At 39.1% G+C, this 288,358-nt stretch overlaps 1 protein-coding gene across 4 annotated transcripts; it reads right to left on the reverse strand.

The window, feature by feature from the left end:
* Window positions 1–38,893: 38,893 nt before the first annotated feature.
* MPPED2 (metallophosphoesterase domain containing 2) lies at window positions 38,894–202,358 on the reverse strand. Of its 4 annotated transcripts, none has more exons than XM_081329922.1 (8): window positions 202,109–202,358; window positions 195,066–195,309; window positions 149,233–149,414; window positions 117,787–118,012; window positions 57,144–57,259; window positions 49,323–49,460; window positions 48,064–48,177; window positions 38,894–40,512 (listed from the first exon to the last, which is right to left on the reverse strand). In XM_081329922.1, the coding sequence occupies exons 2-8, from the start codon at window positions 195,191–195,193 to the stop codon at window positions 40,394–40,396; spliced, it is 1,023 nt and encodes a 340-aa protein (XP_081186048.1). In that variant the 5' UTR covers window positions 195,194–195,309; window positions 202,109–202,358; the 3' UTR covers window positions 38,894–40,393. The 4 variants fall into 4 exon arrangements, with proteins under 4 accessions (XP_081186048.1, XP_081186047.1, XP_081186050.1 ...); XM_081329921.1 differs by lacking the exons at window positions 195,066–195,309; window positions 202,109–202,358 and adding exons at window positions 169,170–169,257; window positions 169,424–169,634; XM_081329924.1 differs by lacking the exon at window positions 49,323–49,460.
* Between the last annotated feature and the right edge of the window lie 86,000 nt (window positions 202,359–288,358).

Consider the following 288,358-nt stretch of genomic DNA (forward strand, 5'->3'; position numbering starts at 1 on the left):
ACGCTATGCATATTTAAGTTAGCCAAACCCTGGAGCAGTGGTAGCAATCTTCTATCACAATGGCAAGCCCTTTAAGATTATATATTGTTAATCATATAAGTGAAGAAATGAGGAAAACTGTGGTTAAAGAAATTGTTTGATCCAATAATAAAATTTCATTGATAATTGATGAATCAACCACAATAAGCAAAAAAAACTACCCTCATAGTATTTGTTCGATGCTGTATCGAAGGTATGGGAATGAATTTGTTTTTGGACTTGGTAGAACTTGAAAAAGTAACAGCAGAAGGAATATTTGATTCCTTACTCCAATGTCTACTCTTATGGGATGACCGAAGATTATTTGAAAAAATATTTGATTTCTCTGGCATGCGATGGCACCGCTGTGATGATGGGATGTAAAAGTGGAGTGAAAAAATTGCTGTCAGAGCGTTTTCCTTCTATTATAGTTTGGCATTGTGCTAATCACACACTAGAATTATCAGTAGGTGATGCTGCCAAGGAAACTTCAGGAATAAATAGATTCCAATCATTTATTGATAAACTGTATGTCATATACCATGCTTCACCAAAGAATAGCAGAGAGTTACATTCATGTGCAGAATTACTGGGGACTGAGCTGCTGAAAATTGGAAGAATTTTAAGTACCCAATGGGTGTCATCTAGTTTGCGTACAGTTTTGGCTGTATGGAATAATTTTGAATCCCTTGTGTATCATTTTGAACAAGCAATGCATGATCCTACAAGAGATAAAAATGATAAATGCACTTATGATGGCTTGAAAAGAAAAATAACATCTACAGAATTTTTATTGGACCTAGGATTGATGTGTGACGCTCTCCAAGAATTGTCAGATTTAAGTTTGGATCTACAGGACCACAACATCGACTTGTATAAGGCAAGTAAGAAAATAAAAATACTGGTACAAGTTTTTGAAGAAAGAAGACAGAACTTTGGGCCCTATTATAAATGTGCTGTTGCTGCTATAAGTGATCTTCGCTTTCGTGGAGTTTTACTTCACAAAAGAGATTCAAAAAAGGATCCTTCCATTGACCCAAGTATATTTTATACAAAATTGAAAGAATTGAAAAAAGATTACTTGATAGCAAAGACGATGAGTTGGTGTATTGGTCTCACGTACTTGATCAAAAACATTGGCCTGAAGATGTTAATACTCAACTGATATTTGGAGAAGTGGAAATTAGAAACTTATCAATCAGACTGCAACTAAATGAAAGAGAAATGATTCATGGATTCCGTGAATGCATTCTCGAAAAGACATATCCAGAAAAACTGTTGCATTTGATACGGACTCTGAATACCATTCCTCTTTCTTCAAGTGAACGTGAACGTGGGTTTTCACAGATGAATCTAATTGCCACCCCAACAAGACCTTCATTAAAGACTAAGACAATTTCAGCACTTTTGTTCATCAAACTTGTCAGATCACCTCTGAGACTTTTCAATCCTTCAAAGTACGTTGATCTGTGGTTACTCAGAGGACGACATTCGGCCATAGATACTAAGAGCAAGGAAAGGAGTCGAGAACATTTGCCAGATGAGAATTGGACAAAAGTTTGGAATCATCTATGAACATTTGCCTTAAATACAATAAATTAAATGTATGTTAAGAATTGAATATATAATTGTTTAATTATATAAATAAATATATAAATAAAATTATATAAATAAAAGATTAACAAGATGAGAGTTCCGGCATCTTTTTTTTTTTTTTAGAAAAAAAGCCCTGATGTTATCTACCCTACTTGCACTATTTATCTCACAAAATAATTATTTTCATGTACTTGCAGGCCTATAGGTTCTTTGATCATGGTCCATACTGCAGTGTCATCTGAAGGAAACATATCACCCTGGTTATTTGTGCAAGACTCATAAAAGAGTGGAGTCCTAGGATCAGGAAGCAGATACTGTGGCTAGACCTGCATTGTGTAATGGGGAGAAAATACTGTAGACTGGATTCCATAATATGCTTCCCAGTGGATTATCTCTTCCCATATTAATGTATACACCAATAGTGGACATCGCTGTGATAATAAGCTAAAATGTGTCTATATGCCTTGCTAGTTTTCCTCCCTAGAGTTATTTGTATTTTTACTTTTCTGCTGTCAAAACACCGAAACCCAGTAAGAATTGTGAGTTGTTAGAACAAAAACTCAATGTGACCTGCCTCTTATTTTTTTCTAAATAGGAATTCCTATATGTACTACACAATCATTTCTTCTGGAAAAAAAATTATGGGTAAGGTATGTTGACCACTTAATTCTTTCTTCTGCACTTTTTGGGCAATAATCCTATCATGAAAGTCTTTCAGACAGACTTGTACTGGAATAACTTCAACATAAATAACTATTTATCCTATTCCAATACACACATATTACGGTTGCTCTTTTTTTTAGACCTGGCAGAAGAAGGTTCGTGTTCTCAAAGTGTGAGAATAATGCACACTGCTTGATTAGGCACTATGGAAGCTGTTGTGGTCCCAGCTGGAAACTGACAGTAATTTAATAGTCCCTAAGGGAGCCTCAAGAAAGATTTGACACTCAAGGCTGGCAGGCATGGCCTGCTTTGGTGCATTCCTGCTTTTGCATGGTGTTCTCCTACACAATGAGAGAAAACTAGGTATGTTAGAATTAAGCAGCTGGAATTAGAAGCAAAGCTGGGTGGAAATAATAATTAGAAGCAAAGCTGGGTGGAAATAATACAAACAGCCAAAGTCTCCCTGATCTTCCCACAGATGATAGCTTTGGCAGTAACAACAAAGAAATGAAACGCAGGATTATTTCAGTTTGGGAAACATCTGGTCTCTGGACTCACACCATACCAGACAAACCCAGTCAGTATAAAAAAGTTAAAAACTATATGTGCAAGACTGGGAAAAAATTACAAATGGTGCTCAGTGCATAAACTATGATTAATGTAGCCAATATCTGGGCATCTGTATGTGGCTTGGGTTAAAATCAGGAAAAGAAATATATTTCTTTAGAGTACTATATTTGGAATATTGGGAATTTCACTTTAGATATCACTTTTTTAAAGAGGGTGCTCATTTGAGTAGAATTTTGTGTTGCTATTTGTGTGGACTCGTTTTTTAGCAGTTATAAAAACAGCAAAATATTTTTTGCTCTTTGCCAAAAGAAACTCTGTTATTAGTTCACCACTAATGCAACTATAGTTGGCCAAAAGGAAGGTGACCCTGAATTTAAGGGTTCCTCCCTCCAGAAAAGAAGATTAATAGACAAAAAGTGTTTCCTGCCTCTTAGTGAACTGAAGACAACCACTCCCATTTTAAAGTTAATGACTTTTTAGCGGGGCAGAATCCTTTCAGATAACACTGTAATCAACAATTGGTCATCTGCTTTCATTTTGAATAAGCAAAACATAGTCCTTATTTAAATATATCATATATGAAAATCAACAGGAAGTGGGTGCATGCTTATGTCTATTTAAATTGATCACCTGATTACTAAGAAGAGATAGGTAAATGAAATGATTTCCTGGGTTCACATCACCACAATAATTCACAGCTCTTTATTTCTTTCCCTGTCTTGGGTATGCCAAAGGAGATCTTGTACTTCCAAAATGAGATGTTTTAAACTTTTTTTCTCCTTACCTAAATGCTATTACAAAGTTTAGTCTAACACATACAAGATCTGTTTTTGAGTTCAGTCTGACAAAGGGCCAGAACTCAGATTTCCTTAGCTTAAGGGCCAATGTTTATGTTATGTATTGCATTGGTTCAAAGCACAAGGCGAGACGAGCAGGTGAAAACAGGAACATGTTTTATTGAGCTGCTGGAACAGAAGAGAGCTGTGCATGCGTTGGCACCGCTATTTATCAGGATGGACACTAGGTGGCAGCCAATAGGTTTAAAATACTACAGTTCCCACATAAATCAGCCAATGGCTGAGCAGGAGACTCTAAGTCTGGCTAAAACCCCCAAGCTGTTACACAGGCAACCATTAGCAGCAATCACAGACACGTGAACTTTGCACACAAGAAAACCCCAATACATTACAGTTTATATGTATTTTTTTTTAAGATAAAAACATTGTAAAGGTGTTTTGAGAGCCAACTTGGTTTAATGGTTAAGGCATCAGACAGGAAACTGGGAGACTGTGAGTTCTAGTCCAGCCTTGGACATCAAACCAGCTATGTGACCTTGGGAAAATCACTTTCTCTCAGCCCTATGAAGTAGACAATGCCAAATGGCAATTTTGAAAGAAAAATGCAGGGACTTGTCCAGGCAGTCTCCCAAAATTGAAAACAATTGAACAAAAAGGTAAAAAAATGGTCTTTCAAGCATTCTTAAATCCCCTAATCCTGGGATTTTAAAAGTGACCTAAATTCATCCAGCAAAGTTGGTCTGGGAAGTTTAAGGATGATTCAGTACATTTTTTGTAAAACTCCTACTGTCCTAAATTCAAGCAGATGAGCTATACAAGGTTTTGCATTTAATGTCACTATACATTGGGTGTGATTACTCTCCCAGACTCTTCCCCAGACACCTCTCTAGATGTCAGAATGGGAATGAACCATTTCCTGGCTTGTCAAGAGCTGAGTTGATTGATGGCTGTGATGCAGTTGGCTGAAATGCAGTTGCAGCCGAGCAGTCCTAAGGCTCCAGGTGGGGAAAGCATGCAGCTGCAGCCAGTCAGTGATGAGGAACTGCCTTCTGCACCTGATCCAAGAACACATAGGGCAGAGAAAAGGCAGGAGCAGAGAAGGTCAGCCAGATTACTCATGAGGAGAAAGCCTTGCCCTTCTTGAGGGGCCACACCTGAAGCTGGCTATTTAGCACAGCAGACAGATGGAGGTAGTGCTGGGAACAATGTCTTTGTTTGCTAGCTGTGTGTTTTCTGGTTGTTGTGATTCCACTTTGAATTGACATCTTGCCTTGGAAACCCTGGACTTTTCTTGCCTCATGAGCTTTCTTGTGTTGTGGATTTATGTTTGCCTTGTGGATTTGTTTTGATTGAGAAACTTTCAAGTGCCTTGTGGATTCTTTGGCCATTGCTCCGTGGACTAGCATTGGTCTGCTTGTGGCTGGAATTAGTTGGGACAGTTCTGAGTTTTTGGTGAACTGAATTGCTGGGGAATATTAATGAACTCACTAAACTATAACTATGTGTGTGTGTGTGTGTGTGTGTATGTGTGTGTGTGTGTGAGAGAGAGAGAGAGAGAGAGAGCAGGGTAGCACAATTGGTGTGTTTTGTTTTATATCTCATGGAGTGCTTCTTGTACTTATTTTTCTGGAGATTCAGGACATGTAGAAACAAATGCAGGTTTACAACTTATTTTCAACTTTCTGCTCATCATGCAAGTCTTTCCATTTGAGTGGAATTACTTTAGTTCACATAGGGACAGGGTTTTTTGTTGGTTTTTTGTGGTTTTTTTAGCCCCTTGGTGAATCTTATTAAAGAACTTCATTCTGGTACAAATCTACCCACATGTAATTCTCCCAAAATTACAAATCAATATACGTACAATACAATAATACCAGTGACAGTATGGTCATACAGGAAAGGAGGTAATTTTTAAAAAATGTAAATGGATAGTTTACAGGATTCTAAAATGTTTGATTTTTTTTAAAAAAAAACCCAAAACAAAACAACAACAACAACCCAGACAGATTAAGTAAGAGTAGTTGAGGTATTTTGGCATGCATGGTTCATTTGTAAGATAAAAATGAAACCAGAAAGGAGACAAATGCCAAGAGATACTAGCTCCCAGAGAACAAAATAAATTATGTCAGAGATTGCAGACTGGGCAGCTGACATCACCCCAAACTATCCAGATAAGAATAAGAAACATGAGGCAACCTGAAACAGGAGCTGGTTGCTATCATGCTGGAACATAAAAAGAAAGACCCTTTAAAGTTGTACTAATTTGGGTCTGGTTTGCCTCCGGAGATTCATCATCTGTTCTTACTCATTTCAGAGCTCCTGATTAACTGGTTTCAATTTAAACTAGTCTTAGCTGCAGCCTTTTTCCTTAATACTGGTAAGAGAGAGCCTCTTCTGCAAGACGATTTCAATCTCTGGGTTAGACTGAATTGGAATAACTACCATTGTTATTTGATAGGCTGTGTGCATTTTTGGCTATATGTTTCTGTTTTTCTAGGGAGCTGACTTATCAGATTAAGAACCATCTAAATCTTGATAGAGCTCCTTCAGTACAATGACCTTTGATTCTTCAGAGTTGAAGTTCATGATCTTTATTTATTTTGACAGTGTCTTTGCAAGCAATAAAGGAAAGTAATTCTTTGCAGGCACACATTTCAGCTGGATGACAGATTTGAATCTGATCCCTTCTTATAAAAAGTCCTTGATGTGAAAAATGCAGACATTCTGTCATGTGCCTAGTTTTTCTTGGGCTCTTTCCAAATAGTTTCATTTACAATTATTAATGCCATCTAACTTTAAAAAAATAAAATAACACTGAATGAGATGCATATTTCAGTCTGATCTGATTAAAACTGGTAAGCATGGGGAACTCATGGCTCTTCAAATGTGGCTGTTTCCAGCTTTATTAAATCCCTAAAAATTGGCCATGCTACCTGGCAAATAGAGTTCAGGAACATTTGGGAGGCCATAGGTCTGAGTTGTAGCATCTAATTACATAATGTAATATGATTCTTGTTGAAGGTGTGAACAGACTCTTCTGAAAAGCAAGGTGTCTAGCTTAAGTGGAATGTAGTGACTGTTCCTGCTGTGGCTTTCTATATCTCTGTCATTTCTTGATTTCGCTGTTAGAAAGTGATGAAATACATCTATGAATTCAGTCCTTGCAGATTTACGCAGTAGTTTTAGCACCCCATCCTGAAAGCTCTATGGCTGCACAGGACTTCCATTCTGCAGTTATTTTGATTGATACTCTAAATGTAAGGAGCTATGGAGCACTTGACATTTGCTGTTTATTATACTTTCATTATGCTTTTGCAGGTATAAAAACAAGTAAAGGAGACATTGTGATACTTGTTTTCCCCTCAATCCGTATGTCATCTTTTTTTCAGTTTTAGGTATGTATCTGGACTGCAAAAATTCAGATGACCACTTAATGGCAGCAGAGAGTCAGAAATTGTACTTCATTATTTTCACCTGATGACCAGTTTGGATTTTTGCAGCCAGTGTGGTATTCCCTAAACACACCATTTTGAGTTGGAGGAATATGATATTTTCTCTGGTTAAGAACCGGAAAATACACAATACTTTTTTGAGCCATGTGTTAAGAGTGTCAGTTCTTAGCAATCACATAGACCTTCTCTTATTTAAAACGTAGAATACTTGACATCAAAATTCAGAGAGTAAAGGGAATGGGGAAGGGAATTGAGGAGGAAGCAAAATATCTAATTCTTCACAATGTTGATATCATACTTAGCTAAAGACCCACAATTATCTCCCTCCAATCCACTGCCATACTGTATGAAGATTACTGATATATGCTTACAATATTACTATCAGAGTTGGGGAAAATGTAAGGAATTGTTTTATTATTTTTCTTCAAAATGTATAAACTATGTCTAATTCTTCTTGTCTCCATCATAGTGAGCCACTCTATTAGTGATAAGAATTTGCAGAATATTTTATGAGTTGAATGAGTTTGTCTTCAGTTTTAAAATCTTCCCACAATAAATGATGTATGCTAGAAAGGTGGTTCATGAGCTCAGTAATCCCATGCTCAGAGAAAGAAACTATAAGTTATTGAGTTAGGCTTGGCCAGAAGGCACATAGCTACATCAACAGAACCCAGTCCATATTGATGTCTGCATTGGTAGGGCATTATTCCAGATTATTTCATGCAGAAGTAAATATTATTAACATTTCTTTTAAAATCCCTTACTTACAACAGAAGAAAAAGCAGGTCTCAGATACCTAAAAAAGGACCAGACCACCATCATCCTACCTGCAGACAAAGGCCAGACCACAGTTATTATGGACAGAGCACAATACTTACAAAAAGCAGAAAAAATACTGGGGGACAAAAAAACCTATATCCCAGTCAACACTAACAGAATACAAAAACTAGATCAAGAGAACCCTCAGTGACCTCACTAAGAAAGGCCAAATTACCAAAGAGAAACAGTGGCAGATGAGAAGCTGCGGACCCATTCTCCCATGTTTCTACAGACGCCCTCAAATACACAAACCTGACATGCCCCTCGGTCCAATCGTATCTCTACCAGGGATCCCTACATACAACATTGCAAAAGAATTAACAAAACAGCTTGGGCACCTCACAAGAGGAAGCCAACACTCCATTTAACTCTCCACTACAGTGTCTTCAAACAATCAGAGATGTGACTATAGATGAGAATGAAAGCATTTGATCTCACAGCCTTGTTCAAATATATAGATCCAGAACCAGGCAAAAATCCATGACTGAATTGCTCCACCGCACACCTGACTAAACCAAAGACAAGAAGTTTGAAACACCCAGGATTGTGGATCTCACAAACCTCTGCTTAATTACATACTTCCAATTTGATGGACATACGTATTTAGCAACAAATTAAAGGGACACCTATGGGATCACCATTTTCAGGACTTATAGCCGCGGTTGTCATGTAATGTGTAAAAGCCATAGCACCTCCATAAATACCACCAAAAATATGGAACAGATATGTAGAAGACACCTTCACCATAATAAAAAAGCACCAATTAGAGAACACCCACAGAACCATCAATAACATTTTTAAAGGAATCCCGTTTACTAGAGAAAAAGAAAACTACAACTCATTGCCCTTCCTGGACATCCTGATCAGCAGAGATCATAATGGCAAACTAGAAATGCAAGTCTACAGATAAATCACCCATACTAACCAGATGCCTGAGGCATCTTCCTGAAACTTTAGCATTTGGGGTCTCTTGGTTTAATTTAGGATCTCTCTTCCCCCAGAGCAATTGATTGTTATTTATTGCTTATTTATCACTGTGCCACACCTCATATGCATATAGAAACATATAGAAACCCTATGGTCATGCTTGCGTTACTATTTTAGTTTGGGCTGGGGAGGGATGTGTCCAACAGAGCCAGAAGAAGTACATCCACTCCAGGATGTCATAGTAATATCTCTGATGAACTGATGCCTGAGGGTTAAATATAAGAACTGCCTGGCAGTTGAGATGTCATTCTCCTGAATCTAATTCTCTTTGGAAACTGAAACAATGGTAGAACAGACACACTTTTCTAAACAACTACAGCCTGGTCATAGGTTACAACAATATGTGTTGTGCAGGGTGGGGCAGAAAGAGAAAGAAACAGGTAGGTTGGACTTCAACACTATGAGGTGGGCTGAGACCAGAATTTGACATATGCTGCTTATATAAACAGAAAAACCAAGCCAGGCAGTTTTTCACAGCCATGATGAACCTGACTAAAATTGATCTGAAAGGTTAATATGGGTTTTGTTGATAAAAATGTCTGTGAGAGTCTGGAATTTAGGCAATGGAAAGTGAAGTGAGGTACAAGTTTCCAGGAAAAGGGAAACTTTCAGGCTTTCCAAGACTGACAAAATTCCAATGTCACAACTCCCGAAACATATTTTTCATGCTTTGTGTTGGGCAGCAGCTGTGCCAGAATGCCTATATTGTGTCTTGTCTCAACTGTAGAGGCATTAAACAGCAGAAGGGATTCCAAAATTTTGAAAAGCCACACATGGGAATTTGAATTGCCCACTCACCTGCAAAGAGTCCTAAATCAATGGAAGCCTTGTTTTAAACTATAGTGGTGCTTCCCTGGAATGTTTTTAATAGAAACAGCCCAATATTTATTAAGTTCCTTTCTCAGATCTGATTGTAATCTAGGATTTGTCCCCAACCTACAGTTCACAGATATAAACCTGTAATGTTGAAACACAGATTTCATCCAAGCATCATTAAATTTGGCATCCCAACAGAGTTAACCCAGGGATTTATGTGTGTTGTGCTTCAACTTCCTAAAAGTTTTCCCTTTCTTTTGTGAGCAGTAATGGAACATGTAGAAAGAGAAAAAAGAATTCCTAGGACTACACGGTTTGAACTTAACAAATAAGAGAATTACTCTGTGATTGATAGCCACCATTGTTGCTTTCTTGATGTTCTCTGAGCTTGGAAATGTTGTATTGATCAGGTTGGTGAAATTATCAATGGGAATTGAGATCTGTTGGCTGTTTACATGTTATGATTTGTTTTACTTACTTCATGTGGGTTTGGATAAGATATAGATATTAATTGGGGTTGTTTCTTCTTTGATAGGCAGATCTGTGGCTTATGGTGGTGATTAGGTACCGGTTTCTGCTTATTGGGGTGCTGGTTAATGGATGTATGATTGGGGAGAATACTTTCAGGGTTTTTTGACCCTTTTCATTAAACTTTGGTTGTTCTTTATGAATAAATAGGCTTTATTCCTTATTGTTTTATTTATGATTTTTTGGGGCTTCTAAAAACTTTTAGCAAATTTACAAATTTAAAATGATATGGCTTATTTGCTTTTTTTAAACTGTTCTGTAACTGTGAAGAATTTATTACATTCTTTTTTACATCTTAAAGAGTTGATGAAATATATTGAGATACATACATTTCAGCTCTAAACATAGGAAAATCTGCTCAAAAGTATCTGCTTTGAGCCACGCCATTTGGTACAACACGCATTTTATTTATTTCTTAGGTTTATTACCTGTCACAAATAATTTTCAGCAGCTTACAAATCTATCCAATATTTTAAAACATCCATAGTATATAAGTTCAGAAAATAAAAATAAAAAATGACATACAAATAACAAAATACATTAACAAACTCTTCAAACATAAATTTTAAAAATTAAAATTCAATAAAAAAATGAACAGCAGTAATCACAACTCAAATGCTCTTTTGTGCCCCAAGAACAAAAGAAATTCAGGTAAGTAATGATGAGGGTCTGAGGCCTTCACATTCCTGATAAGGCTGCAACTGGTTAATGGCTGCCTAATAATGGCTGGGAATTGAGTAGGACCTCTTGAGTCATGTACCTGTTCCTTCAGAGGCAATGCCAATTACTAAGAGGTCACAGTGGTCAGGCAGGAAATCTGCAGTTCTCTTTCCTCAAAAGGCAGATGGCTACCCTAAATCAGTTGATGCAGTAAAGAAGCAATGGTGTTTCATCCCTCTACCATCATAATGATGCAGGCTCGAATTTCAGCTCATACTAGGGTATGATCCGATTCGCTTTTTGTTTTTGACTACTGGTGCCACAGGTGCCTCTTTGGTTACTTCCCACAGATATTCCATATAGCAAGGAATCTGTGATGAGCAAACAGAGGGATGCCATTGGGGGAAATCATGTCAAATGTCTGAGTCACCCCCGGATGCCAGAGGCTAATCAGCCACTAAACAGAATTGAGTGCCATCCAAGTGCCATCAGAAGCATGAGATGACTGGGACAGACCTCTTACTTAGTCAGTCTGTTTGCCTTGTGGGCTTCTAGGAGGTAGCCAATCTCATCTGGATCAGGAAGTGATCAGATATAGCAAAGGGACCAATATATAAAATGCAGTATATCTGTTTTGAAACAAACACATAGTCTAACATGTGTCCATATTACATATATTGGGCCCAAGATTATTTGGGACAAGCCCAAGCCCTTGTTGGGAACCCTTGAGCTTTATTTGAAATGGCCCTAGTGTCACCTACTATCAAAAAGGGAGGTAACCAACCCCAGCTGCAATACCAACCACTAGAACAGCAGGATACCTAGTTTGTTTGTACCATCCACCTTAATAAATAAACATTCACACCCAGTTATTTCACAAACAGATATTCAGGTGTCAGGTGTCTTTAAAAATCAATGCATACATTAGCCCTGGTGTCAAAGCTGCTGCAAGACTCCAAAACCAGAAGAGTAGATTTCCAATAAGGTAATATTCCCACCTTTGCCTAATCAGGTCTTGTTATTAGACACCAGCTCTGTACACTTTAATTCTGGATGAATTAATTCAATTGTGGATGAGTGCAGTCTTACTGCAAACACATTTGCATTTAACATCAACCACAACCTTCCAACCAGGAACCAAACAAAAGCTTTCTTGCATGTGAGACTCGAGTTATGAAATAGCCTTCGTTCTGGAATCCTGGATAGTACTGAATGAGGATTCATCTGCCCATTCATTTACCTGAATGATATTAGTCTGGTCTTATAGATTGTTGGATATTTCAATATTTTTATTGATTGTATTCCATCCAATCACACCCACACCTGAAGCTCTCATAAATAGAAGAGCACTGACACAGACATTCCCCTAAATGCTTCTGATGATGTTACCTAGCCTGGTAATGAAATGTTCAGAATCCAACCCACAAGCTCAGAGAATGAAGCTTCACTCTCATCCTACACCCGAGCTACAGATATTTGCCATTATTGCATTCCATTCTCTTGACACACTGCAGTTTAAATAGTTAAATAACATAGCTACAAATACTAGTGGTTTGAAATTCATAAGTACAAGGTACAATTATATATTTTGTTTGACATTTCTATGCTCCACACTTCACTACCACAGACTCCTTGTTTAGTTACATAAACTCAAGTTTATGTACAATAATAAAGCCCACCAAATGCAGTGGAACCACTTCTAAGTAAAGACACATTACTTTTCACCACATGCTGTGGTCTGTCTCTGAAAAAGAGACAGAGAAAATCCTATGCCATATATAAAAATCTTGTCTAGGTTCTGTACTGAACCATGTCAGAAATATTTGTGGATGGAAGCAAAAAGAGAATGTAAACCTCACTCGTCACTTTTTGGCAATTTTGAAAACTTATTTACTTTAACATTCTAATACTAAGAATAAGAAAGATCCTCCATTTGCTTGCCATAGTCCATAGATGTCAGCACTGAACAACTTAGAAATACAACTTAAAAGATAACAAACTCATAATGTGTGAACATAAATGATAACTCAGGCCATGCCTTCCTTGAAACCTCAGTGATTAACTAAACTGCCTTTTGTCCCTCAGTATTCAATTAAGAATCCTGCTGCAATTAATTAGGGGCCAGATTATATCCATTGGCTGTTAAAAGTTCTTCAATCTCCTTTTTGAGGCTTCTGAAACTCCAGGGTTGCATCCTCAAAATCCAGTGATTTTTTTTTCTTTTTAAAGTGACAATAAACCCCCAAATTACTTAACATTTGGCATCTGTAAGGGAGCAAGTGACATCATGTGTCAATTCAAGTATAGCGTGCAATTTCCATAATGTCACAATCTACAAGAAGTTAATATGCCGTGTACCTCCCTTACTGCATAATGTATCTGCTAGGGTTAATGGATACGTTTAATCCTCCGTCCAAAGTGTACCCTCGAATCAAGCCATTCAAAAAGCACTAAACAATTGGACTTCCCAGGGAGCCATGATGAGCAAAATATGTCTTTTGGAAATGATGATCGCAGCAAAGTCTAAAGAATTGACAAGTACACCAGTTCTTAGAAGCCTCCAGATAAGGAGAACTGGGAGATTACCCACGCTTCCTCCAGATGACTGCTCCTTGCAAAAACACCACAGGACAGAGGTTTGAGTTCCAGCAGATGGTGGGAACACCCATCATACTCACAGCAAAACCTTTTAAAGGATACTGAATTTGCTAATTTATTTTCTAATCACTTTTGGAAATTGCTTGCTTGCTTGCTTACCTATTTATTTGTTTGTTTGTTTTTTGTTTATTTATTTAAGAAATCTCCAGAACGACATGTTTGAAAAGCCACCTGGTGAGTTTGAGCAAAGGAAAAATTAACCATAATTTTAAGAACTTAAAAGAATTGGAAATAAAATTCAAGAAGGTAAATAAGATTTTGATTCTAGAAAGTTATAAATAAAATAAGGGTTCGGACAAATTTGAAATATTGAGATTTTTATTATAAAATTCTGGAAATAATTACATAAAATAAACAGTTTTTTTTGTGAGAACCAAATTGTTTTGTCTATCTCAAATCATAACAGAGATTCGAGACATTATAATTTCACAAATTGGACACTAGAGGGGTCTTAGGTTTCCATGCAGAAAAGGAAAAAGGAAAAGTGTAAACTTGCCTCTAGTTTTCAGTTAGTAGGGGGATTTACAAGAGGATTCAAAAGCTTTAGCATTTGAAATATTTCAGGAGATATTTTTTTTAAGTATGGGACCAGAAATTATTAGTTACAACATTAGCAGTGCCAGCAATGATGTCTGCTTCTGGACCTCTGGGGAGATATGGCAAATTGAAGATGGCTCTTCGAAAGTGAAGCTGATGACCTCAGCAAAGACCAAGGAACCAGTGAGTAAAGCAGCTCCTTGGAACCTCTTCAGATAAGAAGAGAATGGGAGATCACTCCTTGTGATGGCTGCTCCTCACAAGAAAACTGCACTAGGGGACGATCGGATTAACCATCTTCCTTGCAACCACAATGGAAACTTTTAAAAGACACTAAGTTTGAAACCTCACTTCCTAATTATTTTAAAAAATCGCCTATTAACTATTTCTAAGCTATTGCATATCTTTGGATGGACCAGTCTGAAAATGCCAACTGAATCTGCTTTCAATCCTAGATGAAAAAAATTGCAATCATATGTTCAAGAATCTCAAGAATCTGAAATAAACAGCAAAGGGCCAAATAAATTTTTTTTCCTAAAAATGATAAATGGACTAAAGGTCGAGGTAAAATTGGAATATTGAGACTTCTACAATTAGATTAAAAACAAAAATCAGCTTCTCATGGGAAATAGATTCTGTTTTTGAAACCAAAATGAAGGTAAGCAATTTCATGGTTTCAAAAACTGGACACTAGAAGAGACTAAAGCTTTTAGGTAGAGAAAAGATTTACAAACGTATAAAATGTTGCAAAACATTCTAACAATGAAAATAATGAAAGAGACTTTTGAAAAATGCAATCAGAAAACAGTAGCCACAATACTAACAATATCAGTAATGATGTCTGCTTCTGTGTTCAAAAGATGTTATTGAAAAGTGACATATGTAGAACAAATTTTTAGCTTTTTAGCTTTCTTATTTTCCTTTTTCCTTTTTCTTAATACGTTTTACTTTTTTATTTCTTTCTCCAAGTTTAATTTGTATTCGCTTTTGCTGTTGCCACTGAAATCTTCAATTAAAAAAAAGGGGGTCAGACATTTCAGATTAGCCCTCCGTAGTGATATTATTCCATCACTCCAGCTGTCACTCTCAGACACTGAAGAAAAAGTCTGCAAATGGTTGACAGCCTCTGAAAAACAGACTCAAACTAGAATTCTTTCATAACCACTTCCATGTTGGCTAATTTTTGCATTTCATATGAGCTGAAAGAACATGTGGCAATGGGTCCTTCTTGATGGTTATGTTACTTTTTTTTTCATTTGCTTCATTAATGAGAATCCTTAATGTGATGTTGCAATGGGATTGAAATGTCAAAACTGTGGTTTCACATTCAAATATCAAAGCACCCCAAGCTTGTTACATATTTTAATAGAGCTGAAAGTCAAAGATCCTTCTTCCCCGCACCTATCAAGCCAACCTTTTTCATAGAAACTTTTTATTTGTAGGTATAGAGAACTTGGGAATAACAAAGCAGTGATACAAGAGTTTGCTACAGGTTTTCCTAGGAAGCCTTTCACTCAAAACTGGATATTGGTTTCTGTGCTAGTGAGAGAAAGAAAAACTGCAGACTGATTGTTCAGGAAAGCCATAAGACACACACTATATGGGAAGACGATTTTTGCCATCTTTAGTAAGGTTGGTTCCACTAGTTTAATAAACTACTTGATGGTCAAGGACCAGCTCAGGAAATAATTTTTGCACTTCCTTTCTTTCCTGGACTTTTTCTCTTTTTCTCTCCGTGTAACTACTGCCTTCTTCCCCTGGGCTAAAGAATATTAACCAAGCACCCCACAGGACCATGCCTGAAATAACACCAGCACACCCTCTCTTGTTACCTTTGTCAACTTTCTTTAGTCAAGAAAAGAAGGAAACAGAGGAGGGGGACACATCAGCAGCCATTGCAGTCTTGAGGCACAGTACCAGCAGAAAGGGATCGCTCTGATGGCATTGCACTCACATGAAGGATTCAGAGCTTTCGGAGCCCATGTTTGCACCTGCCTGTTTCCTGAATCTCCCAAAGAGGAAAATACTCAATTCTACCTGATGAATGACAGCTGGAGAATCGCCCCAGAGGGCAGTCTGGTTGCTCTTTTCCACAGGGACTCTGGGGATGGTCCAGCCCCCTATGTCCTTCGTGATGCTTTGGATTTTGGGAACTACTGACTCAGCTTCTGTTTTCATACAAAGCCAGAATCTGTAGAACAGGTGATTTGCCCAGTAGAAAAAACCTCTGCTCTTGGGATTTTCCTTTCCTTCTGGAAGCCAAGAAGCCAGAATGCCTGGCCATCCCACCTGCTGTTCATTAGTAGCTATCCTAGCTACTCTCCCCCCCCTTTCGATTATGAAAGAACATGCAGCAAGAAAACAACAAAGGGATTAGATGGTTAGAACACATTTTCCACTCCGTCACTATTTAGCTAGACGGCAGAACTGTCCCTGCCTTTCCTTGTGCTCCACAATCTTGGGGAGGAGCAGTAGAGACACTTGGGAATACAGTAATATAAAAATACAGCAGATTAAGCAAACAAATAAACCAATAGCATAAAACTGCTGCAGATGTTAAGATGTTAAACACCCAGAATTGGGCATTCCTAACGTAAAATGATATAATAAAAATAAAAAAAGAAGGGCAAGGCTAGGGCAGAATATAAATACACAGGTTCGTTTAAAATATATCTTAAGGGCAGATAAAGAGAAAAGGAGAACATTTCGTGATTTCTTGGAGAATGAGCTTGAGGGATTTATGTCATAGGTATAGCCACAATAATGGAAAAATATGCATATTGAATTTATTGAAGCAATAGGCACTACATGCGATTATCTGGGTGATATTAAAGATATAAGAAAAAAATGCATTAAGTTCAAATAGACTTTGTCTTAGCCGTTAGTCATAATATGCAAACTATCAATATACCAAAACTGGTATCATATATAAAACTGGAGTAAAAGTTGTCATATTGTCTTTAAAAAATTAAGGTAAGAATGACATCATTTGTAGTATGGTGTACTATCTAGCTTCCATGAACCCAGATATCTTGAGTGACATTTAGTTGCTACCAGACAGAATTGGGCATTTTTTTTATTGCTACTTGCAAATGGATCTTCTCTTTCTGATTTAATCAACTGGTTTCCTTCATCAGTTCTAGGGAAACCTTCCCTGAATATATTCAAGAATAATAAATGAGGTATTTGTAATGAGATGTTAGAATTTAGCTTTGATTTTGCTCTTGTCTTGGACACATGGACTACTACCCGATAAAAAAAGCTGTAGTGAAGCTAAGCATCCATTAAAACTTAACTAGCTTTGGCCAAAGGATGGATGAGAAACCATCTTGGACATCTATCAATAAAGGGTATTTTGTGAAGTATATTAATATGAGCAATGCTCTTCTCCTTAAAATATTAAAGCAGCAGTGTCTTTGGAAAGCTCATCTTGCTGCTTCTAAGGTCCATACAAGCACAGTAGAATTGCTGGGCTGCAGGTGAAGTGAAGGTCTGATGTGAGAAAGATATCACAGTTGGCAATATGCCAACCTTTCATAGGCTTTTCACAGTGGAAAAGGTCCTCTCCCCAGTGACTTCTACCTAAATTGGAGAAATTTGAAAACAACATTTGAATGCAATAATATCTTTGAAGGCCTATAAGAGAGAAATCAAATCATCAAGTTTCCAGACCACATATTATTTACAGCTTCGGGGATAAGGAAATAGTGCTAATTCACGGTATAATGTTCTTTTGTGGAAAAACGGAGACAATTTTAGCCAGGTTCTTTGAACATTTTTTTTAAAAAAATCCATTTACAAATGAAATAAATCTGCCCCAAATAGGAAAGGTTCACAGCTCAATTACAGAGCACATGCTTAGCATGCAAAAGGTCTCGATTAAAATGAGGCTTTGGTAGCAGATGAGGAAAAAATTAACATCTTCCTGCTGAGGTCATGGAGAGCCCACTGCTAGTCTGAGTAGATATTACTTGGCTAGATGAGCAAATAAACTGACCTGGTATATAACATATGCTCTCCAATTGTGTGGGGTTACTTTCAGCTGGCTTATGGTTAAGTGATCGTCAAACTCGCGATGTCACGTGACGTCACGCAACGTATCGGGAGGGTTTTGCCATTGCTGGCAATAGGGTGGGCACGGCTTCTGCATGACGCATCCGGCCTGCAGGCCGGCAGTTTGACACCCCTGGTCTACTAGGATTCCAAGGTCCCTCTCACAGTTACTGTTTTTAAGCCAGGTCTCGCCCAATCTGTACTTGTACCTTTAATTTTTCCTGCCTAAATGTAAAACTTTGCTTTTCTCCATACTGAAACTCATTTTGTTGGATAGGGCCCATTGTTCAAGTTTGTCAAGATCTTTTTGGATCCTGAGTTTGTCTTCTGGGGTGTTGGCTACTCCTGCCAGCTTGGTGTCATCTGCAATTTTGATGAGTTTGCCTTCAATTCCCTCATCTAAGTCATTGATGAAGATATTGAAGAGTACTGGGCCTAAGACAGAACCTTGTGATACCCCATTGCTTACTTCTCTCCATGTGGATGTAGTGCCATTGAGGACTACTCGTTGAGTTTGGTTTGCCAGCCAACTACAGATCCATCTGGTGGTGATGTTGTCTATTCCACCTTTTTCTAGCTTACCAAGGAGTAGATTGTGGTCTACTTAATCAAATGCCTTACTGAAGTCTAGGCATACTACATCCACAGTATTTTGCTGGTCTATTACTTTTGTCACTTTGTCTAAGAATGAAATAAGATTGCTTTGGCATGATCTGGCTACTGGTTATAACTTTGTTTGCTTCTAGTTGTTTGCAGATCTGTTTTTTGATTATCTTTTCTAGGATCTTCCCAGGTATTGATGTTAAACTGATTGGTCTGTAGTTTACTGGGTCCATTTCCTCCCCCTCTTTCTTGAAGATGGAAACCACATCAGCCCTTTTCCAATCCTCAAGTACTTCCCCAGTGCTCCAAGATTGATGTGGTGTAGTTGTTCTGAGATAACATCTGCCAGCTTCTTCAGAACTCTGGGATGTAATCGTCAAAGTCGGATAGGTGTTTTCTTACCATTTTCTTGCTTATTTTAATTTTTGTTTCTAATTTGTCTTTTGCAATGTTTTTTTTTTATATGTTGGGCTACAATTTCTTTTTGTGTGAAGACTAATGCAAAATATGAGTTAAGCAGCTCTGCTTTCTCATGTTGCCTGTTATTTCCTTGCTATCTCTTTAGTGGATCTACAGTTTCCTTGATTTTTTTCTTGTTAATATGTTGGAAGAAACTTTTTTTTTATTATCCATGATTTCTGTTGCAAGTCTTTGTTCATTCTGAGACTTTGCTTTTCTGACTTCATCTTTACATGTTCTGGCTGTCTGCTGATAATCGGCCTTAGTTATGTGCCCCTTTCCATTTTTTGTATTTGTCCTTTTTGTCTTTCAGTTTGTCAGAGATCTTTGTGCAGCCATGCTGGTTTCTTCTTGAATTACTTGTTTTTCTTTTTCAGTGGTATTGTGTTGGTCTGGGCTTTTATGATCATATTTTTTCAGAGTTTCCCACGCTTTTTGGGTTGTTTTCCCCTTTAGGATTTTCATCCAAGGGATCTTTCCTAGGTTCTCTCTGAATTTGTTAAAGTCAGCTCTTCTGAAGTTCAAGACACTGGTTGGATTGTTTTCTGTTGCTAGTGTTTACGTTATATTAAATTCCAGTATGATGTGGTCACTTTCACCCAAGGTTCTGGCAACTTCAACTCCCTCTATCACTTCTTCTACATTAGTTAGAATTAAGTTCAGTATGGTTTTACATCTAGTTCCCTCTTCCAGCTTTTGGATGACAAAGTTGTTAGCTACTTTACTTAGGAATCTGTTTGATCTCCTGCTCACTTCAGAGTTTGTCTCCCATTTGATATCTGGATAGTTGAAGTCTCCCATTACTACTGTGGTATGCTTCCTACATACACTTGGTAGCTGGTTGGCAAAGAGTTCATCTATTTCTTCTTATTGTTTGGGTGGCCTGTAATATACACCTATGATAATGTCACTTTTTTCTTTTATATTGTCCCATATACATTCTGGAAAGATTTTATCTTAGATCATGTGCATTTCTGTAGATAAGTAGTGTTCTCTTACATATAGTGCAACTCTCCCTCCTCTTTTTGTAGACCTGCTTCATTTGAACAATTTGCATCTGTCCATCAGTCCATTCCATTCATGGGTTTCGTCCCACCAGGTTTCTGTAATGACCACTATGTCATACCCTCCCTCGTGTATTATTGCTTCTACTTCGCCCTATTAGTTCCCCAAGCTTTGAGCATTTGTATCTAAGCATTTAAGACTTTTATGCCTGTTTGTGGGTATGTTTCCTGCATCTCCTGTTTGTTGTTTGGGTTTTTCTTTTCTCATCTCTCCCTACCTCATTGTTTGATTTGTTTTCTTGGGATTTATTATTGGTTTTGGGTTCTAGAGATTCTAAAGATTGGTCACCCTCCCCTCCCCTCGATTTTAGTTTAAAACCCTCCTGATGAGTTGGGCCGGTCTTTTTCCGAGTATATTTTCCCCTGTTTTCGTGAGGTGCAGCCCATCCCTTGCCAAGAGTCCTTCACATAAGATATGCAGTCCATGATCCAAACCACTTTTGAAAAGCCTTGCCAAAAACAAAACAAAACAAAACAAAAACCCTGCAGGGATTTGTCCAGCTAGTCACAAGGAGTAGGACACACACACAAATTATTTGATATTGTATTAAATATTACTTTATTATGTGTTTTACTGCTGTTTTTATTACAGATTACTTGAAAGTGCTTTAGCAGTAATAGAAAATGTATAAAATTTATTAAACAGTAGTAGAGGTAATAGTGAAGGTGATAATTCCCTAACTTTTCAATACTGGACTGCAGTCCACAATTTTCCAAGTGGTATACTCAAAAGAATATTATTTCTGCGGTCCTAAACCAGCCTCCCTACCCCCCCCCCCCAGTTTTCATGCTTTAGACAAGCTGAACTGAAATTCCCAAGTTCTGAATCAGCTAAGGGTTAAATACACAAGAGAGACCTCGGGAAGGCTCCTTAGGGAAGGCTGAGCTATGGTTTTGTTACTGTTAGGAAGGAAAAAGGAGAAGAAGGAAATTGACAGTGGTGTAGAACAGTAAAGAGAAATGGGAGGAGGCAAAAATAGAAAATCAGAGAGAGACAAAGAAATGGAGGTCAGCTGAGACTATGTAGTAGTCAAGGAACCATCCAAGATGTTTCTTAGCAGCAAGACAAGTTACTGTTAACAGTTCTTTGGAATTAAACTCAAACCAGAGCTGGAATTTTTTCTGGTGGAATTTTTTTTTCTGGTGTGTCCCTTTAAAGCCAACTTTTTCTGGCTGCTCAGCAGTTCATGCCATTAACACCCAGTCCTGTAAGTTTCCAGTATTACTGAACTCTCTGTGACCTTCACAGACCATAATTGCTTTAGCATAGGATAGACAATAACAGTAATAAACTCCCCCTACCACAATAGCAAAGCTCAAAATGCAGTTTAAACCCCCTCCTCCCCAAACACGTAACAATACATTTTCTCTTTGTTGTTCTAAGATTAATAATATAGAGTGGGAATGGCCATTTCCCCCCCAACCCTGAAACCATTTTAAATGTTTGAATTTGTGATCTGGCAAGGAGCCAAAGTACCACTGAGAGTTGACTGTCCCTGCCTCCAGAAATGCTTTTCTCAATTATGTGGCTACCCATTAAGGGCACATTTTAGCAGGAAGTTCTCCTGTGCATTAACATAAATTGGAGCCCGTTACTTTTTTCCTTTTGCAGATCCCCTTTCAACCAAGATCGACTAGGGAGCAATTGATGAAGGAATCACATGAAGTTTATTATTATTATTATTCTGTTGGATTAAATCTCTATTATTCTCCTCTATATATCACCTAAAACTCTAGGACAATTCATTACAGGGTTTCCTAGGACTGCAACACCCAGCATTCAAAGCCTACTAAATGGTATTAGACTGGTGAAGCTTGTTAAAATTTACTTTTAGTTGCCCACTGGCAGACTTAACCAACAAATTATGCAGCTGTCCTCACATTGGAGGAATGCTTGGATATTTATAGAAAACTTCCTAAATCAGAGGTCACCAACCTTTGTCGGTTGGCAAACTGGAGGAAAAGGGAGAGGGAAGCATTTTATATGCGTGAGTGTGCACGCGTGAGCATCGGGCCACAAACACATGCATGCCGCAAACGGGGCAGCGCTAGCGCCTGCATGATACTAACTAGCCCTGCCCCATTCTTGCATGGTGCAGCACCTTGTTTCTGTACCCTGTGGTGCAGTGCGGCCGTTTTTGCAGCTTGCAGTAAGGCAGTGGCCTGATTTTGCACCCTGTGGTGCACCGGTGCCATTTTCACGCCCCGCAATGCGGCGGTGTCACGTTTTCATGCCCCAAGGCACTGCAGTGGCATCCCATTTTTGTGCCCCAAGGCGTAGCAGTGGTCTGTTTTTGTGCCCCATGGTGCGGTGTCCTGTTTTTGTGCCCCACGGCCGCGGTGCTAGCGCAAGTGAAGGGGCTGTGGCCCACAGGTTGGGGAGCCCTGCCCTAAATCCAATCAGTCATCAGCTCTCCATGGCAATGTTATGCTGCATTGGTGGAGGGTGCACCATTTCTCCATCAACTTTCTAATCTGCAAGCTTTCCACAAGGAAATATTTCCAGTTACTGCCCTTTCAGCAGCCATAACTTTATAACCTTAGGGTTATGAACAAAGCCAATTGCTTTACATGAGTCAGATAGTATTGGAAAGAAGACTATGATTATGAAAATTAGTGTACAGTTAGTCCTTGACTTCCAACTGCAATTGAGCCCAAAATTTCTGTTGCTAAGCAAGACAGTTAAGTGAGTTTTGCCCCATTTTACAACCTTTCTTGTCACCATTATTAAGTGAATTTCTGCAAGTGTTAAGTTAGTAACAAGGCTGTTAAGTGAATCTGACTTCCTCTTGATTTTCCTTGTCAGAAAGTCCCGAAAGGTCCCTGGAGACACTGCAACCATCATAAATATGAACCAGTTGACAAGCATCTACATTTTAATCATGTGACCACGCGGTTGCTGCAGTTGTAAGTCCCTTTTTTCATTGCCATTGTAACTTTGAATGGTCATGAAATGAATGACTGTAAGTCAAGGACTACCTGGTACTTCAGTTTTGATACTATATGATAGCTGCTAGGAACTTCTTTTTTTTGCACAAATGGAAGCTTCTGGATAGCTATTATTTAGAACCCGCTGCAGCCGTCTAAACGTGACATACTCAACACATAGTCTCACTCAGTGGTGGGATTCAAATATGTGAACAACCGGTTCTCTGTGTGGATGCCGCTTCCAGAAGTCCATTCTGGGCCTGGGCAACCAAAAAAGTTAGCTACCAGTTCTGCCAAAGTGGTGCAAAATGGTTGAATCCCACCACTGGTCTCACTGCATATTCTCTACATGCATTTTTAACCAGATCTGTTCAATTCATGAATTAAAAATCATACGTTTAACTTGTTAAAAATCAATTCAATTTTAAGCTATCATATCTATATCCTATTACTAAAAACTAAACACATAACAAAGTGCTCATTTCTGAAGCAGCAGAGAGGAAACTTTTTTTTTTCTGTCAGTAAATGCTATTTAGAAACCGGGAGTGGATGGCATAATGCTTGCTTGGCAGGACTGTCAGACATAATGAGCTTTCATAGAAGAGCATTTCCTTCAGCTCTAATAGGAAACTGCTAAAGGCAAGGAATTCTAAATATAGGCCATAAAGTCTATCAAATTCTTTAGCATCTTTATTGGAACCATCTCTAGGATATAATCAGTAATAGCTGATTATTTTTCTTTCTTTACAAAGAGTTGTGGCATTGTTTAACCATACAAGGATTAATTCCGAGTTCAAAATTTTCTGTGCCAAAAGGGGATTGAATTGAGGGCAGGCCCCTTTGTTTGCCGCCTATATCCACATATGTAGGGTTGCCAAATTAATTGAATGAGGTTGTTGTGATGAATGTGGATTACAAAATTATTGGCACGGTTAGGGCTGCTTCTAGCTGCCTTGAGAAATTTTCCTGAAACAGTCACCTTTATGAGCTGGAAAATGCAACACAATCTTTCCACAAGGCCAGATGTGAGCCATATGGTGACCTAAGAAAGAACAGTAAGCCTTGCCCCAGTGAAAGAAATATTATCACAGTCATCGGTGTATGACCAGAAAATTTGGCTTTCTTCTTAAGTTTTCTTAATTTATTGAGATTTCTATACCGCCCTTCTCCCAAAGGGACTTTACATTAGAAGTAAACACCATCAAAAGCAACTACCATACCACCAAGAATATACTATATACATCTACAATAACAACAGGAAATATGAGTTGCTTCATTATTTATTTTAAAAAAAACTTCACATATTGTTTTTCCACTTCATAGAAAAAACCCCAACTGAAATATTTCTTAAATTTTGTCCCTTTGCGCACTATGAGAGATGGAATCATAATCAGCTCTACGTCTTCTTTTTAAGTCTTTCCTATATTGGGGCCCCAGAAGAGGGCTGGCAGGGCTAAGTTCCAATCTCACTTTGCTCATCCTGCTTTCCAAATTTAAGTATTTGCTGTGATAGATGAACAGTCTCCAATTTCTATGACTTTGAGGAAAGAATTGTAATGGCATGTGGAAATAGCTTTAGGAGACGGAAGGAAGAATCTCAGACTAAACAACCATCCCGCAAAAGGTATCTTAGACCACCGAAGGAAAAAGGGCATGGGAAACATCTCAGAAAGGATCTCCCTAGTTTTCTGGAAGTATGATGTCAGCCTTTTGAGGCAGCCTAGACAAGAAATAAACTGACACTATCTTTATTGTGAGGTTGTAGCAACAGAATTTTGCAAGTCTAAAAGCATCCAGTTTTGCTTGGCAGGAATCATTAATATATTGGTACACAACAGCTCTATATCTTTACTCCAGGCCATGCAGTGGAACCTTTTTAAACCTGGATGGTATGAAACAGATTCAGATTCAATCCCAACTGGTACCTTTATCTTTGGATGGAATAGGTTATGCAGTTTGGGACTTTTTCTAGCTCATGGCTCCTGCAAAAGCAGCAATTTAAATCCAAGACCTTCCTTAATACTGTATAACCATCCACGTACTTGTTTAATTCTTCAATTTAGTGGTTACTGAATTACGCAAGACTCTGGGCAGCTTACGACATTAAAAATAAAACAAATATCGTTTTCTTTGTTTTCTTTTCACAATTGCATCCAGAAGAAAAAAGGCATTTAATGGGATAGAATTCTACAGGGGCTCATTGCCGCTCAATCTTAAGGCCTGTGGAAAAACCCAGTTTTAATGTATTTTTGAACATCATCACGCTTAGCACCATATGGATCTTGGGGGACAGGAGAGGTGTGTGGAGTCCCAATAAATGGAATTGTTTGATTGAAGAGACATGGAATGCATCTGTACTGCTTGATCTTCTAGGATGACAAACAGCCCCTCAGCTAATCAGGTCTTATGCTGTGAAGGGCTTTGGAGGTAATTACTGGCACCTTGAATCCCACTCAAGAAATCAACTGAAAATCAATGTGGCTAATGCTATGTGGGTAAATCGAGGTATTACCTTTATTGCCTGTGCTGCTGCATTCTGGGTCAGCTGTAGTTCATTTATGAAATTTGTATCTCATCACAATTTATCAACATCATCTGGAAGACAGTGAAAAGATACCCTTCCACATGACCTTTCAAATGGGGAGTGTCATATGAGAATGAAAAGCAATATTTATGGGGGGGGAAATAGCAGAGAGCCAGTTTGGATTAGGGATTAAGGTACCAGGCCAGAAACCAGGAGACTGTGAGTCTATTCCCATAGATTCATAAAAGCCAGCTGAGTGACTTTGGGCCAGTCATTTTCTCTCAGCCCAACTCCTCTCATAGGGTTGTTGTGGGAAAGAGAGGCAGAAGAATGAGTATTAAGCATGTTTGCCACTTCAATTATTTATAAAACCAATATGGGAAGTCAGCCCCCCAGAGAAGGAAATATTAAAAGGGCAGAAAAATATATTTTTTTCAAAGGATCTTAAAAAGGCAGAAAAGCATGCCCAGTTTTCTTAATAGCCCCAAGTCTCCCAAGAAACCAGCTTGTAGAAATGCAGATGTAAATAATCCAGGAAGGTTGGAGGCCTCCAGCTAGAAGCTTAGGATGACAAAAGACAACTAAAATCTACATACCCCACCCAAACTCTAAGACAGGACATAATAGGATTAACCTACAGATACCAAAGGGCACACTCAGACTCAGGTCAAAGTTCATGCCACAGGAACAACTCCAAACAAAAGGCTCCAGAGGGTGTAAAAACCCACTCCCTACATGTGCTTGTTCTCTTTTCTTCCAGAGCCATCTTTCTGTCTGGCTCTTCTCTTCCATAAACTGCAACCTTCTTTCAATAGTAGTTGCCATGTTGTTTATTCCCAGCTTGGACTGAACCATGATGAAGACTTTTCCTTTAACACCAAGATAAAAATAAATAAAATCAGAAAAATAAAATATTTGGGATTGATGATTTTTGATGTTTTTATTGGTTTTGGATGTAGAATCAATAAAAAAGCAGTATATAAATAATTTGGTGGATTGCTTACTGGCAGGTTGGCTCAATAAATATAGATGGGTAATGAATGGACAAATGGAAAGATATAGAGAGGCAGAGAAGCAGACTTTTCTCTGCACGAAGATCCTGCCATTTTACAGTATCAGGGTAGACTTCCTAAAGTGATATGCTGCCCCTTCCTCTCCCCCCCTTTTCTTATTCTGTAGAACAACATTTGCTAAATAAATAAATAATGGTTTCCTTCCATACACTGGAAACAATAACCTAGACATTTGAGCTTCAGTAGAAGACAGATTCCTTTCAAAATATGTTGTAGGCTAGACTAGGAAAAAAAGGAATTAGTGTAAAAAGTCATTCATTTATTTTAGTTCTGTAAATTTTAGTTCTGGTAAACTGCCAATGATCTGCCAACAGATTCTCATATATCTTTATATGTCCATATCACCTATCATCCACTTCATAAGAATAAGCTGTAGAGCAGGTGTCTTCAAACTTGGCTCTTTTATGACTTGTGGACTTCAACTCTCAGAATTCTGGGAGTTGAAGTCCACAAGTCATAAAAAGGCCAAGTTTGAAGACACCTTCTGTAGAGGGTAACGTGTTTTTTGCAAGTTTCATTAGATCACAACCAATCAGTAGTGGCATTTTTGTATCCTATGATCCCCAGCATGTAATCTATGTGAATTATGTGGCCAAGGAGGTAACGAGATGCTGAATACAGAGCGTAAAAAAATGCATCCTTGCCCATGCCTGCCATCCTGGCCATCTCTTGTCCAGGGTATTTCAACAGATTTCTAACCATCCTTTTTAAAACAGACATTTGTTTTAAAGACTGGCTGAGTTGAAGCTAGATGAAATGGATAAGCTCGACCCTTAGCTTGGGTGGGATTTATTATGGTATCCTCTGAGTACTAGCTGCAAGTGTTGCAAGTGAGATGCACTGTTCTCCAGTGGCTTTCTCCCTTCCCAAGTGGCCTGTTCCAATTGATGGGATGGAAAGAGGGTCAAGCCCTCTATTACGTGTTAGTGCAAGATGTGATCCTCTCCCCAGTATTGTTTAACATCCACATGAAACTGCTGAGAGAAATCATCTACTGGCTTAGGTTGCGATATCATCAATATGGTAATGACATCTAGTTATATATGTCCATCCTAGACTGGGTAAGAAAGTCTGTGGTCCTGGCCTGATGCCTGGCATCATGTTCCTGGAGAGGAGCACAGGCTTAATCTAAATCTTACCAGGATAGGGAGACTTTGGAAACCAATTAAATCAAAAGATAATTCATCTTTTACTCTGGACAAGATAGTGCTCACCTAGATGAAACTGGCCTATTTTGGGGAAGGTCCTCCTGTAGAATGCTTGTAAGTGGTGACTGCATTCAGGAGGGTATTTGTACATTTCTATCTTCCGTATCAGGGACGCAGTGGCTCAGTGGGTTAGGACGCTTAGCTTGTCGATCAGAAGGTTGGCAGTTTGGCGGGTTGCATCCCGAGTGTGGCGTAACAGAGTGAGCGCCTGTTACTCGTCCCAGCTTCTGCCAACCTAGCAGTTCGAAAGCACGTAAAAATGCAAGTAGAAGAATAGGAACCACTACGGTGGGAAGGTAACAGCGTTCCATGTGCCTTTGGCGTCTAGTCATGCCGGCCACATGACCACAGAGATGTCCTCGGACAAGCGCTGGCTCTTCGGCTTTGAAACGGAGATGAGCACCGGTCCCTAGAGTTGGGAACGACTAGCACGCATGTGCAGGGGAACCTTTACCCTTTTATTTTCCATATCACTGTTGCTGTCTCTGGATCAGGAGCCTTTACAGATAATCACTCATGGCCATGTTACTTTGCAGTTGGATTTTTTGCAATGAATTTTACATAGACCTGTTCTTGAAGACCACGTGGTCTTTAGCATACAACAGCCCAGATAATTATGGGCTCACCAAAATTTGCCCATGTAACCCACTCTTGAAGTTGTATTATTGCCAACCCAGTGATCCAAAGAAATACTATATTCAGGAATATCTGGTTTGAACCTTTTAGGATGTGTCCCTCCTTTGGAATATCTTGTCCTCAGTAATCTTTGCAAAACTCTTCAGAAAAGTATTAAGGGGATAAGTAAGATCATGCCACTCTTGAACAGTGACTCATTGGAATGATGGTTTATAATTGATTTAATTTGGTTTGTGTCTTTAATTGTAGTATATACATATTGTAAACCACTCGGAAATCATGTGGCATATAATTAGTAATGGTAAATTTACTTTTCTCTGTGCGTGTAACAGTTCGTGTTGCCGAGGAGAAAGAAATAAAATACACTATTTCATGAGGAAACATGTTAAAATGGTGGCAGAATTTTTTGGATAGATTATAATTTCTCCAAAAATATCTATAACCACCATTTTCATGGGAATTTGACTTAAAATAATTCATATTTGTTGGATTATTTTACTTATTATTTTGCCTCTCACTAGTTATATTCCTGTTTACTGACAGTTCACTAAGATGCCACTAAGATGATTTTCAGATTACATACTGAAAAGCTGCTCTTTGTGCATGAATAGAAGAACATCTATGCAAATGCATGAAATCAAATGACAAATAGTTGTAATATATGCTAGAGTTGAAATACATTGAAAGTAGAAAACAGAAAGATCAACCAGTCCTAACATTAAAATCTCCCAGTGTATGGAAGAGTAAACTCCAGAAGGATAAATTAACGAAGAAAAGATGTTTCCAGGGCTTGTTTCCAAGATATTAAACATACCATTTCCCCCAACTGCTATAAAATATATGAATTGCTTTCAGTCACTGGGGTGGACTTCGATCTTTGGTAAACATCCATCCATCAATAATAAACATGATAAACTTGTGTGAAGCATTAGGGTGAGAGATTTGATCAGGCTTTTGCAAGATAATGTTGTGACCTTCACAAGAAGCAGTGCTGTTTTAGCATAACCTGCATTTATATACTGTAAATATTCTACTAGTAAACACAAATTGCTGAATCAAAGCCCTAGCTTTGGTTACCCACAAACTCTTAGGGCTGTGGGGATACATAACTCATTTCCTAAGAAAAGTCTGTTTTCATAGCAAACTCGTTAGGAAAAAAATCTCTCAGGCACCATTGGAGTCGGGAAAAAACATCCTAGAGAGTGTATAATGGCTGCTGATACCAGGCCAGTTTTCTTTCTCAATCCCTATAAAAGCTACCAATCTTAAATCACCAGTAGAGGTGCAGTGCTTACTTGCCCTCATCATTCAAGCATGTCTTTACATCAGGGACTAAATCCATCATGACATAAGTTTAAGCAAGAAATTTATTACATGGTATCTAAAAGCCCTTTCAGAGTGAGTCTAAAAAATTAAAAACAGGATTAACCTTTCAGCATAGAGCACATGCATCCCAAGAAAATATTGATGAATAAATAACACACCTTAAAAATGTGAAAGATATTTATACTTATGTTTCAAGAGTCCATAACCCAGGTTGACCGGCTGCCTCAGTTGAATGTTAATATAGCAAAACTAAAATGCATTTGAGTAACAAAAAAAAGAGACGGATAAAATCCTGGTTTTTCAAACAATCTCTCCCTCACCCTCTCTTTTTACTCTCTAGATGAGGGGTAGGCAACCTTGGCTCTTTTATCACTCGTGGACGTCCACGAGTCATAAAAGAGCCAAGGTTGCCTACCCCTGCTCTAGACTACGCTGTAGTGTTGAAATAAAACAAAAATTCCAACTGGTTATGCTCTGGCTATTTATCATAGTTAGTTAAAACTCACCTTATTAAAATAGTCTGGGTGTGCTATGCTGCTTGTACATAGCCATCATAATGATAAGCTTCGTTCTCTAATGTCTACTATTAAACGTCTTAAATGGTGATTGTTTCATTCAAAAATAACACTGTGCCATTGTAATAACGTATCCAAGCATGAAAATTGTTGTAATAGACATGTGTGGGTTCATTTACATCACTTCTACAAATCAGTCGCTAACTAAGAGGGAAAAAATGTATTGGAGAACCTCAAAACCAGGTTTTGGACATGGTATGAAAAGTTACAACAAATAGGTAGAACTCATATGAGTTTCTACCATTCAGGTTGTGACTTCTAAAATCCTTAGTGCCAAGTGGAGACATAATCCATCTCTTCTTTCTGGAACAACCAAGTACATTGCTCCCATTCAATAACTGAGGTGTTCTAAATATTTTATTGAACAACAGAACATTTATGGAACATACCAACCCACATTCACAGCACAGTGGGGCTTATTGATGGTTTGGTCATATATATCTTCCCCAAACTTTATATTGAATACATATTGATAATATCTATATCATAGGAATGTAATCATTAAGTAAAGGCATAGAATTGAGTGCACTATGTATTATTGTGACTCAGAGGAGTGCGCGATTAAAAAAAAACCCTAATAAAAACAGGAGCTAGTCTGTACTTATTGAGAAGTGCTTTAATTTGATCCTTTTTTCCTGTGGAAAAAGTGTTACAAACATTTTATCAGCTGAAAATTGCCTAAAGGCCAGAAGGTCTATTTCATTTGCCAATTGTCCAAGAAATGTTGCCAACATGCTGAAGGTAGTAAACTTGGCTTCATTGAAAACATCAGGCAGATTCCTGGCTAGGAAAGCCACTGTAAAGCTGATAATAACAAGGAGGCCCATATAGCCCAAGATACAGTTAACGAGTAGGCTGGCTTGGTCGCTCAACAGTGAGAAACTGGTGAAGCGGGCACAGCAGCACCTGCACTTTCTGCGTTGCATGAGAAAAGCTCATCTTCCTTCCCCTGTCCTGCCCACTTTCTACAGGGGGACGATTGAGAGCATCCTGTCATACAGCATCACAGTCTGGTTTGGAAGCATCACTGCTTCAGACAGGAAGGCGGTGCAGAGAGTGGTGAGGATGGCCGAAAAGATCATTGGCAGTTCCCTCCCTCCCATCCAGGGCATAGCACAGAAGCGTTGTTTGAACAGGGTCCGTAAGATTATCTGGGACACTACTTATCCTCTTCACAACCTGTTTTCCTTGTTACCTTCTGGGAGGAGGCTTCGTGGTATCCGTAGCAGAACATCCAGATTCAACCATAGTTTCATTCCATACAGCATTAACCTTGTGAACTCTCAGGCTTCCTCCTTCCGTTATATATTCAAGATGGACAGTATTTAATATTTTATTGTTACGTATATGTAGGGGTGTAGGTCTATGCATATGTTGTATATAGTATGTTTTAGGTGTGTGTCATGTATGTGTTTCACTTTGAGAGCCGTTGTGCCCACAGTAAAAAAATGACAATAAAGATTATCTTATCTTTAAAAAAAACAGGAAGACTGATACTTCGTTACATTCTGGAATGATTTCTTGTACCACTGAATTCATGTCAACATCTGGGAATGGAGGAGAGGTTGCCACCCATATAATGGAAATAATCCCTTGAATACCACAACAGCCCAAAATTATGAATATGACAAGTCTTTTCCCAATGCATCTGCTCATCATGGACCCAGGCTTAGTGGCCATGAAAGCCAGAACCACAACGATGGAACAGTTTAAAACAGTCATAGAAAACTGAGTTACCCAGTTGGCGCGGAAGAACTTACTAAAGTGCAGCCAAAAGAATCTTTGAAGGAGAATGATGAGCAACGGTATCAACATTGTTCTATTTGAATATTGAGTTACTTTTGACAAAATCAATAAATTTACTGAAATGCTGCAAAATATTTGAGCAATTCTCTGTAATATACTTCCGTTTGATAACTGCGTACATGTAGACCTAGATTTATGGTGATTCATTTAATGATGTTTAAACCTCCCGACCGCCTCAAAAGAAAAGTGACTTAACAATCACTTAAGTACTCACACTTAAGAGTTCCACAATGATCATCAATTAACTTGCTGGCTGTGAAATTCAAAATAAAAGTTTGCATAGTATTCATTATATAACTGTCTACAGTGAAAGAATATGATAAAAATAAGGGTGGTTGGCAAGGATGACAAGGTGAAGGGGTTTTGGTATATAATAAATTTAGCTTTCTTTTACTGCCTTCCTTTTTTGTCATGTTAATTCTTTTCTGCACCTTGCATAGTGTTGTTTACCTTGAAAGGAAGTAATGCAATGTGTATGCATGTATGGGTGACTACATACTGCTCTTTAGTCAATTGTTACCTAAGAAAAAACATCCTATTTAAAAATTGAGTTGTTGTAAATGTTTCAGCTGTTAAGATCAATGTTGGAATCATAACACCATCTAATTTTTGTAGTTTATTTTCTTTCATGAGCGATGCTTGTTAGAAGTGTGTGAATGCTTCCACTAAACTATTGAACTACACAATTTTAGCTCTATGTACTTTGACATTTTCTTTTTTTCTGTGGATATTTGTGATACAAGGGGACAAGCTGGGAATACAATGCTATATAAAAGAAAATTTTTGGAAAGAAGTAATTTTAATATCTATTTCCAAATAGAATTTCTTGCACAAGAAAATCCACAGAGTATGAACTATTGACTGCCATAGATCAGATATCATATGTAGATAAACAATAAACTTCACAGGCTTACCCTAATCTATGAGATTGTAACCTGAGGCCTGCCAAGAAATTGTTGCTGTCAAGTGATATTGGATAAGTGTTTTTACTATTTTAACAAGAACCAGTTCATTAAAATTTTTCTGGACATCAATGTCATGGAGAAGAAAGATGGGGAAATGATGAAATGCGTGTGATCATCACCCACAGTAACTTATATATTTAATATCATATCAAAACTTTGAAGAATTCAGATGGCACTTCATGAAGAAAACATATGAATTCAAATGTTTTCAACTACTGTTGTAAAAGTGGCGAATCCAATGATTCTTTGATAATGGGTTATGGCTCCAAAATGAATGAAATTAAATTTCATAGGATTCTAAACTGAATCATAGGTGAACAGAAATAAGGAGTAGGGATTGTATACAGAAGACTTGTTGAGGATGAGGAGCCTGTTACAAGTTAGGATTTGAACTGCAAAGCAAACTAGAATTCATCTTGGCTATTCCAGCCTTAATTTCCTAGAGGTTTTGGAGCTTTGTCATAGTTAAAATGAAATAATGCTAGGCCAAATCACATGTTAGTGATAATTGTTGGAATGCAGGGCTTTTTTTCTCAGCGTTCTGGCACCTTTTTTTGCAAAAAAAAAAAAAAAAAAGCTCCCTCTATTGACTTTAGGAGTAGGCAATTTTGGCTCTTTTTTATGACTTGTGGACTTCAACTCCCAGAAATCCTGAGCCAGCCACGCTGAGGGGAAAGAGAGAGGTTTCCATGCTGAGCCATGTTGGCTCAGGAATTCTGGGAGTTGAAGTCCTTGAGTCATAAAAGAGTCAAGGTTGCCTACCCTGCACTAGAGGAGGACATTAAAATTATTTACAAGGTTACTTCTTTAGGAACTAAACTTTTAGAATCTAAAACAGCTAATTCAAAAAAGCCAACAGGAAAGAACCTCACATTTTTCATCTGTTTCTGTCTTTTGGAAGGTAAAATTAGATAACAAAATAATCTATTTCCTATGTTAACATCTCTGCAATGAAATCAATAAAGGTAACAAGAAAGAAATGAGAAAAATTTTTCTCAATGTAATATGTCTAATTTAGCTGATGCTAGAAAAAAATAGTATCTTTTGTAAAAACTATTTTGAATCTATAACCATCTATTACAACTAAACCACTTTAAATTAAACAATTCTTAAGAATGAAATATTCTTAATTTGGACTTTACTTTTACTGTTTGGACTGTTGTGTGTTTTGAAAAATAGATTATTTAGAATCTAGTAATGTTGCACTTCAGTCTTTAAATAATTAACATAGTATATACATAACAATATATGATGTTTTCCATGGTGAGCTTAACATCAATAACAACATTTATTAAAAAGGCTAAAATAATTTCTGGTGGTATTATCTGCACATTAAAATTTTGTTTAGTCACAATCTTTCACTTTTCACATTCTGGACAAGCAGTGGTCATGTATTCTAGCAAAAGATGTTATATATGTGCATAAGCATAGTCAGTAGCATATGCCTTTTTAAAAATATCAAACATGTAAAGAAACAAAAATAAGTCCAAAATATCTGTATTACATCCAGAAATGCCAACTTTGCAACCAATATTTCTCATCCATAACTATGGCACCCTAAGGATACCTGCATACATGCAAATGCTTCTCTGAGATCAGTAACGCAGCAGGGATTGCTTTTTTCCTTCCAGTAAGAGATTGCTGGGAAATACCAAATGTGGCACTGAGAATTCCAATGTTTGTTACAAATTTTTCTGGATGTGGTTGGAAAGAGGCCTAGAAATGCCACCACAAATACATCACACTTGTTGAACGTGTACATGCAACTAATTACAATCTTCAATTATATGTGATATATCTAAAATGAGATGGGCTGTCTCAATTGCAACTTGCAAACTGTTCCGTTTTGAGGCAAAACAATCCAGGACAAGCTGATCAGCAGAGCTTAGAGAGGACTCATTAACACAATTTTTGGGAAGGAAAGAAAGAGTGCCGGTGCCCATCAGCTGTTTGGTGCCGGAGACCACTGCCACGAGGAACACAGCTGTGGGTCGGGGTTCGGAGCAGCTCCGGGTGGGGGCTCAGCATGGGCCGCGGCATGGCAACTGCGGGGAGGGGAATCCCCGCAGCATGTGGCTCCAAGCCACAGGGGTGGGGGTGCAAAGGACGGGCAGCAATGTCGTAGCAAGACACCGGCATTGCTCCCAGTGACAGCACCTCTGAGTTCTGGCACCTTTTTTTTTTAAAGAAAAAAAGCACTGTTGGAATGTATTGAGGTTTTATGTAAGGTAACTTAAGTTCCAAAACTATCACTATAACCATAATAGATACATAATTCTTGAAACAGATTTGGGACATAGGAATGAATTTGTGAAGAGTTAGGAACTGTGCTGGTCACATGAATGTTTGTTTTATTTTATTCCCTACTGCAATGAAATGTTGAAAATGCAATAAAGGTTTGGAAAGCAACTTGGACTAAAATAATCCAAAATCCATGTTTAAAACAGTATTTCTATAAGGCAAACTGAAGGCTCCCAAAACAGCATGCAAGTTCCTAAGTTTCCAAGAACTATTAATCAGGCAAAAAGGTTAAACATACTGCAAAAAATAAAGAGTTGGCTAGGCAAAAAAATATAACTAGTATAAAATCTGATTCAAATTACAGTGTCTGAGAGAATGCTGGAATAATCTGCAGGCAAGCAAATTCAATTATGTTTGTTATTGAAGTGAAGTTGGATTTTACTTTGTCTCACTATATGATGCTGTTTGGTGTAGTGATTAAGGCATCAGGCTAGAAATTGGGAGACCATGAGTTCTAGTTCCACAGAGCCACAACTCAAGGTGACCTTGGGCCAGCCACACAGTTTCAACTCTAGAAAGCAGTCAATGGCACATCCAAAATATTGCCAAGGAAACTGCACGGACTAGACCAGGCAGTCACCAGGTGTCAGAAATTGACTGAAAGGCACCCCAAAACAAAACAAAACTTCCATGGAGGGTGCATGATGTAGCTATTATTATTGCAATGAATACTTGCAAATTATGAAGTGCAATAGAACATTTTTTTGGCAATTTTAAATGTAATACAATGACATACAACCAACTGTTCATTATTTTATCACTCTGCCTTAAAAACACTGTTTTGGCATGATCCTGGTAGAATACCCCCGAAGTAGATCAGATTGATTTGAAAGTCTCTTACTCTAATAAATGTTTGACCTCTGGGTCTCTTGAATTCACTAGACAGGAGAACTCAGGAACCAATCATCTTGGTGGAACATCCTATTCTGCAGCCCTCATTTGATAAAGGCCTTGACTGCTTTCAACCTTTTCAAGATGATTAGATGAAAGCTGCTCTCTCAAAGTGAAAAGGTTAATCGACTACTCTGTGGTTAATCAATCACTTGAAAAGACTGAACACTAGTAGTTTCTTCTACCAGAGGTTCTTGTATAGACATATGGGAACATCTATAGGTTAAAGAACAAATAAAACAGATAATCCATTCTGTTTCTGGATGCCTCAGCCAAATCGCTTTTGGCAGTAATGGGGTTATTTAAAATGGTCTGTATATTGCACTCCAAAGATAAAAACAGTAAGAATGCTATATTACAGATTATGATCCAGCCATGAGAAAATGAATGTTAAACAGCCACAAGGTAACCCAAAAGATTTAGCTTCAGCCATTTTTAAAAGGCAGATAGAGTAGGCTAGCAGTGGGTACCCAGATGTTTTGGATTATAAACTTCACAACACTTTACTCATGCCATGCTTACTTCGGCCAACAGGAATTGGTCTAATAATTTAGAAGAAAGCAGGTTTTCTGTCCCTGGAATAACCAAATTATTATTATGGGACATGTAGAAAGTGGATCTGTTACTGGACTTATGGGGACCAATCAATGCCCTTGATGGAGGAAAGGATTAATCAATCTTCTCTAAGAATGCAGAATTTGGGACTATTTACTGACTGGAGGAAATTTATCCTCTACGCTCGCATGTATTGGTTTCAGCTGAAACCAATCTCCATGAATTTCCTCCCCTATAGGAGACCAACAGGCCATCAGCTGTCTGTTTCTCTTTGTGTGCTTGAGATGTAGTCTTGAGTTCTATGCATCTCTCATTTATGCTCTAATTTCTAATAGTCTAATTTTCAGCAGAAATTTGGTGATACAATCACTTCTCCATGAAAACTAGAATGAATCTTGGATGTGAAACATGAATACAGCCTAGAACCACCCTGTTTTGGTGGAATTCACACAGGCCTCCTCTTACTGGGAAGAACCCTAACCCCTAACTATTTTGGCAGCGATGGAAGCAATTAACAAGGCCATCTTCCATGGTGAGGATATTGGTTGAAATCTGTCTGATGTACTCATATAGAATAATAGTCAGTGCCTTGAAGGCCAAGGTAAAATACCACTAATAGAAGGATATAGCTGGAGATATAAGACGTGAGCACATTTGCAAACATGGTGTATTTCAAGGGGTCCGAAACAGAAGTCTCTTGTTTATTCTAAACCCTAGCTTATATCAACTGGAAATGGGAAGCGTAACCCACTTCCTATCATAATTACATTTACTTTATAGAAAAAACAGATTCCATGAAAAGGGTATAACTATACACAAGGTAAGTTCACTTTTCCCTAGGGGCTATCTACATTGTAGCATGAGGGTCATGATCTTGGGTCTATTGCAGTATAGTGCAATATTATTTTTATGTCCCCTTGATTACCATGAACAGATTCTGTATGTGAATCCTTTCCACAGAAAAAGTACATAATGTTGATTTTACACTAGTTTTACGCAATTGTTTACACTGAAGGTGGATTGTCTAACAGCAGTCCTTTTAATACAATTCATGAAACGTCTACTAAGCAACAAAATCAGAAACCAAACTGAAAATATGTTCCAGCCAAAATTAATCTTTTAAAAGGATCTCAGTAAAACAATTAAACATGCCTCTTTCTTGCTAAGTGATAGAATTTAGAAGTACTTGTGACTATACAAAATATTTTTCATGTGATCACTGTTGAGATGTTGGATGAGAAGGATACCGTATTAAAATCAAAGGCAGCAAGTGTGCAATTGATTACCCATTCAAACTGATTCTATTCTATTTTCAGCAGAGAGTTACTAACAAATTATCATTTATGGTTTGAGATAAATTATTTATTTATAAAACTTACTCAGATTTTATAAATGACAAGCTGATACACCAAAAATCTGAGTAGAAATAACTGTTGGGAAAAAAAGCTATTTTTTTCATTTTCTTTTCTACAATCTGAGATTCAACTGGCATTTGTGATTCCCTGGCTTAGGGATTTGATTAGAGGAATTGGAAAGCTAAAAACTGTTCTCTGATATGTGCCCAATCTAATGACTCATTTAGTCTACCCAATGGGTTGGTTGGTGTGCATTATCTATTATAATATAGGAGGAGGAGGAGGAGGAGGAGGAGGAGAAAAAGAAAGCTTTTTCCTTTTCAACAATGCATATGATTCACTGAATACTGCCTCCAAGTGCCCTGAGGAGTACTGAGCTGGGTATAGCATTATTTTGTAGAGATATGCTGAGTGCATCCATTAGAGCAAGTATTTAATTTTTCCAAACCATGAAAACATAAACAGTTAAATATTTAAAAATCTTGCAATTTTATTTGCATATAAAGGCCGCTAGATATATAATATCGCAATAAATTTAAAGAAACACCTGCTTTCCTAAATTCCATGAAGATAACATAAAACAGAAGAAAGCTCAATAGCATTTACAGTGATAGAACAGAAGTAACTATCTGCAACAATATTTTGTGCTAGCAAGATTGCATTTACACACAGTGCAAAATAAGAAAAAAAAAGAAATGGAAAGACAATTCAATAATATTTTAAATATAAAGGACAACAAAGCCTTATTTTAGTTAGGCTTGATTGTATTCATTTGATTCTATACATGCCCGAAACTGCACAAAGATTTTAAACTCAAGCTCTTGAAGGCCTTGAGCGACTGGAAAACATGTATCACATCCTTCATAATTTAGATGTGCTATACAGCATAATTTTGGAGATGCTGCGCTGGCCATATTATATGCCTTGCTTTGTTATAATGCACAAAAAATATATATAAAAATCCATATTTAAAAGGAGTCCGCATTTACATGTTTTTACTCCATGGAACACCTGCTCATTGCAGTTTTCATTCCCATATTTTTAAAACTAAAATAATTTAAGAAACTCACCCAAATTGTGACAATTTAGATAATCATATACAGGATGTTGCTATCTAACTGATCATTAAAGCAGGCAGACAAACTAAACTAGAAAGCTATTTTCCCTTACTACTGCAATACCATTAATAAGCAGAATTTCATAGAACGCGTTATGTATCAATCAAAAAAGCTGATCCCTGATCCAGCAATCAGCTGTGGACACAGGAGCTCTGATGGGTAAAGATTCTTCCAGATCAAGAATTCTTTTCAAGAAAGAGATGATTCACGGAAATGGAGAATCCACATCCAGTTTAATAACTCCATGACCACAGCCTAGCACAGATGTAAGCATATCTAGAACCATCAATTCCAGAAGTTTTCAACATACTTTATTCAATACTAAATTGTGACCTGCATTGCACAGGGACATATCCCAACCTCTGATTCATGGAACATATACATGCTAATAAAAATGAGGAAAGAATGGTATTTTATCATTGGAGATCCCCCCCCCCCCAAAGAAAACAATAAAAGCTGTGCAAATTTGGATCTGGGTGTTTTTTTTTAAACAATGCCTTTTATAATCTTATTTAATAATATTAAAATAAGGTGTCTCACTCATTAAAAGAAAGCTTGGCTGTCCTTTTGAGAACATTAACAATTTACAATGGCAAGTTAATTAAGAGAACATAAAACTTCATTTTACAAATTCACAATGTTTTATCAATTTTCAAATGGATGCTGCATTTCCAAAAGAGAGAGAGAGAGAGAGAAAAGAAAAAGCACAACCCCTATCTTTTTTTCCCTTCTGTAACAACAATTTACAAAAAAGCCCTACATTATTTGTAAAGAAACATGTTAAAGAGAATGAATGTTTTGTAATTAGAAAAATGGCAGTTTATAGACCTTCCCCAGTGGAGTAGTGGTCTTTCATGATCCTTGTGGGGTTGGCAGGTCAAATATAATTGGTGGGTTGGTTGGCTGAAAGCTGACTGTACACGTTGAGGCATTAATGTATGTTGTGTAACCATCTGTCATAATGCCATAACCTGTAGAGAAAATGTGTTACATTTACTGTGATGTAAACAAACACTGACCTAGTATAAAGCCCGCTCAATGACAAAAGGAGCGGGAAAATGTTCTAAACACACTTTGGAAACTGCATTCAATTAAAGCTTTAAACATATTTCCAGGAAGCTAAAATCACCCACATACCGTATATACTTGAGTATAAGCCGACTCGAGTATAAGCCGAGACCCCCAATTTCACCCCCAAAAACTGGAAAAAGTTATTGACTCGAGTATAAGCCGATCCGCCGTTCTGCAAGCCTCTGCCGCCAGCAGAGGCTCGATCCGCCATTTTGCAAGCCTGAATACACAGGAATACCCTGTGTGGCCGCGGCTCGTCGGCAGGTCTCCGTTCCTCCTGCCGACCTTTGGGGAGGTTTGGGCGCCTCCCCAAACCTCCCCAAACCTCGGCAGGTCTCCGTTCCTCCTGCCGACCTTTGGGGAGGTTTGGGCGCCTCCCCAAACCTCCCCAAACCTCGGCAGGTCTCCGTTCCTGTTTGGGGAGGTTTGGGCGCCTCCCCAAACCTCCCCAAACCTCGGCAGGTCTCCGTTCCTCCTGCCGACCTTTGGGGAGGTTTGGGCGCCTCCCCAAACCTCTGCAGGTCTCCGTTCCTCCGCACAGACCTGCCGACCTTTGGGGAGGTTTGGGCGCCTCCCCAAACCTCGGCAGGTCTCCGTTCCTCCTGCCGACCTTTGGGGAGGTTTGGGCGCCTCCCCAAACCTCCCCAAACCTCGGCAGGTCTCCGTTCCTCCTGCCGACCTTTGGGGAGGTTTGGGCGCCTCCCCAAACCTCGGCAGGTCTCCGTTCCTCCTGCCGACCTTTGGGGAGGTTTGGGCGCCTCCCCAAACCTCGGCAGGTCTCCGTTCCTCCTGCCGACCTTTGGGGAGGTTTGGGCGCCTCCCCAAACCTCCCCAAACCTCGGCAGGTCTCCGTTCCTCCTGCCGACCTTTGGGGAGGTTTGGGCGCCTCCCCAAACCTCGGCAGGTCTCCGTTCCTCCTGCCGACCTTTGGGGAGGTTTGGGCGCCTCCCCAAACCTCCCCAAACCTCGGCAGGTCTCCGTTCCTCCTGCCGACCTTTGGGGAGGTTTGGGCGCCTCCCCAAACCTCGGCAGGTCTCCGTTCCTCCTGCCGACCTTTGGGGAGGTTTGGGCGCCTCCCCAAACCTCGGCAGGTCTCCGTTCCTCCTGCCGACCTTTGGGGAGGTTTGGGCGCCTCCCCAAACCTCCCCAAACCTCGGCAGGTCTCCGTTCCTCCTGCCGACCTTTGGGGAGGTTTGGGCGCCTCCCCAAACCTCCCCAAACCTCTGCAGGTCTCCGTTCCTCCGCGCAGACCTGCCGACCTTTGGGGAGGTTTGGGCGCCTCCCCAAACCTCCCCAAACCTCGGCAGGTCTCCGTTCCTCCTGCCGACCTTTGGGGAGGTTTGGGCGCCTCCCCAAACCTCCCCAAACCTCGGCAGGTCTCCGTTCCTCCTGCCGACCTTTGGGGAGGTTTGGGCGCCTCCCCAAACCTCGGCAGGTCTCCGTTCTTCCTGCCGACCTTTGGGGAGGTTTGGGCGCCTCCCCAAACCTCGGCAGGTCTCCGTTCCTCCGCGCAGACCTGCCGACCTTTGGGGAGGTTTGGGCGCCTCCCCAAACCTCGGCAGGTCTCCGTTCCTGTTTGGGGAGGTTTGGGCGCCTCCCCAAACCTCCCCAAACCTCGGCAGGTCTCCGTTCCTCCGCGCAGACCTGCCGACGTTTGGGGAGGTTTGGGGAGGCGCCCAAACCTCCCCAAAGGTCGGCAGGAAGAACGGAGACCTGCCGAGGTTTGGGGAGGTTTGGGGAGGCGCCCAAACCTCCCCAAACAGGAACGGAGACCTGCCGAGGTTTGGGGAGGTTTGGGGAGGCGCCCAAACCTCCCCAAAGGTCGGCAGGTCTGCGCGGAGGAACGGAGACCTGCCGAGGTTTGGGGAGGTTTGGGGAGGCGCCCAAACCTCCCCAAACAGGAACGGAGACCTGCCGAGGTTTGGGGACGTTTGGGGAGGCGCCCAAACCTCCCCAAAGGTCGGCAGGTCTGCGCGGAGGAACGGAGACCTGCCGAGGTTTGGGGAGGCGCCCAAACCTCCCCAAACAGGAACGGAGACCTGCCGAGGTTTGGGGACGTTTGGGGAGGCGCCCAAACCTCCCCAAAGGTCGGCAGGTCTGCGCGGAGGAACGGAGACCTGCCGAGGTTTGGGGAGGTTTGGGGAGGCGCCCAAACCTCCCCAAACAGGAACGGAGACCTGCCGAGGTTTGGGGACGTTTGGGGAGGCGCCCAAACCTCCCCAAAGGTCGGCAGGTCTGCGCGGAGGAACGGAGACCTGCCGAGGTTTGGGGAGGTTTGGGGAGGCGCCCAAACCTCCCCAAACAGGAACGGAGACCTGCCGAGGTTTGGGGAGGTTTGGGGAGGCGCCCAAACCTCCCCAAACGTCGGCAGGTCTGCGCGGAGGAACGGAGACCTGCCGAGGTTTGGGGAGGTTTGGGGAGGCGCCCAAACCTCCCCAAACAGGAACGGAGACCTGCCGAGGTTTGGGGACGTTTGGGGAGGCGCCCAAACCTCCCCAAAGGTCGGCAGGTCTGCGCGGAGGAACGGAGACCTGCCGAGGTTTGGGGAGGCGCCCAAACCTCCCCAAAGGTCGGCAGGAGGAACGGAGACCTGCCGAGGTTTGGGGAGGTTTGGGGAGGCGCCCAAACCTCCCCAAAGGTCGGCAGGAGGAACGGAGACCTGCCGAGGTTTGGGGAGGTTTGGGGAGGCGCCCAAACCTCCCCAAAGGTCGGCAGGAGGAACGGAGACCTGCCGAGGTTTGGGGAGGCGCCCAAACCTCCCCAAAGGTCGGCAGGAGGAACGGAGACCTGCCGAGGTTTGGGGAGGCGCCCAAACCTCCCCAAAGGTCGGCAGGAGGAACGGAGACCTGCCGAGGTTTGGGGAGGTTTGGGGAGGCGCCCAAACCTCCCCAAAGGTCGGCAGGAGGAACGGAGACCTGCCGAGGTTTGGGGAGGTTTGGGGAGGCGCCCAAACCTCCCCAAACGTCGGCAGGTCTGCGCGGAGGAACGGAGACCTGCCGAGGTTTGGGGAGGCGCCCAAACCTCCCCAAACGTCGGCAAGTCTCCGTTCCTCCGCGCCCTGCCTGCCTGCTTCTTTCCGCTGCGGAAAGAAGCAGGCAGGCAAGGCGCGGAGTTTGGGGAGGTGCGCGCGCACCTCCCCAAACCTCCCCAAACTTCGGCAGGTCTCGGACGGCGGTGGCTTGGGAGAGGTGCGGGCGATCCCGGAAGCACCAAAGCCTCGGCCGCGCACAAGTCCTCGGTAAGTTTTTTTTGTTGACTGGAGTATAAGCCGAAGTGGAATTTTTCAGCCCAAAAAGTGGGCTGAAAAATTCGGCTTATACTCAAGTATATACGGTAATTCCTTTCCCTTGGTTTTTAAGCAATAAAATTTTGCTTTAGTATGAATTAAAAAAAGTTAAGAAGATAAAGGTGTCTTCAGTTTACATTATAAGAATTGTTTCTAAAATTGACTAGGTTCATCATATGTAAAGTATAACTATGATGTAAGATAATGCTTAATTTAATTGGTGTTAACATCTCTTTCATTACATGGGCAATTTAACTACCTGATATATCATGAAGTCACTTCAGAGAACTTGTCAACAACAACAACTGTTTATTACAGCCTTAAGGCCAGACACAAGAGAACTTGTCAAAAACATTCCCACTGCCTCCCAAACTTTTTTAAATTCAAACTTCATCCAGATTATCCACAAGTCCATTAGACTCTTGTCTATGTACTTCATTGGCATTTGGCGAGGCGTACTACTATTTAAAGCAGAGGTCCCCAAGATGTGGGCCGCAGCCCATTGCCAGTCCATGTCCTGTTTGTAACAGGGCTGTGTGTGTGTGTGTGCATGCCCGCATCTCCACTCATGTGACTGGCAGTGCTCGCAACCCTACTCATGCAAGCAGCGGACACTGGTGCTTGCGGCTCCACTTCACAAATGAAGCTATGTGCATGCGCGTGCCTGCTCCTCACACAAAACCATCCCCTCTTCCCGCCCTGCTTCCTGTGCCAGGCCCCCAAACCATAAAGATTGGGGAAACACTGATTTAAAGTACAATGAACACAGAACATAAATATGTTCCCCTTTGTTCAGCACCTTGCTCCGTTGCAGGTGCCAAATATATGTGGTGTAAGATGCTATCAATAAACTGGTGGGAAAATGGCAAAAAAAGGAGAATCAAAGCAGAGCACTACTTTTCTAAGATCCTTGCAATGTAGAATGTGGTGCTGTGATGTTGTCTTTTGCTTTGTTGCTTATTACAAAGAGTAAAGGGCACCAGCGTATGGGCCGGTGTAATTTTCTACTTATTCTGAAATTTGTCAACAGGATAGGACAATGCTGGATGATGTCTAAACTCTTCCCAGCCTGCTCCTATTCACTCTTCAGTGTTGGATCTTTCTTTGGGCTCACAAAGGAAGCTTAAAAACTCTCATTAAATTCTCCGTGATCAAAACATCTTCAGAAGATAGAAAAATCTTAAAAGCTTCCAGAATTTATTTATTTATTTATTTATTTATTTTAATTCCATTTATATCCCGCCCTTCTCCGAAGACTCAGGGCGGCTTACAAGCTTAGCAGTATGCCATCCTCGGCATTAGAAGAGTAACTTAGACATTATATGTGTATCTTGTGTGGGTGTCTTTGTGTGGCAAAAAAGTACACAAGAGCTTCTCTTCCAGTGCTGGTTGATACTATCAGGATATTGGATCTATAAAGAGGGAGACTTCTTTTCAATATGCTGTCTCAGGATTCTGTGCAACTTTCATGTTTTCTCTTTTATTTTTAAATGATATGACCAGAAATGCATGTTGTGTGGGAGAGCATGCAAATTTAAATAAATAAATAAATAGGAAAGGGAAAAAAGATCTTTGCAATTTTACTCATCAAAAGCCAAATTAGTGAGTTTAGTGGCACCAAATTCTTCTGTCCTTTCATGTGAAAATAACCTTATATAATTTACCCTTTGCAATTAATAATTAAGGTACTGAGGGTTAAATCTATACTTCTGAGAACAATTATTTCACAATTGTTGTACAAGAAATCTCTCTCAAAAAACATCCATTTGAGTTGTTTTTAAAATAGATTCTCTCTGTGATCTATGATTACATTAATAAAATAGTGAAAAGCTGAAATCCTCAACAGTATGCAACTGCTTGTCCCAATTAATGTAAGGGATGCATGGGCATTTATAGGTTAACTATGAACTGAATTAAATGAAATATAATTTTGATTTTGATATACTGAATATATATGGATATATATGTGTGGTCTTAAAAATACAAAACCATACTTGTCCATTCCACGTTGTCAGCTGCGGACATGATTCTACTTTCACCTAGTAATGCCGCTTGGGGTGGGGGGTGAAAGCCCTAATAAGCAGGCATATACATAGAATGAAGGCTATTGCTAAGCACATTTGATTTGTGCTTAGATTGTAAGCCGCCCTGAGTCTTCGGAGAAGGGCGGGATATAAATGGGATTAAAAAAAAAATTCTCTACGGCTAAGATCCTAAAGTATAATAGGGCATTTGATGCTTAAATAATAATAATAATAATAATAATAATAATAATAATAATAATAATAATAATAATAATAATAATAATAATAATAATAATAATAATATAGTAATAATTGTATTTGAATGGGAAGCTTCATTATGTTCAAGGAGATCTACTCATATAAGTAGAAACTGTTATAATCTCAATGCTCTGGAATACTCATTAAATCTCTTTTATAGTTGAAGTGTGCATTACCAGCCTAGTCATAAACTTAAATTGTATAATGCTGAGCTTCAAAGTAACTTTCCATAATGATCTCTCCATCAGTTAATTCTATTATTGGTGGAAGTTTGATTACTTTCAACATGGAAGACAACTACAAAAGCTGCAGGCAATTTCCATGCTTTAATAAAATATTTGTTTCTTCTGTCATTTATTTAACAGTAATACCTAAGTATTTATAGAAAACTGTACAGTTTGCCTTATTTTTTACATGGCTGCTGCTGTGGTTAAGGGTTAGTTAGCATTTCTCGTTATGAAAACCTATTTGAAAGGCTTCATATAACACTGGTATAAAAACCTAGTTGCTTTAAAATAATGCAACTAGGGGTGGGGTGGGGGGAAGCAACAGTATTAACTGGACATCTGGTGTTTTATAAAGTTCTCCAAAGCTGTGTGCTTACAGACAGCTTAATTAGAGACCATAAGAAATTTCCAGAAAAAGGGAGATACAAAATATAAAGCATTTAAATATATAATTTTTTTAGCTCTGGGGTCACAACATTGTTCTCTCTCTGCTCTCTCTAAGGCAGCACTTGCAGTATTTGTCTCACTGGGATATAAACGCGACTAAAGTTCATTAAATATTTAAAACTCCTGCTTAGTTCATTTGAAGGAATTTCTCATTACACCATAACCATATTTGTGCTCTAGAAATGCCCCTGCTTTTAATTTAACATTAAAGCAGGATATTTTGAAAAGCTTATCTAAAACACACACACACACAATTTAAAAACATCTGAAATTTAAACCAGATTATAACTCCACACACATACTTCACTTGTTATTTCTTGATCTGTTCTGTTATTTGGGTTATGTTGTTCACATCTTGAACCTTCTATAAAAAAACATATGCAGAATGAAACCACTTGCTGCAACATAAATGGTCTCTTTTATCTGAAAGGCTCTAAATGATTTAAAGATGTTAGTCATATTTGCAAATCGTACAAGATTCTTAGGGAAGCTTCAATGCCCAGAACAACATGGACAAAAGCCATAAAGTGGATATTGCATAGGTAGTCCTTGACTTACAACCACAATTGAGCCCAAAATTTCTGTTGTTAAGAAATTGAGTTTTGCTCCATTTTACAACCTTTCTTGCCTCAGTTGTTAAGTGAGTCACTGCAGTTGATAAGTTAGTAACTCGGTTGTTAAGTGAATCTGGCTTTCCCACTGACTTTGCTTTGTCAGGAGTCGCAAAAGGTGATCACATGACTTTGGGACACAGAATGGTCATAAATACGAACCATTTGAATTTTGATCAGTGACTAAAGGGATACTGCAAGGGTCGTAAGTATGAAAAAATGGTCATAAGTCACTTTTTTCAGTGCCATTAGAACTCTGAATGGTCACTAAACAAACTGTTGTTAAGTCGAGGACTACCTATACTTGTCTACTATAAGTAGGATTTATCAGGATGGTAAATAACTTGGTACAATCAAGTCTGTGCTTCCCTATTATTGACTCAAATGGCACCAGGCCACTTCCTGTGATGCACAATTCTTCTAAACTCCTGTTGTTTCATCTTCAGCTCTAATATTGGTTTAAATGCCGAATGTTCTACCTTATACCTGATAATTTTTTTTAAAAAAATAACTTCACTTACGGTATATTTCAAACCCTTTTGTGACAAAATATCAATATTTTCTTGTCAAAAGGCATCTTATTTCATGGATTGCTTACCTTCATGGATACCTCCAAAGACATGGAGTTTTGGTCTTACTCGCCTTTGTACTGTGTTTAGCAATTCCACACAGCCAACCCTCTGCAGCTCCTTCGGAACCCAGTCTCGAAATCCTAAAAACATGATAAAATTGATTGTCTTACTTTTCTGTATGTAGATAAAGTTTAATACAGACTTTCAGGAAGCAGTAACTGACAGAGGGTTTACTACATTATCTACAATTCTATCACTATTATAATATACAGTGGCTTTTAAGAAACTTTTCATTGGCACAATGACTCTTGAAGTGTAGGGCATTATTCTTTTTGAATTCTACCTCTGCCTTCCCAAACAATATATTTCACTGCACAATTTGATTTAGCTAATTGCACAGATTTACCTACATAACACAAGGCTATTAAATATGTATTCTTTGCCTTTTCTTTAATGGTGTTTGCCAATTGATCAGATAGTGTAGTGATGGCTTACAGAGTTACACTGCCTAAGCACTTGATAATTCACCTATTACATATATCTAACACACAAGCAACTCAGTGCAAAATCCATGTATGTATGAGATCATGTGAACTGGCCTATCTCTTGAAATCTGATGGGCCTTTAGAACAATGTGTATACACAGAACATTCCCTGATATGATTATCCTATCTTATGTAAAATTATGTAAAATTATATAAGTAAAGCTTATACTGGCCTTTCTTATTTTGGCATCTGCCATGCTTCATGGGCAACTGACCTCCCCCCAAACTGAATGGTGGGTCCAACATGCCTAGAATGTTGTGCTGTGTAAAGGGGTTACACCATGTTAGCCCAAGCAAAGTGCCTCTTCTTAAAACACTAAGATAACATAGTTCAACAGAATTTTTCCAGCAATCCCAATGGAAGTGTTGCCCATGCTTGTATGTACAGACAACCTAAAAAAGCTTTCCAAACAACAGTGGCAAGTCTTCCAGAGGATGCAGGCATATCAGTTTTTCAAGAACAGTTGCTTGGCTTGAGCCATTGCATTTCAAAAATTCTCGCTAAAGAATGCCAGATTGTGAGATGGCTACTTTCTTACTGTGGCCCTTTTAAGAATCTAGGAGGCGGCCCATTATGTGATTCTGTATTATGGAAATGTAGTGGATTCCCCAGCTGAAGAAAATAAAGTACTTTTGCATATGGTCACTCGCATACTGATAGAAACTACAGAATCAGAATAACCACCATTATTTCCATATGGCAAAGTGGAAGGAAATGTAGGTTTTTTCAATATCATTACCTGGAAAATATGTAATTAGGGAAATCAAACAAATATAAATCCAGATGGTGTCCAAAGATATCAATACTGACATCCATACAAGAAGCTTTTTATTGAAGAAAAACAGCAGATAAAGAAAGACGATTGACATATGAGGATCTATCAATACAAGACAAGGGAAAATTGTCTAGGTCAGTGATGGAGAACCTTTTAGAGACCAAGTGCCCAAACTGCAACCCAAAACCCACTTATGTATCATTATGTGCCGGGTGGGTGTGGCCCATTGGGTGGGCATGGCTGCGGTGTGAACAGCAGACTGGGTGGGACTAAAAAGTTCAATCAATCAATTCCAACTTTGCGAGATCTTTTTTTTTCCCCACGAGAAGTTGAAATTGATTGATGAACCTTTTTTTATTTTGCACACGGCGGCGGAACCTAAAGCGAAAAGGTTTTATAAAACCCACCTGAAGGCCTAGGACGATGGCCTTGCATGCCCACTGAGAGGGCTCTGCGTGCCACCTGTGGCACACGTGCCATAGGTTTGCCACCACGGGTCTAGGTGGAGCTGACAGAACAACTAGGAGAAGGCCATTTTCAATGGGTTTTTTTAATAATCAGTTAAGGGTTTAACATGGACAAAAGGATAATTGGAATCAAGAAGAGGAAAACTGAATTTGAAGTAAAATAATATATAAATGGTGATCATGTAATAGTTAAGACGTATACATTGTTATTGAAATTTGAGGATGAACAGCTAAAAGAACATATGATGAAATAGACTACAAATGTTGATTATAAGAATTGTTTCTATTGTGTTTTGTCAATAATTTTTATTTTATTTTAATTCCATTTATATCCTGCCCTTTTCCAAAGACTCAGGGCGGCTTACAAGCTTAGCAGTAGCCTTCATTCTATGTATATGCCTGCTTATTAGGGCTTTCATACACCCCCAGCGGCATTATTACAAAGTCAGCTTAATTGCCCCCAATAATGAACTAGGGCCACTGATACAGTATATAGGGTTTCCTGCCTGAGCAGGGGGTTGGACTAGAAAAGCTCCAAGGTCCCTTCCAACTCTATTATTATTGTTGTTATTAGTTATTATTATAATGATTATGATGTCATCTCACCTTCTCTAGGATGAGCTATCTTCTACATGTTGGTTGTCTGTTCTGCATCTCTCCCTGTTGTTTCCTAAGATCATTTCCTCTACCATTATACCACTGATTTCAAAATATGGGCATTAATATTTAATTCCCTAAATTATACTGTGGTTAAAGTATGTAAAAGATTGTTTTCTCCCACATATACCAATGCAGACTGAAATTTTCACAGGCCTTTTCTGAGTGCTCTTAACAAATGAGATGTAATGGATATCTGCTTAGGAGACCTTATGTTCAATAGTGATATGAGCTGTGGAGTATATGCTTTAATGCTTTTAAGTTGCAATTTTAAATTTGTTTTTAATATTCCTCTTATACTTTAATATTATATAGTTTAATTATCTTTCTATACTCTACTCAAGGGACTTTGATAAGAGAATGTTAGAAAATGTGGTAAACAAGAAGATGCAGTACATATCAGGCTTGGTAGGACTGCATAATACAATAGTCATTATAATTCTGTTGTATGTTTACACAGAGCTCTGTCATCAATTTGTGATCATCTTGTTTTCTACAGCTTTGTAGGTGATAATGCTAATATCATTCTGCACATTGTAGAGTGGATGCACTGCCTTTTAAACTTCTCCAAGAAGAATGCTGAGAAAGCCTGCTTTTTTACTTTACATTAATTCTTCTTCATTATTTTCTCCAAGTTAAATCGGTGCAAGGATGAGCACCCTTTTATATATATTCTTCTCAATCTGCATATTTTATACAGATTTTGCAATGCAAAACCTTATTGTACCACCAATATTCATTGTCATATGGAAAGGGTGTTTGAGAAAGACGGAAATGAAAGAGACACAGCCACCTGATTTATAAAAAATATAGGTTACAGCTTTAATGGTTACAGCTGGGCCCACACAGAGCATAGATCTGTTTTATACACATCAGTCTCTCCCCGCACAGGTCAGTTGCTTTAGAATTGCTCATATGCTACAAGAAAGGAAGGACTCTTCATGTTATGACAACATAAAGGTAAATCACTGGTTAGGAATTTCTGTCTTTAATAGGGAAAAACAAAAAATTAATCATTCAAAAGTTGTATGGAGCCAAGGTAGCTAAAGCTCATTTAGGTGTGTGCCCAGTAATTCCTATAAATGAATTAGCTATATGTGTACGGATGCATTTCTTTCTTGAAACCAAAGAAAGATACTGTGTTAGATATACAATGATTCATTGGTAGAACTTTGGGTGACTTGCAATTGATTGCTTATTTAAATACAGCAATTAAAACTGCAAATTCTTGGTTTAACTTTCTTCTTCACTGTTTCTCATCTGATACGTATTGCAATTAATTATGCGCTTAAAGGCTGTACAAACATTTCCCTTTGAAATATTTAAAGTACAGAATTTTATATGTTCTGTTCTGAATGTGAAACAGGCTATTTTAGGCATTATTAATTCTTTGCAGCCTTAGAAGCTGTATTTAAAACCACAGGACTTGCCTCAGAGACCCAAAACACAAGGCAGACAATCATACCACACACTAGAAGAACAACAAAGTAGAACCAACTCAAAGCAGAAGACAGAGCACCCTCCCAAAACCGAAAGAAGGACCAAACCATCACCAAACTCCCAGTAGTCAAAGGACGAACCAAAGTTATCATGGACTGAATACAATGTACAGATTATAATGGGCAGAACACAATACATACAAAAAGTCAAAGAATTACTGGAAGACAAAGAAACCTACATCCCAATAAATACCAACCCAATACAGAAACTGGATGACATGATCAAGAGAACCGTTAATGATCTAATCATGAAAAGTCAAATAACTAAAGAAGAATGGAGGTGGATGAAAATCAGTGAACCTGTCCTACCATGCTTCTATGATTACCCCAAAATACACAAGGCCAACATACCTCTTACTCAAATTATCATGGAGTATCATTACCATGGACTTCAACATATAACATAGTTAAGGAACTTACAAAGAAGCTTGGATATCTCACAGAATGGAGTGAATATTTTATAAACTCCCCACTACAATGCTTTCAGAAAAATCAAAGATTTAAAAATAGAAATTGAAATTATGGTTCATTCAGAACTAATGAAATAATTCATGGCAGCAGTATTATGCAACACACCTGACATAGCCAAATACAAAATATCCAGAATCATGGACTTCATTAATATTTGCCTCATTAGCTTCTTTCAGTTTGATGACAAATATATCAATATCCATGGGATCTACTCTCAGGACTCATAACAGAGACTATAATGCAGCATCTAGAAACTATAGCACTCCCACTAATATAACCAAAAACCAGTATGTACAGTAGATGACACCATCATCATAATAAAAAAACAACTAAAGACAGATGAAACTATCAACATCTTCAAATAAATAAATGCACAAGAAAAAAAACACTACCCTTCCTAGCTATCATTATCAGCAGAAGAAATGACCGCAACACAAACACAAGTCTATTGAAAAACAGTACACACTAAGAGCCCATTCTCCAACAAGTGCTGTATTGTGTAAGAACATTATTCAGCTGAGTACAAAGTTAAGTTGCAGCAACCAGAACACCAGAAAAAGGAAACAGACTGCCTGTACAGCAACTTTCAACAAAATGGATATCAACACAACTTTTATCAGAAAGTACTTGACCTTACTACAAAACAACCAACACAAGCTATGAAAAGGATAACTCTTATCACACATGAAAAACATCTCAGAAACAATCAACAGATTAGTACAATCACATGGCATTACCAAAGTATGCAAATCAACCAAAACAATTTAAGTAAGCAAAAAGATTCAGTAGCCCAGGAAAGAAGAAAAACAGGGATCTTAGCACAGAGAAATTAGCCTTCAATAGACACAGAGAAATAAACCATATTTATGTACCATTCAACAGAGACAATAAAAAAACTAAGAAGGAAATAAAAAGACCAGAACACATATTCTTCAGCAACTACCACCTAGATAAGCAGGGATTAATACCAGGCAAACAATCAAGCAGAAAATTACCCTAATTAAGGAACTACAGAGAAAACCACACCCCTCCCAACACTGATAGGGAAGGCTATGGTATATAAACAGAGAACAAACCCCTTACTTACTCACAATGATGATAATATCTAGTTGGATAAGAAACAACTTCAAGGAAACAACCAAGCTCAGAGCACTAAGGACTCCATAGTTCAACCCTGAGCTCAGATGTTCTCTTACTTGATAGAAGGAAAAGCAGAAGTTATAATTCTTTTTGTTATTTCATTTTTCTCTATTATTTTTCTTATTCTTTTAATTTTGTATACTTCTATTGTAGTGAAAATATTTCTTAAAAAAGACAATAACTATCATTTCCAGAAGGACAAACTCTACCAAAACTTTTTTAGTACAAAAACTATAAGTAAAACTGTAATACAGGAAAATTATTAAAAGGCCTCTAAGGAAAGTAGTAATGATTGACTACTATTAAAAGAAAGCTATTAAGGTCTATAGGTAATGCAAAAATATATATCAATGAATCTGACATCAATTATAGCAAAGGTTTGAGGTCTAATATTCTGCATTTATAAAGGTTAAAGGGATAAGAAAGATCTAAGAGAGGGAAGACTTTATGTCTGATTGACTTGTGAGGCTGGTGTGTTGTGCAATTAGCTCACATGGTGTAATAAGATGGTGGGCTTGTTGTCACTGTGAGTTGGGGGGGCACGAAGGGAGGCTCAGCCAATCTCAATGTATACATGTTGTACTTTGAGAATAAAGGTTCATTCATTCAAGAGCTAAATCAAATATGAATGGTGGCTGCACATTCCTCCTTAATATTATTTAATCAACTTCAGAGGTGTTTTACCTGGATCAAATTTGGTTAATTCTATATTACAACACAGTGAAACATTCAGTTGGTTTCTATGTTTATGTCTTACGTAAATAATCTAACCCATGTGTACATTTTTACAAAAATTTACATTATTGGCATAATGCTTACAAACACAAATTACGATCCAGTTTGCTAAGAACTGCACAACTAGTATAGTTTGCTTGTTTATTACATTTACAGTCATGGCTGAAATTGTTGGCACCCCAGAAATTTTTCCAGAAAACCAAGTATTTCTCACAGAAAGGTATTGCAGGAACACATGTTTTGCTATACACAGGTTTATTCCCTTTGTGTGTATTGGAACACAACAAAAAAAGGGAGGAAAAAAGCAAATTGGATATAATGTCAAACAAAACTCCAAAAATGGGCTGGACAAAATTATTGGCAACCTTAACTTAATATTTGGTTGCACACCCTTTGGAAAAAATAACTGAAATCAGTCGCTTCCTATAACCATCAATAAGCTTCTTACACCTCTCACCCGGAATTTTGGACCACTCTTCCTTTGCAAACTGCTCCAGGTCTCTCTTATTGGAAGGGCGCCTTTTCCCAACAGCAATTTTAAGATCTCTCTTCAATGGGATTCAGATCTGGACGCATTGCTGGCCACTTCAGAACTCTCCAGCGCTTTCTTGCCATCCAATTCTGGGTGCTTTTTGACGTATGTTTGGGGTCATTGTCCTGCTGGAAGACCCAAGATCTTGGACGCAAACCCAGCTTTCTGACACTGGGCTCTACAGTGCGACCCAAAATCCTTTGGTAATCCTCAGATTTCATGATGCCTTGCACACATTCAAGGCACCCAGTGCCAGAGGCAGCAAAACAACCCCAAAACTTCATTGAACCCCCATCATATTTCACTGTAGGTACTGTGTTCTTTTCTTTGTAGGCCTCATTTCGTTTTCGGTAAACAGTAGAATGATGTGCTTTACCAAAAAGCTCTATCTTGGTCTCATCTGTCCACAAGACGTTTTCCCAGAAGGATTTTGGCTTACTCAAGTACATTTTGGCAAACTGTAATCTTGCTTTTTTATGTCTCTGTGTCAGCAGTGGGGTCCTCTTGGGGCTCCTGCCATAGCGTTTCATTTCATTTAAATGTCGACGGATAGTTCACGCTGACACTGATGCTCCCTGAGCCTGCAGGACAGCTTGCATTCCTTTGGAACTTGTTTGGAGCTGCTTATCCACCATCCAGACTATCCTGCGTTGCAACCTTTCATCAATTTTTCTCTTCCGTCCACGACCAGGGAGATTAGCTACAGTGCCATGGGTTGCAAACTTCTTGATAATGTTGCACAGTGTGGACAAAGGCAAATCTAGATCTCTGGAGATGGACTTGTAACCTTGAGATTGTTGATATTTGTCCACAATTTTGGTTCTCAAGTCCTCAGACAGTTCTCTTCTCCTCTTTCTGTTGTCCATGCTTAGTGTGGCACACACAGACACACAATGCAAAGACTAAGTGAACTTCTCTCCTTTTTATCTGCTTTCAGGTGTGATTTTTATATTGCCCACACCTGTTACTTGCCCCAGGTGAGTTTAAAGGAGCATCACATGCTTGAAACAATCTTGCTTATCCACAATTTTGAAAGGGTGCCAATAATTTTGTCCAGCCCATTTTTGGAATTTTGTTTGACATTATGTCCAATTTGCTTTGGAAGCTGGCTTGGAAATCTGGTAATTGCCTTCCAATAGTAGGTGTAAACATTGTTATATTATTTTAAGCAGCATCTTGCTGATGTGAGGGATGAGCGCAATTGTGCAATAATTGGAGGAATTTTCAGAGTCATCCTTTTTCAACAGTGGAATTAACGCTGGCAAAGGAAAGCCAACAACCCAAATTGGGAGGGTGAACAGTGACTGTCAATCAGTGGGTTTGGTGATGGCTTGGAAGAGGAGGAAAAGCAGCAGTTAATGGAATATTTTTTTGGACAGAGAGTGGGGGCAAAGGGAAGGAATGTCAGCTGATGATACATTTGCCATTCATACATTGAATTCTGCCTAAAAGCTATTTTTCTCTCATTTTGATGTTCTGAATGGTCACAGAAGTAAAGCTGACAGTGTGGCTTCTTCCAACCCGACAGGGTTGTTCTTCTCCATTCCAATTGGACAATTGCCTTGAAATTTTTTCTATGACTGAACTCAGACTTTTGATGCTGGCTTTTAAATGTTTGAACACAATGAGGGAGGATGCCAGAGCAAAGCAGTTTCCATACTGCTATAATGTATAAACAGTGCCAAAGGAAGGGTTCAGCAATGCAATCTCTGGCATGCCTGGACTACATGGATTTTATTGTGCTCCCTTTTATCACTATCATCTTTTCACAGATCCTATTTGGAGCAAGAATTCAAAACCTCATTGAAAAGTGAGGATTTTTCTAAAAGTTATTTTCTGTATCACTGCAAAAGCCGTGGTGGCACTGTGGTTAGAATGCAGTATTGGAGATTAACTCCATCCACTGAGAAGGATTTGATCCTGACTGGCTCAGGATCTGGTTGACTCAGCCTTCCATCCTTCCAAGGTTGTTAAAATGAGGACCCGGATTGTTGGGGGCAATATGCTGATTCTGTAAACCACTTAGAGAGGGCTTGTAAAGCACTATGGAGTGGTATGTAAGTAAGTGCTATTGCTATTTAAAATGGAGTTTTAATTTCCTTCCAGAATGTTACTGCAAATCAGCAAAAGGAGAACTGATGCATGAATCAGGTTTTACTTAGAGAATCCAGCTGAGGATACCACTGCATACAGTAGCATTGAAAAGTCATCTATTCTCTCCCATTTGTCCTTGCATCAATCAATCTCACACTGAGAGTGATCTTAGTTTAATTGTGATACTCACCAAGAGGAGGCCCATGGGTCATTAGTATATCTATGCCTTCCGGAATAAGGTTCCACTTGTCCAACAAAGATTGACCTCTGGGTAGATTAAAACCCCATCCATTAAACCATGGTGTCCTATGAAGGAAAGAAAATAAATTTGTGCCACTATGGAAGGATTTATTTCTGTTTTACAATTATACAACAAGGCACATTTTCTCTAGCTAGCCTTCTTTCAGAACGAAAAATAAAAGAGTAGAAGAAAACTTCTAATACTGAAGTACTTCTAAACCATAATCACATTAATCCAGCATGACTGCCAGTTTCTAAGGAAGGAAAAGATGGATGTCAAACAGTCTTTTTATCACATAGGTTTTTCTTTAAAAAGCTATAACATAACACATTATTTCTAATTAATTATTATTAATGTTTTTCATAAGGCAACAATACAAGTTATTCTTACAGTAATTGAAAGTATATCTTAAATTTATATTTGGCATTTGAGTTTTGATTTGGTATTGTAATTTGTAGGCAATAGATATTTGACAAATAAATGCAGAATCTCCATTGCCCTAGGTTAATCTCTTGCTATAAATGTTTCTGCATGATTTAATTGCCATTTCTTATCCCAGGGCAATGGATCAAATAATTTAAACTCTTGATATCACCAATCTGCTTTAAATCTAACCTTCCAATATAACAAATTGATCTGCCATGGCACTATTACTGTATATTTTATAGTTCTATCAAGTCGCTTGAATGAGCTGGAAAAAACCAGGTAACTCCCAATGTCCTATAATAATAATAATAATAATAATAATAATAATAATAATAATAATAATAATAATAATAATAATAATAATAATAAAAAACAACCTTTATTGTCAAAGTACAACATGTGTACATTGAGATTAGCTGAGCCTCCCCCCGTGCTCTCTCCCCCCAACACACAGTGACAACAAACCCTCCATCCCACCACACTATGTGAACCAACTACACCACACACCGGCCTCCCAAGTCAATTCTGCATAAGATTACGTCCCATTTAAAAGCCTAACAGCCCACGGATAAAAGCTATTTTTCAGCCTGTTGGTACGGCTGGCTATATTCTTATATCTCCTACCGGATGGTAGGAGAGTAAAGAGATACCGTCCAGGGTGTGAGTCATCCCTGAGAATCTTCCTCACTCTTCCAAGGCAACGAGCCCTGGCGATGTCATCCAGTGGTGTCAGGGAACAGCCCACAATGTCTTGTGCTGTGCTCACTACCCTCTGTAATACTTTCCTATCCGCGGCTGTCAGACCAGCATGCCAAACCACAATACTATACGAGAGGACACTCTCTATAGTAGACTGGTAAAAGAGGGTCATTAGCTGTTGTTCTTTTACCACCCGTGCTAATTGCAAATAAAGATGGTCATTTCTATGATTATATGATTGGTATGGTATGGATGGTAAAGAAGAGAGATTATCTCTTCCATCAATGCATTTAACAGAAATAATTCCTTGAAACAGCTTGGTCAAAATGGAAATACAACAGAGAAATTCAGATAACTAAACTCGTTTGCAGATTAATATATTTTGTAAGTATATTTGCAAGAGTGTACTAGAAGCTCCATTTTCCACTTCCTTGAATTTCTTTATTTTTACATTGACACAGGACCTGCAATTTACATATAGATTTGACACTATAGTTGAAAATTTCTTCAACTGAATTGGCACAAATTAAGTAGTTGGACTGCTCGATTCACTTTAATAACTTTAAAAGTTCAAACTGCAGACTGTTAGTTCATCTTTTCATTTGTCAAATCCCTTTGTATCAACATAAATACAAAACAAGAACAGTAGCATTTGTTGCCTCTAATCAAGACATTTTATTTTTACAAAAAACATTACTAGGGTTTTAGTAAAAACCTGCAGTATCAAAGCTAATTTATTCGGTCTCAGCATTGTGTATAGGCATCCTGAATGGTGTTTTGGAAAAAGGCAATGGTGATCCTTATGATTGCCAAAAAACCTACATGGACATATCTATGAAATCATCAGGAATTGAGCTCAACTGGAAGAAGACTTTGTTTTTTATAGCAGCTATTAAAAATTTACTTTATTGCCCAACTCATGAACAGTTTCTTATCTCTAGCTCTGATCTGATAACAACACTGCAAAACCTCTTAATATGGTAAGATGTGCTAAATACTATGGTCAAATCATTTTGTGCATGTTCTGATGTCAAACCACAGCTGAAGACAATGTTAAATGCAGAAAATAGTTATCTGTAGAGAAAGCTAGGAAGATCACCACCAGATGGATTTGTAACTGGCTGACAAACCATACACAATGAGTAGTTCTTAATGGTACTACATCTACATGCAGGGAAGTAAGCAGTGAGGTACCAAAAGGTTCTGTCTTAGGCCCAGTACTCTTCAATATCTTCATAAATGACTTAGATGAGGAAAAAGAAGGGGAACTCATCAAATTTGCAGATGACACTAAAGTAGTAGGAATAGCCAACACACTAGAAATCCAGTTCTGGATCCAAAAAGACCTTGACAGACTTGAACAATGGGCCCTATCTAACAAAATGAAATTTAATGTGGAGAAAAGTAATGTTTTACACTTAGGCAGGAAAAACCATAGGTACAAATACAGATTAGGCGAAACCCGACTCAAAAACAGTAACAGTGAGAGAGACTTTGGAATCCTAGTGGACGATCAATTAAATATGAGCCAGCAGTATGCCGCAGGAGCCAAAAAAAGCCAGTACAATTCTTGGTTGTATAAAGAGAGGCATACAATCAAAATCACATGAAATATTAGTACCGCTTTATAAATCCTTAGTCAGACCACACCAGGAATACTGCATCCAGTTTTGGTCACCACATTACAAAAAAGATGTTGAAACTTTGGAAAAAAGAAGAGCAGCTAAAATGATTAAAGGCCTGGAGACTAAAACGTATGAAGAACGGTTGCAGGAATTGGGTATAGCTAATGTAGAGAAAGGAAGGGCTAGGGGTGACATGTTAACAGTATTCCAGTATTTGAGGGGCTGCCACAAAGAAGAGGGGCCCAACTTATTTTCCAAAGCATCAGAAAGCAAGACAAGAAACAATGGATGGAAACTAATCAAGGAGAGAAACAACCTGGAATTAAGGAGAAACTTCCTAACAATGGGAACAGTTAACCAGTGGAACAGCTTGCCTTCAGAAGTTGTAAGTGCTTCTTTATCATTGGAGGTTTTTAAGAAGAAACTGGACAGTCACTTGTGTGAAATTGTATAGGGTCTCCTGTTTGAGCAAGGGGTTGGGACTAGAAGACCTCCAGCTCTATTCTAATTGATTGATAAGAGACCATGTGGGCCAGTTGCATACACAATGATGGGATATTGGAAATAGTTAGTCAACTGGAAGGGGGAGATTGAATGAACCAGGAAGTTTACGTCTGCAAATGATAATGCACAGCTCATGAGAAGAAGATGCAAGATGCATCAGTTTTATCTTGTTCTGCAAAATTACTCCAGGATTCAACTAAACAATCTTAACTTTTGTTTCTGCCAAACTGCAGCCTAATCTGAAATGGCTTGGAAAAATCACCCAAATGAATGATAATTTGTTTTAGATTTTTTTTTTTAAAAAAATCTATTTTCTATTTGTGCCTCCCTGCTGAGTGTACATAATAAGGCATCTTCTGCAAAAGTCTCATGAACAATTACAAAATACTGTAAATGAAAACAACCCAAAGTACCCAGAGATTAAAATAAGGCCATTTGCGGGTGCTCTTAATGATTATGTATTGTTACTAATTAAATACATATACTGTTCTCATGTATTGCAAAGAAAAAGAAGCTTGTTAGAAAGTCAGCGTGGTATTTTTCTCCCAGAACAAAGGCAGTAAAACTGAGATTCTGGAACAGATTTAGATTTCAGTGAGAACAAAAGAACAGGTCATCCTATTCTTCATGCTGGTACACAATTATTACATAGTATTGTACAAATACATTAACAGCTGTTTGCCCCGAAACAATTTTAAATTCATAAAGAATTATTGTTTATTGCTCATGAAGTTTTATTGGAATTACTTGCATTACTTGTTTTACATTTGAAATGGATTTTTGATTTAATATTGCTAAGCTTGTGTTTATGATCTATGCAAAAATGGGAGAAAATGTTTTGTGTTAAAAGAGTAGGGGGCACTATCTCAGTCTCTGCAAAATGACAGTAAGAAACTCTGAATAAAAAGATTTTGGAAAACTGTAATCTCTTGTTTGTGAGGAAAATTCATATAATTTACAGTAAGAATGTAACTGAGGAACTAGTCCAGAGAAAATTCTCGGTCCCATTTATAATAAGAGCTGATTGTCCCAGTGTATGACAACCAATAATGAAATTTCTTGTTTACAGACAAAACAAGGGTTGAAGACATAATGCACTAACACAATGATGGTGAATCTATGACATGTGTCAAAAATGACATGCCATAACATTTTGGGTGACACATCAGAATTCACCAACACTTGATAAATACAATTCTTGAAAGCACACCCCATTCTAACACAATGGTTGCAGCAGAGACCGCACCAAAATGGGGTGTGAACTTGTGTGGTCTCCGGACCCACCAGAAGTTGTGTAAAGAGGATCATGTTCTTGTGCTGCTTCCAGATTCTCCAAAAATGAGTTTTACTCAAATTTGATTTTAATAATTATCTGATGTTTATTAACACATGCTTGGACTGTATATTTTTAAAAATAAATTAATATGTTAAAAATTGTTTCTCTTTTATTTTATTTTTGGGGGGGGCGGCTGCTGGATGACATGCTAGCAGAGTCATGTTATGCAATTTCTGAATTTTTGAAATTGCAAGCCCAAACTATTTGCCATCACCGTATTTAAACATTAATACAACATGTTGCTATCAATTAATAAGAAAGCTTTACACAACACAAACAACATGGATAAGTGCTACTGAAGTCTCACTGGCCCTCTCAAAATCTGCAGTGGCTGGGTTGCCAGGACTTCTGGATCAGACACCTCAATCTTTTATTTTTTTAAAATCACAGAGATGAAAAACCAAGAAGAATTTCACACTGCAGCTATTTTTGCTCCCTACTCCGATTTCTGAATCGATTTTTGCAGGGGGTCAACAACGTCAAAATGGCAAATAGGTGAGAGTAGCCCCACTCCCTGTTACACACACACACACACATACAGCAGATATTAAAAAGGGGTGGAGCTTTGATCATCCAGTTGCCTGCTGTTTTGATACCACTGACTACCACAAGCCTCAGATACCCCTGCAATTGTGGCCTAATTGTTGCTTAATCATTAATTGCTATTAGTCCCGGTTTGGTTGGCAGGCTACCACACTGACACCAGGAAAGAAGAGTCGAGATCAGCCATCTTAATACTCCTGTTACCCTAGCCATATAATAATGTTCAGATAAGGCTAAATGAGGAAAGATGGGTGCAATACAAGCTTTTTCTCTTTTTCAAGTGGGCCCCTGATTTCAATTAAGCTTCTAGCTTTACCTTTAGGCAAGGGCAGGCAAACTCCTACCGTGCTGGCTCAAGATAGCTAACCAAGGTTTACATCTCCAAACTTAAACATTTGTATTTTCCTCTTAATGAGATGTACAATGGTAATTGCTCATAGAAAATAGACTTTAATTTAGTTTCATGCTTCCTTTTATATTTTTAAACAAACACAATGGCAAAAAGTGTTACACCAAAAGATGTGATAAAATTCCCCGATGTGTATCACAGAAGTATAACTAGATGGAGGAATTTGGCATTCCCATGATAAATCTGCCTATACAGAGAAAATTTCCCCTCTGCCATGCAGGATATCTGTAATTCTTTTGTGCTCAAAGGCCTCTGACTTAGTTGCTATTATTCTTTTCTACAGGCTAGTTTTGTATAGATCTATTTCCTCCTTTATTATGCATACCACAATTGCAATTGTTGATTCATTGCTTCTGGGGGAGGTGTTTTTAAGCAACTAGAATAACCTTTTTGCTACAATATGTGAGAAGTGAGCTAAAAATAAGATCCACGTTCCAAAATCTTTGGTTTAAGGTCAGAATATGATATAATTCCAATTCCAGTTGTGCTTCAAAAAGCCACAAAATTGGCAAATTAGAGATTCAGTATTCCGTATCTCATAAGCTATAAATGCTTTATTCACCGCTGTATGCCATGAAGGATTTAGAAGTCAAGGGCCCTGTACTCATACTTTACAATGATCTTTTAAGTCAACCATATAAGTTTTCTATAAGTTAACTTATAGAAAAAAGTGTTCAGGTTGACTTTCGAGCTTCCTCAATAACTTTCTAGCAAAGGCTTTGTTGAATTTATGACTAATGTGTCTATACAAGGCTCCCCCAAAGCCATGATCCAGCCATAATTACTTCTAACATACCTGAATGTTTCTGCATAATGAATGCTAATGTTACTGACAATATCTCAAACATTTATGTATTATTACATGTTCTGCTACTTTTCCTGCTAAGAAATGTGGTGGCCTGCAAGAGGCTGGACAAGAATGATAGCAACTGATCAAGGACCCAGAAGGAGTGGGGAGGGAAGAAAAGGCTGGGAGATAGGAAACAGCTGCAGAGAGATAGCAGAATAAGAGCCTGGGAAAGAGAGAGATCCTGAAAAGTACCACAATGTTTGTCTGTGAAGTATTCACATTTTTTCCCCAACTCTAATCTTTGATGGTAAACATAGGCAACTTCATGATCATAACCTTATATTTTCAAAGTTGCAGCCGGCTTGGGTGACAATGTAAATGAACCAAACCGGAAATAAGTGTATATTTCCCCAAAAACGTACATTTGCTGGGGTCACACTACAGAACACCCACTGAATCTGTAGCATGTATTACATTTCATTAAAAAAACAAAAACAAAAACAAAAAACCAACCCACAGAAGTTTAAGGAAAACAAAACTTCTGTTGCCATTTAAGATATGGCTCCACTCCTGGTTACACTCCCGGTTACACTGTCTTACATTCTGTTGTCTACGCAAGGAAAATAAGTTTCCACATAATATGCAAAATACCCTAGAGACCCATTTTACAACCATACACCTACATTTGGGTATGGTTTTGTGCCATTTATTTTGGTTTTAAGGGTATGTAAATGTGGGATAAAACATTCTTCTCCTTCCAATGTCACAGCATCACCAGTTAGCCTCCATCTCACCTACCCTCCATCCTCCCCCTGCACTGTTGTCCACACCGTACAATCGTATCAAGTGATAAGAAGTAGTATAACTTAAGATTGTGGAGAACTAAAACAACAAAAGCTACAAAACTTGATTTATTCATCACTTTCAGTAATAGCCTGCTCTACAGCATTCTTAACCTGATTAATCCAACCAGCTAATAACAGAAGAGCTATGCTGGCAGCAACAAGACTAATTCTAGACATAAAGGACCACCATTTGGATGACTCTTCCATCTTAATAACAACAACAAAGTTGGAAGGGACCTTGGAGGTCATCTAATCCAACTCCCTACTCAGGCAGGAAACCCTATACCAGAGGTCCCCAACCTGTTGGGTACCAGGGACCGGTTACGTGGAGAGAGGTTTTTCTGTGGACTGGAGGGGGCGTGGTTTTGTGTGCTGCTTGCATCCTGCGGATGGGGCTTTCCTTGTTTGTGCAGACTGGTTACTGGCATGCCACAGCCTGGTACTTGTCCATGGACCAGGGGTTGGGGACCCCTGCCCTAAAACCATTTCAGACAAATGGCTGTCCAGTCTCTTCTCAAAGACTTCCAGTGTTGGAGCATTCACAGCTTCTGGAGGAAGGTTGTTCCATTGGTTAATTGTTCTAACTGTCAGAAAATTTCTCCTTAGTTCTAGGTTGCTTCTCTCTTTGATTAGTAATATTTTGCAATATTTTCTGGGTTTACTCACTTGGTGAAACTCTTCGTTCTCCCAACCCATTGATTTCTCAAGTGTTCCCCAGCCCCTCATGGATAAAAGCTAAATTCATCTTTGTTTCCAGGGATGAGAGACCCAGGACACTGAAAACAGAACCTGGGCGAATTGTATATGTTCGATCATCCTATCTTCTATTGACAATGCTTGCTTTTTCTGAACGTTTCATTTGATTAAATAGCTAATTAGAAGAGCAAGAAACACCAAAAGACTGAATCTATGGGCCTTGGGATGGTGTCCAACATCCTTCATTCCATGTGTATGCAAATTCACATGTTTACACATGTAGAGCCAGCAGTTTGTTTAAAGGGTCTTTTAACTGGAATGAAGCTCATACACAGCAGATTCATGCACCGTTGGTTTTGTCAGTTAAGAAAGTAATTATTTCCGACTCACTAATTCAGGGTAAATTGGTTCAAACTTGCAGTCAAAATTCACAAATAATAGGGAATAAAATTAGCTTAACAAGCAAAATCACATCCATAAGCAACAAGGAAGAATTAGCTCAGATAAAAATTAGCATTCACTCAGTTTAACAAGTTACCCTACAAACACAAGGAAACAAGAACACATAAGGGAAACAAGCATTCAGATAATTTTAAGTAACCGAAGGACAAAAAAAAAGAGTGGAAGGATGTACATCTTAGCAAATTGGATTTGGAAGGCAATATAGACTGGAGGACTATATTAGACAATTGAAATGGAGTTACTGGCAAAAACAGACAAGGCTTGACATAGAGACAACAGAGTAAATAGGTAAAAAGATGTTATGATTACTATTTTCAGGAAGCAGAGAGCATAAAACTTCACTTCTGGGTTGCTCATGGAGAATTTGAACATCACTGCACATCATCTGCCCTCCAAAATTGCTAATTTAAAAACCAACATTCATACATACTTTTTTCCCCTTGAAAGTACTGGATGATTGGAAAACTGGATGGATAAATTTGTTGTTTGCTATGTTTACAGGTGGGACTCATGCTTGCATGATGCTGAATGCAGGATAAAGTGGTAATTGAAGTTCTAGTCATTGCAAGTCATAAATCTGTGATTTGTGATGTTTCTTACTGGATTCTCCTAATTAAAACCAATGGACAAGGCAGCAGGAAGTAGCAGACACATGAGGACCTTACTTAACAACCCACACAGCCCTTACCTCATGAAAATACCTGGAGACTGCAGGAACTGCTGTTGTTAACTGGTGCAGTCATGTGACATCACTTGTTACAATCACATTACTTAGTGACGGAAATTCTGCTCCCAATTACCATTGTTAACTAAAGACTACCTGTATCTAACAAATTATATATATTTCATGTTGATTATTAAAACTATTGACTTTAAAATCATCAACTGGTATGTATTTCTTTTCAAGTTATAAAAAGTTGCCAAAGACATGGGGGATTAATCACAAGTTTAAAAATAATTACACTAGAGAGGATCAGAAGAAACAAATGAATCTTTATGAATTTCTATCAGCAAATCGAAGTTACACTGGAAATAGACAATGAGATAGTTAACACTGGCCAAGCAAAGAGAAAATAGCTTGTGTGAATTCAAACGCATGTAAACATTTCCAAGCATAGAATCAAGACACATAACCATTTTGCTAAACCAAATGCAAGAAAAACAATGGAAAGAAACATTTTGATTACAATGGTACCTTGGTACTCATTGTTAATTGGTTCCATGAGGTGCAATAAGTACCAAAAACAATGTATATCAAACAAATTTTTTCCCATTAGGAATAATGTAGTGAGTTACAAGGTAGCCGACCAGAGTACCGGGACAAAAATTTCATGTTAAAATGCTTTGAGTACCAAATTCAATAAGTTTCAAAGCAATCGAATCATGAGTGCCATGTAGCAGAGTGAGCGCCTGTTACTCGTCCCAGCTTCTGCCAACCTAGCAGTTCGAAAGCATGTAACAAATGCAAGTAGAAAAATAGGGACCACTACGGTGGGAAGGTAACAGCGCTCCGTGCGCCTTTGGCGTCTAGTCATGCCGGCCACATGACCACGGAGATGTCCTCGGACAAGCGCTGGCTCTTCGGCTTTGAAACAGAGATGAGCACCGGCCCCTAGAGTCGGAAACGACTAGCACGCATGTGTGGGGGAACCTTTACCTTTACACAAGTTTACATTTTTTAACAAAACGGCAAAGGAGTACATATGATAAACAGTTATTGGAAATACTAGTGACACGGCCACAAACTGCCATTAGCTTTGTGAGGGGTCCTTGGTCCTCTGTGAGCCTGCTTATTTTCTTGCAGATGTTTCATTACCCTAACTAGATAACATCATCAGTTATCAGTTTAGCTTTGATGATCTTGATAGGGAGACTGAAATAACATCCTGGAAGAAAGCAACAGAAAAATGCTTGTATCCACCTGCCTCATAGTCACACCAAGATGAGCTCAACTTGAGGAAATCTTTATCTTTTAGTTACAAAAGTGGAAAGCTACATTACTGAAATTTAATTATAGCTTTATACAGGTCAAACAATATATCAGTACCCTGTGTGAGTATGCCCGCATGCGCGTGAGGGCACATGTGTCTATGTGTTTATCTATGGCATTTAATTAGATACGTATGTAATGTATGATTCTATTTCATAGGGAAATTCTACATATGTAATTATTGGAATTATCCCTCCTGGTTTAATTGTGCAAAGCGATATAACAACAACAACAACAAATTTTGTTTTAGGAATTCCTTCATATTTCCCAAATTGGACTCTACAGAGCATAACATCAAGAAAAATGGAAAAGCTGAAAAGTGTTTATCTTTTAAAAGCCAGCATACCCAGAAGTTGAAAATCAAATTAATAATACAAAGGTTACTTAAATATAGTAAAATCATCATTAGCCAAATCTCAAATATAAGAATTTTCATGCACTCAATTGTCATTTTCTGTTTGAAACTGTATTTATATTTACCAGTTTATCTCCCACTAAAACACATATACACTTATGAACATATACAAATATTACATATATAGACCTCTGAAGAAAATCCTTTTTTTCTCTTAATAGCTTGAACAAATAATTTGTGAATATTTTCAAATTATATTCTTACCATAGCCTACATGTGCCTCAAACCCATCTCAAAATGAAACATTTGTGTAATAATAGTAATAAACCAGTTTTTTTTTAAATGGTCACCACTCAAAGTTAAATGCACAATGCACAATGATTACTAGGGAGGGAGATCATTCCATTTGCAGAACAAAAATTACAGGACAGAGCATTAATTATGCATTTTCAGGATTGTTCAATTACAGCACTGCCCTGTAACTATGGCCTGAGAGTATCTATTTCAGTTTTACATTTGGGATGTAATAACAGAGAATGTCCTGAACTGAATGAACTGAAAAGGGAACACATGACCTTTTTGTAAAATAAAGAAGAGCCTTTCCATAAAGCACAGAGCACACAAATATTTGCATGCATCTGTGCCCTTTCTCTGTTTAACGAAGAGAATGGAAAGAGCACAGGGATAAGACAGAAAACTATTGTAGAAGCTGAACCCATGCATTAAATAGCAGCCTTTAATTTTTTTTTTTAAATCCTTTCAGGATTTTTTCAGAGTGCCTTGAATAATGTTTAAGATTTAGCAACAAAGCTTCCTGCTCTTGTGAATGCTCGATTGTTACAAGGCTACAAAGGCACAGGCTTTATCAAGACTATGATTATGCAAATCAAATACATTTCCCCCCCAAAGTACTTGTGATTGCAATGTTTAGTTTAAAGGACTACAGCCTATTATTAGAGATGTCTTAGCAACCTTGGCTCTTTTATGACTCGTGGACTTCAACTCTCAGGATTCCGGAGCCAGCCATGCTGGCTCAGGAATTCTGGGAGTTGAAGTCCACGAGTCATAAAAGAGCCAAGGTTGCCTACCCCTGTCTTAGGTGAACGACAAAAGACCCAGAACTATGAAAGACTCAAATAAAAGGCAACATATGAAGCAATGTCCATACAGTGTGGAAACACCAGGGCTTTTTTTCTCATAGAACGCTCAGAATGGCGTTCCGGAACCTTTTTTTTCAAAAACAAACAAACAAACAAACAACCCAGCTTCCTTATTGGTTTTCCTAAGCCTATTGCAGGGTTAGCAATCTTGGCTCTTTTTTATGACTTGTGGACTTCAACTCCCAGAAATCCTGAGACAGCCATGCTGAGGCGAAAGGGAGAGGTTTCCAAGCTGAGCCATGCTGGCTCAGGAATTCTGGGAGTTGAAGTCCTTGAGTCATAAAAGAGCCTGCACTAGAGGAGGACATTAAAATTATTTACAGGATTACTTCTTTAGGAACTAAACTTTTAGAATCTAAAACAACTAATTCAGAAAAGCCAACAGGAAAGAACCTCACATTTTTCATCTGCTTCTGTCTTTTGGAAGGTAAAATTAGATAACAAAATAATCTATTTCTTATGTTAACATCTCTGCAATGAAATCAAAGGTAACAGGAAAGAAATGAGAAACATTTTTCTCAATGTAATATGTCTAATTTAGCTGATTCTAGAAAAAACATAGTATCTTTTGTACACTCTTGAAAACTATTTTGAATCTAAACAATTCTTAAGAATGAAATATTCTTAATTTGGACTTTACTTTTACTGTTTGGACTGTTGTGTGTTTTGAAAAATAGATTATTTAGAATCTAGTTATGTTGCACTTCAGTCTTTAAATAATTAACCTAGTATATACGTAACAATATATGATGTTTCCCTGGTGAGCTTAACATCAATAACAACATTTATTAAAAAGGCTAAAATAATTTCTGGGGGTATTATCTGTATAGTAAAATTTTGGACAAGCAGTGATCATGTTACACATGTGCATAAGCGTAGTCAGTAGCATATGCCTTTTTAAAAATATCAAACATGCAAAGAAACAAAAATAAGTCCAAAATATCTGTATTACATCCAGAAATGCCAACTTTGCAACCAATATTTCTCATCCATAACTATGGCAACCTAAGGATACCTGCATACATGCAAATGTTTCTCTGGGATCAGTAACGCAACAGGGATTGCTTTTTCCTTCCAGTAACATATACCTAAAACCAGTTTATTGCATTTGGCAATTGTACTAAAAAAAATCTCATTCATTTAATTTGAAATCAAGTGAAAAATTGATTTAAATTATTTTATTAAAACAAATTAATGGCAATTCTTTTATAAAAAGTTGCCTCAAACAAAATGAGTTTGACATGCCTGCTCTAGATAGTTGTATGCTCCAAAATAAATTCTAGACCAGGCCTGTACATGCAGCCTACCAAGCACCCTTGGACAGAACACAGACTTTTTTTAAAAGTAATAAAATCACCACCACTGCCCTGAAAGTCATGTTGCCTAGTGCCTCCATGGCTTACCATGACCACAAGCTCCAACACTGTAGATGCTCCTCTAGTCACCAAATCATTGATTAGCTCACCAGCATTCCTTTGCAGACCACAAAGATTTTTAATTTATCAGTGTGGGCCTTTCCTTTCTACAAGATGATGATAATAATAATAATAATAATAATAATAATAATAATAATAATAATAATAATAATAATAATAATAATAATAATAATAATAATAATAAGAAGAAGAAGAAGAAGAAGAAGAAGAAGAAGAAGAAGAAGAAGATGGAAAGGACCTTGGAGGTCATCTAGTCCAACACCCTGCTCAGGCAGGAAACCCTATACCATTTCAGACAAATGGCTGTCCAGTCTCTTCTTAAAAACTTCCAGTGTTGGAGCATTCACCACTTCTGGAGGCAGGTTGTTCCACTGATTAGTTGTTCTAACTGTCAGGAAATTTCTCCTTAGTTCTAGGTTGCTTCTCTCCTTGACTAGTTTCCATCCGTTGCTTCTTGTCCTGCTTTCAGGTGCTTTGGAGAATAGCTTGACTCCCTCTTCTTTGTGGCAGCCCCTGAGATATTGGAACACTGCTATCATGTCACCCCTCACCCTTCTCTTCATTAAACTACACATACCCAACTGCAGCAACCGTCCCTATATGTTTTAGCCTCCAGTCCCCCAATCATCTTTGTTGCTCTTCTCTGTACTCTTTCTAGAGTCTCGACATCTTTTTTACATCGTGGTGACCAAAACTGGATGCAATATTCCAGGTGTGGCATTGTAAAATGGTATTAGTACTTCACGTGATCTTGATTCTATCCCTCTGTTAATGCAGCCTAGCACTGTGTTGGCTTTTTTGGCAGCTGCAGCACACTGCTGGCTCATATTTAAGTGATTGTCCACTAGGACTCAGAGATCTCTCTCACAGTTACTACTATTGAGCAAGGTACCACCTATACTATACCTGTGCATTTGATTTTTCCTGCCTAAATGTAGAACCTTACTTTTTTCACAATTGAATTTCATTTTGTTAGATAGTGCCCAGTGTTCAAGTCTGTCCAAATCTTCCTATATATTAAGCCTATCTTCTGGAGTATTGGCTATTCCTGCCAGCTTGGTGTTGTCTGCAAATATGATGACTTCCCCATCTATCCCCTCATCCAAATCATTGATGAAGATGTTGAAGAGCTGCACAGACCTCTTCTAGATTTTCCTCTTGCCTTTCCGAGTTAACTCCTTGGTCTGTCATTGAGCAAGAATTGACTTTGTAGGGAAGCATATTATCATTTGATGTATATTTAACATATGTTCTACCTTTATTTACCAATTATATAATATTTGTATGCAATCCACATGGCGAGGTTTGGGGAAACTTACAATAGAAAAAATATATATTTAAAACCATAAGATTAAAACATCGCCTGGCCCGCACCGCCTCTGCTGCACACATTGCGCAGCCCCGCCATATAGAGTGGGCTCTGCTGCTCCCACAGCACCAGCCACGCCAGCGCCGGCCCCAGGGAGGGGAGCCCGCCGCCAACACCCTTCGCACCTGTGACTGCAGCAGCACCGCCCCCCACCCCCTGCACCTGCCAAGATGAGAGTTCCGGCACCTTTTTTTTTTTTTTAGAAAAAAAAGCACTGGGAAACACACATACACACATGCACACACACACACACACACACAAATACACTTCTACACTTTTCATATTGTGGCTTATCCCCAAAAAGAAAAGCATGAAAGCAGTGTTATGTTGACTTTGGGAAGTTTAGCTAAAATTCAATAAATGAGCATCCATGGCTTCAAATACAATTGATTTACTCATAGTAAATGAGCAAATAAAAAAAGCAACTCCAAATGTATTCCAATATATGGAACAGTCATTTCCAATATATGTGGATTGTTGCTGGCTGTATGTTGCTGGCTTGTAACAGCGGCTAACATTTTCTAAGTGTATAATTTTCATAATTGTTGAAAAATGAAAAAAATATACAAATCCAAGTGACCAATCACCATGTATTAATTTTGGTCATCCACAATGACTTCTGGAACAAGAAAGAGGCCAATGGATGCCTTCTGCTCTGCTGGTTATTTTGGAAGGTCTTCTATTTTCCACCCCTTTCTACAGACACAAAAAATCCTAAGGTATTTTTCCAGTTACGGCAGCTGCAACAAGCCAAAGTGATGAAGCATTTCAAAATTATAAACATGGACTATGATAGCACAACACAATATCTGCACCACACATTTGCTGAGATTGCCAGCTATGTACAGGTAGTCCTCGACTTACGACTGGTCAAAGTTACAATGGACACCCCCCCCCCCAAATGGTATGGCCCAATTCTGAAGTTCTGACACCGCTCCCCCCCCCCCCCGTAGTCACATTCCTGCATTTCAGGTACCTGGCAACCAGCCTGCATTTATAGCTGTCTATAGTGTCCCAGAGTCATGTAACAATGAGCTATTTTTTTCCTGAAAACCAGCATTTTTACTTTTGATTTTCAGTAAAAACATCCCATAGCAAAGAATGTGTTTGCTTGATGACAGTGATTTTACAACCACAGAAAAGGTTGTAAAATCGGGGCCAGTCACCTGATGATCACTTTATAATTGTCATGACTCACAACCATAATGGGCAGGTTCCAGTACAATTGTAGGTTGAAGATTACTTGTTTGTACAAACAAACAAATACAGCTGGAGAATGGTTTAACTCAGAGTTCCCCAACATTTCTGGGTTGGTAGCCTGGGGGGAGAGGTGGAAAAGAAGGGATGGTTTTGTGGGAGGGGCAAGTGTGTGTGTGTGTGCATGCACGCACCCAAGTATTTGTTGCTCACGTGAGTGGGGCCAAGAGCACCCACGACACTTGCATGAGTGAGGCCCTGAGCGCTTGTAGGGCCGTGAGCACCTGCGATCCTCGCGCAGCAGAGGCCACAAGTGCCTGTGATGCTTGCATGAGTTGGGCTGTGTGTGCACATGCATACACACCAGCCAGCCACTCACGCAGCCTGATTGTGAATAGGCCACAGACCAGTAGTGGGTTGCCACCCACAGGTTGGGGACCCCTGGTTTAGTGGTGCAGTAGTTAGAATGCAGTGTTGCAGGCTAATTTTGCTGACTGCTAATTGTCAGCAGTTTGATTCTCTCTGGATCAAGGTTGACTCAGCCTTCTGAGTCGATAAAATTATGATCCAGATTTTTGGGGGCAATATGCTAACTCTGTAAACTGCTTAGAGAGGTCTGTAAAGCGGGATATAAGTCTAAATGCTATTGCTATTATGGAATTTTAGAGGCATTTTGCCCAAGCTAATGTACTTTGTGAAATATGTGTTTTCAATGTTTTACACAGTCTTATTTACAGACCATCATACAAGTTCATTCTTTTCATAGCTGGCATGCCACGGACCGGTACTGGTCCACGGACCGGCAGTTGGGGATCCCTGACTTACAGAACGAATTTGGCTCCTCTTATGTACAGTATACAATTTCCTGCTGGGAAGTATTTTGCCATTAAGGTCACATAGTTAAAGTATGTTTAAGGTAATACCAAAAGTCATTCTAAATTTTAAGAAGTTATTTTTAAATATTCTATCTATGAAATATTGTTTTATCACTTGAAAATAATTGGTTATTCTGGGATAAAAACTATTCCCACACCTCCTGTTTTTATTCCTCCTCTTCTCAATCTATACTTATTCAAGAAAAATATTTTGCTTGTGTGTTTGTGCTTGTGTGTATCAGCTAAGGCAAGTATTATAAAATTGTTAGCAAAGCCAAGAAATATGGCCCTTAATGTATTTAGAGCTGAACCCTGGACATAGAATTTAGCAGCCCTGCCTTCACCATATGAGTCTATTTCAACATGTCATGGATATACATCTCTGAAATCTTTTCAAGAGCAAACTTATTTCAGTATAATCCTTAATGCACTGGTACTTTATTGCTATTTCAATTATTCATAGAAATGAAAAAGAAAGGGAGAGAATCTAGAATTCAGCATTCTACAATGCACAAGTGTTGTGGGAAGCTTTCAAATTCCATTTGTTCATTTATTTTTATATATTTTATTATTTATTAAATTTTATGCCACATATTTCCCCTACAAGGTGACTCTGGATGGTTTATTTCATTTGTTCATATTTATGAATAAAGTTTTTATATTTATAAAAACTAGGCTTCTGGCTAAAATTGTCTAAGTTGTCCACTATTACAAACAAGTATTTATTAAGAGATGGGATGGAAAATGAAATCTTTTTTTCATGTTAAACCTGAATTTAAAATAAGTTCTGCATAATGATAAACTTCTCATTGCTTATTTGGTAAGAACAAACTCTTCAGCTCTTCCGAGGTTTTCTAGCTCCTAATTATACCACAATCTAGTTAATGAGCTGTGGGATGTATCTGAAGACTGCAAAATTATAGAAATAATTTCAAGCCTGACTCTAGGGCACATTTTAGATCACTTAAAATTAAGAGGGAACACAAAATTGCAGCATTATTTCATTTTTGGTGCTGCGAGATATTAAGCATTAGGAGTGTTCAAAACCTTTCCAATACAAACTGTGCAATATCCAGAAGAGTATACAAAACAAGCTACCATATTTTCCGGCGTATAAGACGACCCGGCGTATAAGACGACCCCCGACTTTTAAGAAGATTTTCAAGGTTTTTCGTCTTATACACCGGAAAATACTTACATGCCCTGCCCTCCCTGTCCGTCGCAGAGGAGGCGACGGCCCGACTGGCCCCGCCGGCCCTCCCGCTGCTCCCGCCGGCTCCCGAGGCGCAGCGTTTCCCAGGCGGCAGGCAGCGCCGGAGGGCAGCCGCCACCCCACCACGGCCGGCGCCCCTCCTGCTTCCCCCCCCAGGCCTTGAACTTCTCCCATTGGGCGCAGGGCGAGGCAGCTCCGCCCGCAGCCTCTTTTTTAGAACTCGTGCCGCTTCCCTCTCACTGTCGGCCGAGGCGCGCTCGGCCCGGGCTCCTGGTCCCTCTTCCCGGCCGGCTTCCTGCCCTGCCCCTCATGGAGCTGGACTGGGCGTGCAGCCTCTCGGTGTGGCTGCTTTTCCTGGGCAGCCTGGCAGTGCGGCTCCTGTGCTCGGACCTGTTGCTGAGCCGGCGGCTGCTGCTGCGCGTGGGGCTGCTGGCCGTCCTGCAGGCGCTGGGCCAGGCCGTCCTGCCGCTGCCCCTCAGCGCCACGCTCACGGCGGCTGCCTGCTGGCTCGTCTCGGCCAGCACCGCCCGGCGGAAGCGCATCCCCGTGGGGGGCAGACCAGTGCTGGTGACAGGTGAGTCCGGTGGGCGCAAGGCCCTCCCCTCGGGCCAAGAGCCGACGGGCAGCACCACCTTCGCGTGGGGAGAGCCGCCCGACGCTCCCGTCCAGCCGTGTCCCGGAGCCGTGCCGGAGATAACTCGGTTGCGCAGGGCAGCCCGGCTTTGCAAGAACGGGGACGCTCGACTGATTTGTTTTTTTTTCCGGTGTATAAGACGACCCGGCGTATAAGACAACCCCCCAACTTTTGAGAAGATTTTCATGGGTTAAAAAGTCATCTTATACGCCGGAAAATACGGTACTTCTAATTACTAAAAGCAGCCCATTCTGTTCCCAGGTTTGTGTGACTGCTTCATGAACTGCTGCTGGCAAAAGGTTGTATACACAGAGACAGCTGGGCATTAAAATTCTTTTGAAGGATTTGCACAGTGGGTTAGGACACTGAGCTTGTCGATCAGAAGGTCGGCAGTTTGGCGGGTCAAATCCCGAGTGCCGCGTAGCAGAGTGAGCACCTGTTACTCCTCCCAGCTTCTGCCAACCTAGCAGTTCGAAAGCACGTAAAAATGCAAGTAGAAAAGTAGGGACCACTATGGTGGGAAGGTAACAGCGTTCTGTGCGCCTTTGGCGTCTAGTCATGCAGGCCACATGACCACGGAGACGTCCTCAGACAAGCACTGGCTCTTCGGCTTTGAAATGGAGATGAGCACTGGCCCCTAGAGTCGGAAACGACTAGCACGCATGTGCGGGGGAACCTTTACCTTTACTATATATACAGTATATAGTATAAGATTTGCCCCGTGTTTGGGGCCTAGCAAGGTATTCTAAATACTTAACAAAGACTTAACGTGTGTGTGTGTGTGTGTGTGTGTGTGTTTGTGTGTGTATGTGTATAATGCTGGCATAATATATACCTAATTTCTTTCAGTTTTGGCGAACTGTGTGATGGAATGTCTTCCGGGGACACAGAGAAGATAGCAATGCAGCGGACAGAAGACGTTATAGAAGAAACTTTTGAGTCAAGAAGAAGCATGAAAAAACTCACCGTATCTTAGCCTTAATTAGAGTAGGTATAAAGTGGTGGGTTTTCAAGAGTCTGTTGCATTATTTTACTTGCAATAAAGAACCCCCCCATAAATCTAAGTATTTCCTGAGTTTGGCAGCCTCACAGAGATCTTTCCATCAAGTGAAAACCCAGAACAAAGATGAAAAATAAAGCCAGAAAAAAACTTTGATAACTCAAAGCAATTGGGCTGACAGAAGATGCATGAAATAGAACACCCTGTGGGTTTGCAACATGTTCTGAAGTAAAACCAAGTTTTGATTTGGGATCTTCTACAATTCTGAGGTTCTTTGAAATTCCTATAAGCTGTTGACATTTGAACACTCATTAATCAATCTGACAATAGGCAGTTTTTCTATCCCTGCAACCACTGACTGCAACATGTTGAAGCAGGGTTAGAGGGTAAGGGAGGGAAATTAAATGCAGAGATAATAAGAGAATGAGAAGCATCCTGGTCATTAAAAATGCTGCCTGCCTTGAAAATAAATTCGGTGCCACTTGAATTCTTTGCTATGAGGAGATTAGAATTCATGGGTGGCAATGCAACTTTGCTGACTCTTTACATATTGTGTCTTATTTTTTCAGACTATTTGTCAAATGGAAAAGCATGGTGCATATACACTAGAGATACCGCTATGCTGTTGTGCTTGTCATTACAAATACAAACATTCAGCTTTTTAAAATTTGTTAAACTCTGCAGGCAAAGAAGGAAATTTGTCATTATGTTGTTCATGGGTTTAGCTGAAATGAATTCACTGCTGTTTTTACTTGTTTCTCTGATGGACTCAGCTCTGAGGGTATTTATGCAGGCAGACTGCCAAAAAAACAAACTAGCCCAAACACTTAACTTTTTCTTTCACTGTTTTGAGAAGTTAAAATATATTTTTAAACTCAAACACTTTTGACAATCTTTTTTATAAATTGGATAGAAAATAACACTCAACATGTACTCCTACATTATTCATGTAATTCAAGAAGAAGCATGAGAGAGAGAAAAAAGATTTATTTTGAATTTACCTTCTTTCTTATAGTGACTTTCCTATGGTGTCACTAGACACCATACAGAACATTCAAGATGCTTTAAGTTTCTGTCTTTTGGGACACATAGCGGAATATTCTAATCCAAGAAAATATTCTGAGTATAGCTTTTTCATGCTGAGGACAGAATATTCTTTTCTTTCATGCACCCCATATTCTGGATGCATTTTCCAGTCTGAATAATGTGCAAATTGTTTCATCTTGTCCACTTCTAGACCTCTCTTATATATAATGGCCGCGCCAGACCTGTGGAACCGCTTACCGGTTGAGCTCCAGATGGCCCCCGACCTTCGCTCCTTCCGACATGATCTAAAAACTTATTTATTTGAACAAGCCGGCCTGGTCTGATGGGTTTGAGGTTTGGGTTTTAACATGGATTTTAATTATTGTATTATATCGGGCATAATTATTTAATGTTTTTTTAACTTTTGTACTTTGTATTTTGATATTTATTGCCCTGTACACCGCCCTGAGTCCTTCGGGAGAAGGGCGGTATAAAAAATTAATAAATATAAATATAAATATAAATATATAATGAATGGAGTCTGGTGCTAATATTTTCCGACCTTTCCTTCCTCCTGAATTTTATATAATTTTACAATGGAAGATTGGGGATTGAAGAACTAAATTTAAATCTTCAGGATCGTTTTTGTGGAGAAAGGTATGACTATTTGACTTTAAAAAAATACTCTTGTATTCTGTGGACTTCTTCAGTCTACCAATACTACCTGGAATGTTCATGGGATAGATACAGTCACAACATTATATTCCACATCAACATTTTAGGATGCATCAGAACACATGAAGTGCTACAGATGTGGGTAAAAGTACAATTTACAAGTTTAACCACATCACAATTTTGTAAATAAGCAAGACAATCCACAACATCCTTTTGTATTAACCAACCAAATTACCTCAATTCTACTTTTTTACAAAAAGCCGAATATTTTTCTCTTCCACATAGAAGGTTAAGAATACTTCATCAGGAATACTTAACAATGAGAAATACTAAACAAGACTAAAGACTGTTGAGCAACGAATTATGTCTCCACTATCATAGTGAGAAGTATACTCATAAACACATATATTTCGATAATGAGGAAAAGGGTATCCTTATCAGCTTTTCTTTAATCTACAATTCCCTTTTTTCATCTGCTCTTCCTTGGTACTTTGAAAATATTGCAAGAAAAAGAGATCCATGTGCCACGTTTAATAGCATAAGAAAGCCTGAGGATGGGGCAGAAGTAGCTCTAATCCACAGGTAGTACATAGCTGTAGTATTTGATGAGTTAGATAACAGCACATCATAGTTGCTTCTGTTCTAATAATAAGCACAATAAAACCTTAGAAATACCACTTCCTTCTTGATTTATTTATAATAAAAGCCATTCAGTTGTAATTATTTTGGACTCCATGCAACCCCATTCTAGCAGTTTTGTAATAAAACCACCAGCTACCTTTTTAACCTACGGTACTGTAAAAGCGAAAAAAGTGTTTGTTTTTTCCTTTTACAAAAATGTCCTAAAATCATTGTAACTATTACATAATTGGCTTATGGACCATTAAAATTTTACATTTAAACTTGTACATTTATTGCAATGTAGTGATGAAAATATTTTGCTTTAATCATGTTTGTTGATTAAACAAACATTTCTCTCATGCTGTTAGTTCTAAAATTATTTTTTTTTGTGTAAAACTCTTTGTATTTTAAAAATTCACCTCAGTATAAGTGTCACTGACAAATAATCACAAATATATACAGAATTTGTCTCCCATAAGAATACAGTAGGCTATGATATGCTTCAAGTTAATTGTCTCCCCCTCTCTTCACTTCCATTTTCACAAGCTAAAGTAGGAGATACGGTAGAGGAAATAATGGTTTGTTTTAAAACTATACAAACTTCAATTAATTAGAATTAAACTGTTTTCTTCTTTTTCTTTTAATCTATATTTCTTGATCATCTTGAATATATTTAGGTTACTCCCAAATCTGTATCTATATCAGGGCTTTTCAACCAGTGGTAGGGGTACCACCTGTGGTACATTGGCACCTGGCAGGTGGTACGCAACCATCCTAGAAAAGTGGTAGCAGGGGAGGGGAATGAGCTGAACCGCTGGCAGCACCCCACAAGACTGTGCAAGAGATGGCTGGAGCTGCAGGGCTATCAGAGCTCAGCGGAAGCGCCAGGCTCCAGCTGGAGTTTGGCGCTGATCCTGGCACTTCTTCTGAGCCTAGAAGAAGCGCCGATCAGCTGGAATGTTGCAGCATCTCCAGGGTCTTGTGATTTACATTCAGATGCTTGGCAACTGATTCATGTTTATGATGGTCACAATGTCCCAGGGTCATGTGAAGTGACCAAAGCCTGCTGCAACCACCCAGCAGATGGGGGGAATAAAAACCAAACACCCCCCCATCGCCAATCCTCAACAGAAATGCTCACAACAATGAAAATCTCGGACAGGAGGAAGAGCGCTGCCAGGCGGGCAGGCAGGTGTCTTGCTCAGCTGTGGCTTGGGGGGCACTTTTTCAGTGCCATTGTAACTTTGAACACTTACTAAGCAACTGTTGTAAGTTGAGGACTATGTGTACTTCATCACTTTTTTCCTTTTTTTGGGGGGTCATCAAGTTTTTGACACCTTGCTAGGCAACTGGTGGCACTCGGACGTTGCCATATCGTAAAAGTGATACAACAGGTGAACAGGTTGCAAAGCCCTGATCTATATCACTTTAGAAAATGTTTTATATCTTCCATATGTTCATATGAGATCAATAGACACTCAATATTCTGATCTCTACCAGACCAGACAAGGATGTACACACAGCATACATCCTTGTACACGCAAGCCAAGATTTTCAACTTATATGTTAATTCTAAGCTAATTATAAAGGAACTATGGAGCACAAACCAAAGAATGAAGTCACTCCACCAGCAGCCAGGCAAGCTCTAATTAGCAGTAGATGTTGAACCATAATATATAAGCTTAAAAAAAAAATCAAGGATGAACTTTAGAAGAGAGAGTTCTAATGCTATACATGCAAGATCACTGAATTAAGAGGAAGGTTTGTAATTAAAAAAACTGTCTAAATAGTGAATATTATTAAACAAAAATGTCAGTTTGCGCAAGAGCTGGTTTATATAAATCCTGGTTTGTATACCACTTCTTTGTTCTCTTGTCTGAAAGGCGGCCACTTCACCCTCACAGTTTCTAAAATAGTTTCGAGAATTACATATCTAATAAAAATGAATGTAAGACAGCTGTTAAGACTAAAGTTGAATGCACTTATAGGTAGGTAGTCCTTGACTTACAATAGACACATGACAATGGTAAAAAACGAACTCATGGCCATGGCCATGAAAGCAATTAGGGAGGGTGGGAGCAGCAAGACAGAACAAAGGTCACTGGTACTAAATTTGCCAGTAACTTTTTTTTATTTCCTGATAACAATAGGAAAGTGATACAGCTACTGTTGATGCTAATGGCTGCAAGAACAGCCTTGAAAGTATGTAAGCAGCAAAATCCCTGCCTGCACCCTTTTAATATTTTCAGCTGTTTAAATGTTCTGCTTCTGTTCACCGTTCATTCTTGTTCGATTAGCAAGGTCGGAAGCAAACAACCTGGTGCTCTTGTTTAGATATAAAGAGAGGGCTAAATAGATAATGGAGATGCCAGTTCTTTGGAACCTGTCTGCCTGCTCAGAAAGAAGATAAAACAGGGATAGCCATGGATAAAATTGTGAGAATACTGAGGAAACAGGCCTAGGATATAATTGTAAACTTCACTCAAATGTTAATGTGTTCAGGCATACAGCAAGATCCTGTGCATAGATTAGGTTCAGAGGTAGATACCCCAAGTAGAATTTAAAGCAAATTCTACCCTGAATTCCAGGAGGAGTAATTTTAAATAGTTTGCTAGCCAGAAAAATTCCAGCAAACATTCCATTCTTCAGAAACCTCCATATTAGTTCCAGAAGTCTTTTTTTCCACCTACTGTTTAATTTTTCTGAGGTAACTAAAGGTATAGTATAGGGGGTACCTTGCTGAATAGTAGTAACTGTGAGAGGGATCTCGGAGTCCTAGTGGACAATCACTTAAATATGAGCCAGCAGTGTGCTGCAGATGCCAAAAAAGCCAACACAGTGCTAGGCTGCATTAACAGAGGGATAGAATCAAGATCACATGAAGTATTAATACCACTTTACAATGCCTTGGTAAGGCCACACTTGGAATACTGCATCCAATTTTGGTCACCATGATGTAAAAAAGATGTTGAGACTCTAGGACAGTGATGGCAAACCTTTTAGAGACCGAGTGCCCAAACTGCAACCCAAAACCCACTTATGTATTATTGGGTGCCGGGTGGGCGTGGTCCTTTGAGTAGGTGTGGCCAATTGGGTGGGCATGGCCCATCAGGTGGGCGTGGCTGCAGTGGTAAAGGCAGACTGGGTGGGACTAAAAAGTTCAATCAATCAATTCCAACTTTACGAGAACTTTTTTTTCCTGCGAGAAGTTGAAATTGATTGACTGATTGAACTTCTTTTTTTTTACATGGTGGCGGAGGCCTAAAGCAAAAAGGTTTTATAAAACCCAGCTGAAGGCCTAGGATTGGGGTGACGGCACGCGTGCCCACAGAGAGGGCTCTGGGTGCCACTTGTGTCACCCGTGCCATAGGTTCGCCACCATGGCTCTAGGAAGAGTACAGAGAAGAGCAACAAAGATGATTAGAGGACTGGAGGCTAAAATATATAAGGAACGGTTGCTGGAATTGGGTATGTCTAGTTTAATGAAGAGAAGGACAAAGGGGGACATGATAGCAGCGTTCCAATATCTCAGGGGTTGCCACAAAGAAGAGGGAGTCAAGCTATTTTCAAAGCGTCTGAAAGCAGGACAAGAAGCAACGGATAGAAACTAATCAAGGAGAGAAGCAACCTAGAACTAAGGAGAAACTTCCTGACAGATAGAACAATTAACCAGTGGAACAACCTGCCTCCAGAAACAGTGAATGCTCCAACACTAGAAGTTTTTAAGAAGAGACTGGACAGCCATTTGTCTGAAATAGTATAGGGTTTCCTGCCTGAGCAGGGGGTTGGACTAGATGACCTCCAAGGTCCCTTCCAACTTTATTATTATTGTTATTATTATAAAATGTTTCTAAAAGCCTAGTGCCATTAATTCAATGGTTCTTGATCTGGCTATGTAGCTACAAAACACTGGTTGCATTCAGCTATTCTAGAAAGAGCTTTTAACTCTTCCTTTTTTGTGTGTCTCTACAAATCAATGTTGACTCCTGGTGACTGCCTGGAGAAATCCTGGCAATTTTCTTGGAAACTAGAAGTGATTTGCCATTGCTACCTGCTTCCTAGGGTTGAGAGAGGGGGATTCCTCAACTGCCTTCATGCCTAAGGTGGGACTCATAGTCTCCTGGATTCTAGCCTTATGCCTTAACTACTATACACTCTGGCTTTCTTTACTCTTTCCAAAGGCTGGAAAAAACTATAAAAATGATGTCATCAAATACATTGGTAAAGTTTGCAAAATGTAACCTCTGTTTACTCCAGTATCCAATTTATTATTTTAATTTTTTTAAAAGTCTGGGAAGTTATCACTTCCTAAATTGAAAAATGGGATGGACTTTCACGGATTTGCTAATATTTATTCTCAAGTATAGCTTGTCTTCAGCAGTGAACACATTTAAATATATGAAATATTACATGAATATTTGCATTTTGATCCCTTTGTATTTTAAGAAGGACAGCTACATTCAACTGGACATTCTTCTATAGAAGTATTCATAGGGTTTGCCACCCAACTCTATAAGATACAACTTTCACTTAATAGAGAACTGATTGCCTTATGGAAATCTTTATTTATTGGCTTGGTGTGGCTTGTTTATTTTCTGACAATTACCACTGACCATCTTCCAAAGAATGTTAAAAGTTAATATCTAAGATTACCCAATTGCAGCATCGTGGAGAACACCACATACATTTTACTTATAAAATGACTAATAAACATTATTAATTTCCAAAATTCCAAAATGGGAGGAGGAAGGAGTATTATACATGTTCTCTACCTTGTATTATGTATAAAGTAATAAAAGTGGAAAGAACTCTAATAAAGTAAAATAAATAAAAAATTGTTTCCCCGCAAAAAAGAATATAAATAAATACACAAGAAAGCTGCCTCTTGTACTTAGAAAATGGCACATTATTTCCTCTGAAAAAAACTCTTTAAATGTGAAAAATATCATATGATACATTTTTCTCTCCAAATGTTCACATGGACTGAAAGCAAAGGTGTTGAGCTTTGTGTAACCTATTTTCCATTTCTATGGATACACTATGTGACAAAATGTAGAATCACATTTAACTATAGAGAGATATTGCAATACAACCTTTCTAGTATTTTTTTTATTGTAGGCTTGTGAATTACATGCTACCTTTACATTTTAATGCAAATGTTACCGGGTAATATGAAAAGGAAAATACATTTGTTTTATGAACTCAGGAGAGTGCAAAGAAAACAATTTTTAACAGAGTGGCAGCCAACAGTTGCTTTTCAGTTCTTGAATCAAATGCTGTGAACTTTTGCTCTAGAACTAAGGACTATAGATTTCATATTTCAGATCTTCAACTCTAGACGTTCTGATCTGATAATATTCTGAAACTTACAGTAGCCTATTATATGGACATACTATTCATTTTATATTCACCTCCTTGTCATGTTAGTGCAGAGGGCATCTACAGAGAAGGGCTAATTAATCAAGCTGTCAGAGCCAATGAGAAGGAGCATGTTAATAGGACTTTTATTTTACCCTGGAAAGCAGCAGTCTTGACAGGAACCAGAAAATACAGCCTTGGTGTTGCTGTTTATTAGCCATGCTGAGATCAGTAGTAATAGAAGCCAAGCAGCGTACTGTATGTTTGATAAAGTGCTGGGTGTCAGGAGCCAGCAGCACCAGAAATTAGACTGACAAGAAGAAAGAGCTGTATAATATTGATAGCTGATAAACAGCACTCAAGGTCCAAATATGCAGTCAGGCAGCTTGTTACATTTTCTCCCCCTCCTTCCTCCCCCAATAACATAACCTCCAATACTTTTCCCTTCTAGTTAGATCAATACATTGCAGTAATACTTTTGTTTTGTTTATTCTAGATCTTTTGTTAGACAGAACTGTGCCATCCAAATAACAGCTTCTTGGGAATACATGGGTCACCCACCCATGGGCTAAAAAATGCATTTTTGCATGGCACTTTTCCAACATTTCAAGCCTAGCTGATGAGGCAGGCTGAAGTGTAGAGAAAGAAGGGAGACAAAAAAAATGAAAGCTGTCTCAGCTGTGGCAACAGGTACCACCTCTTTGATTTTTACAAGAAACAGCACTAACCTGGGACTAATCACCAGGACATTTCAAGGGTGAGATATTTAAATTAGAATCTGTGCGTATAGTCAAGGCTATGGTCTTCCCAGTTGCAATGCATGGCAGTGAAAGTTGGACCATAAGAAAGGCTGAGCACCAAAGAATTGAAGCCTTTGAACTGTGGTGCTGGAGAAGACTCCTGCGAGTCCCTTGGACTGCAAGGCGATCAAACCGGTCAGTCCTAGAGGAGATCAACCCTGACTGCTCTTTAGAAGGCCAGATCCTGAAGTTGAAACTCAAATATTTTGGCCACCTAATGAGAAGGAAGGACTCACTGGAGAAGAGCCTAATGCTGGGAAAGATTGAGGGCAAGAGAAGGGGATGACAGAGAATGAGGTGGCTGGATGGAGTCACTGAAGCAGTAGGCGTGAGCTTAAATGGACTCCAGAAGATGGTAGAGGACAGGAAGGCCTGGAGGAACGTTGTCCATAGGGTTGCGATGGGTCGGACACGACTTCGCAGCTAACAACAACAACTGTGCATTATCCCTGTGATTCTTTAGGTTATAGTAGTATGGCTTTTAAGGTGATATTATTGTCTTGTAAAGCTTTAGAATTATTTTATTCAGCTATATACTAATGAGTTCAATTTAACCCATCATTTATTGCAGGCAGCAGTGCTGTAATAACTATTGGGAAAACAAATGACCCGTCTTTTCTACAGGCTAAACTAAGTGATGTTTCTTATACTTTAGCTACTTTTATTTATAGTGTCCTCTCTTATTTTATTTATATAGAGCCATCGATTAATGGTTCTCTACAAACAAACAAAGAGCACCCAGCTAAAAGCCTTAGCTTAAATATAAAAGCTTTTGCATTCTTTATAATGAAAACTACCAGAGAAGAAGAATGGGGAAAAAATTTGAATTGAAAAAAGAAAGCTTGGTTAATACAAAAAAAAAAATAGAATCTGGACAGTAGTAATAGTACAAAGTGTTATTAACTCAATAGTTAAGAGCTATTTTGTGGCTTTAAGGCAAAATGGTGGGGAGATCTAATTCAGTTTTTCAAATTCTTTGTAGGATAAAAAAAATTCGGAACATTAAAATCTTGACCCAGAATATATCACACTAAGCGATGGCTCATTCTAAACTAATTTGTTGACTAAGCCATAGTATGGTTTGTTTGCTTTCAGTTTAGCATGACAGCTGAATTCATTTGCTATCATTAAACCCTGTCTTCTAAATAAATCCTTCAAAAATCCTTGCTTGCAAACATTTTTACTCTTCCCTTGGCAGTTAGCAAAACAAAAAGAACAGTAATTTTCTTCAGAAGATATACAGGAATAGACTTTCCTTCTCTAGTAGCTCACTGTTTCTGTGGTGGACGTAAAACCAGGTTAGTTTTTCTTGTACCTGTGTGCATTTCCAAAACCTACTGGATTCCCCTTGTTGGAAATCTGTCACAATGTTACCACTGTAGTTCATGACGGTGCAGAAGGGGGTACCACCAGCTTCTTTTACTCTCAGTCGTGGCTATAGGGGCAAGGCCAAGAAGCAAAATTGTTTTCCTTTATTACTGGAAGAACACAAGGACAATTTAATTCAGTAGCTGCTTGTTAGAATGGAAGGTCATGCTACCAGAGTGCAACCTGTAACAGTCAAATTGACTTCAACATATTATTCGTCATTGTCAGCTACTCAGTCGTGTCTGACCCTCGGCCACTCTATGGATCAGCAGTCTCCATGTCCCTCTATCTTGCACTTCCTCCTTCAGATCCACCATAGTCATCCTGATGTCATCCTTTATAGTGTCTAGGCAATGGGTACTAGGGTGCACCCTTCTTTTTCCATTGATCACTTCTCGCATTATTAACTTTTAGAATAAAAAGTCATTTTCACTCAAAAAGTTATTAGAAAAAAGTTGTTCAAATTCACTAATATATATGTGTCAACTCTACAATTAGCATGGCTGCAGCCATTTTTTTTCCTCATTCTAGGTTGCCACATAGAATGGAGGGAGGGGGTTACCCAGGTGCTTCATTAGTCAAAATAACCCATGGGATGGTCATCTGCTGCTCCCGCGACCAGGGACTGGGTGTTGCATAAAAAGCCTGCCAAATAGGAATATTGGGGGGGGGGCATAGTTGCTTGTGTGGTTTTGTGGGTGGGCTCTTTGAGGAATTTTTAAGCCTCAGAGTTCTGCTTTATTTGTTTCTGTCTGTCGGAACCATGACATTATAAATGTTTGTTATTAGAGTTTATTAAGGCTTTACTGAGTAAGTAAACAGCAACTGCAAAACAGAAGTTTTCTTTGGGTGTCTGAAAGGGATGTTTGAAAGAGATTTCATCCCAGGTGGTCCTCATTCAATGACCATTCAAACTTGGAATGGTGTTGAATGAATGATATTTATAACCAGTCCTTGAAGTTCCAGTTGTTGCAATACCCTCACAATCATGTCATTGTGATCCTGGTGCTCAGCAACCAGCATGGATTTCTAACCACTGCAGTTCCCTACATTCAGGCAATCACAATTTGTGATTTCCCCACAGGCTTCTCACAAGGAAATTAATGGGAAACCTAGTACGAAGTTGAAAATTGAGGACACTGGAAATCCTTGCTTAACAGCTTGTGGATTTGTTTAATGACAGTAACTGGGGATTGCTGAAACAGCACGGTTATGTGGTCTCAGCATTGTAACTGCATTGCTTAGCGATGGAAATTCTGGTCCCATTTTTGGGAAGAAAAGGTAAAAGGGAACAGCAAGAAAATTTCTAAACTGCAACATTCCTTGATGCAGAAGTGTGGAGGGGGACATCAAGATTAGCAAGAAAACTACAACAGCAAAACCAACAGAAGGTACCACTTATAATCTCATAACCATAGGGCAGAGAAAACAAACAAGCACAAATTCGATGTCCTAAGCATCACTAAAAATGGGTGGGACGACCAATTGGAACATAACTCTGGAAGGGTAAAGCTAATACAAAATGAGAATACTCAGGAGAAAATAAAGAAGTGTTATGCTATACATAAAGTAGGAATGTATCTGCATAGAAACACAATTTCTACAGCAGGGTTCTCCAAACCCCTGGTCATGGCCTGGTTTCAGGCGTGAGAGGTGGGCATGCACGCTCACGAAGCTCCATTTGCGTGAGCGCATCCGTTTGTGCAAATGGAGCTGCTTGTGCGGAAGCATCCCCATTCCCACCACCACCACCAACCCACAAAACTGGAAAGGCTGGGGACTAGTGTTCTGGAGCATGAACATCCTCATCAAGGGGTTCAACTAAGAATGGAAAGTGAAAGTAATCAAAATGATATAATGGCAGTTAATAACAGACCATATGTGCAGACAGATGATAGCAATAAAGCCTTTCTGAGACAAGTGACTAAACTTTCCAACTGACACATTAATAATGATGAGAGATTTTGGTGATATCTGCTAAAAATCTAAAACTGCCAAGGGACAGAAGTCCAAGAAAGTCTTGTCCTCTCCTAATAATAATTTTATAAGGGATGAAGGAATAAGGGAGCATAACCTGGATCTAAACCTTACCAAAAAGAGAGGAACTGGCTGAAAAAGTAAAGATAATTAAAAAATTAGGATAAGTTTGGATAAAGAAAAATTATTCTTGAATTTATGATATCAATGCAGCTGTCAGGAACACAGTTAGATTTGTATCCTGGGTTTAAGAAATGCAGATTTCAATGAACTCAAACAGAAGGTAAGCCAATTCCAGTGCTTGAAGTTCAGGAGGGGGAAAGTATCTTCAAAAGATGGGAAATGAAGACACAACCACAAACATTTCCTATCAGAAGAAAAATGGTGAACCTCAAAACAAACAAACAAAAAACAACAAAAAAAACACCACTGCAGATGCTCACAATTTTCTAAATTACTTCAGAAGAAAAGAAAAGATCTTGCTGGTGACCATTAATGCAAACTTTCATGGCTAGAGGTACCCATTCCAATACTTGAATACGGATAGGTAATATCAGAAAGTGTTCTTATAGATAGAAAAAGTTTGTGTGAACCCACTTCTATAAAATGAAAAACTTACAAAATACTCCCTTTGGAGACATACAGTACATTTGGCCCTTATCTTGTTAACCTTTAGGCAAGCTTTTTATTACAGTCGGGCTCTGGATGTTTTCTTGTGCTGTTTATTTTATCATTGCTGCTATCTTAATGTTTTTATTTTACTGTTTTCAGCTATGACTACTGTATCTGGGCTGTAAAAAATCCAGATGATTATATGCTGGTAAAGATATTTTAAAAAACTCCAGATTCCAATTAAAGTGTCTTCTTTTAGTTGGCTAACTTCTCACGTAAATGCCACATGATTTTCTGCTTTAAGGTGATCATTTTTGGGATCCCTTTTGTGTGATCTTTTATGTGGTTTTACTTATGAATAAGTAGTATCTTGAGAGGACAAGCAGTTCTGACATCTGAAAGATGGCTTAAAGCACGCTAAGTAAATGATGTAAATGTAAATAAAATGGCAACTAAACCTTCAAAAATGACATTTTAAGATTTTTAAATTGAAACCACAAGCTGATATTGGCAGGTTATAGGATAAAAACTGTATGTGTTGATTTGAAAAATCAAATGGACTCTAATGATGAGACCAGCCCTCACCCCGTATATAAAATCTTAAGTTATTTTAAAGCTAAATAAGTCCTTATTTAGACATCAAGACATCAAAATCTTTTGAGAAAACAAAGAGATCTTTTCCAAATAACTTAATCACACACCCATATTTATTTCTCCCTTGAAATGCAACTATAAATGAAATCCAAACCACTGATTAAATAGGAGAAATCTATAATCAATATACTGTATATACTGTATTCAAATTTTCAAGTAGTAAAGAGAATATTTATTTAAATAGTAAGTATATTGTGCTTGTTTTACTGTTCAACTTTAGGCATCATATATAGGAAATAATATGGAGGCATTCTAATGTAAAGAAACACATATACTTATGTATTTGCCATATTTTATAAATACCTCTGTTTTTATATACCTCCACCACCACTGCTTCTTCTTCTCAATCATTTCAATGTGCAAATCAAATTATATAGTTACTTACTGGAGGATTGGTCTTAATCCTACAATGCAGGATTCTTCTTCACAACATTAAAAACAATGATAAACTGCCTTTATACCTCTTAATGATTCAACACTACCACAGCTAACATTTTTGCCCAACTTGTAGAATCATTTTTCATAAGATACTTCCATATTTTTATATGCAGGTATTAAGATGAATCAATTAATACAAAATTTGTAATAAACCTCAAATCTTTCATCTAAGGCATAAATAATAATTTATGTAGTGTCACTCTTTACAAGATAAATAGCTGAAAATAGGTATGGTAAAGTAATGGTGACCAGAAATTGCAAACTTATTGTATTTCTAGAATAGCCTGAAGCAGATGCATTAGCAACACATCTAAACTTGGATTTAATTTCAGAGGAACTATGGGAATAGCATGAAGACTGCTTCTGATTTCTCTGAAGTTTAATGCAACATCAGCCTTTGCTGTTGATTCAGAAGGACAAGCTTCCCTTGAGTTTGTGTGGCCTCTTAATAATGACCTCTTTCAAGTGCTGTGAAAGAGCAGTATGATGTTAAGGAAGCACCATTATCCTTCTCTAGTCTAGATTCACTGTGGTATCTTGGAGAAGCCCTTATTCATCTCATTAGCTGAGAAATGGTTTAGGGTTCCCTGGCTAGGAAATTGCTTTTTTTTCATCCCCAGAAATGCAAAATTCTCAAACACCCTTTTACAAGGAGGAAATTTCCTCAGTACAATCCAGCCGTAACCATCTCAAAATAATTCAAAAAATGCAGAGGCAGGGTTCTGAAATGGAAGGCATTGATAAACAGAATCAAATATCTGTACAGTTAATGGAAACGTGGAAGCCAATTTATATCTGTAAGATCCTCTTTAAAAGAGTTTGGAAGAGAACTGCTATATACTGTATAAGGTTGTTTGCAGAAAATTATTTGTATTGATACAACTTGAAATAATATATCAAATATGTCACATTTTATATTAGTGATAGAACAATGGAAGAACAAAGTGAAATGCCTGGTTGATATATTGAAGATCTTATAGGTATTGGCTACAATCAATTATTATGGGAAAATAAATTTTTAGAGTAGCTTTGGAGTTTTTATATATTGTTTCAATGTATAAATTAAGTAAACTGATTATTTTTTAATTAATTTCCTAAAGAATGCATCATACTCTATAAAATGTTTATTTTCCAGTAAATATTCCTTGCGGCTCTTTGTCAAATATTATTCCCCTTCTAAAATTTCAAAAAATGTCTAATTTGCACATATATGCATATATTGTCTGTAAAAGGACAGATTCTTACAGACAGAATCCAGTATTATTGTCCATCCTTAATATTTACTATTGTTGGAAAATTGTTTTATTTATATTTTGAAATAAAATTCTGCATCTGAAGGGACTTGAGTCCCAAATGATTCTTTTATAACCAGAAGTATTCTTAAAATTATTACAATGCTTGAATCCTTTTTAATTTGAATTAATATGAGGGGTTTTTTAAGAACTAGGAAATTCTGTGATACTTTGTTGTGATTATTCTGTCTACACTGTAGTCTGTGTCCTTGCCCGTTCCAATTTTCTGAAAATATGGTGTGGTTAGCTAAATATTGCATCAAGACTACAGATAATGATTGAGCATGAATAGTATCTTCTGAATAAAATATTTCACGATCTGTTCCCCATACTTTCCTCCTAAGAATTGTGTGGAATGAATAAACCTTTACTATTGTCAAAGTACAACCATGTATACACTGAGATTGGCTGAGCCTCCCTTGTCCTTGCCCCACAAGTTCAGTGCTATTGATTGTTGTTTCCTGTTGATTAATAGGGACAGGAATAGCTATTTGTTTCATGACGTGTCAAAATACATTTTCTCAATCATTTTTTGTTTTGGTTTCAGAGTATTTTTTATTTTTCAGAGGAACCCAAGTCCCCTTGGGGAGGGGGAAACCACCAAAGGGCATAACTTTAGGTCTTTCCTGCCTACTTTCCAGTGTCCCCTGGAGTACCATTTATAGAGATTCTACAGCTATTCAGATGCTATTAAGCATTTCAGATGGATGAATGGGCATATAGATAGGATAAATAAATTTCCTCCTATTACTACAATTCCATAGAAGTAAAGTAGTAACCTCTACTGCCGGCATGGCCCTCAGTTATTTAAATTCCTCTGTATCAAGCTTATCTACAATCCCAAAACTACAGAATATGTGGAGTAAGCCTGCAATATTGGCTGTCTATCTTGATGAAATGTACCTCAGACTTCGTTCAGTATTCACATTATTTTACAATCTTTCTGTCTGATGTTTATGAAATCTTAATGTAAACAAGTAGTGCTTTCTTCACAACTGTTGCCAAAAATACGTCTTACCCTTATTTCCTTACTGGTACAGGAATATGATTCCTTTAAGAACTTAAAACCTAAAAACATTATTTACAGTACGGTAAAAGAAATTCTTTCTTTCTTATAATCCCATTAAATTTAAGTCTGATTTAACTACTAAGATGCTTTTACAATGGACTGGCTGAGGCACTGTGATAAGTGGCTGCGTAATATCTTTTAACAACAGACCTGGCCATAACCCTAACCATAATGTATATAAACACAACTTCTTTTTGAACAATGCAAAGCTCTCAATAACAGGAAGTAGCATACCTCAAGAGTACAAACATTTTTGCTAGGGTATTTTCTTTTTTTGTTAAGAAAAAGAAACATCCACTGAAAATTTCTGAATAGTAGTGAGAACTCTTTGAAAGTTGTAGCCCAGGCAGAAAGGTTTCCTGAAATCGAATGCTTTAAAGATGAAAGAGCTGGCAGTTGGATGTCCTATTCCATACTGCCCTTTTTTTTTAATCTGTCAGAGAAATGAATGGAAAGGCTTAGGAATATGTGCAGCTAGCTCATTCAGGAGCCTTCCTGGTGCCCCTTTGTCCTGAAACATTGGTATTAGGTTACTATGCAAATCTAAGTAGCAATTATCCAGCATGAACTTGATCCATAAGAACGTAATAAGCCAAAGCACATTTGCCTGAAGACCTTTGCAATGCTCAGAAAGTTACTGTGATGGCATATATTTTAAACATTCTTTTGAGTTCTTGAGCTTTTACTTTTCCAGGCAACTTTTTAAATTTATTACTCATTATACACTATGGCAGTGTTATGGAAAGAATGCCTAAATTATAGGATGAATGGAAGTTTATTAAAACAAGCTTCATAGTTTTCCAGCTCATAGCCAGGCTGATATAATTTTACATAAAATGGTATTATAAAACTGGACATGGTGAAACTGCAGTATTTACACGGGAGAGGAAGGTCTGACATTCTGTCTAAATGAAATTTCCCAGTTGTCCCAAATGCTTTTTATCTTGTTTCCATGCTAGCAGTTAGAAATGTCACTGCATATTGCCACTGTGATAGATGAGTAAAAGCAAAGAAAACAACCTTTCTCAGAACTGAAATGTGGCAAAAGTGGAAAAGCATTTAACATTTATCATTTGCAAAGGATCGGGAATTCTCTTCTTGTTAAATCATTAGTTTATCGACTAAACATTGCCTCAATGAAAAATAAAAGTGTACTAAAAAGAGAATAATTGTGAAGTCTATCAGGATCAACACTGCATACAGATTTTCACCTTGCAAGACAGACCATTGCAAATCCTGTAACCCATTTGAAAGAAGTCCAGAGTAACATACTCAAAAATCTCTATAATTACAGTGAATTTATTGTCCTTCACTTTATATAATTGTTAAAATTTATTATGGGGTGGTTAGACACTACAGCTTATGAGTCTATTTTTAAAAATGATACAGAGGCTATCGCTGTCTGTCATGTTACTTGCTGAATGGATTTCATGATCATTGTTCATAGAAAATTATAGCATTATTGCCCAAATTATTTTAAAATTGGTAACATGCCTGATTCTGCTGTCCAAGCTTTCATAAACTGTACCATAAATCCAATATATGAAGTGGAAAAACAAAATCATAGATGTCAAAATACATCCAAATAATACAGATCTTCACAATAGTTTTTTTTAATTTACAACTTTTCAATTTACAATTTCAAAATTGTTATAAAAAAGCAGGAAAGCATACACTATACTAAAAAGGTATAAATGATGGGAACTATGAAGAAGATTCCATATTCCCTCTTACCTGAAATACTACAGAAATGTGCTAACATTTTTTTAGTTATTTCCTACATGCATTTTTTAAATTATACAGCAGCCATTTCAACAGCATTTCTTTAGTTCATTTTGGAAATCATAATAATGTAATATACCTTCTAATTCTGACTAATACTGAATACAATAGTTTCATAAACTAGAATCATACATTATTTCATCTAAGACTATTTCAGTGAGTAATATTTATATTTTTATTTGATAAATTTTGTTATAGCTGCCTAATTCATACGCACTATCATCCAAACAAATGGAAACTTATCTGACACTCTTCATCATTATAAGCAAATTTAAGTCTACACAAGAAACTTGATGACTGATTACAATTGTAAAATTGCACTGAAATATAGTAAGATTTGTCCCACAGAAATGCACATATTGAATTCTTTCACTTTTCCGCAAACAATAGTAAACTTATAGAATAACATGTCTACTCAAATGAAACTTTCTCCAAAGTTACAAATGCATATAGGCACAAACAACACAAATATCTATTCATCTGTTTCTCTCACAAAACAACCTAATAACCTTCACACATTAAACCATGATAATTGTGTAATATAAATAAGAAATCCCAATGTTGGAGCAACAACCGAAATGTAACTATTGTAGTCTTACCAATTTGCCTTAGCTATTGACACAGAAAAATGTTAATAATCCTATTGGCTGAGACCAAGGCCCACTTTATTTCAGCATTTTATTTCTCACAAGAACTAACCAGTTCCCTCTGGAGTGTTTGTAAGCAGGAGATGGAAGCCTACCATCTCCCAACTGAGAACATGCTGCCCCTATTTGGACATTCTCTCTCTGACAGGCACATCTTATTTTAATCTAGAAGAGAAAATGCTACAACTAAGATCCAGTTTTTATCTTATGTTTCAGTAGTAGCAAAGGTTTGGTTACTAAAAAAAGGATTGCAAAACTTTCATTGTCTAATGTGAAACTTTGTAAAACAATAGAATCCAACGTTTTAAAAAATGTTTTCAATTAAAATGTGTGGGGCATTTATAAAGGAGGCATTCTATTGATTCTAGTCCATATTTTTAAAGAGTTGTCCCAACAAGCTTGTGATACAATATTTTATGTTACTTTGTTTCTGACACATTTAATTTAAGGTCTTGGTCATCAGTGCAGGCCATAGCACACTCTGGGTTAAAATTATTTTTTAAAAAATCTAGAACCACTAAGGAAGCTCCCATGGGAGATACCAAAATTGCAAACAACTGATATTTTCAAATGTTAAAAATATGGCGAAAAAGCAAGTAAGTATATTTAATATAGTGATGCAGTTAAACTATTTACCATCACAAGATACTTTACCAAGAAGTCAAATTTATAAAAACTAAGGAGATAAAAATAATCAAGAGAAGCTCTTTGAAAAAGGCTCATGGGATTAGTCCAAAGTCTGAAGTGTATGAATATTGTTTCCAAGGAGAAAAAAGTTTCTGCAAAAATCTAGATTGTAAATCATGAAAATTATTGTCAGGTTTTTATAGTAACTCTGAGGTTGACAATATCTAAGACAAAATTATTCTAGAAAATGATTAACTATCCAGATCTGTTTAAGTCAAACCTGATTATCCTGATATTCTATTTGAAATAAAGGATAATTACATAAGATTACCTTCTCCCATCATACAGTTTTTCTCTTTTCTGAAAGAATATGGATGGGTCAGATAAAACTATACGCAGAAGGAAGCTTCTAATTGCATATGTGATGGTGGCCAGATGAAATAGAGAATATAGATAATGCAGAAAATATAGACATTGGTATGATAGCATGTGTGACCAAGAGAGAATATAGACATTGGCGTGATGGTATGTGGGAAACATCTTGGCAACAGGCTGAAGAGATGCTGTCTAGGGAATGGTCAGATAAGAGACAATGTAGCCCCCCCCACCCTTAGTTTCTTGGACTGTAAAGTAGCTGGCAAGAGATCTGTAGTTTCAGACTTGCAAGTATCTGTTAATGTACTGTAGCTTTATAATAAAGTAGAATTAGCTTATCTGGTCATGTTTCCTGTCTGGTCTACTTGATAAAACTGACAATTTGGCTATACACGCTCATTACTTTCAAAGGGATGTGCATTCAAATGTATTTAATATATTGAATAGATTCCCAACAAAATAAAGCAAATGCTGCAATACACTCAGTGCGGTATTGCATCAAGTTTTGTATACAATTTCTCCTTTATTGTTACAGCTGATGCAGTTTTGCTGGATATGCTTGATATTAAAAATATTATATATCAATAGATAGGTTCTCCTCCTCAATGTTTCCTATCCTATGTCCCTTGCTACTCATTGCCATCCTACCCATGCCTGCCTAAACCATGGATAGGGGTAATATATGGATAATTATTAACAATTGTTATTTGAAGGAATACCATTTACATTATGAGGGGCTTCTGTTGGAGTTAGTGCATGATCTCATATAGTTGTCTGCCATTCCAAAATCTATGGCTAAAAAACTGGGAATATTATAACTCTATTAGAAAGTCAATTTGGTCTAGTGGTTAGGCCATCAAGCTAGAAAGTCAGAGACTGAGTTCCAGTCCCAAATATAAACAAACAAATGAACCCTACAAAATTGCCTGCAATTTAACTATGGAATGTACGATTTTTAACTTTTGTTGTAATGACTAAGTGATATATTATTAAATGTTGAATATTTTAACACAAACCAGCATTTTTTGGAACGCTACTCTGAGTCTTATTTGACTGTAGTCTTTTGGCTGCAGTTTGGTAAAATATTTCAAAGAAGGCAGTTTTTCCAAGAGAACAGGAAATTCTCTTGTGCTCTGTTATAGCAATAACATGAAAATAACTAGAAAGAATGAAAAGCCTTTAATTTCAATATTTTCCCTCCCACTTGTCTTTCTTCAGGTGAGTTTTTATTATTATGCCGCAGGCAGTGTTAACTTTAAATCTGCCTACCTGAGCTCAACAAAGTTGCTGCAATTTCACTGCTTATTGGGATCCTAAACCAGGCGACAACAAGCCTTGAAATATAATTCCATAGAGCTATGCAAGTCTGACTAGCATGTTCTGAATATCTTATTATAGCAATTTCCAGAGGGAAAAACAGAAAAGGCAAATTAGATAGATGTACTACTTGAAACTAAGATTCTCAGCTACTTTCAAGGTTACTGTTTTTAAGAACTGACATGTTTATTGAGGAATGCAGTCCTGAGAATGAAAATCAGGGAATCAACCATTGCCATAAATTACTAAGCTTGCTCTCTGCAGCTTATATTTTTAGTAACAAGAAACGCTACAACCAAAAGGAAGTTTATTATAATGATATATGTATTCTTGAACAAATAATCAAATAATCATTTATGCATCCTGCACTAATCCATAATATCTGTGTGGTAATGAGAGATAAATAATAATAATAATAATAATAATAATAATAATAATAATAATAATAATAATGATGATGATGATGATGATGATGATGATGATGATGATGATGATGATGATGATGATGATGTTGGAAGGGACCTTGGAGGTCATCTAGTCCAACCCCCTGCTCAGGCAGGAAACCTTATACCATTTCAGGCAAATGGCTGTCCAGTCTCTTCTTAAAAACCTCCAGTGTTGGAGCATTCACCACCTCTGGAGGCAGGTTGTTCCACTGGTTAATTGTTCTAACTGTCAGGAAGTTTCTCCTTAGTTCTAGGTTGCTTCTCTCCTTGACTAGTTTCCATCCGTTGCTTCTTGTCCTGCTTTCAGGTGCTTTGGAGAATAGCTTGACTCCCTCTTCTTTGTCGTAGCCCCTGAGATATTGGAACACTGCTATCATGTCACCCCTCACCCTTCTCTTCATTAGACTACACATACCCAATTCCAGCAACTGTTCCCTATACTGTATGTTTTAGCCTCCAGCCCCCTAATCATCTTTGTTGCTCTTCTCTGTACCCTTTCTAGAGTCTCAACATCTTTTTTACATCGTGGTGACCAAAACTGGATGCAGTATTCCAGGTGTGGCCTTACCAAAGCATTGTAAAGTGGTATTAGTACTTCACTTGATCTTGATTCTATCCCTCTGTTAATGCAACCTAGCACTGTGTTGGCTTTTTTGGCAGCTGCAGCACACTGCTGGCTCATATTGAAGTGATTGTCTACTAAGACTCCGAGATCCCTCTCACAGTTACTACTATTGAGCAAGGTACCACCTATACTATACCTATGCATTTGATTTTTCCTGCCTAAATGTAGAACCTTACTTTTTTCACCATTGAATTTCATTTTGTTAGATAGAGCCCAGTGTTCGAATCTGTCCAGATCCTTCTGTATCTTAAGCCTATCTTCTGGAGTATTGGCTATTCCTGCCAGCTTGGTGTTTTCTGCAAATTTGATGAGTTCCCCATCTATCCCCTCATCCAAATCATTAATGAAGATACTGAAGAGCACTGGGCCCAGAACAGAGCCCTGGGGCACCCCACTACACACTTCCTTCCATGTAGATGCGGTTCCATTGAGGACCACACGCTGAGTACGGCCAGTCAGCCAGCTACGAATCCATCTGGTGGTAATGCTATCTAACCCACATTTTTCTATCTTATCAAGTAGTAGGTTGTGATCTACTTTATCAAATGCCTTACTGAAGTCCAAGTAAATTATATCTACAGCATTCCTCTGGTCCACTAGTTTTGTCACTTGGTCAAAGAATGTAATAAGATTTGTCTGGCATGATCTGTTTTTGACAAACCCATGTTGACTTTTAGTGATGACTTTGTTTGCATCAAGGTGTTCGCTGATTTGTTGTTTGATTATCTTTTCCAGAATCTTCCCAAGGTATTGAGGTCAGGCTGATAGGTCTGTAGTTACCTGGATCTATTTTTTTCCCTTTTTTGAAGATGGGAACTACATCAGCTCTTTTCCAGTCCTCTGGTAGTTCCCCAGTGCTCCAGAATCTTTGAAAAATATAGTTCAGTGGTTCTGAGATCACGTCTGCCAGTTCCTTGAGAACCTTGGGGTGTAATCCATCTGGTCCTGGTGATTTGAACTCGTCTAGGCTGGACAGGTGCTCACTTACCATTTTCTTGCCTATCTTAACTTGCGTTTCTATTCTGTTTTTTATGGCACTGGTTTGGGTAGGTTGGACTGTTTTTTCCCTTTGTGTAAAGACAGATGCAAAAAACGAATTAAATAGTTCTGCTTTCTCCCTATTGCTTGTCACCTTCTTGCCACTTTCACCCATTAATAGACCAATCATTTCCTTAACTTTTTTCTTGTTTTTTATATGTTGAAAGAAGCATTTTTTGTTATTTTTGACTTTGGTTGCAAGCCTTAGTTCATTTTGAGCCTTAGCTTTCCTCATTTCATCATTGCAGGCACAGGCTATTTGCTGATATTCTGACTTAGTTATGTGCCCCTCTTTCCAATTCTTATACTTGTCCTTTTTATCTTTCAATTTATCAGAGAGTTCTTTATGCAGCCATGCTGGTTTCTTTTGAGAGCTGTTATTTTTCTTCTTTGTTGGTATTGTACTAGACTGGGCCTTTATTATCTCACTTTTCAAAATTTCCCAAGCTTCTTGAGTTGTTTTCCCCTTTAGGATTCTCATCCATGGAATTCTTCCCATGGTCTCTCTAAGTTTATTGAAATTAGCTCTTTTAAAGTCCAAGACTCTAGTTTGGCTGTGTTCTATTGCTTGTGCCTCCAGAATGTTGAATTCCAATATTGCATGATCACTTCCCCCCAAGGTTCTTGTGGCTTCGACACCTTCTACCATTTCATCTCTGTTTGTGAGAATTAAATGAGGACCCAGATTGTTGGGGGCAATAAGCTGACTTTGTAATAATGCCACTTGGGGTGCGTGTGAAAGCCCTAACAAGCAGGCATATACATAGAATGAAGGCTACTGCTAAGCTTGTAAGCCGCCCTGAGTCTTCGGAGAAGGGCGGGATATAAATGTAATAAAAATAAAATAAATAAATAAATAAATCCAATATGGCTAATCCCCTAGTTCCCTTTTCTACTTTTTGGGAGAGAAAATTGTCTGCTAGGTTTGACAGGAATCTGTTTGATCTTCCACTTGGTGCAGAGTTTGTCTCCCAGTTGATATCAGGGTAATTAAAGTCCCCCATTACTATTGTGATGTGCTTCTTACATACCTTAGTTAGCTGACTAGCAAAAAAATCATCTATTTCCTCTGCTTGGTTGGGCAGCCTATAGTATACACCTATGGCAATGTCATTTTTTCCCCTTTTATATTGACCCAAATGCTTTCAGGTTTACAGTTTTCCTCATTGTTGTGCTCTATTTCTGTAGAGATAAAGTTATTTCTTATATATAGAGCAACTCCTCCTCCTCTTTTGTTTAGTCTGTTTCTTTTAAATAGTTTAAATCCCTCTAGCTGTGTGTTCCATTTGTAGGTTTCGTCCCACCATGTTTCCATAATGGCCACAATATCATATCTGCCCTCATTTACCTGAATTTCTAGTTCACCCTGCTTACTGTTCATACTCTGTGCATTGGTGCATTGGTGTATAGACATTTGAGTCCTTTATGACTGACCCTGTGTTTACTTGCTGCATAACTTGTGTGGTGCCTGGCTTCCCCTATTTTCTTAGATATCTTACTTATTTCAGGCACTTTTATGCAGATTCTAGCAATTTGGATCTAAGTTAATTGATTTATCTATAGAAAATTGCTCAATCTATAGAAAAACCTAATGATCTAAAAATAGACACATAAAGCACCAATAATATAAATTTCATCTCATACTATTTAGTCATCAGTTAGACATCAATATTTACCTCATGTACAACTGCCCCTTACTCCAGTCCCAGCCAGGAACGGCCAGGTTTTTAATAGCTTCCTGAAAGTAGAAATCTATGAATGATTTTAAAGATGATAATTTAATCTTGAATTGCACCTAGAAAGAAGCTTGTAGCTAATCCACCTTTTGCAATACTAGTATTTTATGTCTAAATCTAATATTTGTGTTATATGTCTAAACCATCTGGTCCCAGTTAGCAAATGTGCAGTTGCATCTTATACCAGCTGTAATTTCTTGTCTTCAAATGTGGTCCCAAGTACAGCCACAAGATTACAAGGTCATGAGACTCTCAGCTGACACAAAGGTACAGTTGGATGAAAGCCATCCTAGCTACGTCTTCCAATTCTAAAGGACAGGCATTTTTCAAGATTGAATACTGACTCTCTTTGGGAGAGAGCAATCCCACTGAAAACTAAATCTGGTGCTGTCCCAGACTCACACTTTCTGAACCAACAGGCACTCTGTCTTGCTAAGCCTAAATCTTTTCTCCCCATCCAGACCCTTACAGATTCCACATACCGGGGGAGACTTCCACGACATATCTCAAGTGGCCTGCATTGAGAACTGAGCACCATCACAATCTGTGAGAAGGACACATGTATATAATGCACAAGGAATCAACTTCAAGATATAAATCTGGATTCTATGAGAGATGATCCTTATCATGGACGCAGTGTTGTGATTTACAGAGTTCGTATGTGAAAGCAAATTAAGTTGTGCTTTTTAATATATGCTGACTTTATTGATATATCATAATGATAAGGGACGCGGTGGCTCAGTGGGTTAGGACGCTGAGCTTGTCGATCAGAAGGTCGGCAGTTTGGCGGCTCGAATCCCGAGTGCCGCATAAGAGAGTGAGCGCCTGTTACTCGTCCCAACCTAGCAGTTTACTCGTCCCAACCTAGCGCCTGTTACTTCTGCCAACCTAGCAGTTTGAAAGCACATAAAAATGCAAGTAGAAAAATAGGGACCACTACAGTGGGAAGGTAACAGCGTTCCGTGCGCCTTTGGCGTCTAGTCATGACCACAGAGACGTCCTCGGACAAGCGCTGGCTCTTCGGCTTTGAAACGGAGATGAGCACCGGCCCCTAGAGTCAGAAATGACTAGCACACATGTGCAGGGGAACCTTTACCTTTACAATGATAACCATCATATTTTTCATATTTAAAATGTAATATTGTTTTATAATTTAATATAGATTTTGCTTAAATGGAAAAGGAAGGAAGGCTGTTAGAAGTATTCTTTCTCCCATAGCAGCCAATTCAACCCATTTGTTTTACATACTACACATAGTTTCAAAAACTGATGGTGATATTTTTGGAAATAGTCTATTTCCTCTCTCTCTCTCCCTCACTTACCTACCTACTTCCCCCCCCCACACAACACAGAGACCCTTCATCTCTACTGAGCTAACTTTTGAATTTGAGCCATCAGTGAAACTCACCTTCACTGATATTAAAAAGAAATTAAAGAAAGATAGTCCCTAATTAAAAAGTTAAAATTCCTTGCCCTTCCTTCAAGCTTACTGTCTATATAAATATATTTTTTCATTCTAATATAGACTACTGGAAGTTTTTAAGAAGAGACTGCACAGCCATTTGTCCAAAATGGTATATAGGGTTTCCTGCCTGAGCAGGGGGTTGGAGTAGATGACCTCCAAGGTCCCTTCCATCTTCATCATCATCATCATCATCATCATCATCATCATCATCATCATTACTACTACTACTACTCTGTGAAGAAATAATACAATTTTACACAAATCTAAAACCAATAAAAAATCCATGAAAATGAACCTATATTCTCAATGACAGTCAAAAGAAAATAATCACATTTAAGCGAATTAATTGTTCTTATAATGCCAGTGAAATTAAACCTAAGAAGTACTGCTATGAGTTTTATTTAGCAAGAAGACTTGTGACTTGTGAACTATTTGACTCAAAGCAGGAAAATGTTTTGGATTTGACATGTGTGTGCTAATTCTACCTGTTGGAGATTCCTTAGAGAAGCCATTGCATAAAAAGAAAAAAAATAGGGTGTTGTCACGTATCATTAACCTGTCACTGCCTTCCTGTCTCACACATTATTTCCTGACAGTTAGAACAAAGTCAGTGGAACAACCTGCCTCCAGAAGTTGTGAATGCTCCAACACTGGAAATTTTTAAAAAGAGATTGGACAACCATTTGTCTGAAGTGGTATAGGGTTTCCTGCCTGCGCAGGGGATTGGACTAGAAGACCTCCAAGGTCCCTTCCAACTCTGTTATTCTATTCTATTCTATTCTATTCTGTTCTGTTCTGTTCTGTTCTGTTCTAATTTTCCTGAGCTTGAACAACTATTTTGCAAGTTTGAGAGGCTGCTTCTTTATCTCTAACAAATACAGCAAATTCTTGCTTTGCATCTGAATATCTCCCACTCTACGACTATGGTATTCTTAATTTAAAAAGAGCACAAATTCACATTTAGCTGTCACAATTGTATATGCTTTCAAAACATACTCAGAATAATGTTTTCAAATTCAGTAAGAAAAAGCAAATCTAAGAAGCAGGGATTATCCCTTAATTATTCAATGCAATGCAATCTGAAATTAATAGGCTTAGTTTGGATTCCTCTAATTGTTGAAAGAAGTGAAAAATAACAATGCTCTGCTACATATTAGAAAACATAAAGAGAAATTTCAGTATCATAACAAGGTTATTAGGAATAACCAGATAATGTGAGACTAAGAAATATTTATATATTTTTTCAGCAGAAATAACAAGACATTTTCTTTCTTGTGCTATGTATTTTCTTTTTTCTTTTCTATTGTTCCCTTATTGTAATCTGATTAGAGAACTTGGAATATTCCTTGTGCTGAAAAAACAGAGACCAATGGACAATTGGTTCATTTGGTTTTTATGGCCCAACAAGTTATCCTACATATAAGTGCAGTTTTTGATATTGTACAATAAGGGTGCAGCAAATGGAGAACTGATTACCATTTGTATTCAATTACAGTTTAAACCCAAGCTCTTTCATATGAACGTAAATATATTTTACATAAAGTCAAACCAATAAATGAAATTATTATTTTGCTTGACTTTAAATGGTAGAGAAATGCAACAAACAAATATATACTTCAAAGAAATAAGGAAGCTGCAAAAAATTAGATGTTATTCTTAAGTAGCCCTATTTTCTTTGAAGCCTAGTTATTTAATCACTAGATGGATCTGCTGTCCAATGCTCTGTGTTGCCCTGTATGCCCTCTTTCTACACCTTGCTCTTTGCTTCTCTGTACTATCAGCTCAGGAAGAAATTTCAACAAAACTCTTCCTCAGGCCACTGATATCTCTGGGAACCAAATCCATTAAGATATTTCTGACTCCTGCTCATGCTACTTTAACTGTCTGGTGAACAGGAAGGAACTGATAAAAATAGGATTACAATGCCCTTACAGATGAACTGGCAAGAGACTTGATTGTGATTGATGCCTGAATAAACATACAATAGCAGGCCATACATCTCAGCAAGGCTTTGATAGAAACAGGAGAGGAGTGTAGGTTTTCACTGGCTAGACTGTCACGTTCTTTTCTCAATGAAACATTTCAGTACAAAGCCCTTCAAGAGGGATGCTGGTTTGCTTCTTTCCCTAAGCCAGAGATACAAATTCGACAAGCTTGCTATTTATAAGGTTGCATAAGGGAACTGTAAATGGATAAGAATGAATGAATCCCCCTGCTCCCTCCCCCACCATGGTGGAACTATAGGTAGGCCTTGACCTTTGACAATTGAGCCCCACATTTCCACTGCAAAGCAAGACAGTTTTTAAGTGAGTTGCCAAGAATCCAAATTTTTGATCACATGACCATAGGGAAGGTGCAACAGTCGTTAAGTGTGAAAAATGGTCATATGTCAATTTTTTCCAGTGCCATTATACACACAGAGAGAGAGAGTTGCTTGTGTGCATGGATAAAAGAATGCTTTTAGTAAACCATTATTATTTATTTAATTTATATGCCATTTATGATTGAATGGATAACATATTCATATTTCACACATCTCACTGAAAAATCATCCAGTGAAAGAGATTGCTTTCGGATGTAATTATTCATGATTTAATTCAGAAATCAGAATTTGAGCCTGCCTAGTCATTTATGTTACAACAAAAATTATAGTTTTGTTTTTTTTTTCTTTTTTCAAACAAGAAAGATTACGACACAGAAAGTGTGTGTGTGTGTAACTACAGCAGAAATAACATATAGACATAACATTTTTATACTTACAAACTTTTAACATTTTGGCTTCCATGTATATGATGAAACAAAGTATTGTTTCAGCCTAAAAGCTAACTGATTATGTAAAGATGATCAATAGGACATGCTTGCTTACTGAAATAAAATACAAGGCAATCAACAATCCAAAGATGCACTGGGGTCTTCTACAAATGCGTTGCTCTGATAAAGCTCTTGCTATAATTTAATGGCAGTAACTGACAAGTGCGATTAACAGATCAATTGAAATGACACTACAGTACATCTCTAAGGTGCTGTATGTGAATAGTTCCCTGGTCCATTCAATATCAGACATGCTCAACATAGCTCTAACAAAATTCATATCAACTTTTTTTAAAGTAACATTTACATGGTATAACACTTATCACAGCTTACTTAGGATTCCTGGCTATAAACCTCTGTTCTAGTAAGCATGGGAAGTTATTGAATTATATTGGAATGCAACAAGAGTTCATGCTCCTTCTTACAAATGGTAGTAACTTTTATTTCCTTAAAACATGAAGATAATGGATTCAGTCTAAAACGATGTGAGTCTATTCAGGAAATCTATTTCTGTATTTATTTATTGCAATTCTTACATCCTTTCTGAGAAAGGCATAGCTGCAAAAAGCTGTTGTGAAGGAGAGATGTAGGGAAGCCCTGTTCCACAAACATAGGTCTAGATACATATATAGAGATTCTTTGCTTCTGGAGGTTGTTTTTCCCCCTGTGACATTCTCAAACTGTTGACAACTCTGCCACTGGCACTGTGATAAGCCTCCACTCCCTGCTTTCAGAAAAGAGTATGAAAAATATGCATCTGATTGCCCTATACAGTTATGTAGTGTTGATCTACATTGCAATTATTATTTTATTTTCAGGTCATATTCATTCCTTGTTGTTTTTTTAATTACTGCATCAGATACTTTAAAGAACCTAAATTTCAAAACCAATGTATCTGACAGAACACCAAGGAAAGGAATTGTTGCAAACAGTAATAAAATGACACTGAAGATATGCTGAACATCAGGAAATTGTGTTAAAAAACATTTTATTTTTAACTGAGATTTGATTGTACTGTAGTATTTTTTAAGAAATGTTATACATCACTTGGAAGGCTCTGCAGGCAAATTAGAAATATTTTCATTAAATATTAAACAAAATAAGTATTTGCAAATCATTTTGGGGAACGCTGACATGTGATATTACTACTGGATGGACTTTGTTGTCTTGAAGAGACAACATCAGAACAGTATTTCAAGCCCATATCTTGGCCAGAGCTGGCTCCAATTAAAAGCTAGGAATTTTAGGCTGTATATCATGGAAAATTCCTGTCAGTAACATTGATTATACAGAGCAACGGTCTCCAAGAGGAAATTACATAGCCACAGTGCTCGAGTTATTTAAAATTAGAATGGACAAGCACTTAGGATGATAGTACTGAGGCCCATTCAGCACTTAGAAGACAGCATAATAAAGGAGTTTTCAATCTCTAATTCTCCAATATAAGCTCCAAAAACAGTAAGGAGAAAGACAAACCTCTGCAAAATTAAATCACTGAGAATCAACTGGAGAATACAAATTAAATTATGGGAGTTTATTTCCTTCTTTGTAAGCATTAGCATTAATCTCATGCAAAAGTAAAATATTAGTTAATTTGATTGCCTTTGCTTCCAGACATAGCTCGAAGGAATCAATGCGGAAGAAATAGTTTTGATAAATGAAGAAAAAAAGAAAGAAAGACGAGCTTACAGGAAGGGGGAAAAAAGACAAAGACAAAACCCAATGGTGGTGGTGGTGGTGATGAAGGAGGATTAGGAGAGAGGGAAGGGACAGGGGGAAAAAAAAGAAACGAATCCAAAAACAACACACCGTAAAGCTGTAGAAGTGCTATAGTTGGCTCAAAACAGCCACAATATCATGTATTAGATTATAGATGATAGTAGATTCCCTGTAACATACAGTTAAGGAGGCAAATATTTTTCGTCTCTAATCTCCACATTTGAGACTGGTGGGGCCAATTTAAAGCAACATTATCTTTTGGGGTAAATATAGGAATTCTGAAGCAGTACCTCACTGCTCATTATTTCCTAGTTAAGCAAATGATGGAAACTGCATTATTAGCACTTTGTTTCAGAGATTTCATATGTATGTCTGCAAGTCCCATCTACATTTCTTTGAATCCCTCTACTCAAAGCAAAGCATATGTGAAAGAAATTGATGTATGTGCTAGAGGATATACAAAAATCTGGACCAAGATGAATGGTATTTTAAATAGACATCTTTCTGTTTACAATTTCTGTTTTCATTTCATTTTCAAATAGAAGGACTGTCAAGTTAGAAGTCAACTGATCTCAGCAAGATTTAAAAGGAGTCAGTGACATTCCCATAGAAGCAAAAAAATGTCAACAAACGCTGGTAATTTTAGACCTGAGGGAATAACAATCTTCAATTTTATAATGAGAGGGTTGAAGGACAAAAGCCAAGAAAAATGAAATAAGACCCGGGGCCTTTAAACATAACTATGTTATGAGTGTGTGTATATTTGTTTAACACAGAGACACAAGACCTCATTCTTTCCCCATGCTTTTTTTCCGAACTATTGCTTTTTATTAAAAAATGCCAGTTTCTGACAAAGTGGTATAAAAACATCATTATGTGCCCCTTCAGATTAGCAGATATGAAAAACATTATTGCTGAACTTGGTAATTTCTACTTCATTTTTAAAAGGCCTTAGTTAATTGCCAAGTAAGACTATGAAAATAAAAGACAAGGGAACCATTCTCCCTATCAAGCACAACTGAAGCCTTTAGTTGCCAATTGGTTTTTCTAATCCAACAACTCAATATCTGCTGTTAATTTGTTCTCTATTTCGAGAACATGAAGACTGTCAGCAAAATCCATGATGCATTACACAATTTATAATTGGATAAAAAATCTTGATGTTTTTCTGACAGGGTAAAAAGAAAGTTGTATAGCAGCATAAAGCAGTAACAACTTTATGGCTATTTGTAGTAAAACATAATTGCAAACAAAGTAAAAAAAACCTGCAGCCTTTTAGTTTAGCTTCTACTATGAGAAATGTGAAAAATTGTGACAAATAAAAAGCAAAACTGGATGTTGTAGACTAAACCATAAAGTAAGGAAGAAAAAAATAGAAAGGACTTGCATCTTGAAAACCATCAAAGGATTTCAACATTCCAAGAACAGGTAGTTCTTGACTTATAACCATTCATTTAGTGACTGTTCAAAATTACTCCGGTACTGAAAAAGGTGACTTATGATTTGTTTTTCACACTTACACCACTGTAGCATCCCATGGTCACATGATCAAAATTGAAATGCTTGGCAATTGGCATGCATTTATTTTATGATGGTTGCAGTGTCACAAGGACATGTGATCACCTTTTGCGATCTTCTCATGAGCAAAGTCAATGGGGAAGCCAGATTCACTTAACAACTGTGTTACTAAATTAACTGCAGCGATTCACTTAACAATGATGGCAAGATTGTAAAATGGAGCAAAACTCAACTTAACAACTGTCTTGCTTAGCAATGGAAATGTTGGGTTCCATTGTGATCGTAAATCAAGGATTACCTGTATAAATTAGATCAGTTGAAGCGTTGTCTGCAGGTTAGGAAACTAGTAGCTCTTGCACAAGGGTGCAAAACATCCCATGTTGAGACACAACTACAAAAGGATGGAGTTTGTGTTGTGACATCCCCGCCACTGTTTTCCTCAATGTGACTTGTACCAGATCTCTATGATCTGTTGTTCTTTGTTTTTAAATTCAGCATAACAACAACAACAAATCTGTAGGTGTCAGAGGTAATCCACTGACTGTTTTTGATGAGCTTTTAATTATCAATGTCTACAGTAGGTGGCAGGACTTTGCTAATCTTAGCTGGTCTCAAAAAACCCCAAAAGGGCTACACCAGGTTGCTATGTGGACAGGAGGTTTATGCTATTGCCAAGAAAACAACAACATGAAAGTCTTCATAAATCTAACAGAAGTTCAATTTAAGAGAAATTTTATCCTAATGGCCCAATAGATTAAAATTCTAGATGCAAGAATTCTCAAGACGTGAATTAGGTAAACTTGATGAAAGTGGTTTGATGGTTGCTAAATAATCCTTTTATTCCTGCTGAGAAATAAAACTGGCACAAGTTAGGCACTGAAAAAGCCAAAGAGGTGTTCTGTACAAGTAGTCCTCAGCTTACAGTCATGCATTTAGTGACCATTTAAAGTCAGCAGCAATGAAAAAAGGGACTTGCAACTGAAATTTACACTTATAACCTTTGCAGCAACCCCAGTCATGTGGTAAAAATTCATTGCATACCACATCAAACAAATTCTGTATACTTTAAATATGTTAAATATGCACCACTGCAAACAGCCACAAATTTATTTTATTTATTTTAATTCCATTTATATCCCGCCCTTCTCCAAAGACTCAGGGCGGCTTACAAGCTTAGCAGTAGCCTTCATTCTATGTATATGCCTGCTTATTATGTATATGCCTGCTTATTATGCTCTTGTGTATTCAAAGTTATTGTCTAGGGACAAATTACAGTGAATTTATCATCTTATTCTACAAAAAGTCATCAGATGTATGAAGAAAAAACACCAAGCATGAATATAGGTTGACATTTCTTTATTATAGCTATAATAAGTTGGTAATTGTTTGTATGCACCTTTGAGTCAGTGTTGATTCCTGGGAATCACCTGGACATGTCCATTCAGCTTTTTTGCCAATATTTTTTTCAGGATACGTTTGCCACTGCCTTCTTGCCAAGGTCAGCTAGCTGGCTTTGTGCCTAACGTGGAATTAGAACTCACAGAACAGTTAATCAGTGGAACAGCTTGCCTCCAGAAGTTGTGGGTGCTCCAATATTGGAGATTTTTAAAGAAGAGATTGGAGAATCATTTGTCTGAAATGGTGTAGGGCCGTGGTGGCGAACCTATGGCACATGTGCCACAGGTGGCACGCAGAGCCCTCTCTGTGGGCACATGCACCATTGCCCCAGTCTGAGGCCTTCAGCTGGTTTTTATAAAACCTTTTCGCTTTAGGCCTCTGCCGCCGTGCCCAAAAAAAAGGTTCAATCAATCAATTCCAACATCTCGCAGGAAAAACGAAAGATCTCGCAAAGTTGGAGTTGATTGAACTTTTTAGTCCCACCCAGTCTGCCGTTACCACTGCAGCCACGCCCACCCAATGGGCCACACCCATCCGGCACCCAATGATACATAAGTGGATTTTGGGTTGCAGTTTGGGCACTTGGTCTCCAAAAGGTTTGCCATCACTGGTGTAGGGTTTCCTACTTGAGCAGGGGGTTGGACTAGAAGACCTCCAAGATCCCTTCCAATTCTGTTATTCTAATCTGCTGCCATATAACTACTACATCAAACTGAATCTCAAGTTGATAATGATGATCTTGATAATAAATAATGATTAAAACACATATCCAGTCAAGCAGAAAGGACACATTAAGTTGGCTAAAGAATTATGATCGGTGGGGTGTAGGAGGAGGTCCTTCTCTGCCATTACCCCTGCCCTATGGAACATCTTGAAGTTGGCCCCCTTCTAAGAGAGCATTAAGACTTGGCTTTGGAGATCCAAGAGTGGCATGGAGATCCAAGAGTAGTATGCAACCACAGGGCTAGTTGGTGACTTGAGGGCATCCCTTCCATCTTTTTAACTCTATTTTTCTAAGGGTTTTATGGGGGTTTTCTACTTGTAAACTGTCAGAGTTACTTGGGTAATGAGATGGACAATGTATACATTTGATTAATAAATACAATAATAAATAATTTACATAGTCTAAATCAGGGGAACCCAATCCCTAAGCCACGGCCCACTACTAGGCCTTGAACTTTTCAGAACTGGGTTGGGGAAGTGGCAGGCGAGCACGCACGCACATCCCCACTTGCACAAGTGCTCCATTTGCACAAGTGGCAGGCGTGCATGCCCACCACGTGCAAGTGAAGCTGCACACATACGAGCTTCCCCCCCCCCGCCCGGCTGGTATGCAAAGTCAGAAAGGTTGGGAAACTCTGATCTAAATATATGTGCTAAGGTTAGTTTTTAAATTCAATGAAAAACTTGAATCTGAACCTCTTAAGAATTGGGATAAAACTGCTTGACGTAAAACTGCTAGTCGAAAACAGATTTTCTACGTCAGGGCTTTTCAACCTTTTCACCGATTGTACCACTTTTAGGATATGGCAACATCTGAGTACCACCGGTCGCCTAGCTCCAGCCATCTCTCGATTAGGCTTGTGCGGTGCTACCACCGGTTCAGCTGATTCCCCTCCCCCGCTACCACTTTTCTACGATTGTCGCATACCACCTGCCAGGTGCCAATGTACCACAGTCAAGAGTTTTTACTAGGGCTATTCACAATTCTTTTCTATTCACAAGAGCACAGGCTTTCTTATATTCATTAAAGGAGCTGGTCTTCTCTTCCACTTCCACGTGACCAGTCATCTTTTTTCCAGGCTCACAGGAAAGTGGCCCATGAGAACTAATTCATTAGTTCAAGGTCTATGCAATGCCAAAGCCTTTTTATATGCTGATAAAGACATCTCTAATAAGTCCATTTTTTTAAAAAAAATGAAGATTATATGACATAAATGATTTTTTTTAAAAAAAATCCTTAGCTGCAAAGCAGACCTTTCTGTGAAATGGAACCATTTCATTTTGCCCACTTAGCATACAGTGTTTTTTTTAATTAACTAAAATGATATGAAGATATCTCATTATCTTTAGATGTCTTGGGAAAGTATTGAAGTGAATTAAAATCATCACTCCAGTTAGGATGGGTGTTATGCATTTATTTATTTTTTTAAAAAAATCTCCAATGTATTTGTAGCAAATAGTATAAATAATACCAAATAGTACACATTGTAAAACACCATGCATAGAATCACAGAAGTTTGTTTCAGTCTCTGTTTTTCTTTATTTTTATGGTAGAACAAAAAGAGGTACTTTCAGCAACACCAACATCATTTCTGATAAAACTAATGCCATCCATCTGGAAATTCAGGGAGGGAACCTACAGTCAAAATTCCACATAGCTCTCATAAAGCCATAATGGGGGGGGGGGGGAAACAGAAGAACCAAAGAGAGAAAATATATAATCCTGCAATATGGCAGATTCCATTCCTATTCTACATGGGGCTGCCCTTGAGGACCACTCGGAGGCTCCAACTGGTACAGAATGCAGCCGCGAGAGTTGTGTTGGGAGTTTCCCGATAGTCCCATGTTACACCCCTGCTCCGCGAGCTGCATTGGCTCCCAGTTGTCTTCCGTGTGAGATTCAAGGTGCTGGTAATGACCTACAAAGCCCTTCATGGCATGGGTCCGGAATACCTCAGGGAGCACCTGCGGCCGGCATCAACTTCCCTCTGCCCAGTGCGCTCCCACCGAGAGGGCCTCCTCAGGGTGCCACCGGTCAAGAATGTCGACTGGTGGCCCCCAGGGGGAGGGCGTTCTCTGTGGGCGCGCTGGATTTATGGAACCATCTTCCGGTTGAGCTCCGGATGGCGCCCGACCTTCGCTCCTTCCGGCGCGACCTAAAGACCTACCTGTTCGAACAAGCCGGCCTGGCCTGATGGGTGATGGGTTTGGGTTTTATTGCTTTTTATGTATTTTAACTTATTGTTATAGTTCTTGGGCATCTTGTTTAATCTCTTTTAATTTTTGTATTCTTGTCTTTTAACATGTATTGCCCTGTTCACCGCCCTGAGTCCTTCGGGAGAAGGGCGGTATACAAATAAAATTATTATTATTATTATTATTATTATTATTATTATTATTATTATTATTATTATTATTATTATTATTATTATTATTATTATTATTTAACTCTGAAGATTCTCACTGGAGATATGGCTCCACTCAACAGATTCATCTTTAAAAAGGATGCAAGACTTAATCACAAGTAAATGTGGAAAGGGGAAGGAGGCAAATGAAGAAAGATATTTCATGATGCAAACCACAGGTTTATATACTTACAAATAATATTTCTCTGCGAGGCTGGAAGATTGGGATTTGACTCAAGAGGAATATTTTCACTTTTTTGTTTTTAATCTACCGTTACAGATTGTAGCAGATGCCTGTGTTTTTCACCAAGAACATGATTCTGCTCACTGGCTGAATGAAACATAAATATTCCTGAACTCCTTCTGCTGGCATTTTTAGTTATATTTATTATTGCAGATTAATATGATACAAGATTCCACATCTGTGGAATTCTGTCATGTGAGAATGTGTTTGTTCTGCTCACTTTCTTTAGATAATTTTATATCCATATTGGGTTTTATGCTGAATCTTTTTTGCAACATAATGGTGTATAACTGAGTTTGATGAATATCCCTTACATTTCTTGACTTAGGAATTAAATGCAGAGTGTTTTATTTCTTCCTGTGAAGGAGTCTGGGCTTAAAGATAAATAATTGGTTCAACATGAGCTGCATGACAAGTTTGCAACTTGATCTCTTCAACCTTAATCCATCTTGGAAGTTATAATCCAACAAATCTAGAAGACTACAAGATGAAGAGTGCATTTTTTAATTATTATACTATACCATATAAAAATCTGAGAAAGGAGAAATATAGGCCCAAAGAAGAATGCCCATGTTAGAGTGGAAATAATAAAAGTTCTTGACTCATATTTTAAACAAAGTTATAAATTTAATTGGAATTTACTTCTGGCCTACCACTTGTTGACACCCCCATTTAATGCTTTCCCTACCAACAGCAGCTAAATGTATGGAAGTTACTGTGCAATAGATTATGATGGTGACATAGTCATCGAGTTATGAGCATAACTGAGCCCAAAATTATGTTGCTAAGTGAAACATTTGTTAAGTGAGTTTTGCCCCATTTTACGACTTTTCTTGCCACAGTTGTTAAATGAATCACTGCAGCTGTTAAATTAGTTACATGGTTGTTAAGTGAATCTGGCTTCCACATTGACTTTGCTTGTCAGGACGCAAAAGCTGATCACATGATCCCAGGATATGGCAACCGTCATAAATATGAACCAGTTGCCAAGCACCTGAATTTTGATCATATTGACCATGGAGATGTTGCAATGGTTGTAAGTGTGAAAAACGGTCATAAGTCACATTTTTAGTGCCATTGTAACTTTGAACGGTCACAAGTCGAGGACTACCTATAATTAGAAGCTACGGATTTAACAGAATAAGAGTCAGAAGGGACCCTTGGAGGTCTTCTAGTCCAACCCCCTGCTCAAGCAGGAAACTTGGTAACATTTCAGATAAAATGTTGTTCAATCTCTGGAGGCAAATTCCAATTATTCCAAATTCATTTCCCACCACTTTCTACATGAGTCTACCCTGTTGATGAGTAAGTACCACCTAAAGGTTCTTACAAAAAGTACCACAAAAGCTCTTAGTTTTGATACAGGACTTGGCTGCAGGTAGATCTATTACTAATATCCATAAAAACAGTGTACAAGCCTATGAAAAGTGATTGCTGCCAATCTAGATCATCCCTGGACTCTCTGAAATGATAATAAATATGTAATCTAGATAACTGTAATTTCACTTTGGATACAAAGGACATTATCAGCATAATTTTCAATACTTTCAGGTTTATTATTTTTATATGAGGTAATTCTCCAACATACAATCACTCATTTAAATGAAAAGTTTAAACTGCTTCTACTGACTAAAAGGAAAAATAGACAAAAGAGGGAGGGGACCTTTTGTAAAGTTCTAACTTCATTTTTTTTCCACAAAGTTACCACTAGATTAAATCTTTAACAGTAAAAGACAGGAGTGAATTTTCCCTTTGTTGAACCCCAGCCTATTCCGGTAACATCTCTTAAAGGAGAAATGGAAGCGGAGGGACTTTCCAAACTTTGGGAATATTAACTCCCATCATCCTTTAAAATTGGCCATGCAGTTAATGGAAGTTTGAGTCCAAAGAAACTGGAATAGACCAGATTGCTCATCCCTAAAGTAAGGTAAATTCTTCTCTTGCATTCTTTTTTTGTGGTTAAAGACTGATATCTTTTAGCTAGTATGGACATGAATGGGAAAAATATGTTTTAAAGGACCTATTACATTTAGGTTATTTGCAAGAAATCAGGAAGGTAATCTAAATTCCAAATCATACACAAAGATTTTGGCGCAAGACCATTAAACAAGTATTACATAAATATAATATTCTCTCTCTCTTTCATCCTGGCTTCTGGCTATGCATACATACTTGTGATTATTCATATATATGCATACATACAGTATCACTTCTGTTGTTTTTCAAATAGGCTGGAAGTATAAAAAAGTAGAATTTGTTTTTTAAATTCACAATACAAACACAAAGAAGGAAAATGTAATTGCAGGTTTTAAATAACTTGAATAGCAGACTGTCATGATTCCTTATAGCAAACATTCAACTTAAGAATTTCCTGCTAAGTGCACAAGGAGTTAAATGAAGAGGAACCCTGCCATAATTAGTAGAGATATAGGTGGGGACATATGTGAGCTTAACTATGTGCAGTATCTAATTAGTGGATTACTAACAAAATAGTTGTGAAAACAAGCAGGCTTACAATAACCATCATTAAGTGTCTTTCAAAGAACACTTTTTTTCTTTCTTACAGTGAATACCGTATTTGTCGGACCATAAGACGCACTTTTTTCCCCAAAAGTGGGGGGGAAAACGAGGGTGCGTCTTATGGTCCGAAGGTGATCCGTATGGCGAGCCCCAACCTCCGCAAGTGGAGCACGAATCGGCACGTGCTGAGAAACGCCGATCTCACGCTCCTGCACTCTCCCTCGCTCGGTTTCAGCTTCCTTTGCTACAAGAGAAAGCAGGCTGAAACCGAAAGAGGCAGATTGCCAGGAATGCGAATCGGCTGATCTTGCGCTGCTGCAATCTGCCTCGTTTCAGCCTGCTTTCTCTTTTAGCAAGGGAAGCTGAAACCGAGCAAGGGAGTTTGCAGAAGCGCGAGATCGGCCGATTTGCATTTCTGGCAATCTCCCTCACTCCGTTTCACACACGGACCATTTCCTATTGCACAAAGACCAGCAAGGTGAGTGGCTCAGATTTTCAGTGGGAAAATGAGTGAAAGCAAACAGAGGGCCAGCTGCATTTCTGAGAAGAGAGCCCGTTTAACATCTGGTAAACAATCTGGAACTGCAATTCAGAGAGAAGGAAGTCTGCACATCACAAGGAGCCACAAGTTTGTTTTAAGTGACAAGCAAAACAAATGAGCCTCAGTAAGTTGGGCCTGACTGGTAAAAAGTTCCCAAACTGTCCCTAATCTAGTTAGCTAAGTTTCATGTTCTTTTCTCTGCTGGGAAGAGTATGGAAGGAAGCTGTCAACCAAGTGAACATTAAAAAAGGATCCATGGTTTTGTTTTGTTTGTTTAATTCCAGACAAAGTGAAAATTCTCAGGTTACATCTGCAATGGTAACAAACCACAAGCCATGCTTGCTTATAAACGTGTTAGCGGCCCAGCCATAGTTTTTGTCTATGTAACCGAGTCTCTACAAGACCCCCGCTGCAATCCTCTCTCGTAATTTCTCTGGGATGCAAAATAAAGAGTTGCTGGTACCCCATCTTGCGGGATTAGTGAAGGATAATTCAAACAATAACCCATGTAAAGTATTTCGAGTAACGCTCAGCATTGCCTGAAGTCCAATCCATTTAATGGTGACTGGAAGGAAGGAAGGAAGGGACAATGGGAGAGGGAGAGAGAGAGAAGGAGAAAGAATTTTTTTTCTTGTTTTCCTGCTCTAAAAACTGGGTGCGTCTTATGGTCTGGTGCGTCTTATGGTCCGAAAAATACGGTAGATCATACTAATCAGAGTTCAGTTTAGTTTTCATATGAAAGCTGACAAACTGAAGTAAAGGGAACAGCATTAAACTTAATTGGATATTATTTGTGCAGTTTTATCCATTTAGTCAGTCTCTGCTCTCTGACATAAGAAAGTTATGGTTTTTTTTATTGTAGCTCTCAGTGATTTCTTTTAAAATATATACTCCATTTTAGCGTGCTGTGATTAAACTATTTTGCATCATTTAAAAATACGCACAAAAAATCTGTTACAACTTCTAGAGTATAGCTATTAAATAAGGAGTTTTGAATTTCAAATTTATTATGCAAAATAACTGATTATTCCAGAACTTGCTCATAGCCTTAGGTTTCTAACATACACACAAGATTTTGAATTATGGAGTATCTATTACTTCCCTTATTCAGAAGAAATTACATAATGTGTTAAAATAAGAACTTCACAGATTGTGGAACTAATTACATATATATGCACATAAAGGCAAATGTTAGACTTACCAAGGGGCGCCATATATTCGGAATCCTTTGACTGTTACCTCAGAATCTTGCAAGTAAATACTGTTTGTCAAAAGTGACTGAACATTGTCAAAGTCCTCTGGTTTCAATTTGGATACAGAAGGAAAGCGGTAGTAATCCTGTTTTACAAGGTCTGCCATGAATTCCTTATCAAATGTTAGTTCATGATTCCCAGCAATCACTATTTTGTAATCATATGGCAAGTTTCCTGAAACAGTACAGAAACAGAGCAATTATTTATTTGAGAAACTGCTGTCCGAAAACAAACATAGATTTCACATTTAAACTCACACTGGACAGGTTTTGTTCAAGGGAAATCACAAGAAAGAAAGACATATTGATCAATATTATTTAGAGGTTTGATGAATTAAAGAAGAATTTATGGAACAGTTCATATGGCTGGTCATCTTTTTATCCAGACGTATGCAATTTCGACTCCAGAATCATATGTCCATTCTAAAAGTCCCTCCAAAACTCACATGCCTAGTAGAACAGGAATATTAATACATATATAGGGTACAATCATGCTAATTATATGCAATTGATTACATTAAGCTCTAAATTTAAATTAAAAAAAAAGAAATGTAGTTTTTGTTATGGCTATAGTTAATATTCTTTACTCTATTCCACTATGTTTTATGTTCTGTGTTCTACCATCTTTGAAACAATGCCTCCAGCATTCCATTTAAAGGCCACAGACTTGCACTCAGTCCTTGCTGTACTCATTAATGGTTCATTCCAATCTGGTGCCTCCAGATGTATTGGGTTTTTCAATTTCCTAACTGACCAAAGTTTGAAATCTATATCTAAAGGACATCAGAATGAAAAAGGTTCAACTGAAGTTTATTAGGAAAGTAAGCACTTTCTATTACATATCAATCTGATGGCACACAACCATTATTTAATTTAATTTAATTTATTAATATTTCTATACCGCCCTTCTCCCGGGGGACTCAGGGCGGTGTACAGGGCAAGAATAAAACACAGAAATTTACAAAAACTAAAAGATAATTAAATGCATGCCCGATTAAAATACAATTGATACATAGTAAAAACCCCAATAAAAATGATAAAAAAAAACAAAAAACCCCACCAATCCCCCCTCAGGCCAGGCCGGCTTGCTCGAACAAGTATGTTTTCAGATCGCGGCGAAAGGAGCGCAGATCGGGCGCCGTCCGGAGCTCAACCGGTAACTGGTTCCATAGCTCCGGGGCGCCCACAGAGAAGGATCTCCCCCTGGGGGCCACCAGTCGGCATTCTCTGACCGGTGGCACCCTGAGGAGGCCCTCTCTGTGGGAACGCACAGGGCGCAGGGAGCTTGATGCCGGCAGCAGATGTTCCCTGAGGTACTCCGGCTCCATGCCATGGAGGGCTTTGAACACCATTACTAGCACCTTGAATCTCACCCGGAAGACAACTGGCAACCAATGCAGCTCACGGAGCAGAGGTGTCACATGGGAGTATCGGGAGACTCCCAACACAACCCTCGCGGCTGCATTCTGTACCAGTTGGAGCCTCCGGGTGGTCCTCAAGGGAAGCCCCATGTAGAGAGCGTTGCAGTAGTCTAGACGAGAGGTCACGAGCGCGTGAGTGACCGTGCATAAATCATCCCGGCTTAGATAGGGCCGCAACTGGCGCACCAGGCGGACCTGGGCGAAAGCCCCCCTAGTCACAGCCACCATATGATCTTCCAAGGTAAGCCGCGAATCTAGGAGGACTCCCAAGTTGCGAGCCCTATCTACGGGGGGTAATAATTCACCCCCCATAGAAAGAGATGGAATATCCGAATAGACCCGGGATGAAGGTATGCAAAGCCACTCGGTCTTGTCGGGGTTGAGTTGAAGTCTGTTCCTCCCCATCCAGACCCGAACCGCCTCCAGGCAACGGGACATCACGTTGAGGGCATCACTGGGGTGGTTTGGGGTAGAAAGAAAAAGCTGGGTATCATCAGCGTACTGATGATACCCAACTCCAAAGCCACGAATGATCTCACCCAGCGGTTTCATATAGATGTTGAACAGGAGAGGCGAGAGGACCGACCCCTGAGGAACTCCACAAACGAGAGACCTCGCGGTCGACCTCTGCCCTCCTGTCAACACCGACTGCGAGCGTCCCTGGAGATAGGAGGAGAACCACTGTAAAACAAATAAAATCAAAAACAATACATTATGCCAAATTAATTAATATGGTAATGTTAACTCTTATGTTAACCATATGAACAATTTTTCTTTCTTAATTATTCACTTTCTTCAATCTTCTTCATATTTGCTATCACAATGTTTATATTATCAAAATTTTTCAGAGGAAAAGGGAAAGTTTTCAGAAATTTCATGAACCCCTTCGTCTTGTTTTCCTTGCTTGCAAGGTCTGCCGACAATCACTGCTACTGCTTTCTCCAGACTACAATTTTCATATTAAAAAAGGAAATAAAATGGACCACTTTATAATACATTAAATTTGGTTAATTATCCAAATAAACCAAGAGAAGGATCCACCAACTCATTCTTGAGCACATTTCAAATAGCCCATAATCCTGTACATCATTACTGAGACAAAGATACAGGAGGATTGCATAGGTATACATTTTTGTCAGCCTTTAGGACACTTTTCTAATAATAATTTTGTTTTGTTTTTTTAAATCAATACCACTTAGAGAAGAAACTTCAATGTATAACAATACACATACACACACACACACACACACACACACACACACACACACACACACTTCAAGATAGCCACTTAGGTTCATTTGTTTATCTTGGAAAGGTAGCCTATACATATGACTGGGCTCTCATATGGCCATTTATGACATTATAAAGAACACTGCAATTCATTTTCTTAAAATTCTATTCATCATAAACTAAAAACTATACATGTCAAGTTTCTGAATTCACACTAGCAGGGAACATTTCCACAAACATCAACTTTATACTTAAAAATTTTGAAATTTGAAAACCTTGCTATGTTTTAATGCTGGTACACTATTCCATTCATAATTGCTAAATTCTGTAACTCCATCTCTACAAAATGTTAAAAATGCATTGAATGGATTGGATCCTTCTTCCATATGTGATGGCAATACTGTAAAGCTCAACAACACTATCATTCACCTACAAAATGGAAGAAATCTTGAAAGTGGCCATTCCATTTTATCCTGAGATATTTTGATTAAACTTCACTCAACTATATATTTATGCAATATATACTAAGTGGCACAGTATATATATCGTTCCGGTGGCTACGGTGGCTACGGGGATGGCGGCGGCGGTGTCCATAGCGGCCCAGCGGCAGCGGCTTCGATGATTCAGCGATGGCGTTATGGCCGGTTTGCCGGCCCCCCGGTTGGTTCTGCATATCCCAGATGGGTTGGCACCCCCACTGCTTCTGATGGCCCTGAAGGTTCCTGGACTAGCCGGTGGATTCCGGTGGAGCCCAGTGGAGCCTTGTGGACTTGGGCCATTTTGAAGGACTTTGGAAGACCGGCGGGGAATTTAATAGACCTGGGGGAGCCAATCTTTGTTGACCACAGTCTGGAAGGCCCCAATAATTATGGAACTGAGGGCCTATGGACTGGTGGTCAGTTACAACCTCTAGGAATGACGGGACAACGGGGGACTTGGCTTTTACCAGAATTGACTATGATGGCTTGTTTTTGTTTTTACAATCGATTGCGCATTGCCCCTTATACCCCAAAGGACAGAGAACTCTGGGTATTAGCCATTGTGAGAGGATGGCCGAATTTACATCTGCTGCCCCTAGAGGTGAGAGCTCTATGGGGCAGGCCATACCCAGTGCGGTTGCTCCAGACTTCCACCCCCCCCGAGAACTGGCTCTGTGGCCGTAGTGAGAGGACGGTGGCAGGCCTGCCCGGGGGGTTTATCCAGCTGAGTGGCAGCGGCTGGACGGAGGCCTGGGACTCCCTCTCTGAATAGATCCTCCTTATGGACTATTATCTATGGACTGCCTGCGATCCGGACTGCTATTTATGCCTTCCTTTAAATATTCTTCCACGGACTTGTGCGCCCTCAGGGGTGCTCCCCTCTCCTGGGTGCGACCCGCCTTGCCAGCCGATTATAACCTCGAGGAAGGGCCCATTTATTGGGACCCTGAGAGTTGGCTGGGCACGGGTAGGGGCCTTCGACGTAGACCTAATAAGAGGCCCCTGATTATTTTTCTTTCAAAATTTTTTAGGGGGTTAGGGAGGCGGGAGGGTTCTTTTGGTTGTTTGGATAAGGGGGGCTATCCAACTACCGCTGTTCTGGCTAGGGCCGATGGAGATCGCAGGGGGGAGGAGCGGGGGTCGGTCACCTCCGGGGCTCCAGGGCTGGTCGTGGGGCTACCTATTCCCACGACATCAGGGAATGGCAGCAGATGTAGGAGCAGAGGGCCGTATCGATCTCAGGGAAGGCCTCTCCGCTGCTTACAAGCGGTGAGGCACTCCGACCCTCTGGCTCTACCCCAAGGTCCCGGGAGTGAGGGTGTGCAGCCCCCTGAGCTCCGGCTGGTGTATTTGAATGCCAGGTCCGTCTCTAAGAAGGCTCCTCTCGTTCGTGATCTGGTCGAGGGTGAGCAGGCGGACCTGGCTTGCATCACGGAGACTTGGTTGGGCCCAGAGGGCGGGATTCCTCTGGTTGACCTTTGCCCACCAGATTTCCGGGTGCTGCACCGGCCTCGGGCTCAGGGTAGGGGTGGGGGTGTGGCTGTTGTTATGAGGGAGACCTTGTGTCCGCGGGAGGCCACTGTTCCTCAGATAGTCGGGTGTGAGTCTCTCTTTTTGAGATGCGGCCCTGGTGCGCAGTTGGGCTTGCTGCTGGTGTACCTTTCGCCTAGTCACGCAGCAGCAGCCCTGCCTGAGCTGCTCGATGTCCTCTCTGGGTTGGTGATTGAGTTCCCGAAACTTATAGTTTTGGGGGACTTCAATCTACCATCGCTGGGAGGATCATCTGAGTTGGCTCGGGAGTTCATGGCTTCCATGACGGCCATGGACCTGACGCAAGTAATTTCGGGACCGACTCATGAGGGAGGCCACACCCTTGACCTAGTTTTTTTATCTGGACGGTGGTTAGATGATCTTGGTGGGGGCTCCCCAATTATTATGCCCCTGTCATGGACCGATCATCATCTCCTGCGGCTGGTCTTCCGTTTTGCCACCCCCCGCCGTGGGTGCTTGGAACCAATTAAATGGTACCGCCCCAGACGCTTAATGGATCCCCAGAGGTTCCAGGCAGCGCTGGGGTCCCCACCTGCCTCCCTTGCTCACAGCTCGGCAGATGCCTTAGTGGAAGCCTGGGAAAGGATGGCCACTGAGGCTCTTGACCGAGTTGTACCCCTGCGGCCCCTGACCCGGTGCAGATCCCGTCGAGCTCCATGGTTCTCTGCGGAGCTTCGGGAGATGAAGCGTCGGAGACGGGGCCTAGAGAGCGGTTGGAGGTCCAGCCGATCCGAATCCGACCGATTGCGACTAAGAGCCTACATTAGGTCTTATCTCGCTGCGATAAGGGAGGCGAGGTCTAACCACTTCGCCACCCTTATCGCGTCCGCAGATAATCGCCCGGCCGCCCTGTTTAGGGTGACTCGCTCCCTCCTAAATCAGGAGGTGAGGGAGGATCCCTTGCAGGGTCGTGCCGAGGAGTTTAACCAACATCTGTCGGACAAAATCGCTCGGATTCGGACCGGTCTGGACTCTGACTGGGCAGAGTCTGACGATCAGGACACTGGCGGTCTTGTCGATATCATCTGGGAGGAGTTTGATTCTGTGACTCCGGAGGAAGTGGACAGGATCATGGGGAGGCTGAGCACCACCACGTGTTTATTGGACCCGTGCCCTTCCTGGCTGGTCTATGCAGCCCGGGAGAGGACACGCAGCTGGTTCCAGGCAGTTATATCGGCTTCTCTGAGTGAGGGTTGCTTCCCCGCCGTCTTGAAAGAGGCGGTGGTGAGGCCTCTCCTCAAGAAGCCTGCCTTGGACCCAGCTGTATTAAACAACTTTCGTCCTGTCTCCAACCTTCGCTTTCTTGCGAAGGTTGTTGAGAGTGTGGTGGCGCATCAGCTCCCTCTGGTCCTGGATGAAGCGGATTATCTAGACCCGTACCAATCGGGTTTCAGGCCCGGGCACAGCACGGAGACGGCATTGGTCGCGCTGGTGAATGATCTCTGGAGGGCTCGGGACAGGGGATATTCCTCTGTTCTAGTCCTATTAGACCTCTCGGCGGCTTTCGATACCATCGACCATGGTATCTTGCTGCGGCGTCTCAGGGGATTGGGAGTGGGAGGCACAGTTTTACAGTGGTTCTCCTCCTATCTCCGGGGACGTTCGCAGTCGGTGTTGGCAGGAGGGCAGAGGTCGACCGCGAGGTCTCTCATTTGTGGAGTTCCTCAGGGGTCGGTCCTCTCGCCTCTCCTGTTCAACATCTACATGAAACCGCTGGGTGAGATCATTCGTGGCTTTGGAGTTGGGTATCATCAGTACGCTGATGATACCCAACTTTTCCTTTCGACCCCAAACCACCCCAGTGATGCCCTCAACGTGATGTCCCGGTGCCTGGAGGCGGTTCGGGTCTGGATGGGGAGGAACAGACTCCAGCTCAACCCCGACAAGACTGAGTGGCTCTGCATACCTTCATCCCGGGTTTATTCGGATGTTCCACCTTTGGCTATGGGGGGTGAACTATTACCCCCCGTAGATAGGGCTCGCAACTTGGGAGTCCTCCTAGATTCACGGCTCACCCTGGAAGACCATATAGGAGCTGTGACTAGGGGGGCCTTCGCCCAGGTTCGCCTGGTGCGCCAGTTGCGGCCCTATCTTAGCCGGGATGATTTGTGCACGGTCACTCATGCGCTCGTGTCCTCTCGTCTAGACTACTGCAACGCTCTCTACATGGGGCTGCCCTTGAGGACCACCCGGAAGCTCCAACTGGTACAGAATGCAGCCGCGAGAGTTGTGTTGGGAGTCTCCCGATACTCCCACGTTACACCGCTGCTCCGTGAGCTGCATTGGTTGCCAGTTGTCTTCCGGGTGAGATTCAAGGTACTGGTAACAGTGTTTAAAGCCCTTCATGGCATGGGGCCGGAGTACCTTAGGGAACATCTGCTGCCGGCATCAAGCTCCCTGCGCCCTGTGCGTTCCCACAGAGAGGGCCTCCTCAGGGTGCCACCGATCAGAGAATGTCGATTGGTGGTCCCCAGGGGGAGATCCTTCTCTGTGGGCGCTCCGGAGCTGTGGAATCAGCTACCGGTAGAGCTCCGGATGGCGCCCGATCTTCGCTCCTTTCGTCGCGATCTCAAGACGTTTCTGTTTGTTCAAGCCGGCCTAGCCTGATGGGGATTGGTGGGGTTTTTAGTCTTGTGTTTTAATTTTAACTTGGTGTTTTAGAACTTGATTCCAACTGTTTTAATATGGGCAATTATTTAATCTTGTTTTAACGTTTGTATTTAGTATTTTATTCTGCCCTGTGAACCGCCCTGAGTCCTCAGGGAGAAGGGCGGTATATAAATATTATTAAATTAAATTAAATTAAATATTAACAGTTTCAAGAATTTTTTTTTAATTACACGAGATCTTCGTTCCCTTCTATGGAAGAATGGTTTATTAAACTGTGGAATATGTTTCAATGCTTAGAATAACTTCATATTTGAAAAGAAAATCTAATGTACAATTCTACCTTATTTGGAAACCATTTGGGGACTACAATTCTATACATGGAATTGGGCCACATTCCAAATTTGGATACTAGAGTTTGCATTTTCATTTGACATATGGTTTATATATCACTGACACCATTCAATGTACTGTTTATTATTACAGTTTTCCTTCTCCTTTTCATTTTGTGTTAACCAAACATAAGGTAAAGGTAAAGGTTCCCCCGCACATGCGTGCTAGTCGTTTCCAACTCTAGGGGCCGGTGCTCATCTCCGTTTCAAAGCTGAAGAGCCAGCGCTTGTCCGAGGACGTCTCCGTGGTCATCTGGCCGGCATGACTAGACACCAAAGGCGTACGGAACGCTGTTACCTTCCCACCGGAGTAGTCCCTATTTTTCTACTTGCATTTTTACGTGGTTTTGAACTGCTAGGTTGGCAGAAGCTGGGACGAGTAACAGGTGCTCACTCTGTTACACTGCACTCGGGATTAGAAATATCCTTTAATTACAAATTGGGTATGAAATCCTTAAAATACTTATATACTAGAATGTATTAGCCACATAACACTTTATTTTTTGGTTATTTAAGATTTGTTGATTATCTACCTGATTTCTGCTACTTGTACAAGGTGTGTGTGTGTCTCTGTGTATGTATACACAGAGATGTGTCACTATGCATACATGTGTCTCTGTGTTGTGTATTATTTATACATGTATTCATATCAGTTCCTATAGTATTATTTCCTTTTTCATTTCTCTTAGAAAATTCTTATAAAAGAAAACTAAAAAGAAAATTGGCCTGGCATCCAATTTTACGAGAGGGGCATAATAAACTTATTTTCAATTTGGGTCATTTTAACAAGTACCACAATTAAAGAATGATCCCAGTCAGCTACAACTCTACAAGTGAGAAATGGGCTAAAAGTGAAATGATCATTAGAGCACAGTGTACAAAATTAGTGTACAAAATTAAATTGTAACACAAGAATCCTAAACAATAGAATAACTGAGGATGTGCAAATAACGTTGTTTTTCATGATGAAGAAAGAATTACTTTTTAGACTGTATTTTGCCAAGTACTGGCCTATGTTTTTAATTTCGCAATCTTATACAAAGTTTTATTAAGAATTTTATAAAAAATAGTTCAGTCTGAACTAAATACAAACTCTGGTTGGATGATATGTTTAATCATGGAGTACTGTTCATTAAATCCTTTCAATCACAATGTTATTTGATTTTCCACAAATAAATTCCAGGTTCCTTCTATCTGTGTAGAAAAATCAACTTCTACAGAAGTATAGATAAATGCATAATAGAGAATATTGGGCTGAAAATTTCCCAAAACCTTGCAAGATTGATTATTTGGATATGAGAAAAAAGCAAAAAGGTGAAGTAACTTGGTTAAGACCAGACAACAAGCAAAAAAGCAAGAGGAAGATAATCTTTCACAAACAGATGTTTTGACATGCCTAAGAATTAAGAACTAAACATCCTTCCCATTCATTTCAGTGGTCTTACTTTTCTCTAATTTAATTGGTCCCTCCAGTGCTATCCCCAACATACTCAATATGTAGAAGTCAGAATGATTGCTCGGAATGGAACATTTATTCTCTTTAATCCCACTCATATGGTTTGTTCAAGATTCTTTCTTTTCAACATGTTTGATTTTAATAGACTTCTTGGTAAATATAACCAAGGAATCTAAGGGAAAGCAAGAACCACTTTTGAAGCACTACTGACTTAATGAAATGATGAAAAATATTCTCCAAATTAGCCAAATGTAATTCATGTATACATATAATCTCAAGCTGAAAAATGCAATGCAATAGTATGATGGCCCTAAAATCTCTCTCTCTCTCTCTCTCTAACACACACACACACACGCACACACACAAACAATCTAACATCAGGCATTCTCAAAATTCATTAACAAAACTTCATCATTACTAGTTTAACTGCTGTCTGTTTAAAAGGGATAACTGAGTTGGACAGAGACTGGAAGGACAGTTGAGAAGAACGGGAAAAATCAATCAAGGTGGGCATAAAAAGCAAACAGCTAAATACTTTGGTTTTATGCAAGGAAAACATCAAGCTACAACACAAGGAAAAGAGAAGGCCAAGACCTATGGAGTTCTGTGATAAATCTAAGGCTCACGCATAAAAGCTCTCCTTTGTTCAAACTGTTGTTAGACACAACAAAATACAAATGTTACGTAAGAGCAAGTTCTGCCTCTGACCTTTCACTGGGTAACCGTCAGGCTTCATTAATTTTCACAAGGCCTGACAGCTCTAGCGTTAATACTCACGCTTGCTGATCGAGCCACACAGCAGGTTCAGAACTGCTACTTTCTCCTCTGAAACTCATGCATTAGGGTTCCTTCCATGCTGGCAATGGAAAACCAAGTCTAAGAAACATTAAACACAAAAAACTACGTTACAATAATGCCAAGGTTGAGCCATAAACCCACGAAAGCAGGGAACCCCTGCCTACTCCTTCTAAAAGGCCTGCTTGGGCAAAGGCATATGCTGATCTCCATCAGAGTCCTCAATGCCAGCCTATGTCATTCTCAAACTATTGGCTTACAATAGCATACATACCTGCCCAACGGCAGATTCATTTGAAATAAGTGTAAGTTGGTATCACCACCGTGAAATCCACTGCCCCACCGGGGCAAATTTAAAGCTCCAATAGCAATTAGCAATAGAATTAGTTTTCTATAATTTATGTCTCAACCATAACATTATTCTAATGTAACTGTTTGTGATTAATACCCTTTTTTATTTTGTTACACAATAAGAAGCATATTGCATAAATGATAAATTATTTTATTCCAAAAATACTGACACAATTTTATTTCTTTTTATTATGGGTTTTCTAAACAATTATAATATCAATAAAAAGATTACATCAATATGTTTTCAATTGTGTTCAATATTTGTCTTTAACTTATGCATCAATTTATGTTTAATTCCACACTTGGGTACATCTAAGGAAGTTTATTCATATGTTAACATGTGTAAGACTGCTACTTTCAATCCCCAAAGACCCTTGATAATTTAACAAGCATTTTCTATTGTGTTGGCTGTCATAATATTTTTTTTTAAAAAAAAATCAAATGATTTATCCAATTTATCAATTTACTTCAAAAAGGTAAACTTTCCCTTCCCAATAGAAATAATTTAGGATTCATTTTTATTACAGGAAAGGAATCTTATAGTCAGTCCAATGCTAGAAGATTCACAGTACTTTAGATTGAAACCAAGGATCCAAATATTCACAATGTGAAGTATGCCTATTTTAAAGATGCTGATATTTTAAGGTGAATCATGTACAGATAAATTGACAGTAGTTTTTAAACAGTGCTTGATGTTGACCAATGAGGTCAAATTTTGCATTTTATTTACAATTATTTTTTTCACTAGTGTAATAGTTGACCATATTAGCCTCCCAATGCAATTTCCCAGATTTTCCTGCAGTGAAAAGAGAATTCCCTGGGGGGTGGGGAATCTAACAGGTAAGTGGATGTTTCCACAGGAAAGAAAAAGAAAGTAATTGCTACTGACTACAAGAGTCCAATTGTACCACTGTTGGATGGGACTAGACAGACCATTAATGACTTCCCACTTTTGCAAATGTTGCAGAGATCAACTTCTGATCACAGTATTCATATAAAATAGAAATTGTGTTATGCAAATAAAGGTGCTTAATTAAAGTAAATGGAACAATTTTAAATAGGTCAATATTTTGAAAGAAAATATATGAGAATATATGTCAGTGTAGAGGAATACAGATAGCCTTGAAAGACTGCAAGAGTGATTAGGTAAACAGCAGCCCAGGCCTGAAAATGAGGATGGGGTGGGGTGGGGTGAAATTCATTCATCATCCTTGATTTTCTCATATCAGAGAATCATTAGGGGCTTTCAAGATTTTGTTATTATGCCCTTAAAATGCAAAAATGAAGTTCTTGGCTGTTTCCTGACCTACCTTACTTCAAAAGATGATATACTGTTTGGGTCAATGAATGAATTTTTGGCCGCTCTTCCCTATGTGATATGGTTGCACTGAAAAAAATGCTGAGCTATTACAAGCACTGTTAGTTTCCTTTGTAATCGGCAATTTCAAGACTGTAATACACAACAAAAGATCTTATGGCATAAGGAGGACCAGCAGATTTGACTGTAGCATTATTGTTAAGCAGAATGCAGATGATCCTAAGATGAAGTCTCTCTCTCTCTCTCTCTCTCTCTCTCTCTCTCTCTCTCTGTGTGTGTGTGTGTGTGTTTGTGTGTGTGTGTCTGCATGTATATATTAATTAGTTCCAAAATTTCTGGATTTTTAATTTACAAGCATCATAAAATAATCCCAAAAGAAATCCCATCAATGAACATAACATAGCATTGTATAGCAACAAACTTTGTCAGTTACAATGTGGGATAAAAACAACAAACCAGCCCTGGCTAATAGCAAAAATGAATAAACATTGTGAAGAATAAAAAAAACCCTCGGTCCAAAATATTAGTCAAATGGTATCTTAAAACCATTTTTAAAAGCCAATAAAGAAAGAGTCAGGTGAATTTCTGGCGGTTAGGTCATTCACAATCTTTAGGCCTTCACACGTAGAAAGATTCCTGTTCTTAGTTCATTTCTCTTGATCTCAGGAGAAGACCTCAAACATCCCACTTCTAGAAACAAACATTGAGCTGAGAAGCAGAGGGACTTTTGGGGGCAAGCCATAAAAGGCTTTACAAACTAGTCCTTTCAAATGGATTTGGAAATTAATGCTGCAGCTCCTCCCAACAAATATATTATTTGCGCTTTTCATCTGTGAACAGCCTGGCTGCTGCATTTTGTACTAAATGCTGTTTACAATTTGCCTCCGAAGACTGTGCCTCATATAGCGAAATTCACAACTACCGTGTTTTTCCAAAAATAAGACCCGGTCTTTTTTTTGTGTGTCCAAAAGAGACACCAGGTCTTATTTGGGGGGGGGGTCTTTTCCACTCACCTTACGCTGGCGGCACCAACAGCCACACCCAGCTGGACCATTTCTTCTGCGGCCGAAGGAGCAGCTTCATTCTGCAGCTGAGAATAGAGCTCCGGCCTGCATTTCACCATCCATAGCTCGGTTCTTGGCTGCAAAGGCCTTCTGGAAAGGCCTCTGACTGCGAAATGCAGGCCCGAGCTCCATTCTCAGCTGCAGAATGAAGCTGCTCCCTCTGGCGAGGCAATTGTCGATCCATGGGAGGCCTGGCTGCAATGGTAAGCTCTACCCCGTCCACCCCCATCCTAGATTTTTAGGCGTGTGCCTCGCTCCAAAAGTAGGGCTTATTTTTGGGATAGGGCTTATATTAAGCCCACCCTCAAAAATCAAGCTAGGGCTTATTTTAGGTGTGGGTCTTATTTTCAGGAAAACACGGTAGTATCATCCATCCATTTATTCAACCTCCTCCCCTAGTCACCATCAAAAGCTAACATAACCCACCACACTATGAACACTCAAGGGGAGGCAGCAGCAATTGTTTTATGACTAACTTCCCATGACTATCAAGGGGCAGTAGTTTGCATAGTGCTCTTGTTGTCTTCTGGATACTTATACATTATCTTCAATCAACATATCCACCACTAAATCACCATGTTCTTGAGGATTCACTTCAACTATGTTCCTGCAGCCAAGATTAGAGAAATCCTTCCTTACTGTAATGTTACCCCAGGGGAGGGAGGGAAATAAATCCTTCATATCTTTCAGAGGGTCTTCATTATCATAATCCATGCCACATGCAAGCTTCTGATGCAAGACTTCAGGTCTTGAACCACCACTAGAATCCCATATAACTCTTACTGCATAATAATTGTCTAAGCACAAATCTAACACTGATCTCCCCTTCTCTCATTTGGGTCCATGAGAGTTAAATAAACTATTTGACCAATTTAAGCCACCTCTGCCTTCTTTCTTATTTGGAGCTGTCAAGGCCACTCCTGTCCAATAACTTCTGTCTAATTTCCCCAGCATTTCCATATTATCAAATATATTTTCTGCCTTCAGTTTTTGACATTTTCATGTTTCTCCTCCAAAGTCCAATAACATCCAACTCTGTTTTGGTTTTCCATAATTTTGACAAAAACGTCTATCAAGCCCTAACCCATTCCCTTCCATCACAGCAAACCATGCTAACATAATTCTCTCTGCTGCCAAGATTCCCAAAATATAATAATGCCATGAAATAACAGTGAACATAACTTTAATTTATTTATTTATTTATTTATTTATTTATTTATTTATTTATTTATTTATTTATTTATTAAATTTATATGTTGCCCATCTCCCCAATTAATGTGACTCTGGGAAGCCTACAAAGAATAAAAAGATAAATATAAAAACAATTACATATAAAAACTAGAACCAAGGAAAGTTGCCTAAAAAGCACCATCTTTTGCACAGCAACTGTTCTATGCAGTAGAAATGCACTACTTATGGATGACAATTGATATACTGTTTTGGAATGTTACCCTGATGGTATTGGTATTATTAGTATCACTGAATCCTATAGTACTGGTGTCTGAAATTTAAAGTGAGATTGAGATTGAGATTTATTAAATTTATATGCCACCCTTCTCCCCAAGGACTCAGGGCGGCTCACAACAATAAAAAATTAAAAAAACATAAAGTACAAAATTTAAAAAAGTGATATTAAACATGCTACAATGTGTCATCTTCTGTTGCAATAGCTACTCGGGAGGAATGATTCTTGTCAAAGTAAGAATACAACAGCAATAAAGTCATCTTCCCGCTAATTGAAACCAGGGGGATGGGGGAGAAGGGATTCTGCATGTCCCAAATCTTCCTTCTCACAAATTTTTTCTGTTTATTTCATAAGGGGAAGTACGTATATGTCCCAAATTGTCTTCCACAGAAACCTAAATAAAAAGGAATTCCATGTGAATATCATAGCACATAAACAGTAGAGGACAAGGATGAAAGCTTTCATTTTTTTAGGCTGCACATTAGGTCCTGTACTTTTTTTAAAATAATAATAAAGTCTAAAAGTACAAAAATAAATAATGAACTAAACTAAGAAAAATGTAAAAAAGAAAAAAAAAGAAAAAAGAAATACAAAGAAGTAACCTCCCCCTTCATTAAGACAAATACAGTTTCAGTAACTTATATCTTCTCTAACATTTCAACCAAAGGTCTCCTTTTCTGATATCCTCTCTTATCTACAGTGCTTTTTTTGTAAAAGAAAAAGGTGCCGGAACTCACACATGTCATACAACCCGCCTTGCCTACCCTACAAGGTTCCATCCAAAAAAGGTGCCGGAACTCCGTTCTGAGCGTTCTATGAGAAAAAAAGCCCTGCTTATCTATATGTGAATGATAAAGCCTCACATTATAAATGTTTGTCATTCAGTCCTAATCAAGTCCATTAAGAGCTACATCAGTTATATACTCCTCTTTTACTTTTAACACAGTAATTTATCATTTTCTCTAAAAATATTATTGTTATTATTAATGTTATTGCTTGACAAATACAACAAAAAATATCTTCTTCCCATATCTTATCTCTTATCTATAACCAAATATTTAAAGCTTCATCATTTGAAACAATCAAGAAAAATCCATTCAAAGTTTCCAGAAAAAAAACATATTGAGTTTATTTAATTCAAATACTGTCTTACATATTAATTTATCATTTGTCTTCTCTTAGAAACTCCTTCACAAATTTAACACACACCAGCAATGACATCTATATTGTAACCTGAATCAAAGAAGCCAACGGTAATTCTTTAACATTATTTATTTCTGAAAATACAACACACATTTTTTTCTTCCCATATCTATAAACAATTTTTAAAGATTCATCATTCAGTACTGGTCAAGAAAAACCCATTAAGAACTACTAGAAAGAACATTATATGTATATTTTAAACCTGATTAAATAATCCAACTTTAAAAGCACATTAGATGTTTTTTAAAATCTTAATGCTTATTTCCTTTAAATAGTGCAGTGTCCCAGAAGCTGATTTCATTTTATCTTTGTCTTTTCTCAGGAATCCTTCATGAGACTAACATATCATCTCTTTTATAGGTTAAAGATGAAAGAGTTGTCCAAGTCACTTTTCACTTATGTATCCATTTTGGTTATTAAGACCTCAGCCACTTGCAGATCCAATGTAACATCTTTTTCTTTATCATTTGTGAACTTTAAACTTCTACATCCTATGACATGTTCCTATGACATTAAATAGGCTGATGTACAAAAAAGAAAGTCATTTAAAGTTTTTGCAGTATTTATTTCCATGATTGGGCCTGATAACCTTTTGCATATTTAACTGCTTTTAAACAATTTATAATGCAGTATGTCACAAGTTATTAAGAATGAATATCCAAGCAATACGGCCAATCTATTTTTGAAACTGAAATCATGAATAAGCACTTACCAATAAGCAGTCAACTATAGAACTCCAGACTGAAACCTCAGGTTCCAGTGTTTCATTAAAATAACAAATTATAAAGATGAATTTGCAAATCTCAAGTACAATAAGAACTGAAATTTAATTGTAAAAGTTAATTCTGACTTCAATCATTTAAGAAGCTCTACCTAATTGTATCTTATTTACATTCTCCACCAGGAAAATTTGCCATGTTCACTTCAAGATAACCTTTATTGTCATTTTTTACTGTGGGCACACTGGCACACAATAAAAATAAAATTCTGTTGCCTGCTCTCCAAAGAAAGTATCTGTTCATACATCTACACAATACACATATACACATGCTACATACATACATACCTACACCCATACATATACACAGGGCTTTTTTCCTCACAGAACACCCAGAACGGAGTTCCGGCACCTTTTTTTGGATGGAACCTTGTAGGGTAGGCAAGGTGGGTTGTATGACGTGTGAGAGTTCCGGCACTTTTTTTTTTTACAAAAAAAAGCACTCGTGTGTGTGTGTGTGTGTGTGTGTGTGTGTGTGTGTGTGTGTGTGTGTGTTTTAACAGCTGGTCTTACAGATATATTTCTTTGTTAATAGCTCTATAGAACACCAACATATTCTGTAGTCACTCAGAACTTCTTAAAATTATTGAAGAACACCTAGAATACAATGACTATTTATCTTTCTAACTTGCATTCCTGTTACTAGACATTCTTTAATGTACTGCAACTTTCCTTCCAAAGCAAGCTAGAAAACGAAAGAGTATTTTATGCCAAACATATTACCTTACCAAAAGCCCATGTCAGTACGTATTAAGAATTATTTGGAACTTAATTTATAGATGAGGTAAAATCTTTAATGTATTTTCCTTTCAGTAGAATCAGACAGTCCAGTGGGAAAGTCTAAAAGAAGAATAATACTTAGCATGATTCCCAAGAGAAAGAATAATAGATCGAATAATAGATCTTTCATATACAGAACTTGATTGTCGGGTTAAAATTAGATATATATTTTTTGAACCAGTATTAACTAGACACTAACCTCAAGGTTTCTTTGGTTTAATGTTGGATCCATGAATCTGTGAATTACTTTTTTCACACACTTCTAACAATAAAAAAGATTCACGGCTCACCCTGGAAGATCATATAGTGGCCGTGACTAGGGGGGCTTTCGCCCAGGTTCGCCTGGTGCGCCAGTTGCGGCCCTATCTGGACCGGGATGCCCTGTGTACGGTCACTCATGCGCTCGTGACCTCTTGCCTTGACTACTGTAATGCTCTCTACATGGGGCTTCCCTTGAAGACCACTCGGAGGCTCCAACTGGTACAGAATGCGGCCGCGAGAGTTGTCTTGGGAGTTTCCCGGTACTCCCATGTTACACCTTTGCTCCGCGAGCTGCATTGGTTACCAGTTGTCTTCTGGGTGAGGTTCAAGGTCTTGGTTATGATCTTTAAGTCCTTACATGGCATGGGTCCGGGTTACCTCAGGGACCACCTGCTGCCGGCGTCAACTCCCCTCCGCCCTGTGCGTTCCCACAGAGAGGGCCTCCTCAGGGTGCCTCCAGTCAGGGAATGCCGACTGGTGGCCCCCAGGGGGAGAGCCTTCTCTGTGGGCGCTCCGGCATTATGGAACCAACTGCCGGCGGAGCTCCGGATGGCATCAGACCTCCGAACCTTCCGTCGCGGTCTGAAGACCCACTTATTTGAATTAGCTGGTCTGGCCTGATGGGGGATTATGGGTTTTTAAATTGTTGTTTTAGAATTGTATTATTGTTTTTAACTGGGCATTGGTTTAATCTTTTTTAACTTTTGTATTGTTATTTATATATGCCCTGTGAACCGCCCTGAGTCCCTAGGGAGAAGGGCGGTATACAAATTAAATAAAACCTAAACCTAAACCTAATATTTTTACAAGTTTCCCATAGAACTCACCACTGTGCAGCACCGGTTTTTAAGATGTGCTCAAAATAAATTATTTCCACAAATTATAACTGTTTTCAAGAAATCCAGTAGAAGACAAAAGATGTATTGGTATCGCTTTTCTTTCCCTGACCCTAGGGGAAAAGTCAGGCATATTCAGCATTAAAAGCAAAAAAAATCTCAGAAGTTTAAAGCTGGCTGCTGGCCCAACAGCACCAAAGGATTAATTAGCAAGTCAAACAAATGCTAATAGTCCGTAGGAAGCATGACTTTAGAAAGCTACTCATTTTTCTTGCAATAAAGAAAATAAAGAAGTAATTCTAGGAACCTTTATTAACCCATCTAGTTTGGATAATTACATTATGGTGAAGGTCTGCCACCTTTGCATTAATATAAGTTGCTGCATGTTGGTTTTTGGTGACACTGTATTTTGCCTGGTTCTGTAAATAAATGATAACATGAGAATTTTGAGGCATAAGCCGTATTTGCAGCAAATGGGTTTCACCAGACCTTTGCTCAGTGATTGTTTGATCATAAAAAGTTTATTTTCCAGCATACAAGAAAAGCCCCAAAAATATTCAACTAAGTAAAGCATTCCCTTAATATAACACTTGCATTCACCAACAATTGCCACTAAACCAAAGGAAAGAACAGACAAAAGGAGAGCTCTAAATGTTGTCTGTCATCTAGATCAGAGGTCTCCAACCCCCAGTCCATGGACCAGTACCAGGCTGTTATAGTTGGGACATTGCTGACCAATTCTAAATTGAAGTCCATAGCCTTATTGTTGTTGTTAGCTGCGAAATCGTGTCCGACCCATCGTGACCCTATGGACAACGTTCCTCCAGGCCTTCCTGTCCTCTACCATCTTCTGGAGTCCATTTAAGCTCATGCCTACTGCTTCAGTGACTCCATCCAACCACCTCATTCTCTGTCGTCTCCTTCTTCTCTTGCCCTCAACCTTTCCCAGTGTTACTCTTCTCCAGTGAGTCCTTCCTTCTCATTAGGTGGCCAAAGTATTTGAGTTTCAACTTCAGGATCTGGCCTTCTAAAGAGCAGTCAGGGTTGATCTCTCTAGAACTGACTGGTTTGAATGCCTTGCAGTCCAACTGACTTGCAGGAGTCTTCTCCAGCACCATAGTTCAAAGGCTTCAATTCTTTGGCGCTCAGCCTTTCTTATGGTCAAACGTTCACAGCCATACATTGCAACCGGGAAGACCATGGCTTTGACTATGCGCACTTTTGTTGGCAGGGTGATGTGTCTGCTTTTTAGTGTGCTGTCTAGATTTGATCGCCTTGCAGTCCAGCTGACTTGCAGGAGTCTTCTCCAGCACCATAGTTCAAAGGCCTCAATTCTTTGGCACTCAGTCTTTTTTATGGTCCAGCTTTCACTGCCATACATTGCAACTGGGAAGACCATGGCTTTGACTATGCGCACTTTTGTTGGCAGGGTGATGTCTCTGCTTTTTAGTGTGCTGTCTAGATTTGCCATGGCTTTCCTCCCAAGGAGCGTCTTTTAATTTCTTGGCTGCAGTCCCCATCTGCAGCGATCTTGGAGCCCAGGAAAATAAAATCTGTCACTACCTCCATTTCTTCCCCATCTATTTTCCAGGAATTAAGAGGGCTGGATGCCATGATCTTGGTTTCCTTAATGTTAAGTTTCAACCCAACTTTTGCACTCTCCTTCTTCACCCACAACAAGAGGCTCTTTAGTTCTTCTTCACTTTCTGCCATTAGAGTGGTATCATCTGCGTCCATAGCCTACTAATATATTTTTTTAGATTAACTTTGAACGCTACACATTATGTCAATATCTGCCCTGCGTTCTCTGTCAGCCCAATGTTTTGTATCCTGCCTGGAAAATGATATTGTATTGAACAAATGAAAAACTATTTCATATTTTATTCTAACTAAAGAATATCATGGTAGGCATATATGCAGCAAAGATACCCAAAATATTTCCATAGATGTAGTGTAATGAAGGAATATGAGGTTTTAGTTATTCGTTCTTCATATAGTAGCATTTATTTATCATTAATGGAAAAAAACCTAATTGCTGAGAAGACACGAGTTATCTTTGCTTTTTTCATAACTATTCACATAATAAGCATATTTAGATATTTTTTTTAAAGTCATAATGCTGCTGATGACCTATAAAGCCCTAAATGGCTTGGGTCCGGGATATCTGAGGGAACACCTGCTGCCGGCATTAAGCTCCCTTCGTCCAGTGCGCTCCCACAGGGAGGGTCTTCTCAGGGTGCCACCGGTAAGAGATTGCCGGCGGACGACACCCAGGGATAGGGCCTTCTCAGTGGGTGCGCCTGCCCTTTGGAACCAGCTGCCAGTGGAGCTTAGGACTGCCCCCGACCTCCGTTCATTCCGCCGGGACCTGAAGACCTGGTTCTTCGAGCTCTCTGGCCCAGGCTGAGAATTTTAATTTTAGTTTTAATTTTAACTGGGGTTTTACTTATGCAGGGACGAATATAATTTTTTTAATTTGTTTTTAACTTTTGTATTTTTGTTTTTAATCACCCTGTAAACCGCCCTGAGTCCTTCGGGAAAGGGCGGTATATAAATGTAATAAAATAAATAAAGTAAATAAATAAATAAATAATACTGGAGTCAGCAACATAGCACCCTCGAATGTCTACAACTCACATTGCAACAAATACAACCAAACGGCTCTATCTTCCCTCTTCATTTTCTGTGGAGTTTATTTTTCCCTTATAAATCAAGAAGCATGGAAACAGCTACATCTTTGGAGAAAGGTTGGAAGGAAAAGGAAGAGCATCTTTATAATTCAACCCTTCTGCCTGCTTGATGAGTCTGGGAAGGAGGCACAACTAAAGGCAGAAAAAAGTGAGATTTCCAAATCTGTAGGTTTATTGTTCTAATAACTGATGGGACTTGTTGTTGGATAAAAACTATTAGAAACTGTTACAAAGTTATTGCTTCCAATTTACAGCAGTACATTTATAGCTTTGGATGAGCATTGATAGTCAGTAAATATTACCAAAACAGAGCATATACAAATGTTTGAATGTGCAGAATTATGTGCACACAATCTCTCAACTGAATTTAAAATTTAAACAATGAAGTTTAAATTTGGGAGAAATTTCCTGAGCAGAACAACAAATATAGATCCTTCAAGTGTTAAGAAATAAGAAAATTCATCTTTTTTGGCTCTTTCTTATTCTTACTGTGGCAAAAGTCTAGTAAATGTTTCAATTATGACAGCAAGGTCCTTCAAAACCTCCATCTATTCCTAAAGCTAAGAAGATCTAAAAATGCTGCCAAACTAATGAAGGCCCCAGGACATTTAAATCTAATCAGCATTTTCATTCAATCACAGCATTTGAAAACATGCAAAATGTGTAACAAGTAGCAGAAAATGAATCTTTATAATAAATCTTTATTCCAGACATAACAAATGAAACAATATGATGCAAAATTAAGTGCCAGATGGTAAGCTCCAAAATGGAAAAAGAAATCAAACTACTTCTGGCTTAAAAAAGGCCTTTTATTTCATTGTAAGATATTTGCTTTAATTCAACTAAGAATATTGTAACAATACATTTTTTTTCTTTTGGGACATTTTTTAAAAAAATATCCAGCAGAAAGTAAGTAGATATGAAAAAATTCTCTTAATTAATTTCTGGGCAACCCACACATAATTTCAGACACCTGATTTTTCATCATTTTCCATAAATGAAATATGCGGTTCTACAGTGTCTTCCATATTTGTTATGAATCAAAGAAAATTTGGTTAGACCTTTGATCCTAAGGAAAGTGTGTGTATAGGCCTCTATTAGAACAAAACAAATTATTGTATTTTATATAACTAAAAATAAATGCAGCTCAAAATATTAAAACAAAATTATATATATACTAATTTTTCTTTTAATATGAAACCTGTAAACATTTCATTTTTAGTCAAGTAATAAATCCTATTAAGTGTTCTGTAATTACAGAATCTAATCTGTAATTAAATCAAACATGCTAATCAAATCCAAATAAACATGCTATGTTGAAGAGGGAAATACGGGAAAAACAGACTTTAGATTAGTAAAAAGATTCAACCAAGCCTGGTTATTTTTCAGTGTCCAATTAAAATATATTTTCAGAGTTGGTTTGTCCTTTGTTTACAGCAACACATTTGCACTAAAACAAACATGGAAAATGGACATTTTAATCAAAAGGATCATAACAATTTAATAATAACAGACACCCAAAAATCTCAACAGCGTTTTATAAGTCTTTATAAAAAGTTTACATATATCTACTAGACATTTTACACACACACACACACACACACACACACACACACACACACACACACACACACACAATCTTTATAATACAATTACAGTATACCCAGATTATGGCAAATATAATATTAAATAAATAAATCCAAATTTCAAATTTAAGGCTAAAATTAAAAATGAAAAGTAAATTGTTTCTTGATTCAGTGTTGTCCCAATGTAACCATATAGACTTCCTGTTATTTTACCAAGTCTGAGTAGGCATGTATAACTACTTCTGTATTGCTGGGGAAATTACATGGACATTTTTATGCAAACACCAGGAGCCACATTTGGCTTGAGGAAGTGTTTATCTTTACTGCACTATCCTAAGAGGAACACCTGTACAATACTTTCATTTTGCATATACATTCTTTGTTAGGTTACACAAAATAGCTGTACTGCAAAAGTACTAAATGACTTCAAGTAATATACCATGCAGTGACTGTAACAATCTAAAAAAGAAAAATTCAGCACTGGTCTAACTGTACAAGCAATATTTATTTTCAGCAGGAGTATTTATGGGGAATCTACAGAGTTGGACACAATTTAAAAGAGAGGAGCTGTGAGGTTTTAGAAGATATTACTTGTAGATCAAGTACTTCTTTGGCCAATCCTCAAAAAAAGTGGTAGCAAAGCAATTGCGAATAGTAACCAGAGTCACTTTGGATAGTGAGATTGGCAGAATGTAAATTTAATAAATAAACAATCATACAATTCAGGGGGAAAACCCCCAAATCAAGCTGTGATATAAACCATTTGTTGCAAAAACGATCCATTTTACATTGAGATATCTGCCCAATAACAATGATTTTGCTATTTGATTACATAATAAGTATATGAGTTACAAGTAACTCAAGTACAAATAACTACAGGAAGCCAATTGTACAGAAAATACTTTTAGTGATATTTGGAATTGATATAGGACCACAGGATCTGGTCTTTGAAATTAAATAACATTTTAATCTTTCAAAGTCCCTTGTAATTTAATTTATGTTAATGAACTAACCTTAAATTTTAGATTCTTTCAAACTGCAAGTAATATCAGCCAGTTTTAAATAGCTAATATCTGCACCAATAACAACTAAATGCAGTTAAGAGACTTGCTGCTTCTATACACAACTGAGTGCAATGGGTAAACATGTGCATTGTACACTGGCCATCGCAAATTTTTGTTCTTTACTCAGTCTATAGTGCTGAGTTTATTGCAAGGTCGGTTAAGTTACTATAAGGGATTTTTAATGAAAACAATTATAAATTTAAAATAACTGTGTTTAAAGCATTTAACAGTCACTGGGGTCAAGTGATTACAGCAGTTACAAGACCCCTGGGATATGTTCACACCAAAACAAAGTGAATAAATTACCCCAGCAGGCGTGTGTAATCACTAAGTGACCACAAAGGTCAGGCAGTGTACAAGCCCAGATGACTTTCATGAAAAACCAATAATAAAAATTTATCAGTCAAGGAGCAAATGTATGGGCACGCACACACACACAGGGGGGGGGGGGAATTAGCTGATAGTACTGCACAAAAGAAGCCACAAGGCAAAATGCAGAGTTAGATACAGAAGTGGAAAAAATAAAAGTTGATGGGGGTGTGCTACAATGAAGACGAAGCCTTAAACAATTTGATCAACTCAGCCCTCTTAAATAGGCATTTCAGATGCACACCTACTAATTTAAAATTCTACCTCTTGCTGCCAGAGAGAAAAGAGAAAATAAAGGGGGAAATGTCAAAAATCTTAAAATGATGGGGGAAAAAACCCTAGTAAACTTGTTTCTGCTTCTTGCAGAGGACAAAATTATAATCAATACTGAAAATCCCAGCAAAAGCAAATTACAGCTAAAAATGTGGAACAACTTCAAATGAGATGAACTATCGTGAATGGATTTGTGATTGCCTTAGAAGGTGATTCAAACTTCTTTATCAGCAAAGAAAACTAGCCTTAAATTACATCTTGCATTGCAGCTCTGACATTAGGAAGCAGCCCTTCCAACCAACTTTGTAAATATGAGCTCATCTGCAAAAGGGGACTATAAGAATTGGAGTTCAACTCAATCAGACAGCACCAGGTTGAAAAAGATGGGCTGGAGAGCTGGATTAGATTACCAAAGCAAATCCAAATGTCATAATTCTGACCATAGTAAGTAGAGACTCTATGATGTTACAAACTGGCTTCCAGTTAGTTTCCAAAATTCATATGAATGCTGGTTCTGAACTTTAAACTTCAGCTTTGTTGGATTTCAGGGATTTGGGGAGAGATTTGCTTTCCTACTGTTTTTAGGCATGAACTAAAATAATTCTCCAAGTATGCATATTGTTTGAATGAACTAGCTTCTTCAAGCTGTCCTTGCTCAATCTGCTACAGTTGATTCATCAGCTGTAGTTAAAAGAGTTGGAAGGGATCTTGGAGGTCTTTTAATCGGCGGTTACTATTAGGGAGACCTTATGTCCGCGGGAGGCCACCGTTTCTCAGATAGTCGGGTGTGAGTCTCTCTTTATGAGATTTGGTCCTGGGGCGCAGTTGGGCTTGCTGCTGGTGTACATTTCGCCTAGTCACACAGCGGCAGCCCTGCCCGAGCTGCTCGATATCCTCTCGGGCTTGGTGGTTGAGTTTCCCAAACTTATAGTTTTGGGAGACTTCAATCTACCATCCCTGGGAGGTTCATCGGAGCTAGCTCGGGAGTTCATGGCTTCCATGGCGGCCATGGACCTGACGCAAGTAATTTCAGAGCCAACTCATGAGGGAGGCCACACCCTTGACCTGATTTTTTTATCTAGACGGTGGTTGGATGATCTAGGTGGGGGCTCTCCATTTATTATGCCCCTGTCATGGACCGATCATCATCTCCTGCGGCTGGTCTTCCGTTTTGCCACCCCCCGCCGTGGGGGCACGGAGCCAATTAGATGGTACCGCCCCAGACGCTTAATGGATCCTGATAGATTCCAAGCGGCGCTGGGGTCCCCACCTGCCTCCACTGCTCACAGCTCGGCGGATGCCTTAGTGGAAGCCTGGGAAAGGGCAGCCACTGAGGCACTTGACCGGGTTGTACCCTTGCGGCCCCTGACCCGGCGCAGATCCCAGCGAGCTCCATGGTTTTCCGCGGAGCTCCGGGAGATGAAGCGTCGGAAACGGGGCCTAGAGAGCTGCTGGAGGTCTAGCCGATCCGAACCCGACCGGTTGCGGTTAAGAACCTACATTAGGTCTTATCTCGCAGCAATGAGGGTGGCGAGGTGCAATTACTTCTCCACCCTCATCGCGTCCGCAGATAATCGCCCGGCCGCCTTGTTTAAGGTGACTCGCTCACTTCTTAATCAGGAGGTGAGGGAGGATCCCTTGCAGGGTCGTGCCGAGGAATTTAGTCAACATCTGTCGGATAAAATCGCTCGGATTCGGACCGGTTTGGACTCCAGCTGGGCAGAGTCAGGCGATCAGGACACGGGCGGTCTTGTCAATGTTACCTGGGAAGAGTTTGACTCTGTGACCCCTGATGAAGTGGACAGGATTATGGGGAGGCTGAGCTCCTCCACATGTTTGTTGGACCCGTGCCCTTCCTGGCTGGTTTATGCAGCTAGGGAGAGGACACGAGGCTGGCTCCAGGCGGTTATATCTGCTTCTTTGAGTGAGGGTTATTTCCCCACCGTCTTGAAGGAGGCGGTGGTGAGACCTCTCCTCAAGAAGCCTGCCTTGGACCCAGCTGTTTTGAACAACTTTCGTCCAGTCTCCAACCTTCGCTTTCTTGCGAAGGTTGTCGAGAGTGTGGTGGCGCATCAGCTCCCTCTGGTCCTGGATGAAGCGGATTATCTGGACCCCTACCAATCGGGTTTCAGGCCCGGGTACAGCACGGAGACGGCATTGGTCGCTCTGGTGAATGATCTCTGGAGGGCTCGGGATAGGGGATATTCCTCTGTCCTAGTCCTATTAGACCTCTCGGCGGCTTTCGATACCATCGACCATGGTATCCTGCTGCGGCGTCTCAGGGGATTGGGAGTGGGAGGCACAGTTCTTCAGTGGTTCTCCTCCTATCTCCTGGGACGCTCGCAGTCGGTGTTGGCAGGGGGGCAGAGATCGGCCCCTAGGTCTCTCGTTTGTGGAGTTCCTCAGGGGTCGGTTCTCTCGCCTCTCCTGTTCAACATCTACATGAAACCGCTGGGTGAGATCATTCGTGGTTTTGGAGTTGGGTATCATCAATATGCTGATGATACCCAACTTTTCTTTTCGACCCCAAACCACCCCAGTGATGCCCTCGCTGTGATGTCCCGTTGCCTGGAGGCGGTTCGGGTCTGGATGGGGAGGAACAGACTTCAACTCAACCCTGACAAGACTGAGTGGCTGTACATTCCGGCATCCCGGGACATTCAAAATGTTCCATCTCTTTCTATGGGGGGTGAGCTCTTACCCCCCGTGGATAGGGCTCGCAACTTGGGAGTCCTCCTAGATTCACGGCTTACCTTGGAAGATCATATAGTAGCCGTGACTAGGGGGGCTTTCGCCCAGGTTCGCCTGGTGCGCCAGTTGCAGCCCTATCTGAACCGGGATGCCCTGTGTACGGTCACTCATGCGCTCGTGACCTCTCGCCTTGACTACTGTAATGCTCTCTACATGGGGCTTCCCTTGAAGACCACTCGGAGGCTCCAACTGGTACAGAATGCGGCCGCGAGAGTTGTCTTGGGAGTTTCCCGGTACTCCCATGTTACACCTTTGCTCCGCGAGCTGCATTGGTTACCAGTTGTCTTTCGGGTGAGGTTCAAGGTTTTGGTTACGATCTTTAAGTCCCTACATGGCATGGGTCCGGGATATCTCAGGGACCACCTGCTGCCGGCATCAACTCCCCTCCGCCCTGTGCGTTCCCACAGAGAGGGCCTCCTCAGGGTGCCGCCAGTCAAGGAATGCCGACTGGTGGCCCCCAGGGGGAGGGCCTTCTCTGTGGGCGCTCCGGCATTATGGAACCAACTGCCGGTAGAGCTCCGGACGGCATCAGACCTCCGAACTTTCCGTCGTGGCCTGAAGACCCACCTATTTGAAATGGCTGGTCTGGCCTGACGGGGGATTATGGGTTTTAATTTGTTGTTTTAGATTTGTATTACTGTTTTAACTGGGCATGGGTTTAATCTTTTTTAATTTTTGTATTGTCTTTTTTATATATGCCCTGTGAACCGCCCTGAGTCCCTACCAAGGAGAAGGGCGGTATACAAATTAAATAAAACTTAAACTTAAACTTAAACTTAATCCAACCGCCTGCTCAAGAATGAGACCCTGTACCATTTCAGAGAAATGGTTGTCCAATCTCTTCTTTAAAAACTCCAATGATGGAGCACCCACAACTTCTGAAGGCAAGCCATTCCACTGATTAATTCTTCTAATTGTGAGGAAATTCCTCCTTGGTTCCAAGCAGTCTCTCTCCTTGATTAGGTTCCATCCACTGCTTCTTGTTTTGCCTTCAGGTGCTTCGGAGAATAGATTTACCCCCTTTTCTCTGTGGCAGTTCCTTAGATATTGGAACACTACTATCATGTCATCCCTGGTCCTCCTTTTCATTAATAGTTTTTCTGTTCATTCATAATTCTCCTTTTGTTTTCTTTGGTGCTTTTTGCAAGATGGGCACTGCCTCTGCTAACTTCTTGCAGACTATTTACCTAATTTATTTTGCAGTGGGTTTTAAATTATTTACAAAGCCACACTGTAAACTTCTTGGATCAAAATATGTTATAAATATTTTAGGGGTATTTGCCAGATATGGTTTAATGAATGAATCAGACTAAATATAGCCCATGAATCTGTGAAGGAACAGCACAGAAGCTTACTCTTGCTTTGAAGAGTCTTGGAGATGACGCAAAGATTAATTACTTTTTTCAGCCTGCAGCTGTGAAGAGCAACAATATCTTATTGCAATCAACCACAGAGACAATTCAGGATCAAATTGCTTTAAATACATAAATTGGAATGGATTCTGAAAAGTTCAAACTATTCATCCAAATATATTTTTTCCCTACAAAAAAGCTATAACAATTCTTTGTTTATTTCACTAAAGGCTTTCCAAGATAATCTGTCATTACAGGGTTTTAGAAGCATGGTCCCTATACAAAAACTGTAGGGGAACACTGACACCTCACAGTTTGGAGGGGTGATGAAATGTGCATTGTGACACAAATCTCACGTTTGTATATTTTCAGCTGATGTTGGGGTACAAAAGGGCAGGACTGCATTGTAAGAACACAACATACATTTATTATTGTTTTTATCATCATGTATCATGGGTACAGGAGGCCTATGTAAAAATGTCAGATACACATTAAAAGATGTGTTATATAATGATGTAATTTTATTTATACATAGAATATTTAGCAGACCAATTATTCTTCCTACAGTCATAGTTCCATTTTAATCTTCTTGCTATTCAGTTCTTCCTTTTCTAGATAACTTCCCCAAGTTTTCTAACTCTGTCCCACAGCCCTCAAATTTTTTGCAGGCCAGTGATACATATGCCTGCTAGGAATTGCTTAATAAAATTCAGCCCTGAAAACACATACTTTGCTCCTTTAAGACTATATAAAGAGCCTTCAGTTATCCAGATTATTATTATGCCTGTATCCCTTTATCTGAAGTATATATTCATTTCCTAGTGCATCGGTCGGCAACCCGCGGCTCTTTAAGCCATCTCCTGCGGCTCCCAGCCCTCCTCTGCCATGTGCAGTTCCGGGGGAAAAAAGTGGGACTAAAAAAGTTCAATCAATCAATTCAAACTTCTCACCAAAAAAAAAATCTCGCGAAGTTTGAATTGATTGGTTGAACTTCTTTGGTTTGTGGGACTGCCCACAAACCTCTTTGCTTCTTCGGACTGCACGTGGCGGCAGCGGAGGAAGAGACGGGAGGACCAGAAAGGTGACTGGGCCTTTTTCCTACCTGCTGCATGGGTGGGGGCAGCCAGTCTCGGGGTGCCCCGGGCCTGCCTCTTCCCTGCCCGGCAGATCACCCCTCGCCCTGCTCCATCGCAGCCTCTGCTAGCCCGGGGGGGTCCACCGGGGGTCACAGAAGCTTCCCCTGTCGGCCCCCGCCTTTTGGCCATCCCGTGGGTGGCGGATCTTCCAAGAGATTCCCCCGCGGTACCTGCCAGACCTGCTGACCTTAGCAACAAATCCAAGCCATTGGAGCGCCTTCCCTGTCGCCGTTTGTGCAGGGACCCGGAGGCGTCCGCGCCGCCGCATGGGGATCCGCCTACCCAGGGCTTGGCGGCAGCAGAGGCGGCGGTTCCTCTCACTGCACCTTGTCGGAGGGGGCACAGTTTACCCCTCCCCTCCCTCATGGCGATGCAGCACCTTCAGTCTCCAGATTCTGCCGCGACATCGCCTCCACCGCCCCCTTTGTCTCCGCTGCCTGGCCCGAAGTAAGAGGAGGCGAAGGCAGCAGCTCCGCCAGCCTCCACCGCCCCCTTCTCTCTGAGGAGAGAAGGGGGTGGCGGAGGCTGGCGGAGCTGCTGCCTTCGCCTCCTCTTCCTTCAGGCCAGGCAGCGGAGAGAAGGGGGCGGTGGAGACTAGCAGAGATGGGGAAAGGGGGCACCTCCAGCGTCTCTCGGTGAGCGCACTAGGCTGCTGGAACAGCCGCCACCGCTTTCCTGTTGCTTACGCCTGGCAGGCAGGTGGTGCTGCCACAGCTGCCAAAGACGGCGAGCGCAGCGGCTACCACACGGGGCCTGGAGCACCTCCAGCGTCTCTCAGTGAGTGCACTAGGGCCGCCCCAATAGCAGCTGCTGACAGTGGAGCGATTGCCCAGCCCTTGAGGCCCACTGCTGCCATGTGGGCTGTCACGGGAATTTGTTTCTGTGGGGGAGGCGGAGGCTGACAGAGATGCAGCAGACCTCCAGCGTCTCTCTCGCTGCGGCCTCCACCACTACTGTCGTCGGCTTCTGCTACGGCCGAAGCACCTCCAGCATCTCTTGCCGAGCGCACAAGGCTGCTGCAATAGCAGCCATCCCCATTGCCACTTTCCTGTTGCTTATGCCCGGCAGGCAGGCGGTGCTGCCATAGCCGCCAAAGACAGCGAGTGTGGCAGCCCCACAACGGGCCTGGAGCACCTCCAGTGTCTCTCATTGAGCGCACTAGGCCACCCCAACAGCAGCCGTCGCTGCAATTGCCCAGCCCGCTGCTGCCATTGGGGCTGGCACGGGAATTTGTTTCTGTGGGGAGGCGGAGGCTGATGGAAATGCAGCAGACCTCCAGTGTCTCTCTTGCTGCCGCCTCCACCGCTACTGTCGTCAGCTTCCACTACAGCCGAACCTGGGCAGCCTCCTCCACCCCCAGCAGTGGCATCCAGGGGTTCTCTGGTTTCATCGGAACCAATCAGCAAGTGGAAAAATTAGCAGTAGCAGCACTACCGGGAGCGGTTTCAATCATCCCCTTCATTGCCAAGCGTCCCCATGGAAGTCAATGGAGGTGCCGTGGCTGGCCTTTCGAGTGAATGAGAGTGAGAGAGAAGCATTTTCAAGTGAAGTATGAGTGACTAGAGGGAGAGGGAAGCTTTTTTTGAGCAAAGTGTGAATGAATGAGAGTGTGAGAGAGCTTTTGCAAACAAAACGTGAGTGAATGAGAGCGGAAGGAGCAGGGCGGGTGCATGTCTCTCGCCTTAGGCTCCACTCTTCAGTCAAACCCTGTTCTGCGCATGCGCACACATTTTTTGCGGCTCCCAGTTTTTCCTTTTGTGAGGGAACCGGTTCCGAGTGGTTCTTTCACTGTTTCAGGTTGCCGACCCCGTCCTAGTGTTATTCTGATGCTCACAGTCCTTTTCAAACCACATTAAGTACTATGTACAGTAGAAAAAAACTTGTTATATTTTTATTATTCCTACTTTGCAAAGGTCTAAAATCCAGGTATACTTTAGGTCATGTAATTATTCAGCCTTTGTCATCATGGGATGCCAAAAGGCAAAGGTTATGTTGGTGAAAATACAAGATCAGGCATATAAATCCACGTTAATTAACAGAATCATATTTTGCTTGCACTGGGTATATAACAAGATGACAAGGTTGTAAGGTGAATACTTTTCAAAGCTCTAACACAATTAGGAGGTTGTAAGTGACACTTGGAAAGCAAAGGTTAATTTGGGTCATCAAAATGCAATGATTTCTTACCTAACCAATCATTAAACTTCTTGACCTCAGAAGGTAGTCCCAACTCGGTGAAATCTCCTGTATGAAGCAAGATGTCCCCATAAGGCATCTGGACTCCATCTGTTCTGGAGTGTGTATCTGAGATGCAGACAAACCGTGTGTGGCCTGCTGGTTTCGGTGTGTCGTATGGAATAGGGTCGACCCTAGAACAAACATAAGAGTCCATTAAAATTACACTTGCTATACACATTAAACAAATTAAGTGTATTCACTGTGTAGATACTTCCTACATGATGGGAATTTTCAGTTTTAAAAGAGGTCCTTATTATATACAAACTGATTTTCTGTTGTCTTGTCTTTATACTGGATTTTAAGAAAATAAAAGATCTGACAATACCATATATGTTTTTAGTCAACTATTTTGGCAAATACATATCACTATGTTTCTATCACAAGGTAACTGAATCACAGTATGAGGAATGACAGATGGCCATATAGAAAGATTTGTTTGGAGTCAGGCAGCATGAAAATCAAATAAACATGTATGTTGTTTTCATTCCTATACAGTAACATCATGCTGGCTATGTACCCGACATGTGACATACCTTCGCAGATGAACAAGGAAAAAAGTCCTGTTGGAATCATCTATTTCTGTGTATTATTCTAATAGTAATCATATTCTCTGTCTCTCTCTGTGTGTGTCTCTCTCTCTCACGCACACACGCACACCATGCAATGCTTTGGCTTTCAAGAGTTTTGGAGCTCAGAGGACATAAATATAGCAACCCTCGCTTAGTTCTTAATATCTTGAGATAGGGCAGGAGCTGTGCAGAGCAGGTGCATAATCTGAACAAAAGATGAGTAGCTTAAAGGAGTTGCCAACTTGCGTTAGGTGAGCATCCTGAACCTTCAAACCACCATTTCTCCTTTGAATCTAAACAGTTTATGTGCATTTATGTGTATGTGTCAATGTTTATATGTGTACATTAGACTGTATAAAGGAAGATAAATGTATTTTGCTTTTTCTCAAGCACACCCAGTCTGAAAATGCATTCTTTAGAAATAAAATATGAGCATTTTGGTGAGTTCTTATTATTAAATATATTATCAATCACTTTGCAAAATTTACCTTATAGTGAATTTAATATTTATAGAGCATTTTAATGAAAAAAATGGTATGAAAATATTTGAAGATTTAAACTCATATTAAAAACATAATTGGCAATATACATTTTGGAAGTGTTATTTCTAGGTCTGAAAGTTCTCTCTTCAATCATTAGACACATAAATTATTAAAATAATAATTCATTCATCTGGATGACAGGTGCACAAGCTTGTCCAACTAGGAAGACCATCATCATCATCACCACACAGGTTTACTCATCTTACTAACTTATGTACCAAAACAATTTTTTTGAATCTGCATATGCAGAAATTAATACATTGAATGTTCTATCACTCCCTCGTTCTCTGTTCTTACATAGGAGTAGAATATTCAGTCAGTCCAAAAACATTCAAGAGACATTGTTATGTACTAGAAGCAAAATATAATATTTGTTAATATTTGAGAGATGAGTAGGGAAAGAGATTACGGTAAATATGGTGGACATAGCAATATTCAAAACGTACAGCAAAAACAATTATGAAGGTTTGTGAGATTATACACTTGCACTTTAAATTATTTTCACTTGTATTTTTGCTTAGCTTTGTCCTTGTATGTGTGTACACACACACACAGAGACACACACACATATAATAAATGTATACACACAAACACAAATACCACATAAAATGTGTCGAAAACTGAATTATGGGGCTAGAAGATACAAAGACTGCAGCTCATGCAAAATGTGGCAGCTTGGTAATTATTACTTGGATGGAATACTAGCATCAGTAGGGGTGATTGACTTGGGAATTTATTGATCTGGAATAGAACTCTCCTGTCAGCAGAAAGTATGTTTCCTTTACACACTATTGCAAAAAACAAATAGCCTGGGTTCCTGCCATTTCATGAAATGGCAATGAAAACTCTAGTGTAGTGGTTTCCAAATATTTTGATCTTGGATCACTTTACATTCTGATAAATGATTGAGGACTCCAAAGAGCTTTGGTTTATGTGGGTTACATCTATCAATATGTTGTGTGTAAGAAATTAAAATTGAGATATGTTAAAATATTTGACTTTGTGGATCCGTAGAAAGACTACACTTTAAGAGCCACTGCTCTAGAATACCCCTTCATGGATTACTGCCTTGTCGTGGCGAAGGGGCTTGCATAATTCAATTAAGCTATGAGCTATGCCATGCAGGGCCACCCAAGATGGACAGGTCTTAGCAGAGAGTTCTGACAAAACATGATCCACTAGAGAAGGAAATAGCAACCCACTCCAGTATCTTTGCCATGAAAACCCCATGAACAGTCTTGTTCCTCCTCAGACCCAGCTGTGTGAGCATGAAAGTTTGGAAGAAGACGATCAACAGCTGGCTCTGTTCAGGGACACTAGGAGCAGGAGGCAATCTAGCAGAACTGAGCAAAGGAAAGCAATGAGGCAACTCGGGAGAAGGCAATGAGAAGCCACGCCTTGAGACTGCTGTTTAAAAGGGGAATGTGTGGGAGGTGCTGGTTGCTGAAGGCAACCGTTTGAAGAGCTTCTGATAAAGTCTTGGTCTGTATTTGTTTAACTTTTGTTTGAACTTTTTCATTTAGCTTTTGCAAATAAATTTGGTTGGATTAGTTCCAGCCTATTGTTTATAAAAAGGGGTTGTCCCTGACATTCCAACAGCGCCGGTCGTAGGCTGGAACAGAACAGGCTAGTACTAGTAGCGCCAGAAAGAATGAAGCGACTGGGCCAAAGCCGAAAGGACGCTCAGCTGTGGATGTATCTGGTGGTGAAAGGAAAGTCTGATGCTGTAAAGATTTTTTCTCTGTAGGAACCTGGAATGTAAGATCCATGAATCAAGACAAGCTGGACGTGGTCAAACAAGAGATGACAAGACTGAACATCGACATCTTAGGAATCAGCGAACTAAAATGGACAGGAATGGGTAAATTTAATTCAGATGACCATCAGGTATACTACTGCGGGCAAGAATCCCTCAGAAGAAAATGGAGTAGCCTTCATAGTCAATAAAACAGTAGGAAAAGCAATACTGGGATACAATCCCCCAAATGACAGAATGATCTCAGTTCGAATCCAAGGCAAACCATTCAATATCACAGTAGTGAAAGTCTATGCCCCAACCACCGGTGCTGAAGAGGATGAAATTGACCAGTTCTATGAAGCCCTATAGCACCTTACAGAACGAACACCAAAAAATGATGTCCTTATCATCATGGGGGATTGGAATGCTAAACTAGGAAGCCAAAAGATAACCAGAATAACAGGCAAGTTTGGCCTTGGAGTACAAAATGAAGCAGGGCACAGGCTGATAGAATTTTGTCAAGAGAATACGATGGTCATAGCAAACTCTTTTCCAACAACCCAAGAGACGGCTCTACACATGGACATCACCAGACAGTCAACACAGAAATCAGATTGACTATGTGCTCTGCAGCCAAAGATGGAGAAGCTCTATACAGTCAGTAAAAACAAGACCAGGAGCTGACTGTGGCTCAGACCATGAACTTCTCATTGCAAAATTTAGGCTTAAACTGAAGAAAGTAGGGAAAACCACTAGGCCACTCAGGTATGAATTAAATCATATCCCTGACAAATATACAGTAGAGGTGACAAATAGATTTAAGGAACTAGAGGTTCACAACATTGTACAACAGGTAGCAACTAAAACCATCCCAGAGAAAAAGAAATGCAAGAAAGCAAACTGGTTGTCGGAGGAAGCTTTGCAAATAGCTGAGGAAAGGAGGGAAGCAAAAGGCAAGGGAGAAAAAGAAAGATATGCCCAATTGAATACAGAATAGCTAGAAGAGGTAAGAATGCCTTCTTAAATGAACAGTGCAAAGAAATAGAAGAAAACAATAGAATAGGGAAGAGGAGAGATCTTTTCAAGAAAATTGGAGAGACGAAGGGAACGTTTCATGCAAAAATGGGCAAGATAAAGGACCAAAATGGCAGGGACCTAACAGAGACAGAAGAGATTAAGAAGAGGTGGCAAAATTACACAGAAGAACTATTTTTTTTTAATTTTTTTATTTTAATTCCATTTATCTCCCGCCCTTCTCCGAAGACTCAGGGCGGCTTACAAGCTTAGCAGTAGCCTTCATTCTATGTATATGCCTGCTTATTAGGGCTTTCACACACACCCCAAGCGGCATTATTACAAAGTCAGCTTAATTGCCCCCAACAATCTGGGTCCTCATTTTACCTACCTCGGAAGGATGGAAGGCTGAGTCAACCTTGAGCCTGGTGGGATGTGAACCTGCACTAATTGCAGGCAGCTGGTGTTACTTAAGGAGGCATTAGCCCACTGCTCCACCAAGGCTCTATACAAGAATGAGCTTAACGTCCCTGATAACCACGATGAGGTGGTCATTGACCTTGAACCAGACATCCTAGAATGTGAAGTGAAATGGGCCTTAGGAAAGCTGAGCAACAACAAAGCTAGTGGAGGTGACAGTATTCCAGCTGAGTTATTCAAAATCTTAAAAAACGAAGTAGTAAAAGTGCTACACTGAATTTGCCAGCAAATTTGGAAAACTCAACAGTGGCCACAGGACTGGAAAAGATCAGTTTACATTCCAATTCCAAAGAAAGGCAGTGCCAAAGAATGTTCAAACTATTGCACTATTGCACTCATTTCACATGCTACTAAAGTTATGCTTCAAATCCTACAAGCTAGACTCCAGCAGTATGTAGATCGAGAACTACCAGAAGTACAGGCAGGATTTCAAAGAGGAAGAGGAACTAGAGATCAAATTGCCAACATACGCTGGATCATGGAGAAGGCTAGAGAGTTCCATAAAAACATCTACTTCTGCTTCATTGACTATGCTAAAGCATTTGACTGTGTGGATCACAACAAACTGTGGCAAGTTCTTAAAGAGATGGGAGTACCAGACCATCTTATTTGTCTCTTGAGAAACCTATATGCGGGTCAAGAAGCAACAGTGAGAACTGGACACGGAACCACTGACTGGTTCAAAATTGGGAAAGGAGTCCAGCAAGGCTGTATACTGTCACTCTGTTTAACTTATATGCAGAGCACATCATGGGAAAGGCAGGGCTAGATGAATCAAAAATTGGAATTAAGATTGCCGGAAGAAATATCAACAACCTAAGATATGCAGATGATACAACTCTAATGGCAGAAAGTGAAGAGGAACTAAAGAGCCTCTTGCTGCAGGTGAAGAAGGAGAGTGCAAAAGTTGGGTTGAAACTAAACATTAAGAAAACCAAGATCATGGCATCCGGCCCTCTCAATTCCTGGCAAATAGATGGGGAAGGAATGGAGGTAGTGACAGATTTTATTTTCCTGGGCTCCAAGGTCACCGCACACGGGGACTGCAGCCAAGAAATTAAAAGACGCTCCTGGGGAGGAAAGCCATGGCAAATCTAGACAGCACACTAAAAAGCAGACACATCACCCTGCCAACAAAAGTGCGCATAGTCAAAGCCATGGTCTTCCCGGTTGCAATGTATAGCTGTGAAAGTTGGACCATAAGAAAGGCTGAGCGCCAAAGAATTGAAGCCTTTGAACTATGGTGCTGGAGAAGACTCCTGCAAGTCAGCTGGACTGCAAGGCGATTAAACCGGTCAGTTCTAGAGGAGATCAACCCTGACTGCTCTTTAGAAGGCCAGATCCTGAAGTTGAAACTCAAATACTTTGGCCACCTAATGAGAAGGAAGGACTCACTGGAGAAGAGTCTAACGCTGGGAAAGGTTGAGGGCAAAAGAAGGAGACGACAGAGAATGAGGTAGCTGGATGGAGTCACTGAAGCAGTCGGCATCAGCCTAAATGGACTCCAGAAGATGGTAGAGGAAAAGTAAGACCGGGAGGAACGTTGTCCATGGGGTTGCGATGGGTCGGACACGACTTTGCAACTAATAACAACAAGCTCTAGAATAATCTCTGTAACACGCACATCATAGAAATAGAAGGACCCACGAAATTAACACATCCACATATATTGTTCTAATTAATTCTACGACTCTTGTAAAAAAGAACCTTTTCTCCAAGATTGTTTTCGACCTCTGCCTAAATATGTTCTGAGGGGCTTCTTTTCTGGTTGGCAATTAGTGTTCTGCAAACATTAAAAAGGGTGTTTTTTATAAGGTATATGTGTGCATGAAGCTCTTGTCTGTGAAATAATAAAGCAAAAGTGCCTTTTTTTCTACAATGATAGGGCTATAAGCTCCTCTGAAATCTCATTTTATTTCACTTTTTCCCCGAACAAAGAAGAATGGCTGTGCATACATATACTTATATAGATAGCCAAGAGCATGGAAGAGAATTCAGCTGATTGATTGATTCAGAGAGAGATGCTTCATATCTGCTTTCACAAACCATGAAACGTGTCTTTTGAAAGATTTTTACAGCCTTCTTCCTAACTCTTCTTCCTACATTGTGTAGGAAAACACAGTTTGTCCTGGATACCTTTTCTATGAAATTTTCTGCCAGATATCTAATTGCGCCAAAATTGGTTTTGGTCTTGTCCTTGGTCAAAATCGGTTATTCGTGTAGATTTTGAGATCTATGTTAGTGGAGATTAGTAGCATTTTCTTTTGACATATTTGATTTCATCCTGATGATTATTTTGGTTACTTTATGCAAAACAGACTTTCATGTTTATGGTTAGTTTGCTGAATTACTGGTACTAACTGTATTCCTGCTGAGATTTATAAGCATATGGTATGTTAGAAATGATTTTTTAAAGAAAACCACAGACAAATAAATAAATTCCTATTTTCAATATGTGGAGCAATTATTGAAAGTGGTTTAAAAAGAAATTAAGAAATTGCATTGTTTTACTTTTCTTTTCTTTTTTTAGCTCTTTCCATTCAGACATCAGCTTATGCTTAATACAAACATTGCTTTTTCTTGAAGAATCCCAGAAAAGTAATAATATGCAGAATATAATTACTATCACCATTTAGAAAATCTTACTGAGAGTATGCAATTAATAGGCTTTTTTTCTTCTTACAGTGTTCTTAAATTAGTAACAGTGTCAGAGGCTAAATTGGTAACCTAGATATAATTGTACTCATGTATGTAGATTTAACAAGTATATCTAGTGACTTTCTTTCTTACAATGTAGTTCCAGAATAATGATTTGTTTGCTGTTATAAAACAGTAACAGGGTATTAGCCTACGGTTAAAATCTTAGTATCATTCCACTTTGCTTCAAGATCTTTGTCCGAAAAATGAGGTTTTGTTTTTGTCTGAAAGAATATTATTAAAGCTTACCTGCATTAACCATGAATATTCATCAGACCTATACTTTTATCATATATCCAGTGCTTCCTCCAACTTATTCCCAATATATTTTCTATTTTCAAAGGGAGATATTAAAACCAGTAGCTATGCAAAGTCAGTTTTCTATTGTGGGTCACAACTAACCCAAACAAAAAGCAGAATTCCGTTTTTTTTTCTGCTGAAAAGGTACACTGCTTATTTGAAATTATATATCTGTTTATGCTTCACAAAAGGTTGAATTGCCATTTACAATTGTAAGGCATCAACAATTATTTGAGACAGGGCTACCAAAAGGCAGTACTTCTCAAATATTTATGAGAGAAGAAAAGTGTGTGTGGGTCTGGGTATACACACATACATGTACACATAAACTCTTTAGATCCTTGTCCGCAGATACACAATAAAATTTACAAGATGTGACTATTAACTTAGGAACCGTGAAATTAATTTCTATTGTGGCAAGGCAAATACGCATGAGGAAAGTGTATTATCTACTACTTTTTTGTCGTGCCTAGAGATTTCAGCTGTATTTTTATTTTCAAAGCAAGAAGTTGGTGGTTTTGTTACTTGAGTCTTGGGAACAGTAACAAACGCATTCTTCACATGACTGTGGAGTTTTTTTCCAAGACTGTGTACAAGTTTACTGTAGATTTATTTGTTAATTTGAAAGAAAAATGGAAAATACACTCTTGAAGGGGCCATGGAATTATTGTAACTCCAGTGTGGCTGAGAATTTTTTCCTCAGCAATAGAAATGGGACTGAAAGCTGGGGTTGGTTGGAAACAATAACAGACATGGAAACAAAAATGAATATTGTATTGGCAGGTAAGATGATTTTTTGTAACTATAAATATTTATAGAAAATATGAGTTACACACACACACACACCCCCTTAAGACTATTGACCACAAGCAAAAAACTCCAATAGGCAAGTTTCCCATTTTCAGAAATAGTTCATATTTTTTTCTTGCCGATTCAGTTTTAAGTATATCAGAACACTTTTACCTTCAAAAGAAAATTAACATTCATTTCAAGATTATTTTTGCAATGGAAGACAATAAATAAATCTTTATTGAAAGTTCTTCAGGAAATTTTCTTAATAAAAAGCTTACGTTAAAATTTTACATATCAACTGGTTCACCCAATAATACTAATCATGCTGATATTCATTAAATATTAAAATATTTAACATGATTAAATTATCACATATGCCAGTAGTACGACCAAATAAGGGGTCTTAATTACTCTTAACACCTGTTGGAAAACTAGCAGATGCCAGGCCCCTTTCCAGATGATTCCTGAGATGTCTTTACTGACAACGTTCTCTTCCAGAAAAAGGACAGAGAAAGATCATCTGCCTCTGATGATAATAATCAAGACTTACTGGAAAATCATATTAAAATTGGTGGACAGTGATAGTATAATTCAAGATTTTTAACAACGGCTAAAAAACCCAGTTGCGTTGTATTTTTAAATTGTAAAATGTGAATTCAATAAACTCAGAGGAATAATGAGTAGTGTTCTTGGGTACAAATGGTAAAGAGAAAAGGTGCTCAAAATGGGACCGGGGGTAGGGCTGTGTGCCCATGGACTTGCATGCCCACACACAGAGACACACCAACCAAGTCGCAAACAGTTCCTATGCAAAAAATGGAGAAAAGCAGAAATCAACTTCATGGCATAAAAGGCTTATCAAGATCAATGGTTGACAATTCACTGCTTGTACAGGAATACATATTAAAGCATTTCTAACCTATGATTGCCCAGTCTCCATTTCTAATGAAGGAAAGCACACCATTTCCTTGAGAAATTGATCCCTCTCTTTCAAACCGCCATTCCCATTCATAGCGGTGCCACCTCATTCAAGATAATTATTTTTAAGTTTAAGTTTAAGTTTAAGTTTTATTTAATTTGTATACCGCCCTTCTCCTTGGTAGGGACTCAGGGCGGTTCACAGGGCATATATAAAAAAGACAATACAAAAATTAAAAAAGATTAAACCCATGCCCAGTTAAAACAGTAATACAAATCTAAAACAACAAATTAAAACCCATAATCCCCCGTCAGGCCAGACCAGCCATTTCAAATAGGTGGGTCTTCAGGCCACGACGGAAAGTTCGGAGGTCTGATGCCGTCCGGAGCTCTACCGGCAGTTGGTTCCATAATGCTGGAGCGCCCACAGAGAAGGCCCTCCCCCTGGGGGCCACCAGTCGGCATTCCTTGACTGGCGGCACCCTGAGGAGGCCCTCTCTGTGGGAACGCACAGGGCGGAGGGGAGTTGATGCCGGCAGCAGGTGGTCCCTGAGATATCCCGGACCCATGCCATGTAGGGACTTAAAGATCGTAACCAAAACCTTGAACCTCACCCGAAAGACAACTGGTAACCAATGCAGCTCGCGGAGCAAAGGTGTAACATGGGAGTACCGGGAAACTCCCAAGACAACTCTCGCGGCCGCATTCTGTACCAGTTGGAGCCTCCGAGTGGTCTTCAAGGGAAGCCCCATGTAGAGAGCATTACAGTAGTCAAGGCGAGAGGTCACGAGCGCATGAGTGACCGTACACAGGGCATCCCGGTTCAGATAGGGCCGCAACTGGCGCACCAGGCGAACCTGGGCGAAAGCCCCCCTAGTCACGGCCACTATATGATCTTCCAAGGTAAGCCGTGAATCTAGGAGGACTCCCAAGTTGCGAGCCCTATCCACGGGGGGTAAGAGCTCACCCCCCATAGAAAGAGATGGAACATTTTGAATGTCCCGGGATGCCGGAATGTACAGCCACTCAGTCTTGTCAGGGTTGAGTTGAAGTCTGTTCCTCCCCATCCAGACCCGAACCGCCTCCAGGCAACGGGACATCACAGCGAGGGCATCACTGGGGTGGTTTGGGGTCGAAAAGAAAAGTTGGGTATCATCAGCATATTGATGATACCCAACTCCAAAACCACGAATGATCTCACCCAGCGGTTTCATGTAGATGTTGAACAGGAGAGGCGAGAGAACCGACCCCTGAGGAACTCCACAAACGAGAGACCTAGGGGCCGATCTCTGCCCCCCTGCCAACACCGACTGCGAGCGTCCCAGGAGATAGGAGGAGAACCACTGAAGAACTGTGCCTCCCACTCCCAATCCCCTGAGACGCCGCAGCAGGATACCATGGTCGATGGTATCGAAAGCCGCCGAGAGGTCTAATAGGACTAGGACAGAGGAATATCCCCTATCCCGAGCCCTCCAGAGATCATTCACCAGAGCGACCAATGCCGTCTCCGTGCTGTACCCGGGCCTGAAACCCGATTGGTAGGGGTCCAGATAATCCGCTTCATCCAGGACCAGAGGGAGCTGATGCGCCACCACACTCTCGACAACCTTCGCAAGAAAGCGAAGGTTGGAGACTGGACGAAAGTTGTTCAAAACAGCTGGGTCCAAGGCAGGCTTCTTGAGGAGAGGTCTCACCACCGCCTCCTTCAAGACGGTGGGGAAATAACCCTCACTCAAAGAAGCAGATATAACCGCCTGGAGCCAGCCTCGTGTCCTCTCCCTAGCTGCATAAACCAGCCAGGAAGGGCACGGGTCCAACAAACATGTGGAGGAGCTCAGCCTCCCCATAATCCTGTCCACTTCATCAGGGGTCACAGAATCAAACTCTTCCCAGGTAACATTGACAAGACCGCCCGTGTCCTGATCGCCTGACTCTGCCCAGCTGGAGTCCAAACCGGTCCAAATCCGAGCGATTTTATCCGACAGATGTTGGCTAAATTCCTCGGCACGACCCTGCAAGAGATCCTCCCTCACCTCCTGATTAAGAAGTGAGCGAGTCACCCTAAACAAGGCGGCCGGGCGATTATCTGCGGACGCGATGAGGGTGGAGAAGTAATTGCACCTCGCCACCCTCATCGCTGCGAGATAAGACCTAATGTAGGTTCTTAACCGCAACCGGTCGGGTTCGGATCGGCTAGACCTCCAGCAGCTCTCTTTTAATAGATTTTGCTGGACTGGGAACTGTTGATAGGAATCAGGGAACTATATATACCAGCTTTGCTTCACCATGGATTTTAGAAATCTCAGCAGAAAGGGAAAAGGGAGAATTGAAGCAAACACACTACTGGACTATAACTCTTTAAAGAGACATTTGATTTACTGGGATGTCAGCAGGTGCAACGTTTGCTCAAAAAATCGTGTTTGTTTCTTTCAAAATGCCATAACCTTGTTAGTCATTTTTGTGACTTTTGGAATTTCAAGCTTGACTCTCCTGTCCTAGCAAAGCAATTTAGAGAGAAGAAGAAGAGGGTTCACTTTAAAACCGTGCCAAAAAACCTGCAAGGACTAGCCCAGGCAGTCTCCGGGAGTCAAAAACTTACATGAAGGCACCAAATAAAATGTTAAAATTAACAACACAAAATCAAAATCAGAAACATTGCTTTGCGTATACTAGACACCTGAGAGAAGATTTAATATGTGGGTGAGTACCACCTTGCTGTTAGATGCACCTCCCCTATTATTGTCAGTCTGAAATTAACAGTAAATTACTTGCTTACGTGGCATATGTTTTCATCAACTATATAAGATGACAGTCCCAATATTTCACATCTATGAACAAATAAAAAATGTGGATGTTCAGGGATTGATTAAAAATATCACACAATACAGGAAAGAGACCTGCACTTGATGTACAAAATCATTGATATTTGTTGTTTTCCACAAAAAGGTTCAACTTTTCAGGCAATATGTCAATTTTTGGGAGTTGTTTGATTCATACTATAATTCCCCAGGCCTTTTTCCTTCTTTTACTTTGAATTGCTAGGATTACTAATTGTGAGTTTATGTTATCTTTAGATCCTGACTGTAGATGTAGAAGAGTTATTGTAGATAATTAAAAAATTTAAAATATTTATTAAGTAATCAGATTAATGAATTAGAACCTTAAATCTATACTTTCCATATATCAAAATGTCTTACATAATACAAGTTTTTTGAGCTGTGAAAGGAAGCTCAGCAATTTTCATGAACTATTGTATATAGTGTGTTAAGAGAGAAAAAAAATTATAAAGGAAACAACTACAGACAACTAAATGCCAGTCTCTGTATCATTCCTCATGATATTGGGATGTTCTTTGTTACGAGTAATTCCAAACCAGGCTATTAATTTTCTTGGGACATTCATTAAAATCAGACAATTGTGAAGCTCAAAATGATAAGAAGCCATCAAATTTAAAGCTGATATACACAGTTGGGACGCTCAGAACTGAATCCATCACAGACTGTGTTTAAATGGAATCAGCAGACTAATTTTAATTTATAATTGTGAATGAGACCCGTATACAAAGTTCCCTGCATATTAAGTTAGTCCATCAAAGAAATAAAATTCAACATAACTTTCTCCACTGGCATTCTCATTTTTTTCTTGGCTGGAGGTTTCTAATCTCATACAATATATCAAAAGAACACCAAATTCAGAGAGGATGAAGTGATGAGTCAGCAGTCTTGGGACAGAATCCAAAACTTTGAAAGGAGCATTACATGTGGCCCTAAGGTAGCCAGGTATATAATGTTGCATTACGTTATTTGTATATTTGTAAACTTAAGAAAAATAAACTGTTCAATAAAATTTCAATAAAAAGAAATTTACTCAAAAGAGTGAGCGTTAAGTTGCCCTGCAAATAAGCCCTAGTGGTTTAACATAACTAGGGCTAGAGGCAGCTTTATTTATTGTTTGTTTAACGTTTTCTCTCACTACTGCTCCCTACAACGACAAGAAATGTACTGTATTGCCTTAAAAGCTCTATAGCTTTTGGGCCATTTTCAGGCCAGGAGCAGAGAGAAATAAGGCAGTTTAAGATCCTACGCTAGCGCCATATCCCAGACAGCAGACCCTTTTTACAGTCTACATAAAGGACACCTCCCCCATCATCTTATTCCCATTTTGTGGAAAAGGTTCACTAAATATTTTTTCACCTTGTTTTGACTTGTTTTGTTTTTTCCTTTGTAGCAAAATGCTTAAAAACAAATCATTTCTTTTAAGATAATAAGTGTATAAAGATAGTAGTACAATGCTTGAATGAGTTTACTGTCATATAATTACAAAATACAACTTTTCAAAAATACATCGTTTTAGCTAAGACTAATACAGTAGTTTCCAAGAATACTTGGTGCCATATTGACATATGCACAGAAAAAGCCTGGACTAAAATGCTTTGTGAAGTCAAAATATGATGCTAGTTAAGATAATATAATCTTGAAAGAATCTTTTACAAAGGAAGTGCCACAGATTATACAAGCAATTAGTTTATATGTATCCTTATTCTTCAAAAGTGGCCTCTGGCTATTGGTTGTAAGAACTGGGAACTTTAACTACTTATTTCGAACCAGCTTCTATTTCAGTGGTGGCAAACCTATGCCGCGCGTGCCAGAGGCGGCACTCAGAGCCCTCTCTGTTGGCACGTGTGCCACCGCCATCAGCAGCAGGTCCATCAGGGTGCCACCGCCGCCCGGAGCAGGAGCCCCATCCAGCACAAAGGAGGCGAAGTGGCCGACTAGCAAGCTCGAGTAGAGGTGGTAGAGCAGAGGTTTAGGTTTAGGTTTATTCAATTTCTATACCGCCCTTCTCCCGAAGGACTCAGGGCGGTCACCAACTATTGTCGATTGGTGGACTGGAAGAAAAGGGAGGGGCTGCAAAAGAAAAGGGAGGTGGCAAAGCGCGCTTACTTCACCACTCTCATTGCGTCCGCAGATAACCGCCCAGCCGCCCTATTTAGAGTTGTCCGCTCCCTTTTAAATCAAGGGACGGGAGAGGACCCCTTATGAGGACAGGCTGAGGAATTTAGTAAATATCTGGTGGACAAAATTGCTCAGATTCGGGCTGGTCTGGACTCTGACTGGGCAGTATCTGACGAGAGGAAAATGATGAATTTGGCCGAGAACATTTGGGAAGAGTTTGATCCTGTGACTCCGGATGAAGTGGACAAGATCATGGGGAAACTAAGTGCCGCCACATGTTTGTTGGACCTGTGTCCCTCCTGGCTGGTCTATGCATCTCGGGAGGTTACACGCGGCTGGCTCCTAGCAGTTATCAATGCCTCACTGAGTGAAGGGTACTTCCCTGCTGCCTTGAAAGAGGCGGTGGTAAGACCCCTCCTTAAGAAACCTGCATTGGATCCAGCTATTTTAAACAACTTCCGTCCTGTCTCCAACCTTCGCTTTCTTGCAAAGGTCGCGCTGGTGAATGATCTCTGGCGGGCCCAAGATAGAGGTTATTCCTCTGCCCTGGTCCTATTAGATCTCTCAGCGGCTTTTGATACCATCGACCACGGTATTTTACTGCGTCTTGAGGGGTTGGGAGTGGGAGGCACTGTTCTGCGGTGGTTCTCCTCCTACCTCTCGGGCCGTTCGCAGATGGTGTTAGCAGGGGGGCAGAGGTCAAGCCCTAGGCCCCTTAGTTGTGGAGTGCCTCAGGGGTCGGTGCTCTCGCCCCTCCTGTTCAACATCTATATGAAGCCGCTGGGAGAGATCATCCGTGGCTTCGGGGTGAAGTATCATCAATATGCTGATGATACCCAGCTTTTCACCTCCACCTCGAACCAACCCAGTGATGCCCTCGATGTGATGTCCCGTTGCCTGGAAGCGGTACAGATTTGGATGGGAAAGAACAGGCTTCGGCTCAACCCGGCCAAGACTGAGTGGCTTTACATACCGTCATCTCGTTTAGTCCAAGAGGTTCCATCTTTGATTATAGGAGAGATGTTACCTCCCGTTGATAGAGCACGCAATCTGGGCGTCCTCCTAGATTCACGACTCAGTTTTGAAGATCATATTGGAGTCATAGCTAGGGGGGCATTTGCCCAGATTCGCCTAATATACCAATTGCGCCCCTTTCTGGACCGAGATGCCCTACGTACAGTCACCCACGCACTCGTTACCTCCCGTATAGACTACTGCAATGCTCTCTACATGGGGCTGCCCTTGAAAACCACCCAGAGGCTTCAGCTGGTGCAGAATGCAGCTGCACGGGTAGTGATGGGAGCTCCCCAATACTCCCATATAACACCTCTGCTTCATGAGCTGCATTGGTTACCGGTTGCCCTCCGGGTGAGATTTAAGGTGCTGGTACTTACCTTTAAAGCCCTACATGGCTTAGGCCCGGGATACTTGCAGGACCATCTGCTACCGGGAACGAATTCCCATCGCCCAGTACGCTCACACAGAGAAGGCCTCTTCAGGGTACCGTCGGCTAGACAATGTCGGCTGGCGAACCCCAGGGGAAGGGCCTTCTCTGTGGGAGCGCCAGTCCTATGGAATCAGCTCCCCCCTGAGCTTAGGATGGCCCAAGATCTCCGGTCCTTTCGCCGTGGCCTCAAAACACTCCTTTTCCACCTGGCTGACCTGGACTGACAGGCATTTTAATTATGTTTACAATTTTTAATTTATTTTTAATTTTTAATTTTAATTTTAATTTATTGCACAGATGACTTTAATTTTAATTTTATCTTAATTTCTGTTATATGTTATTGTTGTTAGCCGCCCTGAGTCCTTCGGGAGATAGGGCGGGATATAAGTCACATTAATAAATAAATAAATGGGGTGGGGCTAGTGCCTGCGTGATACTAACTAGCCCTGCCCTGTTCTTGCATGGTGCAGCACCTTGTATCTGCACCCTGTGGTGTGGCGGCAGCCATTTTTGCACCTTGCAGCACAGTGGCCCATTTTTGCACCCCTGATTTTTGCATGCCAAAGCAACACTCAGAGACACTTCCCTGCCCCCCCCCCAGGACACCACAATGCTGATGTGGCCCTGGCACTTTGCGATAAATAAGTGGGTTTTGGGTTGCAGTTTTGGCACTTGGTCTCTAAAAGGTTCGCCATCACTGTTCTATTTGATTAGAACAGTATTTTCATTATACGTGTATGTAAAATAACACCTGTTGCACCATCTGTTTAATAACCTGTTAAAGGTAAAGGTAAAGGTTCCCCCGCACATGCGTGCTAGTCGTTTCCGACTCTAGGGGCCGGTGCTCATCTCCGTTTCAAAGCCGAAGAGCCAGCGCTTGTCCGAGGACGTCTCCGTGGTCATGTGGCCGGCATGACTGGACGCCAAAGGCGCACGGAACGCTGTTACCTTCCCACCGTAGTGGTCCCTATTTTTCTACTTGCATTTTTACGTGCTTTCGAACTGCTAGGTTGGCAGAAGCTGGGACGAGTAACAGGCGCTCACTCTGTTACGCGGCACTCGGGATTCGACCCGCCAAACTGCCGACCTTCTGATCGACAAGCTCAGCGTCCTAACCCACTGAGCCACCGCGTCCCTCCAATAACCTGTTATTAGTATGTAAAAAAAATGTAGTTTGTATTTTCTAAGCAATGGCTTATCTACCCAAGAGAGGAAAATCCAAATTGATAAAAAATTTCAAGAGAATACACAATAAAACCTCCAGATATAAGTACCTTATAGTACTAAATTTACCTCTTTAATTTTATCAGATTAAAAGCATTTTCTTTATTTGAGGTTGTCCTACAATGTGGCTTTAAGCAGCAATTAGTTTATCCACGGGCTGTTAGGCTCTTGAACGGGAAATAATTTTATAAACTTTATGCATGATTGGCTTGCGAGGCCAGTGTGTTGTGCAATTAGTTCACATGGTGTAATAAGAGGGTTTGTTGTCACTGTGAGTTGGGGGTGGGGGCACAAAGGGAGGCTCAGCCAATCTCAATGTATACATGGTTGTACTTTGACAGTAAAGGTTCATTCATTCATTATTGACAATCTCTTTCAGTACCATGATTCCAAGAACTGCATCTTCTTGGTGTAAAATAAAAATGTAGCACCTGCCCACAAATACTATTATACTTTTACAATTTCTTCATAGAATTTGAATAAAACATTGTAAAGTGTAAGCCATCTGATTGTGACAAAAATACACTGCATAAAGAAAAAGGATGTTTATATTAATAATTGATTAAATTGTAGTTTTATGGGCAGCCATTCTGGATTGTCTATAAACCTGTATTTGTTTGTATATTTCCATGTTCCAAAATTAATGTATTAAAAGAAATCTCAGTGGAAATACCTGGGCATTCATCCATTTATCACTAGTTATGTTTTGACAATTATTTTTTTCTTTGCTAAGTCATTTATTTTTCAGTGAATTACAAAAATGAATTATTGTCAAGATAAAAATATGCCTTCAGGATATTTTCAAAAAGTCAGTTTAAAAAATTTAACCTGCCATGTTCTAAACTACACACACACACAGACACACACACACACACACACTTCAATAAAGTTTGCAATTATACTTCAAGTCAGTCTGGGAATCAACTGTAGTGAAATGATTTACTGTATGCATTCACAAATCAAAGTTAAAGCTTCACTATCTATGTAGCAGAAGCTATCGCTAATGAGAAAATCATATGAAACAACCCCAATGAGATTTTGAATATATGAAAACTTCAGTGTACTCTGAATTTATCTCATTTTGTTGGTTTGCAAGGAAGATGATACCATGAGGTAGAAACATCACTTTTTCCCCTATTAACTAAGCATGCATTTTGTTTCTCTGGAGAGTGGAAGAAAACTATTATAAGAAATACAAAGTCTGAAAGAGACAAAAACTGTATGACAGAACATATTATGATGCAGAAAGAGATGCAGGCAACATAATTTTATTTATGTGTTTTATTTGTAAAATCCTGCAAATACAATCTCACTAATTACATTTTCAGACAAGGCTGGAAATGTTTAAATGCAATTTCTAACTATGGAAACATCATGGCATGCCCTCTCTGCTGAAAGAGAAAGAAATCAATGACAACCAATGACATTTTATCTTATATTCAAAATCAAGAAAGATAGTAAATTAGACAAGCACTTATATAGTGAAATTCTATGTATGTATGGCATAATGTCACTGAATGCAGTGAGCTGCTTCCAGCAACTTCAGTAAGCATATCATCATTCTCTTTTAATTTATTATCTTACACATACTTACCTTCAACTCCTAAATAGTCTTTTTAATCCCTCTATTTTCCTGAGTCTTTTAATAGGATTTCTGTTAGGTAGCATCTAACATTTACTTATTGCAATCATTATTTGATCAACGAGGAGCAAAATTTAACATTCTCTCAGGTTCTTGAGAGAAGTACATGCTACCAGGCAGAACGGGAACTTACAGAGGAAATCTATTAACAAGGCTTTAATGTCCAGTTCCTTCAAGTGGATATTTCTCTAAAGCAGGGATCCCCAACCTGTGGGCCACACACACACCCACTCGTGCTAGCACTGTGGCCACGGGGTGCAAAAACAGGACACTGTGCCGTGGGGTGCAAAAATGGGCCACCACTGTACCTCGGAATGCAAAAATGGGATGCCACAATGCTGCGGGGTGCAAAAACAGGTGCTGCACTGTGCAAGAATGGGGCAGAGCTAGTATCACACAGGTGCTAGCCCCACCCTATTTCCATCACATGCATGCTTGTGGCCCTCTGCGCATGCACGCACGTGTAAAATGCTTCCCCGCCCCCTTTTGCTCTGAACTGCCAACCGAGAAAAGTTGATGACCTCTGCTCTAAAGCATTCTGGAATATATCCGTTCAGGAGTACAGGCCAAATTTCACAAGTTGGAAATGTGGTCTTCTAGATGTTGCTGAACTAAACTAAAATGTCCAACAGTTTCTTTTGGCCAAGTTAGGTTTAGCTGACTTGAGATACATTTCAAAAATATCTACAGAGCCAAGTCTCTGAGCACCAATATGAATTCTTATTAACCAGATTTCCCTTTACCAATAAAACAAAAAGAAAAAATGTTGTTCTTTTCTCACTTCCTTAGGATATCTCAGACTTCCCACCATAAAATAATTGGTTTTATCTTGAAACAATTATTTAAAAGTTGTAATAATTATTTAAAAGTCCAGAGCTTCTTTAAGCATCTTAACATCTTATCTAAAAGAGCTGTGGTAGTGTGGTGGTTAGAATGCAGTATTATAGGCTATTTCTGCAACTCTGTTTGATCTTGACTGGCTCAAAGTTGACACAGCCCTCCATCCTTCCAAGATCGATAAAATGAGGACCCAGATTGTTGGGGGCAATATGCTGACTCCATAAACCAGGGGTCCCCAATCCCCGGTCTATGGATCAGTACTGGGTGGCGGCATGCCAGCAACTGGTCCACAAAAACAAGCAAAGGTCCATCTGTGGGATGCAGGCAGCACACTAAACCATGACCCCTCCAGTCTGGGGAAAAACTCTTTCCACGTAACCGGTCCCTGGTGCCAAAAAGGCTGGGGACCTTAGAGAGGGCTGTAAAGCTCTATGAAGTGGTATATAAGTCTAAGTGCTATTGCTATTGTTAAAAGCTCAATGGTAGCTTAAATGAGAGTATATTGCACACTCTGGAAATAATATGGAGGAAAGATCTTCTATGCTGAACTAGAATGCGTATACATTAAGTGTATACATGTTCATGCCTTCCCTTTACTCTATATTACATACATATTGCTATATGTGTCAGTGTATTTATGCTGCTTTTCTAGAAACATAAATTAGAAAATTCAGATCAGTACAGGAACCTTGACATACAGATTTCTACAGTATTTGACAACATATTACCTGTTGTAGCTCTGTAGTCCTACATTTCTAAATCCTCCTTTCAAGATAATAGATCTCTGATTAACTCTTTGTACAATCACTTGATATCCTGCAAATACAAGATTTTAGTAATCATCACCGGTCTGGAATTCTCTGGAAATCTCAAGTTCTTTAGGAATTTTCCAAATGATCATAGACTAGACTATTTGACATTGCTTGTTCAGAAAATAAGAATTAAAATGTAGCTTGAGAGATCTAAAGCAGAGGTTCCCAACCTTTTGGGCACCAGGGACCAGTTCCATGGAGAGAGGTTTTTCCACAGACTGGAGGATGCATGGTTTTGTGTGCTACCCGCATCTCGCGGGTGGGGATTTGCTTGTTTGTGTGGACTGGTTGCTGGCATGCCACAGCCCGGTACTGGTCCACAGACTAGGGTTGGGGATCCCGATCTAAATTGTTTCAACAGCTGCATTTACAAGACAAAGAGATATACATAGGCAGTGAATAATCATCCAACTTCAGAAGTCTGTTTGAATTTCTACTAGATAGAAATATTCAACAAATACAAGCAAAGCTATGAGTACACTAAAAAATCATAGTATGTCCTAACTCTACGGATAAATTAATAAAACACACAAACTAGCCTTGCAGCTCGACTATATTGTATGTGTAGGTAATATACTCCATTTATATTTCTGAAAGTTACCACCTTAATACATATCCAAATCAGTGTTTTTTTAACCTTGGCTTCAACTGCCAGAATTCTCCAACCAGCATGCTGGCTGGGAAATTCTGGGGTGAAAATCTGTACATCTTATGGTCATGGCTAAGAAACACTTCGGCAGACACTTGATTTGTATGCAGTAGTCTGTTCACTTAGAGACAACCATCCACCAACAGAATGAAAATGTTCCAAGTTTTGTAACTTCTGCACACTGGTTTCACAAATTTCCTTTGTAATCTTGAAGGATCCTGTAGAACATTTCTGGGAGGTAAAGGAATAATAAGAGGCACTTTGTTGTTCACATGGTAGTTGGCCACAGAATATTTGGGCCAAACTCCTTTGATCTTGCATCCTGTCTATGGCAGATTTTCCAAGACATGTCATTTATTTATTTCTTCTGTATATACAATGTATCATTCAAGTTCAAAAATCTGTATATGTGAAATTCAGGAAAACTTTTATTTGGTTGCTAAAATATGGGCTAGCACTTAACTACAGCTAGAAATACACATAAAGCCTTCTTTATAACAACTAACTAGTCTACCCCACCACCAACAGTGTAGTATGCCTGACAATTATTTATGCAGAGCCTGATGACAGAATATATATAAACATGATCCAGTACATTAATTTCCCCTTGATCTTTGATAAATAAACTACGACGGAGAATAGCAAGGGTTTCAGACCTTTTATCTTATTATTCTCTATCTTGTGAGCATGTCCATGTAACATATTGGGCTGAAAACACTGAAGAGCAGAGAGATTTACTATATTATAGATTCCAAATGTTTAGCCAAAAATTTAACATTGCTGGAATAAGGGACCACTGTACATCCTCTTCTCTCAGCCGCATTATCAAAGAACTAGCATAATTTGAATTTAACATTAATTCTATTTTTGATAGCATAAAATGAAAATATATAGATAGCCAATAAATCAATAAATATTACACTGCTGATTTTTTTAACCATAAATATTCCACATGTGTACAAAGCAATACAGGCATGCAGAATTTGCTGATACTCTCTACAAAAGTTGCTTGTCAATGTTTGATATTTTCTGAACTCCACTGGTGATAAAGGCTGGACATGGGGGGGTGTGGGGGGGTGTGTGAGAAATTGCTTGTCAAATGCTTGATGGAAGGGAAGGGAAAAAGTTCTATTAAAAATGCTGGAAGTACAATAAAAGAAGTGCTGTAGAGTGACTTGTAAAGCTTTATGAATCGTGAATGATGTTAAGAGCTGCCCAGTGTTAGCTCTCCTAGTCTCCATTCAGAAAAATCACTTTACAACTGCCTGGGTTGTTCCCCCAGAGACAGTGTGACATGAATACCACATGACCTGCCAAACTTAGAATAGGAATGTTTCTATCAATTGCTGCAATGGAGAATCTGACTTCCAATGTCCATTGGCCAGAAGTTATTTCATGCTCGTTTAGCAGTCCTACAGCATCAATACAGATTCACTGCTACATATTATCTGTTGTTATCTAACTTGCTTGTCCAGACTTAACGTAGGAACATAAACAATACCACAGAAATGCATTACAAGTAATAAGTAAAAAGGAGCAAATCTGAGTACAATCAAACATGTTTTTAAATTATAGAATGAAAAATGAAAGCTAGAGAATTCAGTATTTATGAATATATTACAGAATGCTTTGTATATGTAACATAACAGACTTGGTAGGCAGTTTAATGTTTTGGGAAGCAATTTCACTTTTAGCAATGTGTTGTTTCACAAATTAGTAAAACAGTAAAATTATGAATAAATCAAATACAATTCAAACTGGCAATCAAAATAGATATACTATTAGCCTAATCTAGAAAATGCATATATTGGTCTTGGGATGTTAAAATATTTACTTAGTTTCCTTTTATTAAATAATTGGAGGTATGCCAGTCTTGTCAGTTTTTTATATTTAACTTTTCCAAGTCAAAATAATTTCTGAAGAAAAGTTTGGATTTCCTTAAAACTTGCTTTTAAACCCTGCAAGGTGTGTTTGTCCCAGAAAACTATTTTACATCAATGCCTTTTACTACTGAAATAACATCTATGATAAAGGTAGTCCTCAACTTATATGCAGAGCACATCATGAGAAAGGCAGGGCTAGATGAATCAAAAGTTGGAATTAAGATTGCCGGAAGAAATATTAACAACCTAAGTTATGCAGATGATACCACTCTAATGGCAGAAAGTGAAGAAGAACTAAAGAGCCTCTTGCTGCAGGTGAAGAAGGAGAGTGCAAAACTTGGGTTGAAACTTAACATTAAGAAAACCAAGATCATGGCATCTGGCCCTCTCAATTCCTGGCAAATAGATGGGGAAGAAATGGAGGTAGTGACAGATTTTGTTTTCCTGGGCTCCAAGATCACTGCAGATGGGGACTGTAGCCAAGAAATTAAAAGACGCTTGCTCCTGGGAAGGAAAGCCATGGCAAATCTAGACAGCACACTAAAAAGCAGAGACATCACCCTGTCAACAAAAGTGCGTATAGTCAAGGCTATGGTCTTCCCAGTTGCAATGTATGGCTGTGAAAGTTGGACCATAAGAAAGGCTGAGCGCCAAAGAATTGAGGCCTTTGAACTATGGTGCTGGAGAAGACTCCTGCGAGTCCCTTGGACTGCAAGGCGATCAAACCGGTCAGTCCTAGAGGAGATCAATCCTGACTGCTCTTTAGAAGGCCAGATCCTGAAGCTAAAACTCAAATACTTTGGCCACCTAATGAGAAGGAAGGACTCACTGGAGAAGAGCCTAATGCTGGGAAAGATCGAGGGCAATAGAAGAAGGGGACGACAGAGAATGAGGTGGCTGGATGGAGTCACTGAAGCAGTAGGCGTGAGCTTAAATGGACTCCAGAAGATGGTAGAAGACAGGAAGGCCTGGAGGAATGTTGTCCATAGGGTCGCGATGAGTCGGACACGACTTCGCAGCTAACAACAACAACAACAAGTCCTCAACTTACAACAGTTCATTTAGTGACCATTCGAACAACTGCACTGAAAAAAGTGACTTGTGACCATTTTTCACACTTATGACAGTTGCAGCTTCCCCATACAGATTCAGATGCTTGGCAACTGGTTCACATTTACGGCAGTTGCAGGGTCTCGGGGTCACATGATCCCCTTTTGCGCCCTTCTGACAAGCAAAGTCAATAGGGGAGGAGCTAGATTCACTTAACTGTGCTACCGATTTAACAACTGCAGTGATTCACTTAACAAATGTGGCAAAAAGAAAAAGTCCTAAAATGGAGCAAAACTCACGTAACAAATTTCTCACTTAGCAACCTAAGTTTAGGGCTCAATTGTGGTTGTAAGTCAAGGACCACCTGTACTTATCCACCAAACAAACAAACAAATACCACCTGTACTTATCCAGTAAATGAATGAATGAATGAATGAATGCCCACCTTAAATATAGACCAAATAAATAACTAAGCAAATAACTATAATCATGGGAGTCTGAAAATGTTAAACCCAAATCTTTACAAGGGACTATGTGCCACTGAGGAAGATTCTATAATTTTAGTAACACCTAAGACATAATTAAGCTATGTTAAATAAATCTGAAACTACATTTTTATTTGACATAAATATATGGAAGTATTGTTAAACTGAAGATCTTTTCACAAGAAGCAAGTTATTGATCTTATGAAGCCAAAACCTAGTGAGATGCTAGAAGGATGGTCCGTCTCCTTCCTGCATAAAAGCTTCTCTCAAGAGTCAAAACACACACACACACACACAAAAACCCTAGTCCAAAACTAATTTCCCCCTATCAGTGAGAGGCAATTGGCATGAATGGAGTTGCTGTATATAAAGAGCACACACATTTCAAAATATATGCTGAGCAGCAAATGTCAAGAAGAAAATCTGCAATTTTTTTAAAAAGATGCTTTATCTTATAAAAATGGAAAGCTCAATTAAATCAATTCATTCTGCTACTCTTCTTTATCACAATAAGAATCCATTAATAAGATAACTCATTTGAGAAACTTTACTTATATTCTCTTTTGAGCTGTTTTAGGAATTGCTGTTTCTGGTGTTAAGACAAAACTATAAATGGAATTTATAACAACGGCTGGATTTTTCTGTTTAGGTAAGATATCCATTCCATTTTCCTATCTCTAATAAAAGTTGTCAATTTTCTAATGCATGCTCCTGTAATATTTATGCCCTTTATGATATATCTCAGTAGTACTAGGTGCAGACTGGGATCCCTTATTTCCATTCATTAAGGATATGATGTCATCACAAAGGATTTTGTCACATTTGGATTTGTTACATATTATTATATTGACTGTTCAATATTTAAAATTAATATCCTGTTGATTGCAGATTCAGATAAAGGTATTCCTCAGCTTATGACCACAATTGGTCCCAAAATTTCTGTTATTAAGCAAAAAGTTATTAAATGAATTTTGCCTCATTTTACGACCTTTCTTGCTGCAAATTAAATCACTGCAGTTGTTTAAGTTAGTAACATGATTGTTAAGTAATCTGGGTTCCCTATTGACTTGGGTTGTCAGAAGGTAGCAAAAGGTGATCACATGACTCCAGGACACTGCAATGGTCATAAATATGAGTCAGTTGCTCGTCACCTGAATACTGATCATGTGACATGGGATCCTGCAACGGTCGTAAGTATGAAAAACAGTAAATGGCACGGTGTTCAGTGCCATTGTAACTTCAAATGGTCACTAAATGAATTGTTGTAAGTCAAGGACTGCCTGTAAGTCAAAATATAAATAAATCCACATTGTTTTAAACCAGAACAACACTAATAACCAACAAACTGAATTTTCAACAATGGAGAAGTTTGTTTATTTATATCCTGCCTTTATTATTTTTATAAATAACTCAAGGTGGCAAAAGACAAAATCCTTTCTCCTTCTATTTTTCCCACAACAACAATCCAACAATCCTGCGTAGTAAGTTGGGTTGAGAGAGAGTGATTGGCCCAAAGTCATCCAGATGGCTTTCATGCCTAAGGCAGAACTAGAACTCACAGTCTCCTAGCTTCTAGCTTGGTACTTTAACCACTAGACCAAACTGGTTTGGATACATGACCCACACCATTCACAATTGCAGGTTTCTACCAAAAACACACTAATCAGATGCACACTATTTTTATCCTCCAGAGAAATCTGAGTATTTAAAACATTTGATTAGGATAGTAACAGAGGCCTAACTCATCTTTGTGCAATAATGTTAACGGGTTAACTGATGCCTTGCCAATGGCAGGCCATCATTTATGAAAATTCATAAACATAAGTTGAGGAATAAATAAACTAAAGTTTCCAAGTTACATACATTTAGAAAAGCGATACAAAAAATAGGATTTTTTCAATATACTATTCTCCTGTTTGTTTAAAAAAACATAATGTACTATAAATAATGACATTTGTAAAACAATAAGATACACAAGCTTGTCAAGAATAAAACCAAAAGATGGCTATACAATTGCCATCTAAGGTGGTCCTAGGCTATCAAAATAGCAGCTGGGAATTCTGGTTTCGCTTCTAACACTATAAGTAGGTCTGGTGGGAAACTTCAAATAAGGCTCATTCTTACCATACTATGTTGTTCAATTTTTACTAGAAAACATTCCTCAGTTAAATGAAGCCTTTGGGAAATCCAGCCGAGAGGAAACATTTGAAATGGCAATGAGGGGAAACAGGGAGGAAACTAAGCAGAATAACATTGTTAATTATGTGTAAATAAAAAATTTATACAAATGTGCATCTGTCAATCAGAAATAAGAAAAATAATGTATAAAATTGCAATGTGTTGACTAGTGTTTTTAAAGTTATTCTGAGATAAATGCCACTTCCAATATAAATGTTCCTTTCCAGAAGAGCTGCATTAACAACTGATGCTTTAAGAGAAAAGAGAAACAAGGCAAAAATAATTACATATGAATAAAACAACTGAACAGTATTTTGTTTTCAATCGTTTTATTTGTATAAATAATGTTGTCTTTAGCTTTAGGAAAATTGTCTTTGAGGCAAGAAATGCTAAATAAAGTGATGGTAAGCCTAAAATGAAAGAGTTCTATTTATGTGTGTGTGTCCATAAACTTTAAACACAATTTAAAAGTTTCATATTAAAAATCACTCTACGCTATCATGCTAATTTCAAACATTCTGCTTTTGAGCATCTCCATGGTTACTGAAGGACAGTAGTCTGTACACTAGTTAAAATGTGCATTAGTAAGTTTCTAGCTGCTATTTTATTAATTTCATAAATATACAGAAAAGGAATTCAATGCGGTGTCAAGGGAAGCATTACTAGATCCAGGCTGTACAGTCATTGCAAAGGAGCAATCTTTAAACTGGAATACGAAAGTAGGTCAAACTGTCAATAAAGCAGAGTGCCCTGTTTGAGTTATTACTTTTTAATAATGTAACCCACTAAGGAATCTTACTGGTCCTATATGCGTCTGGTTTCAATATTAACAGCAAGTGCAAAAGTAAATAAATAATATCTGGAATAATGTCTCATACCAAAATAACACCAATAAAATGCTAAGCTGCAAGCAGGCTTAGCATAAAAATGAAAAACACTAATGGAACATAGTGCAGTATGCTTATACTAGGTATAGTCTGGAATCATGCATAATGTAACAGTGCAACTGCTAACAGCAGGCTCACATAAGATAATTTACACTTGTTTTTATGGACATGCGGAACTGAACTTTGAAGTCAGCCCTAATGAGATTCAGCTTGGCCTTAACAGCATCCTGAGAGAGTGTGCAGGGCTTTTTTTCCCCTCCTGCTTCCAGTGCATATTTATAAACTGGAACACAGGCTCATTTAAATTGCACACGTGGGCTCATGAAACCTCCCCATTACAAAAGCAAAAGTTTCACACTAGGGGAAATGCTTACCCGTCTACCAAGTGTTTTAATTACATCTGCCATTTTTTGCAAACTAGTAAAATACCTGGGAATGCAGAAACAAAGAACTTTGCAGTTTTACATTTAACCTCCCTGAACTCTTAGTCTGAGTGGTAACACCTTGATGGTCCTGCAGTTTAGTAATTTCCCAACCTCAAATTTAGGAGGTGTAGAAAGCTCAAGTGTTCCACTAAATCTAAAGGTTACTCAACAGCTAGAATATTTAATTGCCCAATACTGCAGTGATGTGTAAATCTCGCTGGAAGAGGCATGAACTTCTCTTTGTGGATACTCCTTAATTCTACATGACCCACAGCTATGCCACATGGGCCCTGAAACATGTCAGAGGTATACTTTTTCTCCTGCAGAGGTGTCTGAGATACAAACAGCTTTGCCTAATACTTTTTTCCTAATTTTAATATTAATCAATTTTTCACTCAGACAACATGCAAAGAAGTCTATCTTAGCAGTAAAAAGCCTTACAGAAGATCTATGTAATTTATTGATGAATAAAAATGCAGCACCAATATGGTCTTCTTTGCCACCATTTTCAGTTTTGGAATTTATTTGGCTCTGACATCTTTGGGGAAGAAATTAATTTCCTATCTGAGAACTAAAATAAAAGGTAAAAGGTAAAGGTTCCCCCGCACATGTGTGCTAGTCGTTTCCAACTCTAGGGGCCGGTGCTCATCTCCGTTTCAAAGCCGAAGAGCCAGCGCTTGTCTGAGGACGTCTCTGTGGTCATGTGGCTGGCATGACTAGACGCCAAAGGCGCACGGAACGCTGTTACCTTCCCACCGTAGTGGTCCCTGTATTTTTACGTGCTTTCGAAGAGCTAGGTTGGCAGAAGCTGGGACAACTAACAGGTGCTCACTCTGTTATGCAGCACTCGGGATTCAACCCGCCAAACTGCTGACCTTCTGATCGACAAGCATCCTAACCCACTGAGCCACCACATCCCTTAACTAAAAATAAACCTATCCCTAAATTCATGATATCTTCCCACGTTCATGAAATTATCAAGTGGCCTCAGATTGATGAAATGACCAGAATTGAGTTGCTTAGTTTCAGGAAGCTGTGACCTCAACTTCAGCTCATGTCCTGTCACTATATATTGAATAGGTAATATATGAGCCTGATCAATATTCTGAGATTGTTTCCTTTATGAAATAGTACATTTCGCTATCAAGCGAAAAATCACTTTTGCTTACATTATGATGAACATCAGTACAGGTTTAAACATCAGACGTCCAATATTAAGCCACATCACTCGCTCCAACGTGTAACATATTTGTTTTCAAATACATTTATGAGCAATAAAAGAATTTCAAATTACAACTGCCAGAATTTGACTTGATCGTATCTTTTTTTTACAATCAATTGTTCAATTTTTTATTTTATGTTCATATTGTTTCCTGCTTAGTCCACCTGCTATTTCACTGCATTCTTTTAGTGTTTTATTAGACAGGAAGGGGGAGCTGCTTCCTTTCCCTTCCATACACCCCAAAATGAAACAGCTGTATTTCTGTCTAATGTGAAGGAAATGTAATTATTTACATTTTTGCGAAAGGCATTCTGTCTACAATCCATACTGAATGGTAACATTTTACTGACTTCAAAGGCTTCCAGATCAGACACACTTTAATTTTATCCTCAGCAAGATAAATATCTTATAAAATACAGAGAGCTAAAGCAATTACATTTAAAATTGGAAATCATCTTCAGTTTTATTTTTTTTAGAAATTATTTTAAGCAACTTTAGGTGCATATATACTCATTAAAAAACAGTGCACAAATATTTCATTTTGAAGCCAATTTTAGATAAAAACCGAGATCCATTTTTTCAATCTTGACCATTCCTATATTATTGAGGATTTTCCCCCAGTTCTCTTCCCATTAATGAGATATAGCCAACTCCAGTCTAAATATACTTGGATGACTACTTTCTTAAGACAAATGACATTTTTCATAGATTAAAATTGCATTTATTTATCAACATATGCCCAAATAGTTTTTTTTTCCTTTCCAAGACACAGAATTTATAATAGCAGATAATTAAAAACAAATAGTGACAACACTGTGAGTTAAAGGTCTTTGTTTTGTTGCCAAGCTGACATATCAAATTCAGAGATAAACAAAGACAGTGTTTTTCCCCCCATTAACACTGTGGCTGTGTTAAAATGCAGCTATGCAAAGCAGCCTGGCAATACACAATCAAAGGTCACAGTGCAAAAAATAATACTCCAGAGAATTATTATATTTTAATTTTCAGTGTGTCTAAAAACTTCTATTGCAGTATCTGACTCATGCTGCTTCATTATAAGGACAGCATTGCTAGGAAACAAACTAGTTTAGATACTTCATATAAATATATACAGCAATCTTCAGACAATCCAAAAAGCTTGTGATGGCAGTGTGAACTCTTGTTAATGTCTGGAAGTACTTATTTTAAGAAATTTTTTCAGCAAATCCTAACAATATATCTGAATTACTGATTACTGGTAGTGTTTGTAAAACTACATGTAGCTGTGCCTCAGGGCAAAGATAAATAAGCATACATTTCTATTTACAAAGATACGACCTTCAATTGATTTAGTTCCAAAGCTTGTGGCAAACCTGGGCTAGTCATACAAATATTGTATTATGATGAATTATATTTATGCCAAGCCTGAACTTGTGGTCCACTAGCAGAACACAAAGAGGCTATTTAAACCTCCTGATTTTGCTGTCTGTCTAGGGTCTACAAAAATAAGAGAGAGTTGTCAAGTACCTGGTAGACCACAATGACTGCATTCAGCCGCAAAGCAGAACAACAATTGCTGGTTTAGCCTTGTAGTTTCCATACGACAGACTGAAACTGATGTACAGTAATAATGCTATTACTTCCCTACAAACTTGATACAGCGGTTAATGTTTCAGAATGATGTGCTGACCCTAGTGATCTTGCCCATTTAATTTTTTTTTTTTGGTAGCATATAAACAGAAAGCAGTAAGGTCTTCTCTTAAAGGAACTGAGTACAATATGCCCTACCAATACATTCCAATCCACATTTCTTTTGTCTTGTCAAATCATGACCCACAAAAGATGCTTGGGGGAGAGGGTGGGCACCAAGTTATCCAATTTATGTGTTTAAAGTCAGAACTGCAATGTTTTTTTGTTCTGAGACAATTATGTATGCTTTTTTAAACATACAGTTCAAAACACCTATTTTTCAGAATAAAGAAACATCACAGAGAAAGAAAAATATTTCAAGGCTGATTGAAATGATATTAATATTTTCCCTAGAAAAATAACACCTTCCAAGTTATAGCTCCTTCTATCAGTTAAAAGGTCACTGTCTACTTCTTGAACATAATTTAAAATCGCAGCCTTGTTCATTTACTTCTCCCATGAAAGCCTGGATTCTGCTAAGTTAAGATGATTACTTAATCAAATTAATGAATCATTATCACCACCACCACCATCACATTTTTTGTTGTTATTATTATTACATTTAGTGTAATTTTTGTGTCACTATGAATAATATTAAGGTAACAATCCTAGCTATTCTTTACTCAACAGGAAGAGGGAGAGGTTCAAAAACAATTATTTTTGTAGGTGTTCTAGAGACTAAAATAAGCGATATTTCAAAATTCCAGAAGCTTGCCTTTCTTCTTTCTGCACAGTATCCCATTGTATAAAATTCTGCATTACTATTATTATGTCATGACTATAACTCTCTTGAAATTCTCTAACAAATGGACATTCTCCCTCATTCATCAGAAAAGAAAATAGCTCTAATTTCTCACATTTACTATTTTTTTATCTTGTTATCAAACCATTTGGAATTTAGTAGTTGATTATAGTAAATTATTTAGCTATATCAAGAACAAAGAATTCAAAAAGTCCCTCTAAACCAGGGCAATGGGCACTGAAGTATTGTAAATCCTATTAAACAGATATAAAGTACATCAGATTGGAGCAAAAAAATCTAATATATATTGATGGCACCTGAATCAATAAGAGATCAGTATAGTGTCCCCAATTAATGAACATCAGAGAGAGGGGGGAGGGATTTATCAAATCCATCAGTTTAAAAAAAAAACACCAAAAAATGCTGACAAACTGCCGAAAGCTGCTAGATGAGCCACATGTTGTGCAGGCCTACTCTAGAGTTTACTAAAGAAAAGATGACAACTCAAATAATCACTAGAATAGAACAACTAACGTAATCCATGGAAGGGAAAAATCGAGATAATGTAACAACATAAGCCAGTGTTACATGTTGCATTCAATGTTATTTTATTGTTTACAACCCGAGGTGATTTGAAGTATTGCAGTGTAAATTTAATTTTTTATTGACAAAATCTACCAAATATACAGAACAACCAGATCCAGACATATTCTGAAAGCCAAATGGACAGCTCTGTTGTACTTGTAATGTTCCATGCCCAAAATGGTGAGTTTGCACATTGCTACTGATCAGCAGTCTTGCAAGCTACAGAATCAAGCAAAACATCTATTTCAACCATTTCAAGACAATCTACCCAGGCCTAAAAGACGAAGCTTTTTCAAGCACTACCTTCTTCAATGTCTCAGGGGCAAATACTACTTTGAAACTGTGCTAATGCTCAGCACTGGCAAATGTGAATGCCATAATGCTTGAAACAGAACCGCGAAATGAAATGACTATTGTCTACCAAAACACTGTCTTTGAAACTGCTAAAACTTACGTAATTAATATTTGGAATTCCCACCCCCAATCCCCACCCTCAAGAAAATATTGCTGTACTGAAGATGAAAGAAGCCTTTGATATTGATGTTATCTATAATGACTAATTATAAAATGAAAGATACAGATCTGTGACACATTCTGTCTATGTTCTTGATTCTGGAAATATCAGTTCTTCACACTTAAAAATCTGAATGAATTAAAAACCGGTAAGATCAAAACCAGAAAACAACAGCACTACAGATGTGTTTCTACTTGATCTCTAAGTATAGAATTCAATTCAGCCTTACTGGCTGTAAACAACCTCTTACAGATATAAGGACCAATTTCATACACTTTGTGAAAAATCAGAAATACGTCAATGGTATAACTGGAAAACTTTGGTCAAACTTAAATTGATAAGTCTGAAGATCAGCATTTAAAAGTGTGTTTGTTCCTTTACGGATATTGAAACAGGCTCATCTTTTTATTTCAGCTTTCCTTCTTGCTAGATATTCTCCTCTTAAGCGAGGAACAGTAAAGGTCAGTGATGGCAAACCACATGTGTCAAAGATGGCAAACTATCAGCTTTGATACATATGTCAAAGGTGACATAGTGACATTTGGGGGGACACACTAGTGTTCACCAACACCCAACTATTTCTGAAAGCATGCAATTTGTGGAGCGTACATGAGAATGGGGTACGCTCATGCAAGTTCCAGCCTCCCAAAGTTGCATGAGAACACACGTCCTTTTGCATGGTTTTCTGATGCTGCAGAGGCCATAGAAAAGCATTCTGTGAAGCCACTTAATGAACAAAGCTCGTGTGCAATCCAGAGCAACCTTGTGTAGGTTGTGGTCTGTCAAGAGAAAGAGAGCACTATAAGTCAGCAATGGGCAATTAATTTTCCCAAGGGGCCAGATGAGAAACTGGAACTGTGGACGGCGGAACCAATGTAACCTTGATCTCCTCAAATTCGGTCAACTCAACTCCTCAGGCTGCTCCAGGCAAGGGATGAGTGCTGCACAAATTCAGAAAAGCACTTTCTCTTCTCATCCTTCTGCAGCCGCCAGCCAACTGAAGAAATCCACAGCAACTGCACAGAGCCGGACCAATTCGGCTTCTTCTCCTGCCTCCTGTAACGCACTTATTTAGATTTCATTTTCCAATTGACCTCACCTAGGTTGGACAAGGAAGCCAAAGGGCCAGAAGTGGTCCAGAAAAGATAAAATACCTAGATGTAACTGATGCACTGCAAATCCTGGGAAGTACCGGCCTGTCAGGCAATCACATTGTTCCCTTTAGGGAATGGAACAAAGTAATCTTTTTGAGTGGCAGGGATGGACCTATGGCCAAAGTAGACACCTACACCTTTTCTTCAGGCTCAGCCTTGGCCTGCCAAGTGCTGTTGTTCAGGGGACAGAGGAAGGGGGCAGATAAGGTGTCCATGTGTGCATGCGACACAACAGCAGGGTCAAGTTAGGCATTTTCCAAATTTTTGACACATCAATTCTGAAAGGTTTGCTATCACTGGTATAAATTAACCTTATTTTCACTGAAATTATAGACTGGCTACAAACTACGCTCCTGCAATGCTACCCCCTTCCATCCTCTTTCATCTTGTTCCTAAGGCAGCTGGAAAATGCTGGAGCAGCTAAGATGCAGTACTTGGCTTTCCGATACACAAAAGATTGATGATGATGATGACGACAACGATACTTGCATGGGTAGGATGCTTTAGCAGCCAGACTGAGGTTTCTGGGAGTTCCGAAGAAACTGTGAACATCATGTTGGCAAACAAATGGTAACCTTCAAAATCAGCTTTCTTGACTACACCATCTGTTCAGAAATATGTATCACGCTGGCACACTAGATAACACTAATAATCATAGCTAATAATATACATTATATTACATAAGGTATTTCTGAATTTTGCATCATGTTAAATCTCCATTTAATATAGTCATATTAGAATGAAGTAATGCAACAATATAGGTAATTCACACCTAGTGTTTCTCTTTGAAGTCAAAGGAAGTTACCATGTCCTGACAAATCAATGATCTGATAGACTTTGTCATAAATAGCAATAACAATAGCAATAGCGCTTAAGATTTATGTACCGCTCCACAGTGCTTTGGGTCTTCATTTTACCAACCTCAGAAAGATGGAAGGCTGAGTCAACCTTGAGCCAGTTAGGATTGAACTCCTGGCTGTGGGCAGAGTTACTACAATCTAACCACTATACCACCATGTATGATTTTAAGCAATATATTTTACCTTGTTAAGGCACCAAGCTAGAAACCAGGGGACTGTAAATTCTAATCCTTCCTCAGGTGTGAACGTTAGCGGGTAACTTTGGTTTAATCATTCTCCTTCAGCCCAATCCCCCTTACAAGGCTGTTGTTGTGAGTAAAATAGAAGAAGGAATATTAGATGTGATCCCCTTGAGTCATTTATTATAATGATAAAAGCAGAATAAAATAATCTAAAAACAAATCCAAAGAACCATTAGAAACCTGAACTCTTGCTTTATACCATTAGCTGTCTGTTAAAACAAAAACTTGTATATTGCAGGATCTCAAATGTATTAATTAGGCATCTTAGAAGTTCAATCTTTATTTCATCAAACGCTAATATTTCCCTTAATTAAATGATAATATGTTTCAAATGGTACAAAGATTCATTAATTCCGTATTCCTCTGAAAATAAATTCAGCTGTGCTTATACATTCTTGAAAGAGTTCTAACATTATGATAAAAACAACTGACCAAAGACATCCTCAGGTGCTGACTAGATTTTAAAAAAAGTTGAGGGCATTTCAAAATTTTTAGATTATACAAAAAGAGGGACAGCCACTGAGAAAACATAAGAAGAGAAGGAACTAATTTACATGGCTATTACACAGAATTCTCAAGTCCTGCTAATAACCTTCCTCATTGTGACAGGGAAAGCAATATTCCTGGGAGGGATCAGCAAACAGGCTAGGACTATACAGGTGTTAAAAGGTGCCTCATCTGTCCAACTAAAGAAAATAGGCATTGTATCACACACCAGAGATATAGAATGATGCTGGAAAAGATGATCATGTTAGTATAAATAACTGCAAGTGGATGCTATGGGGCATAGGTGCCAAAGGCACAACAGAGTATAGGCAGGTGGGTGTTATGGAGTATGGGTGGGTGGGTGCTGCAGGAAGGCACGTGGCGTGTGGGTAGGTGAAAAAGCAACAGAAGTGACTTGCAACCTCCTGCCTGCTTCCCCAATGACTTTTCTCGTCAGTAGTTGGAAGAAAAGGTCAGAAATGGAGACCACATGGACACTGAAACATTTTAATTGCAAGCCAGTTGCCAAATCATGATCACATAATACAAATCATGACCATAGAAAGACTGCCATAGCTGAAGCTTTGAGAACCATTCATAAGTCCTCTTTGTTCAGCACCATCATAACTCGGTTGCTGAACTAGTGGTCATCTATATAAGTATAGTGTATATTGTTTTGTTCCAAAAAAAAACACAGCAGCTTTATAGATGTATGGAATACACGGAAATCAAACTATATTACTTATACAAGGAGGTGGAAGAGAATTTAATTATAAAGCAAAGATGTGGCCAGCTGAAACTGAAGAAGAATGCCAACCCATTTCTACAATGTGATCCTGAGCATACAGCCCCCATTTTTAAAGGGGAAAAGATCAGGAATTGCTTTCATATTGAACCTTTTTGATCAGGAACCAGAGGAACAGGTGGAATGAAATCAGCAACCTTGTTGCTAAGGATAAACGTGAAAGCAAAAACTGCCCAAAGACCAAGAAACAGAAGAAAGTAAGCTGGATGTTAAAACAAGCAGTAAAAATCACCAAAGAGAGGCTAACGCCATGAAAGACAATCATCTGAAGAAGGAATTTTGTTTGAAAGCAATATTACAAAGACAACCATAAAGGCAATCAGAACAGACACAGAAACCAAATCTTCCTAAAACTCTTAACTCAGAAGACAAGTTCCAACTTCAAACTGGTATACCAGAGTACACCAGTGGACAAATGGTAACTGATTCAAATAAGATCAAAGAAAGATGGAAGGTGCGTGCAGGTAGCCCTCAACTTACAACTATTTGTTTAGTGACCATTCAAAGTTACAACTGCACTGGAAAAAAGTGACTTATGACCCTTTTTCACACTTAACAATTGTTGCAGTGTGGTCATGCGATCAAAATTTGAACATTTGGCAACTGGCATATATTTATGATGGTTGCAGTATCCCAGGGTCATGTGGCCACCTTTTGTGACCTTCTGACAAGCAAAGTTAATGGGGAAGACAGATTCACTGACTAAACAACTGTGTTTCTAACTGAACAATAGCAGTAATTCACTTAACTATTTCAAGAAAGGTTGTAAAATGGCTTACTTAACAACTGTCTTGTTTAGCAACGGAAATTTGTGGTTGTAAGTTAAGTTCTACCTATACTGAAATTCTGTACAAGTGGGATGTCAACATCCAAAATACCTTACCAAAGTGGTTTTCAAGTATTTTGGTGTCAGGATCCCTTTACATTCTTAAAAATCAACTGAGGAGCCTAAAGAGGCAACATTTACGTGGATTATACAAATAGTCATTAACTTACAATATGACTACTCCGTAAACTGCTTAGAGAGGGCTGTAAAGCACTACGAAGCAGTAAATAAATCTAAGTGCTACTGCTATTGCTACAACCACATTGGGACTGGAATTGTCATCATTTGAACAAACACAATTTTATTGCCATTTGTACAGTGGTCGTTAAATGAATCATCACAGTTGTTACATCATTAAGCGAATCTGGCTTCCCTAATTGATCTTGCTTGTTAAAAGCCAGCTGGGAAGGTCACAAATTGTGATCCTGTGACCACTAAACCCTGCAATCACTGTAAATAACAAGCTGAATGCCTAGTGCCTAAATTGTGATCACAAGGCTTTGGGGGTGGTGCAACAGTCATAACTGAACAGTCATTCAGTCGAGGACTACCTGCAACGTGCTTCACTGATTATAGAAAAGTTTTTGATTGACTTAAACAGGTCAAGCTACACAGTATCCTTAGAAGTAAATATGAGGCTTTCAAAACATCTGATTGTTGTCATGAAAAATTTCTACACAGGACAAGAAGACACAGACTGGATTGAACACAGTAAAATGAACTAGCCTACAACTATATAGCAGTGTTCCCCAACCTTTCTGGACTGGCACTGGGGGGGAGGGGATGGTTTTGTGTGAGGGGCAGGTGTGTGTGTGGGCACACATCTTCATTTGTTCCGCCATTCATGTGGCCCAGTTGCGAACAGGCCTTGGCCTGGTAATGAGCAACAGCCCACAGATTGGGTAACCCTGCTACATAGGATTGAGACAAGGCACTATGTTCTTTCTTTATATATTCATTCTATATGCTCAGACAGGAAGATGGGTATGGCTTTCACACTGGAGGAACAAACATGAATAACCAACACTGTGCTAATGATGATACTGAAATGCAAACAATAGGCAACCTCTACTAAATGAATATCAAGAAGCACAATGAAAAATGGGATTGAGATTAAATATGAAGACGACCAAAGCAATGACAGAAGATTCATCAGTCTTAGAATTGGTAAAAGATAAAGTGAAGTAGTAGATAGTTTCTCCCTTTTAAGGTTGTCTATTAACAATAAAAGAAACGGTAGTCAATAAATACATTACAGACTAGCACTCAGCAGTGTTGTAATGAAGGCCTTGAAGGTCTTATAAAAATAATCATATATTGTGACTATTTATAAAAGGACCATAATCATGCAGGCAACAGAGTTGCCTGCGATGCTCTGTGACAATGGAAACCATATTAGAAAGAGCAGAGTAGAAAGAGTATTGATGCTTTTGATGTTAGATTCCTGAGAATATCGTGGATATAGAAGAAAACAAATAACAAAAAAATCATACAACAAATCAACCCAGAGTTCTCATTTGCATCATAAATAATCAGGCTCACTTATCATATTGTGAGTACATTACATAAAGTTCCTGGACCAATGGAACAGCTGGAAGAAATGAGATGAAGAGGGTGACCAATTGCATGGATGAACTTCACTACACAGCACTGGAAGACCCGGAAAAGCAGGAGATAAATAACACTGGAGAAGGTCTATCTAGTCTTTTTCCCTAAAAATAACACTTGGGCTTATATTGTTTTTGGCTCCAAAAGACGCATTAGGGCTTATTTTCAGGGAAGCATGGTATCAGGGTGATCAGCCTGGCTGGGCATCCCCCCCAGGGTGCACACAAGAAGCAGCAAGTGTGCGTGGGCCACTGTGTCTGGCAGACTCTGGGCCTGTGCAACGTGCGCAGCGCAAGTCAATTAATTACCTGTCCAATCAGCAGGTGGAGGCACACGCGTGGAGGGGAGGCAGGCAATCCAGCCATGCTGCGTGGTTGCCTGGCTCCAGAGAGGCTTGCATGGTGACACCGGCAGAGGCACTGGGGGGAAGTAGGCAATCCCGACACAACACACAGCTGCCTGCCCTGGTGCAGCTGTGGGCAAGCCAAGAAACAATGGGATGGAGTGAGCGGAGCATCAGGATTGCCTGTCTCACCCCCCCATGCCTCTGCCTGCTTCAGGTGTGGCTGTGCGAGCCTCCCACAAGCCAGGTGCCAAACAGTACATCAGGATCACCTGCCTTCCCCCTGCGCCTCTGTGCTCTCACTGCATATAAAACAGAGATTATATTGTAAAGAGTAGATACCAAAATACCCATAAATAATTAAATAATATACAAATTGCAACATAAAACATCAAATGAAACAATTTTTCTAACTCCACTAAGTAGAACAATATTTTTAATGAAACATGTTTAAGGAATTGCAGAAGTTCCATTTTATTACATGAATGACTATTTATTCTTTTCTGCTCAAATGGTAAAAAGAGTGGTAGTAATAATTTACTTCTAATAAGTCAAATTGCCCTTCTAATTTCAGAATTGACTTTTGCTTCATCATCTTTGCCAATCATAATCTCAAAGTCACTAGAGATTAATAAAATTATTACAGGAGTTTCTCTGGCTTGGCAATTATAACTACAATGCGACCAATGAAAGGTAGGTTATTTTTACCATGTAATCATATAAGAATCAATCTCACATGTGTTTTTGGTTACTTACAGTTATTTTCACTGCTCTATTTATCAATGTCAAATCCAGCATATTATATATGTATAACAAGAAGAAATCCATGGTGGTTGATTTCTCAGTATTTTGTATTATTTCCTTTACAAAATTCTTCATCGTAAAAGAAAAGCAATGGGAAATGTCTTTACAGAAGAAATAAGTGCCCTTTTAAACTGCATGTCTCGTCAGATACAGTCAAATTATTCTAGAATTGCCAGTACAGAACAAGCATATTTACAGAAAGAAATACCCTTAATTAAAGTTCAACTGCATTATCTGCATTTCTTTATCCTAGGGAAACATTTTGCTTTTTTTTTACACAGGATACAAGAATTTCTAATCAAACCACACTCTCTGCCTAACAGAGAGCTAATGAAATACTGAAAAGAAATGTATGTAAAGGTGCTTGAAACTCTTGACTTTCATTCAACATAGTTAACTGTCTCAAAATTGAAAATTAAAGGGACCAAATTTGTTGTGGTGGGAGAAGTTAACAAAAGAATAGGCCAACTTTGAAAATGAGCCAGATCAGACTAAAAAAATATTCCAGGAAACATAATCCCTTTGTATTCCTGGGTAAAGTAGATTGATAATAGCTAGAATGTTGTTGACTATTCCTTTCCAAGTTCTCTCCAACCTGGGCATACAATTCAGAATAAAGTAAAAGCAGCTCACACAGCTTTTCCTACTTATACACAAACACACATAAAACATAAAAAGGAACAGCAGAAATATACACACATATACCCCAGATTCATTCGTTGCAAAAAAATATATACCCAGCCTTCTATTGCTACTGCTGGTAAGGAACTGGGAAAAAGATTCCAGAAACCATTTTGTATGTGTTATTGTGTAACCTTTTTTATTATACATTTTGCTAAAATTTACCTGAATTCACACAGACATGAAAATGCTTTGCTTTCAAATAAGCTAAATGGATGTTTATTGCCCTTTACTTTAATCTGCCTCTCTAACAACTTCACCACAAGCCTATGAGACAGGTTAGAGCAGGGGTGTCAAACTCAATTTCATTGAGGGCTGCATCAGCATTGCAGTTGCCCTGGGGGGGGGGTAGCCAGGGTGGGCACAGCCTACTGGGTGGGCATAGCTGAAGTGCGTATGGCCTACTGGGTGAGCATGGCCAGCTCTACATCATTCGTGTCAAGGGTGCCTATGGGGGCCTGGGCAGGAGTGGGACAGATCTGAGGGTCTCTGGCAGAAGGAGATGGGACCGGATAAGTACCAAGGCATGGTCCCCTGGAGGAGCCTCACTGTTCCTCTCAGGCCATGCAGGGGGGCAGGGGGGGCTGGATGGTGGCGCGGAGGTCAAATGCCCAGCCCAGCCTTCAAGCACACACGGCACTAAGCCCAGCCCCACTTCCCCAAGGGGGTGCCCAGCTGCATTTACCTCCTCCTCAAGGTTGTTGCTGCTGTGCTTCCTCTCCTTAGCCAGGTTGCTCATGATGGGTAGGAGGGCAAAATCAAGAGGGAGGCCCACTCCCTCTCCATGTGAGGAAACCTGGATTTGTATCCAAAGCTTCCTTAGCAATAGGATGGGAGACCCCCCAGGAGAGGCCAGGAGGAGGGGGCAAGGGGATGATGAAAGGGTAGCAGGGCAGAACTAAGGTAGGACTTCCCTCAGACTCTCCCTCTCCTTCTTTCCTTCCCTCCTTCCTAAGAACAGAGTGGTGGGAAAATATCTGAGGGAGAAAAACAGGCAAGAAACACAGCTGAGGAAGTGTCATTCTTCGTGAGGAATGAAGAAATGCACCATCACCTGGAAGTGGCCAGCACATGGCCCTCGCCTACTTCACATATCCGGCTTGGTGGGCTCTGTGGGAGGGGATGCCATGAGCAGCGTGAGAGTCGATGTTACCTGTGCAAAACTGCCCAGCCCCCAGCCTGCCCGGTTTTGGCAAGCAGCGGGGTGCTCTCCTCACAGTGCCGAGAGGCTGAGCCAAGTGGCATGAATCTGAAGAGAAGCACAACACTGCCCAGCCCCTAGCCTGCCCAAAGTAGGCAGGGCCATGTGCTGGCCACTTCCAGGCGATGGTGCATTTCTTCATTCCTCACAAAGGATGATACCTCCCCAGCGTGCGCCCAGGGGGCAGGGCCGATGCAGCACGGGCCGGTCCCTCGCTGTTTACAGATGGAGCTAAGACTGAATGTATTTTAGCATAGATGACCACCACAAAATTGTACACTGACTCCCGACCAGCCTGGGCCGGGGCCAAGACAGCGGGGGCCGTTCCCTTACTGTTTCCAGGATGGCTTCGCGTGCCACATGAAACCACTTTGCGGGCCGCATCTGGGCCCCGGGCCTTGTGTTTGACATGTCTGGGTTAGAGACTGCACTAAAGTGATTGATCTAGAAAGGAAAATACAATTTAAAGATGTATACTGTCATCCAGTTTTGATTAATTGGCAAACCATTACCATTTATAGTGTCAGCAAACAAAGAAATCTATAATAAAGTTGATAGGGTACGATATGTTTCATGGGTCCCAACTTTTAATTAGCCTCCTCAAGACTGTACAATAATATCTGTCTCTGTGAAATCTAGTCATTTCTTCATTATACCTATACATTTGATTAATTAATAAATACTTAATGAAAACAGCAGAAATCTAGCCGCTACCAAACAAATATACGAGTATTTTTCTGCAGAAACAATTCTCTGCTGTTTTGAATTAATTTTATATATTTTAACACTGGAGTAGGAGATACATTTTGTAAATAAGTGAATAAATACGGAAATAACAATAAGAACAAGTCTAATGAAAGTTAAAATCCATACATGTATCCTCGACTTACAACCATTTGTTTACTGACTGTTCCAAGTTATAAAGGTACTGAAAAAGTGACTTAAGACAGTTTTTCCATATTTATGACCGCTGCAGCAACCCCATGGTCATAGGATCAAAATTTGGACGCTTGGCAACTTGAATGTATGTATGATGTTTGCAGTATTTTGTGATCATGTGATCACCTTTTACAACTTTTTGACAGCCAACGTCAATGGGAAAGTCAGATTCACTTAACTACCAAGTTAGTAACTTAACAACAGCAGTAATTTATTTAACAACTGTGGCAAGAAAGGTTGTAAAGTGGGACAAAAATCAACTTAATTGTCTTGCTTGGCAATGTAAATTTTGGGTACCATTGTAGTCATTGGTCAAGAACTACCTGTACATAATTCATGGATTTAACTCAGAAACATATAGAGGAAGAACAGGGAGATAGCGGAAATATGGAACCAACAACAGGTTTTTTTCAACTTCTGAGTCCACTAGTATCTTAATTGTGATTAAGGAAGCATTTTTTAATACTTTGCAACACTGCAGGGTGAAAATTTTCCTTATGTTTTTAATCAAATTCAGGATTTTTATTTTATAGCCTAACAGAGGTGGTCCTCGACTTACAACAGTTTGATTAATGACCGTTCAGTTACAACGGCACTGAAAAACGTGACTTATGACCATTTTTCACATTTATGACCATTGCAGCCTCCCTAGGGTCATGTGATTTACATTCAGATGCCTGACAATTGAGTCACATTTATGACGGTTGCAGTGTCCCAGGGGTCATGTGATCATCTTTGGCGACCTTCTGACAAGCGAAGTCAATGGGGAAGCCAGATAAAGCCAGCCGTGTTTGCTAACTTAATAACTGCACTGATTCACTTAACAACTGTGGCAAGAAAGGTCGCAAAATGGGACAAAACTCAATTTAACAAATGTCTCACTTAACAACAGAAATTTTGGGCTCAACTGTGGCAGTAAATCGAGGACTATCTGTACATCTTTGGCAGGAAATTATTTCAAGGAGAAATAATAGGCCAAGCAGCTTTCTTTATTTACTACCAACAATTTTGTTAATTTATGCTCGCTTTCCATCTTTTGTAATTCAAGTTGTGTACCTCTGTAAACATGGCAATAGAATGCCATTGAAAGAAATCCTGTAACAAAACCTATCAAAGTTCTATGTTCCTGCAGCTCTATTCTTAGATGTAAAAAAGTACATCCACACAATTGTTTGTACATATCCAAATTAAAGTCCCTTAAGCAAAAAAGAAGCATGTACAAAGAAATAGAAAACATACAGAAATATAACAAATACAGACTGAATTAAAGCCCCTTAATCAAAAAAAAAGTTACAAAAAAACAGAAAATATATGGAACCTTCTCCAATAACCATAAAAATTCTATCTTTTAATTCTGCTAGAGATTGTCTTACATTTTGTCTTCCTCGATTATTATTCTCAAGCAACTTCATGGAATTCACGAATAGATCTGGAACAAGCTGCACACCTTTTCTAAGTTTCAGCAGATTTCTTCAATTAAGCTGATTAACAAATAAACAAAAATCTATCCGTGTAAAACATTGCACTTAGAGATAAATCAATGTAGCCATTAATTTCTAGAAACAAATGGGGTTTTTATTTTTATTTTGCAACTAATTATGGAGAAAACCTCATTCCACTTCCACAGAATAATAACATCCTATTTTTAAAAGTAAAACTAGATTTCAACATTTCATCATTCTGCGTTTTCCAAAGCTTCAAAGAGAACTCAAAGCTCATGTAAAATCTGTACAATGCAAAATGAACTGCACGGCATATTGTACTGCCAGGTTCTGTGCAACAAATGTAGCTACAGTTCAATTCAACAATCAGATAAAAGCAATTTGTTAAAATAACATCTGGAATTCTTCTCATTGCAAAACTATTAAATCATGTGGAAAGACAAACATGAAGGCAGAGCTGGGTATTTTTTTTCTCTTGAATTGCATTCATTAAACACCTACTACACCTATTTCAAATGTTTCTAAAATTCAGAGTTTACCCCAGTGGTAGAAGAAATACTTCTAAGGTACAAGCTGAACACATGCTTCTTCTTTTTTTAATATCGTGCCCAAAGCCCTTTTTTAAACTCTTCCGTGAAAGGGCAACTGTGTTTTAAAGGGATTAAAATATTTGCATTGGCAATGACCCTTTCTTTTGGTATGGATGGAAATATGTGTGCTTTCCATTTACTGAGGAGCTCTGCATATCTCAAAGGCTTGCATACCACCCTCAGTGCAACAGAAGATTGTTCAATAGAAAACATCTTATCAGGTATTTTATACCTCCTCCCAAGTAGAGTTCAAAGTAGCAACATGCTTCAGCATTCTCACTATGCAAAAGCTATTATCCACACAATGAATGAAATACCCCATTCGCTTTGGGTCACTGTGAGGTCAAGAGGTGCCCCTTTGTTTTATAATTTAACCTATCCATTAGACCAGGGGGGAAAAAGCAGCTTAGCTAAAAATGCCTGATAAAGATCACAATTCACTAAACAATGGGAAGGAAATCTGGAATTTAAGACTTTACTTAGTTTTTAAAATGGTGTGTGTTTATGGAGCATGGACACACAATACATACACACCCACACTTATAAGATATACATGAGACAGCACTTGGTCTCTGTTAAGTCCTTCTGCTGTAAGATCTCAGAAGACACAATACCAAAACCAAAGCAAGCTAAGGAAAAGACCTTTTGCTCTGCCTTTGTTGGTTTAAGTCTGGGACATAAACATTATTTTAATACAGTATTTGTATTTCTTGGGATTAATAGTTCAGCCCTCTTGGAATCCTTTGTCTTTCTTGACAGAAGAATGCAGCATGCGGCACACGTTCCCCTTACAACAAGGAGGACAAAGGATTCAGTGATCAGGAGACAATTAGTCCCAATTAGGCCTATTTCGCAGCTGAGTGCAAAGAGAGGGGGAAGGGTGCTCACATTTTCACAAAATATGTCCCTCTGGCAAGTTCCAGTGAAATCAATAAAGCTACAAGTCGGTTACAAGGCCTGCAGCTCACATACAAAATTGCGCTGAGTTTTAACCAAGTCTCTGACATCTGGAGCTCTTTGAATCTAACATACTATGCAACCCATTTTGGACATTTTTGATCAACTTATTTATAGCAGAGGGCAGCAATAATTGCAATACTTCCACATCCTATTCTTAGGGTTGTTAACAACTTCATTGCAGTTCACACAATAGAATAGCTAATGCTTCAATCATCTCCTATTTTTAAAAAAAAACTAAAAAAAATGTTTTAGTCTTTATCCCTGCAAAGATGCCTGGAGGCATGATCCTGGTAAAAGCTACAAAATTGTCAAGTAATTTTTAAAGTCCAATTATTTATGTTTTTAAATGCTTGTATTAAGTCACTGTGTTAGGAATGTCTAGATTAGCCTAGTTAACTATTCTGAATTATACTGAAAAATAAATGAAAAATGTATGTTAGAAAAATCCACAGCTCCATTGTAAGCATAAAGTAGATAAATTAGATAATTAATGCAGTATAGACATGATTTTTAAAAATCCCTTTGATATCAATGAAGATGGTTACACAATGACTGACAACATGAATGGCTCAACTGTACTTACATGTGTACATGTGGAGGCTGGAATCGGCTTTGGTTAATATTGTAGTGTGTGAATGCCTGGGTTGGATTTGAGCTGTATTCATCCACAGAAATGGAAACTTTGCCTTGTGAAGGAATTCCATGTGCCATGCTTCCTCTTTATAGACATGAGCGACTTACAACTTTCCAGAGCAAAAGTCAGGAATGAGCATTGTGTTTCAGCCAATGTTGGAAGCCAAAGATGTCCTCATGAACTCTGTAGAATTCTGGACAACAATATGGAGACATTTATCATTTTGAAATTCCATCTAAAAACATTAAGCTCAGCCTAACATTTGTCTTGATGCATCTTTCCTATATCACATTAGCATACATACTCATAGCAAACTCAATCTCCAAACATGGATAATTCTGTAAGCAAAATCAAAACTGTCCACAACCAAGAGGAAAGATATCAGTAGGCATTCAAAAGTACAATCTTTGGGAAGGAAGTTTAAAGTTGCTTGCAGTGATCACACACTGCAGACTGACCAGAACATAATGGAAAATTAGGAAGGAAGGGAAATATCGGATCTTAGAAAAGACCTAGTTTGCTGGTTCATATGCCAAGCTGCAGCGGTTGCTTGCATGTCCTATTAGTCCTAATAAAATGTTAACTTATTTTTATATTGAATTTAAAACTATGTTCTTTGTATATTTAAATCTACCAGTTCTAATAAGAGCAACACAAGTTTATTTTAAAAATTTTTTTCCAGTATACAAGTATCTTGTCATTCAACAGTTGTCATCTATTTCTCTTTTTTTCTCCTTCTATACTTTGCAAATATAGTTTTATTTTGGCAAATGTCAAAACACTCCATTATGGGTATGTTATCTTACATTATATTACTGTAAAACAAATAAAATGTAATTATACCCTTTATTTTGAATTTCCCTTACATTTCTCACTGATGTTTTAATAATGTATTGCCAGAATCATGTGCCATATTTCAAAATACAATTATAGCTATTTATCACATTCAGTGACTCCATTTCATAAGTTGCCATAGAGCTGGAAATGAGGCGATTAAAAAATGGGCAAATAAAAGACCAAGATATAGCACCTGTTAGAAGGAAAAGATAATGATAATATAACTTTCTAATTTGCAAAGTCAATCTAAGGATGAATGTAGCAAAGTTTTAGAAAGTTATAATTTGAAAAAGTTTAAAAATGCATACTCCCCCCCTTCTCTTTATTATAATATTCAAATTCCAGATCATCCAGAGAAAGCACTAGAAAGGAGTCCAAGACGGGGGGGGGGGCAAGAATTATGCATCTTGAATGCAATGCAAACACTAAGATTTTGTGACTAAATGACTATAAAAGGTTAAATAAGAGCATTCAGTTTATCAGTCATTTAAGTTAAACAGGGTATCTGCTTTCAGAAGTAATATGCTCTTCAATACCAGACTGAAGAAAAATAAGCAAGGATGGCCATTCCCATTATATACCACTTGCAAGTTTACAGAAGTACCTAGAAGACCAGTTTTAGAAACAGATTGCATGAGCAGATGGACCTTGGTATGATCCATACATCTGTCAAGGCAATGCGTATGTTCTAAGGGCTCCTTTCATCCATCTGTTACCTTCCAGGTGCTTTGGACTTAACTTGGCTATGGTTGGTGAATTATGACAATTGAATTGATACATAAGAGTATGGTAGAAGAACTTCTCTCTACTATTTTAACATCCTACTAGAGCTGTCTACTTTTTAATTATTAGAATGCAAAATGGAAAGTGCTTAAAAGCCATGGGATAAATGTGTTATCACCTACAGTCCTATTCCTCTAACATATTTCCATTGGAAGCTAAAACATACAACTGTACACTCTAGATTAAAGCTCTTAATTTATTACTATGAGCCATTTTATCTTAAATTGATTAAAACTATGTCACACATTTCTATCTGCTTACTTTACCTATATAACTTCCTTCTCCTGTTTGTATTTGTTCAGATCAATTTGAACAACATGATGCAGTATCTTCTATCCCAATTTTTGTCAAACCATACCATTAAAAATAATCCTCCCCACTCAAAGGTACATAAATTTGGGCAAATACATTATAACAATTCATTTCTGCACACCCCCACTTCTATTCTCAAATACATATATATATTTATCTGTCAATCCATGTTTTTCAGATAAATATTTTTTCTCCCCACTTCTATCAGAGAATACACTGCTTCCAATCTTGGTTACTGGACCACGTTATTCTAAAAGCCTACCATCAATCACAGAAATAATATTTCTGATTCCAAATCTAGCAATTGGAAAAAAAACTCATTATTTTATTACCAAAAAAAAACACCTTTAAAAATGTTGTAGGAAGGGGAGTAATCCACTTCTAAAGTGAAATAAAAATATATATTAAAAAGCATCTGGGCTTTTTCAGTAACTCCAAAATACACAGTGTTTAGAACCCTATTCTGTTCCAAACTTGAAATATGCCCCTTTGCTATAACAGAGAAGAGCTAGGAATAGCCAGAAAGTCCCATGTTGTATACTATACGGCACTTTTCAAACAATGATGCTATCTTTGAATCCAAATACTGTTCAAAATTAAGTGTGTAAGAGTATACAACGAAGTTTAAACTCTACTTCAGAACAAAATTCAAGAAACAAATTTTCAAATGACAGATGCCCTATGATGGGCATCTCCCTTTTATTGTTACACAATCTGAGGCCTACATAGGATTCCATATGGTAGGTAGGTTAAGGACTCTCACAACTCCCTTTTTATAATCAGGATTGTTTGTTTCAAATTATGAAAAGCCATGATGATGAAATAAAATCCTAATTCCATCAACCAGCTATAGACCCAAATGAAATGTACTTCATTAAATTTCATTAAGTTGGATCTACATACACACACACACACACAATATGTATGCATGTGTATATAAAAGATTCAGTACATAAAATATTTCCCCAGTTATTCGTGCAAGATAACTGTCTACAAATTATAATGAAGGAACCTCCATACCAACTTTGCAGCTGTTTCCTTAATTTCCACCACAATTATATTTTACTGTTATTTTGCATAACAGTAAAATACAACACCTGCTTCCAATTGCAGTTCTGTAGTGAAGACTGTAATTCTCTTTTGAGATACTAACTATGAAAGCAGTGTGCAGTGTGGAGCTGCATAATTGCACTGCACTGAAAAGTAAATACAAATGAAAACATCTTCCCGTTAGAGAAATGACTGTCATTAAAAAAGAATGTTAGCCCTGAGAGCTCAGAGGGGGAAAAAACACACTTTGTATTGTGAGAATTTTAGTCTTGGCGGACGTTAGACAGTAATGTTGAAATGGCATAGCAATTTTTTTCCTCACACAAAGCATATTCTATTGGATAAAAGACAATATTAATGAAATACAATCCCATACTTTTTCTGCCCTTTAAAAATAGATAAGCCACTGTATTTTCATTATCTGACGGAATTAATGTTACATATTATAAAAAGCTCAGTGAAGAGAATTTAAGATCTTAATTCAATTCTATTTATTTTCTATGTAACTTTCAACTCTGAGGGGGGGGGAAATGTTAAGGCTTAAGTATACAGATACACATGCAGAAAATCTTGAACTTCACTTTTGAATTCTTAAGTGAAATATGTCATTTATAATTCACATACTGAACGGAAGAAAAATACAGCTTTTTAAATGACCTTCAATAAATATCAAACTCAGGAATAAAGATTATATATTGTATCAAAGAGACTAATTTTATTAATTTTCTTTTAATGTCTTTCTAATGCAAAATAGCCCTCATATTAAACAGAATGGCTGTGATCTTCAATGAATAACTCTGAAGAAAATATAAGGCAAAGTCAACTACTTCAAAACTTTTACATACATGCTGGTATTAGCGTCCCATAAGAATTTGTTTTAACAATATAATTCTTTTCTTTTCCTTAGAACAATCATTTCCTAAAGGAGATATACATACTATGGAATAGCTTTGACCTTGGTATTCATTTTAATGCTAATATAACCAAAAAAACTACCAACAACCCTGAATTACTGTATTACTGAATTACTGTATCTCATATACAATTATAGAATTCAAAGAACCCAAAAATGACAACATCTTACAAAAATATAGTTGATATGATGGAAAAACACCACAAGATCAAATGAATTCATTGGTTTAGTTTGAAGTCTATAAAAGGACACAGATAACAATTACACTGCAATTTTCTCACAACACAAAGCACTGTGAAGGATTGCATTTTTAATCAGTGGCAAGATAGAAAATTAAAAATAATACCCAAACCCATTATTTCTTGAGAGGAAAAAAAAACATCCATAACAAGGCGAAGGAAGAGAAATCCATCATTTAATTCATCACCTGGGAGTGTTATAGTTTACCTTTACTTTTAACTAGCACTAGCCAGAGTAATCCTGAAATATTTGAGATAAAGGGGAAGAATACCCATATTAGACCTCTATACAGGCTTATATTAACTGATGCAAAATAAAGCAGCAAACAGGCAATATATATGCATATCAATGCATGTCGAGTCCTAAACAAGTCTCATTCTCAGTGGAACCTATTTCACTGTCAGTGTGAGAGGACTGTAGATTAAGTGTGTGTGTGTGTGTGTGTGTGTGTGAGAGAGAGAGAGAGAGAGAGAGAGAGAGAGAGAGAGAGAGAGAGAGAGAGAGAGAGAGAGAGAGAGAGAGAGAGAGAGAGAGAGAGAGAAGGCAAAGAAGACTCCAGTCCAACTTTGACTCTGGCTGACTCACAGAGTCACATCTATGAAGTTTTCTTGATAAGAGAAGTGACCAGCCACTACCTCCTTGCCCAATATCTTTTCGACTTCCCATCTCTTCTGGCCGTGCAAGTTTACACTCTCACTGCAATCTTGTGCAATACCATCGATCAGAATCAGCATGCTACTACTATATTCCTAATGCTAGGTAAACTGTCACTGGGAGAGGAAGGGATCTTGAGTTACATCAAAGCAACAGTTAAGCAGAAACATATTATCCCAAACATCCGGCCTGTAAAAGGGACCAAGTCAAGTTTTCCTTCATCAAACCACCCTGCCGGTACTCCGCAAGCATTTGGGGACGGACCCTTTTAGAGAAGAAACCCTTACAGCGTCAAGCCTCTCCCTCTGTTGCAAAGATGCATTTCCTCCAGACACTTTAGCTGAAAGGGACCAGGAGCAAGGAAGACGTCCCAGGTTGCACGCACTACCTCTTGGTGGCCGTCACTCCATGCCCATCTAAGTAAGCAGCGCTGGGTGGATTTTCTCCCCCTTTCTTTCCCGGATAGGTGGCTGCACTCCTCTGAATCCTCGCAGGGTGTTTGAGCTGGTTCCTCTCTCCCTCGCCCATTCCCTCTTGCCAGGGCTAGGAATGATTGATCACAATCAGCGGCCAATAGCTTTGACTGCGCACCATCCTGCCTTTTCTATCGCTCCCCCCCCCTCTTCCCAACGTCATTTCATCCCAACCTGATTCTCCCTTTCTTTTCAAACTGGCACGAGAACACTGATCAAGTCTGCTAACCCATAACAAGCACACTCCTCAGAAAGTTGCACCTTTTTCAACCCTTCTATTAACTTTTGGAGGGGGGGGCAATGTCTCTCTCGACACCCCCCCCCCCAAAAAAAAAACCCTTTTGCGGGCTACTGCCTAAGTATGGCTTTGGGCGCGCGCGCTTAAAGTTTTCATGTTTGTTTGTTTTTTTCCCCCGACTCAGATCTCTGCAATGACCAAAACCTACTCCCCGCTCCTCGCCAAAATACAAGCCGATCGCTCTAACTCCTATTTCTCACGACGCTACGACACTTTCAGGTCGGTCGGGTTGAGGGATGCAGGGGGGGGAATGACATAATCCTAGAGCAAGGGAGGAAATAAATATATATATAAATAAAATAATCGCGATTAACAGCATGCAAACAGGGAGGCGAATACATCCCAATAAAATGCAAAGGTTTCCAAGTAGGCTTAGGCCTCGGGGGACCATTGATTTTTCAAAGCATGTTTTGGAAAAGCAGCCGGGGGAGAGGGAAAGAAAAGAGGGGGGGGGGAAATGTAGCTGTCTTGAACGTGAAAGAAACGTGGAAAACTGCAGCAATAGTAAAAAAAAACCAAACATTTGCAATTCAGTAGTTTTAATTATTATTTTTCTGCCCAGCTTTTCCCCCCACGGATTTTCTTTCCCTATGGAAATTGGGGAGGTGGGGAGAAAAAGGTGCAAAAGCAAGCCTCTTGGCAAGCGGGGAAATACGGCAAGAACAAACGATTTCTCCCCCGCCCCTCCCGGCGCCGTCCTTCTCTCCCGCCAGTCACACGTTTTCAGTTTTTTCAGCCTAAGAAGTAATACTTTTGCATTTCACTCCCTCGATCTACCGTTTCGCCTCGTTTTTCTCCGGCAATCTTGCAGAGCACAATGCTGCTCCCTTTGGCCTACCCTTCCCCCGGTCGTGCTCTTAACATTAGAACCCCTCGATCACCCGGAGACTTGCTAGTAAACAACGAGCAAAATTAATCTCCTCTGCCAAATCTATTCCCAAACCGCCGCCGCCGCCCCCCCCCCCTCCTTCCCACCCCACAGCTCCGCAAAGGCAAGAAATGAACGCCGAATCCGGGAAGGGGGGGGGAGCAGGAGGAGGAAGAGGAAGAGAAGGAAGAGATGTGGGGGCATTGCAAGCGAGGGTGGGAAGGAGGAGGAGGAGGAGGAGGAGGAAGAAGAAGAAGGAGGCAAAAGAAACCGACCCTTGCGCAGATCAGCAAATTAGCTTGCCTTCTCCAAACCCTTTTTAAACCACCCCGTTCTACCCAGAGCGAATGGCAAAGAAGCAGCCCGTTTTTGAGTCTGATTATTGTTTCGCGGCGGTTGCCCTCTCTGATCTCCTTGTACATGACAAGGCACCTCTAACCCAGCGCTTTGTGTTTGTTATTGGTAATTCTCCTCTCCTCTCCCTTCTTCCATCGGGAGTCCTCTTCCCCCCCCCTTCTCTCTCTCTCTCTCTCTCTCTCTCTCTGAACGGGGCGGATGATTTACCTTCTCTGCCTCTTTTTATTTTCCTGGAGGTTGAGGTGTATTCCTAAGGATGCCTTCAGTGCTGGGGAAGGAGCCGATCCATGAGGGGAGTGGGGTGGGGGGGCGACGCTGCCGAGAAGCCGCTGGTTACAGAGAGCGAAAGAGCCAGGGAGACCTTGGCATAAGGTGGGCGGCTGGTGTAAGGCAGGGCAGAACCTCCGACCCGCCAAGGATCCCGTGGGCGGGGGGGGGAACGAAAGAGAGGAGAGAGGCAGCGAGGGAAAAGAAAAGAAAAAAAGGGGGGGGGGAGAAAATAAGAGCAGTCCGTGATTTGAAGTGGGGAACGAAAAGGAAAGAGGGGGGGGGAGAGAGAGAGAGAGACGGGGGGGGGAGGGAGAGAGAGAGAGAAAGAAGCGAAGAAGGAAGAGAACAGTGCAATGAGTAAGGACTGCCACTGGGGTCAGGGAGCAGAGCACCAGGAAACAGGGCGGCCAAACGCGCGCACACTACACACACATACACACAAACACAGAGCGAGCTCCTCCCTGCTGCTGTTGAATCTTACTCTTCACTGCCCCCCCCCGCCACACTCACAGCCCAAAAAAAGAAGAGCCAGCATCCCTTGCCGAACGGCGGTGAATCTTTTGCCCCTGCCTGAAAGATTAAAGATTAAATAGGAGAGGAGACCCAAGGCGTGCAAATCCTCAGAGTGCCTCGATGTTTTTCCGCTCATTATGTCGTCATCTTCATTAATCAGACTATGGTGGGGTTCCCTCCACCTTCCCTTTCCTTGTAAGAAATATAACGAGGTGCATTTTAAAAAAAAGTAATATTAGCAGGAGGGTTAAAAGCAAGAAAAATGAATGCTGTACGATCAGGATCTCAGCCGAAAACATGTTTGTATAAACAGCCATGAAATTATGTTTGTATAGAAACAAATGTATTTTGTCTCTTGTGTGGATGTATTTGCAGGTTTGTCTCAAATTGCTGTCTGATAGTTACAGCATTTCCACAAAACACAGAGTGGAAAAGAAAATGGAACAGAAAGGAATGAAAATGGATGACTGTGTCATCCATATCTCAACCTTTTGTGAAATGGGTTGGGAAGCAACTTTTTAAAATAAGACCTTTTCTTGATCATGTATTACTAAAAAAGGTAACTCACAACAGACCTTTAAACTACTGTATCTAATTTCCACATAGTTTATATTGTACATATTTACTCAGATGTTATCCTAGAGGGACTTACTCCCAGGTAACTAGGCAGTCTAAATTTATCAAATCTTTTTTAAAAAATTCTGCTTTTAAGCCTATTACTTTAAATAAGCTCTATAACTTAACATGCAAGCCTTATTGGGTTTAATAAGATGTTTTTAGAAAATGTTGCATAGCAATTTTAATTATTAATTCTTAAATTAATTATTGTAGATTATAATAAATTTCCTCCTCATAAGCAATACCTGAAGTTAAATTCTTCCTAAAAAAAGAATTAGGAAGAATGAGAAAGAATTGTCCTTAATGGTTAAAAATTCGAGACAAAACTATCTGAGGGAAATATAGTACAAAGAAATAACATTTAAATTAATTTCTATCAGTGGAATGACAGATATAACTAATAATGTCAGTGAAGCTTTGTGGGGTATTTTTGTGCTTGTCTAGACTTTAAAAAACTTCTCAATACAGCTTCTGGGTAAAACAGTTTTTGTTTTTTTTTAAAGGGAGATTCATGTATGGAAAGTTATATCAAGGTTAAATATATTTTCATCAGTTTCTTTCTAACTTTATTAAGAAGCACAGTTTGAAATATTCATCTATCATCTTTCCAAAGGAAGGCAGTATATCTAGAGATCATTGTTTACAATTTTTGTGTGCTTTAGGCAGCCACAGTAATGCTTTGGAATCAGATTTTTCAAAATGTTGCAATGAAAAAAAATCTTGCAAAGCCTTTTCTCCCAGAGGCTATATTAGGACCAACAGAATAAATATGAACGCCACAGGTAGCAGTGAGCCTTAAAAACCATTTTCAAACATTTTTTTAAAAAATGACTGCATTTTTGGAACATATAACCTGTTGTTAAATAAAATGCATGTTCTTCAGAAAATTCATTTAGAGTGCAATTCCATGTAGTTCTAGAAGTAAACCTTACTGGATTTAATAGGATTTTCTAGAAAATGTGGGGTAGCAAATTTAATGATTAATTCTTAAATTAATTATTGTAGGTTATAGTAAATTTCCTCCTCATAACCAATACCTGAACTTAATTGGATTATTCTTATCTGTACTGGAAATCATGCATGCAACTAATGATAGATATGAATGAGAATGCTCAAGCATTGCAACGTTAAAAATTATATGGATATTTACTTCATTTTACTTATTTATATTTTATTTATATATCAAATTTAGAATCAACCATCTCACTCACAGAGTGACTTTTCATTATAATAGGCTACTTTAGAAAGACAATGGTTAAACCAAAATACCGGCATTCTTCAAAAAAATGCAATCATAACGCAATTAAAATCAAGATAGAATAAAATATAATAAATAATCCTAAAGCATAACAAAAAGCAAGCTTGATATGAAAAACTGAAAAATAAACATAATAGTGATACATTCCATATACCATAATGTTACTTGTCATTTTTAGCCTTCTTGGTCTCAAATTAAAACCATGAAAATTGTGACATAAATATCTAAAATCACTAAGTGTGTGTTATTTATTTCTTGTTTATTGTTACCTTTATATTTACTACTTCCTTCAAAAAACTTAACATGACAAAATAAGGTTGAAGGCTGTCTATGAACCTCAACTATACTCACAAAGCTATAGAAATAGTCCTTGTGACTACAATTGAGGCTGGTAACTTGGTTGTTAAATAATAATAGAATAACAGAATTAGAGATTACTTTAAAGGTTTTCTAGTCCTGCTCAAAACGTCCACAGTTTCTGGAGACAAGTCATTGTTCTAACTGTCAGGAAATTTCTCCTTAGTTCTAGATTGCTTCTGTCCTTGATTAGTTTCCACCCATTGTTTCTTGTTCTGCCTTCAGGTGCTTTGGAGAATATATTGGAAGACTGCCATCATGTTATCTCTAGTCCTTCTCTTCATTAAACTGAACATACCCAATTTGTACAACCGATCTTCATATGTTTTAGCCTTCAGTTCTCTAATCATCTTTGTTGTTCTTCTCTGCCCTTTTTGTAGAGTCTCAACATCTTTTTTGTATCTTGGCAACCCAAACTATAAAATACTCCAAGTATGATCTGTGAAGTGTTGTACTGTGAAGTACAGATGAAGTAACTGGTAAGTGAAACTATCACTGCGCTCATGATTTTACTAAAGTTTTCCTTTGTTTTAAAGTCCTACAAAGGTCATAAATGCAAGGGTTGGTCATACAATTCCATTTGCAATGGTTGCTAAATGAGGCAGTCACTAAACAAGAACTTCCTGTAGTTGCCAAATGCCATGTGTCCACTTAGGAGTCTCAACTGAATTCAGATCTTGTTACACTAAGATTGTAGAGATTCCAATCCCTCTTCTCAGGCCTGGTAATTAACTGAGTGACTTTGGGTTAGTCACTGTTAGCCCAACCTAACTATCAGGGTATTGGGGAGATAAAAAGCAGAAAGCCAAGTTAGATCCCTTCAGTTCAGGAGAAAAAGCAAGATATAAATATGACAAATAAAGTAATAAATATTTTAAAGTAAGCAGGCATAGAATTTAGTATGAATCCACCATAAAAGTTCTTTAAAATAAATATATGTCATATATGAGGGTTCTGAGAGAGAGAGGTGTCTACTCTAGTAGCTATTTGCCAATACTACCATATCCCATAATACTTCCTAGGGTATATGTGTCTACTCTAGGAGCCTCCACGCTGGCCAGTAAGTTCCTGAAAGCCACTTTCCTCATGAGTTCATTAGCAAGCCAACGTACTATTATATGCTAGTTGGTCACAACTATTATGTGCTGGAATGACCAATTGTGATCTGATCGTCAGGCTTGTGGTCTGTCTCCTATCATTCTCCACCATAATAAATGGACTTTTTGGATGGGGCAAGCATTGCTGTTGTAGGGCCATCATGGATTTTGGAAAAAACAGATCAGGAACAGAGTTTCTTTGGGATTTTGATTATAAAAGGGTGAGTTGGAACTCAGGTACATACTGGTCTGTTTAGAAATACCCCCAAATTGCCTTGAGGATGTCCAGATAAGGTACTCATATCTAGCTGATACAATAGATACTCAGATAAAGTTAGAATGCAAAGGGCCAAAGAAATAAGATTGGTTGCAGCTGTGTGTGCAGTAGTTAAGAAGCCAAAATACTGTACTGAAAAGAATTAGACAATTAGGAAATTAACTGCTCTGAGATACTGTGATTCTGTTATGCATTACTTATTACTCAGGTAAATTACAAATTAATACTAAACTGACTTGAAGTGTTTATTATAGATACCTATTATTTTATTTGCTTGCTTCTTTATGTATACCTCCTTTTCAAAGTAAAAGGATGTTGTTGTTAGCTGCGATGAAGGGTGAATTGCCTGGGCTGTTCTTGTTAATTGTGAAGTCGTGTCTGACCCATCGCGACCCTATGGACAACGTTCCTCCAGGCCTTCCTGTCCTCTAACATCTTCTGGACTCCATTTAAGCTCACGCTTACTGCTTCAGTGACTCCATCCAGCCACCTCATTCTCTGTCGTCCCCTTCTTCTCTTGCCCTCAATCTTTCCCAGCATTAGGCTCTTTTCCAGTGAGTCCTTCCTTCTCATTAGGTGGCCAAAGTATTTGAGTTTTAGCTTCAGGATCTGGCCTTCTAAAGAGCAGTATGATAATGCTAGCTTTTCAATAAACTCCGATCCTTGGTGATTCTATGGACTAGCTCTTTTCACACTTTCTGTTCTTTTTTGGTTTCTTTCAGTTATTTTATTCACTGACTGGTGTGAACTTTGCTGGTGTCTAGCCATCATATTTTTTTGGCAATTTTGTTTCCTTTTACTGCTGACCAATATAAATACCATTTAATAAAAGTGTAATATAGTACATAACAAAAACGCCACAAAATTACTGTTATCACTTAGCATTCAATTATATCAAGCTAGGATTCTCACTCAAGGCAAAAAAAATATATGCTTGAACTCAATTGAAAGAGAAGAAGAGGAAGACCAGCAGCAAGGTAGATGGACTCGATTTGAACAGGGGTCCCCAACCCTCAGTCTGTGGACCGATACCGGGCCGCAGCATGCCAGCAACTGGGCCGCGCAAACAAGCAAAATGCAGAATGTGATTGGTTAAACTTCTAGAAAATTTTCTTATGGGTTAATACAAGATATAAATGAAAATCTTATTAAAAGTCATACTCTGCTAGCAAATCCAAGGATATAAAATGTCTTAAAATGTAATGAAAAACTACTGTATTTCTACCACTGCTTAGCTCACTCCTGATGGGAACAGTATAATTATTCATGAATCCAAACAATACTTTTCAATCTTTCTGTCCTTAAGCACATGCCATGTGTAGTCCTGTGCCAGCTAGGTACTAAGTCCTTGCCTAACTTCCATTTTGAGAATTCATATGGACTCAGTGATTGTATTCCCATCAGCAGTAACTTCAATTCATGGCTTGAAGCTATGGTTAGTGGAATAAGATATGTTTGGCCTCATTGATAACAGGAAATTAGATATTAGTTGTGTTCTATTCTCTGATTTTGAACATTGTTTATTCCTACTTTGATATTTGGAATTGGCTTTTATGTGTGTGTATATATGTGTCTGTATGTCTAGTTATCTAGCTGTATGTGTGTGTATATATGTCTATCTGAGTTATATATGCACATGTATGTGTATGCGCGTATACATTATATGTATATATGGTTTACTGTTGCTAGGTGTCAAATACTATTAGGTATGCATGTGTGTCAGCTGCTTTACTGCTATTTTTCAGCATGTTGAATGCAAATATTCTCTAAGGAAAAGACCCATCATCTCTCTCAGTACCACCCTAGAGATGTTTTCCCTGAGAGATTGTTGCCAAAACAATCCCTGAATTCTTTTCCTAGTATCTCTGCAAACTCATCTCCCTTACCTTAACTGCTCTGACATCAGCAAATGAGGATTTAAATCTAACAAGAGCTTGGACTTTTTAATGAAAATGCAGGGAAAGACTTTCTCTGGCATACTCAGATCCAGATCATTATGTATAAATTATTTTTTGGCAACTTTGGTTGGCTTGAAGGAGAAGCCTTCATCTCTATCATTTTTTCTTCACCTTGCTATTTTATGAGGTCCCAGCTGCATTTTCTGAATGGTCGTAAGGATTCTTGGAAAATTCTTCTTTTTAGTTTCTGCACTATTTTTCTGAAGGTTCTTTCCCTAAAAAAAATCTAACAGTTCTGTCTTTATTCCACATTATGAGAGTTCTACTGCTCAAATCTATTTTTTCTCTAATATCACCTTCTGTACATGCTAATACACATTTTCTTTCTTTATCTTCTTTCATATTAAAATATTTAGAAGTGATATACCAGTCCAAGCCACAGCAGATGGCAGCATATAGCAGACCGTGGTTGATCTCAAAAAAGCTAAACAGGATTAAATCTGGTTAGTAGTGGGATGAAAAACCTGCAGATAACTCCAGTGGTACAAACTAAGTTGTGAAGTTAACAACAGTCATGAAAGAAGGCTAGGGTAAGCCCCTCCTGTGTTATTTCCAAGAAAACAACATGGACTTGTCCATATAGTTTAGTCAATAAATTTTAATCTAAGTTTTATTCCAGTAGAGTGATGAGGATTTTAGCCACATTTTTTTTCAACCGAATAAATGTTTCCACAATATGATCTTTGTCCAGGATCCCTAAAAACATTTCTTTACAAATCTCCTCCCACAAGAAATTATCTGAACAGTTTGTTGCTCATGGGTGTGTTTAATGGATGAATTTCTTTCTAAAGAAATTGGAGTAGATGTGAGCCATTGGTGATGTGCCAGGATTCTTAATGTGAATATTGATAATCCCTTAATAAAATGTATGTGAGAAATATTTCTGAAAACAGGCAATCTATCTAACATATTTTTCTTATAAGCATCTATACCCAGGAAACTAGCCATATAGACCTTATACTCTGATTTCATTCTTTTTTCTCTTATATTTGACACAGATAAATATATGTCAAAATAGGCAACATTCAAAACCTCATTCAGCTGCATAAATAAACTTGACATGCAAAAGCTAAGGAGAAAAATACTCTTTAAGACCTAGAGAGCAGCTCTTATATTTAGAAGTGTTTTCAATTAAGAAAAGAATCAAGGTCAGAAATGGTGAGTAAAAGGATGACTGAAAAAATGGAATTGAAATTTTGTGTTTCAGTTTCCCATTCTAAAATATTATCTACTGTGTCTGTTCTGAAATATCAACTGTTTCATCAAATGCATCCGATAAGCTTCACTTTAATGTGCAAAAATTATGGCATAGTAAATCTGTTAATTTTAAAGATGCACAGGGTAAGGAATATTGCTTCTTTTCATGTTCACATTCCCATTTTCATAACAATGTGGATTAATGACAGAGAACCAGAAATGTCCAGGCTTAACAGACTGAATGCTTAAGGAAAGAGGGAAAGAAAAAAAGAATAAAGGGATTGAATCATAACACTAATGGGGTAGTAAGAAGGCTCTGTTAAAAGTTTGAAAATAGAACTCTCACCAGATGCTGTCTTAAGGCATTTTTGCTTACCAGACCAAGCCTATTTCACAAAAAATTGATCATTTTCAGCTTTCTTCCTATTAAGTTAAATTATTTAAATAGCAAATTGAAACATTCCATTTTGGCCTATGTGATAGAAGAGTGAGACAAAAAGCACAGCATCTAGGTTTTTCAGATGATTAACTTAAACACATTTAATTAAGAAACCATTTCTACTTGTTCTAGCTGCACTTTAAAATAGGTTTATTTGGGAAAAATGTAAAAACACTGCTATGAAACTAATTAAAATTTTTCATTCAATCTGGGCATTTTTCCAGTAATGCTGAAAAATCTTCCAAGTATAAATCTGATTTTTTACATATATCTTTCCCATGTTATGGCTATCTGCATACATATAGGCTGATACCATATCATCTGTGATATTTCTACACATTGGGGGTAGATGTTGTTTAACAATTACATTCTTGAATATGGAGATAAATAAAAAATTGTATTCCAAGAAAATTAGAACTCATTCATCTTTCATAGATGTGGTTTTTGGCATATAGCATGCTTCAGGCATTAAAAACAACTTTCTGAACTGATACTTTTGCTAAAAATATTTTAATACAATATACAATACATACTTGTTATGTTTAGAATTTACTAAGTTACTAATCTAAAATCAGAGATAAAATAAAGCATCTTTACAGATGGTCATCTAGGGTGACTTCCATGATTACAAGTGACATAATATATTTTAATGGCAACAAATACATAAAAAGTACAATTTAAGAGGTAAGAGGGACAATCAAGCTAACAGGTATCCCGAAAAATCCAGTACTTTGCTTTTCATAGTCAGATGTTACTGTTTTTTATTACTGAATTTAACAAACAAAAATAAAGAAAACTGCAGCAGTGATTATGATCAACAAGCATGTAGAATAGTGTTATAAATAAACTAAAATCTAAAAAGAATAAAAATATTATTAAGTTTAATATACAACTTACCTAATCCTTTACCCTATAATGAAATCTAGAAACATCTTGTTATAGTATCTATAAAGTAGGGAGATTTCAAATATCAAACCAAAAACATATATCTTAAATCAACTCCTTGATAGGTGGAGGACCATCTTTTTTTCAACTTGTACAAAATGATTGGCTTACCTAATTCCTAGACTCAATAGAGCCAATGTTCTTCATAACATGCCTGTGGTGGAATGTTCTCTGGATTCTCAGAAGGGAAGATTGCATTCCAGAGGAGCAAAAAGACAGCAAAGCTTAGTTAGTTTGTGTGGGGAAAAGAGTCAAAATGGCTCCTCCCTGGGAGTTCTCAGAATATATGTTTGATGGTGCAAATAGTTTGCTTTATTTTGGCAAGATTTTTATCTATAGGAGAGCAATAATAAGGGAAACTGCTTGGAATAACCTCAACATCTCTTTCTTTGGAGCCTGACAATATCAAATCCCACTTTTTGGAAACAACACCACCATGTTTTGTATCTTTAACAACTATGGCATTGGATCAGCTTACCAGAGGAATCATATTGTCCCAATTACATCAACCTATCTCACTTAGGCAGGGAGGAAGGGTATTTTGCAGACCCTGTTGGTAAAGAATTTCAACTGGAAGTATCCAGTAAGAAAGTGTACTCTGTTTCTGTCCTTTGGAACATCTTACTCTCATTCTTCTGTCTTTCAGGAAGAGTGTCAAGACTTTGGTCTGTTAATTGAAATGGGAGGGCCAAAGCTTGATATTCAACCCTAGGGGTGGTTGATGTCTTGAGGATACTTCCTCCAACTCTTTTAACTTTAACATCTTCATTTGAATCTTACTCAATTCTGTTTTTTATATTGCTGTGCAAATGTGTAAGTTATAACCTAAGAAAATCCTTTAAATATTTCTTGCTGATCAATTCATTCAAGATGTTAATTCCATCTTCTATGATATCAACTTCTGATGTAAGTCTGAATTACAACTTACCACTTTATTGTTCAAGCAGAAATGTGTAACAGCTTTCAAAGATGGGAAAGTCATATTTTGCTTCCTGTAAGTTGACCCAAAAACTTATCAAGATTTGAAGGGAATCAGATTCTGGCTGTCTTAATGAGCTCAGAAAGGATAATAATCACGAAAAGATTCATTCCACATGACTTCGGATATTAAAGTAAAAGTTCAATGGTAAGGTTAAAATCTGGGAGATTAAATAAGTCAATCTTAGTTTAACTAGAGAAAATCAAGGGATCTTGTGCTACCATTAAAACTTTCTTAATGTTTTAACTACCTTTGTAAAATATCTAATAGGAATGGACATAGAAATCAATCTTAAAATGTACATCAGTCTAGAGGTTATATTCGTTTTAATTACATAAATCGTACCCCAGAGACTTAAAGTTAATTCTGACCAATTATTTATATCCAATATAATACTGTCTATACATATGGATATATTTAATTCCATGTATTTTTAGATAGTTGTGAAAATATATTTTATACAATCCAAGCAAATTGCAAAAGTCAGCTTTTTATAACAATGATCATTTTGATCCTAGTGAAAGAAAGTAGAGGGTCTTTTTCCCCAGTTAACATAATATAAGCCAAACTGTTGTATTACTTTGTTTAAATCTCTGGCCAGATTTTAAATATTAGCTGGTATAGCTCAACAGCTTAGTACAACACATATTCCATGTCAGATCAATTTAGGCAATATCCTCATTCAGTTAGAAAGAAACATATACAGCTAGTCCTTGACTTATGACCACAACTGAGCCCAAAATTTCTGTTGTTTATTGAGACATTTGTTAAGTGCATTTTACCCCCTTTTACAACCTTTCTTGCCACAGTTGTTAAGTGAATCACTGCAGTTGATAAGTTAGCAACCCAGTTGTGAAATGAATCTGGCTTCCCCATTGATTTTTCTGGTCAGAAGGTCACAGAAGGTCATCACATGACCTTGGGATATAGCATTGGTCATAAGTATGAACCAGTTGCCAAGTGTCTAAATTTTTATCACATGACTGTGGGGATGCTACAAAAGTTCAAAACCTTTGAAAAAGAGGTTGATTGAAGAAGAAAATGTGGAGGGTAAGAAGAAGTGGAAGAGGGGAGAGAAAGCAAGAAGTGGCCTATGGATCATAGGTCATAATTATCTGAGAGAACATTTCTCTCCCATTATATCAACCATTTAAGGTAGGCCAGATGAGGAAATAAACACAGCAAGTACTAGAACTCAATTTTTGGATATAACAGAATCTTGTGATCCTGTCAGAATTTCTCCTTTATTACCTGTGAATAGTTTTTGCATTCCTTTGCTAACATGGTCTCCGAGGACACCTGTCCTCAGAAACAGCATAAGATTTTTAATAGATCCAACCAGTGGTAGGATTCAGCCGGTTCGCACCACTTTGGCAGAACCGGTAGCTAATTTTTTGTTGCCCAGGCCCAGAATGGACTTCGGCATCCACACAGAGAACCGATTGTTCACATAATTTGAATCCCACCACTGCATACAACCCTAACCTTTAAATGAATCATGAAAACTTTCCTCAGGCTCTGGGTGAGGGTATATTGTGGGCTATTTTTGTGAGGGCTTCCTATTTCTGTTCCACCGTTAGGACCATCTTTCTTTTCTGTTTTATTGCTCTGTTTCTTTGGTTTCCAATTTGGAAGCTTTGCAACTGTGAATAATGTAAATATAAAATAAACTAAGGTCTTCCTTTGTAAAGAAATGTTTTTACAACCCCTTTTTCTATTTAGAAAGAAAACCTTTATAAGAGAAACATGTCTTATGAAGCTACTATTCATAAACAGAAACTACAACAAAATGGCAAACTTTTTGTGCAAGTATTTGAATGTGCACCATGCTATAAAGTGATACTTTGGCAAAACTGCTCTGCCTTTTCTCGTTTTAATCACAAGGAGAAAGAGTATTGCAGTAGAGTAGATGATGGTGCATTGCTGAATTTCACTGATCTTGGGAAGAGTTAAGCAGGGTTTCCTTGTGGGTGGAACCTTACTTAACTTTTGGGTGAGAGACCCACCAGTAAGTTCCAGGAATGTAAATTGGAAGTTTAAAAAAAATCCTTCCCAAAAAGGACAATTCCATACTGTTGCCCAGAAAATTATATTAAACATGTAACTCATATAGTCACTAGGAATCAAGCATGATTAAAAAAAGTCTTTACCTTAAAGACTTTACCTCATTCTGTTAATTTATACTTGATAACAACTAATAATAAGGAGATGGTCATCATTCTCTTCTTTTATATCTGATAACTATTCAAAATATACTTTCATGAATTCATCTTGCTTCTGATATTGCGTGCACCTCCATGCTGAAGCTGATGCCGACGACAAATTATTGTGGATCCTTTTCAAAATTTAGGGTCCTTGCCCTCCTAATTGTAACAAGTGTTTTCCCCTTCCCTCGTTTCTGTTACAGATATCCTTTCAAGCATATAATTTTTTTAAACGAAAGGAGGCACAGCATAAATTTTAGACAGACCAATCACCCCTTCTATTGGTCCATACTGTTCTTTATTTACTGCTTTATAAAAACTTGATTCTGATCTAATTCACGTATGAACTTGGTGCCCCCATATTTAATTGACCTCATAATATGCATTTATGATAAAAAATACTTGTATACTTTTGCAAACTAGAAAATGAAATTCCCTTTATTTATGAAAATAAACATTAATGATCCTAATCACTGTTAACAACTACTGCTGTGCTTCTCTTGTAACAATTCACTCACATAATGGTAGTAATGAGGTAATATTAGACAGCATGAAACAACAACATTTTGGACATTTATTTAGTGCTTCATCATGAAAATAAGTCTTTCAGCAGTCGTTTGGAATATTTTCTAAATATGGAATGTTGTGAATAAACTCTATCATAATCTGTATAAATTTTAATTTTCAAATAAAGTTCAAGATAAATAGAAAATTATAAAAATAAAATTGCACCTGTTTGCTAAACTGGTGTCTGATGATAATAGATAGATTTAAATATTCAACTGAATGTTATAAGCCAGGGGTCCCCATCCTTGGTCCATGGACCAGTACCGGGCCGCGGCATGCCAGCAACTGGGCCACACAAACATGCAAAGCCCTATCCGCGGCATGCAGGGAGCACACAAAAACACACACCCTCCAGTCTGCGGAAAATCCTCTCTCCACAGAACCAGTCCCTGGTGTCCAAAAGATTGGGGACCTCTGTTATAAGCAATATAATGTTTTTGGAGAAATATTAGAAATCCCATTATCATATTGGAATTCTTCCACATTACTCTCTGTCTGTTATTATCTGTACTTATTCTCAATCTTAGTAATAAAAATACATCTAAATAAAAGGTAGAGAATGGTCAGTGAGCCATAATTTGGGGAACAAGAAATCTCAACTCTCATGACAAAAAATGGAAGAATTTCAGCCCAATTTATGCTTCTAGTTAAAAAACATTTTCAGAAGTTCAATATTTACTTTTAGGTTCTCATTTCATTCCAATTTATACAGTCTTTCTTTCTTTCTTCTTTCTTTCTTTCTTTCTTTCTTTCTTTCTTTCTTTCTTTCTTTCTTTCTTTCTTTCTTTCTTTCTTTCTTTCTTTCTTTCTTTCACACCAGCTCTACTTTTGCCATACATTCTTTTTCTAGGCAAATCTATCTGAATGCACTTGGTTGATGATTTAAAAAAGGGCATGTGGGAGGGACAGATATAGAATATCTGTTTGTCATTTTAAAAAATTGTTTAGATGTGCAGTCTACTGCAGGAAACTGTACATACAAATGCCAAACAAATTTTTAAGAAATCTAAACAAATGTTTCAGAAATATCAGATCCTTTCCTACAGCAAGTTACTTTGGCTTTTTGCCAGTTTCAAAAAACCATCACTTGATTAATGCTTCTGTGCTGAACAGATAAAGCAAAGCACACATGGCCTGTGAAGAAATATATGTGTAAATATAAAACAACTGTCTGCTCGTGTTTAATATTCTATACCGAAAAGTCATTTTTATTTTTTAGTCCCCAAAGTTGCACTTAACACTAAGCTGCAAGGTTTTATCTGTCTATCTGCCAGCTTACCTTTGGGCAAACCCAGCTAATGGTTTGTCTTTATGTTCTGGATAGTGTCCCCCTTTATCCTGATCTGACACAAAAATTAAATGTTTTGTAGCAGGTCTCCTATCTTGAAAGAGCTGAGCTACAAACAAGAGTTGTGGGGCTTTAAATGTGTGACCTCTATCAGCTCCATCCTACTTAAAAACTGCTTTCTTGCATTTATTGTCTAGTTGCTTTATGTCTTTGATGCAAATGGAAATTATTGATGAAAGTTATTAGTTTATCCTTTGGGAGAATTTGATGAAACCTGAACTATGGAAAACTAGTGAATCAATACCATCATAAAGGTAAAGGTTCCCCCGCACATGCGTGCTAGTCGTTTCCGACTTTAGGGGCCGGTGCTCATCTCCGTTTCAAAGCCGAAGAGCCAGCGCTTGTCCGAGGACGTCTCCGTGGTCATGTGGCCGGCATGACTAGACGCCAAAGGCGCACGGAACGCTGTTACCTTCCCACCGTAGTGGTCCCTATTTTTCTACTTGCATTTTTACGTGCTTTCGAACTGCTAGGTTGGCAGGAGCTGGGACGAGTAACAGCGGCACTCGGGATTCGACCCGCCAAACTGCCGACCTTCTGATCGACAAGCTCAGCGTCCTAACCCACTGAGCCACCGCGTCCATCATACAATGTCTTAAAAATAATGAAACAAAAATATAAGGATTGTTAAGCAAAGACTATGAAATAAGATTGCCAATGTAAAAATTAGGAGAATCTATAACATCCACATCTTAAAGATGTCCATTTGGGTACAGTGGCTTAATTTATATACTCAGTCTTCTGCAAGGAAAGTACAACAGAAAATGATAACTTCTGGGTTACATAACATGTTGAGTAAATTACTGAGAGTCAAACCTGATTTAACAGCAGTAATTTAAGAGAAATTCCATATTCTTTTCTAAAGATACTTTTTAAGACATTCATTCTTCTTGGCCCTTACTTGATTATGTTAGTATTTTAATGCAGTATTTTAATACTCCTTACAAAGTGTCTGCAACTGATTTACAGAGAAGCAGAGGCAGCTGAAGGAATAGGGCTCCTGTTTTACTATCAGCCTCATGCCTAATGCGAGAAGCAACTTCCCCAGATGTGCTGGGATTAGAAATTCCAGAATTCCCATCTATAATGATTTAAGATTATTTTTCTCTAAGCAATTGTTTTGATACTGAAAAGTATTCAGTGATATCTGAACTCTTAGATCAAATTATGTTTGATTTTATGCTGTTGTGTTAATCATTTGTTTTTAACTTTTGTATTTTGGTTTTTTAATCACCCTGTAAACCGCCCTGAGTCCTTCGGGAAAGGGTGGTATATAAATGTAATAAAATAAAATAAATAAAATAAATAAATTTGTTCTCCAGTTGCTAAATAAACACTAAATACTATGTTGTACAGTATTAGTTAGGAATTTTGGCGATTGTGGTTCAACATCAAGTGAACACTTGTTTGGGTCAAGATGGCAAAGAAAATACAGTTGTTAAGCCATTGAAAATTTTAGCTTTTTCTATAAATAAAATTGTAACGTGAAGTTCTGTTTAATGAAAATATCTTCCATTTATTTTACATTTCCCAAGCAGTATCGAAGCCACTTCATTATTTCACAAGCACTATTGCTATGAATACATTTAAAAAAACAAATAAATAAAAATAAAAAAGCATCTGACAGGTTGACCCATTACTGAAAGGCTAAGTAGAACTCATATTTTTGTTTTCCCCCAAAGCATGTAATCCTTTTTCTACAATGACTTAATTGGTAAAAACTAGTCAGTGTTTTTTATTACTCAATTGCAGGTCATTAAGAAGATGTCAGATAATTTTCTGAATTGCTGGGTTTATACAGAAAAAGACAAAGCACCTTGTTTTTTTTCTTTTCTTTTGTAGAACAACCCAAAGGGAGAAATTACTGGAAAGGCTAAAATTTCCCGAGGCAGATAGGCTAGAATTTGTCAGGAAGTTCAGTGTAACTAGGTAAAGTCTCATATGTAACAGTGTGCACCGAGGTTTTAAATTAACTGCCTTATTTTATACACTTGCCAAGGAAAAATCAAAAGTAATTCAAACAAGCAATGTTGGCAGCAATTAATGTTTAGTACTTAATACACATCTCCTGCCCAAGTTTCCTGCCCGAGCAGGGCATTGGACTAGATGACTTCCAAGGTCCCTTCCAATATTATTATTATTATTATTATTATTATTATTATTATTATTATTATTATTATTATTATTATTATTATTATTATTTGTTTGCCCATCTCTCCATCTATGCATCATCCTGTTTGCAAAAACTGGCCACAGTTGCAGAATAGCAGTACCACTTAGACTTATATATCACCCCATAGTGCTTTACAGCAGCCTCAGGGCAGTTTACAATGTCAGCATATTGCCTCCAACAATCTGGGTCCTCATTTTACCTACCTCAAAAGGATGGAAGGCTGAGCAAGCCTTGAGCTGGTCAGGATCGAACTCCAGGCTGTGGGCATAGTTAGCCTGCAATACTGCATTCTAACCGCTGTGCCACCAGGGCTCCTCAGTCACACATTTTGCATCTTAAAAATGGCATTATTGAGCAGCATATAAACCCACAGTGGATTTCTAATGAAGCACAAGTTTTTTAATAGCTGTGTATACAGCTATATTTGTACTTACAGCTTACTTTCGACAAATTTCCAGGAAATATTCATATTAGTCTATTACACTAAACAGATATATATTATGACACTTTCAAAAAATTAGTATAGTTCTGATAAAGTGGACTGTGGTCTACAAATTTACATTATAAAAATTGTGTTAATCTGTTGAATAATATAAGACTTGTTTACAGCTAGTTCAAGTCATATCATGATCCTAGCTTTCTAACCAAATGAGCAGAATTCTTACTGTAAAAACAATGTATTTCAAAAGAAGTAGCCTCATAGCGCTAATTGATTAGAAATTATCTATTAGAAACTCAATTGTTTCTCCAAAACATCTCATTTTGCAGATATTCAGGGTTAGAAAAACAGTAAGTTGGTGGTGTAGACAGACAATATGAGCACTATGTCACATGCCTTGATAATTCATGTTTAATGCATAGAAGATGATATAATGAATCTGGCCTTAGGAAACCATAGATTGGAACTTGAGGAAGCAATTTAAAGTTTAAAAATCATGGAGATACAAAGTAGACAAGAGTTTGAAACTACTTTTCCGAACAATCATCCAGCCTACTAAATCATTGATGTTCAGATTAAAAGGCCCAAATCAGAAAGTACAGCATGAAATGAGCAAGCAACTAGCGAAATAACTTGAAGAAAAATAGTTGCATAAACCTAGAGTTTCAAAAGACATATAATACTAAATTCACTTTAAAAACAAGGTATTATGTGAATTTGGGAATCATGACAGCTAAATTCCCAATACATAAATTAATTCTAGCTATGGTTTTAAATTCTTTGCACATTACATATTAAAAAGTTCAAGATTTATTCACAGAAGCATGAATGTAACTTTTTTTTTTAAAGTATCACTTTGTAGAGCTTTTTCCATAGTTCGTTTGCTCCACTACATACTTTTGTTGGTTTTTTTTTCTAACTGCTGAATTTTTATTCAAGAAAGTCATTCTAGGATTGCATTCTCCTAGCTTTTAAGCAGTACAGTTTTGTTACTGGGAAAAAAATAGTTGAGGATAAATGCAAGCTAGAAAACAACCAACATCACCACCCCATTTGGGTTATGCTTGAAATGTCAATACTGACATTTGTCAATACTGACAATACTCCCCTCCCTTCCTTCTATTAACTTATTTAAAATGCTGCTTTTATTGTATTTTTTCACGTTTGATCTTTTCCCCCATGATGTATCTTGAGCACAGAAATTCTCATCTAACTCCTCACATTTTTCAGAAGGTGACCAAGAGAATTGCTATCAGTCTTGGGCTGTCAAAATCCTGACAGCAGGAAACAAAATAAAAAAAAAATTAATTTTTTTACAAGTATCTTACGATCACAAGAATTTTTGCAGCCCTAGATCTGGTAGCTCTAACAAAGAAGAACAAAGTTTTTCTCTCTTTTAAAGAGCCATTTATATGAATGACTGGCTTGTGAACACAAGACTGAGAACAAATGCCAGAACTTTAAAAAGCAGAGTTTTTTTAAAAGGCAAATGTCATTTAAAAAGCAGAAGTAAAAACCTGAAAAGTGTAAATCAGAGAGAGAGAGAACGAACGAACGAACGAACACTTCCCCTTTTGGTAGGGTTTTTAGTAGCAGTTCTCTTTTTCCTTCTAACAATCAGAAAAATGATAAATTGCTAAAAAAAAGTAACATAGGACGTGAAGTTTGCATATATAAATCCTTAAACACACTTAATAAGCAGGTAATGTGTTTGAAAGAGACTCTAGAAAGAGTACAGAGAAGAGCAACAAAGATGATCGGAGGATTGGAGGCTAAAACATATAAAGAACGGTTGCTGGAACTGGGTATGTCTAGTTTAATAAAAAGAAGAACTAGGGGGTGACATGATAGCAGTGTTCCAATATCTCAGGGGCTGCCACAAAGAAGAGGGAGTCAAGCTATTCTCCGAAGCACCTGAAGGCAGGACAAGAAAAAATGGATGGAAACTAATCAAGGAGAGAAAGCAACCTAGAACTAAGGAGAAATTTCCTGACAGTTAGAGCAATTAATCAGTGGAACAATCTGCCTCCAGAAGTTGTGAATGCTCCAACACTGAAATGTATAGTGTTTCCTGCCTGAGTAGGGGGTTGGGCTAGAAGACCTCCAAGGTCCCTTCATCGTCGTCATCATTATACCAGAGGTCATATTTTTCTTTCATTACTATTATACAGATATTTTTGGTAGAGTCATTTTGGTATATTTTGTCTGGGCTAAAAGATAAAAAGAAATCCAACGGGTATTTCTGTATCAAACTTTTAGGGATATCTGCTGTACCTTCATATAGGTAAAAGTAAAAGTTTTCCCTTGTCCAGTTGAGTCTAACTTTAGGGAGTGGTGCTCCTTTCAGTTTCTTAGCTAAGGGAGCCAGCATTGTCCAAAGACATTTCTGTGGTCATGTGGCCAGCAGGACTATACGCCAAGGCCCACAGAATGCTGTTACCTTCCCACTGAAGTGGTACCTATTTATCTTTTCACATTTGCATGCTTTTGAACTGCTAAGTGGGCAGGAGTTGGGGCAAGTAACAGGAGATCATCCCATTGTGTGGTGCTCAAGTTTCCTATATATCATAGTAAACAGTTTAAGCAGGCTTAATAAAAAAGCAGTTACTGTAGCATCTAGGAGTTATTAAAGGTCTGTTAACACGCACGAGCTATTTCTTTCTGTATATATTTTATTAGAGCAATTCCTTCTCTGGGAATTCTCTTCCTGACACTTCTGAACAGCAGCACTGGTAGTTGGCAAACGACTGGCCAATAGCCAAGATGGTCCCCTTTCATGGGGAAAAAAAGAGGAACACAATAATTATTAGCCAGTGAGCCTAATGTCAATATCTGGAAAGATGGTAGAGCAGATAATGAAGCAGGCAATTTGTAAGCATCTCTAAGACAATGCTGTGATTGCTATGTGTCAATAAGGCTTTGCCAAAAATAGGTCAGGTGAAACAAATCTTTTCTTCTCTTTTGACAAGCTAAGTATTTTAGTGGACAAGGAAAATGCAGTGGATATAATCTACTTCAGTTTTAGTAAAGCTTTTGACACATTTCCACATGACATTTTCATTGAGAAGCTGTTAAAATGTGGTTTATATAGAACTAGAGTAGGATGGATCCACAGGTAGCTGTCCGACCACACTCAGCGCGTTACTGTCTCTGCATCAAAGTGCATAGTAGTTACCATCTGGGTCCCTCAAAGATCTTGTCAAAGATCTTTGCTGGCGCCAATCTTATTCTACTTTTTTAGCAATTACATAGGCACTCTGACAAATCAGACATCAATAGGCACATAGACATTAACAACATCTATAGATTATGCAAAAGAGATAAATCAACCAGCCCAAACGAGAAAAAGACTCCAGCACCTCTCCACCAGTAATCAGCACTCAGATCAGCATAGATTAACTCCAAGGTTATCTTCAGACCAACAATCAAATAAGCAATACCCCAATCAAGAAACTGCCAAAGAGCCATTAGTAAACAGACCAAACACAGAATCTCTAAGACCACCCCCACCCACCCTGACAAGAAAGACGCCTTAAACCAACAGCAAACAACACTCCTTACTAGCACCGATGATTTTACTTAGGGTAATGAAATATCTGCAAGAAAACAAGCTGAGAGAGCACCAAGGACCCCACATAGATAATGGGATTGAAAGCGGGATTTTTCCAAAAAAAAATGGGAAGGCTGGCCAACACTGACAATAATAGAATGAGATTGCAGTCTAATATGGATAATCTGAAAAGTGCCATAAAAGGTGCAAAGCAAGCCCATTGCCAGAAAATTCAGAACTTTTTTCAGGACCCAGCAAATGCCAGGCAAATGTGGCAAGGGATGACACAGACTTCCTGAACACTGAATACATTTTTTGGAAGATTTGAGGCATCAAATAGCACTCCTGCTAGGAAAGCTGTACCCCATCCTGATGAGCAAGTGCTAAGCTTTGATGTCACCGCTGTCCAGAAGACACTGCAGAAAGTTAACATTCAGAAAGCAGCAGGCCCAGATAACATCCATGGACGTGTCCTTAGGGAATGTGCAGATGAACTGGCTTGTGTGCTCTCAGATATTTTCAATCTCTCATTGCAGCAGGCAGTGGTCCCATCGTGCTTTAAGACGGACATCATCTTGCCAGTGCCAAAAAAAGGCCACAATTACAGGCCTCAATGATTACCGTCCAGTTGCACTGACATCCACCATTATGAAACGCTTGAGAAGCTGATAAAAAACATTATCGTATCCAGCCTCCTGCCAGCATTTGACCCACTTCAGTTTGCCTACCGACCAAATCACTCTATTTGTTCCGTTCTCCATCTGAGCTTGAAGCACTTAGAGGAAAGAAATACCCACGTGCGTTTGTTGTTTGTTGACTTCAGTTCAGTGTTAACACAATCATTCCCCAGCATCTAGTAGACAGACTGGGCCTTCTAGGCTTAAACACTCCTTTGTGCAACTAGATACTTGATTTTTACCGGAAAAACCAAAGAGATTATTGTCGATTTCAGAAAAGGCAGGCACAGCCACACTTCTCTGTGCATAAATGATTCACTTGTGGAGATGGTTACCAGCATCAATTTCCTGGGTGTGCACCTAACGAGTAGGCTGGGTTGGTCGCTCAATAGTGAGAAACTGATGAAGCGGCCACAGCAGCGCCCGCATTTTCTGCGTCACATGAGAAAAGCACATCTTCCTTCCCCTGAATTGATCACTTTCTACAGGGGGATGATTGAGAGCATCCTGTCATACAGCAACACAGTCTGGTTTGGAAGCATCACTGCTTCAGACAGGATGGCGGTACAGAGAGTGGTGAAGATGGCCAAAAAAATCATTGGCAGTTCCCTCCTCTCCATCCAGGACATACCACAGAAGCGTTGCTTGAGCAGGGTCCGTAAGATTATCTGGGACACTACACGGGCAACTAAATTTCATTTTTGATGTGTGCCATTGTGCTCACAGTAAAAAAAAAAAGACAATAAGGGTTATCTTATCTTATCCTAACAAGACGTGCTTCAAAGCAAATAAAATTATAAATTTCACTTAGAGAAGAAAAACATAGGTCAGTGATGGCGAACCTTTTAGAGACCGAGTGCCCAAACTGCAACCCAAAACCCACTTATGTATCATCGGGTGCCGGGTGGGTGTGGCCCATTGGGTGGGTGTGGCCAATTGGGTGGGCATGTTTCTGTCCAATATTACAAATCATAGGACTACAGTTCACCTATGATTTAGATAAAATATTAATGTACAGAATAAAGTGTGAGAGGATGAATACTGCCCAAACAGATGCATATATCATTGCAAACTTAAAGTGTAATTATTTTATTTTTGTAATAAATTTGGGAAGATATGGATGAAAGATTTTGTAAGCACATAACTTTTTTCTCCTTAGGAACTATCCTTTAAATATCTTATATTAGGCTGAGGAAGGATGCGACTTCACTATCTGCACCTTAGGAAAATATCACAGTAAATACTATCATTGCTTGTTAAGAGAAATACTCATAAGATATCTTTATGGGATTTCTGTTGTTTTTCTTTTGTTCTGCAATGATTTAAGTAAACGTAAGAATTGCCATAACAATTTTTGTTATGAGGATTTTTATTTATTTTAAATTTAATTGGTGGGAATTTTTTTTTAAAAAAAATAAGCTCAACTATGTGGCAATGAAAAATAAAGAGCATTATTTCTTAAACTTTGCTTATTTCATGTTCAAATGTTTCCAGGCACCAAGATTATTACATTTCAATATCAACAGATTTTTAAAGAAGAAGTGACGCTTAAAAGGCATAGCCTTTTTAAAAAAAATTAATATACTGACAGCACATCTTACGTATACCTTTTGAGAAACAAGCTTCTTAAAGTTCCTTGTGTTCTTTCCCAGAATAATAAGTATAGAAATGCAGTTTTAAATAGCAATAGATTTGGAATACATTTAATAAATTCATTTTTATGGAATATTTAAGTTTTGCTCCAAGTTAGATTATATGAAGAAACAGCAATAATCACAGAGGCCTGCTTTTCCTAATTATTTCCAGCCATAGTTAAATAAATTATATATTAAATTTATTGAAGTGTTGGATGAAAAAAGGCTGTAATACTCATTTTTGAGGCTATATCAGCCTCAGTAATGAGTATTACGGCCTTTTTTCATCCAACGCTTCAGTAAATTTATAAATTGTTTTGGCAATAAATTGTCTTTGGCAAGTAAGCAATGGGTGAGATTGCCATTGGTTTACATCCTTCTGTCTATATTTTTTTCTGAGGAATTGACTTATTTTTAATCTTTTAAGGGGGAAATTGCAGATCCCACATTCAGCACGTCATAAAGTATCCACCTGGTAAAGAAAGAGGTGCCCACTCTCTATAAGAAGGGAACCTCACACTAGGAAGTTCTCTAAAAAAGCACTGTGTATCTCAATAGAAATAATTCAGGATACTTTTTCAGATAAATTGCTTTATGAAATTAACTAGAGAAGGAGCCATTTACCAACAGAAGATGGCAGGAAAGATATTCTGATCTCCATCTCCTGCAAAGAATTAGGCTGTAAAAAAGATTTATTTCTTTAAAAATGTAACAAATGTATACCAGCAAAGAAATTGTGATTCAAAGCTGTGCATAATATGCAGATGGAAAAATGGACCAAAAAGAACATATACAATAGCAGTGATTGCCAAAAAATGAGCCTCTTTTATAATCTATTTTTCCCACAGTTATGAAACATATGCTGCTTGTCTCTTCTAAACGCAGTGGATATTATTCCTGTTTCTTTGCCATATGTCTGCTGAGCGACTGTTGAGTTTTAGAAACCAATTTCCATGGTAATGCCTCACACATGGAAAGGGCTCCAGCCTACATCCTGTTGTGGCAAGCTTCAAGACTGAGTAGTCTAGGCAAAATTTTCTCTTAAAAACTCCCTCATCAATTGGGAGACCTTAATGGATTATCTCTGGTGGTAGCAATGGACAGCACCACACTATAAAAATATTGGTGAATTGGTCTAAACGCTTTCAAATTTCTCCTAAGTATCTGATTATTGGGAACATTATGGGAAGTTGAAATGATGAATGGCAGTTATTCAGTTACATATCAACTGAAATTAACACAAGGAACATTCACATATTGCCTCAGGACCTTGACATGTTAGTTATATAACCATAAATTGAACTGATTATGTACCCCTTCATGGATTACTGCCTTGTCGTGGCGAAGGGGCTTGCGTAATTCAATGAAGCTATGAGCTATGCTGTGCAGGGCCACCCAAGATGGAAAGGTCATAGCAGAGAGTTCTGACAAAACGTGATCCACTGGAGAAGGAAATGGCAACCCAATCCAGTATCTTTGCCATGAAAACCCTATGGACAGTACCAAAAGGCAATATGATATGACGCTGGAAGATGAGCCCCTCAGGTTAGAAGGCGTCCAATATGCTACTGGGGAAGAGCAGAGGGCTAGTACTAGTAGTGCCAGAAAGAATGAAGCGACTGGGCCAAAGCCGAAAGGACGCTCAGCTGTGGATGTGTCTGGTGGTAAAAGGAAAGTCCGATGCTGTAAAGATTTTTTCTCCATAGGAACCTGGAATGTAAGATCCATGAATCAAGGAAAGCTGGACGTGGTCAAACAAGAGATGACAAGACTGAACATCGACATCTTAGGTATCAGCAAACTAAAATGGACAGGAATGGGTGAATTTAATTCAGATGACCATCAGGTATACTACTGTGGGCAAGAATCCCTCAGAAGAAATGGAGTAGCCTTCATAGTCAATAAAAGAGTAGGAAAAGCTATACTGGGATACAATCCTCAAAATGACAGAATGATCTCAGTTTGAATCCAAGGCAAACCATTCAGTATCACAGTAGTCCAAGTCTATGCCCCAACCACCAATGCTGAAGAAGATGAAATTGACCGGTTCAATGAAGCCCTACAGCACCTTATAGAACTAACACCAAAAAATGATGTCCTTATCATCATGGGGGATTGGAATGCTAAAGTAGGAAGCCAAAAGATAACTGGAATAACAGGCAAGTTTGGCCTTGGAGTACAAAATGAAGCAGGGCACAGGCTGATAGAATTTTGTCAAGAGAATACGATGGTCATAGCAAACACTCTTTTCCAACAACCCAAGAGACGGCTCTACACATGGACATCACCAGACGGTCAACACAGACATCAGAATGACTATATGCTCTGCAGCCAAAGATGGAGAAGCTCTATACAGTCAGTAAAAAACAAGACCAGGAGCTGACTGTGGCTCAGACCATGAGCTTCTCATTGCAAAGTTTAGGCTTAAACTGAAGAAAGTAGGGGAAAGCACTAGGCCACTCAGGTATGAATTAAATCATATCCCTGTTGAATATACAGTAGAGGTGACAAATAGATTTAAGGAATTAGATCTGATAGCCAGAGTGCCTGAAGAACTATGGACAGAGGTTCGCGACATTGTACAAGAGGTAGCAACTAAAACCATCCCAGAGAAAAAGAAATGCAAGAAAGCAAACTGGTTGCCTGAGGAAGCTTTGCAAATAGCTGAGGAAAGGAGGGAAGCGAAAGGCAAGGGAGAAAAAGAAAGATACGCCCAATTGAATGCAGAATTCCAGAGAATAGCTAGAACAGATAAGAATGCCTTCTTAAATGAACAGTGCAAAGAAATAGAAGAAAACAATAGAATAGTGAGGACCAGAGATCTTTTCAAGAAAATTGGAGAGATGAAGGGAACGTTTAATGCAAAAATGGGCATGATAAAGGACCAAAATGGCAGGGACCTAACAGAGGCAGAAGAGATTAAGAAGAGGTGGCAAAATTACACAGAAGAACTGTACAAGAATGAGCTTAACGTCCCTGATAATCACAATGAGGTGGTCACTGACCTCGAGCCAGACATCCTAGAATGTGAAGTGAAGTGGGCCTTAGAAAAGCTGAGCAACAACAAAGCTAGTGGAGGTGACAGTATTCCAGCTGAGCTATTCAAAACCTTAAAAGACAATGCAGTAAAAGTGCTACACTCAATTTGCCAGCAAATTTGGAAAACTCAACAGTGGCCACAGGATTGGAAAAGATCAGTTTACATTCCAATTCCAAAGAAAGGCAGTGCCAAAGAATGTTCAAACTATCGCACCATTGCACTCATTTCACATGCTAGTAAAGTTATTCTTAAAATCCTACAAGCTAGACTCCAGCAGTATGTGGATCGAGAACTACCAGAAGTACAGGCAGGATTTCGAAGAGGCAGAGGAACTAGAGATCAAATTGCCAACATACGCTGGATCATGGAAAAAGCTAGAGAGTTCCAGAAAAACATCTACTTCTGCTTCATTGACTATGCTAAAGCCTTTGATTGTGTGGATCATAACAAACTGTGGCAAGTTCTTAAAGAGATGGGAGTACCAGACCATCTTATTTGTTTCTTGAGAAACCTATATGCGGGTCAAGAAGCAACAGTGAGAACTGGACACGGAACCACTGATTGGTTCAAAATTGGGAAAGGAGTCCAACAAGGCTGTATACTGTCACCCTGCCTATTTAACTTATATGCAGAGCACATCATGAGAAAGGCAGGGCTAGATGAATCAAAAGTTGGAATTAAGGTTGCCGGGAGAAATATCAACAACCTAAGATATGCAGATGATACCACTCTAATGGCAGAAAGTGAAGAAGAACTAAAGAGCCTCTTGTTGCGTGTGAAGAAGGAGAGTGCAAAAGTTGGGTTGAAACTTAACATTAAGAAAACCAAGATCATGGCATTCGGCCCTCTCAATTCCTGGCAAATAGATGGGGAAGAAATGGAGGTAGTGACAGATTTTATTTTCCTGGGCTCCAAGATCACTGCAGATGGGGACTGTAGCCAAGAAATTAAAAGACGCTTACTCCTCAGGAGGAAAGCCATGGTAAATCTAGACAGCACACTAAAAAGCAGAGACATCACCCTGTCAACAAAAGTGCGTATAGTCAAGGCTATGGTCTTCCCAGTTGCATTGTATGGCAATGAAAATTGGACCATAAAAAAGGCTGAGCGCCAAAGAATTGAGGCCTTTGAACTATGGTGCTGGAGAAGACTCCTGTGAGTCCCTTGGACTGCAAGGCGATCAAACCGGTCAGTCCTAGAGAAGATCAACCCTGAAGGCCAGATCCTGAAGCTAAAACCTAAATACTTTGGCCACCAAATGAGAAGGAAGGACTCACTGGAGAAGAGCCTAATGCTGGGAAAGATTGAGGGCAAGAGAAGAAGGGGACGACAGAGAATGAGGTGGCTGGATGGAGTCACTGAAGCAGTAGGTGTGAGCTTAATGGACTCCAGAAGATGGTAGAGGACAGGAAGGCCTGGAGGAACGTTGTCCATATGGTCGCGATGGGTCGGACACGACTTCGCATCTAACAACAACAACATGTACAGTACCTGAACTTGCTGGGTTCAGTTCAAACTGAAACACAGTTTGGTACTTGCTACAAAAATCTTTCAAATGCTGTAGGTACAAGTCAGTCAAAACAAACAACAGAGCCAAACAGTGAAAAATTGTACAATTGACTTAGCTCACAACAAATTATAACTACTAGCAAACCAAAGAGCTCAACAGTCAATAAAAATGATTATTGTAAGCTTTTGACAGCTTTATTCTCCCTTCTCCATTGTGTCTCCCTGTGTGTGTTTTTGTATGTTTGTACATAGAACAGACCATCATGTCATCTCTTACATACAAACATATTTTATTAATTAGGAAAGCCTTCATTTTTAATAATCCCCATCTCCATATTCATTATGGTACTATCATAAAATATTTATTTAACACAATAATGGGACAAGTGCTACACTCCAGTTATATTCAGCTTATGTGTCTGAATTTTATTGAATATTAAAAATATAATACGTTATACCTGTCAGAGGCCATCAAAAAGAATTTAAAGGGGGAAAAATCTTGAAAGCGATAGACACAGTTTGCCCAGTAGATTAATACCAAGCTATGAACTTTTGTCCTCTGCAGCAAGATTTCTATCCAACTGACACTGAAGTGACATGCAGTCACACTTACAACCAGGGGATCCAATTTAGACAGCGTTCAAATGATTTTCAGGCTACTCATGGGTCACAGAGATAAAGTATGAGAACTGGCTTTAATCAGTAGGCTTTTAGTAATGTCATACTAGAAATAATGGAGAACATTGAAAATAAGCTAGATGTCAAAGGGGAGAATTAAATCCCTAACTATTGCTAAAGATTTCAAATCCTCACATTTACATCAGATTTTCACTTGTGATCAATAGGATTTTGTTTTACAGAAAAAAGGCACAAAAATCAGAATGGGAGACAAGCAATATAAATTGGCTGAAGTCCTCCAATTAATATACGTAAGTTGTATGGCATAACCATGAGCAAAATTTGTGAAGTTCATCTGATTTTTTTTAAAGAAAAAGCGCATATGATACAAGAAGCTGCACTCATAAGTTACTCCAATACAGGTAGTTCTCGACTTACGACCACAATTGAGCCCCAATTTTTTGCTGTTAAGTGAAACATTTGTTAAGTGAGTTTTGCCCCATTTTATAACCTTTCTTGCCACAATTGTTTAGTGAATCACTGCAGTTGTTAAGATAGTAGCATAGGTATTAAGTGAATCTGGCCTCCCCATTGACTGTGCTTGGCAGAAGGTCGCAAAAGGGGATCACATGACCCCAGGACACCACAACGGTCATAAATATGAGTCAGTTGCTAAACATCTAAATTTTGATCACATAACCATGGGGATGCTGAAATGGTCGTGTGAAAAACAGTCATAAGTCACTTTTTCAATGTTGTTGTAACTTCGAACAGTCACTAAATGAACTGTTGTAAGTCTAGGAATAACCTGTATTATTCTTGCTAAGAAAGTTAAACCTTTTCTGAAGATGAGCTTCAGTTATATAACATTAGTATTTCCAAAAGAGAAGCTCAATGCCTTGTATTTTTTCACAGCACAGCTCTTGTCAATTGTAATCTTTTTACAGTTTAAATATTAAAGGAGAATATTTGTAGTTAAGGGTTGACATGGAGCTCCTGGGTTCTCTCTGAGCTTGCTTGTTTTCTTGCAGACATTCCATTACCCAAACTAGGTAACATCATCAGTGCTAGCCAAGAGTGCAGTTTGCTATCAGTTTATATTCTAGTGGTTTTCCTGTCATTGTTGGTGGGGGTAGTCTCAGAGATTCTTTGGTTGGGCTGTTTATTCTTGGCTCTTTGGCAGTTTCTTGATTTGGGTATTTAATTTCACAACATAAAGATAGATTTAACCATAGTTTCAGCTGGGAAAGCGTGACCATCCTAGACCAAGCCAAGTCCAAAAATGCCAGGGAATTTCTAGAAGCCTGGCACTCTTGACAAATCAGCCATCAATGGACACATAAACATTAATAATATCTATAGACTATGCAAAATAGACTATCACCCAGCCCAAAAAGGAACAAAAAGACCCAAGCACCTCTCCAATCAACACCCAGATCAGCATAGGTTAACTCCAAGATTAACATCAAACCAACAATCAAGTCAAGAAACTGCCAAAGAAGCCAACAGCAAACAACCAAAGAATCTCTTAAGACCAACCCCACCAACACTGACAAAAAATAGAATTCACAACTTTCTTTTGAGATTCACTTTGGCTTAGTGATTAACAGCTTAGTGCTGTTGAAACCTGAATTCCAGTCCACCCTTAGGCACAAAGTCAGCTAAATTCCTCTGGACCAGTTGCTGTATCTCAGCCTTAAAAAAAGCTGACTACTTCTGAAAATGCTGCCAAGAAAATTACAGGGAGTTCTCAATGTGGTCGACAGGAGTCAAGATTGACTTAAAGGGTTTCTTTCCTTTAAAAAAAAAATCCTTTCTGTCATCAGGTGTAAGAACAGCAGTGCAGCATCTGAGGTATACTTAGATCTGATTCCCAGGCATATCTGGGAATGTGCCTGTAAGTATGCATGCATTTTCATATTAATGGAACGCAGTAATGAAAAAAGTGTAGTGTTTATCTCTGTAGTAGCCATTCAGTTAAACAAACTCCTTCCATTATTTAGGATGCCATCTGCAAAGTGATGACGGGATTAATGTGGTAGTGTATACAAGCCTGAATGCAACAAGACTGGGGTGGAAAGAGACCAGTGGAATGCTCTGCAATAGTTGCATACTGATTCACCTTACACTGAAAGTGTATAAAAGGATCCTTTGCCAAGTAGTACTGTATGGCGCTGGCCAACCACCAAAATGCTGAACTCTGTTTATCTACCATGGAGATGTGCATGCTTCATTGACCATTAAGCATTTCTCTGCTTGACCACGTCAGCAATGATACAGTCCAGCAGCAGATGGGCATTGCACCCATAACAGAATATGTGGGAGGAAATAACTTACAGTAATATGGTCACATTCTATGAGCAACATCCCACAACCGTCACTTGTGCTAGTTACAACTTTAACACTGATGGCAAATGCCCGCAAAGCATTGGCAAAGACCAAAGCAAAGGTAGCAGGGTAGAATTAACCGTGATATACAAATCATCCTGTTTGACCCGCTTGCTGCTTTTTATTGCATAAAATGGCATTTGTTGATCCGAAAAACAGACTATGTATCTATGGGACAATGCTAGGATGATGATGAAGTTACACCATAGATCAAAAGAAAAATGAACATGAATATAAATTCATAAAAGTATTCAGTATTTTAATGTCATTAAAATGACATTAAATACATGGAGAATATTCACAATAAATACATGGAGAATATTCACAATAACCAAACTTACATTTAACTATAGTGAACTACTTTTTGCAGTTTGGCCTCCAGCATGCTGTGCATAGGGTAAATGTGGCTTAGAAAAATTGTCTTAAGATATTTAAAGTAATTTAGTTAATACTGCTATTTCTATCTTTAATCAATTTAATGTGTGGCTCATATGGATGTAGTAATTCTACCATATTATTTATTTATGCACATACCTTTCATACTAGAGTCCTTAGTACATTTGCTGGAAAACAAATCGTATAGACATAGATGTTATAAAAGGGGAGACTATAATAGGTTCATTTGCTTGTATGAAAACTTACTTAGGATAAGAGTGCTAAAGACTCACACATAGAAACATAAAATTACTTTCTTGACTTGGCAGTCACATTCAATCAAATGTCACTTATATTTTATTTTTCCTTAAAATAAGCTTACATTATTTTGTTCAACCTTGGTGGCCATGGAAACCATTGATTCTTTGTATATAAGCCTGTAGCACTGTGCTTCTTTTCTTTTCTCAAAAAACATTCTTGTCCCATCTCAAATGTTGTTTTACTGACCAATATTAAAAGTATTTTTTTTTAAAAAAAAAAAGACACTCCTACAAATTGCCCCAGACATTCCTAATCAACTGGACTACAGTTTATATCCTCCTCAGTCAACGTGGCTTTGCTGTGTTGGTGTTGAGAACTGAGAGCCAGCACATTTGGAAGACAAGTAGATGAAGAATATTGGATTAAAAAGACATAAGCATTTTAGGCTTTTACCAGCCTTCCAGAGGAAACCAATCATTAAATAACAAAATTATTTCCTACTCCTAAATATAATGGTCCAAGATAAAAAAAGCAGATTATCTTTGAAAATAATTATTACTAAAGCACAGATTCTCCTTAACATCTTGTTGCAATATGTGGTTGCAATATTACAAAGAAATAATTTTTAAAATATAGCCAAGAAGAAAGGATATTTCCTTATACAGGCTGATGTGCAAAAATCAAATTCTACGTAAGACTCCAGCTTTTGCTCATGGAGAGCACTGCTGCAGAGAGATTTCTACTTTGTATAAGTGAATAGAAAGGTGCTACTAGCAATTCTTCTGTTGATGGTAATAGACATAAAGATCCAAAAGGGGTCTTCTGTCTTCTACCATTAGTGGCATAACTAATTTTTCAACTGCAGTTTTTCAGATTTCCTACACCTACTAAGAAACGTCTCTTCTTCTTCCCCCTATTCTTCTACCATTGTTAGTATTACAACCATTGAGAAAAATTGCCCAAAGTCTCTGGTTTGTTTCTAATTATTATAAGTATTGGAACTAACTTATGGGGGCATAAAGGAAAAGACATCTAAATCTTCCATTTCACTGTGTTTTTCCAAATCAGTATTGTCCATCAAATTATGTGTTTGCCCCCACAAAGTAAGAAGAGTCTGCATAGTCCTACTGGACAGGAAACTGAGAAACAACACAGCAATGGGACTCACCTGATATCACTGTGCAAAATTTGGCATTGGGTGGTCATAAATTTGTAGCATAATCTGTAGTTCGTGCTTTAAACGTCATGTTGCTCTTTAAAGAATTCTAAAACTTATTTGAGGCCATTTGACTGTAGCAGGATATTAACACAATAAAAAGACAAACTCCCTAGGAAAATTGCAATTACAAAGATTTCAGTGATCAACGGCTAACAAGTTGAAATCACAGGAAGGGAAGAATAGCCCTTTTGAGTCGTACCGAGGTCTATCTTAACCAGCATTTTGTTTCTCACAGTGTCTAATCAGGTATCTTTGAGGTGCTTGCAAGCAGGAAGTGAAGACATAACTCCCTCCTGCTGATCGCCTGCAGTTAATATTTGGAAACATGCTGTTCCCGATCTGGAGATAACATTTAGTCTTCAATATAATAGCCCTTCATAGACCTGCCCTCCATGAATTTATTCAGTCACCTTAAAAGGCATCCAAATTAGCACCCATCACTACATTTTCAAGTGGTAAATACCACAGGTTTGTTACGTATAGTGTGAAAAATAGTGTTATCTCATATCTGACCAGGCAAAAGAAAGTTGGAAATACAGTAAGGACAGATTGGGGGGGGGGGGAAGAGAGAGAAGGAGGACATACTGTTAAATTTTCTTGGCATTATTGACAAAAAAATACAGTAAAAAAAACTGCAAACAAAAGGTACTTAGGGTTACATGCATATGAAATTACTTCTTCCAGCATTAGAGAGACAGGATTTTTTTTTCAATTGCAGGATTGTTCTTAGAGCCTGTTAGGAGCTTAAAGCCTTCAGCGTGTAACTGGTTAAGATCTTGTCAATTTCAGATAGCTGGAAGTGGAAGGGAGGGCACTAATCAACTAATTAGACTGATAGACCAGAGTTTGTTCACTTCTGGTTAGCACTTACTAGGGAACCCCACATCATGGTAAAAAGCTGTTAAGGAAGAGATACTCAAAAAAACCAGACAAAATTTGATTTTAAGGCTATGTTGGACATAGACATGAAGGCAAAAAGGAAGACATGGTACTTTCTTGATATCTGGTAACCATAGCAAAAAAAAATACTTTCTGTTATCAGTTCTCCTTCCAAACATCTTCACTGGATCATCTACGGTCCTAAGACTTGAGAGAGAAAGAATAGCTTCTCCCTGAGCTCTTTCTCCATGCCATACATGATTTTATACACCTCGATCACATGCAACCTCAGCTGCCTTTTTCTTCGTGCACAAAGAATTTTAAACAGTGTAGCCGTTTCTCACCTGGAAAGAAACCATAAAGCAAAAATGTTAAAGTTGATTGAGTGTAATATTATGAATTGCTTCAATCCATTTACCATGAATACAGTGATTTAAATTAGTCCTTGACTCACGACTGTTTTGTTTAGTGACTATACATCAGCTACTAGATGTGTCCATCTGTAAGTTACTGAACATATTTACGTTCTGCAAAATGGATATTGTTCAAGTTATTCTTGCTGTTATCCTGTAGTTAAAGGCTATTTCACTTTAGCTCAAAAAGCCATGTTGGGAGTTTGGGCAGTACAGATAGTCTTTGATTTACAACAGTTCATTTAGTAACCGTTCAAAGTTATAATGGCACTGAAAAAGGTAACTGATTACTATTTCTCACACTTAAGACTGCTGCACCATCCCCATGGCCACGTGCTCAAAATTTGGATTATTTATTTATTTATTTTATTTATTTGATTTATATACCGCCCTTCTCCTGGAGGACTCAGGGCGGTGTACAGGGCAATAAAATAAGAACATTACATAATACATTAATAACATAACATAATAACATAATACATTAGATAAATAATTTTAAAACCCAAATCCATCAGGCCAGGCCGGCTTGTTCGAATAGATAAGTTTTTAGATCACGCCGGAAGGAGCGGAGGTCGGGGGCCATCCGGAGTTCAGCTGGTAAGCGGTTCCAAAGGATTGGTGCACCCACCGAGAATGCTCTCCCCCTGGGGGTCACCAGCCGACATTCTCTGACCGGTGGCATCCTGAGGAGGCCCTCTCTGTGGGAACGTACAGGATGGAGGGACGTTGACGCCGGCAGTAGGTGCTCCCGTAGGTAATCCGGATGCTTGGCAACTGGCATGTATCTATGACAGTTGCAGTGTACCTCTGATCATGTGATCACCTTTTGGATGTTTTGACAAGCAAAGTCCATGGAGGAAGCCAGATTTACTTAACAACTATGCTACTAAATTAACAACTGCAGTGATTCAGTTAACAGTTGTGGCAAGAAAGGTTGTAAATTGGGGTAAAACTCACTTAGCGACTGTCTTGCTTAGCAGTGGAAATTTTGAGCTCAGTTGTGGTCGCAAGTCGAGAACTAACTCATGGTATTTAACATGTATATATTTCCATGCATAATGTCACCTAGACAGTTTAGAGTACTTTACAAAGAATTAAACATTTAATCAAAATGCATTTTCTTTTATGCAACATTTTAAGGATCTTTTTGTGTTAAATTTAGATCCTTTTTTTTCTCTTCAAAATGGAAGATTGAGATGTTTACTAAAAATAAAAAAATAGAAAACCAAATGAATAAAAATCATTATGAAATCTGGGGTGTTACAAATTTTGATTTACACATATGCTGGGAATATAATATATACATTTCTTAATGCAATGCAGCTTATATGTTCATACCAGTAACCTACTATAAAGTTTACTATGACATGTCATATAAAACCTATGATTTATCTATGCTATCATTTAACGTTTACTTGTTACATTTCAGTCATGCCCATCTCCAAGGACTCAATATGTTTTCAAAGAACAAAATCCATTTAGTGTCTGCAGTGTATAATAGTGAAGTCAGGCATACATTGTAATGCATGGCGGAATTAATTTTGAGCACAGATTTGCTGTATTTCAAGGAATTTTGTTTATTTTTAGGGTTGTGAGCTATATTTTCTGGCCACTGGCAGTTCACTTAAAATGCATGTCTCTCTCCAGCCTTAAGCACTGAACTAAACATAAACAAAACATAATTCAGGCTCAGAAGGTAAAAAAAAATATACGCAAAAGCATGGGGCTGTGGGGTGAATGAAATCACAACAGGGAAGTAGTGGAAGTTCAGGAAGATGAGCCTAGATTGTTTCTAGAAAATAGTTATTTCTTTTAAAGAAAAAAAATTAAATCCTCCCTATTTGCAAGGAGAGTGTTGAGATCTTTTAAGGTATCTTATCAAATCAGTTCATTGTAATGGTTGAACTTTAGAAAACTCAAGTGTCCAGCTGCTTTTGCTGATGAGATTAGTATTTATTTGGTATTACTGGTGATATTGCAATTCTTAAATAATTAACCTGCATCCAATATGTATGGATTTGCTTCCGTAAGCTCACTGTCCATGACTGCTTGCCGTTTAATTAGTGGAATAAATAATTTACACCCCAAAAGTGTGCACTAGATAGTACCAATAAACCTGATAGCTCTTGTTCATTATTTGAAGAAAATTGAATGGAGAACACAATTCCCTCAGTACAAGCTACCCTGCAGAGTAAGAGGTATGTTAGCACTATTGAATCCTGTAGGGAGGAGATGAGATTCCCAGAAGTGTTCAGTTTGTAGCATTGTCCCCCTCCATCTTGATTCGTGCTAAAGATTTGTCTAAAATATTTGACATGAAGCTAGAAAAAGGTACTTTTCATTTTTATATTCGGAGATAGATCAAACAGACAAATATAGACATTAGTAATATAGATAAGACATTGGCAGTGATAATGAAGATTAACCTTTTCTTCCTTACTTTGCTCATTATTAGAAGAATGAAAAATAAACAGATAAGCAATAATCGGCTTACTAAAAAGACCATTTGGAATCAGTTTATAAATTCTGAACTTCTTTAAATGATAATATTTATGATACAGAAAGAGAATGTGTTTTCTTACAGGGTATAACATTGTGTTCTGATGACAACCTCTCCCCCCCGCCGATGCATTTTAAAGAAATGATCCACCATGTGCCAAAAGAAAATAATTTTAGAACATACCTTGCATTGGCAGAATTTCACTATGTGGGACTTTTCCAAGAGGCAACTTCATAGTCCAATAAGGGTGGGAAGAATTAAAATAACTTTATCTGCTTTTTTTACATATGTTTACATATCACTCTGTACCTCATTAGTTTCAGGGTGAGATGATTTCATTAAAAAAAAAGAAATATACAGAAGAAATCACACCCAGATTATAAAATACTTAAATTTATTAAATGATAGGTATTTTAACCTAAATCTTACAGCCATCTGGTATAGGCTATTTTGATAGGCTATTTTAACCTAAGTCTTACGGCCATCTGGAAATTGGATATGGCACAGAAACAGAGAAATTTTCCAGAAAGCATAGGACAGGGTGTGTTTATATTAAACCTCTCTTTTCCATAATGTATTCTGAAATCCTTATGAAAATTGTTCTATTTTTTATTAAAATAAGGAAATATCTGAACAACAATATAACATTTAACATATTATTTACTTGCAGAAGACAAAGTGGGGTATAGAAAGTGGAATTTTCACACCTGCAAGACAGGAATTCATTGTCATCTTCATACGAACCATTTTAATTTGGAATGATGAGCAATATGGGCAACCCAAGGCAATAGATCTAAACAAGTTTTCCTAATTCTTGCTCCAAATTGGTAATAACTGGAAATAGATAAATTTGGGTTTTTTGGATATAGTCTAGTTCAGTGATGGCGAACCATTTAGAGACCAATTGCCAAAACTGCAACCCAAAACCGACTTATGTATCGTCATGTGCCAGGTGGGCGTGGCCCATTGGGTGGCCGTGACCCATTGGGTGGGTGTGGCCCATTGGGTCAGCGTGGCCCATTGGGTCGGCATGGCTGCGGTGGTAACGGCAGACTGGGTGGGACTAAAAAGTTCAATCAATGAATTCCAACTTTGCAAGATCTTTTTTTTCCCCATGAGAAGTTGAAAATGATTGATTGATTGAACCTTTTTTTTTTGCACACGGTGGTGGAGGCCTAAAGCGAAAAGGTTTTATAAAACCCAGCTGAAGGCCTAGGGCTGGGGCAACGGCACACATGCCCACAGAGAGGGCTCTGCGTGCCACCAGTGGCACTCGTGACATAGGTTTGCCACCACGGGTCTAGCTGGACAAAATATGGTGAAAATATTATACATGACTGACAGAATTACCAAATTCTTTATTTACAGCTAATTGCTAATAAGTGACATCTGATGTGTTTTAAGAAAGATCTGAATATAAATAGGCCAAAATATGTTTTTTATTATTAATATTTTAAATCAGAATTTCTCAGGGCTGGATTGATGCAATCAATCTCTAAACATTACATATTGAAGAATGTAGAGCTTGGGTTCTTGTTTAAGGTCTCCTGTGAAACTTACCATGTATTAAAACCAACAAAACAGCTCACTGCAACCATTAGTCTATTATTTTAGCAACAGCTGCATGATAGCCCTCTTCCTCACACATAGACACATATCCAACAATAACAGCAACAACGAGAATAACTTCTCCCCAAACACCTTATGCTTCTGGTAGCAAAAGTACATTTTACCATATGTGGACCTGATTATCTAGCAACAGGTTGTTCTATTTCAAAAGAAAGCTTTAGCTAAGTGTGGGACATTTCATCAATCCATAATGGAAATATCTGTCACTCTTTGAATGTCATCATATGGTTGGTGGCCAACAGATAATGGACTGCTCAGAGTCAAGGTGACTGGCTTTGAATGCAGACAAAACCAAAAATTATAGACCTGTCATTCTATGGGCAGGCCACAATTAGCTGTCTTATGCAACTTGGAATTTTTATTTTGCCAGTTGAATAATCACTGGCTGCAGTTTTCTCAATTTAGCAACATTTTAAAGCTTTGTTGTTTTCTAAAAAGGGGCTTCAAATAAAAATTCAGGGCACTGAGTAGATGGAATCATTTTCAAAACAATCCACTCCCTAGAATGTATACAAACAAATGCATCTCCTAAAAATGTATAAGCAGCTCATTTTATATTAGTCCTCTGTGATTACATTAACATTTGAATATGCATGAAGGATTGTTGCTATAAGAAAATAAATCATTTCTGCTGTGTAGGATGAAAGCCAGTTTAATCCCTAATAATTAATCAGACCCAAATTTACTTTACTATCAGTACACTGTGGAGAGGAGTCATGAATTTTAGATATTCCATCTTCCCCAGTAACAAGGATCATGGGACAAAAATGCTTACAATAGGAATCTTAACTATATTAATGAGTTATGAGTTGTAGTCACATGAAGATGAGCTGGATACTGCGTTCTCTTTCTTGTCTCTAGCAAGCTTTTGAACAGTCAACTCAAACTAAAAGTAATCTTTTTCTCAGATGCAAATCATGCAAGCTCTTCTTAACAAGATTCATTGAATTGTAAGGGTTAGGGTTACAAGAATTTCAAGAATTATTATAAGTGCTACAAGAATTATTTCTTACTGGTACTGTTTTATCTCCTTAAACTTAAGGGCAGAGGCTTTGTAATTTCTTTCTAAATGATGAACAGTTAAAGAGGCAAGTCTCTTTATTGATAAGAGATAGCTTGCAGATATATATTTCCAGAATTCTTATGAGCCTAAGACCCAAACCTTGAAGTTTTAACTAGGGCCTATTGTCAGCCACACAACAGAAAGCTGAATCTTTGCAGTTGGAAAATTGTTCTGTTTGCTTCAATGTTTTAAACTCTACCTTTTATTCAAGTTCAAGATGTCTTACAGCAGCGATCCCCAACCTTTGCAGATTGGGGGTTAAGGTTAGGGGAACTGGGCCCATGAGTGGCAGGCTGGCACAAGTGCAGGCATGGCTCCACTCACACAAGAGAAACTTCGAGGCACTACTTACGCAAGTGGGGATGCACGCATGCCAGCCTGCCACTCACGCAGCAAATAGGCCATGTAGTGGGCCATGGCCCACAAGTTGGGGACCCCTGTCATACTGTACATAGTATTTCCTCCTATTTTTCCTCACACCAAGAATTCATTGAGGCAGGTTGTTGTGCTTATTCTTTTCCATCACTGAGGTAGAATGGTGATTGGGCTGGATAACAGATTTCTCAGGGAAATTACACAAGCACGACAGGCTTGTGTAGCAAACAAAAGGGCTATCTGGAGCTGTGCAGACCAGGAGCCTCTCCAATAATGGCCACTGCCATCAAAACCATGGACCTGACCATGCAAGAGAAACCCTGCTTCTTTTTACACATGTACTACATGTTGTACATATATACAATGTGTTAAAAATGGGCAAGGCTTTGGTCATCCACTTATGCCTGCCATTTTGAAGCCAGTGACAACCTGTATGGATGCCCTCGTAAAACATGACTAGAACCAATTATATAGAAACAATAGATCCAGCTAGAATTCTTCTGTATTATGTCCAGGATCCTGTAAAATTTGGGCTTTCACATTGAACAAATTTGTCCATTAACTGCTTTGCAGCCTTAATAATTTTTTCAAATAACTTGTTAGGGAGAGATGTTTATCTCAGCAAAGAGATCTTGAAATCTAATATATTTCAAAAAATAATGCTTTTCAGAATTTGGTTTACTCTAAAATCCTTTGTCAAAATAGAATAATAATGTCCCATACTTATCAATATACTGGGACACTTTCCTTGTTTATTTTTTTACCAGACATTTTACTCAAGCTGTTTGGCTGCTTGCTAGGTCTTTTTTTAAAAAAGTAGGGGGAGGGAAAGTTCTGGCATGTTGCAAAGCATTTTTATTTTCATGTGTAGGCTGGATCCTTTCTCTGAAAATAAAAAAAAAATGATAAGTCTTTGCAGTCAGGATGAATGGGATTATCTTGAAAGAACTAAAGAGGGAGAAGGGTTAGATGGTGAATCGATGGTTTGTGATTGACCACACTCTCATACCACAATGAAACTCGGCGAGCTTTCCATGGCAACCATTTTGTGAGAGCACTTATGACATATTGGCAAAATTCCTGGTGTGCCACAGACTCCAAAGATCTTATTCCTTGGTCTAGATGCACTAACAGTTTTATGATGCTCACTAGCTTTTATTTACCAATAGTGCAAATTAATGAAACAGATGTGCACATTCCCATTTTTAAATATACTATTTCACCCAGATCCACTCCACACTAGTTTTAAGCCATTCTTATTGCCAGAACTCAGCTGAAATTAGCATTAAAACCATAAATCTTGTTTACTCGTAGGTCTACTAAAGTTTAAAACCTTACTGAATTTGAGCCATGGCTTGGAAAGCATAAAATCTACTCCACTTAATATAATTTTGGCTTGCAATATAAGGGACAAAAAGGGTCTTCCATAGCATAACAATAATTAATTCTATTCTGCCCTAAGAGTCCTTGAGTTCTACAGCTGCTGTTCACTAACATTTTTATTACAATACAATTTCAGTTAGGTGAGTGAGGCATGGAGGTGAAGGGCATTTTCCTAACATCCTGATAGCGATGGAAAAACATAGCAGACACTGTGAATCACATCAGTGTGATTATATGGAGGGTGTGATCAGTCACAAACCATCAATTTACCATCCACCTCCACCACCACCACCACCCATCCACCGCCTTTAGTCCACCAGGATAAACCCAGCTGCTCTGACCTTTTCATTCCTGGGCTGCAACCTCTTACTGTTTTTACAGTATTTTCAATGTTCATGCAATCTCGATGGTGCCCAGTGACATTATTGGAAATAAAAATGATGCTTTGTAATGTGCCAGATCTCCCCCCTTTGAAAAATAATTTAGTAAGCGGCCATAAAGTTACAGTGAGTGGGGTGTTTAGTGAAAAACAAAGAATGTGTCTGTGGTCTTGTTGGTAACTATGCATCGGAAATTGGAATAACAATGTATTTCGTCTATCTGGGGGGAAAATGATTCTTCTTCTTCTTCTTTGAATATTTACAACTGAAATACAAGCAATCCTTGTTAAGCAACTGCCTCTTACAGCAATTATTCCCAATTACTGTTTTGATCACAAAGTAACTTTGTGACCAATCCTCACCTTTATGATCTTCACAGATCCGTAAAACAAAGGAAAGCAGCAGTAATGTCATAAACACAGTTGTGGTTTCACTTACTGATTGCTTCATTTAACATCCAAGTTGTCAGTCCCAACTGTGGTTGCTAAACGGGAACAACCTGCGTCATGATATTTCTTCATATGAAACAATGTCAGTCAGAATATACCAAATCCATCTTTGGAACATTTTTGTCCAAATCAGTGGTCGATCATGATTTAGCATTGTATTTTAGCAGTTTTCCCTTGCCTCTTTAAAAATGTTTTTAATGATTTTGGAATTTCTCAGTTAAAGAAATGCCTTTCTTGTGCATGACACTGAGCACTCTTCCTAATTACTCCTTTTCCTTCTCATTCTCCTTTAGCTCTTTTACATGTCTTGCTAAACTCCAGCAAAGTCACATTTTAATAATTGTATGGCTTTCTAAGGTACAATTTAGATAAGTTGCTGGCATTTGAGAACCAGCTATACATCCTGGCTTCAGTACATACATATCAAATAAGGATTTAGTTTGCTGATTGTGTGAGGAAGAAACTACAGCAATGTTTCTGTACTCACTTCTAATGTCAGCATCTAAAGCAGGGGTCCCCAATCTGTGGGCCATGGCCCACTACTGGACCATGGCCTAATCGCCACCGGGCCACGTGAGTGACTGGCTGGTGCATGCGTGTGCATAGCCTCAATCACATACACAGCCCCATTCACATGAGTAGCACTGCAAATGTCAGGGGCACCCTCAGCCCCAGTCATGTGAGCATCATCGCGGGTGCTCGTGGTCCCACTTACGCGAGCCTCGTGGGTGCTCACGGTCCCACTCGTGAGCCTTATTGCAGGTGTTCGCAGTCCCACTTCCACCAACATCATTGCGGCACTTGTGGCGCTCTTCACAAGAGCCTCATCAAGGGTGGCCGCAGCCCCACTCGCGTGAGCCTCGTTGTGGGCACTTGTGGTCCCACTCACGCAAACTGTGCTGTGAACATTGTGGGCGCTTGTGCCCGCACACACATACACAAATGTGCCTGCCCCACCCACAAAATCATTCCTCTTTCCCCCCCTCCCCTCCCACTCAAGGGCTGTCAACCTGAAAAGGTTGGGGAATTCTGATCTAGAGGAGACTATTTAGAGATCCATGTTATAGTGCTGCAGTTTGTACTCAGCTCTGTTACTCCTTAAGCTTTCCAAATGAAGTTTCTTCTGACACCACCATTTTGGAATTCATTTCATCTTTCATCAATTATTGTCAGTGTTTAAACATTGGTTGGTGTTTTCAGGCATTGGTATTGATGTTTAATACAGGTCAGCATCTTGATTTTAAATACCGATGTCCATTAATTGCATAGCGGTTAGTCTGTGTTATGTAGACCAGGGGTCCCCAATTCCCAGTCTGTGGCCTGGTACCAGGCTGTAGCCCATTGGGAACCAGGCCACACAAGCAGCAGGTGAGCACATGAGTGCACGAAGCTGCATTTGTGCAAGTGGCACACGTGCCATTCCCTCTCCCCCCCCCCTGCCGTGATCACCACCTTCAGTCTGCAGCACTGGAAAAGTTGGGGACCACTGATGTAGACCATGTTTCGCAAATAGAAAACAACCTATTATACCAAGCCAGTAAAACAAAAATTATAGATTTTTCTCAGTGACATTTCCTAAACTATGAAATTCTCTTCCAATTGCCTTGTGCCTTCTGTCTTTGTAATTAGCATCCATGAACAGCTTCTCATGGTAATTATTCTTAGCCTTCCCTCTTGATGGCACGTCATTTTGTGCGCCATATCTCTAAAACTCTACATGTTTTAAGTAAATGAATTAAATACCCAAGGAATATCTTAGAGCACTGGGAGTTAATTCTAGCACCCCTTAGTATATTACTCAACAATACAGGTAATTTATCAATGTGCCACAGTAAATTTTACTGTCTTCACGTTGTCATCCCAGACTTCCTATTCCTGGTTGTACCATTAGTACTGTGCATCTACAAATATAAAAGGATTCAGCTGCTGTCTAGCATAGTATCGCTAGTCTTCCCAAATGCGTGAAAAGAGCTAACAGTGGGGAAGAGAAAGAATATGACTGTATTTCAATTGAAGGTTTCATTCCACAGTGAAAGTGTAAATACATATAGCTAAGGAGCACAACTACAGTTTCACAATAGTATTATACTTGCATTTATCACTTAATGTACAGTACTGGCCCCCCAAAAAAAAATGATTCAGGGAGGGGGAGGGAGAGAGGCATGTATTTCAAATGCATCACTGTGTATTTATTATCCAGTTTTGCACATAGTTCATCTCATGTTGAGATCACAAGCTGATGATAATGCAATATTCAGAATTCAGTGCTTCTGTACACAGCTTGGCCTTCCAGCAGAATAAATAATTGAGTCATTTGTAAGATGTGAATGCATGCCGACATGTGTTCTTGTTGATAAAAACCCTGCCTCATAAAAAAGAAGGAACAGATTATGCAAATGCATTCTTAAGAAGCAACTTTTATTTCCTTTCGCCCGCCTTTTTTTTTTAGGAATTGGCTTGTTCATACCTCAAACTAAACCATAAACTGTCACTGGCCTCATGTATATTAAGTCAACGAAGTCAAACCAAGCAAACCCCAATTAAGATTTAGTATAAAGTTGTGTACCTGGGCACAGAAAGAAAAATTCTAATAATCCAGCCTTTATGTTTAACGGGACAGTAGCAGTGTGCTTCAGAATTACATTTGTTTTTTTTTGCAGTATGGAATACACTCTAAAAGGCTATATAAATCAGTCCTTACATTTAGGAAGTTCATTTTTATGCATACTTGGCGAACTAATGTAAATCTGTTTTCCTTCATTTTGCTGGGCATTTTGCAGGAAGTAAGGTTTGCTGTGGCTGTTGTTTCTTTTGCCTAAAAAACTGTCATATTGACCACAGTTTAAATGATGCAGTTATCATGTTCACATGCATATCATTTGTCATAATGATTGGATTCACGCATTGCACTAAGTTGGTTTGGCTTTGGCTTAATGTGCTGAATAGCTCCAATCCATGTAATATCTAATTCAGGATTTATGTGCAAACCTAGCTATTAAGTGGAGCTATGAAGACCATGTTGAATGCTGATCTGGACATTTCTCTAAATGTCAGTATGATCCCTACTTTCTTAATAGGGAGTTCAATCTATTATGACAAGGTTGGCAGGGTCTGCTTCCAGCACCAAACATATATTAAACATGAAAAGTCACATGTATACTTTTCCATAATACTACCAGAGTCAAGGGCAAAAAAAAAATTATTGGCTGATAGGGAGAAGAATACCTAAACAATCCAAAATCTGTTAGTTGGCCTAACCTATTTTGGTTAGGCCAACTAACATTTTATAGAATAATTTACAAGCTTCAGAATTCCCAATAACATTTTATGAGACCATGGACAAAAAATCAGTTGAAAGGGTAAGGGGAGAGGGTATTATGTCTGCACCAGATTACAATTTCAGAGTGTGAGAGAAGTCTGAGACATGTAAATTGGGACCTGTCAGATACGCAATCACAATAAGGTTGCACCAAGAATTTGTTCAAAGCTTGTAAGAAAAAAAAGCAAACCAATAACTGTTAGTCTTCCAACACAAAATTCATTTCAAAGAAATTATTTTTAACCACAGCAAGATATCCCCCCATTTCCACCCCTTGATAGGGGAAAGCAGTTAAGTGATCAACTAGAACAGATAGTCTGTGAACCTAGATCATGTCATGCCATGTTTAACACATTAACACATGGAAGTATGCAGCCACAATACTTACTGAGAACACCCCATTGAAATATGGCTATGTGAAATGTTTAATGTATAATAAAATCAAAATATATAGCAAAGAGATAGAAATCTTTGCCAAAGCTGTCACACATAGTTGCATCCACAGTGATATTTTTTGCTGGTGTTTGGATGCTTTAGTAAGAGTTCCCGACTTTCAACATTATAAGAAAACAAAACACGGAGTATTTTCTCAGTATATTGTTATTGAAAGAATGCAACATAACATTCTTTAAAGCTCTCAGGCACAATAGGTTGTATATCAAAATGCCTGTGTATGAGGTAATCCTGGCACTTTCAGAAAACCGGAGGTTTCACAAAATATACTTTTTAAGAAAAGAATGTAGGTTTCCTCATATTTTACTCATATCCTCACATACATTAATTTTCTGATTATGTTCCAGAGCAGATATGTGTACATCCTGATAATTCCAAGTTTTCATTAGTTTTACCGTATTGTGTTTTATTCCTGGGTTGCCACGCTTGAAATGCAACCTCAAGCCATGCATGCTGACAGAGTCTATTAGCATGAATGCTGTTCCCTTATCTTGGGCTCTCCGTCTTTCTTTCTCTCCTCCCCCTCCCCACTTTTCTTTTCTGATGGTTCACTGACATAGTTGACAAGGCTGACACCGCCAATCAGCTTCTACTCAGCAAGGTCACTGTTCAGACTTGACTCATGATTGGCTGCTGTGCTTCAGTGTGTTATTACTGTCTGAATTGATCGGAGGCAGGGGTGGTCTCCAATCAAACAGAGAAAAGGTCCTGGAGAAGGTAATTAAATCCTGTCAGAGTCTATTATCGGTTCCAGGGCCGTGACTCTGGCATTGAATGCAGATGATCTGAAACTCTATTCTTATAGAAATTCAAGAGGGCTTCTGGCACAGATCAGTTAGACATAAAGGAAACAGCAGGCTTTTTGCAAACAATGCAGGTTTTATTATAACCTTTCTACGCAGCCTTTCACCCCCTCATTCTCCTTCCTTCTTATTCTGGCTATCCCTGAGTGCATTTTCCCCTTTTTTCCCCTTCATATTCTAATTACGTTCCTGACAGGGTTTTCTTACCAGGATATACATTTGTCTAAATTACAGAAGACAGTGCCTTTCTCAAAATATTAGCCCCAGCAAGTGCCCTTCCTAAAGTCAGAATGGCCCTGAGCTTTCCTTACTGTTGCTTCTGTTTTGGATCTTGTGAAGCCTCAAAAGGAAGACCAACCAATAATTTGTAGGCTGCGGCTTTCCTGCAAAGGAAGCCCCACTGAAATCAAAGGTATGCATAGCGTTAACCCAAAGAACCGAATTGTATTCTTATTCTGTCCTCACATATTATTTTTTAAACTAACAAGTGTAGTAGAAGGTCAAGATCAACTGCAATCTTGTATTTGCAGTACTGCACCCAATGTAGTAGGATTTATGGAATAAACACACTTCAGATTGTTCCATCACAGGTGGGATTAAAAAGAAGAATGAGATATACTTGTTTTATCTTTTTTTGATAAAGCAGTGTATCTAATCGTTTTTGCTGGTAAAATTGAAATTGTTCCATCAAAGTTCATTCTTTTACATTTGACATTGGCACTGATTATAATTATTTCCAAAGGGACAGCCATCTTCATCTATTTCAATAAAAGCACGATAGATAGATAGATAGATAGATAGATAGATAGATAGATAGATAGATAGATAGATAGATAGATAGATAGATAGATCGATCGATCGATCTATCTTTGGTCATTCGGATTTTTCCCCACGTAGAATTGAAGGTATAAGAGCAACGTTTCGACGAAATCTCATCCGTCATCCTCACGCTGGTGACTCAGGCCACCAGCCTGAGGATGACGGATGAGATTTCGTCGAAACGTTGCTCTTATACCTTCAATTCTACGTGGGGAAAAACCCGAATGACCAAAGATCTACATACAAACACCCACGAAAACCTCAGAAAACATATGTATATGTATACGTATATGTATACGTATATGTATACGTATATGTATACGTATATGTATGTATGTATATGTATATGTATATGCATATGTATGTATGCATGTATGTATATTTGTGGCATCTTTAAAGCTTTACTATGTCCCAAAAGCTTTATAAATTACAATTTTAAACATATTTTCTCAGTGGTGAGCATTAGTCCATCAGAAAGTTAAAACATGCTATAAATTCATTAAAATCAATTTGCTTAACTGTCATGATTTTGATTATGTGGTAACACGTCATTGTTGACACTTAGAAACTACATAGATATTCTCCCTAACAATCCATGGCTGACCTGGTCTTCCAATGTACACTCATCACCACAATAGCAGTCACCTTGCTGCTGGTCATCCTGTTCTCTTTCCTTCCATTTTTCCCAGCATTAAAGACTGCTACGTCTTTGCGGAATGTGTCCTAAGTTGGATCATCTGAGTCTGGCCATATGTGCTAAAAATGAGAACTCTGGGTTGATTTGTTTGATGATTCAGTTGTTTTCTTGTCTGTCCACAGTATTCTCAGGAGTCTTCTCCAACACTAGGCTATTCATTAGAAAGCCAATCTGGTGTAGTGGATGAGGCATCATGCTAGAAACTAGGAAACTAGGCTGGGAGTTTTAGTCCTGCCTTAGGCACAAAGTGATCTGGGTGACCTTGGTCCAATCACACTTTCTCAGTCCAAGGAAGTAGGCAATAGCAAACCACTAGTAAAAAAAATCTTGCCAAGAAAGCTGAAAAAAAAGCTTTTCACTATTGTACCATCTAGGTATGGCCATTTAATGTGAATAAATATTCCTGGAATTTTGGGGTTTGTGGTTATGAAAAGGAAGGAACAAATTATTAAGTTGTTTGATCTCTAGAATTGGGGCATTAACCACTTTCTATCCAACCTCACCCCAAATTTAACTCCATTACTCTGACTACTCCATACATCTGATGAAGCCACCTGTAGCTCATGAAAGTTTATAACATTTAATAAAATTTCTTAGTCTGAAAAGGTACTACCAGAATTCTGATTTTGCACTATCATAAACTAACACAGTTCTCTTCCTACATTATTTCAATAAAAGAGGAACCTTATTTTTACTATCAGAGAGAATAACTTGTCCTTTAATTCAGGGGTCCCCAACCCCAGGCCATGGAGCGCCACCGGGCCATGGCATGCCAGAAACTGGGCTGCACAACAGGCAGCACACAAAACCATACCCCCTCTGATCCATGGAAAAACCTCTCTCCACAGAACCGGTCCCTGGTGCCCAAAAGGTTGGGGGCCACTGCTTTAGTTGATCATGTACTGTAGATGAAGGGAGATTTGAGATCTTCTAAAACCCAATGTCATAGATGCTAATGGTGTGAAGCCAACTTGAGTGCATGTATAAATAAAATTCCATCTCAAAAACTCTACACAAACTCTACACACACAAATATACTATATATGTGATTTCTTGCATTCTCTCTCTTTTTCTTTTCTTTTTTTCTTTTTTGAGTGGAATTAAGGGGTTTCAGCCTTGTAATCTATTCCTCTTTCGATATAACTAAAAATCACTGGGTAAAAGAATTCCAACATTAGTTACATGTTTGGGGAGGAAATCAAAAGTGTTTCTTTCCTTTATTCGCTGCATAACATTCTGTTAATAGTTTAGTCCATAAAACAGTATAAAATTTAAAATGAAAATGTTGAAACTAGTTATAATCAAAAGCCAGAAGTCTCTTTTATGTGTTATACATGAATGAAGAAAATAAGCAAAACATTAATTTTAATAAACCTAATAAACAAAAGTTCAATTACAATTTAAAAGCAAAACAGATTTTTCCCATCTTATATATTTCAGCAACCCAATTCTCCACCCCACCCCACCCCTTTTATGGCTTTCACCTATCAAATTTCTTTTGACAGCTAAACAATGCTTCATTTCATTACAGTTCTGTTATCTGGAGTCAAAGCTTCATGATATTTTCAAAGAAAGGAAAATAAAGAATGATTTTCTGACAGGTAGGTATCATTTTTAAGAGATCTCTTGCAATATGTTGGTAAACATTCCAGCTGTGTTTGAAGGTAATATCTACTTCTGATTGTTTTGTTTTGATTGCTTTGCAACAAGTCCCATTGCAACTTTTGCTTCATGTCTCCTATTCACCCATTTGACAATAATAACAAAACAGCACTTTCAGGGGGGAAAATGATAAAGTGAAGACCCCTTCATTAAAAGCGGAGCCAACAACCAGCAGAAATGAAGACCCAGCAAGTAGACTAGAGAAGACTTAAAATCACCAAGTGCTCCAATCAGTTGTTCCTCAACAGGAGACTGCAATGCAGGAGACACTAATACTGTACATTAGTCTCTGGTAGGTTTAGAACTCGGGGAGAGAAAGGAACAAACATCTTGCTCAAATCCCAATCAGCATCTTTAAAAGTTCCCTGGGTTTGCATACTTCCTTTCTAATCAATTCTCTATATTGCTTGTTAATTGCTCTTCAGCTATTAGGAATGTTTGGATCAAAAACTTTTACAGCACCCGGTGAATTTCCTTCAATTCAGCATAGTACTAGGTTGTTTGCAGAATTATCTTTCCCCCATTGTTTTTCCTTGATTCCCCCAGATCTAATAGGGCATGTTCCTTTGTTTCCTTGCATGCAGCGGCGGATTGTGAAGGAGAAAGAGCACGGGGCTGGAAGTCAGATAAGGAAAGAAAGGCAATTTCTGGGGGGAGCGAAGATTCCTGTTTTTACCTGCCCCACTTGTTCCAAGGCCGCTTTCCGCTCAGACGCATTGCTCTTGCCAATGGCCTGACCACGCCCACTTCAGCAGCCTCTCTCCCTGAGCCTCCCGCACTCCACCTGCTGCTTTGGTCAACCTGCCGGCCCCCACCTCAACACCCTGCCCACTGCCACCCAGCATGGCCACCCCGGGACTGCAGGGGCTGGCCTGGCATGGGAAGGGCACGCGCCCCACCCTCCCACCAGGGTAAGATTGCCGTGCCTGCCCCTGCCCAGATGCCGCAAGAAGTTAGAAAGTCTGATGGAACTTTTTTTTTAACAATAGTCCTACAAACACACGGCGAACGCTGAGAAGTGAACGGAGAAGCGGAATGCAGCTGAAAGGCAGGTTAGTAAAAAAAACACTTGGTGGGGTGGGGGCGGGCGCAGCAACCTTACCCTGCATGGGTATTGATGCAGGTTGCTCATGGACGGGACTGAAGGCCTAAGACAACAGCGTGCATGCACACAGAGAGAGCTCTGCATGCCAACTGTGGCACGTGTGCCATAGGTTCGCCACCACGGGTCTATACACAGTCCTTTATACATCTAGAGATATCTGTTCTATAGAATTTTAAGTTTGCTTGTACTATCATTCTTTTCACACCAGGCTTTCTCTTAAGCACCCCTCCACCTCAAATTCTATATGTCTACAGTAGCATTTTCTCCTGAAATTTCTTAAGCACTTGTCCCTGAGCTATCAAGATAAATTTGATAAAGCCACCTGAAGCAAAAAGAGGGAGAGAGATGTATGAGAGATAATAACATAGCCTGTTTTAGCTTTTACAGATAGATGAAGCAAGTAAAGTGGAATGGGATAAATTCACTCAAGGATAAGGAGGGGAAAAACATTGGAAATAAAATGGCTTTTAAAAAGAGAGGGCAATGTGCTTTGCTGGGCAAAGCCTGTATTTAATGAGGGGACTAACATAGGTCGGCTCATGTTGTTATTTTCAGATTATAAGCGATCTCCTCTTGAATCTGAATCCATGGCACATCTTAGTATTTTTACTTATATATACCATCAAATTCCCTACTATTACCAAAATAAGACTGTTGTGGGCCTGAGGCAGGATGGTAAGAGACAACAGTATATTAAACATTTGTGTGAAGGTTCATTTACTCTGTGATCATTCAAGGCACAAGTCGGTCAAGACATGAGAAAATCTAATATAGTAAATCCTAAATTAACGATGTAGGCATCAGCCAGGAGTTCTTCTCATCCTGGCAACACTGGGCAGCTCATGATAGCAGCAAGATACCTGCTGTCAAACAGAATAAGATGCCTGCAAAAGGCCTGAATCAGCTCTTGGGTGGCAAGAAGAGGAGAGATGTTAGGCATCCAATAGCATGCATGCTTTGGTGGAGATAAGCACCATTCAGCATAGTACACTATGCCAGATTCTAGTTCCTTATTCATCTTTACTTTAGACCAGAAATTTTCTAAATATTTCAGCCCATGTAACCAGTTAGTTAAAAAAAAAGTCTTAGAACTGCTGTTCATGAGGCAAAGCTCTAAGGATACAAAATTGGGCCCATCTAAGTGACGTTTTCTGCCCTTTTTTGCCTTTGGTCTCTCATAGAAACCCCCAAAGTTGTATGGATAGTTTGAAAAGCCAGGCCTTAGATTACCGCCTTCAGCAAGGAAATGGTACTCTCTTGTGTCAACAAAGCAGGTGGGATGCATCAGGGCCTACTTCAAGGAGGAGGCTTCAGCACATTTTGTCCATTTCATTTAAGGCATGTCGTCAAGTCAAGGTGGAATGTGCAGTTTTCTGCCTCTTTCTCACATTGCATTGCTGCAAATGAAGGGGGGAATGAGGTGATAATCTATTGCTGTAAGCTCCAGAGTGATCCATAATGCAACAGCCAGGCACTAATGGCAGCTGCCTCATTCTGAAATGCTAGATGTGGCTCATGCAGCAGATGAGGTGATTCTGGCCATGACCCACATGGTTAAATGCTGGCTGGATAGCCAGATAAATATCAGCTATTGGCTTCAAAGTCATGGAATGGGGATCCAACATACAAAGGGAAAGTTGTCAAATGCAGTTGGTTGGCATTAATAGCATCGGTCATAAATTGCATCTAGAGGATAGACAGGCGCTAACCAATATCAGGTCAAGTTTTACCTACCCTGAAACCTCATTCCCTAGAACATGGGTGTCAAACTCACCACGTCATGTGATGTGTCGCGACTTTTTTTCCATTACCAGACCTGGGGTGGGCACGGCCTCCGCATGATGCAACCAGCCCACAGGCCAGTAGTTTGACACCCGTGCCCTAGAATGTCCCTTTAGGTTAAAAATTAACTACCTGTTGTTCAACCAGGTGCTTAAACATCAGATGGCCAATCATGACATGGGAAGGCATTCATCCATGTGTTTCCTTAACCCAGGAATCATACCAGAGGTAGTTTCATTGTTTGTGATGAACTTCTTAAGTGCAGAGGGAGGCATTCTAAATTGATTCTTTTATTAGAAATGTCCCTGGGTGAATGCCAGGAGAGTGGGCTATAGCCTGATTTATACTGGAGTGTATAATGGCTGAAATTCATTTATGGTTGCCAACCTCTGATACTCAAGCATAAGGAAGATGATTGTCTATACTTACAGTCTGCCCTGTAGAAGTAAATGTCAATTGTGGAATGGCCCCAGAATATACACATGTGAAAAAGTTAGGCTACAGCAGGCAAGATTGAATTGGGCAGTCCAGCAGACATTCTTCATGTAGGATCAGCAGCTACTGCCCAAATCCCATTTTTGGTACAGGTTCTCCAAATGTGTCAATCTTAATTTGGGGCTATGTGCTGGACATATGATAGGAAGAAGAGCAATGTTGTCTATGGCTCATCCAGCAGTGCAGAACACTCCATTCTGTGCTACATCAACAGGAATGGGTTTGCGCTAGTTTTGAGCAACCAATGCCAAGATGTGTACAGATCTTGCAGTGGTAGCTAGCAGTACAACTCTTGATCCCAAGCATATCTTAGCATGAAGGCATGTTCCAAGACTACTGACATAGTGTCATCAATTCCTAATACCTAGTTGCTGAGTTGTGGATGAACTTTTCCTTAAGCTGAACATCTTGTTGCTGAATTTCCTTGATATGCCCAGAAGGAATGCTGAAGACTAGTATTTTACCTCATTCTCCAGATCACTGGCAGCAATTTTCCCATTGTCTAGATATAACAATCTTGAAAAGTGAATGCTATTCCTAAAATCCCAAATCAATTAACTTATATTTGAAGTTATTTGTTCATTAAAGCAAATCATTCAAGAATGAATCTCTGGCTCACATCACCTGAAGAACACACACTAGATAATATCTCCATGGTTCATCTGACTTTCTCTCATCCCCAAACAATACAACTGAGAGAGGCTCACATAGGTAGAGATTCCTCATACGTTGAGCCATCCACCATCCCTTCCATGGATCCCTACTCTTCTGCAACCTCACTTTCATGACCACCAACATTCTCAAATAGTCAGTGATCACAATGTTGAGTTGGGCTGGGGTTTGAGCCACATGCACTTATCACCATACTCACGTGCAACATGGAAGTGATGTTCTAGCCAGCAGGGAACCACACCACAGAGAGAGAGAGAGGACCTTCCTCAACTCATAATACTGTTGCCTATTGGCTGAAAAGAAATTACTGCTATTTTTGCAAGGATTCACTTGTGAAGATTTCATGTGGCTGAATTCCACCTCCCAAAAAAGTCGGGTGGAATGCTGGAGTTAATATTAGTGGTGTTTGTGTATGCATACACAGTACAGTGTTTGTTGATAAACATGTGAAGTAAATACAAAAGTACATAATGGTTTAGATGGTTTGTTGCTTGAGTGTGTGCATGTACAACACATCTGTACTCAGATACTCTTCGCTAATGTTGATGTCAGCTTCCTCCCTCCATTCCTCTCCATTTTCTTATTCTTCTCATTCTGCCAGGCAGAAACTGTAATTCTTCCTTTGTTTTTGGCATGCAAAAAAGAAAAGGAGAAAAGTACATCTGCAATGCAGATGAACTTTAAAATTTTGAGGTGGAAGGAAAATGCCATGTTCCTGAATGTCTGCAAGGATAGATTTAGGCTTAGACAACATAGATTTAGAGGTGGATTATTTAAAACATTTTTTACTTGCCACTTAATGGACTGACAGGAATTAATGTAATATTTTCTGCCAGAATATCCTTCTGCCCTGGAGAATGTAATAGATTTGAAAGGGTTATGGCTTATGTAAGAGAACAAAAACACAGAGCCATCCTAGTACTAATCTCTGTCCTCGTATTTCTTTCAATTATAATACCTATGTCCCTGGGGGAAATCATTTCTAAAGTGTCAGTTCAAGGAAGGCTAGAGCCAAGACTTATCTAATCAGGACTGGAAAAAATCTGTAGAACCACTAGATGAGTGTAGATAAAGATGTTTAGTATCACCAGTGCTTTTTTTGTAAAAAAAAAAAAAAAGGTGCCGGAACTCACACATGTCATACAACCCACCTTGCCTACCCCACAAGGTTCCATCCAAAAAAGGTGCCGGAACTCCGTTCTGAGCGTTCTATGAGAAAAAAAGCCCTGAGTATCACTTTGTTGCCTTCTACTGTTTTATCTGGAATTTTGCAGCCCAATATTCTTTTTAATCCTTAACCATATTGCTCTGGAGGTTCTTACAACCCGACTGGGGAAATGTGGTGGGATACAAGATCTTAAGGGAATCTAGCCACCTATCCATGTCCATTCTGCTACAAGCTAATATAGCTGAGTAAAATTCTAAATCCTTTTTATTCATCAATTTAACACCCTGGCCTGTATTTGATCAGCAAGAAACAACTTTTCACTAAAGCACTAGAAAGATAGTTTACCAGATAGTTTCTCCCCTTCTGTGCTGCCCCACTCCCCTCACACACATGCACATACAGCAAGAGTTCTAGGAGTTCAAGGAATCTGTTGTACAGGTTCAGATTCCTAACTCAGCACAGCAAGAGGCACTGGGTAACCAAGTCCAATGGGCACACACAAAGACCAGGAAAGCAGTCCATGAGTCAAATGGGTCAGGATACACAGCACGAACATACAAGGCATGGAAGTGGGCACATTGCTCTGCCAACGCTCATCGTCGGAGTGGGATTAAGTAGGTGACGCCAGTGCAGCCCTTCATGAGCAGTGAGGTTGCTTCCTCGAGAGTAGTCTAGTTGACCGGCGTTGTGCCTGTCTCTTCTTTGGTCTACGTGTCCTTGGATCAGGAAGAGATGTGGACTCCACCTCCTCCTCATTCCTAACTGGCAGCGGCAGCAGCTGCTCCGGGTCCTCACCTGGAGCTTTCTGGCCAACTTGCTGCAACTGTGGCTTGCCTCACTCAGCATCAGCCTATTGCTCGTCCGATCAACTGAGGCTACACTTTCAGGCTAGCATTCTCTCTTCTTTTTTTTTTTTAATAAATTTTATTGAATGTACATTTAAAACCAAAAGTGAACATGTTACAACTTCCCTGGCTACAACACTGCTATTAGTATTACCTTATGTAATAAAAAGAAAAACAGAAAAGAAAAATACATTCTATGACGGGACAGAATATGACAAAATGTACATGTAATATCTGTAAGTTTTCTGGTAAGCCATCTTTCAGTCGTCTGCGTTATAAATAAATGTTTTTCAATTCTGTCCTGATATAGGTGCTAGTTATCAACTAATCAATCAATAATCATCTCAGCGTTCCTCCTTAACTCTAACCATTTATGCAATTTTTTCCAAATTTCATAATACTCTGTTTCAGTTTTATTTTTAATCTCTAATGTTAACCTGTCCATTTTGGTGCAGGATAGAATTTTATTTATTATTTCTTCTTCAGTAGGGGTTTCCTTTCTTTTCCATTTTTAGGCGTAGGCCAATCTTGCTGCGGTTAAAATATGCAATAGTAGGTAAAAAGATGCTTTGCTGAGTTTATCATTAATAATCCCTAATAGGAAGGTTTCTGGTTTTAAATCAATTTTTTGTAGTAATATTTCTTCTAGCCAATTCTTTATCAGATGCCAAAGATTTTGCGCTTTTGAACATTCCCACCACATGTGATAGTAGGTCCCTGGAAGCTTTCTGCATTTCCAGCATATCGGCGAGGTTTTTTTATCTTATTTTTGCTCCAAGACCTGATCCAGACCATCTCATCCTCCTCTTCCAAACTCACATCCGGAGAGAGGTCCTGGGGCAGATCCATGACACCTTATTTTATATTCCTTTTAAAGCAGGGGTCTCCAACCCCTGTCTGCAGCCTATTACTGGTTTGCAGCCCATTGGGAGTCAGGTTGTACAAGCGGTGGGTGAGCACGTGAGCGTGCAAAGCTCCATTTGTGCAAGTGGTGGGCCCATGAGTGATAGAATCTCTCCTCCTCCTGCATGCGCCACCATCATTGCTGCTGGTCCAAGAAGCTGGAAAGATTGGGTACCACTGTTTTAAAAGACTTTTAAAATCTGGAAGCGAGATAGAATATCTCATCCTTCAAGTGGTTTTGCCTTTGCCTTTTCATGTTAATTGTATTATAAAACCTCTGGTACTTTGCCTGTCTGGGAAATGCATACTCTTTGCTATCAGATCCAGTTAGGTTGTAGCATCATCATACATTCCTAGCATTCACTGCATTGCTCTGGACACTAACTCAGCTTGCTTACATTGCTATGCAGAAGCTGCACTGCATGTCCTTTTTATCTTTTCCCTCAGAAAATGCTGCTTATGATCTGTCACGGCTACCACAGGCATTTTTCAGCACAGTGTCAGGTTTTCTGACGTTCACTTGCAGACATCCTGCTATTCCTCAGTAATGTTACCTTTCTGCAGATAGTGCTTTCTGTAAGCAGAGCCTGATTGAGAGAGAGGTAGCAATGGCCACAGAGCTTGTGAGAGAGGGTCACTGACAGAAACTGTTTCTTTTAACTTCATTATCTCTGAAATATTCTCTTTATAGATAGTAACATTTGCATTTTTGAGAATGAGCTCAATTTCACATTAGCAAACTGCCCTGGCTTCGAAGCAACTTCAGAGCAGCTTCTTGTCAACAAATATTTCTGTTTTTAACTTCCAAAATCCAGATTTGTATTTTTATCTGAACCTTTAAAAATGCCCCTCTTTTATTGTTGTTAGTGCAGTGCTGAACATATTAAAGGGAGGGTCCATATCCAGTCCTCTGCTCTGTTTTAGAGCCTGGAGAATTTGTTTTTATTTCCTCCTGAAATCCGTACTTTAAAAAAAAATTGCATGTCCCCCTACTGAACAACTTCCTATATCTCTTCCGATTGTGATATGCCATAAAGCTTTACACCTTAAATGTTTGTGGAAAAGATCACAAGCACGTTACTTATTTAGTAGATTTATTTTCCATTTTCATATTTTTATCAATGGCTTGCTTGAGCCAATATCCAATTTTTTATTTTAAAAAACCCCCCACAGATGCCCTATGATTTAGTTAGTCCTAAGCACAAATTTAACTAAGGTTTCTCAGATACAAATACTGTAGAAACTCTTGCCTCAGCACCATTCAGGTCTCCCATCTAAACACGGGACTTTGTTTGGTCCGAGAAACATAAGGAATTTTTAAAGCTTATATTAAATTAAGCTTCCTTGATTTACTCTATAGTGTAGCCTTAACTCATTTTCAGCTTCCATAATGAAATCTTCTATATTGTCTTCTCTCTTTTTAAGTCAGAAGAACTGAATAAGCGGTAAGGATAGAAGTCATGTTTTTCTGTTTTTCTGTTTATGGTGCATTAAACAGACCTTTGTAAAAAAGAATACCTCAGCTAGATTTTTTATAGATTAATAATGCCATCCTATGCATATAGACAAAGACATAAGTGCCACTGAATTCACTGAAATCATTGTACTATTTTTTTAAAAAAAAACTTAATCCCAAAGCCTTCCCCATTGCACCTGACTCCAATAACACATTTGTTTTTCTCATGTTCTGTGACATAGCTATCCCCATGCCCAGCACATGTGTGTGAACAGTTAGGTTACCTTTGGCTGTGTTAAAAGTAGTATATTTCTCCTCTATCCAAACACATCCTTAAAATCTGTAATTTCTGCTACCTTTTGCCATTCATTACGTTAGACCAGTGACCAGTAGTACTGGGATCAGAGCAGTACTTAAAGTGTTTGCTTTAATTGTTAAGGATGAACAAGTGCAAATGATTTACTAGTGCAAGAGTGAAATTATTGGATCATTACCATCCTTCACTACTGCCTCCTGAACAGAAAATAATGGAATCTCGAAGTCAATAGTTGTTGCCCAAATAAGAAAGAGAAATCATTAAAAAGGATGCTACTGATGATTTGGTTCCTTCTGATTCTGATCATGTTGTAAAAAGAGGTGCACAAAAAGGACCCTAGAAATGGTATAGTTTTGCAATCAGACCTACTGTGCAACATTGTGATGAGTGGCTGTTTAACATGGTGACTATTGACATGTAGAAAGGTGCAGTGGGATAACAAAGCCAGAAGAATCACACGTGGTGCATGCGTGTCCATTGGCTTATTATACACATGCAGGAAACATAGGACAGCAGCAGTATTTAGCAATCAGTCAAACAGGGACAAATGAGAGATGAAAGGGACTGGCAATGGGGAAAGCACATGTCATACCACTACAATTTTTTGCTGACTCAAGTATGAGTAGATAGCACTAACTCAGTGATGAGGAAAGATGCTCAGATAGAAAGAAAAACTTTTTCAGTAATCCATTGACTTGGCATAAAATTTCCTTCTATGTATTCAACACATGGCTTTAAATAAAAACTTCTTTTAAGTATAAGCATATATAAATGCACTGTTTTACAGAAAAATGCCTATTGGTTATTAAATCTTCAGAAGCAAGCCTTTTTATCCCATCTTACGCAGTGAGATGGACAACTAAGAATCACACACCACTATGTGTTTCTTATTATTTATGATTTGCAATTATTTGCAGGGTTGAAGCAGAGCATGTTTGAGGGGAGTTCTGCTTAGGAACATTGTTCCTGAGAGGAACAATGAAGCCAGCTTCTCTTCCCTCTCAACTTATAGTGTCATACTCCCTATTATTTTGCAGTCTTCCTCAATCTTTCAGAAGAAATTTCAAGGAGCATAACTGATTTCAGAAACAACTAGCTAGGATGGCCCCTACCCACATATCCTGTACTAGCAATTGCAGGCACAGAAGGTCAGATTTAGATAAGACATATTTATGGCAGCTATAAATCTCACTACAGTGCAGGAATGAAAGCTCAGGAAAGAACAAACAAACTTACTGCAGAAGCCAGAGTTCCATGCAGACAGATCCAAGATACAAGCATCAGAGATGGGCAGAACCCTATAGCAGTCCAGAGATCATCCAGAACCTCCATATAATGAACAAGTCGGTTGACAATTGGTTTACCAACAGACGGTCTTTTATTGTTTTGATTGAGGCTTGTCTATTTTCCTAAGTCTTGGCTCTGGGTTTATTTGTTTGTTTGTTTTTCAGAAGCCCCACTGAACATCTCAGTTCAACTCATTTGACCTCTTTGTGTCTATCAGGATTGAGGATCTTGTCTCGCTCAGTCTCTGAAAGAGCTGACTCAGCCTGTTTCTGTATTCCTGTAACAGGTAACTGATGACTCCAGATCTGCAGGCTCATTCTCCAGGGGTTTCTGCTCTTTCTAAGCCTCATCTGCAGATATCTAACAGCCTGCTAGTTTCTGGTCATAACCTGTCAAATCTTACTTCTCCAGTTCAGGCTCTAGTTCATCAGACAGTCCATATCAAATCATTATGAAAAAAGACCTTGCTTGATTAAAGCCATATGACTGTACTGAAGCCACGATTAATACATGCCATTCATTATGACTGGCTAGGGGACAGCAATAGCCTAAATGACATTTAAAAGAGATTGGTTAAATTTTATGGAAAATAAAAGTACATTGACAGATATTATACATGACATTTCCAGATTTAGAAGTAGCAAGATAGGTCATCTCAGCTGCTAAGGGGCAATAGTGGAGAAGCGGTATAAGAGTTATATGTTTCCGCGATTCCAAGAAGAATATTGATGTTAAATAAGGAAGTGCTGGCCTAGATAAACTGTCGGCTCTTTGTATAACTAGCAGAGCATCTTTTTTCTCCTCCAACTGTCTCTGAAATCATGAATATTAGAAAAGTAAACTTTGGAAATTTTTTCAGTTGGCAATTTGTTCTTCCTATTTTAATTATTTCACATAGGATTCTTCTTGAGTCAATCACATGGAGATTAATTAGGTTAACAGGATAACATTTAATTCCTATTCATCAAATATGTTTTCAAAAACCAGAATAGTTCAATTTTGTCAGCCTTACAGTCTGGTAGACCAGATCAGGAAAATGTCTCCATATGAAGACTAGAACTATACTTTATTGTGGTCTGATTGTGCTTTTCCTACCCACCATTTTATATATGAATGAATCATGGAGAAGTCAGCCTCAGCCTCTTCTTAATACTATCACCCTTTCAGGACTTAAGGGATGCTTCTGTCCTTTTCATTTCTGTGTCAATTTCTGAATTCTATAACAGTTTCAAGGCCATCTCTCTGGCTTTCTACCAATGTTGCTTTCTTGCTGTTGGCTTCATCCTTATCAATGATACTACAAATTAATAATGGAGAAAGTAATCTTTCTGATCTTTTATTTTATAACCAAAGTGTTCCCAAACTCTGGACACATTGGGAAAATCATAGCTGCCACTTTGAAATGTCTATCATATTGTGCAATAAGTACAACTGTGCAATCCTTTGAATTTAATTCCAAAAGATGTTTCAGGTTGGGGAGATTGACGTCAGCCCTCCCAGATAAACCAGACAAGAAACATGTCTAGATGGGCTAATTCTACTTTATTATAAAGTTCCATTAACAGAATTTTGTAAATTTGAAGATAAAAAACTTCTTGCCATCACTTTCAACTGCTTGATCCATTAGTGTGGATCCTTCCTAAGTTTCTTTCTCTGACTGTTAATCCTGCTTCTCTTGACTACCGTAATTATTTTCCAGGCAGCTTCTCTTCCCCTCATTCCCCAAAGTCATTCCATTACATGTTCTACATATACAAGCATTTTTCTCTTTAGGAGGAAACAGTCTGTTTTGTTATGTAGATGAAATTTTGTGTTGAAACCCTACTGAAAGAAAGATGTGAATATGCAGAGATAAAAACAACCTGGAATGCTGTGTAATTTCCATATCACTGTTGATATTGGATTGCCAAGCCTTGTTAAATAATGGAATAACTTTTTTCTGCATTTGTATTCAGATAATAAACCCAAGGCTCTGGCTATCAATTAGAATGATTCATAAGCAATTTTATATAATGTACTTATTGTAAAACCAGCATCTTAATGGTCCTGAGCACTGTTACTTGAGTGCACTACAAACTATCTTAATTACTAGAAATGTTAGAGGATTTTCCCCTAACCTGATATATTAATGCTAGAGTTCATTTTTCAGTTTGAGCAATTAGAATTCGTTTGTTCATTAAGCAGCATCCAACAGTCCATTTAATAGGTAGGCCAAGGCTGTGAGCTGAACACATTTGTTATGGTGGAAGCACATTAAAATCCATGGGGTTCCACTGCTGGAATTTGTAACCTTAATCTATAAATCTGTTCTCATATTTGAATACAGACACAGAGATAATGCATTCTTTTTTACCTTATTGTGGGATTAGAACTTTATAATCTCCTCCATGAAATGTCTAAAAGTTCCAGCAATTCTGATTTAGGTTCCCTACAAAATACAAATTCCTGTATGCACATTAATTGTTTGTTATGTAACTTTATTGCGGGGACTAAAATATGTAGGCGCCCAGAATCATTCCAACAGTGAGATGGGCAGCATACCATTTGATAGATAGATAGATAGATAGATAGATAGATAGATAGATAGATAGATAGATAGATAGATAGATAGATAGATAGATAGATGATAGACAGATACTGTAGATAGATAGATGATAGATAAATATAGATAGATCATTTTATAATTTACACTATAATCCTAAAAAGACACCCTTTACATTAACAAAAAACCTGAAAAATAGAATTTTTCTCAGACATTTCAGCTTTTTCGAGTGAAATTCAAATAAGTAGAAGAGTCGTAGTTTCTCTCCAAGCATTTCCAGACAATACTAACTTCTGTATATATCCAAGTACCTAACCCAGTTATAAAGATAACATACTAAATGTAGACAAGTTCAGTATTGATCTGTTGCAGACACGTTTTGAGACTGTACACTAAAACATCACAACATTTATATAAGGAGCAAAAGCTGAATTAGAAACTTGCTCTTCTATTATTTTGTTCTTGGAGTTTTGAGTACTCCTGGAATAAAAATTGTTCACACTGCAAAGCTCAGCAGCTCATAGAAAAGGAAGAATAGCTTTGGGTGTCCCGAGACCAAGAATATGGACCAGTCAGAGCATTGCATTTCAATCTGAACAATTTATAAAGATTTTTGCACTGTATTCATGATCCTAAGGAAGTTCTGTTCTGTAGATTCAAGTTTGTAAACTGTAAAATTGTATTTTGTGACTTATGACACAAAACATGAAAAATACAAATGGTCAATAGATTGATTTAGATAAGCCATAGGTTTAATACCATTTACTCCACACCACACCACCCCCAGGAAAATTCTCTTGTAACTCCTGGAGCATGTTCACGAACAAAAGTCCCTTGTAGGTTTGTCAGAAATCAATAGCAGGCTCTGCCATTCATTTCCAAGTAGGACATTCTTGAAACTGTTAAGTTTTTGCTTTGTCTCCTATATTCTGTCATCAGCTGGAGGACTTGGGGGCAAACTAATTCACACACATATTTCAAGATTCATTTCTTTCAAAAGAAAAAGAAGGGGGGGAAAGTGTGTCACATCCAAGATCAAGGCAACTATTTTTCTCCTGCTAAGAAAGTTATGTTCCTACGCAGAGCATTTAAAGGGTCATCTTGCAAAGATGTTGGCATGAATACTTGACTCTCCTCAGAGCACTGAAACAGTTCTGGAAGACTTGGCAATGAGGGCTTTCTCAGATTGCTTCCATAGGCCTTGGTAGGCGCAGTCATTTTGTTGCCAGAGGGTCAAAAATCAAAGATAGCAGTTATTGTGTAGTGGGTCCGACGCAAGGAAGAGACGCCAGCCGGTGTGTGAGTTCAGCTCTTTATTAGAAGGGGGTAGTGAACTGGGGACTGAGGGTTACCTGGCCTCCTTAAATACCTGGCCAGGTAAGCGGACAGCCAATGAGGTTGGCCCTAGGTTTCCCGCCGAAACTGGGTTTCCCGCCGAAAACCGTCCAGGCCAACGCCCCCTGGTGGCTGTTGCTATGCAGGTGCCTGCATACATAACACCCCTCCCCCCTTAGAGAAGAACCACATAACAACAACTTGCAACTACTATAACTATAACTATATATATATATAAAAAAACAACGATGTTCCTGTGTGTGGGTCACTTGCACACATAGTCCGACAGGTAGGCAGGTGTCCTGTGTGGTCGGGTTGATCGTCTGGGTGTGGTTGGCCCCTGGGCTTGGACCGTGGGTTCTTGAGGCCTTTGTGTAGGGCTGCAAGGGGCCGGGATCAGAAAGTCCTCCTCCTCTGGTCCCTGCTCTGTGACGTCCCCGGCTGGGTTGACCTCTCCTGGAGTGTGGTTCTCCCATTGGGCGTGTGTGTCGTGCTCAGGGACGTGTGTGATGCGCTCAGGGACCCTTCCTCTGAGCTGATCGATGTGTTGCCTTATGCGTCTGTCCCCCTCTACCCCCACAATGTACAAGAGGGGTCCTGTTTTCTCGACCACTGTCCCCGGAACCCATGGATGCCCAGCCCCGTAGTTCCTTGCCCAGACCAGGTCCCCCACGTTGAGAATCCTGTGAGTGGGTGATGCGGGCAATGGTGATGATGGTGATGCTGGTGGTGACGGTGATGATGGTGATAATGGTGACGATGGTCTTCCGGTCTCGGCTGCTACCCGGTCTGGGTGTAGACGGTCCAGCTTGGTGATGAGGCGCCGTCCCCATCGCAGTTCTGCTGGGCTCTTCCTGGTGGCCACGCATGGTGTTGTGTGTTGGGCGAGTAAGAATTTCGCCAGTCTGTGATGCCAGTCCCCGCTGATGATGCGCCGGAGTGCGTCTTTGGTCGTCCTTACCATCCGTTCTGCCTGCCCGTTGGTTGATGGATGGAAGGGCGCGGAGGTGGCGTGCCTAATCCAGTTTGCCTTCAAGAACGCCTGGAAGTCAGTAGCGGTAAACTGAGGCCCATTATCAGACACAATTACGTCGGGGAGGCCGTGTGTGGCAAAGAGAGCTCTGAGCACCTGGATTGTCCTCCCCGAGGTCATGTTGGGAACAGGGACTACCTCTAACCACTTGGAGTGACTGTCCACCACTACCAAAAATAATTGGCCCTGGAATGGCCCCGCATAGTCAATGTGGATGCAGGACCATGGCGTGTGTGTGGCCTCCCACCGGTGTACTGGTGCGTGTGGAATTTCTGGCCTGGATCTCTGGCACGTGTAACAGGCCTTGACCCGATCCTCGATTTCCTTGTCCAACCCCGGCCACCAGAGGTAGCTTCTAGCCAGGGCCTTCATCCTGACCACCCCCGGGTGGCCTTCGTGTAAGGAATCCAATACCCTGGCCCGTAGTGCGGGTGGAATGATGACCCTGCTGCCCCAGAGAAGGCACCCCTTGTGTGTGGAGATCTCGTCGCGTCTAATGAAATAGGCCTGAAACTCTGGTCCCCGGGATTTGTTCTGCCACCCTGTGCAAACCCATGAGTGCACCCTGCCCATGATGTTGTCTGTGGCTGTGTGGCTGGCAATGTCCTTGGCAAGAACTGGACACTCGGGTAGTTCCTGCAGGGCTAGGATCTGTGTGGCTGGTGCTGGGTCTGGATCCTGTGTGTCTAAAGGGAGCCTACTTAGACCGTCTGCATGGCCCATCTCCTTCCCTGGCTTGTGCACCAGCTTGCAATTGTAGGCTGCAAGGAAGATGGACCACTGGAGCATCCTGGGGGACAGAATTTGGGGGGGTCTGCCTGTCAGTTGTGAACAGGTCCAGGAGTGGTTTGTGGTCCATGAAGACAGTGAACTCCCTGCCATATAAGTAATCGTGGAATTTCTTGATTCCTGCCACGATTGCCAGGGCTTCTTTGTCAATTTGGGCGTAGTTTCTTTCTGCTCCAGACAGTGTCCTGGAATAGTAGGCTATGGGGATTTGTGCCCCGTTGGGCTCAAGGTGACTGAGAACAGCGCCCACACCGTAAGGGGATGCATGGCAGGCGATGCAAATGGGCTTGGACTCGATAAAATGGGTTACTGTGGACTTGTCCGACAGTAATGCTTTCAGGGCCTTGAAACTCTGGTCATGGGTGGCGGTCCAGGCCCATGTTGCCTGCTTGTCTAGCAACCTGTGGAGCGGTTCAGCAATGGCTGCCTTGTGTGGGAGGAATGTATGATAGAAATTCAGCAGACCCAGGAATGCCTGAAGCTCTGCTTTGTTCTTGGGTGTGGGTGCTAGTTTGATGGCCCTCACCTTGGATTCTGTGGGGTGTATTCCCCTGGCGTCTACTCTGAACCCCAAGAATTCTGTGGAAGGAACGCCTATGCTGCATTTTTCCCTTTTGAGTTTGAGACCAGCTGTGCGCAGCCTTGACAGCACCTCCCTGAGCCTACCAGCCAGTTCCTCTGCTGAAGCTCCTGCGATCAGGATGTCATCAAAATAGGGGCAGACTCCTGGAATGCCCTTGAGTGTTTTTTCCATAACCTCCTGGAAAATGCCGGGAGCAACGCTGACTCCAAACTGCAGCCTGTTCACCCGGAACGCCCCCCTGTGTGTTACTATGGTTTGAATGTCAGCTGTTTCCCTAGTGACCGTGAGTTGCTGGTACGCCTGCGCAAGATCGAGCCTTGCAAAGATGGCGCCGCCTTGGAGGGAAGCGAGAACGTGGCTGACCGTGGGGACCGGGTAAGCGTGCGGGTTTAGGGCGCGGTTCACCGAACACTTATAGTCGGCGCAGATCTTTATTTCCCCGTTGGATTTGAGGGGGGTTACGATGGGGGTTTCCCACTCCCCTCCATCTACGGGCCCTAAGATTCCCTGGGCCACCAGCTTGTCTAGTTTGCGCTCGATTTTGTGTTTGAGCGCGAAGGGGACTCGCCGCGGCCGGACCCTAACGGGGGGGACGTTCGAGTTAAGCTTGAACGATATGGGGGCCCCGGTGTACTTTCCCAACGACCCGTCGAAGACGTCTGCGAACTCCCGGCAGACGGCCTCGACAGAGTCCCCCTGGATCCGGTGGATCCCGGTGACTGTGATTCCCAGGGCCTCGAACCAGTCTGGGCTGACCAGACTGGCTCTGCGGCCCTCTACCACTACAACATCCAGGTGCCCTTCGCGACCCTTAAACCCCACCGAGACGGTCGCCTCCCCCTTCACCTTGACCGGCGAATTCTGGAAATCGGTCAGGGTTAATTTAGTAGGCCATAATTTAATCCGCTGCTTGCTCCGGCTAGTTATGTAATTAAGGGTCTCGTCTGAAATAATCAAGACCACTGATCCGGAGTCGAGCTCCATGCTGCAAGGAACGCCTTGCAAGCGGATTAACCTAATTTTGGGTTTGAGCAGCCGGCAGCTACCCGTGTGGTTAATGGCCAGCCGGCTCTCGACATAGCCAATCTGCGTTTTGGTAGGGGCCCCAGTACCTTCGAACGGCGGTTCCTCCGGCTGCAGCTCGTGGATCTCTTCTCGGGGGCGGCGGCTATGGCAGACCGCGGCTATGTGGCCTGTTTTCTTGCAGGCCCGACACGTGGCGGACCGGAACTTGCAGAGGCTGTGCACGTGGTTCCCACCACACCCTGCGCACTTCTGAGGGATGGCGGCGTTGCTGGGTGGCCTGGCCCTGTCTGGGCGTCTGGCTCGCTGGTCGGGGATTGACTTCCGCTGGAGGAGGTCGATGCTCAGGTCATCCTCCTCTGTGGCCCCTTGCCGGTGGATGCTGGTCGCCTGGTTTCCGGACCGGTTTCCCTGGCAGGCTTGGACGGCCCCGCAGCCCGCTTCGTGGGCTAGGATGGCGTCCTCGGCTTCCTGGAGAGAGACCTCCTCTTTCTCGAACAGGCGCTCCTGCAGCCGCCTGTCTCGTAGGCCGCAGATCAGCCGGTCCCGTAGCCGCTCTTCCAAGTTCGTGAACCTGCAGGTGACGGCAGCTTCCCGCAGGGCGGCGAGGAAGTCGGCACCGGTCTCGTCGGGGCGCTGGTCCCTTTTTTCGAATTGTGACCGCGCGGCCACCTTGGAGCACCGGGGCTTGAAGTGGGCATTGAGTCTGGCCACGAGGTCTCGGTACGCGACGGTGCTGATGGCCTCCTGGGGGAACAGATTCGCGGTGACTTCCAGCAATGCTGGCCCCCTGAGGCAAAGCAGGGCGGCCGCCTTTGCACCGTCCTCTGATATCTGGTTGAACCGCATGTACAGTTCAACGTGAGCCAGGTAACGGGTCCAGGTCTCAGGGTGGCGGGTCTCAAATTCGCGGGGTTGTCCGGCTCTAGCCATGGCGGCGGTTTCGGTCTGAGTCGTGGATGTGGCGCTTGGCGTTGCTGGGTCGGCTGGCGGTCGTGGGGGGGAAGAAGGAAAATGCCTTTCCCTTCAGCTCGCGGAGCGTTTCCCCAGTGACTTCAGCTCTTGGTCGGCGGCAATCCCACCTTCGTCGCCACTATTGTGTAGTGGGTCCGACGCAAGGAAGAGACGCCAGCTGGTGTGTGAGTTCAGCTCTTTATTAGAAGGGGGTAGTGAACTGGGGACTGAGGGTTACCTGGCCTCCTTAAATACCTGGCCAGGTCGGGCTTCCGGATGGCAAGGCGTCCGTAGAGCCGCCGAAAACAGCGCCGATCAGCTGTTCGGCAGCTCGGAAGCCCCCACCTCGGGAGAAGAGGAGGGGGTGAGCGTCCAGGTAGGGGTAGAGCTCTCCGGGGCCGCCAGAACTTAGTTTTGGTGGCAGAAGGATTGAGCTCCCCCGAAGCCTGGGCATGCTCCGGACTGCGAGGCATGCTCCGGACTGCGAGGCGCCTCTGCTCCGGGTTTTTTGGAGCAGAACAGGGCGTTCGCAACCATCCCTGCTAGCAAGGAAGAGCTTTGGAGAACGAGGACGCAGGCAGAGCGATGCAGGAGATTTTGGTGAAGAGGATGATTTGATCTTTAACTCAATGGACTTTGCTGAATCTGCATGTGAAAGTGCGTAGTTAACAATAGAGGGTGAAAATGGCGGCTATATCTTCTAAAGTTCCTGCCCTGAGGCAGCAGTCTTCGGTGAAAACTTCATTGTCCTCTGCATCTGAATCTGTATCAGCATTTACAGTAAAAGATTTGCAGAGTTTGCTGCAAGAGACTATGGAAAAGCAAATGCAACAATTTGTTGAGATAATGGAGAAAAAGTTGGAGGAGAAGTTTACAGAGAAATTAGCAGAAATGAGAGCAGACATCACGTCTGCAATGTTAAGCATGGCTAAAAGCATTGAGATTTTGGATGAAAGAGTGGAAGATCTTGTTCAAAATGATATTAGAATGGAAGCCAAAATGACAGAAACTGAAAATGTGATAGAGAAAATGGATTATGATTTGATTTCGACACTGTATTCTCAGATGGAGTTTGCTTTGAGAATCAGAGGCCTAAAAGAAAATCCTAAGGAAAATTTGACGAAAATGGTTTCTGAGGTTTTGGAAGGGGTGTTGGAGCGACCAGCAGATGAAATAATGGAAGATATAGATAAAATCTTCCGTGTTAATTCGTGGATTGCAAGACAAAGGAAACTACCCAGAGATGTGGTGGTTTATTTTACAAAGAGAAAGATTAGAAATGAAGTTATCCAGGCCTCCTATAATATTGATTTTGTAATGGATGAGCAAAAAGTTTTGATTTTAAAAGAGATTCCTGCAAGAATTTTAAGAAAAAGGAAGGAATTTGCTTTTTTGACACAAGGATTGAGACGACGTGATATTAAGTTTAGATGGCAAATACCAGAGGGTATGGTGGTGACTTATGAAGGTACGAGGCATTGTTTTACCACAGTGATTAAGGCACGTGACTTTTACAGTAATGTTTTAAAAGCAGTCCCCATACCGTCTTTGGAGTCTACAAAGAAAAAAGGTGACAGAGAGCCTCAACGTTCCAGAGAGAATCCACAAGATGTTGAAGGGTTAACGCAGACAGATGTGAAAGCTACAGGAGTGGGTCAAATTTCATCACCACGGGAGAAGGCCAGAAATTGGAAGAGGTGTGCTGCTTCTGGAAGAATGAAGCAAACCTGAGGATTTAGTTGCATAATTGCAAGAGATAATAATGTAATAAGGATGCTAGAAGGATGAAGTATTTGGGGATTCATTTTTCACCCTTATAAAATAATTATATAATATTTTGTGTTGCTTTAGTTTTAAGATGATTATGAAAATTTAATTGGGAAGATTTGTAGTAGTGTTTATTGATATTCTGTAGGTTATGCTTTGTTATTTGGATGGAAAGTTTTAAGCTTGGAAGGTAATGTATGGTATTTTAAGTTGTATAATACATTAGGAGAAGGAAAGGTTGTATAAACTTGGTTTTAGTATGTTAAAATTTAGTTGGATAGAAGAATAGCTTTATAAAACTGATATAAATTGTTTTATGTGTGATTGAAATTAATTTGTAATACTTTTATGGGCAATATTGGAGTAGGTAATAGAATATAAGAATATAAGAATGATGTGATTATATAAAAAAATTTTAAGTTTGGAAGTAATCTATGGTATTTTAATTTGTATAATATATCAGGATGATATGAATTTAAAGCTTAGTTGGGAAGAAGAACAGCTTTAGACAATTGATATAAATTGTTTTATTTGTGATTGTTTTTATTGGGTAGATTGAAAAGTATTATCTTGTTTTTGAATAATTATTGATATGATGTATATATATATGTTTGGAGTTTATCTATATGAGTTAAAGTTCGATAGTTTATATAGTTCAGGATTGTTTGCGTAAGCTAGATTATGATTGTATTTTTATACCCTGTATTCTGCTCTGGGAAGTGGGGGGGGAGGGGAAAGGGAGGGTGGGGTTGGGGAGGGTTGGGGAGGGTGGGAGGGAAGGGGGCTGGGGGGGTTTTCTTTTTTTCTTTTTTTTCTTTTTCTTTTTTTTTGTTGTTTGTTAAAGATAAAATGTATTCTAAAACTTTTTAATAATAAAAAAAATACCTGGCCAGGTAAGCGGACAGCCAATGAGGTTGGCCCTAGGTTTCCCGCCGAAACTGGGTTTCCCGCCGAAAACCGTCCAGGCCAACGCCCCCTGGTGGCTGTTGCTATGCAGGTGCCTGTATACATAACAGCAGTTATGAACATTCAGCTGAAGCCCCATCCCTTTTTATGTGTATCACATATATGTGAGTGCGTTCAGCTGCACAGTTGTGACTGCCATCCCGATTTTACTAACTGTAAACACATTTTATTTTTCCAGCAGCCTAGTGGAAGTGTCATCAAAGCAGCATTGTATTGTACGTCCCTAATAGCAATAGTGCTTACACTTATATACCACTTCACAGTTCTTTACAGCCCTCTCTAAGCGGTTTACAGAGTCAGCATATTGCCCCCAACAATCTGTGTCCTCATTTTACTGACCTCAGAAGGATGGAAGGCCGAGACAACCTTGAGCTGGTCGGGATTAAGCTCCAGACTGTGGCCATAGTTAGCCTGCAACACTGCCCTTTAACCACTACACCACACTTCTTGCTAAGGCTGCTTTTCCAATGTTTTTTCCCCAATGTTTTTTTGAATTATCATTTATTTAAACATTTCTTTATTATACCATCCTACTCCCAGCAACTCTGGGCAATTCCCTAACATTTTTCATGCATCTTTGTAGTTTCCCAGGCTTCAAACCTCTCCTGGCTTCCTAATATTTTTTTCCAGGAATATGGTGCACCAACAACCAGTAAAATTCTTTCCCCAGTGATGGTCCTCATTAGAGTTCTGCTTCTCCTTCCCTTGAGGTGTGCCTTGAAAGAGATACTGAGAGATGCATTAGTAATATCTGGGGGGATGTAAAAAATAGTAGCATTCCAAGCTCTATCCAAACATGGTTACTTTTTGTAGTAAATCTTTTTCTCACTTTTTCTTTGTTCTTCCATTCCAGTGATTCTCTTTATGATAAAACTTTGTGTTTATATGATGCATCTGCCAGAGCTGTAGTTCTCTGATAAATCTGTTCTCAGAGAGGGCCCTGGTTGAATTACAGGGATTTTAAGAGTACCCTCCCATCCACCTTTAGCCTATATTTTAGAAGGCTAAAAAAGCTATGTTCTTCCTTCAATATAATTTTTTTATTCAATATTTGCCTCCCTCATAACCTTTTCTCTGGATCTTTCCTTCATTTTCTCTAGGTGAATAGGGGGATCTGTATGCTTCTTTTTTTTCCCCTTTAGACTATTTCATCGAAGTCTGACTATGTTTACTATGTTAAAGTGTTGAACAAAGTAACTAACTAGGTTCAGCACTTTAATTATGGGATAATCTCTCATTTTTGGAACATCCTCTGGTTATTTTCAGGAGAGGAAGATGTGATTCGGTTTAAACATGGAAAAATCATAAGTGAAGGCATTGATTCCATACTTCTCTTTTTAATATCTGCATAGACTGTTTTTTCCCCTATTAACCCAAAGAGGGAAAACTACTGCAGCTCTGCTGCAGCAATTTTCACACAGGGCACTGCAATCCTCCATTGTGACTGGAATTTGTGATGTGTAAGTGCAGCTGTATCTTTCCTCCGCACAATGACTTAAGAGGAGCAGCTGCAGACTGATGGCTAGGGCATTAGGGGTTTTTTTCTGTTTCTGTTTGACCAGGATGTTTACTCACAAATAATTCCTGTGTTGCTGATAGAACTGCATAAAAAGTTTTTTTTACAAAAAAAATCTTGTGTGGTAAGTTTGCAACACTGACCTGACTTCAAATCCACATGCTCATTTACTCATTTACTCTCGTTTACATTTCAACTGTTTTGCATGATGCCTTAAAACAGGGGTGTCACTCGCGTGATGTGTCACAACTATTTTTCTATTGCCGGCAATGGGGTGGTCGTGGTTTTGGCATGATGCATCCGGCCCATGGGCCGGCAGTTTGACACCCCTGCTTTAAAACCTAAGATTTAAATTTAAATCTTTAAATTTTTAAGTTATAATTTTTTATAAATAAATAAATAAATAAGAATCCAAAAAAGTAAAGTGATAGGTACGGCTGCATTATGTGAATGGAGAATCCAAACTAATATCTCTGCCTCCTTTAAACCCCAATCAACCAGTGGAACAGCTTGACTTCAGAAGTTGTGGGAGCTCCATCACTGGAGGCTTTTAAGAAGAGACTGGACAACCACCTGTCTGAAATGGCAGGGTTGGACTGGAAGACCTCCAAGGCCCCTTCCAACTTTGTGATTCTGTAAGTAAATTCATTTTCTGTAAATCTCCTTGTTTCTCCATCTGCAAACACAGGAAACAACCACAGCTGTTTCCCAACAACAGCAGAATGTTTTCCCAATACAAAAGCTTCCAAGCTATGGGAGATAAAGTATGAGCCACTGACTGTGACTGACAAGATACATCCCACCGATGAGACCAAGGGAACAGTAAGGGGTAGCTAAGGTAACTGACAGCAGTCACCACCATTTCTTTAGATTCAGTCTAAGAGCTGGGTTTGAGAATCACCCATATATTTTTTAAAAATATATATAAATGCATACATTCTCCCTCTCCACAAGACCATGTGAAGATTAGTAAAGACTACATGAAATTGATAAATACAATCCTGTGCTTGCCTATTCAAAAAGAAAACCTGGGGCTTCTGGTTTTGCGCAGCTAGAACACCAGCTGAGGGATCAATTAAACGTAATTATGGGTAAAAAGAACAGAAAGAATTTGGAAATAAGTGTATACTAATTCAAGAGGGATACGTATTTTAAGTAGTGTATTATTTTCTTTCTTTTTTCTTCTCTTTTCTTTTTCTCTTTTCTTTTTTTCTCTCACATCTTTTTCTATGTGTCTTTTTTCTTTTGTGTCTTTTTCTTAGTTATTTTTTAAGATATGAAAATAGATTTCAATATTGTAAGGTAATTAATTCTGGGAAAATTTTAACCAGTAGAAATGTTTTGAACATTGTAGGGAAAATAAATTTAAATAAGACTTGTAAACAGGATTTGTGACGAGGCAACCAAGATGACCAGATAGAAAAGAAGCATGATATTGATGAGATTATTATTGGTAGAAATTTAAGAAAACTCTTTATATTTAATTGTTACCTATCAAATTAATAAGAATTGTATTAATTTAGGTTGCAAAGGGAATATTATTGGAAGAAGAGAAAATCAAGCAAAGTTATAATGTGTATTTTGGAATATAGAAATTAACCAATAGTGATTACTTTGTAAATATAAACCCAGACAACACTCTATTTACCAAATATCAAGATGTTTATATTAAAAAAATCAATAACATATTTTTTAAAAAAACAGAAAAAACAACTATTGAGGTCTTTGGGATTGGAGCCTCTGTATTTTCATGCAAAACTGTTTAAAATTCAAGCTATATTGAATCCTTATATGAACTAGGGGTTTTCTGGATATTCTAGACCACGGTTGTCAAACTTGCCACGTCATGTGATATATCGCGATGTATCGTGACTCTTTTTGCATTGCCGGCAATGGGGTGGGCACAGTTTCAGTATGATGAAACCGCCCCACCGGCCAGCAGTTTGACACCCCTGTTCTAGTCCATGGCTGTGTTGGCTGAGGGTTCTAAACGTTGATCTAACACATCTGGTGAGCCCCAGAGAGGACAAGGCTTTCTGACAGTTGTCACACAGCTTGACAATGAAACCAGTTCCCCAGAGATGTGGCAGGCTACACCCCAGTGTCTGGCTCAGCCTGGACACCCACGTTGTCGGAGTGGCCTGAATTTTGATTCCTGCATCGAATGCGGTAAATACACTTTATGGCCATTGTATGTAAGGGATGTGATTTTATTTTAGTTATTTTTAATCTGGCACAGAAAATTTCTCACTAAAAATGTTTTTGGCATGTCGTGGTTAAACTACAGAATATTTCGGTTTCCAGATAACTTAGAACTATGGAGATAACTGTGAACAAATCTTGGATTCGTATCAAATAATGCATTCTGATATTTTTATCTAAGCCATTCCCCAATTCAGATACCCCTGGAATAAGATTAAAAACAAAACGCCTTCAGTGTAAAATCCAGGAAGTCCAGTATAACTATACCTTTTACATCCTGCATTGCAGTTCAGAAGCTAAATTCCACAGTTCCCAAGGGCCAGCTTATAGAGATACTTGGCTGTTTGATTTTGGCACAGTTTAAAGGCCTTGGCAGATGATCAAATAAAGGGCATAGAAGAGCACAAGAAGCTTTAAGGAACTGTCTGGGCTGCTGTTACTGCTTTTGTAGAGCAAAAAAAACACACAACAACAACCCAGAAATAAATAGCCCTATTAATTAATCATGCATTTCTGCTGTTTAACTTTTTATATCTCTACAAAATGAATTTTGTACATCCAATCCCCTGCATATTTGCTCAGAAATTTATCCAGTATATGTGCTGTGACTCTCCAGATGTTGCTTATCCCAGAATCTCTGCTAATCCTTGTTGGGCTACTGGGAATTCTAATTCAACATCTGAAGGGCTATGGGATTGAGGATCCAGGCCACCCCTGGATTATAGCCATAATAGGACTGTTCAGTGAAAAGCTTTATTTATTTTACTTATTCTGTCAACTCTGGAATGCCTAGGAATTTGTTTCTGCATTTCCAGTTCCTTGCAACAGATCTAAACCATCACAGTTTATAATCTTAGCACTACATCTGAGTAAATAATACATTATTTAATCTTTAAAAAGTACCTTCTCTTTTTCTAATGCTGAGATAGACTTACATAATTATAATCTTAGCACTACATCTGAGTAAATAATACATTATTTAATCTTTAAAGTACCTTCTCTTTTTCTTATGTTGAGATAAAGGTAAAGGTAAAGGTTCCCCCGCACATGCGTGCTAGTCGTTTCCGACTCTAGGGGCCGGTGCTCATCTCCGTTTCAAAGCCGAAGAGCCAGCGCTTGTCCGAGGACGTCTCCGTGGTCATGTGGCCGGCATGACTAGACGCCAAAGGCGCATGGAACGCTGTTACATAATTACATCTTTACATCTTTAGAAACTTTGAATAAAAGTTTAAGATTAAAAGTATGTTTATTTCTGTCTTTTTTGTGTAAGTTCTTAAATCTTAGTTCTTCAAAGCATTCGATTCATGATAGTACTTTATGGTCTGAAACTATTTTACCTAATTTGAAACTCAGAGGAAACATACAGTGTAAATTAAAGGGAAAGCTGTTAAAAATGTTCCTAAATAGGTAGATCCAAAATGTTATGTAGAGTTTACTGGCATCATTGTTTGATTAACATTTCAGCATTAGGAATACCCAACAGATGTATGCATTTATAGTTCAATTATTTTCTTAAAGTTGACCTTTAATCATTAATATATCTTAATAAGGAATTCCTGTTATCTATGCTGGAACAAACTTTGCCATTGAACTAAATAAGTCAATGATACTTCATAAGATCATTTTGAATGCTCATTTGGATGAAGGCACAGCTTTGTAAAAATAGTCTTCCATTCCCAATTCACCATTCAAGTAAAAGATTGCTAAACTGTTAACCATACAAGTTGGAGTAAGGCTGTTCAATAATATGATCTTTGCTTAACTTTAGGCACAACAATGTTGTCATCATTTCTGTCCTTCAGTTCTTCAAGAGCAGCTTGAAATGAAAAGATGATCATTTTCAGTTGTACCAACCTGAAGCAAAACTCTACAATAGCTAAGAAAAGAGCCAGAGATAGAATGAAGCAAGAGTTCTTGCCTGTGTGAGATGATCAAACACAAACTTTACAGACTTTGCTGTGGTTTCTGATTCAGCTCCTAGACCCAGTGGTGTCCTATAAAGGAGACAAAAAGAAAGAGGAAGTAATCAATTCTGTTATCACAATGCAAGTTTCACACATTATGCAATGTTGCAGTGCTAATTTGGAACCATGTTACTTGCATCCCATCATGACATCACAGCACTCATACCTCCATGTTGACATCATTCTGGTTAGGAACAGATGCTTCTGTTTGTCATGAGATCAGACAGATCTGGAGTTGATTCTAAACTAGTGCAGAGACCTCATGTGAAAGTACCCTCAGAAATTATCCTAGTTAACTTAACTTCTTTCAGTAATTAGCCCTGCACACAACTCAGTCTGCACATGTTCTCTCTATGACTTTCTTTCTTTCTTTCTTTCTTTCTTTCTTTCTTTCTTTCTTTCTTTCTTTCTTTCTTTCTTTCTTTCTTTCTTTCTTTCTTTCTTTCTTTCTTTCTCTGTCACAGACATACATACATGCTCATACATTTATACATATCTGCTCTGCTTTGTATTTTATAATGCTAATCATGGAAAAGGGAAGAAGAGGCTCATATATTGAACAGGGAGATCTAAGCAGACGTCATGTTTTCTTTCATAATATCTCCTGCCCAAGTGGGTACCTCTGCTTAGGACTTCCTTCCACAATAGGAATTAGAAACTCTTGAAATGCTACTGAATATTTTGCTAAATGGTTCCTATCTTGACTTGATTGCTGACACTGTTTAAAATGGTTCAGCTAAAATCTAAAATCAACTTTGAGTTACATGTAAAGTAGGGATCGGAACAGTAACTCTCCCTTTTGGCCCACGTTAGCTTGTAATAAATATGAAAACTATCAGCCTTGAAAAACACAGAGCAGCCAGTCACCAGCAAGACAATTGATATTATGTACATAATATCTCAAATATGCCCAGAGGAGAGATTTAGAATAGTTTATCCTGGATATTATGAAATATATTTCTAATCCCATACTCTCTTTCTGGGGAACATTTGAATCAGTATTGATTCCTGGTGACAGTCTGGAATGGGTCTCTATAATTTTCTTCATGCTAAAGTGGAATTCTCCCATTTCTAGCTTGGTACCTTTAACCACTACACCAAACTGGCTCTCTAATCCCAGACTAGGCAACAGTTAAAACAAAAATGATGTAACTTACAATAATAACAACCAGGGCTTTTTTTGTCATAGAACCCTCAGAACGGAGTTCCGGCACCTTTTTTGGATGGAACCTTGTAGGGTAGGCAAGGCGGGTTGTATGACATGTGTGAGTTCCGGCACCTTTTTTTTTTTTTTACAAAAAAAGCACTGATAACAACCAAAAATGCAGGACAATATGCTCATCCAATAAAACAAAGGTCTAGCATACCTATTGTTCAAAAGTGAAGCTCTGTAATAATAAAAAATTAGATGTCTTCATCAAAACACAGAAACAGGAAAGTCATCGATAGATAGTTAAACTTTAAATTCAGTTCAATTTGTTTAGAGACATTGCTTCTTAATGGAGCTGATTTTTAATGCATTAATGACTGTTGTTCTTCCTGAATTATAACATGGATGGCAAAGTGTTTCTTGTCATTTTTGCTACAATATGCAATTTCTTTCATATAGTTAAGTACTGTGAAAGGCACAAATCAAGCATTTCAGTTTGAATACTGAAATTCATTTACATGCTCTAGTGCCTTTCCTATAGATGGCCTCTCCTCATGGATCTATTCTTCTATTTCTCATGTTCTGTTCTACTAATTTCCTGCTCTTTAGAAAATATTAGTATTGTCCTGTCTTCTGTAACTTGAGACATAATAAACAATAAATGTGGGTAACCTTGAACTAATATGCTAAAGGATATCTTATGGATAGATAGTAATAAATTCAAAGGCAATCAGACAAAGGTGGAAAATGTATATAGAAATACTGTATAGTAGAGATGTCAACATCCAAGATAACTTAAAAGATATTCCCTACTTACAAGAATCTCTAGAACTAGAAGATGAAGTCAGATCAGCTTGTCATTACCAAGTCAAAAGGTTATGAGAACTAATGGAATACCCACTGAATATGGCACTAGAAGAAATAGTAAAAGTTATAATTAAGCTATGCCAGCAAATCTGGAGAACAGTCTAGTGGCCAAAAAAGAAACTTTCTGACCAATCCTCACATTTATAATCTTTGCATGTCTCTAAAGCAAAGAAAAATAAGACCATCAGCCCAGTTGCGGTTTCATTTACCAACTGCTTTGCTTAACAACCAAGTTGCTGGTCCAACTGCTAAATGAAAGCTGCCTGTATTTTGGTGTGTCTATATCTACAAAGCAATGGTTTTTGCTGTGAGACTGTATGGAAACAAAAGATGGACTTGGACGAAGCAGACTAGAAATAGCTTCTGAACTTTAGTGCTGGAGAAGATTCCTGAGTATACTGTGGGCTGCCAGGAAAACAAATGAATCATTGAACAAATCAACACAGAGTTCCTTGCATCAGACAAAATTAAATTCTGTTTAAACTCCCATCACCCCAAAATGTATAGATATGTTCCTCTCCTTACCTTTAAAACAGATAGCATTTTTTATGAACCTTGAAACACAAGTACAAATGAAAACAGATAGTATACTAGGATGCATTTTGATGCACACTCAGTGCATTTTGAGCTACAAGCATTGAAACTTAAAACATAAGTTCTAACTGCCACAGTAGTATATTCTCCATTGTAGTAAACGGAGTGAAGTGGTGGCCTAGAGGTGGAGCTCTCGCCTCACAATCAGGAGGCTGTGAGTTCGATCCTAGGTAGCAGCAGATATTTCTCTCTCTGGGCCCAATGAGAAAATATCTGCTGCGACCTCTGCATAGGCATTAGGAAGGGCATCTGGCCAGTAAATGCTCAGCTTCATTCAGTCACCCCAACTCCATCCTGATGCAAAGGGTTGTTAAAAGAAAAAGAAATCTCCCATTGTAGAAAACAGACTGTTTCAATCATATTGATCTTAAAATAAGATTATGTCTGTGGAATAAGTATATGAAGGATTCTTAATGTACACAGACAATATTGCCCTGATTCAGCAGAGCTATTTCATATGTAGTTTGCCAAAGGTTTAGTCTGTAATAAATTTATGCATGATGAAAAATCTGTTTATATAGCTCCTGATCTACTTAGCATGATTATCAAGGTGTAAACTCTTAAGGAGAGATGGGGCTAATGTGGGGGGATAGCCAACACACCAGAAGATAGGCTTAAGATACAGAAGGATCTTGACAGACTTGAAAATTGGGCGCTATCTAACAAAATGAAAGTCAGTGGTGAAAAAAGTAAGGTTCTACATTTAGGCAAGAAAAACTAAATGCCCAGGTATAGTATAGATGGTACCTTGCTCAATAGTATAATTGTGAGAGGGATCTCGGAGTCCTAGTGGACAATCACTTAAATATGAGCCAGCAGTGTGCTGCTGCTGCCAAAAAAACCAACACAGTGCTAGGCTGTATTAACAGAGGGTTAGAATCAAGATCACATGAAGTGTTAATACCACTTTACAGTGCCTTGGTAAGGCCACACTTGGAATACTGCATCCAGTTTTGGTCACCACGATGTAAAAAAGATGCTGAGACTCCAGAAAAACTCCAGAAAAACTACAGAGAAGAGCAACAAAGATCATTAGGGGACTGGAGGCTAAAACATATAAAGAACAGTTGCTGGAATTGGGTATGGCTAGTTTATGAAGGGAAGGACTAGGGGTGACATGATAGCAGTATCCCAGGGGTTGCCACAAAGAAGAGGGAGAAAAGCTATTCTCCAAAGCGCCTGAACGGAGGACAAGAAGCTATAGATGGAAACTAATCAAAGAGAGAAGCAACCTAGAACTAGAGAGAAATTTCCTGACAGAAAAATTAATCAGTGGAACGATTTGCCTTCAGAAGCTGTGAATGCTCCAACACTGGAAGGTTTTAAAAAGAGACAGGACAGCCATTTGTCTGAAATGGTATAAGGTTTCCTGCCTGAGCAGTGAGTTAGACTAGAACACCTCCAAGATCCCTTCCAACTCTATTATTATTGATCATCGCACAGCCAGCCAGATGTTCAGACTGGATTTGGCATTTTTGTCTACCTATCGAGGACCTGGGATAGGCAGATGTGGATGTTTGATGGTATAGATATCGTCACAGGATGGAAGCGGTTCCTAGTAAGACCGCCTTTTGCAATTGACTAATGGCGAATTTGTCAATGCCTGTGATGTTCAAGTGGTGCTCCAGTTGTTTTGGGATTGCACCCAAGGTGCCTATTACTATTGGTACTACCCTTGCTTGCCTTTGCCACAGTCTTTCTATTTATATTTGTAGGTCTTTGTATTTTGTTATCTTCTCCAGTTCTTTCTTGTCTATTCTGCTGTCTCCAGGCACTGCCACGTCCACTATACAGACTACTACTACTACTACTACTGTTGTTGTTGTTTTGATATGACAAAAACATCTCTCCAGTGTAAAGGCATTTGGAGAAACTGGGTGCCGGATACCCTTTTTCCTGTGGCTGATTTGCTCAATGAAAGGAAGCCATGGTCCGCCATTTCCTTAGGTTTCATCTCACCTACTCTATGGACAGTGCTATAAGAGACTTCAATTGCCCTACTAATTGGTGCATTTATGTTTTACACAAATGTTTTGTTAATATTATAATGCTCTTTTTAATAGGCATGGTTAAGTCTGGTATTAGGAAGTATTTCCCAGATTTCATGTTAATGGTAGAGGAGCTAACTAAGACTATAGGAGAGTTCTCTCTACCCTTTGCAGTGTGTTTACTAAGCAGAGTGCTCTGTGCCTCCCTGATGATCACAACTAGCCCACATCAAATAACCTGTTTATTCATAAACAGATCACAGCAAGGCGAGCTCAGAGCCAATCTGTTTGAGCTGTTGGCACAGGATGCACACCTAGTAGCAGTGTCATTCACTTGGGAAGCCCATCCTCCATCTATTATTAAGGGGATAGAGGCAATCTTCCTGATGTCTGAGTGTATGTTCACAGCTGTCTGGCAAGTGGAGGGCTGAATAAGCCACAGAAGAAACATCACTTCAGTTGGCAGCTTGCGGGTTGAGTAGCGGCAAGTCACTATTTATCCCTGTCAGCAGCAGGCCCTATTAACTATTTTTAATGAATTACCACTGCTTTTACTTTTGCCATCAGCCCTGACCTTCACCATTTAGAAACACATGGTTTCTCATAAAGGATGGTCCACAACAGAGAAACCTTAGAAAGATTCTATCACGGCTCAAACGACAATATCTATCACTAAAACAAACTGCTCATTCTAGCCAAAGAGACACTTTTATATATCATAGGACCAGCCTTCCGTATTCTGAAATTTACTGCTCTCTGTTTGCTGGGTCTCTCCTCCCCTTTGCCTCTCCCCCCTCCCTCCTCTCTTAAGGAGGCCAAGCAGCCTTGTTCACTTAATACTTTTGATAAACTTCTACTGACAAGGAGGTTGATTAATGATGGTTAAAAGAATTGAATCAAGAGTCAGAAAGACAGGGCCAAAAAATCCAGACTGCTGGATTGATGGAAACTAGCCTCTATACAGAAATATATGATGGACCCTCCTTTTTGCCATGCCAAGTAATTACTCACACAGGCCTGTTGTAATAATTCCTATTACAGCCAAAACGGAAAAGTCAGTAACTCACAGCCCTGGGACAAGGTGAAGGCAAGGCCAGAGTAGCACAGATCAATATTTCATTTACTCACAGAAGTTAGCTTCTATCCCTGTATCAAATTCTCTTACACAGAGTCATGAAAGAAATGAGGTTTGCTGAAATACACCCAGTGCCCGGACCCTCATTTCCTTGGGGGTGCTCATAAGCTAAGCAGAACAACAAAATCTTTCAGCAGAACACCCAAGGTCACTCATTACTTGCTTCTGTTGGAAAAATAAAGTGCCATTAGCCTGATATGAGTAATGTACATCAATCAGCTTCAGACCAGCAAAAATATGTTTTCAGCTTGCAATTGCTGCTGAAAATGAATGAGCCGTGTTAACAGTTTCTGAGCAGTTTGACAACTGTGAAATATTCTTACCTCTGGCATTATCATTCCTTTCAAAATGGTTTCATTATAATATCATCATTTTACAATCAAAACAAAACGTGTTCCTTTTCGATTCATTTCCTTTGTTCTCTCTACCTTCAAAATATGTTAAAAGCAACACACTATTATTGTTTCTGGCCTCCCAGTAGAAGGAAAGAAAGAAAGAAGCCTAATGTGGGTAACTGGTGTTTTTGTTTCATATTTCCAACAGATAATCTGTAGGTTTCCCAAATTTGTATTGAGAAAGCAACTGGTAATTGTCCTTCAGTCGTGAGTGGTGTTTATTATAAAGGGACCAGAAATTTCTTTCTGTGCAAAAAGTAGGCAACCACTGGTCATTTTTAGTTCCCAAGCAACTTTTTACAGATCCTAGCAGCACCATCCATCCCCTTCCTGCCTGTCCTCACAACTGTACTATCAAAAATCTCCCAAAACATACTGGTATGCTTTATTATTGCTTTAAAAAAAGAAGTAAAATAAGCATGCTAAGCCTTCAAAAGTTAGGAAGTGTTGAAAAATCTCATCATCCTGCTGATATCATACTATATCCTGTGGACCTTAATTATCTATCACTCGTAACTTCTCCCATCCCAGATCTGATCACTGTGTATTTATAATATTTAGTATGATAGAAAATAGGAAGGAAGTCTCACAAAGTGAACCTTTTATGCTTGGATTAAGGCTTAAGTACAACTTAATTTAGTTACAGGCAAAGCAGAGCAGGCCACAATAATAAGCCAATTAGAGGTGAAAAACAGGTTGAAGAGCACATCAAGCTGTTCTTCTCTCCAACTATCTTGTCCAAAGTATTGACCCTGGCATGATCTGTCAATTACCTAAGCCTAAGCCTACTGGGGAAACACTTATTAATTTTCAACTGGGTTACTGGGTCATTGCCTGTTTTACCACCATTGCTAGACGCTGCTGAGTTTAATTCCAGTGTCTCTGAGGGATGATTTTGTGGTCTCATTTTGCTCCAGTACATACTTATTTCTCCCCCAACCTTTCTGTCCATCATGACCAAATTTATAGTCAGGGAAAGAGAGAAATGCTCTAATCCTATAGGCAATACATGAACATGAGAAAGAAAATCCATCTCCATCTCACTGGTTGTTTCAAGCTAATAACCTGCCTTCCCAAAACAGAGGACTGGGACTTTTTATTGTTGTCCATTGGGTGTTTATTTTTATTTTTTGTTTTTGTAAGCTGCCCAGAGTCACTAAGTGTTCTGTCTCAGCCTACTACGTCCTTGTTACTTCACAAGGCAACCCCTAATTTATCAGTAGACTGGATAAATAAACCCCTTTTATTTTTATTTTATTTTTAGAAATTTTTTATTAGTTTTATAGGGTTGGGGAGAGGGGTAAGGGGGTGGGAATTAGGGTTAGGGTACAGGGAAAGTTGGGGGTAAAGGTTGGTTTTCTCCCCAAGAACATTCAATATTTGGCAAACAGTATATTGTCTTGGTAAATATATATCAATAGAAATGGTAAAAGTAATAATTGATAACAATAATAAGTATAGTAAATTATCATAAACAATACTAAATTTTCAATGTATAGTATTTTTCTTACTCAAATTCAAAATTACATATCACATTCCTTTCTCTCTAACTCGCTTATCTAGCCATTGATAAAATTTATTTCGTTCTATAGTAAACTGAATGCTTTTTCTTTAATCTCTAAAATTAATCTATCCATTTCTGCACAATCCAATATTTTCTTAATTAATACTTCTTCAGTCGGTAACATTTCATTTTTCCAGTATTGGGTATACATAATTCTCGCTGCTGTTAATACATGTAACATTAGGTATCCACTCTCCTTGTCATAGTTGGGACCTATCATTCCTAACAGAAACAATTCTGGTTTAAATTCTATTTGTTTTTAATCATCTTCTCCAACCATAAGTGTATCTTATTGAAGTTACAGACCTTGTCCACAGACAAAACAGAGCATGAGCCAACAGGAAATAACTCACTGGTAACATAAACAGACCATCATCTCTTGACACAGAAGTTCTTTGCAAACGGTTGCCTCCAGCAACCAGCCCTCCCCACATATTCCCTTTTTGTTATGCAGCCCCCAAGGCATGGCGTCTCACTGCTTTCCCCTTCTCCCCTGGAGTCACCCTATTGGTTCCCTCTGATTTACTCGTGTGACCTGTCTTATGTTTCTGAGCGTCTCTGAGGTCTTCCAGCTGTGCTTCCTCCCAGTCTGATTCCGCCTCCCAGTCCAGCTGGCTTTCAGCTTGACCACGAGTGGAGGGGCCAGGTTCTTCCTCACTTTGTAAGTCTGGTAACTCATCAGAGCCAGGCCCCTCCTCCTCCTCCTCCTCTGATTCCCCAGACTCAGCTGCCGGGATCATAGGCTGGCACGGAATCACAACACTAAGTGAGTGGGCATCCATATAAATTTTCTAAATAAATAAAATAGAGGCATAAGACAATGGAGCCAGGTTATTGTGAGCAGTAAAAGTTTCATACACCAACAGAGGTTTGTTTAAATATGTTTTTCAAGAATTTTGCTTCACAAAAATATAATCATTAGATGGAATCAGAATTCCACAGGCACAGTTACCCTTTCACAGAGCTTTTTTTGTCATAGAATGCACAGAACGGCGTTCTGGCACCTTTTTTTTTCAAGGGAAGAACTGGCTGCTTCTAAGCTGCTAGGGCAAGTAAAGCTCTGGCTCGGTGAAAGGAAGCTGCCTGGGGAAATCAGGGGCATCAAAGGTCGACCCGGAAACACTTCTACAGCCCTGAAAGCAGACCCTCTTCTCTGCCTTGGTTCATGGGGCTCTCCCCACCACTGCTGCCTGTCCTCACCCCCATGTTGGCCACCAGGGACCAGGTCTGGCTCCTGGAGCGAATCTCTTCGAGGGACCAGGCGTGCTCCAAAAGCAGCAGTGCCACCGCCACCTTGGTCACTCTGGCTCCGGAGGAAGCCTCTATGTCATCAGAGGCGGAGGAGGATGAGGTGGCAGAAGACATGCCAGCTCTGAACAAACACCCTCTCAAAAGCCACAGCAATGGCGTCCATCAGCTGACGCTGCTCATATGATCTGCACCTCGGAAGCTTCCTAAAGTGGTTTCCCACCCCCACCCCCCGTAAATGGCTTTCAACTGGAGCTGGAGTTGTGTCTGAGTTCTGGCACCTTTTTTTTTTTTTTTACAAAAAAGCACTGCCCTTTCACATATACAATTAATATGTGACAAGAGAGGTTGTTTGCAATCCCAAATATGCTTGCATTTTGTACTGTTTGGTGCTATAAATACAACTGGCGAAAGACATTACAAAGACCATTAACTTCCTGTTAAGATTGGTAGTGCAGCACTTGGTATTATATAAAGTTATCTCTGCCCTTGCTTCTTTTGGACATACAAAAACTTTGATCATTTTAAAACTGGGGCAGAATTCTAGAAGTTACGAACCAAGGCTGGGAAAAAGATGAGGCTAAGATTGTTCCCCACCAGTCACAGATTTAATCTGGGTATTTCCAAAAGCTGGGAAGTGCAGGAAATTGGAGCAGAGGAACATGCTTCCTGCAGATCTCGTCCCCCCCCCACACACACAACTCCCTCTCTATCTCTCTATTTTTATCTATTTATGTCTATCTATTTCTATCTCTATCATCTCTATCTCTACTCAAGGACAGTAAGGAAAGATACAAAATGCTCCTTCCTGTTTTTCTCCATAATAGCTCTTTAAAGTATGTCGGGCTGAGATAGAGGGGCTAATTCAAAATCACCCAATGAACTTGTTGCTGACGGCAGACTAGAAATTGAGCCTCCCTCTTCTTAGTCCAGCAACTACACCATACTGTCTCTGTATTTCTGGAAAAAAAAAATCTCAAATCTTCAGGCAGAAGCTGCAGTAGATTTAATTCTGGGTAGAAGAGGTAGTGTATGGTGCTAAATCAAGTCACATTATCCTTTGATTTATTCCTCTACACAAGCTAGATTGAGGAGCTCAGCGTATTTCAGAATTTGCCCATACCCCATTGCTTCATTGGGCATGAAGACACTTTCATTTCTTCTCTAGATTAAAGACAACCCAACTCCACAATGACTCTGGATGGCCCATACATAAGAATAGAAAATAATAATTACTATTAATAATAATAGGAAATACTAAAACAGTCTATTGGCATTGTGTAGTTTTATCTTTTTAATATTGTAAGCCGCCCAGATTTACCCTGTGGTAAGATGGACGACCAATAAATTTAATAAATAAATAAAATAAAAAATAAAAAGGAGAACCTATGTATCTGGACAAAGCACACCTTTATACTTACACAATCAACCAACTGGGACTTCACAAGCACCGTAGGTCCACGTTGTTGGAGTTTTGCAAAGGCCCTCCTGGTGACATCTGCCATCTGCTTTTCAGCTGCTATGGTTTCTATGTAGTTTTATATTGTTCTATATTCTTTTAAATAGCTTTTGAATTGTTTAAGCCAGTCATATGTTTGAAATAAGTGGCCAAATAAAATGATTGAATGAGTAAATGAGGGAATGAACAGCACGAGCTGAGAGTCCAAAAGGATCCCTTATAGTTATACCAATGTAATTACCGATACATGATCTACAAGCAATCCATTCATAAGTCACATGTAGCATTAAGTCTCCAATCCATCGTTTAATTGGCCCACAAATTTATGTTTCCAGTGTTGAAGAATTATTCTCTTAGAAATAATATGATCCAGAGAATCTGTTTCTATTGTGCAACTTTCAATTTCCATGTCATAGGTAAGTAGTTCAAAATAATGTATGAACCCAAAATATTAAATGTTGCATTTGCGTACATGTAATTACTTCTTTCCAGAACATAATAATTTTAGAACATTGCACAAACATGTGTTTTAATGAAATGTTATTCTGGCTGCATCCTCATCAATGTGATTTTGTTATTCCTTTTCTGAACAAATGCAGTAGAGTTCAATAAATCTAAAA

This window comes from Vipera berus (assembly GCF_964194415.1).
Source record: "Vipera berus genome assembly, chromosome: 1".
Lineage (NCBI taxonomy): Eukaryota > Metazoa > Chordata > Lepidosauria > Squamata > Viperidae > Vipera > Vipera berus.

Excerpts from the sequence above, each read along its gene's own strand:
- MPPED2 (XM_081329921.1), bottom strand. The coding sequence starts at position 169,505 with ATGCGGGTAGCACACAAAACCATGCATCCTCCAGTCTGTGGAAAAACC. Across the intron at positions 118,013-149,232 it reads GAAGTTTAATGATTGGTTAG|GAAACTTGCCATATGATTAC; the intron begins GTAAGAAATCAT and ends GTACTGTTTCAG. Across the intron at positions 57,260-117,786 it reads CGAATATATGGCGCCCCTTG|GACACCATGGTTTAATGGAT; the intron begins GTAAGTCTAACA and ends TTTCCTTCATAG.